This window comes from Tubulanus polymorphus, chromosome 8 (assembly GCF_964204645.1).
Source record: "Tubulanus polymorphus chromosome 8, tnTubPoly1.2, whole genome shotgun sequence".
NCBI lineage: Eukaryota > Metazoa > Nemertea > Palaeonemertea > Tubulaniformes > Tubulanidae > Tubulanus > Tubulanus polymorphus.
In genome coordinates this window covers 5,565,393-5,853,750 of record NC_134032.1, presented here as the reverse complement: position 1 = coordinate 5,853,750, position 288,358 = coordinate 5,565,393, and the positions used below count along the sequence as shown (strand labels likewise).

The following is a 288,358-nucleotide window of genomic DNA, read 5'->3' as shown; positions in this document are numbered from 1 at the left end:
TTAATAGTTTTACTTGTCTTCTGCTGGATAGGTGCGCAGGGGGCCGCGTTTTAAAAGTTTTAATAGTTTTACTTGTCTTCTGCTAGATATGCGCGCAGGGGGCCGCGTTTTAATAGTGTAAATAGTTTTACTTGTCTTCTGCTAGATAGGTGCGCAGGGGGCCGCTATATTTCTATTTGATTCTGAACTAATAGTTTTACTAAGTTTTACTTCTTCTACTGGATAGGTGCGCAGGGGGCCGCGTTTTAATAGTGTAAATAGTTTTACTTGTCTTCTGCTAGATAGGTGCGCAGGGGGCCGCGTTTTAATAGTGTAAATAGTTTTACTTGTCTTCTACTGGATAGGTGCGCAGGGGGCCGCGTTTTAATAGTGTAAATAGTTTTACTTGTCTTCTGCTAGATAGGTGCGCAGGGGGCCGCGTTTTAATAGTGTAAATAGTTTTACTTGTCTTCTGCTAGATAGGTGCGCAGGGGGCCGCTATATTTCTATTTGATTCTGAACTAATAGTTTTACTAAGTTTTACTTCTTCTACTGGATAGGTGCGCAGGGGGCCGCGTTTTAATAGTGTAAATAGTTTTACTTGTCTTCTGCTGGATAGGTGCGCAGGGGGCCGCGTTTTAAAAGTTTTAATAGTTTTACTTGTCTTCTGCTAGATAGGTGCGCAGGGGGCCGCGTTTTAATAGCGTAAATAGTTTTACTTGTCTTCTGCTGGATAGGTGCGCAGGGGGCCGCGGTTTAATAGTTTTAATAGTTTTACTTGTCTTCTGCTGGATAGGTGCGCAGGGGGCCGCGGTTTAATAGTTTTAATAGTTTTACTTGTCTTCTGCTAGATATGCGCGCAGGGGGCCGCGTTTTAGTAGTGTAAATAGTTTTACTTGTCTTCTGCTAGATAGGTGCGCAGGGGGCCGCGTTTTAATAGTGTAAATAGTTTTACTTGTCTTCTGCTAGATATGCGCGCAGGGGGCCGCGTTTTAATAGTGTAAATAGTTTTACTTGTCTTCTGCTAGATAGGTGCGCAGGGGGCCGCTATATTTCTATTTGATTCTGAACTAATAGTTTTACTAAGTTTTACTTCTTCTACTGGATAGGTGCGCAGGGGGCCGCGTTTTAATAGTGTAAATAGTTTTACTTGTCTTCTGCTGGATAGGTGCGCAGGGGGCCGCGTTTTAAAAGTTTTAATAGTTTTACTTGTCTTCTGCTAGATATGCGCGCAGGGGGCCGCGGTTTAATAGTTTTACTTGTCTTCTGCTAGATATGCGCGCAGGGGGCCGCGTTTTAATAGTGTAAATAGTTTTACTTGTCTTCTGCTAGATATGCGCGCAGGGGGGCGCGTTTTAGTAGTGTAAATAGTTTTACTTGTCTTCTGCTAGATATGCGCGCATGGGGCCGCGTTTTAATAGCGTAAATAGTTATACTTGTCTTCTGCTAGATAGGTGCGCAGGGTTAGGGTTAAATTTAATTTCCTGATGATTCATTTCAGCTTATCCAGTTATTATTCGAATGACGTTTTACACAAGGAAGCTCTCGTCTACATCGTTAGCATTTACAATGGACTACCTTATGAAAACAGTGACGCAATATGCCGACGGACTGAAGCAAAGTCGTTAGTTGACGTATATAATCTATTTCGAAAATATTACGGTACAGATTAAGAATATTGAAATCGGAAATCAAGCGATCTATAATATCCATATGTATAAATATTTTATTAAGTCAGAGAAATGTATGTATTATCATTATCATGTTATCGCCAATTATCGAAAGTATTATGATACAAATTAAAGATATCGAGATTAGAAATCAAGCGATCTATAATATCCATGTGTATAAATATTTTATTAAGTCTGTGATCTATAAAATCAAGCGATCTATAAAATCCAGTACAACAAGATACGTGAGCTTCAATTTACATGTATGAATATTTAAGTCAGTGATGTGTATGTATTATCGTTATTATGCTATTACCAATTATCGAGCCGCCTCTGATACTTATGATGTTTAAGTGTCAATCGAATATGTATGTCAAATAAATAAATGAACAGTGAAACTCGCATTTTCTCAGCTTTCATCTTATTTTGGACGACTATTTTTTGCTGTTGAAAAACGACGACATGGTGAATGGGAAATTCAGGAGTTTAAAAAACCGAGTTATGTACGTAGAGGACGGCCCCCGGCGCGATTGACCTTAATTTTCATAGTAACAATATCAATCCTATATCTACGATTTTGAATTACATGATTAAGCATATATAAAAGTTCTAGCTCAAAAATCAAAATTAAATCAGCTTAATTGTTTTTCTATTTAAAAAAGCGAGTTAAAATAAATTTCTGCATTATTGCTAAAAAATCATCGTTTCGTCTAGCATCACATACCAGTTCTCACTTTACAATACCCGGCCCCCTGCGCACCCATTGAGCGCAGGGGCCGCAGCGGCCCCCTGCGCACTCTGCAGACAGACCCCACTCCTCCTCGTTGCTGTTTATATGTAGAATGTCGCTGGAAATTTCTGGCGTATGTTGTAAGTTCGTCCTAATTCAATTTAGGTTATTGATCAATCCAATTCAAATCAATATTATTTTATTGAAGATAGTTCCATTCGTGTGATTCGATTTACTAAAGCGACATCAAATTTATTTTCTCAAAATTATTATTTTCGTGCTTATTTAAGCTAATTGAATCGGACAGATTGGCTGTTCGTCTCTTGTCAGTGATAAATGAAATAAACTCGCATGGTAGATGAAACCACAGGTCGTACAGTTACCACGTACCAGTTATACACGTACCACCAAAGCGACGCCGATGCTTCTGAGGCATGGCACGGCACGGCATTTGAAACGGGCCCCGCATTTCATTTATTCTCTACACAATCTACTATTGCTTGATTAAAGGCCGCATCCTTACGTCACCTGATCAATTTCAAGCGAGAAACTTTGATTTCACAGTTAAATTTCTATTGTCAATCATGCTCTCCGCGGACGTTTTGATCCGTAATTTCGTTAATAATGTGTGCACCGATTTAAATTATCCATACATCAATGTCTTCAATGGGCCTACTATGATTCAGAAATAGGCCTATGATTATGGTATACTTTCGTCAAACCCATTGATAAAAGTCAACTATCAAAATCTCCACGATGATTTATGATTTTATTTACATGATTTACGTTTCAATAGATTGACTCCGATGTAAGGGTTTGCGGCCAAAGGCAGGGTTTGTATTGGCGTGACTCGAGCCGGTGCGGCAATCAAATCCTGGCAAGTGAGGAGGGTCGACTAATGTCTATTTATTAATTGATGAGACCTGTTTTTCTGGGATATTTTGCTTACTTTTTGGGGTACATACCTCATTTATGTCTTAACAGAATGCCAAAAATCGCGGACAACAACTGAATATCCGATATATTTCCAGTTCTGTACCAATTAGATGGATTGGCAAAAAGACTCCTTAAGTCCAGTTGAATGAGAGAGAAAATCCTCCATTTTGTCAAATTTGTTGGATTTGAACATTGTTACCATGCCTACGAAATGAAGTTATTTTTCTTGTGGGGTCTCAACAACTAAATCAGGGTGGCGTAGGCATGGTAACAATGTTCAAATCCAACAAATTTGACAAAATGGAGGATTTTCTCTCTCATTCAACTGGACTTAAGGAGTCTTTTTGCCAATCCATCTAATTGGTACAGAACTGGAAATATATCGGATATTCAGTTGTTGTCCGCGATTTTTGGCATTCTGTTAAGACATAAATGAGGTATGTACCCCAAAAAGTAGGCAAAATATCCAAGAAAAACAGGTCTCATCAATTAATAAATAGACATTAGTCTTCATGGTGTATAGTTTAGTTTTTTTAGATGCAGGATCATGGCACTTTAAATTCATCGACTTACGTGTAATCTGAATCTAGACCTACTAAATACAACTGCGCGAGAGACTTCAAAATAATAACTGCCCGACGGTAACTTCAAAAACATAACGGCTGACATGAATTCAAAATGAGAATTTCGCAAAACATTACAAATCGAATAAGCGCGAAAGAATCACAAGATTGTCGCACTGAAAAATTGTCTTTTATCTGATGCGAAGTTTAGCTGCAATAGGGTGTAGGTTGAATAAAGAGGACCAGTATCAAAACAACAACTCCATATCTATATCATACCAAAATGTACAAGAAGCTTTGCGGGGCGAAGGGTGGAGGTGTATTAATGTCATAAATGATTTTTTATAGATAATAGTCAGTAAAAATCGAAAAGTCTTGAAAAAAAGAAGAAACCTGAAAATATAGAAAACCTGAAAAAAATGTAGGAAATGGGTTGCTGAAATAAGTATTAAACATGGATACCACCAAATTTCAGCTAGCGTCCATTCTGGCGAAGACTCCACCTCAGGTGTTCCCTTACCTTTCGATATCATATTTAGAATATACCAGTCAACCTCATTTAATTCCTATCTCTAGAGACCGTGGTATTTCCTACGTACATGTATTAGATATTTTACGGATTATACGTAAAAACGTATCTTCTATGAATTATGTGTAATTCGTAGAATTAACGATTTATCCATTAATTCGTATACACTACGAATACAATCCTGCTAAAAATTGTTTCCACTGGCAATTGGAACAGACGCCGCGTGCCACGGTCATTCGTAATAGACTTCCCTTAGTGGGAAAATACTTCGCATGGCCACGGCACGCTCTCTAGCAATAACTCTAGTAATTGATAAGCTTGCCAATCATTGCCAGCAGGTGGAACAATGGAATACGAATCACGCATCGCATGTTCAATTGTTCTTGAGAAAAGGGGGCGTGGATACGGCTTCGATTTACGAATTACGAATTTTCTGATGGAGATTAAAGGCAATAATTGTACGAAAGTGTCCTAGGGACATAATTAATTTTTTCTATTTTTTGCTGATTGAAAAATCATAAAATTGAATAAAAATTCGATTTCTTATTGAATGTTATGTTACATAAAAACGGTATTCGAAAAACGCCTAATGAAAAACACCGAATCGGAAAACGCATAACGCCTAATTCAAGTAACATCCAAGAAATTGACCTAAATCCCTACGTGAACTATGTACGCAACGCTACATAGTTCACGTCGGAGTGCGTGGAGCGCCGCCTGTTCCATCTTCGTTTCTACTGTCTTTGGTTACACAGGCTTATCCGTGTTATTATTTCATATTAAGACGGAGTATTATGATAATAAAAGACATCATTTTTTTATATGGAACATATAGTTTATTATTTTTTGTTCAAGGAAGTTCAGGGGCTGGACATTATTTAGTCTCTCATTGGTTCGGTAGGTTCACATTAGCGTGGTTGTGAACAATTTTGGAGGATAATTTTGAGAAAGGCTATTTTATCAGTCTTTGTGTGCGTTGTACCTACGAGCGTAGGTTGTGCCATATTTATGCATTCCGGTTTCAAAATTCAAGAAAGCCGGTTTATAACCGCGGCGTTTGTTTTCGCGTTATCATAGTAGTGTAAACTGTTTCAGTTTACACTTCTATGGCGTTATGTAATAAGCCTTTTTACAGTTTCCAGGCGCCATTTTTTGGGTACCCGCCGGGTCCGCATTGTTGAAATTTTTGTCCCTATTTTTCTCCGGTTTAATTTTTTCATTTCGTTCATATCTCTGGATTTGATTAAGATAGAAACAAAGTAAAAATATCGATGAACTCGGCTGATAATAAACTTTTTTATGATATCACTCATTTGTTAAGTTAATGCAACAATGCGCACTGGTGAAGTAATAAACATTGATATCGTCTTCCCGATAATTCAACTTGAATTATTGCTCATCTCATTCAAAAGTTCGTAATTCTTACAAATTTTAATCTACATTTTTGAAATTTTCAGGATCAATAGCCATCTATATGTGGTCCTATATACCTTTTACCGTTTTCAATTATCCGTATTAGTTTTTTAGTAGTTGCGAGTCAAACTTCCAAAACACGGTTTCCCGGGTCCCCTGCGTGCATCTATATATCAGGAAATTTCACAATTTCACCGGTCCCTACTTTGTTGAAAATCAATTTTTTAAGTAACCAGGGAAATAAGGGCTCCTAGGTTTTTGAAAAATGGTAATTAAAGATATATATTCTCTAGGATTTGTCAAAATAAACGAAATAACCCAGGTGTTGCTTTAACCAGCTATCTAGGTTCACAACAGAAATTATCATTTTGTCCAACGTGTTTCATTCGATTCCAAAACTGCACGTACGGGTATACGATTGCAAATGTGAAAGTCAGACATTATGTGGCACATGTATGAGAACCACAGTCTCAATGCTGCGTCGTATTGCCGTCGCAATTTTACATGGCTACTTACGTGAAGTGGGCTAATACAGAACTTGAATACAGGCCTTGAGAATGTGCCAAATCTCAAAACAACTATCAAACGCACGAGATCAATTTTGACAGAAAGTAAACGAATGTTATGTTCCTCAATATATACTAATATATTCCAAAGTTCCAATCTTTCCAACACAATCGACTAAGCCTAATATATTCAAATTCAATTTGAAACAATCGTGTCACGATCAGTAATAAAGATCGAACATCGAACATTCTCAAAAAAAGCAAACCCGATCCAACGGTTTGCAAGCGTCAAGTTTGACACAGCCATGGCTGCCTCCATTTGCGTGGAGCTGCTGCTGAAAATTCAAAAATGTAAATCGGGTACCGGTATTTAACAGAGGACCGAGTGCTCGCCATTACACCATGGTATTTCTGATGGTTAACTTTTGAGCAACTGGCTCCAGAATCACCAGCCAACGGCCATATTTCATTGATGCAATATACTGTGAAACGATATAATATAGACGGGAGGGCTCAACTCCAGAACAGGTAAAAGTAGATCTGCCCAGGCTGAGTACATAGCACGTATTCTTCCGCGAGCCAGGTAGCCGACCTGTTTTACTCGTCGACAATTCCGACGATTTAGAATTGCCCACCTATTATACTCGTCGATAATTCCGACGATTTAGAATTGCCCACCTATTTTACTCGTCGACAATTCCGACGATTTAGAATTGCCAACCTATATTACTCGTAGACAATTCCGACGATTTAGAATTGCCGACCTATTTTACTCGTCGACAATTCCGACGATTTTAAATTGCCGACCTATTTTACTCGTCGACAATTCCGACGATTTAGAATTGCCGACCTATTTTACTCGTCGACAATTCCGACGATTTAGAATTGCAATATCTTTTATATAATAATATCCCCTGATATAAAGTGGCTGGGATCGAGGGGCTGCGTGTTTGCGCGGATTACCCTGATATAAAGTGGCTGGGATCGAGGGGCTGTGTGTGTGCGTGGATTACCCTGATATAAAGTGGCTGGGATCGAGGGGCTGTGTGTGTGCGCGGATTACCCTGATATAATGTGGCTGGGATCGAGGGGCTGCGTGTGTGCGTGGATTACCCTGATATAATGTGGCTGGGATCGAGGGGCTGCGTGTGTGCGTGGATTACCCTGATATAATGTGGCTGGGATCGAGGGGCTGCGTGTGTGCGTGGATTACCCTGATATAATGTGGCTGGGATCGAGGGCTGTGTGTTTGCGTGGATTACCCTTGAATAAAGTGGCTGGGATCGAGGGGCTGCGTGTTTGCGTGGATTACCCTTGAATAAGGTGGCTGGGATTGAGGGGCTGTGTTTTTGCGTGGATTACCCCTGATATAAAGTGGCTGGGATCGAGGGGCTGTGTGTGTGCGTGGATTACCCTGATATAAAGTGGCTGGGATCGAGGGGCTGTGTGTGTGCGCGGATTACCCTGATATAAAGTGGCTGGGATCGAGGGGTTGTGTGTTTGCGTGGATTACCCTTGAATAAGGTAGCTGGGATCGAGGGGCTGTGTGTTTGCGTGGATTACCCTTGAATAAGGTGGCTGGGATCGAGGGGCTGGGTGTTTGTGTGGATTACCCTGATATAAAATGGCTGGGATGAAGGACCGTGTGTAGATTACCCTTTATAGATACAAACTGCAATCGGCATCAAGTGGCCGTGTCGTTGCTTGAAAATTTATCTTCCCTTCAACAATTCTAAATCGTCGGAATTGTCTACGAGTAAAATAGGTCGGCAATTTAAAATCGTCGGAATTGTCGACGAGTAAAATAGGTCGGCAATTCTAAATCGTCGGAATTGTCGACGAGTAAAATAGGTCGGCAATTCTAAATCGTCGGAATTGTCGACGAGTAAAATAGGTCGGCAATTCTAAATCGTCGGAATTGTCGACGAGTAAAATAGGTCGGCAATTCTAAATCGTCGGAATTGTCGACGAGTAAAATAGGTCGGCAATTAGAAACCGAACCACTCACTTCATTAAAGAAAATCCTCCACGATGGAACTATATTGACCTATTCTGGAGTTGAACCGACGGGAGATCAATGAAACTTAAATGCCTGACACTAGAAGACTTATTTCGACTTTTTTTACTATCTTAGATGATTGGGAGAGGGGTACAAAAATAAGGACATTTTCCGTAAGGCTGCGAGTAGGGTGCTCCTCGGTGTTGAAACAAATACATCCAAAACAATTTAATTTGCAAGAGGATGAGTGTTAGAATTGTAGGCTTTATGCGATCACTGTCTTGACAAAGATGGTAACCTTAATGGGAAGGAGCGGGGGTCCGGACTACCGACCCTCCAAACCCGTATTCTGTCCCTGTGTTACTAGAAATATATCTCTATTTACCATTTTTTCAAATAACTAGGTGCCCTTGTTTCCATAGTTACTGAAAATTTTGATTTTAACAAAGTAGGACCGGTTGAATTGTCAAATTTCTTGATATAAATATGCAAACATGATACTCTAGAAAACGTGTTTTGGAAGTTTGACTCGCAACTACTTAAAAACTAATACGGATAATTGAAAACGGTAAAAGGTGTATAGGACCACATATAGATGGCTATTGATCCTGAAAACTTCAAAAATGTAGATTAAATTTTGTAAGAATTACGAACTTTTGAATGAGATGAGCAATAACTCAAGTTGAATTATCGGGAAGACGATATCAATGTTTATAACTTCACCAGTGCGCATTGTTGCATTAACTTAACAAATGAGTGATATCATAAAAAAGTTTATTATCAGCCGAGTTCATCGATATTTTCACTTTGTTTCTATCTTTATCCAATCCAGAGATATGAACGAAATAGAAATATTAAACGGGGAAAAAATAGGGACAAAAAATTCAACAATGCGGACCCGGTGGGTACCCAAAAAAATAGCGCCTGGAAACTGTAAAAAGGCTTATTGATTGCTTGCACGGCGGACATTCTATCATCATCCTATAATGAAGTTTATTAGAGTAGTAGTCTCGTTTCGTGAAGCGTAAAACACATGTATTTTCAAACTGTTCCGTTGATGAGTTGGATTGTGAGTCTCAGTAGATGGTGCAATTACGAAATTAGGTCATTTTCTAGGAATTAGGCGTTATGCGTTTTCCGATTCGGTGTATTTCATTAGGCGTTTTTCGAGTACCGACATAAAAATGATTTGATTCCACGAAAAAGGTCGAATTAAAATCGCCGCCGGTCGAAAAAAACATAACGTTTAATAAAAATGATTTAATTCGGTGAAAGAAGTCAGAATTAAATCACCGCCGGTCGAAAAACATACATTTTAATAAAAAAATTTTCATCTAATTTAATGACTTTTCAATCAGCAAAAAATAAGAAAATTAAGGTTCAAGTCCAGTATAGCGTGGAATAGTTCCCCGCTCAAAGATACATTTTTAGAAAAGGAGTAATTCGGCTACGTACTTTTCAAGACAAACCGACAAACCGACATACCGACAAACCGACAAACCGACGAACCGACGAACCGACAAACCGACATACTCGTATTCCCTCGATCCAGCCACGGGTAATCCACGGAAAAACCCTGTCCCTCGATCCTAGCCACATTATATAAGGGTAATCCACGCAACCACGCAGCCTCTCGATCCCAGCCACTTTATATAAGGGTAATCCACGCAACCACGCAGCCCCTCGATCCTAGCCACTTTATATGAGGGTAATCGGCGGGTAATCCACGCATATACCCAGCCCCTCGATCCTAGCCACTTTATATGAGGGTAATCGGCGGGTAATCCACGCATATACCCAGCCCCTCGATCCCAGCCACTTTATATAAGGGTAATTCATGCACCACACAGCCCCTCGATCCCAGCCAATTTATACAAGGGTAATCCAGGTACATACCCAGCCCCTCGATCCCAGCCACTTAACATAAGGGTAATCCACGCATACACGCAGCCCCTCGATCCCAGCCACTTTATATAAGGGTAATCCACGCAAGGATTTGTCGGTTCGTCGGTTTGCCGGTATGTCGGTTTGTCGGTTCGTCGGTATGTCGGTTTGTCGGTATGTCGGTTTGTCGGTTCGTCGGTTTGTCGGTATGTCGGTTTGTCGGTATGTTGGTTTGTCGGTTCGTCGGTTTGTCGGTTCGTCGGTTTGTCGGTTCGTCGGCTTGTCGGTTTGTCGGTATGTCGGTTCGTCGGTTTGTCTGTATGTCGGTATGTTCGCACGTCCCTATGGCGTAATGTCGTAAGATTCAATCAGTCCAATATTGGCGGATTAATTCCAAATACCAGTCCAATGTGATAAGTCCCTGCTGGAACTATTTAATGCTATAATGGACTTGAGCCAAAATTAATTATGTCCCCAGGACGCTTCCGTACAATAACGAAGGACAAAATCGGGAACTTTGCATTTTTTACGAATTATTGTAGTTATACGAATAAACCGACGACGAATTGAGCGAGGTTGACTGTGTATAGGAATTTTGTTACATCTCGAAAAATGTCATAACTACTACCTTGATAATCTAAACCTATAAGACTTGATTTCAGCCGCTTATATTGAACATATGTTCCACTTTACAGCTACCTTTGACGCGATAAACCAAGATATGAAAAAAGTCAATTTAATCCTTGAGTCAAGGGCGTAGAAACCTTAACGAATATTTTTTTTTGTAATTCAAGCATCATTGCTCTGTTACACGAAGAATCGAAGACCTATGATTAATAAGATCATTTTGCTCAGTCAAAGTAAATTCTGAGACTTAAGTATTTTCTGTAGACATAAAATAGACCATGGGTAAGTCGGATGTTGCGGGACCAAGAAAAATCCCCCGACTTTCCAGCCTTCCCCGAATACAACTGTTCTACGACTTGTGAATTTATTTCTTTAAACGGAAAAATCAAATCAACAAGAAATGGTTTAGTATTACTGATATATTTCACGTTCATTTTTCTAGTTTTATACACTAACACAACTGAGATAACGACCGTTGACACGTATACTCGATTTCAAGCCACTAACAGGCGTCGGAACGGGGAAGAAATCAAACTGCAATGGGAAGAAAATAGCCCTCTGACTTTTATTTCGGCAAGTGATTTTAGGCCACACAAACAAATACCCTAGTTTCTCAAGAAAGTCAAATGCCGCCTGCGTCATGAAAAAGTCCAATGATTAGAATATAAAAATAACAAATTCGCTCGCCCGCATCGGCAAAGCATCAATTGTCTTTTTCTTTTTTAATCATAAATAAAACCCGCTCGCCCGCATAGCTGTATAATGTACGACAGAGGGTTTTTTTCTGCCGGCGTTCATATGCTCATCCTCGACGGACTGGTAATCCACATTTACGGTGACAAAAACAGCGCCACGTTCGTTTCCTTTTACTTCATTTCGAGAGAGCGAAAATTATTGTCTCAAGTTCAATTAAATGAGTCGATATAGTTTGATTCTATAGGTTTTGGGGAGCTACTTACTTCCAAATAAAGTTGTTTGCGTGTTCTACTTGCATTACTGGCATTTGTTTGGCATTGGTAAAAAAAACTTCCCTCCCGCGTCTGTTCTATAAGTCTTAGGTTGAGCTTTTTATTTCAACTTTTTATTTAGAGAAGGCAAAAAAATAAAATTCGCCCACCCTCGTCACTATTCAGAAAAAGATCTGATGAGAAACTAGGGTATTTCTTTGTGTGGCCTTAACTGATTTTTTATTTTGGGACCAAGAAAAGTACTACGAATTTCCGAAAATATAAATTTACTTGAAAGGGAGATCGGGCCAATCAAAATTCGATATTCACCCGAAATAAGAAATTATCTGACTTACGCTAATCCAACTTGCACAAGGTTTATTGCTTTATCTTTTTCCTCGAGATACGTATAGGCGAGAATTTAATGGCCTACGGAAGAAGTCTGAACAAATGTCAGAACATTAGTAGATCTTTTTGCTCGCACCCACGCACGAGTTATTTCAAGTAAAATTAATTATTTGACTATGATGCGATTCGAGTATCCAGTTAAAATCCAGTTAATCCAATGGGACATATGCCTATAAGCGTCATATTCATTTGTTTCTTTTACCAAGGAAAGTACGTTTTATAAACAATTCCTATCCCGAATTCGGACCTAGGGAACCGGTCACGACACTCATTAACCAAAATTTCAACTTTGTTGCACGATTCTATGATATGGACGAAAACTTCTGCTAACTCGACCGACCATCCTGCAACGGTTAATAGTCATGGTAATTGTGTCATTAATTTTGATCATATAGTGAATGATTTATATGTAAAATTTAACTGCAGTGGTAGATGCATCTTCAATGCCGATCCCCATAACAGATACTTTATTTTTCGTACTTACTGCTTATCCCTAACGGTCGATACTTATTTACTTTTCTGATGTTACTTCTCGTAAACTATTTTGTGCGGTAAGAAAATGTATAGAAGAAATTTTCAATTTACATCTTCGAAGCCATCCTTCCTCTACTATGTAGTGATGAAACCATTGAAGTTAAGTTGCACCGCAGATTTTGGATAATTCTTCAATCATGTATCAATTTAGATAACCCGGTATTAAGTTTTTGTGGCAACCTTGCTTTTTAAGGTAGTAATTCGCCTGCCAGTAACAGTTCAAATGATATTTCTACTAGTACAAACTTAACAGATTTCTATTCCAAACCATTGCTCTAGTAATCTAGCTCTCATTACCCACAGTTGAATATATCGAAGCAGCCCGGCACATTCTTAACCCAGCAAGAATTAGATAAAAGACCTACGTAATCAACTACTACAGTATCTGCTAAGTCATGTAGCCTACACGTGCTTTGAATCTATGTCCTTAACTTATTCAGTCTGTTCAGTCCGTTTTTCCATGTGAATGTGGATTTTTTATTTTCTCTCTTTTCCTCTTGTAGTCTGCACTTTCGTACGAAATAAAGACTTATTATTATATACCAAATCATGTGCCTAAACTTTCCAATCATACATAAACTTTACAAATAATTCTATAAATTCGACCGATTTATACTTGAACTTCGATGCCCGATTTTAAGATCAAACACCCGGTGTGTGTTGACTGGTGGGTTCGTAAGGTGTACATCAATCATCAAATCAAATTAAACAAATACGAGGGAAATCATCCACATTTCAAGACCAAAAAATTATGTAACCTCCAGGGAAGCCAATCGGGTGCAGAAACTTAATACGTAAATATCTCCGTGATACGAGGCTTACTAAACCACAAGAAACCGATTTACCCTTTCGGCGCGACCAAGATTGACGAATATTGATCTGACTTCGAAGGAAAGAAAAAACCTAATTTTCTATAAATTAGTATAAACTTTATTTACAATATAAAATTATGTGTTCTTATTTGAAAGCTTAGACAAGTAATAACGCCAAGGGAGGGGAGGGTAGGATTGATAACGGCGCTTTTCTGAGGTCGATTTCTAATTGAATTTTACATGGACCCGTTTAATTTAATTTTACACTAGTGAATAACATCAAGTGAAGGCACACTGTAAGCCTACAGGAGGCGCTCTGCTCTGCTCTAGTGTCGTCATCCCGCTTTTTGGCGCCCGATGAAGTTATCCATGAAGGTCGAAGTTCCCGCGAAATTACTGAGTATGGACACCACATCAACCGGCAAAATACTGAAAACAGAAATATAATGAGATCGAAAGAAATTTATAGAAACTTTTATAGAAATTTTATACAAACTTCAAAATCAAATAATTACAACTGTGGTAGTTAGATAATATCTGGATTCGGGGGCCTGTCCAGTTTATCAACATTTCATTCAAATGATTAAGCGTATACTATTGTGCGATCTGGTGTTTGATGCCAGTACCGAATTTGCATTTCACCTCAGTTCTATGTAATCGGCTACTTTTTCCTATACTCACGTTTTTAAGGCACTCATTATGTAAATGAGGCGTGGAATACAGACTATGTGCTGGTTGGTCAGAATCGCCTGCATGATGCGGTCAGCCGTCAACTTCGGGTTCAATTTCGGGAACAAAGCCGGGAATTTACTGAAAACAACAACAACAAAAATTGATCTTAAACATTCAAACGGAAATTTACCCGAAATACTTTTTTCGGTTCAAATTCGCGAATTCGTAAGTCAACTTTTAACCGGGAACTGTGGAATTGGTTTTAAACCCTCCCAACAGTGGAAGGGTCTAAACCAACAGTGGATTTAAACCTACATTGTAGAACTGGACCCAGTTCCACAGTTGCGAGTTAGAGTTAACTCAGAGTTAAAGTTAGTTCATTTTCAATGTTTTAACCCAGAGTCAAATCTTAACTTAGAACTGTGGAACTGGACCCTGAGTTTTAACCCACGTTGCAGAACTTGGCCTAAACCGAACAACTGTGGAACTTGTTCTAAACTATGACAACTGTGGGAATTGGTATAAACCCACAATACTAGTGGAACTGGGTCACATAAACAGTGACTAGGTGTAAACCCATACAGTTTGGAACTGGGTGCATATTCTGATTGTAGAATTGGATCTAAACCTATAACTGTGGAATTATAGGTTGAACTTTTTTCTGGTCATTACTCACGCCTCGCAGCCAGTAAACATGCCTGTATCTATAAGATAAGGACACACTAGAGTTGTTTGAATGTTTTTATCATCTCGTTGTATTTCCTGTCTCAGACTCTCAGTGAATCCGACTGCTGCAAATTTCGTCGAGCAATAATCAGCTAATCGGTTCATTCCGATTAGACCTGCGCACGACGCTATATTAACCACGTGACCGCTGTCCCGTCGCATCATCGACGGCAAAAATGCTTTCACCGTCTGAAAGAAAATCAAATTGATAATCTTCGTTCTGAAAAATACCACGACAACATAAGTGGTTTTTCGACGATTATTTTAGCTCATTATGAACATAGGCGGATCCATGTATACACTGAATTTTGAAATAGGGTCCTCCATTTTCGTCGACAAGAGGGCTGCTCTGTCAGGACCCAGATGCATGACTTACATGTAAAACCTGTTTCAGTTCATTTACGGTTCATTTTGGTTATCCGAACAAACAATTACATAATCCGATCGATGCACATACATGTAATTGGACGTCCTGGTTCTACTTCTTGTTATCAATCTTCCATCCAGCCTTGACCGACGAGCGACGGATTGCGATTTATCAGAGCAATTTGACTGTCTAGTGTGGGCACTAGAAACAGAACTAGCGCAAAGATTAAAATTATCTTGAAAATCGATGAACCAATCCGAAAGCAAAATGGGAGAAAAATTGTCTCAAATTGATCTGAAGACTGGCCTTGGTTTAATAATTAACGGCCTTGGTTTGTTAGATTGGCTGTAAAACCGGAATGGGCTTTGACAGGTCTGAACTTTTTAGATTGACTATAGACCAAATTGGTTGGCTTAGACTGGTCTGGTCTGTATACAGACGGTCGGTCTTGGCTGAATGGAAGATTGATTACACGAAATGGAACCGGAACTTCCAATTATATGTATGTACATCGATCAGATAATGTAATTCGACCGATCACCCAACTATCTGTACTCCGATTTGAGCGTTCAAAATCAATCCCCTGGTATCATTCCCGGCAGGTTTAACTGGTTGGATTGTAGGAACGTAAGGGACACAACGTGAGGAGAAATCAAATCAAACCAATGAATGAAATGGACAATCAATGTCATCCCTATGAAATAAGAATGGATCCGCCCCTGTTTTGACTGAAGGCTGGGTCCTGCACTAAAGTACATACCCAGAAGTGCGCAAACAAGTTCACTTGAAAGATCTTCATTAAATTCTCGTCAGGAATATCGAGAAAATTTCTACCGTTGACGATTCCGGCGTTATTGACCAGTATGTCGACATCACCGACCCGTGAGTGAACCAGATTGGCTGTTTCATACACAGATTCGCGTTCTCTTTACGAAATAAAACAAAAAAAAACAAAAATTCATTATTGAACATTCAAATTGACACTACTCGAGTAGAGTGCATAAGGACACAAATACTGCGGCAATGTGATGCCAGTAACGCTACTGTGGCGGGCGAGGGATCAGCGATAATCAGCAAGAATCGCTATAGTGGCACTGGGTTTACCGCGCTTCAATTTCCTTCTATATTTCAATTAAATTTGAGTAAAATGTTTTCACTATTAAATCAATTTTCAGTAAATCCACTATACATTGAGTGAGAAAGCGATTGTTATATCTAGTCGATGACTTATTTGATCGTTTTCGGATTTGGCAACCTAAAAATCGAGTTGAAATTTCTTCGAAAAAGAGTTAATTTTTGCTACGAATGAGCCAGTGTTTTGTTGCGCCATCTGGTGATTGCCGGTATCCCATTGAGGACTCCGCCTGTTGCAAATTGAGGATTCACCAGGTGTCGCTAGTGTCTCAACTACTGCAGCTATTGAGGATTCCGCTTTTGGCAAATAAGGATGCACAAGGTGTCACTTGTGTGCATTAGGACATCAACTGCTTTATAAATTGAGGATTCTACTTATGGCAAGCGATGATCCACCAGGTGTCGCGAGTAGTTATTAGAAAATAATTCCAAGTATAGTCACATTAAGAAACTCTGATATGAGCTCTGACTATCTTTTATTCGCACTTGTGATTAGCCACATTTTTATTATATATAACTGTTTTATGTAAGTGCCTTAGAGCAGTATTCAATTGAATAAGGCACCAAATAAAGTTGATAGTAATGGTAATGATTACAAAGATAATAATGATAAAACATCCCTTTCAAGTACCGAGGTAGTAACTCATATTCTAACAAATTGCTAAGTTATTAAACATGTTTCCATCTATATTAAAAGGGCATCCCTACGACGTGAAGGTTATCTGCCATGAATATGAATGAACTTTCAACATTCCCAATGAGGTGTTAAAAAGGCCTAATCTTTGCAAGATTTTGTGCATTCTGTTCAAAAAAATACTTAGTGCCGGTAAAGTTCCATCAACATAGAACCAGAGTATTTTGCATCCTATTCATAAAAAAAGATAAAGATGAAGTTACACCTCTTGGATATAGAGGTATCAGTCTTAACTCAAACGTGGGAAAGCTTTTCAGTTCAATTTCAAATAATTTTCTAACGTTTTATGCAAATTTGAACGGTGATTTCAGTGACGAACAATATGGTTTTCGAAAAGGGCGATCATGCCTTAATCATATCAATAGCCTAACATCCATTGTTAAAAACAGGCGTTCGATTGTGTGGATCGCTGGCACCTCCGGTATAAACTTAAATCGGTATAAATGGAAATTTCCTCAGAATTATCAAATGTACGTATATGGCTAACGATGTACCGGTCAGAATAAATGGCCACCTGTCATTTTTTGTTGTACCTGGATGAGTTAGCCTAAAAAATTAAAACTCTCGGGCTTGGTGTGGAGGTCAATGGCGTTAGGTTGTCAATCCTCCTCAATGCTGTTGGTATTGTCCTAATAGCAGAAGATGAACATTTGTTACAGATACATGAACTAAATGCAATGGAGTAGAAAAAAGGAAGTTGACTGTAAATCTTCAGAGGTCCAAAATAATGCACTTTAGAAAGAAATCTGCGCCAGTTACCAACTCCCAATTCAAACTTCGGGACAAAACTATTGAAATTGTGAATGTATACAGATATTTAGGCGTAAAGAGGTATGAATATTTTGATTATAGTCACATGGCTGATCCTTGCCAAAGCATCTAGCAAGGCACTAGGTAGCCGTATTTGTAAACACTTTATTTCAAGCGGTCATTCACATAAAACCTATAGTAAAATATACAATGCAACTACGATCCCAAGCATAGATTATGGAAGTGCTGTATGGATGTAAAGCCATGCGTTCATTCCTGGGAACAGGAGGACACACGTCGTTATTAAGTATCGAAGGTGATATGGGCTGGACACCTCTATTTATAAGACATCGAGTAAAAACGTCGGTGTTGTCATATTGCGGAATCGCAGAATTTTCCAAAAACACGGAACGTCCTCTCTTTCACTATAAATAGTAACCGAATTTTCCTATGTTTTAAAATGCTTTTATTTTCGTTTTTTTCAGGAAACGGGTAGAGCGTAAATAAATCTATTCTTTCCTATTCTTCTGCGTTCACTTTGTTCTACATTTCTGTTAAAATCGAATGAACTCTCTTAAACGGAATCAATTATGAATGAAAACTATACCAATCACTGAATAGCAAATTACTCTAATGTATATTTGGTGGGTACAGTGATAATGTATGGATTCGGGAGCCTAAAAATTCAGTTCGAGGTGGAATGAACTAATCAACTAATTTTGATTGAGTGAGGCTGAAAGTTCATCACGCCATCTGGTGAGAGAACTGGTGTCGTGGTTCCACTCACTGCATTTCAATTTAAAAGAATATGTCAGTTCGGGATTTTCCAATCTTTACAGTTAACGAAATTCACATAAAAGATAAACACTTCCCAGATTTAACATCTGGAATTGCAAGTAAAGAATTGAGAAAGGTTTTTCAAATAGGTCTGCTTCAACGGATAGACAAATATTTCAATGGATAGACTCTCTACATGTCGACGTTTAAGACTAACTACGTACGTAGTTGTTTTTGCTGATGGGAATATTTAAAAAGACAGATGCAGAATTTTAAGCCTATAGAACTCTCAAAGATTTGCGGAGGGTAAGTGGAAAATACTGAAAGCGGTCTTCACAAACATGCATGCAGAAAAAAATTCAGTTTTAAAACAACCGATCAACTTAGAGGAATTGTATACTTAGAATCGTTAACTGTATGACTTCTTTTTATTCCTGTGCGCGGGGAAACCTTTTTTCTCGGCGGTGGGTAAAAAAAGGTTCATTTTCCCGTCCTGAGAGAAACAACTCAAACCATGATATCATTAGGGCATCAGATTATCAGGGTATTTGATGCATTGGCCCCATTCCCAAACTGATATTGAAAATTTATCATAACATGGAATCTAAGACGTTATAATATTCTTTCAAGCCAATCATACGCGTTGGGTGTGCTACTACTAGACAGCAGTTGCGATGCGATTGTCAACGGGGGTGTGAACGCGAGAGCGCGTAGGTCGAAGCGACGTAATCCGCGATTCACGTGATAACTTAAAATTGCCTCGATCAACGCAAATGTAAGCCCGAAGTGAATTCGAATGAGAGAGACGGCCGCACCGTGTGGAATATGTATAATGCTTGTTTAACCAGCCAGCTTAAGTCATCTAAGGTAGATATAACAAGTCTGGAAAACCTCTGTTTAGATTTGCAGCGTAAATTAGCTCTACAAAAAAAGCAATAAACCGACCCACTAGAGGACATCGTCATAAGCAGTCTAGAAAAGAGCCTCCAAAATAATATTCCTGTTCTAACTTTCCTAGACTCTGCATCGAAGCAAATGCCGACCAGAGAGAAGCAAAAAACTCGTCACCTAAGTAGCGCGAAAAACGAAATGTATTAGGAATGACATTTTGCGGAAAAAAAGAGAAGCTACGAAAGATAGAGAAATAAAACAATGTTTGGCATTCGAGCCAGACCCATGCTGAGAGATTAAACGACATAAAAGTCCGAAAACGGAAGTGAAGAAAGATCTGCGAATAGCAATTAATGGTCGCTTTATTAACCGGTCTGCAGCCACACCGAAGAGGTCACAGGCTGTGAAATGTGGGGATATGAGAACACACAGGTACTCGAACGTGTTCAGCTACAATTTTTGGAATATTTACTTAGATTGAAAAGATGCACGACTAGAGTGTTTATATACGGTGAGCTTGGGCGCTACCTTTTAGAAATATATGTTAAACTGAAGCCGTTAAATTGCAGACAAGACTAATTTCACACACTGAACATATTTCTCTTGTACATCGTGCGTTGTACGAGAAGATGCCAGATTATCTGTCGGACATGTTGAAATTGGTGGAAGGTAGAACACGTTCATGTGTCAACCGGTGCCTAGTTTACCGCGTACCAACAATAAATATGGCGATCGGTCCTTTTCTCATAAAGGTCCATTATTGTGGAACAGTCTACCAGTCGGAATCAGGAAAATTGAAGATGTTACCTGCTTTCGAAAAGCTTTGAAAACTTTATTGTGTAGAAGGCATTATGTGGAGACAGCGCACTGAGCGTGGAAACACGGATTCTGCGCTATACTAGCTCTTATTATTATTATCTCTTCTTTTATGTACAGACATATTTATCAAACGCAATGGTTACTTAATGTCAGTTATATTCCTGTTAAAAATGCTCTCGGCCACGTCTGGGAATCCCAAACTGTACCCAGTGCAAACGTAGTATATTGAACAGACACAGGTCAGTACTGGCGTACCAAGGTTAACGAATCACCAATCACCATAACCTACAGGCGATTTAGAAATTGTTTTAAATCTGAAGAGTATTTGACCAGCTACCCCTAGTCTACGCTTTGCCTTGTGTCGATTCAGATGCTCGAACCATAATTTGCCTATTGAAACTGTTAGATATCGCCAGATCGAGGAAATCATAGAATTTGTAAAAAATGCAATTTGGCTGCTATTGGAGACGATTTTCATTTTCTCAATCAAAATAGTAGGATGGCTTTAGCGTGTTTATTATTACGGGTGGACAAAATCACGAAAATTGGCCCAGATGTTCATACAAACCTGACAATCAGTTTTAGAAGGGGAGCCAGCTTGTATTTCCATGGCAACCAACTAATTTTACGTATCCATGGCAACTGAATGGAAATTCTATCATGTTTCAGATATCCAGGTATATAAGGAATGGGAGATGATAGAAACATGATTTTAGGGTGCAAACCTATGTTTGGAGATATCATCTTTCCATATATGCTATTACTGACAGGATTTGAGGTGGAGGTCATGGTTAATTTTCTACTACATTATTCCACGTGGTTGCTAGGTAACCAAAAGGCCGCCAGTGACATTAGAATATGAAATACAAATTCCGTACTGCAAATCATAAGCTCCCCGATAGAAACTGGTAGATGGAACAATGGAGCGTGAACATCAATTGAATGTGTAATAATGGGATTGAGCGGGTTCCACTGTCGTTTCAACTGTACATGGAATTATATCTGGACAGGAGATTTTACACGAACCCCTACCTCTACAAACAGAAATTATTAATGCAGACTATAATGACAGAGCCGAACATCCGAGTCGGTGTTCCAACTGAGGAAACAGTCTTCTAAGAGGAAGAGTCATCTGACCTTCGTTCCCCTAGCACTTAGTAACGTAAAGTTTTCAACATGCGAGACATTTGTTCTTCGAGTCTGTTTATATTTTGAATCCTGCAAATCCCAGATAGACGCGTATAATAGGGAAGATGTCTGTTTAACAGACATTCTAGCTCGAGTCTTACCACCTAGACCTGTGGTAAAAAGCAGTAGCAACGAAGCCACATTATTTTATCTAGATCCCCCTTTATGCCTACTCACTCATTCTCAATATACGCAGTGCATGTTATTTTTTTTCCATTTACACAGGTGTAAACACCCGATGTTTTGGTTAACGGCACCAAAACCTACTCACGCCGCGGTTGGATTTCTCACATTTCACTTAAATTCGAATGAACTTTCCTCCTACATAAAGATAAAACATTTCTTCCTTTTTACGAAAGGTGGAACTGCGACCTGTCGTTTATTTGCATATGGAAACAGATGTTAAAGACCAATATCCATATCATTTCGAAAAAAAGAAAGAATTAAGTGAGTTATCAAAGGGTTTAAAGATAAAATCCCTGCATCATTTGATATATAAAGAATATTCTTCTTGAAAAGGCCAGTTTTATGTCTGAGTTAATTGGACCATAATTTTTACCCACTAGTAGTATACCGATTAGATTACACAGACGCAAAGACCTCGGCTGTAATAACCCTTAGAACCAACCGACTGGTAAAAACACCATCAGAACCTGTTCATGAACAGGTGTCTGTCTACTTTTCAAAGGTGAGGGTTTTTTGTAGCTGTTGCGAATAATAAGGCTGCAAATAACTGGTGTTGTTGGTTATAATTAGAAAAGAAACTTCAGAAAAACAGGTGTGTTTAGTTTTGTGTTGATAGCTTTCAAACGGCGGATGGATCATGCTATTAAAACTGATTGGAAATTCATGAGAAAACACAACAGAACGAGTTGAAATATAGATGAAACGAATAGACGTAAACTGTGTTTTCGTCCAATTCCACGATCAGCAGAAAGTTGATCTTTCGTGCTGGTCGACCCGTTGATACCGTCCGTATTTTGTAGAGAGACTATTAAGGATGTATGTGCTCTTTATCGGAAGCGATCCTTTGTCGAACGCCTCTTAAAATCCGAACCCAGACGAGGAGAGTACTACTAGTATATTTTCGATGATCGACGGATTGTCTGTGACGAATTTCATTTATATCTGTTTGTCCATTTTTTGCCCATTTCCGTCGATACCTTTTTTAGCTTGTACGTAGATAACCCACAATTACATAAATTTGTAGATTTATTTAGATCATCAGATTTAAAACTCCGAAAGCTTGCCTTATTTATACGAAGAGGTCTCAAATATTTTGAATAACATTGCTGTATTATTTTTGTCACACATTAATTGTGTTGTGTAATCTTGGATAGATATTAGCTTTGGTTATTACCTATCCAAAATACAACATAATTTTGTTTCTGATATTGTCCTGATATTGTATTGTATTGACATTCATGTTGTATTGTCTTTTTGCTCTAAGCAAATGTACTTTTGTGAGCAATAAAATATATTCTATTCTATATATTCTAATAGTGTCTATATTCAAACCATCTCCTACTGCTTGGATATGTTATTTTACTGATAACCATAAGATATACATTTCGACATTGAGACTTTACTGTAAGATCTTCATTTCAGAACGTAGAACCCAATTCAGATCTTAGAATCCACATATATCTTAGAGCTTGGTCCTCAGTCAATTGCACTTACAAAATTGTGGAAGTAGGTCAAGTTTAACCCACACACAGCTGTGGAACTGGTCTTGGAGTCAGATTAGACCCATAGCTGTGGAACTGGATCCAAAGTCAAATTAAACCATATGGAGCTTTGGTGTGTACGCTCGCAACTTTTTAAATTGGTCCTGTTGGTACTAACAGATAAGGGTATCCCAAATTCAGTGGCCCTTGATAGAAAATTCCCTGATCTGATTGATATGAGATATCCACAGTGTGGGCTGTTTATTATCAAGAGATTTCTTCTGCCACTCGCCACCAGTCAAGAAATCCCCTGATGTTTTCCCTGATTTTCAAGACAAGAGTCACATCGCAGGTTACTGATAACCCTTCTCTGCAAGCACCCTACTTGGACGATGATAATTTCGATAATATTGTGCTCAGTCTCGTGGAAACAACAACCTTTCTTTCGCAGGAAATATTCCAAAAATTCGCTAATCGACGACGATTACCACCTATCCTGAAGAATAGACAATGCTGTCCAACTGAGAGGGACAGGGTACCCCAGCCTTTTTGGTAATTAACTAGGCGATTTATTAATTACTGGCTAATTATTTACTTAATCATCGTCACAAGATAATAGGAAAAATTCCAGGTCAGGGTTGATACTATAACTAGCTATTTCTAATATAAAAATACTACAGTATACATATGTAAATACATGTACATATGTAGACATAGAGATATAGATTCAATTAGAAATATTTGACCTTTGCAGTCTGATCTACACCGCTGACTTCTTTTCATAACCTTAATACCCAGTATTTGAATCGTGTCAAACTTCATTAGCAATATAAAGAAAAAGAAAACTCGAACAGTGTTTATAACTACTTAGGATTTAATCCGGTACTTGAGAAGGGCTGTGAAGGGTCGTTCAGAGTTTAGAGCTATATGGAAATAACATATAGGTCTATAGAAACTGCTTCATTGCACAGAAATAACTTCGTCACTGTATAGATTTATTTTGCTGTGGACGAAAATGATTCAAAAATGAATTGACTCGACTATAAAATATAAATCTATACGCCTCGAGTGAAAGGCCGAATATTAGATTAATATTCGATTATCAAAACCAACTATGTTCAAATTTGAAAGATTAAAAGCAAAATTTGTCACGCAAAAATTAACAACGGAGGAGGCGAAGTTTCGAACTTTGCTTCTCTAGGGATCACCGTCAGGTTTGTTATTTACTTTTAAATTTTGACATAAGGGTTTGAATTATATGATCTATTTTCCGCACGTATACCAAGCGTATTATAGGGCTGATAAAAATTTCAGTTTGCCCGACTCACAAAACGGTTTCCTCATATAATCCATGGTATGATCGAGGCTTAGATTTTACTAGTGTAACCTATTCAAGATACTACACAGGCCTCATATTTCATCTAAGATATTTTCTTTTTTAAGTCCTCTTTTTTAATTTACGCAAGACCTACTATTCGAGTAGGTAAATGTTTGTACAGCCGGTGTGCACTCACAGCCGGCGTGCACTAAAGGGAGAAGGGAGTACCGGTAATCGAGTTTCAAAATACAGTTTAAAGATTCAGCTACAATAAAAGCAATTTTCCCCTCTATCCCAATATAGTAGGCTACTATGAGTCCTGAATAAACACATTTTATCTGTTAAATACTTTAGATAAGAAATAATTGAAATTCGATATTTCTTCATTTGAATTCAAAATGATCAGATTTCTACTTTCTTACCTCGACGTTATACAGTATATATATATATCTATCATTGATTTTTTTTGTAACCTAAATTTGATTGATGATAGTACAAATGATATCATTATTAAATTTTTAAAAGTGTTAGAAATAGGCCTATATCTGAAATAAAAAGTGTAAGTCATCACTTTTATAACCCTAGTATTCCTGAAGGTGAGTATTAATTATACGATAGTCAAAACACTAACTTAGATAAGTATTAGCTCAGGGAAAAATTTCGTACACTTTTTATTCTTTGTGCGGCATTTTATATTCGGTTATATCATAGAATATAGTCTAGGGTTGTACAAAGAAATCAGACATGATACAACACACTGCTAATACGCGTTTCAATAACTTTGTTGACTTGATTTCTGGTTTTTGGTGACAGTTGTTACGCTATTGTTAGCCCAGACACTGCGCGGTACAGTAGGGGGTCGTGCCTACACAAAAACAACTATATAAAAATATGCATTCCCGTCAGTCAAAGTTGGTTAAGTCGTTGTAAATGCCTAGATGTCGATCATGGACGTATTATAATCTATATAATCTATATTATAGGCTTACGTTCGTACTTACACTTACGTAGAAAATTAAATTCGAGATATAATTTTGGACTCAATAACGACGACTTCATTGTGACTTCATTAGCCAAATGATGACTTAAAGCTAGTAAATTGAAATGGAAATTGGGACTCATTGGTCATATAGCAATTCGAACTAATTTGAATCGGAAACACAAATTGAGTCTCAACAGACGATTTCAGGTGATGACGTGGAATACTTGATAAAACGAATTAGTAATACAAAAGATGCATCCAAATGACGAAGTTTGACACATGCAACTCTAATTCATGACTGCTTGGGAGTACGTGCCAGTAAATTGCATAGCCTATAGAATGCTCAGATGAAGTTTTCATTGAACTTCATGATACTAGGTACCCGGAAATAGCGTTATGATTGTTCTTACTGAAATTTCCTTGAATATCTAGTATATACATTTATATGTCGTCCAAAGTAGGCTATATGTAATTTTAATGATTTGGAATTTTCTCTAAATATCATCGGAAATGACACTATCGAAACTTACCCGACATCGCAAACGAACGTAAAAACCTTCGTGTCTGGATTTCGAGTTTGTATCTCCTCTGCTGTCGCTTGCAGGCCCAGTTTATCGATATCCCACAGAACCAGCACGGAGCCGAGTTCTGCGAATTTCACCGCCAGCCAGTGTCCGATACCGTTCGGCGACGCAGCGCCCGTTATCAATACCACTTTGCCGCGGACACATTTCGGTGCTGGGCTGACGAAAAAATGCACAACGCTCCAAAACTGAGCAATCGTAGCGTCGAGCAAAGCGCGAATTAGTTCGTAGAGTTGTTTCATCGCGTTGCGAGGTGGATTGTTTCGACTGAACGCGCCGGATCAGAAAAAACCGCCGAAACGTGATCAATTCACAGAGTACTGCATTGTGGCGCCATATACGGCGAATTCGGCAACTGCTAAGTTACTAATGAAAAAAATCGGTCGTCATCAGTGGAAGACCTGGGACGACACGCGAGAATATCATTCAATATGTCGGAACGTTCAGGCGTACTTTAGGTAGAGCTCAAGTTAAGTGTTGAAATCTTGTTTATCGTAGTGTTTCATCCAATCAATAAATCATGGTGGAATTAGATAAGGAATTATCGATTACGTTCGCCAACTCCCAGTTACCGAGAATTCAACCATCAGGATGTGTTAGATGGGATTGCCGAAAATATAACTGGAGTAAAGTTCATGCTATATACCTGTAGATCACTCCATACAAGTGCGTGATAACATAGTAAAATTACTGAGTACTAACGAGTTAAGTTCTTCATTCTTTGCAAAGTTCTCAGATAGGAGTCGATACGGGACGATCTTTATGGGACGCACCGGACGGCTCAAACATGGGTTAACCCTTCCTCGGAGACAGCGCTTGACAGATTTAGAATTCAAGATGTAGGTCAATTTTCTATCGAATTTAAATGTAAATCTACATACCATCAGTGTCGCCTAGCCAGGCCGCCGGTCGATGCTAAAAAACATTGATGAATAAAGAAATCCTTATCAGGAGTTGAGACACCTGGATGAGTCAACTAATATAATAATACACACGTATAAGTAGAATCTGCTTGCCTCGGGTCTCGCGGGATCAATTCATTTTCCCTGATGTACCTTATTTCTGGGGGTCAGTTGGAGCAGAGATGGGCCGTTATTAGAATGAGAAAATTGGCATGCGGTGATCGGAGGCAATCGACTCCCGGAAAAACGGAGTCTGATTCAGGGTGGCCATATTTATTTGACATGCTTTTTCCCGACTAATCCCCGACATGCATGTTGTTTTCCCCGACTTGATCTGCAAGAATTCAATCGATTAACGCAGGTCAAATCACGCCAAGACATACGTAGATGGAAACTGTTTGATTTGATGTGCGATCTAGCAATCTCAACATTTTCCCGGACTTATCCCCCGATTTCTAACTTTTAAAACAAAATTCCAAAATCTTTCAATGAAAAGAATATTTCCCGACTTTTCTCCGATTCCTTAGATTTCCAGGTATGTGGCCACCCTGATGATATAGTAGGATCCCCGTTTATCGCATCTATTCCCCCCTAGCCCCAGTTTTCCATGCATACCGGTCCAGACACCTGCGAGACAATTTCAAATTCATCATCACTGACCGGAGTCATGAGTGAACCTAACTGCTGATGATCTTGAAGTGTACCTGGTTTTATCAGAATAAGTCAAGAAGATAAGGCATAATTCGATAATGTCATAGAGCGGATTCATGAAGGCGATCAAGTGTTTCCGTCCAGACTAACGGCAAGTAATTTGATAGGTCGATTTATGTGATCTTCACCCGTCAAGGGATTCGAACTCACTACGCTAAAGCTGTTCCCCGAACCCCTTGACCCTAGTCGTAATTGGAGTCGTTACCAGTCGACTGGTTGCCGGTCTCTACCTTCAGTAAGACTATTCTGTCTGCGAATGCAGGTGACGCAGAATTGGACAGGCGACCAGTCTATCGTTACCAGCCGACTTCTGTTGGAGTTCCCATTAAATGGACCAATCAGCGAACGTTTTACCAAACAAGGAAGTATTTCGCAAGTCAATATATGACGTCATGCTAGTAATGAAATCGCGCGTCGTGAGACCAGGGGGCTGGTGGAAAAGAGCTCGGGGAGCGATACCGGACCCCTGGCAAGCGAGGATGATTTATGTAGGCATCTAGACATCCATTTACCGATCATATTCATTTTCTGCCGGAAAGCTAATTATCATTTATATTTTTTAAGCAAAATTCGTCATTTCCTAGGTACTCAATCAATGTAAAATTTGCAAATAATTCATTAGTTATATCACGTCTGGATTATGCAAATTCACTTCCGTCTGTATCACCCGTTTCTTTACAAAATGAACTTCAATTGTTTCAAAATAATGCTGCTATGCTTGTAACCAAAACTAGTCGTAGAAAACATATCACCCCGGTTTTAAAATAGTTACATTGGCGTCCTGTCTCATCATACCGTTCGGACTTCAAGCTGTTATTCACTACGCCATAAAGGTCTTGACCATCTTATCTCAATGAGGTTTTAGAAGAGTATGTGCCTGCTCATCAACTACGCGCAACAAACAATGATTTGTTTTTCAAAAGACAATTTTCGAAAAAGAAAGTTGGTAAACAATCTTTTAGTATGGAATACTTCAAGGGCCATACGACTTCCACGAGTTACGTTTTACGAATTACGACTTACGTTTTACGAGTTACGATTTACGTTTTACGACTTACTAATACATTTCCTTGAATATTCGTTAAAACGGATGTCGTAACACGTATGTTTAAGCTATTTCCATGACGTATTTCGGGAAGGCTGTTTGCTTGGTGAAAATATAAGGGCCGAAATGGATTAATCTGTTACAGGTTGTTCACTAATTCTGGGTCAGCTAAAAACGTATAATTTAAGTTTTTCGCGGTGAATTCTGATTATCTGAAAAATATCTTTATCATTAATGATGAATACAAGTTTGTACGATACAAGCTTGTGTAGTACTTGTATAACTTAACTTCGATTATATCCTCATAAACCTCTCAGGTGGCGCAAGATATCTTGGAAAAGAGAAAGAAAACGCAAATAGAAATTCGGCAGCAAAACAATTTTACTACGGGCAACTTTATTATCAATTCCGATTTTAATGAAAAACACATGCAAAACTTATAAGAGGTGCTAAGACCACATTGCTAAATCATGTATATCATGCTTGCTGAAATGACATTACTTTTCTCCTCTAGGAAATGTGATGTAATATAAACTTATGTATGTAGCTTTACTTTAGCCTGCCTGTTTTTTCACAAAAAGACCCATTATGTGATGAATTGTTATTGAATTTGGGTAGATATGAATTGCACGTCAAGTATTGTCGTTACCAGAAGAATAAACTGAAGTATGAGTTGTACAACTCACTCAGTACGTATTTTCTAGTTTGTGTCACTCTTTCTATTAATACTGTTCGCTTTTTCCGTTGACATTACTGGTTTACCTGATGAAGCTACTAAGCACTAGTAGCAACAGCTGAGTATCTTAAATCAAAATATAGCTGCCAAGCAGCGATGACGGGTTTTCTGCAAAGCCATTCAGAAAGATGGGAATTGTAGTAAATTGAAATATCGATACATCTTATAAAATGCATTGACAGATTCGAACCTAATATGCTACCACTGTGTAAACGTCAAATATGATTCAGCTTTGAAACCGAACATACGCGGACGTACAATCAACAAATATTAATCTATTTGACCAGGCATTTATTTTGGCATTCAAACATCATGATACTGTATTATCACCATGCTTAAAAATGGATCTGTCCTAATAAGAACTCATCTTAAGCACCTGCTGAGTCGATAGATTGAGTGAATTTACAGATAAGAACGTATTATGATTTTGAATAGATTTAAGAAGTTAATGTTTTTATTGAAATATTTGAATAAATACATATATTGTAGTGTAGATTCAATCAATAAATTATGAATTGATCTGGTCTGGGTTTCCGGCTGATGTTGATTTTGGCTTTTATGGATTACAAATTCTATAGTGATAAACAATTGATACCTGCAACAATATGTGTGTCAATCAAACCTATTCCACTAGTTGCGTGTGTTTCCTAATAAACCGGAGAGTCACTCTTGATCTGAGTTATAAGAAAACTAATTTTCATGTAGTTATAGAAATTCATTGCCTTTTTGGAAATTCTGTAATAATATTTGTTCTGTCCTAATTTTTATTACTGTATGAACCAATGATATGCTTTGTAAATATGATGTAACAAAATAAATTTGAATTTGAATTAAATTTGAACATGAGAATCAAGCATAACTTTTTTTTCAACTTGTCTTCTGTAAAAAGTTCCAGAGTTTCAATTACAATCAAATCAAAATTGGCTAAAAAGTACATAGGACTAAATGAAATGAACCGTTAGTTACTGCAAACCTATTCCAGTGTTATGTCGATCGTGTTGAATCATTTTCCTTGAGTTGAAAGAATCAGATCTTCTATGGTGCAACATCGGTCGAAGAGAGATATCTTGGTGTTGACTGTCCTTGACCATCTAACTGCATGCGTTTGACATTGGAATCAGCATCATACCCATTTGAACTGCAAAATATTCAGACAACATGAAAACCTACAGTACATGTATACAGTAATCAAACTTTCACCGATGTTGGATATTTGAATGAACGTTGGGCTTATTTCAGTATTCTAACGCAGGAAATAATAAGCCCGATCAATAGGCCCTATTCCCATTCGAACAATTGTATAATGCGTACAGCTGTACCGTACACTTATCAGTCAAGAATGGAGAAATCGGTATACCAAACCTACGAACAGCAAAATGTACAGGCCTACAATGATTTCTGGTATAGGCCTACAAGCCGTGACCACATGAACGTTTTGGTTTGACTGTTAATGTCAGCAGGTCAGAGAAGGCCTGGCCAAATTTAATTACATGGCTCAAATCAATTAGCCTTTCTGCGTGTGAATACTTCACTGTATTGTTTTAAAAATAGGTCTATCGAGTGAATTAGTACATAGACTGAATTAGACTTTAGGCTAGTCCTGACCAAATCCTATCCATGTTATAATTGCACCAGTTATAGTAACATCACTGTAGGGCCGACGAGAGGGAAAAAGTTGTGTTTGTAGTACATAGGCATGGTAGGCTTGTCGCACTCACATAATACTTAATACGCTGTTGTTACCTGTACGTGACTGTACGGTAATTTCTACAGGTTAGCCGTATGTGAGTACGTTGACGCTAAGACTTGCAATATTGGGATTCGAAACCAAACGAAAAAAAAAATCCAGTTGTGGTCCAGTGATTTACCCACTGTGCCACGGAACGTAACAGCAGGGTGAATGAAATTTGATTTACAAATAGCCTAGCCTCACCTTACCCAAATTCTATTATTTCACGCATGCGCGTTTGCAGATTATAGGAACTCACGTACGGCGCGTTTTTAGGGAACTCACGTACGGTTAACCTGTGGATATCACCGTACAGTCACGTACGCGTAACAACTTCGTACTTAAAAAATGGTATTGGCTACTATATAATAGGCCTAGACAAATAAATACCGGTAGGCTTTCTTTTAGCTTCCACTCTTCACAACCGAACCAACCAACTGACCAACCAGTATATTTAGTCCCAGTCACCAACCGGCACAGGCCTAACACTGTTTGTCCTTGGAGTAATCATTTCAATGATTACTCCAAGGTTTGTCAACTGTGTGTACCGTAGTAGGCTATCGATAATCACCTGATACTTTTCTGTCGTTTGTTTTCTCTCTGAGACGAACGTAATTCTAGTAGCCATCCGCAATTTGGTTGATGTTAGCCTGGGAACGGAATGGAGATGACGGAATGAAGCGGTACCGTGAATAATAGTACCAGGTTCAACATTCACCATTTATTGCTAATGTTACTTCTACAGATCTAATCCCGGTACCACGAGCGCGTCATTCGAAATCTATGCAGGGTTCATAGATGCAGCGCAGGAGTAAGTCAAGTTGGCACCGTATACATTGGTGCAGCTGAAGAGAAGTGATGTCTTTCAGAATTTCTTTGACCTTTTTGGGCACAAAAATATTAACTTGCAGGAAATATCTTCTTCCTGTGATTTCAGCTATCGTAGTTAGAACGGATCTGGAAAGATTTGCCGAACGTACGTACCTTCGGTACGATAAACGAAATTTAATATTAGGCTAACTAGCTTTTCTGGTACCGTAATTTAAAACTGTCATTATGTTGATAAATCATCCAAATGATAATTCAGGCGAGTTTGAATGTTTCTTAAAAGGTTGTTTTGTGATATTTCATTTTACGTAGGTTTGTCGTGCTTCTGTGCCCGTGTTCACTTTCACGGAATGATTAACTCCATTACCAATGTACCACTGAAATTGACACATTGTCTCAGGGGGTGTTATGATTATTCAAAGAAATTCTGAATGTATAGGGTTTTCTAAGTCGGACCTCGCCTCAGTAGGCCTATTTTCAACTTCCCGATTCCGACTCCTGTTCCTAGCTTGAAATCGAGAAACAACAGTCAAACGTCCTTTAGTTGTGGTTAGAGTATAAGACTAGAAAAATAAAATCGAATTATTTCAGTATCTTTAGATGCATTTGTAGATGTTGATTTAATATTCCGCGTAGGAGAGAATTAGTAGTTTTCAGAAAACGGTTGCTTATTCAAAGTTGGACTTCCAAATTTCTTGGTCTCAAACTACACAACATGGTCTACCGTTCTCTTGGGCACGGACGAATAGCTCTGTAATACGTAGCTCTGTACTCTTCCACATCTCCCCTGTTACTTTTTGCCATGAAGGTACTACAAAAATTGCAGACCTGGCAGGAACTGATTTCAAATTGTATTGCAGTTTACATATTAAGAATCATTCCAGCTGATTATGAGAAACAACGTATATCATTTAGCCCAACGCACACGGCACCGAAAAAACGTTTTTTCCTCGTGAAAAAACGTTATAGATGATTTTTTGTTATGCCGAGTGCGGGGGAGGCAAAACAAAACGCCGAACTTAAAAACGTTTTTCACTAGCAAAAACTTTTCTGAAAAACGTTTTCTGTTTCGGCGAAACAAATGTTTTGCCGTGTGCGTAGGGCTTTAGCCGATACAAAAACTGATTTCGGTTGATGTCAAATGATAACTCACATGATAATTTACAGTTTATTTTAAGTCGCACTGATTTTGGTTCTATTTGCATAAGATATAGGTTTAAAACCTCTTGATTCACTGTAAATATAGGATACGGAATCCATTTATTACGATAATTTTCCGTGAGGCTTTAGAAGGCACCATGGTGCTTTCTAAAATGATTTCGTCTTGGTGTAGGGCCGGTAGGCCTACTGTAAATTAATAACATTGAGTCAAAGAAATGGACAACAGTTCACTAACATATTTCTATCGTATACGATGATTTTTATAATTGAAAATTGGGCCAGGTGAGAATCAAAATTGCGTTGTCACCATCAATTAAAGTAAATAAATCGTTTAATTCGGTTTGGTTACATTCGGATTTTCACAATATATTTCGGACTAAAATTGTCCATTTCTTTGATTTAATGTTATTAATTTACAGTAGGCCTACCGGCCCTACACCAAGACAGAAAACGTTTTTCAGACAACGTTTTTGCTAGTGAAAAACGTTTTTAAGTTCGAAAACACATTATTCGCATTTCGTTCAATTGACAAAATTTCCCATCCCCTGCTAGTGATCCGGATTTAGCGAATTTTCTAATCTTTTGAGCAACGTAAATCGTTTTTATTTAGATTATTGTCCAGTTTTTGTTTTTTGCTATACATTTTTCTTATTGATAAAATAAATTTTAAATGTGAAAAAGTATTACTGTATTGTTTCGATCTTCACTTAGAGGTTCAGTCGTGTGGGTAGATGGTCCAATTCTCTAAATTCCGTGTATTCTATTCTCCACGGCCAGAACCAAAAATCAAACTTTTGGGGTTTAATTAAACAACGGCAATAACCGTAGCATGAGAGGAAATTACAGTTGGAAGCTATGATTGTACACCCGCTATGAACAGACCGCAAAGTAGGTATAAATTGCGCCCGAAGCACAATATGGGATTCGAACCTACTCACACTGTATGGCATTAGCTCGTCAAAAGCATATATATATGAGCCATCCACGTTCCCCTCTCGACCCGTTACTGTCTCGACCCGTTCCCGTCTCGACCCTACCGTACGATAGCGCCACCACAGTCGATTATTTGAACTAAAACACTGCAGCGAGTATCAGATTCAGGTTTTCGCATGTGATAAATGGTTGGAGAACGACGATGAGTAGTGAAACTAAGCAACAATTTCTAAAAAGTCAATTACATTTTCTAAAACTTTTCATTTAGACAAAGAAAAAGATCGAATGAGGAAAACGGCTTCGATTTCGATTTTAACATTAATTTGAAATTCGATGCGAAGTTTTTTTTAAGGGAAAACATTTTTCGTCGAGATAATGAGTAATCGGTTTACTCCAGATGTATCTTTACTGTTAGAGCTTAGTATTTTCAATTGTGATTAGATATTCAATGAATGACACGCGTTTAACAGTTCGTTTCGGCTCAAGTAGGGTATTGCATAGTATAGTTCCTTCGCGTATGCTTACTGCGTTGTTCGGTTTATGTGTATCCCAAAGAGAGTTGTCATGTCGACACATTCACTTCGCCAGCCATTTACATTCCATGTGTCAACGTGTCGACGTATCTACCAACTAACAAATTAACTATTAACGATCTATTTACTTCATACACCAAACACACCACGTGACCAAATACACGATAAACCCCATACTTAAAATACAGATTGCATTTCTATTTTTCTTTAGTCAATTCCAGTTCTCTGATATTAGTTTCAACACGGTTAAGCATTCAAATTCACAGGAGATTCAATATTTATTTTCATCACTGTCATCGTGAAATGCGCCTCCCAAAAAACAAATGAGGGGACGGTGAAATATGGCATTGTTCACATTGCTACAGAACGACGTCGATACGTGCCGGCTCTAATAAAAAATGAAACTTTCGCAGCTGATGCTTATAGTTTACTGTTTCAGTTTAGATTTACTTCTCTTGTTTGTTTGTGTTTTGTGGTCACCCGTCAACCAGTCAACCAACGATGCTTGTACATACATTGGCGACAACATGCGACGTGTCGTCCGTCGACCGTCAACCGGCGGATGATATAGGTCTATGCACTCTATTGTCTCTCATTTTTGTCACCACGATCCTTGTAAATAAATTGGCGACAACATTGCATCGTGTCATCCGTCGACCGCACAATACGGGGTCACTAGAATACGGATTTGGACTCGGTAAAAGCCGGATACCAGACTTTACCGGTCCATCACAGTAGTCAACTGTCACTAGTCGTCGGTCAACCTGTACATGAACTGTTCCTTTGCAGCGCATTAATACCCAAATATCAATGTATTCATGCGCCAATGTATTAATGCCCTGATACATTAACCGCACAACTTATTAACTCTACGCCAAGGCACTATACTATGCTATATCCGACTTGGGCCTTGGTTTCTATAGATCGAGTTTCTTTAAACAGGCAAATTTCCAGGGTGAATAATAAGGTGCCAAATTTTTTTTCGAAAGGCATTAGAGGGGGTGCCTAGCCACCGTGGCTAGGCACCCCCTCTAATGCCTTTCGAAAAAAAATTTAAAGGGGGCTTTTTCGCGTAAATAGCCGGCAGACATTGGCGCTCTAGGTCAGAATCTTTTCGGATCAACTTATGTAGATTTTCAAATAGAAACCCACTGTTTGTTGAATTAAGAAGATGAAATAAGATTGTTCCTTCGCTGCCTCGGAATCAGAACCGGGTGGGGTTGCGACTCAGTATTTTATAACTATGACGCCGTAGGATGCTACGAGCAATTATTAGATATATGTTAGTGACGTCTCCAGCCTTCAGCTAGGCCGTAACGCGTATATGTGCCTGGTAAACAGTCATTTTCAAAATCCATTTCCTGAGAATTTTTCAAAAGTTTTCAATGAATCCTAGATCCGCCCCTGATCATGCTGGTCTGTTTAGGCTCTCTACTCCCTACACCCCACAGTCCCGCGGACAGGAGAGGGTAGACAGTCCCATGGCCACTACGTTCCCGTCTCGACCCTTCACATCTGTCTCTACTCTCTACACAGTCCCGTGGACACCATGTTCCCGTCTCGACCCTTCACATCTGTCTCTACTCTCTAGACAGTCCCATGGCCACCATGTTCCCGTCTCGACCCTTCACATCTGTCTCTACTCTCTACACAGTCCCGTGGACACCATGTTCCCGTCTCAACCCTTCACATCTGTCTCTACTCTCTACACAGTCCGGTGGACACCGTGTTCCCGTCTCGAACCTTCACATCTGTCTCTACGCTCTACACAGTCCCGTGGACACCATGTTCCCGTCTCGACCCTTCACATCTGTCTCTACTCTCTACACAGTCCGGTGGACACCGTGTTCCCGTCTCGTAACTTCACATCTGTCTCTACTCTCTACACAGTCCCGTGGACACCATGTTCCCGCCTCGACCCTTCAAACCTATCTTCACTCTCTACACAGTCCCGTGGACACCATGTTCCCGTCTCGACCCTTCACATCTGTCTCTACTCTCTAGACAGTCCCATGGCCACCATGTTCCCGTCTCGACCCTTCACATCTGTCTCTACTCTCTACACAGTCCCGTGGACACCATGTTCCCGTCTCAACCCTTCACATCTGTCTCTACTCTCTACACAGTCCGGTGGACACCGTGTTCCCGTCTCGAACCTTCACATCTGTCTCTACGCTCTACACAGTCCCGTGGACACCATGTTCCCGTCTCGACCCTTCACATCTGTCTCTACTCTCTACACAGTCCGGTGGACACCGTGTTCCCGTCTCGTAACTTCACATCTGTCTCTACTCTCTACACAGTCCCGTGGACACCATGTTCCCGCCTCGACCCTTCAAACCTATCTTCACTCTCTACACAGTCCCGTGGCCACTATGTTCCCGTCTCGACCCTTCACATCTGTCTCTACTCTCTAGACAGTCCTGTGGACACCATGTTCCCGTCTCGACCCTTCACATCTGTCTCTACTCTCTAGACGGTCCCATGGACGCTATGATCCCGTCTCGACCCTTCAAACCTATCTTCACTCTCTACACAGTCCCGTGGACACGATGTTCCCGTATCGACCCTTCACATCTGTCTCTACTCTCTACACAGTCCCGTGGCCACTATGTTCCCGTCTCGTGGACATCATGTAGACCTTAGCCTTGAAGGGCCCTCCAAAATTACCATCTGCCTTATTAGACTCCTCTGGTACTGTTATAAATAATTGTAAAGCTATTGCTAATCTATTTAATGATTATTTTAGTACTATAGGCTCCTCTATTGCTAGCGATATACCGCAACCAGAACCCAATAGGGAAACACATGTAACTAACATATCTGATAATTTCTTTATGTTTCCGGTTACTGAAATAGAAATTCATGACATTGTTTCACAGTTTATAGGCAAAACTTCATCTGGATGGGATGAAATCCCTATGTTTATTTTTAAACAGTCTATCGAGCATATTTGCAAACCGTTAATGCATGTAATTAACAATTCATTTGTTACTGGTATTGTCCCATCGGGTATCAAAATGGCTAGGGTAGTCCCTGTTTATAAATCCGGTGTTATAAATAATGTGTCCAATTACCGCCCCATTTCACTTTTACCAGCATTTTCAAAACTTTTTGAAAAAGCTGTTAGCAACAGGTTATCTTCTTTTATTGATAAACACAATATTCTCTCATGTAACCAATTCGGTTTTCGAAAAGGTCTCTCCACGTCACATGCTTTAATCGCATTTACTAATTACATCACTGAGAATCTAGATAATGGAAAATTTACTGTTAGTATCATGCTTGATTTAAAAAAAGCATTTGACACTATTGATCATTCTATATTATTAGACAAGTTGTATAGTTACGGAATTCGAGGGGTTGCTCATTCATGGTTCAAATCCTACCTCACTAACCGCTTACAGCAAGTGTCGTTCAAGAACTATTTATCTGATGTCAGTCCCATTCCTATAGGGGTAACTCAGGGTTCCATCTTAGGGCCCTTGCTATTCATTTTGTTTGTTAATGACATCGTTTATTCTTGTAATTTAAACTTTTTACTATTTGCTGACGATACGACTGCCATTAACTCTCATTCCGATCTGAATATACTGCAATCAAATACTAATGTTGAGCTCACTAAACTGTTTAACTGGCTAAACTCCAATAGGCTATCTGCTAATCTGTTGAAAACGAATTATATGCTTTTCCATAAAAAGATCAATATTCTTGATGATATCGACCTTGTAATGGGTAATGTTTCAATAACTAGAAACAGAGAAACAAAATTCCTTGGTGTAATAATTGACGACAGCCTAACATGGAACTCCCACATAAACAAGCTGTGCTCTATTGTTAGCAGAAATATTGGTGTATTAAGAAAAGCACGACGTATTTTTCCTAGATCCGCGCTCATCAAGTTATTCAACGGTTTCATCCTTCCGTATCTACAGTACTGTAATATCGTCTGGGCATCTAATTATGTAACTAGGTTACGACCCCTTATTTTGCTTCAAAAACGCGCTATTCGCATTGCTAGTGGGGTAAATTTTCTAGAACACACTACTCCACTGTTCAAAAAGTCGTATCAACTCAAACTTCAAGACATCAATGTGTTCCAAAATTCTGTAGTGATGTATAAATCTGTCCATGTGTTGCTGCCTGTCAAATTGTCCAATAGTTTAATTCGTATTTCTGATCTTCATTCCCACAACACCCGTAACTCTAATCAATTTCGTTTACCTTATTACAGAACCAATATCAGGATGTTTTCTCCTAACATTAATTGTATTAGAGTCTGGAATTCTCTTCCAACTGAACTTCAGCAAGCATCCAACATCGATATATTCAAGCGGAATTTGAAAAGACATATAATAGGATTGTATTAATACTTATCATACTTGTGTTTAACATCATGTCCATCCATTCCGCCAGGGCATTAGGCTTTTTTTCATTAAAAGTATACCCCCCTTTGGGGTCCCTTTTTGTCCTTTTTCTTTACTACGCTTTACAGTGTAGAAGTACTTTCTGTAACTTTTCTTTTATGTAATAGTGATGACTGTATTTCTGTATTGTATCTCTTTAGTGAAGAAATAAACTTATTATATATATGTTCCCGTCTCGACCCTTCAAACCTGTCTCTACTCTCTAGACAGTCCCGTGGCCACTATGTTCCCGCCTCGACCCTTCACATCCTATTCTAGACAGTTTCTGGGATACTCTGACATATCTAATCGGCTTGTAATATTTCCACTCAGTGGGACGAGCCCTTAAAAAGGATGGAAATTAATATTAAAATTGATCGAATATTCATCGATTAAAAAGCTAAAGATGAGAAATCTACAAAATCAATGCCGACGGACTGAATATTGATACATGTACACATAAGGAAAATTTCTACAATTTTCAACCGAACTCAGTGAAATTTTCAGGAATATGTTGATCCGCAGCTGAATTGCACTTTCAAAAAGATCAAACGATTTATATACGTAGGTTTCTTGGCATGTCCTGGGAGAACGCACGCATTGTTCGTTATGTACGATAATACATTATCCGCCTTAATGGTTGTTTGTCTGAAACATTTATACTTGTATCAGACGAGCATTCTAAATCATTTGAAGGTAATCACGGCGCTGGATTCATCATCTTCACCCGTCAAGGGATTCGAACCCACTACGCTAAAGCTGTTCCCCGAACCCCTTGACCTCACGAGTCGTTGGAGTCGTTACTAGCCGACCAGAATCCGGTCGTACCAATCACAGCGCTTGTAACAAACCGTCAGTAGACTTCTTTTGGTTTTCCCGTTAAATTGACCAATCAGCGAACGTTTTACCGAACAAGGAAGTATTTCGCAAATCGATATATGACGTCACGCGCAACAGCGCCAGTAATGAAATCACGCTTCGTGAGGCCAGGGGGCTGGTGGAAGCGAGTTCGGGAGTGATACCGGACCCATGGCAAGCGAGGATGTGTAGTCATGAGAAAAATTCGTGGAAATGAGCAATTATGAAATAAACTTATGAAACACTCGCTGACCCTTAGTCTGATAAATCGATAATGAGGAGTAATATTTAAGAGTAATATTAGAGAGTTTTATTATTTTAATTAATAAGAGTTTGTGTGTTTAAATTTGAATGTACTAATAATGATAAAGAATATAAATAAGAAAGATGATATTTCGGCTTACATTGTATATTACTATTTAGACAAAATTAAATATCGTTCATTGTGGGAATTGTAATCATTGGATAAGTTAAAATAAATGAGTTCGAGGGTTGGAAAAATAGTATATATGTAATCTCTTCGGTGCGTTTGAGAAGGAGAGCAGACCGGCAGGTATCATAACGTCGAGGGTCGGGTTAAAGTTAGCAGCGAATGAAAAGTCATAGAATCAGGACCCCCGCTCTGCGTCGTGGTGCTGCGTTGGTTGCTCGTTCCCTTTTACGGCTGGCCGCAAGCAGGGTTCTGGATTTTTCTTGGGTGTGGACGCAGCCGTATAAAAGGGGCCGCACCTCGAGAGAGCGGACTCTTTTAGAAAGCATTTTCAGGGGAAGCATTAGAAGACTATAGAACAGATAACTTTCGGCTATCCGGTTGAATTGTATCTTCTTGTGTGTGGGATTTGTAACAAAATTCAAAATGAAAAGGTAGGGAATTTTATAAATTGTTGAGACTAAAGTTAAGTTTGAATTGTTAGAATAAAAGTTGAGTATTATCATATTTAAATCCGGAGTTCCTTTTTATCACTTGGTTTTCGGGTTTCTGTGTTCGTGGTCGACTTTCTCGCCAGGGACCGGAGTTTGTAATAGAGGAAAAAGACAATAGAGAAAGGGACCGCGGAACAATGTGCTATACACATTACAATGCAAACTCATTAGAACGAACTCAAGGAACCAGAAGATTACAACCGACATTGTCCTAATAGTCGAAATTCTAGATTTTTGATAACCGATAATTCGGTAGGTATATCAGAAGTATAACTAGGGTACAATGTTCCTTGGCTGAATCCCGTGGTCTTCAATACGAAAGGCTTTCATTCTCATCTGAATTTCTTTATCATTCTGCCTGTTGTAGCCCGACAAATCGTGAATGACAAATCATTACTTATATCGAAATATCTTGATACAAGAAAACACGCAGCCACCATCTTAATGGCTTCACTAAACCTGTGTCCACTAAAAATGTCGAGACGGGAACATGGTGTCCACGGCACTGTGTAGAGAGTAGAGACAGGTTTGAAGGGTCGAGACGGGAACATGATGTCCACGGGACTATCTAGAGAGTAGAGACAGGGCTGAAGGGTCGAGACGGGAACATAGTAACCACGGGACTGTCTGGAGAGTAGAGACAGATTTGAAGGGTCGAGACGGGAACATGGTGTCCACGGGACTGTGTAGAGAGTAGAGACAGGTTTGAAGGGTCGAGACGGGAACATAGTGGCCACGGGACTGTCTAAAGAGTAGAGACAGGTTTGAAGGGTCGAGACGGGAACATAGTGGCCACGGGACTGTCTAGAGAGTAGAGACAGGTCTGAAGGGTCGAGACGGGAACATAGTGCCCACCGGACTGTGTAGAGAGTGAAGATAGGTTTGAAGGGCCGAGACGGGAACATGGTGTCCACGGGACTGTGTAGAGAGTAGAGACAGATGTGAAGGGTCGAGACGGGAACATAGTGGCCACGGGACTTTGTAGAGAGTAGAGACAGATGTGAAGGGTCGAGACGGGAACATAGTGGCCACCGGACTGTGTAGAGAGTGAAGATAGGTTTGAAGGGCCGAGACGGGAACATGGTGTCCACGGGACTGTGTAGAGAGTAGAGACAGATGTGAAGGGTCGAGACGGGAACATAGTGGCCACGGGACTTTGTAGAGAGTAGAGACAGGTCTGAAGGGTCGAGACGGGAACATAGTGGCCACCGGACTGTGTAGAGAGTGAAGATAGGTTTGAAGGGCTGAGACGGGAACATGGTGTCCACGGGACTGTGTAGGGAGTAGAGACAGATGTGAAGGGTCGAGACGGGAACATAGTGACCACGGGACTGTCTAGAGAGTAGAGACAGGTTTGAAGGGTCGAGACGGGAACATAGTGGCCACGGGACTGTCTAGAGAGTAGAGACAGATGTGAAGGGTCGAGACGGGAACATAGTGGCCACGGGACTGTCTAGAGAGTAGAGACAGGTTTGAAGGGTCGAGACGAGAACATAGTGGCCACGGGACTTTGTAGAGAGTAGAGACAGATGTGAAGGGTCGAGACGGGAACATAGTGGCCACGGGACTGTCTAGAGAGTAGAGACAGGTTTGAAGGGTCGAGACGGGAACATAGTGGCCACGGGACTGTCTAGAGAGTAGAGACAGGTCTGAAAAGGTCGAGATGGGAACATAGTGGCCACGGGACTGTCTAGAGAGTGAAGATAGGTTTGAAGGGCCGAGACGGGAACATGGTGTCCACGGGACTGTGTAGAGAGTAGAGACAGGTTTGAAGGGTCGAGACGGGAACATAGTGGCCACGGGACTGTCTAGAGAGTAGAGACAGGTTTGAAGGGTCGAGACGGAAACATAGTGGCCACGGGACTGTCTAGAGAGTAGAGACAGATTTGAAGGGTCGAGACGGGAACATGGTGTCCACGGGACTGTGTAGAGAGTAGAGACAGGTTTGAAGGGTCGAGACGGGAACATAGTGGCCACGGGACTGTCTAGAGAGTAGAGACAGGTTTGAAGGGTCGAGACGGAAACATAGTGGCCACGGGACTGTCTAGAGAGTAGAGACAGATTTGAAGGGTCGAGACGGGAACATGGTGTCCACGGGACTGTGTAGAGAGTAGAGACAGGTTTGAAGGGTCGAGACGGGAACATAGTGGCCACGGGACTGTCTAGAGAGTAGAGACAGGTCTGAAGGGTCGAGACGGGAACATAGTGCCCACCGGACTGTGTAGAGAGTGAAGATGTGAAGGGTCGAGACGGGAACATAGTGGCCACCGGACTGTGTAGAGAGTGAAGATAGGTTTGAAGGGCCGAGACGGGAACATGGTGTCCACGGGACTGTGTAGAGAGTAGAGACAGATGTGAAGGGTCGAGACGGGAACATAGTGGCCACGGGACTTTGTAGAGAGTAGAGACAGGTCTGAAGGGTCGAGACGGGAACATAGTGGCCACCGGACTGTGTAGAGAGTGAAGATAGGTTTGAAGGGCCGAGACGGGAACATGGTGTCCACGGGACTGTGTAGGGAGTAGAGACAGATGTGAAGGGTCGAGACGGGAACATAGTGGCCACGGGACTTTGTAGAGAGTAGAGACAGATGTGAAGGGTCGAGACGGGAACATAGTGGCCACGGGACTGTCTAGAGAGTAGAGACAGGTTTGAAGGGTCGAGACGGGAACATAGTGGCCACGGGACTGTCTAGAGAGTAGAGACAGGTCTGAAGGGTCGAGATGGGAACATAGTGGCCACGGGACTGTCTAGAGAGTGAAGATAGGTTTGAAGGGCCGAGACGGGAACATGGTGTCCACGGGACTGTATAGAGAGTAGAGACAGATGTGAAGGGTCGAGACGGGAACCATAGTGGCCACGGGACTTTGTAGAGAGTAGAGACAGATGTGAAGGGTCGAGACGGGAACATGGTGTCCACGGACTGTGTAGAGAGTAGAGACAGATGTGAAGGGTCGAGACGGGGAACATGGTGTCCACGGGACTGTCTATGGAATAGAGACAGGTTTGAAGGGTCGAGACGGGAACATGGTGGCCACCGGACTGTCTAGAGAGTAGAGACAGGTCTGAAGGGTCGAGACGGGAACATAGTGGCCAAGGGACTGTCTGGAGAGTAGAGACAGATTTGAAGGGTCGAGACGGGAACATGGTGTCCACGGGACTGTGTAGAGAGTTGAGACAGGTTTGAAGGGTCGAGACGGGAACATAGTGGCCACGGGACTGTCTAGAGAGTAGAGACAGGTTTGAAGGGTCGAGACGGAAACATAGTGGCCACGGGACTGTCTAGAGAGTAGAGACAGATTTGAAGGGTCGAGACGGGAACATGGTGTCCACGGGACTGTGTAGAGAGTAGAGACAGGTTTGAAGGGTCGAGACGGGAACATAGTGGCCACGGGACTGTCTAGAGAGTAGAGACAGGTTTGAAGGGTCGAGACGGGAACATAGTGGCCACGGGACTGTCTAGAGAGAAGAGACAGGTTTGAAGGGTCGAGACGGGAACATAGTGGCCACGGGACTGTCTAGAGAGTAGAGACAGGTCTGAAGGGTCGAGATGGGAACATAGTGGCCACGGGACTGTGTAGAGAGTGAAGATAGGTTTGAAGGGCCGAGACGGGAACATGGTGTCCACGGGACTGTGTAGAGAGTAGAGACAGATGTGAAGGGTCGAGACGGGAACATAGTGGCCACGGGACTGTCTAGAGAGTAGAGACATATTTGAAGGGTCGAGACGGGAACATGGTGTCCACGGGACTGTGTAGAGAGTAGAGACAGGTTTGAAGGGTCGAGACGGGAACGTAGTGGCCACGGGACTGTCTAGAGAGTAGATACAGGTTTGAAGGGTCGAGACGGGAACATAGTGGCCACGGGACTGTCTAGAGAGTAGAGACAGGTCTGAAGGGTCGAGACGGGAACATAGTGGCCACGGGAATGTGTAGAGAGTGAAGATAGGTTTGAAGGGCCGAGACGGGAACATGGTGTCCACGGGACTGTGTAGAGAGTAGAGACAGATGTTAAGGGTCGAGACGGGAACATAGTGGCCACGGGACTTTGTAGAGAGTAGAGACAGATGTGAAGGGTCGAGACGGGAACATAGTGGCCACGGGACTGTCTAGAGAGTAGAGACAGGTTTGAAGGGTCGAGACGGGAACATAGTGGCCACGGGACTGTCTAGAGAGTAGAGACAGGTCTGAAGGGTCGAGACGGGAACATAGTGCCCACCGGACTGTGTAGAGAGTGAAGATAGGTTTGAAGGGCCGAGACGGGAACATGGTGTCCACGGGACTGTGTAGAGAGTAGAGACAGATGTGAAGGGTCGAGACGGGAACATAGTGGCCACGGGACTTTGTAGAGAGTAGAGACAGATGTGAAGGGTCGAGACGGGAACATGGTGTCCACGGGACTGTGTAGAGAGTAGAGACAGGTTTGAAGGGTCGAGACGGGAACATAGTGGCCACGGGACTGTCTAGAGAGTAGAGACAGGTCTGAAGGGTCGAGACGGGAACATAGTGCCCACCGGACTGTGTAGAGAGTGAAGATAGGTTTGAAGGGCCGAGACGGGAACATGGTGTCCACGGGACTGTGTAGAGAGTAGAGACAGATGTGAAGGGTCGAGACGGGAACATAGTGGCCACGGGACTTTGTAGAGAGTAGAGACAGATGTGAAGGGTCGAGACGGGAACATAGTGGCCACCGGACTGTGTAGAGAGTGAAGATAGGTTTGAAGGGCCGAGACGGGAACATGGTGTCCACGGGACTGTGTAGAGAGTAGAGACAGATGTGAAGGGTCGAGACGGGAACATAGTGGCCACGGGACTTTGTAGAGAGTAGAGACAGGTCTGAAGGGTCGAGACGGGAACATAGTGGCCACCGGACTGTGTAGAGAGTGAAGATAGGTTTGAAGGGCCGAGACGGGAACATGGTGTCCACGGGACTGTGTAGGGAGTAGAGACATATGTGAAGGGTCGAGACGGGAACATAGTGGCCACGGGACTTTGTAGAGAGTAGAGACAGATGTGAAGGGTCGAGACGGGAACATAGTGGCCACGGGACTGTGTAGAGAGTAGAGACAGGTTTGAAGGGTCGAGACGGAAACATAGTGGCCACGGGACTGTCTAGAGAGTAGAGACAGATTTGAAGGGTCGAGACGGGAACATGGTGTCCACGGGACTGTGTAGAGAGTAGAGACAGGTTTGAAGGGTCGAGACGGGAACATAGTGGCCACGGGACTGTCTAGAGAGTAGAGACAGGTTTGAAGGGTCGAGACGGAAACATAGTGGCCACGGGACTGTCTAGAGAGTAGAGACAGATTTGAAGGGTCGAGACGGGAACATGGTGTCCACGGGACTGTGTAGAGAGTAGAGACAGGTTTGAAGGGTCGAGACGGGAACATAGTGGCCACGGGACTGTCTAGAGAGTAGAGACAGGTTTGAAGGGTCGAGACGGGAACATAGTGGCCACGGGACTGTCTAGAGAGTAGAGACAGGTCTGAAGGGTCGAGATGGGAACATAGTGGCCACGGGACTGTGTAGAGAGTAAAGATAGGTTTGAAGGGCCGAGACGGGAACATGGTGTCCACGGGACTGTGTAGAGAGTAGAGACAGATGTGAAGGGTCGAGACGGGGAACATAGTGGCCACGGGACTTTGTAGAGAGTAGAGACAGATGTGTAGGGTCGAGACGGGAACATGGTGTCCACGGACTGTGTAGAGAGTAGAGACAGATGTGAAGGGTCGAGACGGGGAACATGGTGTCCACGGGACTGTCTATGGAATAGAGACAGGTTTGAAGGGTCGAGACGGGAACATGGTGGCCACCGGACTGTCTAGAGAGTAGAGACAGGTCTGAAGGGTCGAGACGGGAACATAGTGGCCAAGGGACTGTCTGGAGAGTAGAGACAGATTTGAAGGGTCGAGACGGGAACATGGTGTCCACGGGACTGTGTAGAGAGTTGAGACAGGTTTGAAGGGTCGAGACGGGAACATAGTGGCCACGGGACTGTCTAGAGAGTAGAGACAGGTTTGAAGGGTCGAGACGGAAACATAGTGGCCACGGGACTGTCTAGAGAGTAGAGACAGATTTGAAGGGTCGAGACGGGAACATGGTGTCCACGGGACTGTGTAGAGAGTAGAGACAGGTTTGAAGGGTCGAGACGGGAACATAGTGGCCACGGGACTGTCTAGAGAGTAGAGACAGGTTTGAAGGGTCGAGACGGGAACATAGTGGCCACGGGACTGTCTAGAGAGTAGAGACAGGTCTGAAGGGTCGAGATGGGAACATAGTGGCCACGGGACTGTGTAGAGAGTGAAGATAGGTTTGAAGGGCCGAGACGGGAACATGGTGTCCACGGGACTGTGTAGAGAGTAGAGACAGATGTGAAGGGTCGAGACGGGAACATAGTGGCCACGGGACTGTCTAGAGAGTAGAGACATATTTGAAGGGTCGAGACGGGAACATGGAGTCCACGGGACTGTGTAGAGAGTAGAGACAGGTTTGAAGGGTCGAGACGGGAACGTAGTGGCCACGGGACTGTCTAGAGAGTAGATACAGGTTTGAAGGGTCGAGACGGGAACATAGTGGCCACGGGACTGTCTAGAGAGTAGAGACAGGTCTGAAGGGTCGAGACGGGAACATAGTGGCCACGGGAATGTGTAGAGAGTGAAGATAGGTTTGAAGGGCCGAGACGGGAACATAGTGGCCACGGGACTGTCTAGAGAGTAGAGACAGGTCTGAAGGGTCGAGATGGGAACATAGTGGCCACGGGACTGTGTAGAGAGTGAAGATAGGTTTGAAGGGCCGAGACGGGAACATAGTGGCCACGGGACTTTGTAGAGAGTAGAGACAGATGTGAAGGGTCGAGACGGGAACATGGTGTCCACGGGACTGTGTAGAGAGTGAAGATAGGTTTGAAGGGTCGAGACGGGAACATGGTGTCCACGGGACTGTGTAGAGAGTAGAGACAGATGTGAAGGGTCGAGACGGGGAACATGTTGTCCACGGGACTGTCTAGAGAGTAGAGACAGGTTTGAAGGGTCGAGACGGGAACATGGTGTCCACGGGACTGTGTAGAGAGTAGAGACAGGTTTGAAGGGTCGAGACGGGAACATAGTGACCAAGGGACTGTCTAGAGAGTAGAGACAGGTTTAAAGGGTCGAGACGGGAACATGATGTCCACGGGACTGTTTAGAGAGTGGAGACAGGTGTGAAGGGCCGAGATGGGACTAAAGATAGGGAGACAAGTGAAGGGTCGAGACGGGAACATAGTGTGGGGACCAACGTGATCTAGAAATCAACGCGTCATAAAATTGAACAAGATCTTAATTTTTTTGCAAAATTTATACAATAATTTGTTTTCATAAATTTGATGAATTACATTTGAATTGATAAATGCACATGAAACGCGGGCTGGGTCGTTTTTAGAAAAATGTTTTGAAGGATTTAAATAAAGTTGATTTTATTTCTAAGAAACCAAAATAATTCAACTCGCGCAATTCATTTGAAATTAATGTAAAGCTTTTAAACAGTGAATATATCTTTCCCAGGGAGGAACTTTCGACGGGAAATTGTTTTTCGCATCCTGAATTTTTACTTCTCACATTGGAGGTGATTTCCTCAATCGATCTTTTCAATGAAAAGTTTAAAGAATCAAATCAAGTTCTAAAATTGTTGGGAAGTTTCACTGATCGTTCTGTGAAAGCCGAATCTGATACGCGCAAGTGTTTTTATTCAAATAATCGACTGTGGTGGCGCTATCGTACGGTAGGGACTTAGAACAGTTAGTTGCGGATCAAGAAGCGATTTTGCGATCGGATCACGAGCTCTTGCTAGACCAGCAGTGGCGAAGTATGAGGGATAATCTCATATTTTACGGAATCGAGGAGAGCGATATCGAGGATACGGAGAAATTGATCAAGGACTTAGGCGTGAATGACTTGAAATTGGCGAAGGAGAAGGTCGATTCGATGGAATTCGAGAATTCGAGATCGCATCGAATGGGCAGCAAAAAGAAACAGCTGAAAAAACCTCGTGCTATCGTTGGAAAATTTGAGCACTACAAAGATCGCGAATTTGCGCGCTCCACCGCGAAAAACCTTGCCGGATCATCGTTGGGGCTTAGCGAGCAAGTCCCGGGGGAATGGGCAGCCCGCAGGCGCGAGAAACTTCCAGAGTTGCGGGCTGCGAAAGCCAGTGGAAAGCGTGCGTTTTTCGTCCGCGATAAACTAGTTATTCGTGATCCGTATGATCGTTCAGCTAAGGACAGCGCCTAGGAAGTCGCGGAGGGCTTCTGCTTAGAGTTCGTAGATCGTGCGGTGCTCCAGTCGAGAAAGCGGTGTTTTGTTGTAGAGTTTGTTAATAGTATTCACATATATCAAGATGTAAATAGCGGAAGTGAAAGTTTAGATTCATGTGTTCCTGTAAATAGCCAAAGATTTAATATTACGTCAGATAATTCATGTGATGAGCTAAATGTAATTATTGATGATCCTGTTGGTATGAATTTATCTACTCTTAATGTGTGTGGTTTGACAAGCAAACTTGACATCCCGGAATTTTCAGATTTTATCTGCAGTAACGATATTGTATGTTTGACCGAAACTCATCTAGATGATGTAGATGGTGACCTAAGCAGTAGTTTGCCCGCTTCTTATGTAGGTCATTTTAAAAATAGGAAATGGTTTTCGAAGAAAGGCTCTGGTGGCGTTGGCATCATTTACAAGAAACTTCTACAATCTAAAATAAGACCAATTTTGACTGACAGTCAATATGTATCTTGGTACTTATTAGATAAGTCTTTATTTAATTACGACAAACATATACTTTTAGGTGTGGTTTATATCCCCCCCGAAAATAGTCGCTACTATTCGGAAGGAGCAATTAGTGAAATCGAGTTAGAACTATTACAATTAAGAGTCGAACACGATATTAATGTATTAATTACTGGAGATTTTAATGCCCACACTTCTTGTTTGCCTGACTTATTAGAACCTGATATTCATATCATAGACGAACATAATTTACACTCTATTGTTGACTCGCAGCTGTCATCTAATCTAGGTGAGGAGAGAATCCCACAATGATAATAAAAAGTCCGAAAATGAAACTTCGAGATAGTAGTTTATTCAACGTTTCGACTATATCCTAATAGTCATCTTCAGGAATAATGAGATACTACAGAAATTATGAGATATATATACAATCCAGGGACAAAGAGACTAATTCAAGTAATCAGAGATGATACAAACTAAAGGAAAATTAACGTAGAAACAGTTACACGCTAAAATAGATTAAAGGGAAGCAAACTAAGGGGTGATTATAAACAACAATAGTGAGTATAAATATAAATGAAACTTAAAGTCAGTAGTAAAAAGAAAGACAAACTAGGGGGCACTTAAAACAAAGGTGAATACAAGTTAAGTCAGAGACGAAATTGATGAGAGAACAAATAACAAATAATCAAAGGGGAAATCAAGTGTTGAGTTTAACCAGTTTACAGAGGAATTTTGATATAAGTTTATTATGGGGTGAAAAACCATTGTTAAGGTTTACAACGTTGTTCGAATTTTCAATAATTAATGCAGATTCCAAAATATGTCTTCTAGTTTTATCGCTGCAAGGGTAAACTAATTCAGCATTAGCAAAATCAAAATTGTGTGAAGTCTGAAAAACATGACTAGCAACTCCGCTTTCAGGTTTAAAGTTTTTTACATCTAATTTATGCTCTTTTATGCGTTGATTAAGATTCCGACCTGTTTCTCCTATATATACTTTGTCGCAAACTTTACAAGGTATTTTATAAATTCCACAGTTTAGGGATTCGGTTTTCGGTTTGTTGTTAATCAATATGTTACTAAGTTTATTATTGTATTTAAAGATGAGTTGTTTATTTAGTGACCGAAGAGAAACTTTAGAATTCTCGAGGAAAGGTACATACGGTACAATGATAGGCTGTTTATCGGTAGCCAACGTAGGAGTTCTAAGGTTGTTATTTCTAAAATGCGTAGTACGAGCTTTAAGTAGAGCTTTTTTCAATAGGAAATCGGGGTAGGCAAGTTTTTTGAGAGATTGGTTAATATGGTGAATTTCATCGGGTAGAAATGAGGGGTCGCAAATTCTCAAAGCGCGAAGAAATAATCCTTGAGCTAAACCGAGTTTAATATCCGGAGAAGTAAAAGAGAAGTAATGGAGGTAGGATTCAGCGTTGGTAGGTTTCCTATAAACCGCGAATTTCAAAAAGGATCCACAGTTAAAAATCAAAACATCCAGAAAAGGTATTTTACTATTAGATTCCCATTCATACGTAAAAGCCAGAGACGGGTAAAGGGAGTTTAAATATATAAGAAAGTTATCTACATTGAAGTCAAAGGGAACCAAAGCCAGAACATCGTCAACATATCTGAGCCAGATTTTAGGGTGAATATCAGTGTAAAGAGGCAATATTTCAGATTCAACATGTTCTAGGAATAAATTAGCTAGAATAGGACTTAGAGGATTTCCCATAGCGATACCGAATGTCTGCTCGTAAAAACAATGGTTGAATTCAAAAAAGGAGTCCGTCGTACAAATAGAGATAAGGTCGATGATACAATCCGTAGGAATGCCGAAGTTAATGTTAAGTGATGGTAATCTGCGTTTTAAGAAATCAAGAGTAGGTCCAAGAGGAACATTGGTAAAAAGGGAAGTAACATCAAATGATATAAATTTGTCGTTGCCAGGGATAATATTCTTAATACGTTCAAGTAAGTGTTGATTATGGCGAAGGTGCGACGGAGAGAACGAACCGAGCACCGGAGATAACTGTTTCGCGAGAAATTTAGATAACCGGTATGTAGGAGAATTACAATTGGAGACTATAGGGCGCAGTGGAACATTATCTTTATGAATTTTAGGCAAACCATAGATATATGGTAAAGAGGGAAGACGTGAATGGAACTTATTCAGAGTTTCTTTAGCGGAGGGGAAACGTTTAATAATATCCGAAAGACTTCTGTTGAAATTAGCTTGCATACGAGGAAGAGGATTCGATTTAAGTTTCTTATAAACACCAGGATTATCCAAGAGAGATTGCATTTTAACATTATAATTATCCAGATCTAAAATCACAATCTTGCCACCTTTATCAGCCTTAGATATTTTAATAGTCTTTAACTTCCGTAGTTCTTGGAGGGCGAGCCGAAATCGACGAGGTAGATATTCAAAAAGGTTCCTGTTGAGTTGATCGCATATAGCCTGTAGATTCATGAATATAAAGTTATAGTCCAAACTGTTCGGAGATGATTTGCGATAGTCCAATTGGGTGACAAAGTCTAAAACATGTTTATCTTGATGAGGAAGAGAAAAATTCAAACCGTAGCCGAGAAGTTGACACTGAGTAGAAGATAACGTGGTTGAAGACAAATTTACTATGTTTTCGGTGTTGCTAAATCTAGTCCAAGGGCTGGAATCAATGAGTTTATTCAGTTGGTTGGTAAGATCCACGGACTTTCTGTGCTGATGATATTTTCCAGAGCCTTGAACAATAGTGGAGAGCGATTTCCAGAGGAATAGGTCCGGTACGTGTGACTTCAAATAATTTTGAGATTGACGGAATTTATAGAACTGATAGTTACAGTCTTCCTTAGCACGATCTATAGCGAATTTGAGTTGCTTGTTAGCTTCGGGTGGAAACGCAGAGCTGGAGTCGTATTTCCAAATCCAAGAAAGTGATCGCGGAACCACTTTTTCGGCATAACACTCCTGAAGGAACTTGACTTTACTTTTAGCAGTCCTGGATTTGATATAGCATTTCTCATAATTTCGGAAGCTAGCGACGAGGTACGGGAACGTGAAGAAGAAGAATTTTAATACGATATTTCGATCCGTGGGTAGCATGATCACGATAGGTAAAACACAATATCCGTGTTGACGCGATGAGGAGAGAATCCCACAATGATAATAAAAAGTCCGAAAATGAAACTTCGAGATAGTAGTTTATTCAACGTTTCGACTATATCCTAATAGTCATCTTCAGGAATAATGAGATACTACAGAAATTATGAGATATATATACAATCCAGGGACAAAGAGACTAATTCAAGTAATCAGAGATGATACAAACTAAAGGAAAATTAACGTAGAAACAGTTACACGCTAAAATAGATTAAAGGGAAATCTAATCTAGGTGTCCCCACTACTAGAAACAACCAAGACAAAAGAACCAATAATACCGGATATCAATTAACTGACTTGTGTAACAATCATTCACTAATCATTCTTAATGGCAGGTGTGGCAGTGACCAGTCTGGTAATTATACCTTTAAGGGCACTAGTGTTATCGATTATTGTTTGAGTGATGTTGAGTTGTTTAATTATTTTTCTAAATTTTAAATAATGCCTTTCGATCCTTTATTATCCGATGGACACAATGCTATCTCGCTCTGTTTGTATGTGGGCATTAGGGACACTGTTGTTGATAACGAAAATAATGGGCAGACGGAAGAGATCCCGTCAGTGAGATGGGACAAAGAAAAATCAGATCAATTCTTTGCTACCGTTGAATCAAAATTGTGTAACGCTAACCTGAACGATTTACTGTTGAACGGGCTTCAGAATGCAGATACGCAAACAGCTGACTGTATAAATGAACTTACTGATAAATTTGTATCGTCATTATTAGAAAGTGCCGATGAGTGTAATCTTATGCAGCATAGGAAAAGCAGTAGCCGTAAAAAGCAAGCGTATAATAGGTGGTTTAGTCGGGATTGTAGAATAGCGCAAAAAGAGTATAATTATAGGCGAAATAGATATAGGAGCTGTCCGAATTCCGCAAACTTAGAATTTTTAAAGAACTCGTCTAGGAAATATAAAAAAATTATTCGAGAATCTAAAAGAAGACAGAAAGAAAACCTTATCAAAGAATTAAGAGAATGTGAAATTAGTAACCCTAAGAAATACTGGTCTATGCTGAACTCAGCGACAGTAACAACAGTTGACAAAGATAATATCGATATCGATACTTTCCTTGAACACTTCATGAGACTGAATGATTTGAATATTAACGTAAACGAGCAGACTGATACCATTACTGAAACTCAAGATGATAACCCACCTGATTATGACAACTCCATGTTAAACTGTGAAATTTCTACTGAAGAAATAGGCAAAGCTATATCTTCATTGAAAAACAACAAGGCATCTGGTATAGATGGAATTATCAATGAAATGCTGAAATTTAATGAGTATCCATGTATAGCAAGCATATTACAAAATATTTTAACTTAGTACTTAAAACTGGCCATGTACCAGAGATGTGGTCCGTTGGCGTCATTAAACCCATTTTTAAAAACAAAGGAGACCCCGCCAATCCAGATAATTATAGAGGCATCACACTAGTTAGCTGTTTAGGCAAATTATTTACAAGTATATTGAATCAAAGAATGTCTTCATTCCTAGATATTAACAACATTATTAGTGAAGCTCAGGCTGGTTTTAGATCTAAATACTCAACTATCGATCATATTTACACCCTAAAAACCATCGTCGAGTTGTATCTTTGTCAAGGAAGAAGACTTTTCTGCGCTTTTGTCGACTTCAAGAAAGCTTTTGATTCGGTTTGTAGGGTTACTTTATGGAAGAAACTCATAGCTAATTGTATAACCGGTAAAAAAGTATGTACGATTCCGTCAAATCATGTGTTAGGTCTAAGGGTAATACATCGCATTATTTCGCAGCTGATCGTGGTTTAAGACAAGGCGAAAACCTGTCACCTATTCTTTTTTCTTTATTTTTGAATGATATTGAGGAATTTTTTATTAGCCGTGGTAACTCAACTTTATCGTTTATGGAACATCTGAACTCGGGGTGTAATCAGGATCTTGATGCTTTACTGAATTTATTTATTATCCTATATGCGGATGACACGGTCATTCTTGCCGAGGATGAGAGATCACTACAGTTACACTTAGATACATTATTTGAATATTGCACAGACAACGGCCTCACTGTAAATGTCGATGAAACAAAAATATTAGTTTTTGCGCGAAGTAAATCTAGAATTAAGCAAATTCCAAAATTTATGTTTGGCAACCAAGAATTGGAGATAGTTAAAGATTATTTGTACCTCGGAGTTAAATTCAACTGGAACGGTAGTTTTGTTAAAGCAAGAAAATATCTTTACGATAAAGCTATGAGAGCTATGTTTTCGAATATTCAAAAGGGTAGGCGCCTGAAACTCCCAATCGACGTAATGTTTAAATTATTCGATATGTGCGTTGCCCCTGTTGCCATGTATGGTTGCGAGGTATGGGGATACGAAAATTTAGACTTATTAGAAAATATTCATTGTCTTTTTTTGCAAGATTTTAATGAAGGTAACAAAGTATTCTCATAATTTACCGGTGTTAGCAGAGTTAGGGTGTTATCCTTTGTTCATTGAAGTAAAGCGTAGAATGATTAATTTTTGGTGTAAAACTGTATCTGGCAAACAATCTAAGCTTAATGCAATACTCTATCGAATTTCCTGTAATCTGTATCTAAATGACAAACATACTAGTCCTTGGCTTTTCAGTATTGAACAAACCTTTGATGACTGCGGTCTGTCCTATGTATGGATGCAACAATATACGCAAAGATCTAGGGCGTTTTCAAAATATGTAAGACAAATTCTACGTGACCAGTATGCACAAGAGACCATTTTAAAAATCAATAATAATCCGTTATATATTAATTTCAGGGAATACAAAAACGATATTAAGTTTGAGAATTATATTAACCAACTAGGTGATAATTGCGTTTTTAGTTTTTTTCAGTTTAGAATAGGATCCCACCTATTACCTGTACATAGATTTTCTAATCTCCATCTACCTAGAAACGAAAGAATGTGCCCAATCTGCAATGTTTTTGGGGATGAATTACATTTTCTCTTTGATTGTAAGATTCTTACCGAACTTCGCAATACAATTCCGAATTTAGATACATTTAGAAACTTTGATATATTAAAAACTCCAAATTTTCAATTAGCACAATTTATAAAAGATGGTTTAGATGTATATAGATCCCTCCTGTAGTCTGTCAATTGTAAATAGTACACTGTATTTGTATATATTGTACATACTCTTGTTATGTTTTTAAAATATTTTTTATTTTTCTCTCGATATGTAAATATTTGTAAACAAAATCTTTTTTTTCCTCCACGTACCATGGAAATGGTTGGAGAGTAATAAATTATCTTATCTTATCTGTCGAGACGGGAACGGGTCGAGAGAGTAACGGGTCGAGAGGGGAACGTGGATAGCTCATATGCAACTCGTCAAAAGATTCCGTTCACAGGCAAACACCAACCAAATTGCTTGCCGTCCGCGACTCAACGACCTTGATTTAAACTTGATCAATTCAAAATCTGTTTATTGACGCTTTTGGTTACATGAACTTATCAGCAATATACTTAAATGAAATAACCGGAATAACAAGAAATCAAAAATATTAAAGAGGTAACAAACAAATGCCCGTAAGCCTGTCAGACACGCGAACGCCATACTCGTAAACTCCTGGACTCGGACCCGCTGAGCAATAAATTCATAAAATTGACTTTGAAATTGATTGTGGAGAAGAGAGGGAATTATTCGATAGCTCTTCCTCGGAAAGAAGAGAGAAATGTCGGAAAGAAAACACAACATGGCTACTAATTGAACGGAGCCAAATTTCCGATGTTTACGGCTCGACAGTGCCTTTATAACGTGGATTTATTAAAATTCCCATGCATTATCTGGAGATTGAAGTGAGCTGAAGGATGTCATACAGATTGTATCCGCGACAGCAGTAGGGTAAGGAAGCCTTTTACACTTTTAACAAAAACTATGTGGAAAAGGGAAACAAAAAATAATAATCACGCGAATTTTAATAGGGGTTTCTGTGAAGAGACAGAAAACCCTAACTAGTAAGCCTATCTGTTTCTGCTTTTTACTTCACCCTTCAGCCTTCTTTTAATTACATGAAACACTTGGATCCGTTGCTCAGAATTCTATCAAAAACAACGAACTAAAAAGAAAAGTATTTTGGTCATTCATGGCGGGCGTTTTCGTCATTATTCTCCCCGAAATGATAGTGAAAATAGTAAGAATATTTCTCCTTATTGTTATTCTTTTTCCTTTCATTTTCGTCATTTTCCTTCGTTTCTTCTCCATCATTTGAATTCAATTCAATACAATTTTCACTCCTTTTACTCCGCAGTCCTTCTTTTGTAGAAAATACTCAAATAATGAAAACAATTTTATTTCTTATCTTCCGGTTCCATGCTTCCATCTATTTCCAGTTCTTTATTTGTCCTCTTTCCATGCTCCGTGATAATTAAAAGTCCGTAGAAGTAGAAATAATTCGACAGTCATTTTTTTTAATTTCATAGATGGACCTTCTACAACAATTAATTTGTACAGCAATTCGCTCCTTATCCATGTGAGATAACAGCCATGGTTCGTTATTACCTTCTAAAAATGTAACCGTTTATTCAAATATTTGAATATTTGTTACCGTTTTTTTTTTCTAATGTCTTATTGTCGTCATCTGTTTATCATTAATAAACTGTTGTTATATTTTCGTGGTATAGTTAGTTTTTTTGGAATATTTGCTGTTTCTAATACTTTTTATTTTCAGGAATTATATAGGCTTCGCGAAGACCTAACGTACCTAGGAAAGGCTCTTTTTATAGTCCATGGTTTTACGAATCTGGCAGACCAAATAGCACAGTAAGGGCTTAGATTTTAGACTATAGGCTAACAACATCTTTTAATTTCAGTCGATCAAAATACTTACGGCTAGTCTAAGATCAACTTAGTTCTGTAGCCTATTTAATAACTTAGGACCAGTCTACGATCATTTTGGTTCTATACCGAATATGACAATCATGGCTAGTCTTAAGCTCATCTTCGTTAAAGAATATTTTTGGACTACGCGCATGACTGCAAATGGATGAGTCCGAATTTAGCCCAAAAGGGCAAGCTCGTTTGGTGCCGCCCTTTTTTATCCCTAGTTTTTGTGCCCTGTTCGAGTCTATTTTCTAAAATCAGTCCTTTCGCGTATAATTGACATGAAAAAGAGCACTATGAAAAATTCTAAGGAGTACTCGTGAACACCGTCGAACTGTCGACAAATCTGACTAGATCTGAATGAAATAAGGGGTATAGTTGCTTGAATGTTGGTCTAGTTCATAAGTGGAGGTATTTGGAGGTATTTGTCCACCAGTTAATATTAACCAACATTTGAACAACTGTGCAAGACCAGTTACGGCTTGAGTCTGATTAACGGCGACTGCACCGGGGTGTTGCCAGACACTTGTAGCTTTCGCTGACGACCGAATTACGCTTACTTCGCAGCCTCGAATGAGCCTGTCCAGACACGATATCCAATTCCGTGCTCCATAACCAACCACCACAGGGGGAGTTTACCACAAAATCAGACAATATCTGATTCGATTTTCAACTACCACAACGGCTATCAAATGTATAATGTACTGTGAAGCTGACATAAGTCGTACTAGTTGTGACAGTGTATTGTGAATTGAATTGCAATACAATTGGGGACTCGCAAATAAAGACCACTTCAGTAGTGTGATGACTTCCAATGAACTTGAAACTCACCACAATCATAGAACACGTTATAAGATACAACTTTCTAATTCATTGTTGTAACAAAATATGCTTAGGCATCAATATATTAATGTCGAAAAACCTTTCCCCACCTATGAACGAGTACTAATGACACCAAGATGGCCGCCAATTGCGTCATAATTGGCTGATCAAAAGTACCTGTCTCAGGTACAAAACATCCTTTTCCAAAGAATACCCATCAGCAATTGCAATGCGAAATGGCAAACCAGTAGGAAGCTACAGGACTCAGAATTCGGGCCAAAATTAACATTTTGGGGCTTTTAAAAGGTTCTAGGACGTCCATCTTGAGTCCGATCGACCCAATTTTTGTTATGCTGATGGGCCCTGGGGGATTCAAATATATACGAGTATCGAGGTAATTGATCAAGGCGTCTTCAAAATTCCCCTCAAAAAGTTCAAAAACGTGTAAAAAGTGCTCATTTTGGCGAACAACGATGGCTGCCAGTAGGCCATCTTGATTTTGACAGGGCCAGTTTTTGGGCTGAAGATGTGTCTAGGGTAGATACGTATACTAAACCAAATACCAAGACATTACCTTGAAGCGTCTTCAAAACTTCCTAAAATAACTGGATTCCGTCTACGGACGGACGGACGGGCGAACGGACGGACGACGGACGAAAAGTGAACGCAATAGCTTGCTGGGACTAAAGTCCCAAGTGGGCTAAAAATTGCAAATTTTCCGTGGTGTTTTTCTCAATATTAACCTCGGATAATCTGTGACTTTTCTTACCAAGCTACGTGCATAAAAGTGCCATTAATCTGTGACTTTCAGCTAGCAACATGTTTAGAGAATGATATTATCGTAGTTTTGAAAGTTTCTATGAAGAAATTTAGTTTAAGTGTAAAATATCTATGTATCCTAAATGTTATTGTAAAAAGTATCTATTTCATTTATGGTTTCATACCTAAGTTTGAAAATTTTGAAAAATGAGATGCACTTACCGGGGGTAGGTGCATTCTGAGCACTTATCTGGCTGATATAAGGAACGAGATATGCTCACAATTTCACCATTTCCTAAACTTAAATCTTGGAGAGAAAATTCCAAGATCACTTGGCTGAAAAATTGGATCCGCCACTGGTTTCAATACCTTTCCTGGAAGATCTTGTTTTTGCTTAATAAACGAGAAGCAAAAATGATCATCACAAATTTTCATATTCGATCTATAATCGTTGCAATACACTATACCGCTTCCATTTTTCCATTCTATTGACAACAATGGCATTGTAGGCGCTTGCGCACAGAGATATTCCTCAAAGTTGGCATTGTTTCTGCTCTGGAAGACGCGTGTCACGGTCGTTTTTTTTTTTTTGGTTGGAGACTGCGCATGTGCTAGTTACCGATCGCGATCGTGCTGAGCTCCGACAAAAACCTAACTTTCCGTATAACGATGGCCTCAAACTTCCAGGATCAGCGTTGTATTTGCGTTGTATTGTGGAAAAAGGGTCAATACCCATACGGTCCCATAGGAAAAAGTCGCAACCGTCAAGATTTGATGACTATACCTCCGATATTGAATATACTCTTTCCACGAAAAAGTTGTTCTCGTACCTGAAATCCCGTAAGCAAGACCCATTTGGAATCCCCCATTAAAAAAAGATGGAAAGATGTTCAACGATAACATTGATAAAGCAGAAATTCTGAATAACCAGTTTCAGTCAGGCTTCTCACCACGCTCCCCAGCCAACCTGAAACAACTGTGCTCAGAAAGCCTCCCAAATAACTTTTCCACCATGCTGAGTATAACATTTACTGTAAAAGGAGTTGTTCGCCTCCTGCGTAACCTAAACCCTGAAAAGGCTTGCGGCCCAGACCAAATTCACCCTCGACTACTAAAAGAACTCCATAGCGAATTGGCCCCAATTATCACAAAAATTTTCCAAACATCATACGATTCTGGCGAACTCCCGGCTGACTGGACCGCAGCCCTCGTCACCCCAATTTTCAAAAAGGGGACAAATCCAAATGATTTTATCAAAATCTATTGCAGGAATGTTATATTTAATTGATTAATTATATTGGAAAGCTTTTGGAAACCCCGTTTATATTATTAAAAAATTAATAATTAATTAATTCTTTTAATAATTTATCCTGCTCTGCAGTTGTAATATAACCATTTAAACTAATTATATAATCTAATGTATTCTTTAATTTATCTTTTTCTTTTATATTAGATTCAATTTTTTCTTTATTACTTTTTATATTCAATTTTGACTAATTCCGGTTAATACAGTTGAACTTAAACCTAAAACGCCAATTGATATAGCTAAAGGTGTTAATGGTGAGAAGATTGCTAAAAATGTTATTACAGAACTAATTGTAACTGAACCACTTATAATAAAATGATATATAATTTTAGATTTTAAATATTTTTTCTTTTTTATCTTTAAGTCACTTTCAAATTCTAATATTTGTTTTTCTAAATATATTCTTAATTTATTTTTATTTATATCATGAGGGTTAATGATATCAATATTATCAACTTTATCATCCATTTATTTAGCAAAAAATTATATATAATTAATTTGTAAATTTATATGCTACAAATATAACAATAACCGTTCCACCTAAAATCCAAATTATTTCATATTTTTGTTGTTCATTACTTGGTGTATAATAATCTGATATTGTAGGTTTATATAGATGTAATTTTTCATTATTTGTTACTGCGTTACATAAACTCATAGCATCATCGACTGACTTAAAATCTCTATGTGAAATATTTCGATTATATAATTCTTTGTTAATATAATCCATATAGTTTTGTCTTTTTTCTCTATATTCTTCTGCAGCTTTATTATATTTCTCTAATGCTAAGTATGTCTTTTTTGTTCTGAAAATGAACCATTTTTATCAATATGCTTAAATAAATATCCAACACCTGTAAACGCTAAAGCGTTAAGAATTGCCGATCCTATAACAGTTATAATAGCAGATGCCATTTATTTAACAAAAATTATGCGTTTATAGGAGGAATATATTTTTGTTTTTCCAAATAATCAATAGTTAAATTAGATAAAGTAACTGCTAACGTTAATTTTAAAATATCATTTATATCAAATCTATCAACATTAATATTTCCCATTTTGAATACTTTCTTCAATAACATTGTATAACCAACTGTTCCCACTGATAGTAATGCTCCATTATACAATCCAGTTATCATCCACTTATTATCACTCATTTATTCATTAAAAAAATCACCTTCTTCAAAATATTTTGTTATCTTAGTTATGATCAACATTTATAATACTATTAGTTTCATTTTTATATATTTCAGATATTATTCTATTAAAATATCATCAATGATAAAATCTTCATCTAATTCATAAAATCTTAAAGAATTTCTAATCAAATCAGTAATCTTTTCTACATTATAAGTTTCTTTATTTATTGTTGTTTCATAATCAAATGTTGTTTCATTAAAAAATGCGATATTTTTAATATGTGTTATTACATCATTAATATCAAATTTCATTTCTTTCTCACGTTTAAAATCAAATCAAAAACATATACTCGGTCCTACTGTTATATTCATATTTATATATCAAAAAAATTACTCTTTACATCTTACAACTAATTCAGAAATTACAGGAAAGTTATTTAAATTAATATATAATAATTATGATTTCTAACTTCTAATTTAAAATTATCAAATTGTGGAATACAACGTTTAAAATCACATTCAGCAAAATTATAATTTATTTGTGTTCCAAATTGTTTAACATTTTTTATGGTAAAATATTTAATATACTAGAATTACAAATTATATCTTTAGTTGCTTCGAAAGTTTTTGTGGGGTCAATTAAATTGCAATAAATATAAAAGTGTGTAAAAGGTATTATATTTGCTGTAGTATCAACATTTGTTATCAGTTGATTTGGTGTAACTCCTAACAGTTTAGCTATAGGTTTTTCAACTAAAAATTGATGTTGTACGCCATTGTCTAACCTAATTAGGGTTTTCTGACTTTCGTCGAAAACCCTCTTGAAATTCTGTTGATTATTATTATTATATATTTTCCGCCGATTTCGTCAAATAAAATTCATCTTCATTCAGATTCGGCAACTGACAGCTTCGAAACGAAATGTATAAATTGATACTGTAATAACGGTCTCTCTGAACCAACAGATTGTCTGAATGTACTTTCCATCCTATTTGAAACTTAAAATTACTTATTAGGTTACTGTAAATAAAGAATTGAATTGAATTGTTAGACAACAAGCACCGGCGAAATAACAGTTTGTGACGTCATTTAGTAGGTAAATAAAGGAGGGCTCCGAGAATTTCCAAATCACGGGGGACTATACTGGGGTTAGACCATTCAACCAAAAAGAGGATTGCTCCGATAATATCCAAATCATCTCATTTTATTTTTCCATCGAATACCCGGTAATTAATTTTTCCTTTCGATCACATGCATCCAGAAAACCCGTTATCGCTGCTTTGCAGCTATATTCTTTATTTTATTATTAATATCAATTTTATTAAATCTAATTCCAAACTTGTCTTCACTATTGAATTTTGTCCTTGCTTTTCTATTAATTTCTTGCGCTAATGTTTCTAAACTATATAATCCCGGTCTTAGAAATAGATGAAAACATTTTTTAATGTTTCTGTCAAAAATTAAGAAAGCTAAATGATCAAGACTTTTATTACATTAACTTATATTTACTAATTTTAAATCAACACAATTTTTGAATTCTCTATCTAATTGTACTAGTAAATTAGGAGATTTGTAATTTGTAAGTTTTCTAGAATCAACATATATTCTATATTCTTTTAATTCAACCATTTATTTTACATATTTTTTATTCGAAATCTATATCATGACATCCTTTTTCATTCTTACCTTTGTATATGAAATAGAAATCACCTGAATATAATTATTCACTATCTTCACTAGATAATCTATGAAATCTATCTGGTAAATATGTTCTGAATTTATATTTATTTCCTTTTAATCCTTCATATTCTAAGTGAATAACTAATTTATTACCATGTCTATTAGTAATTGTTTCAATATTTGTAATTAAATATTTCTTATGTAATGTTAATTCTGTTAACTTTTTGAATTTATAATCCTCAGATTTGACATTTGTTGTATCTTTAATTCTATTTAAGAATAATTTGTTGTTTTCACTGTGTACTTGTTTACTCTCAATTTTAATAACAAATTATTTATTAACATTGATTTCATTTATATGATTTTCATAAATATGATTTTCATATATAAAAATATTAGAGTAATTGTATATATGTTGTTCTAGATTAAAGGTTGAAAGATTGAGCTCATTAAGAGCAAATATAAAAAGTAATTTTAATTCCAAACTATAATATATTTTCATAGCCGTGTGGATTTTAGATTAAATGATAGAATTATTATTATTATTAGAATATATTTGATTATATGAATATATTCTTTATTGTGTATTGTAATTAAATCAATTGGGAGCGGAGCGAAGCGACGTGACCAATTGATGCTTTTAATAATCTTTAAATGCTTTTAAATGCTTTTAAATTAAAATTATTGATATTTTAGAATAAATATTTATTCGTAATATAAAATACACACGGCTATGAAAATATATTATAGTTTGGAATTAAAATACTTTTTATATTTGTTTTTTAATGAGCTCAACCGTTCAACCTTTGGTCTAGAACAACATATATACAATTACTCCTACACCTTGGAAACAAAAACGCCAAACACCAATATTACTAAATTAATTCTGGAAACCTTCCCTTATCACAGGTAGCATCCGAGAAAGACCTCGGTGTTGTTATAGACGAGAAACTAAACTTTTGCAGTCATATCCAAAATTGCGTAAACAAAGCCAGGTCTATGACATCCTCGCTTGCCAGGAGTCCGGTATCGCTCCCGAACTCGCTTCCACCAGCCCCCTGGCCTCACGACGCGCGGTTTCATTACCGGCGCTTTTGCGCATGACGTCATATATCGACACGCGACGATACTTCCGCGTTCGCTACGTGTTCGCTGATTGGTCCATTTACCGGGAAATTCCATAGATGCCTAATGTCGTCTGTAACAAGCGCTGTGATTGGCCCGACCTGATTCTGGTCGGCTAGTAACGACTCCAACGACTCGTGAGGTCAAGGGGTTCGGGGAACAGCTTTAGCGTAGTGGGTTCGAATCCCTTGACAGGTGAAGATGGGTCTATGACTGGACTCGTCAAAAGAACCTTTTCTTTCTTCAACACCACCGTCTTCTTGTTCTTGTATAAATCACTAATATTCGACCGCACGTTGAATATGCTTCAGTTGTATGGAACCGGGCAACCATTAAAATATCAAATTACTTGAATCTGTACAAAGAAAAGCTACCAAAATGGGCTTGGAACTAAATGATTTGTCGTCCAATGAGCGCCTCAAAGTCCTATCCCTACCCACACTGGAATTGTCCGACATGAAATTGTCCAAAAAATCCAGTATTGGACTTAAATAGAATTTTCACGTCTGGAAAATGCACGACATGGAAATTAACATCAGTGAACACCTTGGAATAAGATAGAAAAATCCAGTACTGGAATTTGATAGAATAGTCACATTCGGAAATTGACCATCATGAAAATTGATAGAAATCTATCATGTTGTACTAATTCTAGCGACCCCCAATTATCCAAATGTATAAGCTTATCCATGGCGAAAATCGAACAAAGAAACCGCTGTTCAAACTTAACGTTAACCGCTATAACACCCGCGGACATCCTCTCAAATGAACAAAGTCTCGCTGCAACTAGACTCAACAACAGAATCAACTCTTTCACAATAAGATATACTGTATTGACGAATGAAACAGGCTGCCCGCACGTATTGTTCTTTCCCACCTGATAGTGCCCGTTGAACTTAGTCGGTTCTGGGAACACCATCTCCTTAGATATGAACCATCATACGGAAACTAAAGAACCGTTCGATGAACCGTTATGCGTGTATAGTGCCGATCCGATCGGCACTATACACGCATTTAACGGTTCATCGAACGGACTGAAACATTTTATATTATCGCGTGTGTAATGTACGTTACCCGGTAAACGTATTTTTCTATTAGGCCTATTATGCGCAGTCTCACGATAAACAATAAAAGTACGGATCTTAAATGAACATTTTGTTCTCGCGCGATCCAAGATTTAAGTTGGAGATACCGGTAACATCAAAGTTTCCGTAGTGTCGGATCCGAGTTTAGTTTACACTTAACATTTAGTCTTCCAACGATACGATGAAACTCTGTGGAGGTTTCGTATTATTCTTCTTATATCTATCACGTTATAGTTTTATTGATCTACAAAACGCTGGCAAAAGAAAAGAGAACTTTGATCTCGAGTCTGCGCCACCGAGTCGAAAACTACCACCATAAGCTGGCGCCACTGTGCGACAGATTTGTTAACTAAGCCGTTAACCCAGGAAGTGCTTTCTCTTCCGGATCATCATCATGGCTGATAGGTACGTTTCTCAGAATCTAACCCAGAATCCGCTCTCATCCGCATTAATGACTGTTCAAAATTGGTTTATACTCACCGATTAATTAATTGAAAACATCTTCTCAATATGAGGGAAGTAACTAATGTCTATTTATTAATTGATGAGACCTGTTTTTCTTGGATATTTTGCTCACTTTTTGGGGTACATACCTCATTTATGTCTTAACAGAATGCCAAAAATCGCGGACAACAACTGAATATCCGATATATTTCCAGTTCTGTACCAATTAGATGGATTGGCAAAAAGACTCCTTAAGTCCAGTTGAATGAGAGAGAAAATCCTCCATTTTGTCAAATTTCTCGGATTTGAACATTGTTACCATGCCTACGCCACCCTGATTTAGTTGTTGAGACCCCACAAGAAAAATAACTTCATGTCGTAGGCATGGTCACAATGTAAAATTTCAAGAAATTTGACAAAATGGAGGATTTTCTCTCTCATTCAATTGGACTTAAGGAGTCTTTTTGCCAATCCATCTGTGTTAGAAAATGTTATGACAACAAATGGTTTTAGTGGGCATTTAAGTCTTTAGCAGTCAGGAACACTTTCCAAAAACGGCTTATTCTGCCAATTTCGGCGTTTTCCGCCAATTACGGCAGAATCAGCTGTTCATGGATCACTCAGTTTTGAAACTTTCACAGTCGTTTATGGCTTAATCAGCCAGTTTCAGCTCACTAAGTTTCTAGTTTTGCTTTAAAGTTTTTTGCGCATTTCCGTTTCAATTAGCGCATGTTGCCGATGACGTCATAATCTCGAGCAGACGATAAGCTTTCATATGACCCTAGGATGGAAATTTTTGAGCTAGGTAAAGTGGTCAAATTTACGTTTTTCTAAATGATTACGTCATATGAAGCCCAAAAACTCCGGGAAAACTCTCAAAACTACTACAGCATGAAACAAGTTTATTAATCATGATTTTTGTTAAAAATAAATTTGGGAACTAGTTTTAAAAACTATTATAAAGTTTTCAAGTAAACGTTGCCATGGGTACACATAAAAACTTTCGCCATTTCTGGCGTATTCCGCCGTTTTTGGCGTAGTTAGTTTTATAATCATAAACTATTAAGCCATTATTGGCAGTCCACTTGTTATATATGGACCCCACCCACTTAGACGTTTCCCCTAGTGTCTACGCGGTTCTTTTTTGGAATAAAATAATTAATTTGCTGAGGTGAACGGATGTGTAAATATTATATGTTAAAAATAAAATTATTATTATTATAATTATCATTCTCATAAGACAAATCAATCATGGATGTATAAACTAGTGTATCAAAAATCTAGTTTTAAGTTTTGCCCATGGTCTTATCTTGCCTAATAAAGCATAGAATGGTTGAGGGATATATTGGACTGCATATGATGTTGGTTAATTAAAGGTAATTAACATCTTCGATGCCTCCAAGCTAATTGATGGATTCTTGTGATGGATAGTGATTGAATGAATTGGTGGCCAATGACGTTACAACTCAAAATCGATAGGCCTACAGCTGTATCTAGACTCATTTCAAAATACAACAAACATTTTCGAAACAATTTGGGATACATGTATGTATATATTTATTTCATAGAATACAGGTATACAGAAAGAACAGAATTCAAATACATTTGCCATCGGAAACCCATACATTTATATTTAATTCTTTCTTGAAGCCTGGAACGGATCAATGAGATTAATTTTTCGGCGCAAATATACAAATGCATGCCAGCAGAAAAGCGATGATGTCATAATAGGGACTCCCATCGAACTAAGCATTATAAATAGCACCTGTAAAACTATCTAAGCTAAAAACGCCGTTTCTGGCGATGTAGTTTTAAAAACTGTAACAGCTGAAAACGGCGGAAATGGCGTTTTTTAAGAACAAGCCAAAAATGGCAGAAAACGCAGATTTCGGCTAAATGGCTGATTCTGTCGTTATTGGCGGAAAACGCCGAAATTGGCAGAATAAGCCGTTTTTGGAAAGTGTTCCTGACTGTTCAGTCAAAACCAAGAAGTCACAGTTTCTTAGATTGTTATGGGACTGGCTTGGACTTGGTGCCTGTTATTTTGGTCTGTAATTGATCAAGACCTGTCCTCCTAGTCTAGTACCTAGCTGTCGTTCCCCAAACAACGTCTAGGGTAAAAGTGCGCATATACAGTTAATTTTCGGGGTAGTACTAAACACCGACCAAAACCGTGTGATACTGACCAAAAGTCATCCAATGCCAAACACCGACCAAAATCCTCCCAACCAAAATTCCTGGTCACATTCGACAGTGAGGATAAAATCAGCGGAAATCCTGCCAACCCATCATCCATATGCACGATTTCATGTTTTATCCGCCAAAATTGAGAATTCGTCCTTGGCCAGATTTCTTGAGTTTTCCATTCCCAAAATCCGAATAAGAATCAAGAATTAGAACTCTAAGTTTGAAATTTTTACGACCGATCAAAATACAAGCTACAGAATACATTAATCATAGGATATAGTAGTCTAGTACCTGTAGTAGTTCTACAAACAACGTCTAGGGCGAAAGTGCTCATATAAGGTTAATTTTCGTCCCTCATTTTGAGGGACAAGGCTTTGAGCTTCTATTTCACCCCTTAAAACACCATCAACTTACCTCAAACTGACTGTTCTGTAATCAGACGGAAGTTAACTATTGTTTGTGCATAAATTGGTAATCCTAAGTAGCTTTTGACGATCGTAGTAGCTCAAAACTTTTGACTAGTCGCCTCAAGAAATAGTTGAAGTAAAGCAACATATCAAATATGGCGGCTTTTCGTGGTCCATTAGGGGAGTGTAAATTACGGATTCGGACTTGAACTTGGACTGACATTGATGCCAATGCAGATATCATTCTTGTTTCAAATTCTCAAGGTTAAAATTGACCTAAATTTATGCGTTATATCAACAAAAATTAACAATTAGAGTAATTTTAGAGAGACATATTGAATTTTCACATTTTATTAATTTAGTCCAGATCGGAAATCCCGATTGTGGCAATCAAATCAAATCAATAAATTCCCCGGTTCGCGATTTAAATCATCAAAAATATGATTATAAAACACGTTTTCTAAGTCAACAAGGTAACTAATTTATTTATTTTAGTACAAAGGTTTGATTTGACACTAAAATCAGTTGTTGCATTGCAATTAACAGGAGTTAACCTCTATATCATACTTTAGCGTCAGACGTTGTAGGGAACCGTAACAACGACTGGTATTCAGACTAAGTATATAGACTTTATACAGTGTCTTGTTGCTTAACGAACTACTGAAATTGAGGAATTCATTCTGCATTTACCCTGCCATTCAAAACAAAAAAGTGAGTTGCGTTTTGCTTTCACGCCCACTGGTTATGATCAAGTTACAGTTTTCAATTAGTGAGAAAGATTTCAAAATGATTACTTTAGGCTAACAAAGCTGTAATTACCTCAAATTTGAACTGATGGTCACTGATCAAAGCCGAGTCGAATAATCATGGCAATTGTTTTAAGAATTGCTGATTCTCTCAGAATTGAAATTGAATCAATCCTTCGTCGATCGATCGAAGAGAGATGGAAAATTATTTGATATTATCTGTGCGATTATATTATATTCGTCGGTCAGTTTTTGAGTTGTCGGTTACTTTTGGTGTTTGGTATTATTTACTTTTGGTCTGTAATAAAGTTACTTTTGGTCGCTATTATAGTTTACTTTTTGTGGTTGTTACAATTTTGGTCGATTGTCATGACGTGAATATCTTGTCCTTTTCTCATCATTGAAATAACGTAATGATCTTGAAATTAGGTGATTTATTTTCAACTTCTATTTTACAACTCCAACTAGAAAACTGTGTGCTTAACATTATTTTTGTTTATATATAATGGAGAGAGTACTACTGTATGAGTACTGCTGACATGTTTTGACACTGACATGTTTGTGACACTGATATTACTTTTGAGCACAACTAATGACCTAATCCAATTAATACAAACAACTCATCGATGTTGATGCCCCATTTCACATATCAATATCAGGCTGATTAATTTACAAGAGAATTATATTTAGCATTATTAAACAATATTACATCCACAAGAAACGTTAATATACACTCCGATAAAAATCCAAATTAAAACAAGGAAATGTACTGCATGATACGATACTAACTTTACTTTTTGTCAGTATTGGACGGCTTTTGGTCGATATTGAGAACCACCAAATTTTCGTCCCTCAAAATGAGGGACGAGGCTTCGAGCGTCTATTTCTGTTCTGTTATCAGATGGAAGTTAACTAGGCCTATTGAATTGGCTTGAATTGATAATCCTAAGTAGCTTTTGATGATCGTAGCAACTCAAAAATTTTGACTCGTAGCCTCGAAATATAGTTGAAGTGAAGCAACATAACAAATAGGGCGGCTTTTCGTGTTGCATGATGGAAGGGTATACGGATTCGGACTTGAACTTTGACATCGATGCCAATCCGTTGTTTTTGTTTCAAATTCTTAAGGTTAAATTCACCAAAATTAATTGTTTTATCAACAAAAAATTAATTTATTTGTACAAAGGTTTGATTTGACACTAAAGACAGTTTAGCGTCAGACGTTGTAGGGAACCGTAACAAAGAATGGGTATGCAGACTAGATCAAGACCCAACCACTAGGAACTCTAGATTTATCAAAAACTTTTTATATATGTTGAAACGAAAATTTATTTCAGCGCTAAAAAAAACGAAAAGAAACAGAAAACCAAGAAGGCTGGCGACAAAAAAATGCCGCAGCCGCCCGAGTCACTGTTGAAGGCTCGTAAATTCAAAGCCGCCCGCCGCGAGAAACTGCTCGCGTCGAAGGTAGCCAAGAAGAAGGCTTACAAAGAAAAACGCCATTTGATCTTCAAACGCGCCGAAAGTTACATCAAAGAGTATCGCACACGCGAACGCGAAGAGATTCGATTGGCCCGTCAGGCTCGTAAAGAAGGAAACTTCTACGTGCCAGCCGAGTCAAAAGTGGCGTTCGTAATGAGAATTCGAGGGTAAGTAGGCCTATATGAAAGCAAACTACCTTATTTCAGTTAATTCAGTCAGTCATACAATCTTTATCCTGAGGGGGTGGTTTTATGTCAGGATCTAGTTATGCAGTTGTGATTTGATATTTAACTCGAAAGAGTCAACTCTGACAATCAAGCACTTATAACTCTCACTGCTGTGGAACCAGTTCCTGAACTCAGTTCAACATTGGAGGTTTACTCTTCATCTCCCAAGGTTTAGATTTAACTTAATTTGGTCTTGAAAAATGGTGGATAATATTCGATATGTCTCTCTCTAAGAAACATTACGCCTGCTGGGATCAGAAGTTTTGAATGTAAAAAAGTGACAAGATTTTAAAAAATCTGTTAACTTATTTTCTAGTATCAATGGCGTTCACCCAAAGCCGCGTAAAGTCATGCAGCTGTTCCGGCTACGTCAGATCAACAACGGTGTTTTCATCAGGCTCAACAAGGCAACGATTAACATGCTGCGACTAGCTGAACCGTTCATCACTTGGGGGTATGTGTAAATCGCTTGAATTCGGATATAACCGCAGGGATGTGATTGGTGTGAGAGATAATGAAAATTTCAGAAATTAGATATTTGTAAGAAAAAAAGTGAGATTTAGTGGAAGGAATAGTTTAATTAGCATATTATGTGTGTATCTTTTGAACTTATCTTTATTTAGATGAATTTGAGCTTCAAAAAAGTATATATTTTGAAAATTTCAATGCAACAAATCTGAATCAAGTTATGGATAAAAAATTTCATTATCACACACCCATCTTTCCCCTTATGTTATTACACTAAACATTTTGCGATGGGGTACTGCACGGCGGTATCCCATTAGGATACTTATTAATATCTTCTTGTAAGATTCTTTTAATTCCGGCATCGTGACGAAGAAATCGTAGATAACCCTCCTGGGTGGGCGATTCTTACGGTCAAGAAGCGATTGCCTAGAGAGTAGGTTGGAACTTATAAAATTGTTGGCAGCAGCGGTAAGTATATCATCCAAGGATTGATTTGGGCGATCAAGGGAGGCCACTTACATTGCTTCCAATGCACTCAAATTAAGTAGAACGCTTGAGTTTCTAGATAGCTTTTGGCGCGTGGAACTGAGTGCTAACATAAAAATCCTTATCTCCACCCAGGTGTTTATCTTAAACTGAACAGGCTGGACTTAAATCACAAGGGACAGATACCCAATTATTAGAGCCTAGTGTACAGCGGGGTAGCAACTGATATCCTATGACCCCCTAGAATCTGGTAGACGACCAGTTTCATGATACAGTTTTTGATATAATTGCTATTTGATATTTCACATTTTTATGGCAGCAAGAATTTAAGTTGAGGCCATAGTATAAATCTTTAAATGGCGTGCCCCGTCAAACTCGAAATGACTGGTCATTTTCCCGTGCACTCAAAGATTAGTGGAATGCTTGAGGTTTGTCAGTAACATTAAGCGTGTGGAACTGAGTGCAAAATCGTAACCTTATCTCCACCCAGATGTTTGTCTAAAACTAAACAGGCTGGACTTAAATCGCAAGGGACAGTACCTTTTTAGCCCACTTGGGACTTAAGTCCCAGCGGGCTATTGCGTTCACTTCTCGTCCGTCCGTCCGTAGACGGAATCCAGTTATTTTGGGAAGTTTTGAAGACGCTTCAAGGTAATGTCTTGATATTTGGGTTACACATGTATCTACCCTAGACACATCTTCAGCCCGAAAACTGGCCCTGTCATATTCAAGATGGCCGGCTGGCAGCCATTGTTGTTCGCCAAAATCAGCACTTTTTACACATTTTTGAACTTTTTGAGGGAAATTTTGAAGACGCTTTGATCAATTACCTTGATCTTTCGGATATATGTGGATTCCCCCAGGGCCCATCAGCATAACAAAAATTGGGTCGATCGGACTCAAGATGGCCGTCCTATGACCTTTTTAGTGACCAAAAATGTTAATTTTGGCCCAAATTCTGAGTCCTGTAGCTTCCTACTGGTTTATCATTTCTCATTGCAATTTGTGGTGGGTATTCTTTGGAAAGGGATGTTTTATACCTGAGACAGGTATTTTTCATCAGCCAATTATGACGCAATTGGCGGCCATCTTGGTGTCAGCAGTACTCATTGTAAGTGGGAAAAAGTTTTTAGGCCAGCCGTAGGCTGAGCCTATTACTATACAAATGGAGCGAATTTAAATGACATGGTTTCCACACAAAAGGCTCTTTTGCTTGCCAAGTGAGGGCATATTCGAACAAATCACGTATTAAAGCGTAATCCATTCTCTGAATCGTAGCGAGCAGAATTTTGAAATAGGGTCTCATAAAAATGTTTTCTGCATTTTTCACGAAAGTTAAATCGGGAAAATTTCAATTTTTATCAGCCAATCAGGAAGTTGTGTCTTCCCTGTGATTGGTTTATCTGAAATATCAGCAGCTGTTCACGTGAATTATCGCGATTTCATTACTGGCGCTTTTGCGCATGACTTTATGTATCAACACGCGACAATGCTTCCGCGTTCACTACGTGTTCGCTGATTGGCCCATTTACTGGGAAATTCCACAGAAGCCTAATGTGGTTTGTTACAAGCGCTGTGATTAGCCCGACCCGATTCTGGCATGGCTTTAGCTTAGTGGGTTCGAATCCCTTGACGGGTGAAGATGATGGATCCTATCAATATCTATTGAAACTAATAAGTTTCCCGGTTGGGCAGCCGCGGATATCTACCGGAAGTGTTCCAGTTCGATATTTCGAGGTTTCTTTGAATTTTGGAGTGATATTGAAATCCGGTAAATACCAGCGGTAGATTGTGAAAACCCATTGCATGATATTTTTATTACTTAATCAACGAAAAGCGTCGGGGACCGCGCCAGGAGTTTTCGTAATTCAAGTAGCGCAATAGCCTACTTCTTCGTGTTCGTCCACCTCAATTTCCACTCCGCCGATCTCTGACACGGCGCTGTCCCCGTCGGCGCTGTGATTGCACTTTCGTACCACCAAAATTTTTTATTTCTATATCAGGGAGGTCTGGAGAATAAAAAAGTCAAAATTTGGATATCACATAGGCCTGATTTCATCGAATAAGTCGACCATGGTCGTTACGTTTCCGTAGCCTACTTATTACCACCTAAAACCGTCTGAACAATTTTGTCACAACCAACATTTCGTTTACAGAAATCAGGTGTTCACGCGAACCTGCGGTATCGTCTACTGTTTTACTTCCGGGTTTTATTTTAAGATTTAAAATTGTATTTCAAGATCGATTTCTATGAAATCTTTAGTTGATTTGGTGTTTGGGAGGAATTTTTATTTGCTCTTCAGAAAATTCATCCTTGACAATTGCGCAAGGTTCGCGAAAAAAAAGGTTTTACCAAATCGGGTGTATGACCTTGATATGCTAATTAGCCATGTGCCCGAATTGCAAATTCAATCAAATTTTATTCTGCCAAAAAAATGTTAAATACAATTCGCTTTCCGAGAGTTAATGGTATGCTGCATGGAACAAAGTTGTTTTGAGATGGCTCTTGAAGCTATTTAGGTAGAGAGATAACCATCTAGATAGTTCGTGAGAGTTCCAAAGTTTTGAAGACGCTTCAAGGTAATGTCTTGATATTTGGTTTATACGTGTATCTACCCTAGACACATCTTCAGGCCAAAAACTGGCCCTGTCAGATTCAAGATGGTCGACTGGCAGCCATTGTTGTTCGCCAAAATCAGCACTTTTTACACATTTTTGAAGTTTTCGAGGGAAATTTTGAAGACACTTTTATCAATTACCTTGATCATTCGTATATATTTGTATCCCCCAAGGGCCCATCGGCATGAGAAAAATTGGGTCGATCGGACTTAAGATGGCCGTACTGTAACCTTTTTTGTTCCCAAAAATGTCAATTTTGGCCTGAATTCTGAGTACTGTAGCTTTCTAATGGTGTGCCATGTTTCATTGCAATTTGTAATGGGTATTCTTTGGAAAGGGATCTTTTATATCTGAGAGGGTATTTTTGACCAGGCAATTATGACGCACTTGGCTGCCATCTTGGGGTCATCAGTACTCATTCGTAGGTGGAAAAAAAGTTTTTCCACATCATAATTGATACTTAAGCATATTTTGCTACTATAATCAATTGGAAAGTTGTAGCTCATGACATGTTCTACGATCGAGATGAGTTTCAAGCTCATTGGTTTTTGTTTATGGCCACCAGGGGGCGTTGAACAATACAATAACTTAGTATTTCTATATTACATTCGTTCCTGCTGTCTGTGTTAACACACGATTTTACTATGTAAATGATATTGAGCAGGGAGTGTATATTGATAAATATAACCCACAGATTACATCATTTATAAAAAGCAAATCTGACAGGCTGGCCATTGTGCCCCTTGGGGCTCTTGTTCCACATTATATTGATACCTAAGCGTATTTTGTTACCACAATCATTTAGAAAGTGGTAGCTCATAACGTGTTCTATGATTGTGGTGAGTTTCAAGGTCATTGGTTTTTGTATATGGCCACCAGGGGGCATTGAATAATGCAATATCTTAGTATTTCTATATTATATTCGTATCAATGCATATTTTGTAACCACAATAAATTGCAAAGTTGTAGCTCATGACATCATCTATGATTGTGGCAAGTTTTAAGGCCATTAATTATTCTATTCCCAGGGGGCGTTAAATAGTAGAATAACTTAGTATTTCCTTATTATATTGGTACCTAGGCATATTTTGTTACCATGATTAATTACAAAGTTATAGTTCGTGACATGTTCTATGATTGTGGTGAGTTTCAAGGTCATTGGATTCTGTATATGGTCACCAGGGGGCGTTGAATATTGAAATTGTTAGATTGTTGAGCATTTGGAACCACTTCCCAAGTGGGCATGGTGTCCCTGGACCCCTAGTTTAGGCTAGCCGTAGGCTGAGCCTATAACTAAACAAGTGGAGTGAATTTAAATGACATGGTTTCCAGAGTAAGGCTCTTAGACTGTGGAACTGAGTATATATTCATACTAATCATTCATTCAAAGCATTATCCATTCTCCAAATCCCATGAAGCTGAATTTGGTTAAGGCGCCTGGTTAAAATATATATGAGCTTTTTTTGCGAAAATCTGAACGTTATGATAACTGTTTTAAAAAGACAATTAGAAAGCAAAGACTCTTCTGTGATTGGCTAAGCCACAGAGATCAGCAGGTGTTCACGTGAAGCCACGGTAATTTCTACTGTTTTGTTTTAAGATTTAAAATTGTATATCAAGATCGATTTCTGTGAAATCTTTTGTTAATTTGGTTTTTGGGAGGCATTTTTTATTTGCGCTACAGTAAATATCATTGACAATTATGCAAACTCCGGGGAAAATTGTCTCAAATTTTCTCAAATCAGATGGATGACCTTGATTGCTAACTAGCCATGTGTCAAATTTAAGATTCAATCAAATTTTATTCTTCAAAAAATATCAAATCCAGCTGCAGTCGCTGTCTGTGCTACTTCTGAAAACACAATTGTATTGGATATGAGGTATTGAGTGTATTTTGATAAATATAAACCACAGAATGCATCATTTGCCATTTTATGAAAAGGTGACAGGCTGGCCATAGTCCCACTAGGGTCTCCTGTTTAAAAGCCTAGCTTACAGCAGGCTAGCAACTATATCCTACGACCCCTTGGAATCCTGGTCCATGACCAATTTCACAAAATTGGTTTTTGATTCAATTGATATTTGGGTACCAAACGTTTAAAATGGCTGCAAGGATAAAAGTCTGATCATTTTAAATCTTAAAATGACGCGAGGCCATGCCCCATCAAACTCAAAATGACTGGTCATTTTCCGATGCACTCAAATTAGTAGAACGCTTCTGGTTCGTCAGTACCTTTTAGCGCGTGGAACTGAGTGCAAAATTACAACCTTTTCTCCACCCAGATGTTTATTGAACTGAACAGGCTGGACTAAAATCACAAGGGACATAATATATCGGAAATATTTGACCTGAGAACGTCTGTCCGTCAGTGCTGTGTGAATTGCCTTAAGTGATAATGGGATTAAGAAATTTAAGCGTCTGCCTCTTATGAGCCATTTTAAGAGTTTATGCGGTCAGGGTAATTGGGGTGGGATGGAATTTAGGAAATTGTTTGATGATGTATTGTTGTTTTAGATACGCCAACTTAAAGAGCGTCCGCGAGCTGATATACAAACGAGGCTATGGGAAAGTTGATGGACGGCGGGTGCCGCTGACCGACAACAGCATCATCGAGAAAAATCTTGGTAAGTATCGTTGGTTGTAAACTTTGGTCCGGTCTTTCGTAGTACTACGCATTCGAATTAGTAGAACGCTTAAGTTTCTAGATAACTACTAGCGCGTGGAATTGAATGCTAAATAAAAACCTTATCTCCACCCAGATGTTTGTCTAAAACCAAACAGGCTGGACTAAATCGCAAGGGATAAAATGATAACAATGTTTTAGGGCGTGTGGCGTGTTCTCAAGGATCAGGGAATTCCAACTCTTGGAAATTGGGAGGAAGTTGAGATTGAATTTACTATACAAATGGAGCAATATCAATGAAATTTTATTCTACAGTCAAAGCTCGTTATATCGCCAAGAATTTCCTTGCGCATAGTTCATTTGGTATCTATGTGTATGTAACTCTCGTTATACCACCTCTCACTCTCCGCCATGACGCCAACGAAATCATAGAACAGTCCTTTTCAAACTCATTGAGAAAACATTAGTTATTATACCACCAACGATCTTTTGACTATGACGTTTCCAGTCTTGGTTAAGAATCGATACAAGTGGCAGTATCACACAATTTTTTCTGTCTAAAGGAAATGATTTTAATCGCTCCTTTGAAGGTTTGAAAGGCAGTGTGTATATCGATTTTCCTCTTCCCATCTTGCCACCGGCCCTTGCAATAAGACCAACGTCTAATCCATTTTAGACATGGGATATAACAAGTCTTTAAACTGCCTATTAGTTAATGGTCAGGTGAGCTACAAGACCATTGGTCTTTTATTTCTGTCTAAAGGAAATGAGCTAAAACCTTTAGCCTTCCTAAATTGGATCAAATAATGTCCAATTTTGGATTTGGTAAATAGTCATATTGTATATCCTATGTCATTTCACATGACGGTAATTTTGTTAAATCGCCAAAATTTTGACAGTCGGAGCATTGACTGTATTTTATTTAACAATTTTACATCAATCCAATTCAATTTTACTTCGCATTCAAATCAATAAGGTGACTGTGGATGGAAAATATTGATCTGAGGTATTCATTCCTGTCATCTCGTCTGTACTGCGTAATTTTATTGAGCGGAAGTTTATTTTAACAACCCACAGATTGCATCAAACCGATAGACTGTCAGTAGTGCCCCTTTTAGGGTTCTTATTGTTTTTGCTGGTGACAAGTGAAAAAAGGAACCTCTTAATAAGAAACAGCCCCTGCTGAGGATATCTTGTCGTGAATGATGTAATCGGGGGGGGGGGGGACTTTGGTTAAGGGTCAGGGAATGGAATATGGAAGAGCCCGCTCTTGTCACGAAGAATTCCAGTACCCATGAAAATGTTTTGGAAGTTGCCTTAGATCTTATCCTGATTGTCCTATTGTTTTTCCAGGTCGCTGCGGTATTATCTGCATGGAAGATCTGATCCACGAGATTTTCACTTGCGGCCCAAACTTCAAGAAGGCATCGAACTTCTTGTGGCCGTTCAAATTGAACACACCAACAGGTGGCTGGAGAAAGAAGAACAATCACTTCGTGGATGGAGGCGATTTCGGTAATCGTGAGGATTACATCAATGCGTTGTTGAAACGAATGATTTAAATTTTGAGTTTAACTGTTTCACGGCTCGAAATAAAAAGGGAAAAAAATATCCTAAAATTAAGATAGTAGTTTGATTTCTTTGGTTTGATTTACAGTCAACTCCCAATATACTGCCCACATCAGTGCAGAACGATTTTGGTGGTATAAAAAGTATGGCGGTATACAGTGGGTGTTTTACTATGTACTGTATTGTTTCGAGACCATTGAGAAAACCTGGCGGGTTGGTGGTAAATGGTAGGGCTGTACTCTCGAGAAGCAAGGAAGCTTGAATCTGACCTTAGTTGTTACATCCAGAGGAGTTTGATGATCTCAAAACTTACGACTTCGTTTTGGAGCAAGGACACTGACTTGGATACCAAGTAGAATGGAGTAGATGATGGTCTGCGGCGTTGTAGCGCCAATTCAAGTTGTTGGCAGTTTTTAGCCCACTGGGACCTAAGTCCCAGCGAGCCATTTCATTCACTCATCGTCCGTCCGTAGACGGAATCCAGTTATTTTGTTAAGTTTTGAAGACGCTTCAATGTAATGCCCTGATATTTGGGTTACACTTGTATCTACCCTGGACACATCTTCAGCCCAAAACCTGGCCCTGTCAAAACCAAGATGACCGACTGGCAGCCATTGTTGTTCGCCAAAATCATGACTTAATTAATACATTTTTGAGGGAAATTTTGAAGATGCATTGATCAATTACCTTGATAATTCGTATATTTGAATCCCCCATGTGTCCATCAGTTTGAGAGCAATTGGCTCGATTGTACTCAAGATGGCCATCCTGTGACCTTTTCAGCGCCAAAAAATGCTAATTTTGACCCAAATGCTGAGTCCTGTAGCTTCCTACTAGTTTGCCATTTCTCATTGCAATTTGTGATGGGTATTCTTTGGCAAGGGATGTTTTATACACGAGACAGGTATTTTTTATCAGCCAATTATGATGGAATTGGTGGTCATCAGTACTTATTTGTAGGTGGGAAAAAGTTGTCCACATTATATTGATACCTAAGCATATTGTGTAACCACAATCAATTGGAAAGCTATAGCTTATAACGTGTTCTATGATTTTGGTGAGTTTCTAAGTCATTGGTCTTTGTATAATTGAATAATAGCGTTGAATAATACACTAACTTAGTATTTCTATATTATATTTGTACCTATGTATATTTTGTTACCACAATCAATTGCAAAGTTGTAGCTCATGACAAGGTCTATGCTTGTGCTAAGTTTTAAGGACATTAGTTATTCTATATGGTCACCAGGGGGCGTTGAAAAGTAGAATAACTTCTTAGTATAATGTAGTTCTTAGTTAGATCGGTACCTAGGCAAACAGTGAACCTCGCTCTAATGAACCGCTGGGGGCAAAATAAAAAGTTCGTTAGATCCGTTTCACATGTATGAAAAGGAACACCGGCCCCTGGTGTGACGAACCACAAACCAACTGGTTTCATTGGAGTAGGCCTGCTATTCAAGTAATACTGTCAACTAATAAATCGTTGATTGGCAACTGTGAACTATGAAATGAAATATGTATTCAAACCAAATTCAGATATGCTCTCTGTTAACTTCGAGTGTTAACATGTGTTGGACACGTAAGTCCCTCCCAGGGGATGTAATGGAACGAGATCAAGGAAATGAATGTAACAACGCTATGCTGGTTAAAACGTCAGAACAATTTGAAAACTTGAGAGCGTTTAGTCCCTTTTTTAGCAAGGAGTATTTTTATCTGGAACTGCGGATTGTGTTTTTATGTTTAAATATTGTAATCAATATTTTGCCAGGTCATTTGTAGCTAAGAAAACATATTTGTAGATTTTTCCTATGTCCATTAATGGATCTAACCCTTAGTCTTTGTCACTTTTACCCGGATACCGTTTTGGCAGCTCAAGTAGGCTGTCTTGTTTATTGAGTATTTTGTCTACCTAGCGAACTGGCACTATTTTTGAATAAGTGATGTAATAGCAATATAAACAACTCTCAACTCACCTGCTCTCGCAACTAGTTTAGCTCTCATCAGGTAATTAGTGCCTTAATAGGTCATTAAGATTTGGATGAACCAATCGCTAGAAGTTTTGGTCACTAATTTCTTGATGGGAGTGTCTTAATCAACTTGGTTTTTGGCAGCACAGATTTGATCACTCTGTGCCTGCTATCCAACTGATTAAGACGTAAAATAAACTGGTATTAACACATAAATTCAATCGTTTGAATTTTCAGGTGAGTTACATCCATTTTTCATAGTTAAATCTTATATATGTTTTGGCATAAATGTGTACCTAGGCTTAGCTGAGAAATCAGACCTTTATGTAACACGTACATTTGGAACTGAGAGTCAATTTTTATAGATTAGGTATTTAATCTAAAATGACGGCTAATGATTATTTGTTTGTAGAAATAGGCCTTTGTATTAAGTATGTAGTTAAAGAAAAGTCATTTTAGGACAATCTCAGTTACGATCTGATGAAGTATGAGTAATCAAGTAGTATAATATTCGATTCTATTCTGTGTATACTGTAACTAATTATCATCACTCTGTGCCTGCTTTCCAACTGATTAAGACGTAAAATAAACTGGTATTAACACATAAATTCAATCGTTTGAATTTTCAGTTTTGTAAAATTGGCAACGCGCAAAAAGTCCGTTGCTAAACTTTTTCAATTTCTCTGATGGTCTCAATCGTTTTGCGAAGTACGTTTTCATTAAGCGCGTGTGCATATCACTGTAAACAGTCTGAAACGATGACCAACTACCGTACTACAATTTGTAGCAGCCAGCAACACATCGTTAATCTGTATCACACTAATCTAAGATAAATAAAGCAACACTGTCTCTCGGTTTGAAACTGACAACAAATAAAGAAGTGTGATTGATCGTGGCTTGGCGATCGTTAGAACCAAGAACACCAGAAAAGGGGTCGTTGTTTCCGATGAAGTTTAACTGCAAATGAGAAGGATTTGGCTGGGGATTTGTTTTTCGTACGTAACAAGCGATGGTTCGTTAGTTCCGAGGTCGTTAGAACGAGGTTCCACTGTATTTTGTTACCATGATCACTTGCGAAGTTGTAGTTCATGAAATGTTCTATAATTGTGGTGAGTTTCAAGGTCATTGGGTTTTGCATATGGTCACCAGGGGGGCGTTGGATAGTAAGATAACTTAGTTTTCCATATTAGATTGGTAACGAGGCATATTTTGTTATCACGATCAATTACAAAATCGTAGCTGCTGTCATGTTCTATGATAGTGGCGAGTTTCAATGTCATTTGTTGTTGTATATGGTCACTAGGGGGCGTTGAATATTGAAATTGTAAGATTGTTGAGCACTTGAAACCACTTCCCAAGCGGGCATGGTGTCCCTAGACCCCTAGTTAAACCGTGAAAAGGATTAATTATGTAAGGCAGCACAGTGGAACTTAGTTACAGCGAATTGCACGGGACAAGAAAACATGTCCATTGAAACTACACTGTGGCATGGTGGATAAGGTGTTAGGCTCACAACCGAGAGGTGGGCTTGAAATTACATTGTGGCATGGTGGATAAGGTGTTAGGCTCACAACCGAGAAGTGGGCTCGAATGCTAGTGTAACTTAGTTATACAGGTAGGACACACCAGTGCCCGTCAACTCACTGATTTAACAACAAAAGTCCGTACCTGGCAAAAATCTTCAACATGATGAAGTTGGCCAATAATAGGTAGAAATAGAAGAACTAGAACTGAAAGTTCATTGTATCTTGAAAGAAATCAATTGGATTTTCTTACTAGAGATGGAATTCTATGTTCTCTATATCCGATGAATCGTTGTATCCGAGTTCGCTGAAACGAGGTTGTACCGTAGTAAATGTAGTTGCTTTGATGGTTTATGTGGTTTATAGCGTTTGGCTAGGGTATGGTAGGTATAGTGTACCGAGCCTAATTTTTCTGACAATGCAGTCGGAATTTTTCTAATGAGTACAGCATATTAGGACATGCGCATCAAAGAAATATGACTAACCAGGATAGAGGCTTAATACACTTACCCTTGTTTATCAACAGGATTCTTATGGATCAGGATTTTCTGGATGTATTTTTCCCTTTAGGCAATTTGAATTTTTTGTCTGGTTCTTGTGGGTGACGAGTGGCACGAGGTACCTTCTGTGAGAAGAATGGATCCGAGAGCATACAGACTTTTCTCAGATCTAAGGAGAAAGGCTTGGGCTTATCTTGGCTCTGCAGAAAGAAGACACTGACTTGGACTCATCAAAGAAGACCTGTAGATAACTACAAGCCTTAAGGGAAACTCCTCAAAAGAAATAAACACATCCAGCAATGTTGTTTTCCGTGACATGATACTGATTTATTTATAGGTCGAGTTATTCATTGATCGACCATTCATTCACTGCGCATTAGACTTAACTCTGCGACAACTGACATAGTGTCTTATTTACAATATAGATGGCAGCACATAAATAGTCATCTTTAATGGGTAGGGCTATCCATCTATTCTAGAACAACTCTACCTGGTTCACCTGTTCCATAGTTGAGGGTTTAGGACCAGTCTAAGTTCTGGGCCCAGTTGCGCAGTCATAGTCCAAACGCGGTCTTCAATAAATATATCTGCTTGTATAACTGCTTGTTAGAACTAAGGTGGTCTTAAATCTAAGCCATGACTGTACAACTGGCCCTTGGCTTCGTATATAGTTAGTCACCGATTAACAAATTAGTACCAGTCTTATGTTTTTTAAGACCACCTATGAACTGCAACTCTGTACCCCTATGAAATGTGCTAAACTGGATCCAGTTCTAAGTATGATTTAATGCTAGGGTTATACATTCCATTCCAACTCAGAACTGTAGAACTGGATGGTTTAAGACTTAAAGACCATTTTAGTTCTATAGCTTAACAACAATTTCAGTCATTTAACCAGGCCCGTGTCAATGGGGGGGGGGAGGGGGAGTTCATCAGTAGCCCCATAAAACAAACCCCCTAAAATTTTTCATAGTGCCTTTCAAAAAGTCAAATTTAGGTCAAGATTTTTCGTAATTTTCATGTTTTTTTTTTTGGAATGTTAAGTCATCCATTCTAAAAAGATTAATTCAGGTACCTGGGCACTTAGTGTCTAAGATTTGTAAGATTTTTTCACGGCGAAAAAGCACTTTTTTGAAATAAAAACGCCCTTCCAAAAAGCTTGGCACGGGCCTGAAAACCAATCTAACAACTTTTAGACCACTGTAAACTCATATTGGTTTTATAACCAATCCAACACTTTAGGAATAGTCAAAGCCCATTTTGGTTTTATAGCTCATCAAATAGCTCAAAACCAATCTCTGACTAATTTTGGCTATCAACCAAACTAACGACTTAAACCATTCTGAGCTCATTTTAGTTCTAAAACCAAACTAAGAAATTGAGACCAGTCAAAGCTAATTTCGGTTCTGTAACCAATCTAACAACTGAAGACCAGTCTTAAGATTTAACACCACTTTAACCACTGTGGAACCACGTCAAAGAAACCAGGCCCAGCAGTCCACATAATAAATGTTCAACCACTACCAAGAGAGTATGATACCTTCAGTGAATTCTTGCACAAAACTAAAAGGAACTTAAGATCAACTGTCTGTCCATCCGCCCCAGAAAACCGTTACTTTTAATTGCGACAAAAACACAGATTTTCAGAATAATATTATAGCAATTCAGACAACTTTTCACGAGACAAAAAGTAAGATATTTACAGGAAATTTACACTAAGATATTTGACACCATTTTTAAAATGTGGTCCTGAATTTTTCACGCATACCGGTACTTTAATTTCACTAGGAGTTTATAGAGAACATTTACATTCGATTATATCTTCAATATTTACATTCCAATCCCTAGTTATGCACACTGGTGTGAAAGGGTCTAGGCACGCCACCTATTGGCTAATAAAAATATATTCGAGAAGTAGTAATACATGTATGAAAAATTTATTGTCATCGGTTAAACTCATTTTGTCTCTGACCAAAAAAATCTTTTTACAAAAGCATTTTTCCCTTGAGTTTTAATAAAACTCCTTTCATTTATTTTAAGTGCTTTGTTATCACCATGCTGCCGATATAATTTAAACACGCATTGTTTATTTTTAGAATCTTAAAACCTCATTAACAGGAAAAATGGTTTGTGGAGGTATCAATCTGCTGCCTGCAACCATCCATTTACACATTCACTATTGTAGTGAAGTGTGGATGATCAGATTTTCGAAGGTGTGTCAATAAACGGTCTAATGTTTGTAGTAAATTTTCAATTGAAAATGTCTGAGGTGAAGTCCTGAACCCATGTTTAGTGTGGATCAAATATTGGTACATGTAATGAAGAATGGTGATTAGAATCAAATGTCTAAGTAGTGCGCATAGTCCAGGCTGAGGGGTGCAGTCTTCAGGCTACAGATTGATGCCTAGAAATATCTTTTTCGATTAAAAGTTCACTCAAAACTTCCAGTGATCAATTGATAGTTAAAATCATTTCATGATTTTACTATATCATAGAATATTAACACAATTTGTAATTATATGGCACTCGAAATTTACCTAAGAGGAAGAGGTCATCGACCTCCTAATTTTGTTTAAGTTTTTTCAGAAAACGCGTGAACTGCCCTTCATAGTAGACCTTTCTAGAAAACATGGCCGCCTCTGAGAAATCCCACGATAACATCTCCTACCGTAATAGCGTATAGGTACCAATTACGCTTCGAAAGAACTTAAAAAGATAACGACGATGTCATAGGGGGATCAGGAGGTGGTTATCTTGTCCCTCGGTCTTTAACAACATCAAACCACATTTATGGATTACAGAAAGCAACCAATAACAACAGTTGCCATGTTATGTAGCTTCTTCGGGGAACGATAACATGAACAAATTCTATAAAAGTTTTATTGCAAGTAGTGCACGAATATGTTCGAGCTCTGTTGTCAGTAAAAAAAGCACCAGAGAAAATTGAAAAATATTTTTCACATTTTCTTAATGGGAGATAGACCGAAATGAAAAGGGAAGATATACATACGGGTAGGCCTCACAGACCTGCAACTTATAATGATGACTCATACAGCGCAGATAAACTTCACCAGGATTCGTACTATTTGCAACCTTTTTCCTGGCAAAATATTGAAATTATGATATTTTTGGGATATTGTAAACCTCTGATTAACAGTCACATACAGTAGACTCCTCTCAACTCGAATCATTAAGTCGAAAATTCGTTCAACAAAATTTTTTCTGTCTGCTATGTTAAAACATACATTATTCTACTCGAAATTGCCCAACTCGAATATTCGTTCAATTATTTTTGACCAAAATTACATTCAAACTCCTCTCAACTCGAATATCTTAACGACCTCCCGGCAGCAATAACAAGTTTTGGTTAAAACATGCATGTGTTTACTGCTTTGAATCGTAGGCTACCGGTAGTAGACAATACATCGCTAATGGAGACATTCAGTCATTTGTACATACACAATCTCCAGCTTGGTCAGCGATCCTAAAATTAACCGCCCGTTGCCCGTTCACTACGGTTCTACGGCGAGCGGCAGTTCATGATCATTCATTTTTCTTTGCACCAAGTAAATTTACTTATATTTTGCATCTTTTAGTCAAACAAGCCATGTAGGATCTAATGTTCGATTGAGGATCAATTTTTAAATGATTTTTAACCAATTTGGTCAAAACCCCAACTCGAAATCCGCTTAAATCTCAATGATTTTTTTACTGGTCCCAATGAATTCGAGTTGAGCGGAGTCAACTGTAGTAGTCGTAGTCAGGTCTGCATTTAAAGTCTTTGAATTTCAATACTTTTTTCAGGGCCAAGGGTACGAAAACCATGAAATGAAACTAAACAGACCACATATCGAAAATTTCGATAGCTTTTGACACAAAACTTAAAATATCATAACTTTTCTAAGCCTTGAGAAAATATTACTAATTTTTGGAACTTTTTCATGACTAGTACGAACCCTGCAACAATTGCATCATCCATGCTGACTGGTTCATCAGTTTCATCAATCCAGGGTTGCCCCTACAAATTCCCCCATGAAATTCTACTAACATAACATGTATTAACCCTTTCAGTGCGTCTACAACGCAGTTCAGTGTATAAATCAGTGATGAATCATGCTCGTACACTACATTGTGTATTGCTGTAATTAGTGATTATCTCTATTGAAAAATGGCAGCACCAGTGTAACATTGAGAAATACTAGTAACTAACTATACGCCGCACAGCAGGGTGGAGGCACAATAGCGGTATACCCAATATAAAATTTACAAGGGTGAAATATCTTAAAATTTCCAAATCACCTCCAGCATTTTATGGCTATTGATTAGACAGCACTGATTGGGTATACATACCTAGGAAAATTCATTCAGTAAAATTCATTTCGAATATGTGATAGCGGGATAAAGGAGATGTTCCCTGAAGCGTGTTACGCTTGCGTAATCAAAGCAATTGTAACGACGAAGAACCATGGCTAAATAAGACAACCAAGGGGGGCACCTCAAGTCACAAACCCTTTTAGAGACATTATTCTTATATACAAATTTCTATTTACATTTAAATGTATAAATCAGGTTTGAGAAGGTATTTAACAATCATTGCTTATAGCATACGAGTGGGGCGACTTTTTTATACCTCAGCAGATGAGGTATTTCCTGAATTCTTGTCATATTCGCCGGGAAGTGGGCCTAAATAAGAAATTCGAGTTTCGATATTCTGTGAGCTGCCGAAATTTAACGAACTACAACTGTACAAAGTTTAAAAAAAGATAATTTCTCCTGAAATCAAGAGTCATGATTCTTACAATATGTATGCCATCAAATCTTGAATGGCCGCCTGCATTGAATCATAAGACTAATATAACATAATCATAGGGGGATTTATGCAAACGGCCTTACCATTATTTCATTCCTAATATTTTCAAAGAAACACAATTCTTATGGCATTGAAACAGTCAAATTGGCTTAATCGGGATTATCCATAAACCGGTTTATGAAAAAACCAATTAAACGCCATGTTTCATAATCATGTATATGTCGATTAGATCAAAATCTGGACAAAGCGAGCTTGACTGGATTTTACAATTAGAGGCGACAACATTTTACGGTTTCACCGGATTCACACGCTCACACAGTATCGCCACCTATATTCATACGCAAAATATACACAACCTTAAAATATCATTATGATCAATTTAAACTTTTTACACGAGTAAAATATATCTATTTATACGACACAAACTAAACAGCAATCAAGTCTGTTCTATACCTCTCATCTATACTGGCCTGTATCCCTTAACGCATTTCTTTTTTACTTTCATGTAAAACAATATACACAAAATTTACACCAGATTTTCCTTATGGAAGAAAAATGCCCGATGAAGTCTAACAGGGAGGCGCCTAACACGCCTAGCACGCTCCTCACTATCTGGTGACTATCAAGGCCTGTGCACCTTCCTTGCTATCCAGACACCAAAACTATTAAATGAATTTGTGCGAATATGTAAAAAATTGAACTTTCACTTCCCGATGTCCAGACTCCATGCGACTCATAGTCTTCCTGAACATCTAGCCTAGAATCTTCAACTATATACTGGTACCAGTTTTTTTGCTACAAAATTTACCACCTTAAGTTTGTAACATAAGTATATTATACGTGTACATATGATATATGACATCGTTATCATAATTGATTATTGATATATTATTCACAAATTCAGCACCAAAAACGATACAATTCAATTGAATATATTTATACAACGAGTGCCCGTGCGCCTGTGTGGTCAGTTTTTAGAGATCAAGGAATCATTCATTCTATTGTGCGTTCACTCTGACAGTAACTGCTGTAGTAAACTATTACTTGTGTCCGGAGGTTGCATGTCTTCAACAGGCGTCTGAAAATAACAGAAAAATTTGTAGAAGTGATGAGGACATTCAGCTGCCCATAGAGGATTTTACTCGTGGCAAGTTAGGATCCATCAGGTGTCGCTACTGTGCAGTTGGACTTAAACTAGAACTTGAACTACTGCCACAATAGCATACATGCCAACATAGGGATTACCACTTTCAGAATTTTTGGTTAAAAGTTTTTTTTCAGTATTTTGTACCCATGTTTAATAACATTTTCTTTAGCACCATTTTCATATCTCAATCAGTATTTTCTAATTTTTACCTTAAGAATCATCAGTACTCAGTTCATTAGATCGTCTTTATGACTCTAAACACGCAGTTCTTTAGTGGTACTGGCATATCCGAATGCCCGCCCTTGCTCCTTCTAGACATATTAAAACTTAACTTCACCAAAATTTCACTTTCACAATCTTAAAAAGCGCCATCAAAGCTGCATCGAACTAATGGACCAGACATGTTCAAATAGGGACTACGAACAGGACGTCACCAATGGTAAATTTTGAATTGAATTGAATGCAATATTTCTCAAACCTCAGCCGATTTAGTTAAATGCAATCAAAATATAATCAATGAAACTAAAAAACTATTGAATTTAGGAATACAAAATCATAGTGAGAATTTTGTGAGATTTTTTGGTGAAAAAATCGTATTTTGCTGATTTAAAGAGAAAATGTACTTTAACAGTATTGAGTGTACTGCCGTACTGACGATCTTTTTCATGTGGAAAAAAAAAACTTAACGAATACGGACAAATCGTACAGGTTGGCATGTATGCAATAGAAGATTACACTTATGGCAAATTAGGGAACCACCAAGAGTTGCTACTGTGCAGTAGGAAGCTAACTACAGAATAGACGATTATACGTATGTAAGTGAGGATCCACCAGGAAAGATTGCCACTGTTTTTCACAGGAAAATTGCAACACGAGCATGTCAGGGTCCGCCCCCTGGTTATATAATAAATATTTTCAATACTTACCCTTGGTTCCGTTTGGACTACTTGTATCGAAGACGGGTCAATTTTAGTTTTACTGCCCGATTGATTCAGGGCAGTCATTTGCCCCGGGGCCGTCGAACTGGTACATGCTGCGCCCATATCAGGCTTCATCTGACCCTGCTGTGTTAGCAGCTGATTGCGAAACAAATTACTCGCTTTTATTTTTGGTTCTTCAATGACCTCAGCTGCAATTGAAACAAAATCTTGAATTTATGCACCAGATACTCACCATACATACCGTATTATATTCTTCTGTAAAAGTCGAATTTCTATACCTAAAAATCAGATCAATTTTTGGGGGTTGACTTTTACAGTAATACTTAAAGGCATTCAAAATTTTTGAGTAACAGGTTCCAGAAAATAACAATGATTGTCAATGTCGGGCGGGAAATTGTAATACAATTGAAAAGGATGGCATATGATCCAACCAGTCCGGCCCGGTGCGCAGTGTAATTGATCATGGCAGGCTAGGGGTGTGACAGTAGAGTAATTTACTCATTCAGACATTGAATACTAATTTTTTTCTCAATAGTTCATTTACGAAAATAATTTGTCAAAAGCTTCGTTGATTCAATCACCTCTTTTTTCTCACAGTACGTGGTCACTGGTTGCACTCACATAGGCCTTACTGCTACTGCATACATTGGATGCTGCGCTCACTATACACATACATACAAGCATACTAACATGCTATGTAGGCTGTAGGCCAACGCTCGCAAGTGCGGCAGTCACTGCAAGTTTGGTTCATTCCTGAGATTTTTTCAAAAAAATTATATTGGTTTCTACATTATTAAGGATTTATCCTGCTTATATTTTCCATAAATTATCTCTCAACTATTGTTTGATCAGCAGACTGGCAGGAGAAAATTTAGGGGGTTCATAAAGTGAGGGCCTATAGATCATAAAGTACATTGAGATCAGTCGAACAAAAAACGGCAACACTTCCAGGAGGAATTGAACTTTTATATATTTCAATTGCAAGTATGCAAATTGTAAAAACGTGCCATTACTTAGTGCTAAAAAGCAGGGTTTTTACATGTTTTTCAAGAATAAGTCCCCTAAGAATAACTTGATCACTATGAAATTTTTGTGGGCTCCAGAACTCATTAAGCCAAACCATGACACCAGAAATCAACACTGTTTGTGCCTTGTTGACACACCGGTACTCTATTCATTTTCTATGAAAACTGCTTCACCAGGACCGTTTGCATAGGCAAACAAACCTACGGTTCGTCAAAAACTTGAAAAAGTTGACTTTTATATGGGGTACGTGGAAAATCTATGAATCCTAGTTCGACTTTTACACAAAGTCAATTATTACACGATACGGTATTTCTTTTCAATTTTGTGGCTGGAGTAAAAAGAATAAAATAATGAATTGATCGTAATCAATATACAGGCATGCAAACCCCATTAACCCCAAAGACTCTAAGAGGGACGAAGTTTAGGCCAAATTTCTCAAAACTATCTATTTGATTTGAATATGAGGCCATTTGCAAAAAGCCGAGACAGAGATATTTGATGATAGTTGTAAGCCAACTTTTAAACAATTGACGTTACACAAGGGGGGGGGGTAGGGAGAGGGAGAGATGGGAAGCAGGGATGGGGGAAAGAATGAGTTGCAGGGAATGGAATTGTGGAGGGAGTGGGAGTGGTGAGGGAGATGGGTGGTGAGAGGGAGTGAGCACGAATTGGCAACTGACACTTAGATCTAAATTGAAGACACAAATCTATGGAATACAAAAGGGAAGGAGAGAGGGAGGTTAAAATGGGGACTGACATCGATATGGGACATTTGGAAACAGATGTACGAGATGCACTAGGGAGGGAAGGGAAGGGATGGACTTACACTGAGATCCGATTGATAACGCTCTGAATCGTTCGTATCTACGTTTAGCCTCCTGTCTCGCCTGCTGTACAGCGATCTCCGGTTGTATCGACACTGATGCATTCATCACTTGCTGGGGTACCTGCTGTTGCTGCATCATCGCATCAGTCTGTGCCTGCATGGTATTACCCACAGTTCCTAGTTGTTCCCGCGTAAATTCATCAACTATTAAAGAAATTACTGACTCAGCACTATCACGAGTACAGGGGTACTCATATTGAATCAGCGGTATCACGAATATAGGTGTACTCATATTGACTCGGTTCGATCAAGAGTACCTTGGAACGTACATTGACGCAGTGCTATCATGAGTACCAGGGTATTCATACTTTTCCGCCGCAAACTAAACTTACCATGACCAACTTTTACTCAATTTTACTCTAAGCTCACTCTCGTTTCTACAAATTTCTACTTTCTAATTATTTCTACTCTCATGTATTTTGTTTCCTATACATTTCTAGTTGCCTCTGACATTTTACTCATTTTTAATGAAGTTTCACATTTTTACTCATTTCTACTCAAAACTCAATTATCAACAAAATCAACTCATAAAAAAGACAGTGTAATTAAGATTCACTCACTTGTACTCACTGCAATAATGATTATTCATTAAAACTCACTTTGATAGAGTAATTCCATTGGGAATTCATCGGTATTTTGTAAACTATCTGCCTGTTGTTGCTGCTGAGCCGGCGTTGGTTGTTGTTGCTGTTGAACTTGAGATCGGGCGTTACATATATTACGCAATTCCTGTTTAACGTACTGCGACGCGCTGTTACCAGCTACATTGCCGCTGATGACCATCCCTTGCTGTTGCACTTGTTGCTGTTGACTGGTCACCTGCTGTTGTTGTTGTTGCTGTTTCCTGAAAACCGTAAAAAAGTCAATTTTTATTCAGAAAAAATATCATATTGAAGAATTTGTTTTCTTAAAAGATTTTAGAAACCGCAAACAAGTGACTTTCATTCGAAAAATAAAAAAACCGAAAACTTTCTCTTCGTTAAAAGATTAAAACGCTATTCAGTTCATTTGGTTTCAAAATAAAAAACTCCAGGGCTTGGTTTCATAGACTGGGTATCAAAGTTACCTATATCGGTAAATCCTCAACTCCTCATATTTCAGATATTGATGGACTCAGTTTTAAAACAATAGGCCTAAATGAAAAGGAGCCCTACTAAGAAATTTTCAGCGAACAAAATTGAGTAAAATTCCAAATTTTTTTGTTAATTTATATATTTTTCACAGATATTTCAACTTTGGGAGTTTTTACATTTCTCCACCCATTTTTCTCAGCGGTCTCACCCCTGAAAATGAGAAATCACGGAATAACTGAGAAATTTAGAAATGTACCTGGGGATTATCAATTGCCCCATATCAATGAAACTCTGCCCTGAAAAAATTTAATTATATTAATCTAAATACAAATTCCTGGCTTTCTTCACTTTTATCTTCAGACCACAAATAAAAGCGTGTCTCTTCGAATAGAAATTTCACTGAAAGCCTGCCACACCACTCCATGATCAACCTCATCATGTGGTGCGTCGAGGTTAACAGGCCGACAAAATATCAATAGAAACAAACGAAAATTCTCATAACATGGGTTTAAGGATGAAAGAAAGAGGGAAAGGTGGGAGGGAGGCAGTGCCTTCTTAACCCTTTCAGAGCAGCTACACCACAGTGCGGTGTACGAATAGGACAGGCACTTCACTAATACATCGCAGTGCAGTGCATCGATTAAATAATTAATACGTTATAATCTCTTTTGAAAAATGGTAGCACTTGTCAAACATTGTGAAATATTAGTTAGTTACGATACACTGCACCAAGGTGTAGATGCAATATAGAGGTATGGCAATTAATAAGACACTGGGGTAGAATTTCCAAAAGTAGAGTGGCATGACACAACATATGTAACCCTGGTATGTTAAAAGTTAAGTTTTCCTTGGAAAGGTGAGAAAGTTAACGAGAAAATCAATATGTCTGCCTTGGTGGCCATATTGGATGAACAAGAAAGCTAATTATCAATAGGTCTAATCCATGTTCCTTCCCTATTACACATACCAACTTATGCCAATCACTTATCATTTAACGTGTGTAGAGTTGTAACAAGAAATTCAAGGTGTCCGCCATGGCAACCATATTGGAAGTGCGAGAAAGTTCATTTTTGAAAGGCTTTATCCATGGACCAATACCGAGTTAAATAAAAATCACTTATCATTTGATGTGTATAGGGCGCTAACAAGAAATTCAAGATGTTGCCATGGTGGTCATATTGGAAGATAGCGAAGGCTAATTTTCTATAGGTTTCATCCATGAATGTTATCTCACACAAACCAAGTTTAACTCTTTCAGTGCCCAGTCGGTTATTTCAGGTCTTACAGTGCCCAGTCAACTTTCTTCGCCATTTCCTATAGCAGTTTTATCTAGATGGCTTGATTAAATGGCAGTGCTCATTAGTTTGTTTTTATGCTGCATTTTTGTGGTATTGCAATTCAAAATATTTGAGTTTTCTGCATTTGAAAGTAGCGGGTACCTATCCAGAGGTCATGTGATCTAGTTATAAGCTCATTTTCTGATTATAATTACAATATGATTTATATTTCTGAGAGTAGACATAGAATATTCCATTGTCAGATGTTAGCTGAGGCTAGATACCCAATTTGTACATTTTCATACCTGAAATTTAGGGGGGGGGGGTTATCAAACAAATAGGTCAACAACTATAATTCATGCAAATAAGCTCATTTCCATAAGATGTCACTTTCAGTAAGAAAGAATATCACCAAAATTTGTCAAGGGTCATACCCTACAAACTTTTCAATTACCAAAAATCTCTTACAGTTTTCACTCTATGGAAATCCAAAGTTACTACTGATTTTGATGTGTTAACAATGATGGGCACTCTGAGGGTTTTTCTCAAATAACACATGGGCACTGATAGAGTTAAAAGAAATTGCACATTATTTGAAACGTGTAGAGCACTAACTAGAAATCTAAATGTCCACCATGGCGGCCATATTGACAGAGAAGGCCAATTTTCAATAGGTTTCATCCATCGGCATACCCTTGCACAAACCAAGTAGTTAAAAGAAATTGCAAATTATTTGATGGATGTAGAGCGCTTACAAGAAATTCAAGATGTCCACTGTGGTGACCATATTAGAAGAGGGAGAAACCTAATTTTTGCTTTTAAAGAAAATCGCACGTGATTTGAAGTGCGTGGAGCACTAACCAGGGAAAGTGCACGGCGCACGCTGAGTAAAATAGAATGTCACCCTGGGTGACATAATTACCTCCAACATATCAGGTCAAGAATTGTTCAGCACTGAAAGGGTTGAGTTATATTTTGATGCTAATGATAAAAGAACGGTAGCAAAGTTTTGACCTTAAATAAGCTGAATATTTGTTGTTATTTTGATTGAGTTCTAAATTTTAGTCCCCCATCACATGTCCCTTATACGCATGCTTTTACATTAGGCTACAAATGATCCCTAGGAAAGATTTTCCAGTTATTAGATTCAAAATAATTTTTGTCACTAAGAATTTAAGATGAACATGCATGACACGCAAGAGGTTAGGGATGGAGGAAAGGAGTTGAATGGAGGGAAGAACCAAACACGATGTATAGACGAGATAGTACATGTAAAAATGTAAGTTCTAAACACTCACACATAGTGCCCCGCGTACAGCATTGGTTGCTGTGGCGTGGAGCCCGGAATGGGACCGGCTCCGCCACCGTGGGGCGGCATGTGGTGCTGATGGTGGTGGTGCAGGTGTTGGGCACCTTTGTTACTGTAAGCCAAAAGACAAAAAAAGAGAAAAAACGGTAACTGAAGTTCTGAATAATATGTATACATAGTAACTTAAACCAGTGGTGGTATGTATGCATGGATCACCAACAAATAATTATGATTTGGATTCGGACATGATGTCATCGCGACTCTGCCACCTTCCTTCCTCGGTATGGATTCGAACCTGAAGACATCGCCACATCCTTCAATATCATATCCCAGCTGAGGGACTAGAATGGGTCCCATCCTCCCCTGGCAGGGATTCGAACCTGATGGCATCGAGATTGCCACAGTACGATACCCTGTCACACTAAGACCAAATGCACCGCTACATCGCAGCTTAGATGATGTCATTATTAGCCAATCAGAAATTCTGTTTTATTTTAGACCGCGTTTTCCCATTTACAGTTCTTCCATGAAACCAGTGATTGTACAATGAGCAATCTGACTGGCGCTGCATGTTTTCTCCCGGCAAAGCTGCGCATGTGCCTGCGCACCCAGTCTAGTGTGGCAGGGGTTCGTGCCGTGGCTGAGTTTAGCGATGCAATCAAGTTTGAATACCTTCCGAGGGAGGATGAGTGGGTCCCCATCTCACGATGCTATCATTCAAATCCCTGCTGAGAAAGGATGAATATGGATGAGGATTTGCATAGATTTCTCCAGATTTCAATACATTTAATTAAATGAAAGGGACTCTAATTTATGAGTCATCAACACTCAAACGCAATTTCAGTAGCCTGTGATTTCACTACTAATGGGCGAATTGAGTGGATTAACCAACAATATATTTCGTAATTGTCAACTTATTGGATGATATGCCACCCTTTTCAATGATTTGTAATATCCCACCCAACATTGGTAATCATTGTTATTTTCTGGACCCTGTTACTCAAAAATTCTTATATCTTAAAAGTATTACTCCTGTAAAAGTTGACCCCCAAAAATTGACCTGATATTCTAGGTCTAGAAATTTGACTTTGAGCGTAGTGTATTGAGCATAGGAATGATTATCGATCGGCCCAACCGTTGACATAGGCTCGCTGACGCGAGCCAACCAGATGACGTTTTAAAAATCAGTATTAAGGTCTTAACAATCTGTATTATGGTAATTTACGTAGAACAAATCTTTTATGTCATAGGCCTACCTTCTTACACTTTACTGGTGTGCCATCTTCACTTAATGAAGAGGGCACACTAGTACAGTGTCATTCTGAGAATATGATTTGACAAAGGATGGCACAAAAGATGGCATGGACTGTCACGTTGTGACTGATCGACTGAAATGTTCTTATGAAGATGGGCCTTAGGGGGATACGTAATTGACCAGTCCTCAAAATTTCTATTAAAAACTCCAACTAGGGGTCCAGGGACACCATGTCCACTTAGAAAGTGGTTTGAAATGTTCAACAATCTGAAAATTTCAATATTCAACACCTCCAGTGAATATATACCGAAACCAATAATGACCTTGAAACTCGCACCAATCATAAAACAAATCATGAGCTAAAATTTTGCAATCGATTGCGGTAACAAAACATGCCTTAAATAATACACTAAAATTAGGTAAATAAACCAATAAATTAGGTAATAACGAGTCATTCTGCTATTCAACCCCCCTGGTGACCATATACAAACAACAATGACCTTGAAACTCACTACAGTCATAGAACATGTCATGACTTACAACTTTGCAATTGATTGCAGATAAGACAAGACAATCCATCCATCGAACATCCCAAAATAACTGGATCAATGAATGAATGGACGGACGACAGACGGAAAGTGAACGCAATAGCCCGATGGGACTTGAGTCCAAAGTGGGCTAAAAATTTGAAGAGCCTAATGAATAATGATTTCAGCGAACAACAATGGCTGCCAGTAGACCGTCTTAGATATCGTCGATAGACAGAGACACTAGCGAACGAACTAACGAATGATGGATGAAAAGTGAACGCAATAGCTCATTGGGACTAAAGTCCCCAGTGAGCTAAAAAGCATACATCAAATCTATACGAAATACGAGAAAAGTGCGCGATGCATGAAACTCTGCTGGTAGGGGGAGTGAGGAGGATTGTGAGAAATGATAAGACAGCATTCGTTCATTAAAAACTAACACTGTTCAGTGACAAGCAGCGATAATGATTTCCGAGGCAACCCGAATCCCTTGCTACAACTGTGATTCAGGAGTCAGTTGCACAAGTCATCAACTTAAGAACAGTCTAAGCTCATTTTTGCTCTATAACTGATCTGACAACTTAGGACAACTCTAAGCTCATTTTGGTTCTATAACCAATCCAAAAACTTAAGACCAGTCTTTAGATTTAAGACCACTTTTGGACTTATGTCTTGACGGTGCAACTGCCCTAAATAATAAATTTTTCCGCGGTAGTTTATATGGATACTGTCAGAAAAAAATGGCTGCCTCCATAAACTTGCGTCAGGGAGTAGGCAGCTTGCACAGGATGATTATCTGAGTTGAGGGACAATAATAAAAGGAGAGGGAGAAAGTTTAAGGCGAATGAATAATATGGAAAATATGGTTGGCAACAATAAAATGGGACAAATTTGTTTAGAACTGTCCAAATAGTGTTTAGAACTGTACAACCTTTGTTAAGTACCGTCCCAATTGAGTCTTGGAAAGTCCAAACTGTGTTTAGTACTGTCCCAATTACGTCTAAGACTGTCCAAACTGTGCCTAGAACTGTCAAATTGGTATCATGACAATTTTTCAATACCGGTTAATTTTTTCCTTATCTATGTAAAACATTAGCCTATATGTATAAAGACCAAGTTTTAGGAAGAGATCTGAAGGCTCATGTTGGGTGGTTACTGGGGAACAAGTATTTGATAGTTTGATTTCAACAGGATGATTGATTGATGACAATATGAAATGTGTAAAGGATTGATTAGGAAAGGGCAGCATGGTATATGAAATAAGCTGTAACTGACAGTAGCAGTGATAGACAGACAGATATAGACAGCAGGCACGTGGATCTAACCACTCACATATAACTGTCATCCATATTATTACTGTACAGTAGTTGATTATTCATAGCCATCGTATTGTGGTGGTCTCCATTGCTGAAATCAACAAAGAGACCGCCATTATTAAAGAAAAAACATGATAGCCAACATTAGCCAACATTTCTGTAGTTGGAGTGAGTGTATGTAATTCAATTGAAGAAAATGCCCAGAATTAGGAAGTCAGACTAAGAGAGTAATGATGTTTTGACTCGATTCTACGAGCCAATTGAGCCAATTTCAAAACTAGTGGTGACATTAGTAGTGAGAGTAGTGACATTTCGACTTGATTCTATGAGCCATTTTCAAACTAAGGGAGTAGTGAGGTTTAGACTCAATTCTATGGGCCATTTTCAAAACTATGAACCAATTGAGCCAATTTCAAAACTATGAGAGTAGTGACTTTTCGACTTGATTCTGTGAGCCATTTAAAACTAAGAGAGTAGTGATGTTTCGATTCAACTCTTGAATTGACTCCCTTAGATGTCTTCATAATTGTTGGTTTTTCTTTGAATGATCGCTAACATCCCTCTATTTTCTTTTTCTAGCCTTCAATTCGCACGTGAAATAAAGAAATACCGATAAACCAAAAATTGAAGGTTAAGAAAAGGTGAGTCTTAGGTGAAACAAAATCGAAATAACACACAAGTGAAAAGGACAGTAGATCAGACCACACCCTGTGATTAAACAGGGGGTTTAAAAAAAGAATTAAGAATACCTGGAATAAGAAGATGATTAAGCCTGCTCCTGCTAAGGTTTTTCAATCGGGCTATCAACCCCAAATCTTGACATGAAATACAGCCATTTTACCTCATTTACAGAAAAATTCCGGGCTAAAATCTGAACCCTGGCAGTATAAGTCACAATTTTCCTATACCTTTTGAAAATATAACAAATTTTTATAGGGCAATTTTCCTTATTGATCTTTCTTTTATGTCACTTGACTGCCTGAAGATTATATTAAGATAATAGTCTGCCCCTGGATTTTTCTAAAAGATGTTTATAAAAACTAATATTTTGCTGACATCAAAAAAGACATTAATGACAAAAATTTGGATCTCCTGGAATCGGCCCTGACAGGGGTTTGAGCACTACTCTACCATCTATTATTAGAAACGATAAATAAAAATCTGAAAAAAACTTACGAATAATTATGAATCTGCTCGGTGGCGGGGGTCGGGATATTCGTCGTGAATGCGCCAATGTTCTGATCGAATTGTTGAATCGTTCCGCCGGATGTCATCGTTTGCGAGGTCATCGTCGACGTCAACGCGAAGTTCTGAGCGGCTGCATTTGCCAGATTCTGACCCATCGTTAGACCACCTGCAAATCAGAAATACAACAAATTTCAACAGGGTACTGGTTTCAATTAATAAGTCTGACTTATGTAAAGGCAAACTTAGAGAACTGTGGATCTATGCGTAGACTTTCTATTTGATTCGTACAATCAGCCAACAAAAACAGAAACAAAATGGCCGTCATTGAAATAAAAATGTTACGGAAACGAACTGGAAAATTGTGATTGAAATCTTAAGTAACTAATAAGGAATTCCAATAAAGGACCATGGGTCCGGTAGGATCAACTGAGTAAATCTCACTTTTGAGCATGAAAAATCGGTTTGTTCTGGGATTGGCAATGTATTAAGATGAAACCTTGGCACACAACACCACTGAAGTCATCCTCCCCGGCAGGGGATCGAACCTGATGGCATCGAGAATGCCACGGTACGGAACCCTGCCACACTAGATCGAGTGCGCAGATGATGTCATTATTGGCCAATCAGATATCCTGTTTTATATCAGCCCGGGTTTTCACATTTATAGTTCTTCCGTGAAATTTACCTCAGCAATTATACAACGAACAATCTGATTGGTGCCACAAGTTTTCGTGTGGCAAAGCTGCGCTTGTACCTGCGCACCCGGTCTAGTGTAGCAGGGGTTCGTGCCGTGACTGTGTAGCGATGCCATCAGGTTCAAATCCCTGCCGAGGGAGGATGCACAGAAGTAAGCATGTTCAACATCGATGATATACATAGTAATGGGTTTTCCCCATGACATGACAGAACAATCAATAATATGTTTGTTCTATATACATTGAACTTGGATACTATATGGCTTTCCCAGTCATGTCATTATCAAAAAACAAGGTTAACCATCGATTAGTACAATGGGGAAAAATTCATAAAAATTTTACACATTATCTCCCAGTACTTCCAAATGGCTTAGAGCTGATGGACGAAACTTTTCATATTAATTCCAAAACCTATTTTCCCTTGCCAGACACTAATTACTCATTCACTCACCAATTTACTCAATTACCCTGTTTGCCTCTATACCCGTTTTTAGTCAATATTTCACACCTGACGATGATCTCTAGGGTGAGATCCAAACGTCGTGTTCTTATATTTAAGATTGTTTGAAATAAATTCTTGTTTTTAAATTCATTCAATTTGTACATAGTGGGTTTTTATCCTATTATCTGTTCACCACGTTTGAGTGTGGTTATCGTACTACCTATTTCCCTACTCATGCCAAAATATCAGCTGTGTATATCCAGAGGTTATAATTGACAGAAAATTAGTCAGCACCATTTTATCAGGATCAACACAATTGATCCTGACAAATTCACAGAACTACATGATGGATCAGGTTCCCGTACCAATGTTCTCCATTGTATTAAAATTCTCAGGGGCGGTATGTACGCGAAAATGAGGGCCGAAGCCGCCAGGACTTATCAGGATAGGGGGGGGGGTTCAAGGGGCCCTCCCCCAAGAAAATTTTCTATTTGTAGTTGCTCAGATACATTTTCCCAGCATTTGGGATCATAATCAGCTAGTTTAACCCTTTCAATACCACATAGTGTCTCCGCTGCTGTGCCGGAGGGAATTTAGGGGTTTATAGGGGTATATTTGAGGCTTCATAGAATAGTTACCAGGGCATCTGACACAGAAAAATTATACAGCATGTTGTTGATAACTTTTGGTCCAACAAAGTAGACATACATAATTTGGATATAAGTGAACTTGAGGCTAAAAGCCCAAGTGGGCTAGAAAGTAATTTTTCCACTCATTTACCCACTTTTCACGATATGTGGGACTGCCGGATGTAAGGGGTTTCATTGGGGTATAATTTCAGGCTTAAAATTGTTACCTATGTATCTGACACTGATATATTATATACCATGGTGTTGATAACCTTTTGGGCTTACAAATAAGACTTATAAGAATAATAATTTGGATATATGTGACCTTGAGGATGGACCTGTGGTATTGTAAGGGTTAAGTATGGTAATTTTCAGATCCTTTGACTAGAAAGTGATCGTCGGCAGTTTGCTTGAAGCACTTGCCTGCCGGTGATTAGTAGTCTTACGTGCATAAAATAGTTTGATGTTCTTCCATTTATATAATTTAGATTTGTCAATAAAGCTCAGCAAGCATTAAATCTATTTCCATTTGGTAACCTGATTTTAGAAAAATATTTTGGTAATCATAATAAAAGTGTATCTATGGGCATTGAAACTTGAAAAGTTGAGGCCACTGGTTTCGTTAATTATTAATGCTGCAGTGTCGGGACCTTCGCGCGCATTGATTTTTTATTTTTAGCATGCCGAGAAATCCCAGGATATTTATAAGCCTACTTGAGCGGCGCCATGTGGCTTCGTGGCGAGCCGTTTCCACTACTATTGATGTATGTAATAAGTCATATGGCGTCTGACTCACTCTATTTATATAATCATTGACGTACCGGTAGCGTTTCAACTTATTGGGACAAAGTAGATCATTTTTTTTTTGTAGGGGAGCTTGTTTTTTATAGAAGGGCCGCAAAAAATAACAGGGGCAGATTTTCATGTTTTTAAATTTTCAACGGGCGGCCCGCCCCTCAAATACCCCTTATGGAGAACACTGCCGTACATCAATATTCCTGAAGATGACTATTAGGATAGTCGAAACATCGAATAAACTATACGCTCAAGGAAACATATGTTTTTCATACCGAGTGTGTGATATTCGGCCAAACAGAAATGAGTACCTGATTTGGGGCAGTGGATTCGAAAACACAGAACCAAAACTGAACTGAACAAACTGAACTCAGTTCCACAACAGTGAGTTAAGATTAGATCAGATTACATAACTCATTGAAAATGAAGTGATTTAAATTCCGAGTCAATTCTAACTTATTAACGTAGAACCGGAAACTGGAGGTTTAATATTGATACCGAATAATAAAGACTGCCGATGAAAATCATGTTAAATCAATTGCTGGTTATAATTTACTGAAACATATATTAGAAAGAAAACAAGTACTAAATGGTTTAAAACCCTTTCAGTGCCTCTATATCAGAGCGCGGTGTACAAATGGGTGATGGACTTGGCTACTACACCACATTGAAGTGTAACAATATAATTATCAATTGGTGATAATTTCTATTGAAAGAGCTGTCATACATTGTTAATATTAGTAGCTAACAATAAACTGCGGTGACACCATATATAGTGGTGTGCCCATCATACAAATAAATTGCCCATGGGCAAAGTGTGGTTTACCTTGAAAGCTAGAGGTTGTTTGGAATAAGAGCACAGCTTGAAAAATCTTTTTAATTTGTGACTTCAAAGTTCCACAAGTTTGTAATGTATTTTATCTTTCTCAAAGAATTATTTTGTAGTCAAATAAGACCGAAGATATACATTTGTTTACGGTCCACGTCCCAAATTTTGTAGGGTACAGGTAGGCGCGGCAGGGAAACTATTTTATATTTTCCAAAAAATATGTTTCACAATATGAAAAAATATTCAAATAAGGCCATCCCAAAATAATTGTCTGTTTGCTGTAACACCGACTCAACTTTTTAGGATCATTCCGTAGGAAGGTAGAAATTTTTTTTTTGCAAAATTTTTGGGCAAAAAAAACCAAATTTTTCACCTTTTGGCTTTTTTACATGGAAACAATATCGCAAAAAATCATGTACATTGTGCATGGGAAATTTGTCCAATAGCGTAGATTTCAAGAATTATTCTAAAATTATAACTTCGTCCAGAGCGTCATCTCTGTGTTAAAAATGAAACAGTACATTGAATATGTGCGCGCGGTTTTACGTTACCAGCTTTAATCTTGGAGTAACGAGACTGATTACTCCAAGCTTTAATATAGTCACTATTAGAATGAATGGCAGCTTATTGGAACACTGCCAGTTTCCTGGAAAACTTAAACTAGGCCACATGTCAAGGCATGTTTTCACACTTGAATTCAAACATACGTAGCTCATACCTCGGCAGTGGGTCGGTCGGTCGGCCGTTCTAATAAAAAATAAAATTAATTTCAATGAATCCCAGAATAATTTTTTCACTCGGTACCTTTGAAGTCGGGTCGGTCGGGTTACCGCAAACAGAAAATTATTTTGGGATGGCCTAAAATTCATATGATGTCTCATATCAGAGGGTGGCTGAATATTGGGTCTCGGAAACCTCTTCCAATGTTGGCCGCGGAAGCTAAAATACCGGTACAGAAGAAATCGGCTATTAGATCGTTTTAAATCCTGGAATTTACGACTACAATATTCAGACCTCGACAGACCTTATAGTTTGCATTTTCAGGTCACAAGAAATACAATTTATTACAAATTCTATCGAACAGAAAACACAGCGCTCATCTTCTTCTACTATTAGAAGTGTGTGTGTGAGTGAGTGAGTGAGTGAGTGAGTGAGTGAGTGAGTGTGTGTGTGTGTGTTGTGTGTGTGAGCACTCCGCGCGCATGTGGAGGCCTTGTGTAAGTGAATATACCAATGAAACAAATGCTCACATAAAAAAACGTACCGCGATTTTACATGAATTGGCTCAATGCCAACATCATATCGCTGACAAAGGTAAACCAAAAACACTGGGGTTGAATTTCTTTAGAAATCATCTTCAGTGCATAAGGGTAAGAATTAGACTGCACTGTTAGGGTTAAATGGTGCTCGTTATATGAATAATGCAATGGACTACACCCTCTCTAGTCAGATAGGGTGTGCGTAGCACTGAAATGGTTAATTCATGATCATACTGATAATTTGAAATCATGCGAGAATGACAACAGGTGGGAGTGCGTTGATGAGCGTGCAGCTGATTGAGGGTGCAGATGGGAGCGTGCTGATTTAGTATGTGCAGCTGGGAATGTGTAGATGATTGTCAGTCAGTGGGAGTGTGCGGATGATTAAATGCAGGTGGGAGTGTGCAAGTATGCAGTGCATTAATACCAGCCAAAAATTTCCTAAATGAAATCAATAACAAAATGCACACATTAACCCCCCCAAGTAGGGAATGATGACAATAGCGTTTATACCTGAGGGACTGATTTGTGGTTGAGGGACATTGTTGTTGTTGTTGTTGTTGCCACGGTTTGACTGCTGCTGCTGCTGCTGTTGCTGCTGCTGCTGGGCTGATACTTTCTGTGGGGACATCAGTAAGGGATCAGTTACAGGGGAGCTGGTGTAAGGACTCTGCGGTCCGCCCACGCGTGCTGTATTGCCGTGGTCTGGAGAGAAATAAACGACAGGTACAACAAACAAAGAAAACAAACAAAGGCAGGGTTCATACTTTTTCTAGGTCAGACTACCTGAGCTTTCAAATTTTAGTAGTTCTCACCAAAAATGAGTCATCTGCTATGAAATATAGTAGTATAATTGAAAATGAACTAGAAATCATTCTGCTTTTGATATTTTTGGGAGTAGTTGAGCTCTTAAAAAGAATAGAAACTACTCTCAAATAGTAGTGGTAATCTTTGATTATCCGTACTCTAGGGCCAAGTATCTAAATTTTGATAGCTCCACCAAATGGCTATAGATCTTTCATAGCTCCTAACTTAAAACTTCAAAACTTTTTCCAGGATTGAAAAGATAATTACTTATTTCTGAAACTTTTCCCATATTTTTAGGACGAGTAAGAACTCTGCCTGAAACACTGACTGCATTCAAGTAGTCATTCCTTACATGCTATTAGTTCATAACCTACGCGGGACATTGGCAGGTATTTAGCAGGTCAATCGATTGAGACGGAGTGAAGGGGAGAGCATTCAATGATTTCGTTCTAGGCATCATATATACATTTGATAATTCTATATAATCATGATGAATGAATGATGTGATATATTATACCGATCACTTACTAGGTGTACTCATCTGTCGAACTAGAACTCCCCGGGGCGTCTGCTGTTGCTGTGGATACGATTGTTTTTGTTGTTGCCCTGGTGACGGAAACATGCCCTGGTTAGTCGGCGTTGCTACAAAATTGTCACCGACGAAGTTGCCTTGGTTACTCGTTGGCATGGAATGTGACCTTTGTAACTGATTTGCAAACTGGTTGCCCTGCTTGAGAAAAACAACATACATCATACACTGATGATGTTACAGGGGGATTACTTGAATTATGTATAGGAGTTATATGAGTTATATGATGATATCGCAGGGGTTTTAATGAAGGCATCCATCTTTCTAGAAAGTGTCTATAAGGGTAATTTGATTTCGAAAGGGGGATTTACGAAGGCAGCCATCTTTACTAGAAGCTTACAGAGGCTATGCAATGAGGACATAGGGGAATATACCATCTTTTTATGTTACATACCATCATACTACTCTGTTGAGAGGTGTTGCGATTCCACTGTGATTGTGGACTGAACTGAGACATCTGCGCCGGGCTCATTTGGGCTGGGCTTACCTGCCCAGCTACGTTACCCTGACTGTACATCGGCGACAGAGGCCCAACCTGGTTTGGCTGCAAATAAGAAGAGAAAATATCTAATCAGATATTTCTTGAAATCTAATTCCAGTTTGGACCTTTAGAAAGGCATGCTTAGACACCCAACACTTAACTCATTGCCTGCCAAAAACGTACTGGTACGGTTTACTTGTTTCTTCTTAACTCTAACGATAGATGGTGAATTCATCGCACAACACCAGTTTGTTTAATGCATTTTACTATTAAAACAGACTACAGTGGAACCTCGTTCTAACGACCTCGAAACTAACAAACCATCGCTTGTTACGTACAAAAAAAAAATCCCTGGCCAAATCCTTCTCATTTGCAGTTAAATTTCATCAGAAACAACGACCCCTTAGTTTTGGAGTCCTATTACATATTTTCATTGATTCTAACGATCCGCTAAGTCACGATCAATCACACTTGTTTATTTATTGTCAGGTTTTAAACCGAGAGACAGTGTTGCTTTATTTATCTTAGATTAGTGATAGATTAACGATGTGTTGTTGGCAGCTACAATTTGTAGTACGGTAGTTGGTCATCGTTTCAGACTGTTTACAGTGATATGCACACGCGCTTAATGAAAACCTACTTCGCAAAACGATTGAGACCATCAGAGAAATTGAAAAAGGGACTAAACGCTCAGAAGTTGTAAAATTGTTCTGACATTTGCCTAGCGTTTACATTCATTTCCTTGATCTCGTTCCATCACATCCCGTAGGAGGGACTCATGTGTCCAACACATGTATTGGCCACACAAAATTAACAGAAAGCATACCTGAATTTGGTTTAGATTTATGTTTCATTTCATATTTTACACTTTTCAATGAGCGATTTATTAGCTGACAGTATTCATACTTAAATAGTAGGCCTAATTCAATGTAACCAGTTGGTTTGTTTTTCATCACACCAGGGGTTGTTCTCTTTTCATACATAAATGATGTGAAACAGAGCTAACAAACTTTTTATTTTCCCCCCAGCGGTTCGTTAGAACGAGGTTCCACTGTATCAACAGTCATTCTATGCAGTGTGTTAGTGACTGAACAGGCATGAATGGGCATATTTTCTGCAAAATACACCTCTGCACTGGTGATTGCCACAGGGGCTCGTATCAAAGTTGTAGGTAATGTAAAAACGATAATCCGTTAATCCAATGTATATAGTATATATAAAATAACAAGGGGGCTAACGACGCTCACAAACAACTCAACTTCGGTCGCTTACTATTTCGTTATTTCTCATCCGATTTTGATAATCCAGGCATGATATGAAAGCTTATAGCTTCCTACTTCTAACGAAACCAATCCCGTTAACTTCCGATGAAAAGTTCGCGAATCATATGTCTTTGAACGCGAAATTACGGCCGAAATCGCCTGGACCGAAAATGCTATGACGCCGGTTTTTGCCGATTTCGAAATTTAAAACGTTGAGTTCGACACGAAATCCTTCACCGATTTTGATGATCGAGGGCTTTAAATGCGCAAAACAGTCTATATTTTCTTGGATATTGCGGTGGTTTCGTTAATCCATACGATCTTCCAGCTTTGCAAACGCGAATTTTCCGATTTTACGTCAATTCACGCACTCAACACGTGATCTCAAGATGGCGACCTTGAACTTGAACTAGCAACAGTTTCGCAGTGAATTTTATTTCGTAACAATTCAATCAAATAATGTTTTATCTTATCTAAGCTAGAATAAACATGATCCGGTTATAATAGATTCTGAATTTGACGTAAATATACGCAGAAAATAAATTGGAAATAAAATTCATTACGGTTCGGTATTGCGCTAAGCATTGTGGGAGATGACAGTCGCCATTTTGAGATCGCGCATGGAGTTCGTGAATTGACGTAAAATCGGAAAATTCACGTTTGCAAAGCTGGAAGATCGTATGGATTAACGAAACAACCACAATATCCAAAAAATATAGAATGTTTTGCGCATTTGAAGCCCTCGATCATCAAAATCGGTGAAGGATTTTGTGTCGAACTCAACGTTTTAAATTTCGAAATCGGCAAAAACCGGCGTCATAGCATTTTCGGTCCAGGCGATTTCGGCCGTAATATCGCGTTCAAAGACATATAATTCGCGAACTATTTATCGGAAGTTAACGGGATTGGTTTCGTTAGAAGTAGGAAGCTATTAGCTTTCATATCATGCCTGGATTATCAAAATCGGATGAGAAATAACGAAATAGTAAGCGACCGAAGTTGAGTTGTTTGTGAGCGTCGTTAGCCCCCTTGTTATTTTATATATACTATATACATTGGATTAACGGATTATCGATTTTACATTACCTACAACTCTGATACGAGCCCCTGTGGTGATTGCTGCTGATTTTATCACTCTTAGAAGAAATGCTGCTAATTTACATGAAAAAGCAAGGCCAGATGAACAACATAAAACAAATTTGATGAAGATATCTCTTTTAGCTTTTGTTTTATGAATCTCCGAAAAACACGGAAATCCTGGCAAAGCACAGCATTTCCTGAAAAATAGGCCTGGCAGGCAAAGGGTTAAGTATAAAACATGCTACTGAATTGAAGAAAAAAAACTGATTTACAAGAAAATTGACGATCGAAAATAAAACAAAATAAGAAATAAGTTAGAAAGAAAATATTACAAAAATTACACCACACAAAAACAGCCAATGCCTGCTATGCTACTATTCAATAGTCATAAGTTTTACGAGTGAAAACAAAATAAAATCAAATGAAGTTAGAAAGAATACATCACACCGCCGATGCCAGCTAATTATCATTAGTCTAATAGGTATATTCAATATAGATAACCAGGGGATTTACAAACTTTCGAGGGTCTGTAATGTAAATCAATAATTGTGGTTGATCAACAATAGAGGGCGTTACACATGATATCATAATTGGTTTGCCCTTCAGTGCTGGAGACTTGCCGTACAAAAGCATCCTCGCTTGCCAGGGGTCCGGTATCGCTCCTGAACTCGCTTCAACCAGTCCCCTGGCCTCACGACGTGAGATTTCATTGTTGGCGCTTCTGCGCAAGATAACATATATAACTACTTGCGAGAGTACTTCCACATTCAATAATATGTTGGCTGATTGGTCCATTTTAATGGGAAATTCAACAGAACCCTAATTCAGTTTGTTACAAATGCTGTGATTGGCCTGATTGGATTCTGGTCAGCTGGTAATGAGTTGCGAGGTCCAGGGTTTTGGGGAACAGCTTTAGCTTAGTGAGTTCGAATCTCTTGACGGGTGAAGATGCAAAAAAAGATAATAAGGGGATTTATCACTCCTATTGTATTTGACCACCGTTAAAGGCCTTGTCAAGTTGAAAAAAGCACATGGCTGTTAGACCTCTATGAGGAAATAGATTTATTGACAAAATGAAGTTCCTTAGAATGAATTTCAATACAATCAAGCCTATATTTTCCATTAGAGAAAATGTCCTATGAAGTTGGCATATTGACTCTATAGAAAGGAACTCAGTACTACTGACATACAGCAAAACTTTGAAAATGACTCCAATAATCAGGACTACAAAATCGCGAAACGCACAACTTCTGGTTGTATTGATAAGTCTATTGATGATTCCAGAAAAAAATAGGGACCTTCATATAAATCAAGAAGGCAAGAAAGATGATAGTTAAATTAACCAAACCAACAGCAAATCAGCCACACAGCAAAATAAATTAGCAAAAATACTGATATGAAAATCAAGCGAAGAATCAGTTCTACGGTTAGTCACGTGAGTTCAGGTATTAAGTTAAGCCCAACGCACACACAACAGAGAAACACAGAAACTGAAGACAGGAACATGTTTTTAAGCATTCTCTGGGTTTGTGTGCCTTTACGAGAAACATGGTTTCCTGAAATCATGTTTCCAAGATCAAAATCTTTGATAACTTGTTTCTGTTTCCCTGCGTTGTGTGTGTCAGGCTTTAACCTTTACAGTTCATCTACACCACAATGCAGGGTATAAACCGGTGATAGACTGCTAGTACACCGCATCATGGTGTATTGGTGTTATTATTAATTAGTTTTTATCTCTACTGAATGATGGCAGCACTTGCCAAACACAGTAACAAACGATACAACGGTATGGTCGTTATTCAACACACTGGGGTGGACGCTTTGAAAATTTACAAATTATCTTCAGCACTTTTGGGTATTAATAAGTCAGCACTGAAAGAGTTAAACGCGGTCATTTGCACACTTATTTCTGGAATTTCTATTTTACATTTTAATACAATCCTATAAACCTACTGCAGCATTTGCTATCATAATTTCACCGATAGTATTTTTGTAACGCACCTACACGATTTAACGTAATGAAGACAGCTTGAGGATTGGTTTTGCAGAGACTGTGCAGAGAATGTTTGCATACAGACATTCGTTCAGACATTCTATCTAGTTCATTCTGTTACCGTTGTGTTCAATAGGCTCAGATGAATACAGCAGTACATAACAATCCTCAATATTCACTGCTTCACTGCAGGTTCTTCCCAGCCTATCTTGCTATCCAATAATGCAGTTTCAAGGCTGGTTTTGATTGGTCTGTAGTAATTCCGAAATTCTCTTCTGGTTCATTCCTTTCAAACAGAATATACGCTCTACCTATTCATGAATAGCTTAATCTGAAAACCTGATAGAAGCGGCTAGAGAGTTTTTTTTATCCAAAATCGCTATTTATAAACCGGAATACATCCAATCAAAACCTGCTTTAGCAAGCATATAGGCCTAGGCTAAGTCTTCACGATAAAACAGTGTTGCTGTTGATGTCATGATGTGCAGATTTGCAGGATATTGTTACAAACTTAGAAGCATATCGAATCCCATAATGCTTTCTGTTTTCTTCTTTCATAAACAGATTCAACCATTTTATCTACCAGGTAATTCAATCCATTAGACTCTAGTTATTCTCGAATTATGAATCTAATTTTACTAATAATGTGCCAATGACGTTTAAGTTTTCATTGTGAGTATGAAACAAGAACTGACAAAACCGTAGAACTGAGTTCCGTAGATATAAATATATAGATATACGAGGTATAAAGCAAGCTTGAATAGTAGTAGTATATAGTAGATATGATTGTGATATGATTGTGATCTGTACCTGTAATGAAACATTTGGGACGACCCCAGCGTTCATCAATTCACCAAAATTCTCGACAAATCCCTAAAAAACACCCGCTATTTCATTATACAACATAATTCAACTCGTCTCAAAAATAATGGCGAATGTTGAGAAGTTTTAAATTGGACGAGGTTTTCAGCCGATAAATCTGGGCCAGTTTCAGGAATAGGGGTTGGGAAATTCCGCTTGTGGCAAAGGTAAAAGGTATGGCCTTCAAACCAGAATATAGGAAAGGGGAGCTATCAGTCCCTTTTCCCTCTAGGTAATCTAGGCTATATTGACGAGAGACGAGGTAAGTGTTAAGAATCACCCAAGGTGAGGAATGAATAGAGGAGCAAAAGAGGAGCTTTGAGACTCAACCGAAGGGAGGAGGGGTAGAAGGGAGTCTAACACTCACCCGCAGGGAGGAGGGAGTAGAGGGGCTTAAAAGGGAAGGAGTAAAGTGGAGTGTTAAACTCACGGAGGGAGTAGAGCCGGTAAAGGGAGATTTTCGACTCACCCTAAGCTGTCTGAGCTGTAAATAATTGAGACCTTTTTCCAGTCTTGAATATCATTGAGCCAAAATCCACATTATAAATCTTAAATGCTATTGTTTTATTCCTTTTTGTTTCAGGTGGAACATTCCACCGATCTTCAGAGTTTATTTGAAAAATGATTTATTCTATACAAGTGTTTAGATTTATACTGTGGGTTTTTGTTCAGTGTCTGGGCTGTCTAGAGGGAAGAGGGATGAGGTGCAAAGGGGTGAAGGGGAGTGTTAAGACTCACCCAAGAGAATCGCGGATGTCTAGAGACAAGGAGGGGGTAGAAGGGATAGTCAAGACTCACCCGAGGGAATCCCGGTTGTTGTCCGAACTGATTTATCTGTTGTTGTTGTTGTTGTAACAGCAGACGTTGATGTTCTTGTTGCAGACGTTTACGCTTCTGAATGTCCCTCATTTGTCTTTGTCGATGCTGTAACAACAGCGAATGTCGCACGTTTGCCTGAGACATTCCACTAAAATTACCCAGGCGATTCTGCTGCTGCTGCTGTACCACTGCAGCTGCTGCGGCTGCTTGTTGTTGGGCGACTGCTGCCTGCTGTTGCAGATTATTCAGACCTAATAATCGATGAGAACAATGCGATGAAAATGGTGATAAGGGGTTGGCTGAGAAGGGAAGGGTCGGTATAACCTCTCAATGCATCTACACTGCAGTGCAGTGTACGAATCGGTGAAGTACTTAGCTAATACACAGCATCCTGGTGTATCTATGTAATTAGTAATTTGTAATAATCTCTATTATTATCTCTGGAATTACTCGTTTGATGGTGCTTGTCAGAACTGGAAATAGGAACCTAAATCCGCCATGTTTTAGCTCATTTGCAATAAAAATCTCTCGCTTCAAGTTTTTAATGAGCGTTTTTTTTACTAACTATGTATCGTCAGGATTAATCCTTGAAATATGATATCCTACCGCTACATTGGATACGATAAAACCTCACTGCAAAGGCTAAAAATCACTATAAATGTCCTAATATTATCAAAAAACATTTTGCAACACAGGACGATGTTAAGACTGGTTGCCAGGTATCACATGGTGGCAGCACTTGACGGCCAAATTTTGATTGTCGGTTCGAGTCCTGGTACTTTCATATTTTCATTATGGATCTAGGATTGTAGTTCTTCTAATAATCAATTTTATTTCATATTATTTCATATTTATCAGTTTAGCCTGCTATAAATTCACCTTAGAGTCATGAACTCAACAACAGAGCGATGACACCAGGCTCCAGTTTTTACTTCCATTAGCTGCTTCGAGCATCATTGGTAAATTTGTGATTTTTGGTAATTTTTTGACATTTTTAGTGATCTGTAGGGTTTGAAGTGAGGTTTGATCGAATCCAACACATTGTCAGGATATAATACTTAAAGGATGACGCGTGACGATGTATAGTAAGTAAAATATCTGCCATAACGAAACATAATGCCAGACACAGCAAACCTTTCAACCCCTCCCCCATCAATTTCTCAACGGATCTGGACAATTTGGAAAGCTCGTTTTTTTAAATTTCTTATCACAAAAAAGCGGGAAACCGCCAAATAGCGGGAAATTCTCATCCCTGATTATGCAATGCACTGGGATGCAATTTTGAAAATATCTCCAACTTTTTAGGGTATCAATTGGTCAGCCCTGAAAGGTAATGACTGGAGGCAAGAAGGGAGCATTTGGGTTTTGATATTTGAGCGATATACCAGACATTTAAAGATGATCGGGAATCCGACATATACCTTGTTGATTCTGATTCGGGAATCGAACTGCTAAATTAAAACTCGGATTATTTGGTTGTTTGATCATCTGCACGTTTGTTTGCTGCTGCTGCTGCTGCTGCTGGGAAAAACCGGTGCTACCGCCTGTCAGCATACTCTCTAACGACTGAGGCCCACCTGAACTATCCATCGCCAGCAAGGAATCTAAACTCGTACTATTCAATATGGCTGCATTGTTACCATTGTTATTACCACTTCCTTGGAGATTAAAAGTCATACTATTCAATACATTCATTTTACTGATATTCGTATTCGGATTTAGTTTATTTTTCGCAGCCATGGCTGATTGGTCAATTGTTGTTTTCAAAGACGCGTTGCCACCCAACGACGGGTCGTCCTGCATCAATTGTTGTTGTATGACATCTATAGCCATCTGTTCAGGCATGTCTTGGGTGTTATACTGCGCGTTGCTCTGCGCAATCCCGAGCAAATTATCGATCTCCGAAAGCGAGATATTTGATGAGTTCAAAACCTGGTCCAACTGTGATAGTAATGTTGCGTCGTCCGTCATCGAGTTCGCTTTCGATGTCGCCACCGTCGCAGGTGGCATAGGACGTAGCAGCTGCTGCTTGGACATCGAAACCATCTGCTGCTGCACCTGCTGCGCCACCGATGTGGCCACCGATGCAGCGACCGCTGTCTGCTGCTGCTGCTGCTGTATAAACGACATCGCGCCGCGTTCAAGATCCGCTGCATTATTCAACGTCGAGCGTTGGTGCAAATCGTTTTGCAGCTCAGTAGCCGTTTGTATGATCTGCGCAAGTAAAGGGTCGTTGTTACTGGACGACGAGCCGCCCGCGCCACCGCTGTCGTCGTCCGTCTGACTAGAATTGGTGGGTGCCGATGCTAGCAGCTGCTGTAAGTTCTCGTAGGTGATCGCTGCTGAACTGGTCGAGGTTGCTGGCGAAGAACTAACCGCTACGCCGCGCACTGATGACGATTTACCTCGAACCTTCGCCGTTTTATCATCCTTAACCATGTACGGACTTTGCGGCGGTGCCGAACTGTCCCACAGTCCATGTCCAACTGATTCGTTTAACATACTCTTACTTTCAGCAATCAGATTTTCAAGCATCGTTTCACTCGGTGTACGCTCCAGTTTCATTGTTAGTTTATCCTGCGGTATCCCAGTCGGTTGAACCGTTATCGATTGTTGCGACGCTTGGTTTTCGCGCGCAACTTTTTTCGAAAGTAGCTGTGTCAACAGTTGGTTATTCTGCACCAGTTGACTCTGATGCTGTTGTTGCTGGTGTGCGTCCATGTCAGAACCGGTGGCACCACCTGTGCTATCGACACTCTGCGTGGACGCTTTACGTTTGAGCGTTTTACTCGCCCCGCTCTGTATTCCGGAAATAAATCCCGACGGCATTTGGTTGGACATCGATCCGATATTCACAAGTCCGCCGCCCGAATTTAGCAAATTCACGTTACTACTCGTTGACACTAATGCGGCCGGCGCACCGTATAAACCGCCGGTGGTGCCCCCGCCAACAGACGACATTCCCATCGCAGTAGCGTTCTGGTTATTCTCGCGTTCATACAACGTTGCTAGGAAACTTTCGGGACTACTGTTGCCAAGTAATTGCAACACTTTATCATTTGTTAACTGACTAGCATTGTTACTATTATTCAACAGTTTATCGAGTTCGCCCATTAAACCTGTCTGCTGCTGCTGCTGTTGTATATTACCAGACGACATTGGCACCTGCTGAGACCAGTTATTCAGACCGAGGCTATCAACGCTGGTCACCGACACTGTACGATTCTTAGTCGAAGAATGAGGTGTCGGTATCGAGGAATCAATGATTTTCGAGTGATTCATTTTCGAACCCGATTCGTCTGACATTGCTGTTGTGCTTTCCTGCAAGAAAAAGTAAAAAACATCGAAAAATGTGTCATGGCAGATATTCGACACCAACAAATCCAAGTGTACTTGGAGCCACCCTTTTCTAAATTAACACCATCATTTTGATTCTAATATTGCTCCCTGTCATATGAATGCAAATTCTCTAACCCTAATGCTAGGTTCACACACACGATTTTCCATCGGGGAAATGCGCAACTCACAGTCGAGAACAACTATTTTGAAGTGAGTCATGTGTGTGAATAAAAAAATTGCCCGATTTTCCTCGACACAACTCTAGTCTCGACTAGTTGAGAGAAATAGAACATGTTCTATTTCTCTCAACTCAGTTGAGGAGTCGAGAGAAATCTAACCAATCAACATGCAGTATATTCGCGCACATTTTAATAGTCTTCCTTTCTGGTAAGAGAAAGCAATATTTCTACAATAAAAGAATAACCCTTTTATAAAATTTCATCAATCTCATGTCTCTCAGAAAGTGAATATATGAGACTCATGAATTCTCTTTTAAAATTTCTGGAGTCAGGCGGTTCCAGGATCCCCTAACACCGGGCATGATATCTTTGGATGCTGGATAACCAAAATCGTTTTATCTCACAATTATGTTTTTGTTTTCTGCGTTAATTATGATTTCTTGTTCATCCTTCTCTGGGTAAATGCATTGTTGCATCTACGCCCAGCTGGAGTGTTGTGTATTATGTTGTGTGTGTGTGAACACATTTTGACACAACTTTTGTTTATTTTTCTAACCAGGTCAGAAGTTGAGAAATCGAGAAGTTGAGACAACTTCCCGATTTCTCTTCAAAAAGTCGTGATTGTGAACCTAGCATTCCTCTTTGAGTCAACCTGGAGCCACCCTTAAACGTCTCCATGAACATTATGACTCGAGTCCAGAGCGGCCCATGTTCAATATTTTCCCCCATCGATCCGAAATTCCCCTATTACCCAAAATTTCCCGAATTGAATTGAGACCATTGTAAAAATGAGCACATACCATCATCCTTTTTTGTGGTGACTAATTGATTAGTTAGACAATTTTTAAGAAAGATTGCTGAAAAAACTTGCCCCTGAATTTAGAAACCCAACTAAATCCAAACCAGCAAATATAATTTTGAAATTATCTAGTTGTTTCTGATTTCCTGTGAATTATGATTTCACGATGAGATACGTACAACACTATTTGCTCTTTGATCATCCTCATCATCTAACAGAAGTTTTTGTAACAATTCATTTTTGCATTTTTTCTTCTTGCTCTCTTTCGCTGTGGTCATTGTTGCGGCAACGGTCTGCTCCGGTTTACTATCATCATTCAACAATTGCTATAAATTATAAATGCATCGATATATGCACAAAATGTGGCAATTGAAAAGTTTGAAATGAGGAAATTCATACGAATTTTACATAATTTTAAATGTGGCAAAATTTATCATTCAATGGCAATTTTCGGTGGTTTTTCAAATATTCTAAAAACCCTTACATGCAGTATTTGCCTGAATTCAAAAAGTTAAAAAGTGGGAATTTATGAATTTCAAATTTGGTGATTTGAAAATTTCAAATACTGCAATCAATATCATGAATACCCAATGGCTATGTATAAAATTAAACGCAAAATTTTCAATTCAATGGCAATTTTCATTGACGTATTCAAATTTTCTAATGTGGGAATTCAATAGTACTGCCCCCAAATGCCACCATGAATATACTCTAAGGTTGACACTGGAGCTCTTTACTTGAAATTGACCCCCGAGCATTGAGAAAAGCAGAGTTTGTTCACATCGCCAGCCAATCAGGAACTGTGCCATTCCCATGTGCCGGAATGCAAGTTTGCACTCCCGCACACGGGACCACTTACCATGAATAGGAAGAAGCTACAAATATATTCGTAGTAGCTCAGGATGAGAGAACCGGAAGTACGAGTATACTTGCGTAGCCAGCAGCGAACGCATGAAGTATTTAAAATGTGACAATTCAAAAATTTCAAATATGGGACATCAGAATTTGGAAACAAATTGAAAACCGACCTTTAACAGCAGATTCTCGTTTTTCTTCGGCTCAGCTTCGTTTTTATCATTGGTTGAATCGGACGAGCGTCGACTGGTGGTCGCTGACTCGTCTACGCTCGCACGGCGCGACTTCGACCGCTCTTCCGAGTCATCGTCCTGACTTAACAACTGCTTCAAAATCTCGTTTCCCTCGGAGCGCGTCGATACGTGACTAATGTCGTCCGCGTCATCGGGTGTCGTCATCGTTGTCGTCGTTGGCAATTGTTGGGGCGATTTGGTCGGCCCCGGTGATGGCAAGCACACAGGCGATTGTGAGGCATCCGCGGTTTTTTCAAGCTCTTTGTTTTCACGCGACAACAGCTGACGTAGTTTCATGCGGTTGTTGATCGATTGAGGCATTGGCATTCCCTTCTGGTAAATCTGACGGATTTGCTCGCGTGTCGCCTGCGACAAACGACCACCAGCCTGTGCTTCCATCGTTTGCAACGCCTGTAACGGGTTCTGCACGTTCGACCCAACCCGCATCGCCATACCGGCCGATAGACCCATCATTGGCTGCTGCTGCTCTGAAAAATCATTTAAGAAACGTTCCCAAAGTTAGATGATGAATTCAAAACCCCTTAAGTATTTCATGGGCAATTTTTCAATTTCACGATTCTTGTAATACGGCAATAAGGCTTGAATATCCAAAATAAGTTTTCTAATTTCTTTTATAAACCCCATAGGCGTGAAAAGATTCAAAAAGATAAAGATATTATAGTTTATCAACTGGAAATATATTGCCCATTAAATCAAAATAACTTGAATCTATTCTCAAAAAGCTTATCACATGACCAGCAGTTGCAAGTAAGCATAAATGACATAAACAGGGGAGCAACTGATCAGATCTCGTACCTCAGTTGCATCGGTAGGAGTTGGTAGGCGTTACCTCGATTGTCAACAAAAGCCAGCTTAAGTCTTATATCTAAGTAATGAAACGGATATCACGCAAAAACATGTTTTAACTGTTCTATGATCCAAATGAATCCCTTGAATTTGAAGTCTTGCACCCCTAAAACGAGGTTTGATTATTACCTGAAATATCTATTGATTTTCTTTTTTAGACTCTATACAAACAATGTATATCATTGTTTCTGATATTAAGATAGTAAGTAACATGATTCAAAATTTCCAAAAATTTTTCCAAAATATCTATGGGTAATTTTTCAATTTTCTCAAATGGAAATTAACTGATACCATCACTTGGGAGGGCACAGTACCTGAAATATTTGAATTTTTTGGAAAATTATTTCACAAACTTCAAATTTGAGTAGCCTGAATTTTTAGGCATATTGCAAAAGCTGGCCACAGATTTTCACATTGCTCTCATTTCGCATTGTTGCAAATTTGAGAAATGAATTTTACACAACTGAAAACTAGAGATTCATAGTTTAAATGTTGCTAAAACTGTCAAATTTCAACTATAGACTAACAAAATATGATAAAACATGCATCACAAATAGTTTCAAAAGAGAGAATAAAAGATCCAATAATACAGGGCAAAAAGTACCCTAACAAAATGACGGCTAGCATCTGTGAGGTTTACTGAACAAAACGGTTTATTGAACAAAATTCAAAATTTTCACTAGTAAAAACATTCCACCTTGCCACGGAGCTGCTTCCTTTTGATTTGAATGAAGAGCAGCATCGAAATAATAGTGCAAGGGTGATGGGTGTAATTACATAGTCTTATATACAAAACACAAGCTGAAAATAATATAATGACGTATACGCTCAAAACTTTTGAAGGTTAATCCGTGACTGGTTAATTTTCAAGATAGATCGCAAAACGTTGCCCTCTGGCAAGCAAGAGCTATTTTTCCGAATGGAAGGAAAATCTATCAAATTTCCAAATATTTCTAAACTAGGAAATATCATTTTGAAATTCTCGGTAAGTTTATCACAATTTTTTCAATTTCAATTTTCACTAACGGAAAATGGACTTTTCATAGAAGAACTTTACTCCAGACTTAAAGAAAATCGAAACAAATCCATTATATCAGAAATAACTTTGATGAATCTTTCTATATATTTCAAACAAGGGGTCCAGGGACACCATGCCCACTTGGGAAGGGGTTTCAAATGCTTACAATCTAACAACATCAATATTCAACGCCCCCTGGTGACCGTATAAAAAGGTCAATGACCTTGAAACTCATCAAAATCATAGAGCATGTCATGAGCTACAATTTTGTAATTGATTGTGATAACAAAACAAGCCTAGGTATTTATACAATAAGAAAATACTAAGTTATTCTACTATTGAATGACCCCTGGTGACCATATAGAATATTCAATAAACTTGAAACTCACCATATTCATAGAACATGTCATGAGCTACAACTTTACAATTGATTTTGGTAACAAAATATACATAGGCACCAATATAATAAGAAAAATATTAAGTTATTGTATTATTTAATGCCCCCTGGTGGCCATGTGCAAAAACTAATGACCTTGAAAACTCACCACAATTATATAACATGTTATGAGCTACAAAGTTGCAATTGGTTGTGGTAACCAAAATTTGCTTAGATGGTGGCAAGAACAAAGAGTTAAGTGATTCCAATTCCGAGTGATGTGAGATGTATCTAATGACAGGGCTTATAACAATCAGATATCAAGACTATAAGTTAAAACCTCTTGATATTGTCCACCTACGAATGAGTACTGATGACACTAATATGGCCGCTAATTGCGTGATAATTGGCTGATCAGAAATACCTTCTAATGTATTAAAAATCCCTTTCCATAGAATACCCATCACAAATTTAAATGAAAAATGGCAAACCAGTAGGAAGCTACAGAATTTGGCTCAGAATTTGGGCCAAAATCGACACGGGATGGCCATTTTGAATCCAATCGCCCAAATTTTTCTCATGCTGATGAACCCTTTGGGGTTATAAGTATATACAAAAGATCAAGGTTATTGCTCAAAGCATCTTGAAAATTTCCCTTGAAAATTTGAAAAGTGTGTAAATAGTGCGGACGAATGAATGAACGGACGACCGACGAAAAGTGAACGCAATAGCCCACTGGGACTACAATCCTAAGAAATGCAAGAACTGGTTTTAACGAATGGTGCTTCCTAGCTTTTCCCACGCAAAATTTGAGAAAATAGCTGGCTGTATGCCGCACTAAAATCAGTCATAAATTTTCTAACACATTTTACTCATCCACATTTTACTCCAGATCAACGCAAATTATACAAATCCATTTTTTCTGAATGATTAACTTTTATATTTCCTACAAGTCAACAATTATTGGCATAATAGCGAAATTTACAGTTGCAATATGAACCACCGAGAACCAGATGCATAATCCATTAACCAGTTAATTCCTCAATAAACAGTTTCATTTTAAAAGCCACATTAATGAGATTCCCTGGAAACCTCAATTAACACTTGATACTGTGAAATTAATTTCATGGAAAATTAAGCTCACACAAGTATGTTGTCCAGCATCAAATTAAACCTATACAAGAATTGTGAACTCAGCCCGGTGTTAAATTAAGCACATACAACTGTGAAACTGGATCCAGAGTCAAATTAAACCCACACAACTATAGACCTGAGTTAAGAAACTTATCATTAACACAGCTGTGGAACCAAGTCCAGCGTGGAACTAGAAAGTGGCGTAACGCTACTTATGTCACAACAATATCATTAAGTTTTCATTGGTGGAGTGCGAGATCTAACAAGAAATTCCATATTAGATGGCCATATCAGATGGGTGAGAAAGCTGTGGAAACGTATAATTCGTGGACCTACCCATTACAAATACCAAGTTTAAAAAGAAATTGCACATTATTTGATGTGTGCAGAACGCTCACAAGAAATGAAAGTCCGAAGAAAAATATGTCTGCTGTGGCAGCCATATCGGATGTAGAATTGGGTCCAGAGTCAAAATAAGCCCATTCAAAATAAACCGCGACTGCAGCTAAATAGCCAAATGCAACATTTCCGAAAACTCCCAAAAAGCAAACAATGCAAAACAGATTTTGAAATAAATACCTGCAAACCGAGAAGGGCATGATATTTCATGCAGCCACAGGAGAACGAGTGTTTTGAATGTATCTATTAACAGACCACATGGTGTCATATAACAAGACTAGAACAGATAATGCACACGCACACACCACACGGAACGACCCCCTCTTTCATACCAGCGAGATAAAAATAATCATATCAATACAAATGTCTTATCAATGACACAAACATTGAGAAAGTTGGGCAATATTTCACGAAGTATATATCATCATACCGGTCACAATATGTAGTGTATACCAGTCCTTATATAAACTGGTAGCGATAGCAGAACTCTTCATAAACTATAGCCACATAAATCCCCCTACGATATCATCGAATCAACTAATTGGGGGTGGAGCTTATGCCCGTAAAGAGGTGGAGCTAATAAGTGCATGGCAGAGAGATTGACTACTGAGAGTGTGTAGAGCTAATGCGCAGAAGCTTAGAATGTTTAAAGCTATAAATCAATGGTTAAGAGATTGATTGATTGATAGGGGTGGAGCTGATGGTCTTTAGGCTAAAAAAATGGAGCTAATAAATGGATGGCAGGATTGGCTTAGAAGGGGTGGAGCTAATAAAGCTAAAGTTTGAAAGGGTGGAGCTATTGAGTAGATGGCAGAGAGATTCAGAGTGGGTGGAGCTTAGGCTATGCGCTTTAATAATAGAGGGGTGGAACTAATGCGCATAGAGCAAGAGTGGGCGGAACTAGAGCACATTATGTTAGGAATGGCAGACAGATTGACACTTACTATTAACCACCTGCTGCTGCAGTTGTTGTTGCTGTTGTTGTAACATGGCGGCCATATTGGATATTTTAGCGTTCATGCTACTGCCAGCCATTTGCGAACTCATGACTTGTTCGACGTAAACTCCATCGTCACTGGTGAAACTCGAGACACGGCTCACAGGAGCAGGAGAAGCAGCGGGTTTCCCTATACACACGAATATACATACAACAGATAGAGTCAAGCATTATTCTAAACTAAAGCACAGTACAATTATTTTCAAACTATGTCTATGCGAAGTTCATCATTGATACAAACCAGACTACCTCATACTTCTAAATGTAGTAGTTTCTACCACAATTTGACGTTAGAAAGTTGTTTATTTGAAAATGAACTAGAAATACTTCTGGTCACAAATACCTATGTGATCACACTGTTATTGTACTCAGGTCTGCAAAAATGAGAGTAATTTGACATCAAAGATAGCGATTTTTTCGACAAACTTAAGAAGTTATTCTGATTTTGATAGTAATTAATATTTTTGGTGGTAATTGAGCTCTTCAAAAGCATAGAAACTACTCTCAAATACTAGTCATAGTCAGGTCTGTTGTTACACTGTTTGGTTGACCCAGTTGTCTGACCATTCTCTTCTAAATAAAGATAGCAGCTTTGCATGCCTAGGATCGTTTAATCGACTACTCCACCCTGTTCTATCAAAACTGTACAGGACAGGGGCACAGTAATGAAAATGGCAAACTGCTAAACAGGGCATTTGCCTCGAATTTTTCAGACGTTTTCAAGGTTTTTTCTTCATTGACTTCCCACATCAATCTTACAACTCCTACAGTAATCTTATTCGAACTTCACGTAGACACAAACTTAAAAATTCAATTCAAAATATTGAATTTGCAAAGCGGGTGGGAAATGCAAAATCATAAGCGTTTATGAGGCGACAGCCTACAACGAAAGCACAGATAATACACAAATATTCATCATTGATACAAACAAACTACAACGAAAGCACAGATAATACACACATATTATTGCAAGCTGTCAAGTTGTGCCTTAGATTTGAGCAATAGGAAAGAAGGGATAAAATTTTCATCTATGTAGGGTTGAAATAGGGATTTCAGATGACTGGTTAGGGCATAAAGTTTGGGCAATTCATACACAAATACTCATTGTTTTATTCATTGTTTTTTTATGATATGAGAATGATCCCACATCCTTGGCAGGGTGGCAACTTTTTAAAAATTTACTTTCTCGTGTAAGTCATTTTCCTTGCAGAGTTGCCACTTATGTGAAGCTAAAAATCCGGAAAAAAAAGTCGGGGGGTGTGGGGGCCCTCCCCCAGAAAATTTTTGAAATTAGAACGCTAGGAGATGCGTTCTGGCGCAATACGCGTTATAGGCCTCACTTTCATTACCGCCTATAGATCATTTTTTCTAATAGCGATTGGTTCCGTCAAATACACCTCATATATAAACCAGAGCCAAAAACAAACGAAGCGTCAGTCGATTTCGATTGTCGCGTCATCTTGGTTTAATCGTGTACTGCGGGGTTGTTGCCACTACGTGGCAGCACAATACAGCTTTTTGGAACCCTCTATGGAGCCGTCACATTTTGATGTTTAGGGTCGAATCCCGAATTGATTTTATTTTTTTCGCAATGTTTTCTTTAGTGGTTATTTGACTTCTCCCGAAAATCCGGAAATGAAATTGGATTTTTTTAAAATCCGGAATTCAGGAGAAATCCGGGGAAGTGGCAACTCTGTCCCTGACTCGATCTGCTAAGAATCCAATCAATTGATACAGTCAAAATACGTTAAACATAGACGGAAAACGTTTGATTATATGTCAATCTGATTATATGTGCTTTAAAGAAATGAAAATTTCTTGATTGATATCCTAAATGGCTACCCTTCTCAAGTACGATCTTCTGGTATCACCACTGAAAACATGTTGCACTACCAAAGGTATCGGCATCAACTTCTTATATGATAGTACAGAAATCATACCAACGATATCATACCATGGATTTCAAAAACATTTTATCGCACATGGACATTTATTTAGGAATCAGTGAAAAATAGGCAAAAAGGACATTTTTCTCCAAAAATTAGGAATACAATTGTAGATAAAACACTTTTGACAAGGAAAAGACCGCTTGATAGGCTGTTCATGGTTTTTTTTGCGAATTTCCGTTTTCATAGTTAGTCAAATATTTGTGAATGTCAATTAGTTTGTAATTTAGCCCGAAAGCAGCATATCTCGGATTAAGCACAGTCACTGTAGTTCAGACCTAGTTCCAAGATGGCCGACACTGTTAAATATGGAAGACTGAATTATTATAGTGTGTTCGATTATTAGTTCTGGCCAAGCATCAAGAGTAATAGAGGAAAACCGAAGTTTGCCCTTAAAGATTAAGTGCAGCCTACTCGTCAAAATGCTTATGATCTCATTCAATAGATAACTAAACCATATACCATGAGAAAATGTGATTTCTTCGAAAAACACTGAACTTGAATAAATATATGGGTTTGAAAAATAAAAAACAGGTTCCCGAATTTTTGAGCGCCTACTGATATTTGCTATGCGTGTGATGTCATACGGGCTACACAGTGAATACAATGTGCACTGTATACACATTACCACATCAGTGCATGTTTTATTGGTTTGTTCCTTCTTCATGCACTCATTGAATTCATGATTAACCCTTTCGCTACGCATGACGGTTTGGAAATATCATTTGAGTGATACGTGTTGTTCCTATGACGTTTGTGAAACGTCATTCACCTATCGACCATTAGCGTTAACGTACACACAAGCAGTGAATACACGCATGCGAGACTCCAGCCCCTCCCCCACTCAATCCCGCCCCATGGGCTATGTGAAGGCTTTTTGACGAAAATTGCACTGATTTTCATGATAAAATACCATGATCTTCGATAAAAACATAAATTATCAGTATAGAAAAATTTGAAAAATATAGATTTTTCTGCAAATTACGGTATAAACAGTCGCGCTCTCAGTGAAAGGGTTAAGTATTGGTTTTATCATCATTTTCATAACTGTCATCATTTAAATATAATAAGTCAGGAGAGTTTCCCATGCCTCTCAGAGACTTTTACTCCATACTGATATATGTACTATGTGCAAAAAGCAGGAAATAGAAGATAGACGGGGATAACTGAAACTATGAGTACCATGAATATCAATAAGAAGCTAGAAGTTCGCGCTGGCTTGAATTCAGCATGTAGCCCCTATTATACCATCATCACATGGGTGTCAAATGAACTACCCGACATGAAAACTCCTTCAAATTTACACTTTCAATCATTTATATTTCAGTAATCCATCACTCATTGCAGCTAAAATTTCTTAAGATTATTATGTAATCATGTAACATCATCGATCATAAAAACAAAAGCTATTTTAGGCTACACTTTATCTTCAAAAGCGGTTACAAAAAGACTCTGAAAACAACGTGTTTTTTACTCACGGGGAATTTGAGGAATTATTTGAGTCGTCGAAGTCGGGTTTGACGTCTGCTGCTGATATACCATATTCCTCATTTGACCTTGACCCATTGCAGAGGCCGGACTACGTTGGTTTGTCGCAAATCCCGGACTCCACTGTGGTTGATTGAATGCTGCTGGACTGCGTTGCGGACCGGTTGAAGCGCAACCCCCTGGACTACGCGCCGCCACGCTTGGACTTGGTGAATACGCCGGGCTGTGCTGCCCGGCGGACACGTACCCGGGGCTGCGCTGGTTTTGAAACCCGGGACTGATTGAACCCCGACCTTGTATATTTAACGCGAGTGGTCGATGTTGACTGACAGTTGATGATGCGTTACGACCGATTGACTGTTGACCCTTCAGCAACTGATTCGACCAGGTCATCTGTGAAAGCGCAGCTGCCGATGGCATTGCATTCGTTGTAATCGCAGATGAACCGCCGCTAGAGGTAGCCTTTGTCAAGCCGAACATCTCACCAGATAAAAACGTGTCCCAACAACCACTGGAACTCGACTTCGGCAACATATCCAAAACATCGTTGATATTCAAATCGTCTTTACCCAGTTTCAAAGTAGCAGACGCACTGATACTGGCGCCACCTATAGTATTAGGCAGTAATCCATTGCCGGGCGGACACGCCGACGTTGACGGGGTTTGTCGCGGCTGCTGCCGATGTTGCGACCGGTAGATGATCGATTTCATTAAACTTGTCGACGCTGAACCTTTCAATTCTAAATCGTTATCGCATTCCCTGAAAATAACGTTTTATTTGAAAATCAATATTCATTAAAATCGAAAAATCATAAAAACACACGCTATTGTCTATTTCAACATTGCTTGAGAGGACATCCGGGGGCCGCGCTTATTCAGTTTTAATAGTGCATACCGGATATAGGTCCAGGCCAGATCAACAGCTGAACTAAAAGATTTATTTTTAACCATAAACAATCTATCAAACGATTGTCAAAAAGTCCTCTTTGATTGGGCTTGCAGACAAAAATGACTCCATAATTTGAAGTTTAAAATATGTTTCCTATGTTTCCATACCTACAACCATAATTTTGACACGATTTCCCCTCAAATTAAGTTGAAATATAAATTAGTTTAAGATGAGTTATAAGATAGAATCAAAACACTGAATAATTATTAACTCAATGAAATATTCTAGAATCAATTTTTCATTTTCAATTCATTAGCTTTACAACAGGGTCAGTGATTCATCAATGATCATCTCATTACTCAATAAGTCTATTTTTTCTGGATTATATTTCATAACCCCAGTTCGTCTGGAGATAACTATTAGGATATGGTCAAAATGTCAAATAAACTACTAGTTCAAGGAAACATTTCGGACTTTCTTTTCAGGTGAAATTTTTATAACATAGACAATATAAATTCAGTATTCCTGAAGATGGTCATTGGGATGTAATCAAAACGTTGAATAATCATCAGCCCGAAGAAACATTTCGAATTCTCATTCTTAGCGTGGGATTCTATACTTTCCATTGGAATTGTAACGTACCTGATGATAGAATGAGTCGACATGATGAACTCCGGTTCACTCGTCATTTGATTATTGAACAATTTACTTTTCGTTTGTACGAAAACAAAACGATTTCCCTGCAGTTTGAACCGATAAATTCCGCTAGTATTCGACCCGTTCTTTAATACTACAAAACATTTAATACATACATGAGCACATGAGGGATTAAAAGTAGAGGGGGAGTTTTTAAACGTAGAACATACCTTCCTGATGATGTTTAGTGAGTAATTGGTTGTCATTGACGTGACAGAATTCTAGAATATTCTGATCGATGAAATTTGGATACTTGTAATGATTGGAGACCCCGCTATAAAAACACATAAGCAAATTAACAGATTAGACAAGTGCTCAGTTTACTGGGAAGGGTTCAGCGTACCAGTAGTAAGGGCTCTGTCAGCGTATCAGCAGTAAGGGTCCTCTCAGAGTGGTAGTAGCAGTGAGAGTACTTAAATTAACCCCAATGAAATTATCTCATTAAATCCTCATAACTCATAACTATTGTGTATAGGGCTTCGAAACTTTACAAAGCAGTAGTTTATAATCATAGCCACCATATAGTGCTGAAAGATTAAACTTGAAGAGGGGGTCCACAGGTGGGGTCAATTTTGGGGGTCCAGCGCAAAAAGACCCCATAGAAAGTCAGAATACTCACAGTTTTGTGTTACATCGTCGATATTCATAAATAAAGATACTGTAGATTACTGATTACTATCTATCGTTAAAACCTTTATTATGCTTCTATTACAGTCTAAGTATTTGAATCTTCATCAAAATGTCAAATTTACCACATTTCAAAATTCTTCAAAATATCAAAATGAGAAATTACTTCCGGGTTTGGATTCTCGAGTATCGGCAGTTGCTATGCGTTAAGAACATCGACTCAATGCGCTGCAAGGCGCTTGTGACATAAAAACAAACTTTAAATACGAGATAGGTCAGGATGTCGACTAGTCGCCTACAGCAAGTTAACCCTTTTAGTGCTGACTAATCAATACCCTATAGCGCTGGAGATTATTTTGAAATGAAAATTTTGAAAAATTCCACCCTAGTGTGTTGAATAACGGGAATACTACTATAGTGCGTCTACACCACGGTGCAGTGTATCGTTAGTTACTAATATTTCACTATGTTTGACTGGTGCTGCCATCTTTCAATAGAGATAAAAACTAATTACTAATTACATCAATACACCGCAGAGCAGTGTACAAGCAAAAGCCATCACTGATTCATACGCCGCACTGCGGTGTAGACGCACTGAAAGGGTTAAGGGTAATAGCAGTAAGGGTACTAGCAACAGGGGTACTGGCCATTAGTGTACTGTGAGAGTGGTATCAGCAGTAAGGACTCTCATTAAGGGTGATCATAGCAGAAAGGGTACTGCTAGGGCATCAGTAATAAAGGTACAGTCAGGGTACTGACAGTTAGGGTTATCCTAGGCTAACGGCAGTTAAGGGGAGTACTGTAAGGGTTCTACACAGTATCTGCAGTAACAGTACTCAAAGTGTTTCCGACAGTTTCACATTCGAGGGTAAGGGGATCCTGTAAGGGGAGTTTACTGTGAGGGTTACCTGGTATCACAAGCCACTATTTTTCCAGTGAGATCCTGTTTTGTAGTGAACTGATCGATTCCGAGCATGTTTGATTTTTCTGTGATCGGCAGACGACGAGCGATACATACTAAACACGACTGATTCTCTACAATACACAATACATAATACATAATTTGTGCCGCCTAGAGCTAATACAAAGTTACTCTCAGGACCATTCTATAAAGATCAACATAGTTGATCCTAAAAAAGGGAGTGATGATGTCATAGGGGATATATGTAGGCATCCGTCTTAATAGAAAAGCATGTATTATGATTTATTTGATGATGTCATCGGGAGATTGAGGTTGAACAAAAGGATATCATGGGGGATCTATGGATGCAGCTTGTGTATAGTGATGATGCCGTAGGAGAAATTACCTATGAACGTATCATCGTGTGACTCGCAGTCTCTGTCTACTGGATACGGTTGTAGAACGGCGGATATCTGCATCAATTCGTACTGCGACGAATGTAGCTGAGGAGTCGTAGCCGACACACCTCCTGTTCCTGTTCCTCCTGCTGCCGAACCACCATTAGATTCGCCTTCCTCACTGCTATCAGCTAAAATACAACAAATAACTAAATATAATCAACATTATTATTAATAGCAGTAACAAGACTATCTAACTCAATGGGTTCTGTTTAATAACTAGAACAATATTGATAATAATAACAATTGAGTTTTCTATAGCAACATTTTCACTGTGATACGATGTTCAATGGTGCTCTCAATTAAATGCAGCCGATATTTGCAAATGCTTAGTTTTCGGTTCATGTGAGGGTGATTTTTACAGAAGGGGGAGGCGGGGGTCGGGGTTTGGTAAGTTTTGAAATTTCGAGGAGTATTTGGTGCAGCTGAGGCCTATTTTCCAATGACAAAATAAGACAATAATGAAATGGATCGTTCATTGTTTATGTCATGAGTAAATGAAATGGATGGCTCCGACAATATACAAATCACTAGAACTCGTTCATATTTAAATGCACTTATTAATAAAAAGTTGAGTCCCAAGAGGGGCCCCAATCTATAATCTTCCTATATACCACTCAAGACAAGTGCACAATGCCTGAATTAAAACAATGACTACTTTTATTGAGCACGTAGGCTATATGCTTTGAAGCGCGTGATTGCAGATTCTAAATATAGATTTCCCGCGAAGCGCTATTAAATGTGTATAGGCGGAGGATTTTCATCCCTGAATGTGCATGCATCTTACTCAACAGCTGACCTTTGACCTTAAGTTATCAAAATCACATTTTTCCCCTTGCAAGACTTTCAATCCCGATTTAGATGAAATATGAACAAAAATTTCTTTATATTCAAATATATTTGATAAGGGCAATAAAAGTCGCAAGTTAATGGTACAGATATGCAATAAATATGGTTGTATAATGCATACGTGCTTGCCACAGCTCCCTATGCTAAGTGCAGTTTTCGGCTCGTGTGCGGGGCCCTATATTCTGTGCTAAATGTGTTGAACTTTCGTGTGCTGGGACCTTTACCCATAGTCTCTAGGATAACTCTTTATGAGTTAAGAGCCCGGAAATTAAAAATACAAAACGGCAACAGTGACCTTGACCTTTGACCCTCTGAAATATAATCAGTTCCTCGTGGTTTCTAGGATTTAACCCATCCATAAAATTCCACCCACGAAGAAACACACTAGATAATAGGATGGTTATATCTAAGCCGAGGGTAGTCGGGTGTTGATAGGGTAGTGTAGTGTGATCTGTGTGCATTTGTGGCCAGCACAGATATCACAACGATCATAGTTAGTGTAGCCCAGGGAGAGGCAATATGTGAAACAAGGTAATAAAAAATTCAGTTTATTTCCAAACCACATTTTCCAACGCATTTCTTTGAAAGAATCAAATGATTTAGATTTCATCTTTTATTTTCGATCAGTCATCATCGTACAAGATACTAATTTTCCATTACAAGCACGAGCGGGGCGGCCGATCGCATTTCAGCTCATTTGAAGGCTTTACGACTATTTCTTTTAATCAAATCCTCCCAAAGTTTATGAGTTGAAATATATGAATGACATACGTGGAAATTGATTTAATCATGTAGATATAAAATCATAAAAAAGGTGCCCAGGTTGGCGGGTTCCGTTAGACTATTTGACAATGTTTTGTTTGTAGGTTGAGAGCCGGGAACGCTGATACAGCGAGTGTAGTGCACACATGTGGATTGTGTTGACAAACAGAATGGGGAGCATGGGCACTGCAAACAATAAGGCGGAAACTCTCTTATGAAAAAAAATTGCGCCCCAGGCATCTATCACGGCCAAACTGATCGTAAACATGCAATTGTTTGTCGGCACTTTATAGCGGATAAATTATGAATATGTACAAAAAAATATGTCTGATATTGGCATTTATTGCCAGTTCCAATGTTGCGTCATTCTCAGAAGATTTTCAACAACACGGAAGTAACATGTGATGACTTGAATTGAATGACTACCTACCACCCCTCATTACTGTTCCAAAACCAAACGTTCCGCATTGACTATAAATTAGTAATATAATTTTAAAAATGGCCATTATTCTAACTTAAGTTGTAAATCATTATTATCTTTCAAATGCGATTGCTATAATGTTTTTGTAAACGGCCATTAAGGCTTTATGTTTCGCCAGCAATTCACAGCAAATAATGTAACTACGCTAATGTTTTTGGCCGCTGTACACTCAATCGGGACAGTTCGTGACTAGCTTCATTGCGGTATTATCGTTTATTAACATTGCCATATCACATCATCTAGTTATGTTATGCCTGTGAAAATTCAAAAGGTGGCCATGTTTGTTTCTGATGCTTCACATAAATCCCGCGCGGTGGCGCAACAGCGCGGAGTGGGCCAATACATCAAGTCATCTTAAACCACTTATGATAAGAGCCTGAAAACGTGAATTAAGAATGGCTTCCTGTGACCTTGACATAGGACCTACAGTGCCCAAAATCTAATCAGTTACTAACCTCATTTAGTACAACACAAGCTTTGAATTTCAGGATCTATCAAATCTATCAAAAGGTTAAGGTGCGAGGGGACGGAAACCACTGCGGACAGATGGACAGACTAACAGACCCAGGGAAAGATGATGAAGTGAATAAAGTATGCCCCACCACATAATAAAAACGTCAAACATGAATATCACTTTCAGTATGATATAAGGTTACTTGAATCATCAAAATCAAAATTTTTCCTTGCAAGACCCTCAATTTCATATACACAGTGTTATCATTAATCATTTTAGCTCTCAGGTTTTTAGTAAAACAGCAGGGTCTCGACCGACTTTGACTAAAGGCCAAAACAGGGTTCATAGTTGTAAGGCTATAGGAGCACTTAATATAAGCACTTAAATACACATTTTTCAAACCTAAGTAAGCACTTCTTACAGGAAAATCAGGCGAGAAGAGTGAATTTCATTGCCATTAACTGACTATCTCATGTAAAATTCACTGCCAACTGCAGCAACTTTTTAAGAAATTTGCAATTTTTTCGAGCCAGTGACCAAATGCCTGTACAAAGGCCCTTTAAATTGGTTGGAGTAGGCCTACTGATTTCACCAGCATATATCATATACCAGCATAAATGAAAGGTTGAAGGAGAAAATAAAATTTACAATCTTATATAAAATATATTGATTTCTAAGATCACGGATCTATTAAATTGGAAGGGATCATAGCTTCCTTCTTTGAGTATTTTCCATGTAAAATCACTGATGGACTGCAGAAAAATAAAGAACGAAAATTGGAATCGGAATGGATTGAATTCCAATGAGGAAAAATCTTACTCTTTCAAATGATCATAAATAAGTCATATGTCAAAACAGAAATATCAGGAAAAAGTTTGTTTTAAAGTTAGATATGATAAATTCAAAGGGGATCCGTGCTCCAAGTGATTAAAAAAGCCTAACATGTTTCCCCTTGAACCAAGAAATTTATCAAAATCCGTCAATGGACACGATCTCTGCGATATCACACACAACTCAGTGCATGGTGATTTATCATGGATATTTGTGGTAGTGGGTCTTCCCTAATGATTCAAAATAGACACCTTCCGTACAACAGTGAAAAGAAATCAATACAATTTATATGTCTCGCCATTAAACATCGTCACACTGTTGCCAAGATTCCCATTATTACAAAAAAATCATAAATCTATAGATTCGCAACACTTTTTAAACTGAAGCCCCGAAATCGATTTTGAAAACCATTGCTGAGGCTTGAATTTCCCCTTTGATAATTCAACGATTGCAAGGCCCGCTATGAACGGAATCCTGTAGCAACAGCCAACATGTGTGGCACTTCCAGCTTCGCTGACAGCTGATTGGAACATTGCCAATTTCTTCGGAAAACATTTATTATTATTACTATTAGACACAGGTGCTGAGACTCATTCAGTCTGAAGTAAGTATGGAAGATCAAATACCGCATAATATCAAATACATTCTAAAATACTAAATTCACAACCAATGAATCTAAATAGTTGGATGTTCTAAGCTAAAAATATGCGGTTTACTTCCCTGGAATAAGTAACAAGAAAGAAATTCTAACAAGAGCCCCAAGGGGCACTATGGTTAGCCCGTCAGCTTTTCATAAAATGGCAAATGATGCTGTTTTACCTTGTTCAATAAAGTATAATTGAATTTGATTTGATATTTTTTGCAGAATAAAATTTGATTGAATTTGCAGTTTGAGCGCATGGCTAATTAGCATACCAAGGTAATCCATTCGATTTGAGAAAAGCTATTTTTCCCGGACTATGCACAATTGTCAATGATATTTTCTGTAGTGCAAATAAAAATATTCCTTCCAAAAACAAATCAACTAAGATTTCACAGAAATCTATATTGAAATACAATTTCAGATCTTAAAATCAAACCCGGAGGTAAAACGTTAGATGATACCGCGGGTTCATGTGAACACCTGCTGATCTCTACAGCTAAGCCAATCATAGAAGAGTCTTTGCTTTTTGATTGGCTTTTTAAAACAGACATTTTTGCGATAATATTTTCGCGAAATAGCTCATATAGATTTCAACGAGGCCCTCTTTCAAAATTCAGCTTCATAGGGGATGAAGAATGGATATAATGAATGATTGGAACATTGCCAATTTCTTGGAAAACATTTATTATTATTACAATTAGACACAGGTGCTGAGACTCATTCAGTCTGAAGTATGGAAGATCAAATACCGCATAATATCGAATACATTCTAAAATACTAAATTCACAACCAATGAATCTAAATAGTTGGATGTTCTAAGCTAAAAATATGCGGTTTACTTCCCTGGAATAAGTAACAAGAAAGAAATTCTAACAAGAGCCCCAGAGGGCACTATGGTTAGCCCGTCAGCTTTTCATAAAATGGCAAATGATGCATTCTGTGGGTTAAAATTGTCCAAATCCACTCCCAGCTCATAGACTTAGCTAATCCCAGGCTAATATCGTGTTTTCACAAGTAGCACAGACAGCGACTGGAGCTGGCAGGAACAAATACCTCAGATAAATTGTTTGCCTTGGTCTTATTGCTTTGAATGCGGAATAGAATTGAATTTCCTAAAATTTGCTCAATAAAAAAAAATTGATTTGGATTTGCTGTTTTACCTTGTTCAATAAAGTATAATTGAATTTGATTTGATATTTTTTTGCAGAATAAAATTTGATTGAATTTGCAGTTTGAGCGCATGGCTAATTAGCATACCAAGGTAATCCATCCGATTTGAGTAAAGCTATTTTTCCCGGACTATGCGCAATTGTCAATGATATTTTCTGCAGTGCAAATAAAAATATTCCTTCCAAAAACAAATCAACTAAGATTTCACAGAAATCTATATTGAAATACAATTTCAGATCTTAAAATCAAACCCGGAAGTAAAACGTTAGATGATACCGCGGGTTCACGTGAACACTTTTGCGATAATATTTTCGCGAAATAGCTCATGTAGATTTCAACGAGGCCCTCTTTCAAAATTCAGCTTCATAGGGGATGAAGAATGGATATAATGAATGATTTGTATGAATATATGCTCAGTTGCACAGTCAAAGAGCCTTTACTCTGGAAACCATGCCATTTGTATAGTAATAATGTAACAAGAGCCCCAAGGGGCACAATGGCCAGCCTGTCAGATTTGCTTTTTATAAATGATGTAATCTGTGGGTTATATTTATCAATATACACTCCCTGCTCAATGTCATTTACATAGTACAATCGTGTTTTAACACAGACAGCAGGAGCGAATGTAATATAGAAATACTAAGTTATTGTATTGTTCAACGCCCCTGGTGGCCATATACAAAAACCAATGAGCTTGAAACTCACCTTAATCATAGACCATGTCATGAGCTACAACTTTCCAATTGATTGTGGTAGCAAAATATGCATAGGTACGAATGTAATATAGAAATACTAAGTTATTGTATTGTTCAACGCCCCCTGGTGGCCATAAACAAAAACCAATGAGCTTGAAACTCACCTCAATCATAGAACATGTCATGAGCTACAACTTTCCAATTAATTATGGTAGCAAAATATGCTTAAGTATCAAAATGATGTGGCAAAACTTTTTTTCCACCTATGAATGAGTACTGATGACCCCAAGATGGCCGCCAATTGCGTCATAATTGCCTGGTCAAAAATACCCTCTCGGATATAAAAGATCCTTTTCCAAAGAATACCCATTACAAATTGCAATGAAAAATGGCACACCATTAGAAAGCTACAGGACTCAGAATTCAGGCCAAAATTAACATTTTTGGGAACAAAAAAGGTCACAGGACGGCCATCTTGAGTCCGATCGACCCAATTTTTCTCATGCCGATGGGCCCTTGGGGGATACAAATACATACGAATGATCAAGGTTATTGATAAAAGTGTCTTCAAAATTTCCCTCGAAAACTTCTAAAATGTGTAAAAAGTGCTGATTTTGGCGAACAACAATGGCTGCCAGTCGGCCATCTTGAATCTGACAGGGCTAGTTTTTGGCCTGAAGATGTGTCTAGGGTAGATACACGTATAAACCAAATATCAAGACATTACCTTGAAGCGTCTTCAAAACTTTGGAACTCTCATGAACTATCTAGATGGTTATCTCTCGACTCAATAGCTTCAAGACCCATCTCAAAACAACTTTGTTCCATGCAGCATACCATTAACTCTCGGAAAGCGAATTGGATTTAACATTTTTTTTGGCAGAATACAATTTGATTGAATTTGCAATTCGAGCACATGGCTAATTAGCATATCAAGTTCATACACTCGATTTGGGAAAAGAAATTTTTTGCGAACCTTGCGCAATTGTCAAGGATGAATTTTCTGTAGAGCAAATAAAAATTCCTCCCAAACACCAAATCAACTAAAGATTTCATAGAAATCGATCTTGAAATATGATTTTAAATCTTAAAATAAAACCCGGAAGTAAAACAATAGACGATACCGCGGGTTCATGTGAACACCTGATTTCTATAAACGAAATGTTGGTTGTGACAAAATTGTTCAAACGGTTTTAGGTGGTAATAAGTACGGAAACGTAACGACCATGGTCGACTTATTCGATGAAATCAGGCCTATGTGATATCCAAATTTTGACTTTTTTATTCTCCAGACCTCCCTGATATAGAAATAAAAAATTTTGGTGGTACGAATAGTGCAATCACAGCGCCGACGGCGACAGAGCCGTGTCAGAGATCGGCGGAGTGAAAATTGTCGAACACGAAGAAGTAGGCTATTGAGCTACTTGAATTGCGAAAACTCCTGGCACGGCCCCGACGCTTTTCGTTGATTAAGTAGTACAAATATCAAGCAATGGGTTTTCACAATCTACCGCCGGTGTTTACCGGATTTCAATATCACTCCAAAATTCAAAGAAACCTCGAAATATCGAACCGCAACACTTTCGGTAGATATCCGCAGCTGCCCAACCGGGAAACTTATTTGTTGATAGCATCGATAGGATCCATCATCTTCTCCCGTCAAGGGATTCGAACCCACTAAGCTAAAGCCGTGCCAGAATCGGGTCGGGCCAATCACAGCGCTTGTAACAAACCACATTAGGCTTCTGTGGAATTTCCCAGTAAATGGGCCAATCAGCGAACACGTAGCGAACGCGGAAGTATTGTCGCGTGTTGATACATGACGTCATGCGCAAAAGCGCCAGTAATGAAATCACGATAATTCACGTGAACAGCTACTGATATTTTTAGATAAACCAATCACAGGGAAGACACAACTTCCTGATTGGCTGATAAAAATTGAAATTTTCCCGATTTTATTTTCGTGAAAAATGCAGAAAACATTTTTATGAGAGCCTATTTCAAAATTCTGCTCGCTACGATTCCGAGAATGGATTACGCTTAAATACGTGATTTGTTCGAATATGCCCTCACTTGGCAAGCAAAAGAGCCTTTTGTGTGGAAACCATGTCATTTAAATTCGCTCCATTTGTATAGTAATAGGCTCAGCCTACGGCTGGCCTAAAAATGGGCTTGCTGACATATTGTACTGAACGCTTGCTTGGTGGTTTTGTATTTCTGTAGTAGAATTAATCGAACTTTGGAACTGATTACTTTTTTAAGAGCTAAGAGATCGTGTTGTCCTACATCGTTTTCATAATGTTACACATGGGAACTGGGAATCGGAATCGTTTTATTGTAGACGTGGACCAAATTAGTGCATGCTTTTGGGTAGTTGTTATTTGAATATTGTAGTGTCTTAACGGAAACTATCATCATGTTGATAATTGCTAGATTACTGATCGGATTGTGTTGAAATGATTTTGCATAGAAAAATTTAAAGGTGAAAGAAAAATGTGACTAACTCGAGGGATACAGGTGAAGAGAAGCGGACACGAAAATAGATGGGAGCCACGATTTTTCTTTTTAAAATAATAAAGACATTAAGCACTAGGATTGACACACTATGATCATCCGACAACCGCCCCCTGGCTCTTTGAAGAGACAGGGAACCAGTCTTCAATTCAATTCAGAATTTATTTTACAGAAAAGCGGTTTACAAATTTTAGATATTTAAACTGAAAAATATAAATGTTGATACAGATTTTTCAAATGTCTGCTAACGCAAGCACCCAATGAAAGTAAAAGAAAATTAAAAGAATTTTTTAAAAACGTTGAAGTAAATGTTTTATTGTGAAATTTTAATTGTGTCAATAAAGAATGAATTGAATTGTCGGCAGCACTATGCCGCGCATGAATACCAATTTCAAGCCTGATCACGCATGCTCAACCAAGTTTGGTATGTGCTGCTGAAATAACAAAAACGATTGAACAAAATCGTAAAACAATGAAAACGATTAAAGTTTAGAAGAGTTTTACGTCCCGACTGCAATTACTTACAGTGTAACCCTAGTGGGTCTTAAGAGACGGCCAGGGCCTTTTTATAGGTTGTTATGGCTCACAACCTGACTAAGTTAGCAGAGCTTAGTCCATGTATGTGTCTCGACAGCCAACGCCAGAGGCGGTTTCGAACTAGGGACCTCTTGGTTCCCAGTCCTCCACTCAGCCCTCCACTCAGCTAACAGCACAGGACAGAATCATAAAACAATGAAAACAACAACCGTTTAAGCCAATATACGAAAGAAACCTAGATTTTATAACTGCATTAAATGCGTGTAAATATCAGAGCCCAAGTTATCGACTCCCCAAGCAATTTATCAATCCGTGTGATAGCAATATGGGCTTGCAAGAATGCAAGCCCATGAAAATTTCATTGTATGCCACTGGGCTCAAGAGACTTGGACGGGACAGGTGGGGCATAAAATACCTGGGTTACGTACCTGGAGGAGATTTTTGCAACATACGGCAGTTGAACGTCCGACCTTTATTTGATGCATCGGTAAGGCCACTTCCTGGTATAACTAAAAAATGAACAAGAAAGAAATTCTAAAAATGGGCTTGCTGACATGGTTGTACTGAAAGCTGGCTTGGTGGTTTTGTATTTCTGTAGTAGAATTAATCGAACTTTGAACTGATTACTTTTTAAAGAGCTAAGAGATTGGTGTTGTCTTACATCACTACATGAAATGTTACACACGGGGAATGGGAATCGGAATGGTTTTATTGTAGACGTGGACCAAGTTGGTGCAAGCTTTTGGGTAGTTGTTATTTGAATATTGTAGTGTCTTAACGGAATCTATCATCATGTTGATAATTGCTAGATTACTTATGGGATTGTGCTGAAATGATTTTGCATAGAGACATTTACAACTGAAAGAAAAAACGTGACTAACTCGAGTGACTTCAGGTGAAGAGAAGCGAACACGAATATAGATAGGAGCCACGATTTTTCTTTTTTAAATAATATAGACGTTAAGCAAGAATAAGTTGCATTTCCTTCAAATGACAATCCACTACGATCATCCGATAAAGTTTATTGCCACCATAGACTACCGCCCCCTGGCTCTTTGGAGACAGGGAACCAGTCTTCAATTCAATTCAGAATTTATTTTACAGAAAAGCGGGTTTTAATTAGTTTTAGATATTTAAACTGAAAAATACAAATGTTCATACAGAGATTTTTCAAATGGCCGCAAACGCAAGCACCCAATGAAAGTAAAAGAAAATGAAAAGAATTTTTCAAAAATGTGAAAGTAAATCTTTTATTGTGTCAATAAAGAATGAATTGAATTGTCGGCAGCACTATGCCGCGCATGAATACCAATTTCAAGACTGATCACGCAACCTCAACCTAGGTTGGTATGCGCTGCTGAAATAACAAAAAACGATTAAACTAAATCATAAGACAGTGAAAACGACAACCGATATGGCAAATATACGAAAGGAACCTAGATTTTATTACTGCATTAAATGTGTGTAAATATCAGAGCCCAAGAAAGTTTCTAACAAAAATTATTTACTCCCCAAGCAAGTTATCAATCCGTGTGATAGCAATATGGGCTTGCAAGCATGCAAGCCCATGAAAACATACATGAAATAGTGATCAACTTCATGAATAACAATATCAAATTTCACGTAAAAGGTATAAGCCTTCATGATGGAGTCCAGTAGCATTAAAAAGGTATAAGCCCAGAGAGGCAGACTCGATTATTTAATTTATCGAAAGCCTGCAAGAAGCTAATAGTGACAACTGAACCAAGAACCAAAACTTTAAAAAAGTTTGGTATGAATTCCCACACCAAGAATTAAGAGAGTCTGAAATGTGTCGTTGAGCTAGTAGTTTGTAATATACACTGTAAAAACGTGTCAGACCAACCACATTTTAAGCAGAGCAAACTACATCGAAAACAATAATGAATTTAAGTAAAACAAGAAAGAAATTCTAACAAGAAAGAAATTCTAAATCGGAATGATTCTATTGGAGACGTGGACCAAGTTAGTAAAAGCTTCTGGATGGTTGTTATTTGAATGTTGTGGTGTCTTAACCCTTACAATACCACTACCGTATGGCATACGGTACAAATTGACAAGCTAGCATACCCGTACCGTATGTGATACGGTATCACTTAACCCTTCTTCTAGAAGGGCATATCTATCAGTATCAGCTGGTGCTGCCATCTGCATAAAATCCAAGATGGCAACAGCCATGAAAAAACAATTTGGCTGTATGAAACAGTTCAGCAGCTCGTATATGATGCTGACAGTGATGCTGGTGACTTGGAATTTGGTAGTGAACAAATTGAGAGTGACAACGAATATGACAGCAGCAGTTCAGATGATGTGACTTAGTCAGAAACCAGGTTTATAGTGCCGGCAATGATTTTGATGATGAAAATGAAATCAGTGACAATTTTTTAGACCCTGTTGATACGGTTGTCATGGCAACATGCACCAATAACAATAATGAAGAACCAGAAACTGTCCATCCTCAAGGTCACATATATTCAAATAATTTGTCTTATTTGTAAGCCCAATGGTTATCAACACCATGGTACCCAATGTCAAATACATAGGTAACAATTTTCTGAGACCTGAAATTATACCCCAATGAAACCCCTTACATCCGGCCTTCTGACATATCGGTGGAGAAGTTGGTAAATGAGTGGAAAATAAATTATTTTCTAGTTGTTCTATTGCTTTGAAATTTTTACTACATAAAGTAAGGATATATGGCATACAATTTCAGTTGGAATTAAATAGATCAGTACATTTTTCTGAGAGACAGAGCAGTTTATCTGAAACTTTTTCGTGAATTTTTTTCATGGCGGCCATCTTGGAGTATGTGACCTTGACCTCAAGTTCACTTATATCCAAATTATTTATGTCTAAATTGTTGGCCCAAAAGTTATCAACAACATGCTATATAAATTTTCTGTGTCAGATACCTTGGTAACTATTCTATGAAGTCTCAAATATACCCCTATAAACCCCTAAATTCCCTCCGGTACAGCAGTGGAGACACTATGTGGTATTGAAAGGGTTAACGGAATCAATCATATGTTGATAATTGCTAGATTACTTATCAGATTGTGTTAAAATAATTTTACTGTATCGAAAAATTAACAGCTGAAAGAAAAAACGTGACTAACTCGAGTGTCTTCTTGTGAAGAGATGCGAACACGAATATAGATAGGAGCCACGATTTTTCTTTTTAAATAATATAGATATTAAACTAGAATAAGTTGCATTTCCTTCCAATGACAATCAATGCCACCATAGACTACCGCCCTCTGGGCCAACTTCGGTTATCGGAGTTGGTCGACTTTAGTCGAACTAAATGAAACCGAATGTCTGTTAGTTGGAACTATGGTCCAGAAATGGTCGACCATGGGATTGAGCACGGTTGCTGTAGTTCCGACCCATTTCCAAGATGGCCGACACTGTAAAATACATTACAACCAAATTATAGCGCGTTCGGTTATTCGTTCTGACCACTAGTCGACTAGCTACGAAAACCGAAGTTGGCCCTGGCTCACTGAAGAGACAGGGAACCAGTCTTCAATTCAATTCAGAATCTATTTTACAAAATTAAACTGAAAATATAAATTCATACAAAGATTTTTCAAATGGCCGCTAACGCAAGCACCCAATGAAAGTAAAAGAAAATTAACAACCAAGAAAACGACAACCGACAGCCAATATAAGAAAGGAACCTAGATTTTATCACTGCATTAAATGTGTGTAAACATCAGAGCCCAAGAAAGTCATTGACTCCCCAAGCAAATTATCAATCCCTGCGATAGCAAGATGGGCTTTCAGGCCTGCAAGCCCATGAAAATCTTTGGAAGATGACCGCTGGGATCTCTTCAAAATGTCCAATATACTGTTCATATACTTTAACTAGTACAAGGAATTTCATTCATTCATTTTATTCTTATTGTGACATTTTATATTATCTTTACAACACGTACTCAGTGTTACCTCAATTGTTATAATGAGGAAAACATCAGTATTCCTGAAGATGTCCATTAGTCGAAACGTTGAGTAATCATTAGCACAAGGAAATAATTCACTCTTTTTATTCTTAGAGTAGGATTTTATGTCATCTTTGCAACACAGTTCATAGTGTTTCATCAATCGTATCAGTAAATGTAAAGGAAAACTTAGAAGGTTACCAAGATTAATATATGATTTAGATTTGACACGAATTTGCATAGGCGACTGGGACTCCGGGAGTGTACTGTTTTATCACAGGTTTAGTAGATCCTCGTATGAAAGAGTTAAAGTAGTTGGCCACACAGATGTACGGAATACTATTTTATCACACAGTAACATATTGCGCAAGATCATGATTATATTCTAATATTATGTTAAGTACTAGCAGGTGATACGACTTATAAAATATCTCTAAAATCACGAACTATTTCATATATTCCCGCATGCCAAATTGAAAAGGACATAGGTGACTCCATAGGGGTCAGATTACACAATACACATCTTCCCTCCGCAGGGATTTGAACCTGATGGTATTGCGTGACTCTGCCACAGCACGAAATCCTGCCTGATAAACCCCAGTACATAGGTTTATGCACAGCTTAATTAATGTAATTATCAGCAAATCTGAAATCATTTTTACTCCAGGCTACTCAGGCAACTCCATATATAGTTTATCCATAAAATTTGCCTCAGTTATTATACAACTGGCAATCTGATTTACTAACCCATGCACTTAAGCTAATCAGACAGGGTTTAGTGCTAAGGCAGTCACATCCATGAAAAAATGATAGGCCTACTTACTTTGAAGGGAACGAGGCAATAAGTTTGAGCTGTACTGGGCATGGTCACCGATATGTATTATATTATAAATACTCTTTCCAACCAAATCTTCCTGCAAAAACATAAAAAAACATTGAAAGTTATTAATCACAGTCTCAATTTGATGATGTCATAACGGGATTCGCAGTAGCAGCCATTATTTTCGATTGCAGTTTTACAAGGGTGCTTTTTGATCGCGCTCTTCTGGGTTTCTCTGAAACATGGGGTAGCGGATGGGGCCCTATTCTGGCGTACCATCATCTACATCAAATCAAAGTTTTTCAGTGTTGACGCCGATTACGTTGGACTTCCATATAGACTAATAAAGAAGGGCCGGCCTAAAAATCGCTTAAAATTCCAAAATATCTGTAACTGTGAAGTGGGCCGCCATATCACCAGGAAGCAGTCAAAAGGAAAACTGAAAACACTGAATAGGCTGTTTATTACGACGGAACATTTACATCAAACTAAACAGATACAAATCATCCTCGCTCCATTACTATTACGTTCCATTCCAGTTGCTCATTGCCCAAATGCTAGTTGTCAGTGGCTTATTCAACTGGCATGTCCCTACAGCACTTCCATAGTTTTCCAAGTCCTCCATAGAAATCTGACTCTCCCCGATTTCAATCAACTCTGACTCAACGGGAAATCAACTAAAAAACGTAAATAAAGGACCATGGGTCCAGTAGGATCAACTGAGTACATTTTAATTTTGAGCACAAAAATCGATTTGTTCTTGGATTTGGTATAACGTATAAACAGCTGATAAAGATGAAATCATGGTGCACTTTGTAGCAAGCATGTTCAATTTTGATGATATACATGGTATGGGTTTTCCCTATGAGTTACAAGTACATGGTAGAAAACAGTTCTTGATAATGTCACTTGTGAAGGGCTTTTCCTATGATGGCATGAAATGTCAAGCATCAATTAGTAGAATGCGGAAAGATTCGTTGAAATTTTGCACATTCTCTCCCAGCACATCCAAATGGCTTAGAGCTGATGGACGAAACTTGCCATATCAATTCCACCACCTATTTCCCTCCTAATGACAAAATATCAGCTGTTTATATCCAGTGGTGACAATTTGTGCCACCAAGAGCTAACCGAAAGTTACTCTCAGAACCATTCTATAAGGATCAACGCAGTTGATCCTAAAAATGGCAGCCCACCTAAAAATTTTAGTTACCAATATCTTGGAATCGAAAGCGATTTTTTTAGAATTTAAATGAATTGATAAAATATGGTCCACGTTTATCGGCGTCACTATCTGATATCTTAACACCCCCGTTTAACAAATATGATTATGTGGTACCCCAGAATGGGGGCCCCATTCCGCTACCCCCATGTCCTGCTCTTCAAGATAATGGAGTATCCTTCTCGCTAAAATGAAAGTGACTTTGATTATTCCAACACAAACCTTCCATGGCGGCAAGCCGAGGGATAAATCGAAATCATGAGCATCCCAATCTGACACGGTCATCATTGTTATCAAACATCCTAGTTACCAAGCTTCAAAGCGCTATTAAAAACCAATTGATTTACTATAAATTAAATCCAGTTTCCTTTGTCTTTCTTATATCCAAAATTCGAAGGAATCTTTAAACACAAATTATTGCGCACTAAAACTACTTGTTGCTCAAAAAGTTGTTTTAAATTGACCATCATAAATATATCATGGTATCAAAATAAAGTATAACTGGCTTCATTTGGATCATTTTGGACCCATGAAATTCATTTGGTTTATCAGAAATCCCAGTAATGATTTGGTTTTAAGTGATTCAAATTAAACGGATTTGACCATATTTTTAATAGTCACCGCTATAATAGAACAAACTTTTGAGCAACTTCGGATCCGATGTGAACGTGGTGAAATAACTCACTGAAAGTGACGCAGGCCCGCTGCAACGTTTAAAAGTCCAGTGATTTGCACTTTTAATACCACCTTTCACATGACCAGCCCACAACCATCAAGACGGCAGTAATATTTTATAAGTACGTAAATAAAGGCCTATACCTCTGTGTATAGCTATCGTCACCAAGAGGACATTATTACATAACGCCACAGGGAGAAAGATTGTGTAAAGTGCAACCGTTCTGGTCGGGACAATTGAATCAAATCTGTACTTTCCATTTCAATTATAAATATACATGCCAGAAAATTATATAACTAGAGTACTGAGTTTAGCACCCTGGGTCAGGTTTCTTAAAAAAGTTACTCTCAAATGTGGTGTGATTGTTATTGGATAGGCCTACTTTCAATAAGGACAAAATTCATATTTAGGCTAACCGTTTTGAACTTGGGAGTCAGCATGACAAACTCTGGTAGAATATTCACATTTCATCTCATTATGTTTAAGAGTTCACAATAGAAAGATTCATACTAAGTACACTATGTAGGTATTTAGTAGTCAAACTTAAGTGCTGAAATAATTAGCATTGCATGCATTTGTCCCAGAAGGGGAGAGGGGGATAGGGAGAGTGCTTTTGTAATTATAAATCTATATCAATACAGCCATGAATATCTAAAATGGTGTATTATGTGAATGTACTGTGGTGGCCAGAATTAAGGACATTTGGGACAGTCGCTACGCCATAAACCCTTGACCATAACCATGATCACATGGAGACGATTTGGCCGTTGTCAAACAGCCTGGATCAGACAGGAGTCAAATTTGGGGAATAGGTTAAAAATGCTTGGGGTGTAACTTTTAATTCTCGATTGACTAAATTAAATCTAACGCTAATCAGTGTCAATTTCAACTGGCAACTGTGGAACTGGGTCCAATTTTAAATGAAATATTCACTACCCTGATTATAAAACTCAATGGTTCTTAAGACTGCTATTTGGGCGTTGGCGCTGTGAAACTATATAGATCTGTGAGGCTCATCATGTATCAATTTGCATCGTTTGAAATACGAAATCAAACGACTTCAAAAAATTTTGCCGAATAATCAACGTGAGTGACACCACAGGCGGAATCTAGCATCAGCAAGTAGCAGCAGCAGCAACAGCACCAGGCAGCGGCTGCAGCATACAACATAATCAATATGGTATTGTTGTTATATATATATTCTGTTATATAGGCCTATATATTCTGTTATATATATATAACAAGAACACAACTATATGTTTTTTAAAAAACAAAGTAGATGTGAACCGTGTGGAAAAAAGTGTGCGACATGTGCATATATGTGTAATTCAGATAGATTCATCAATTATGAAGGTTCCTCGTATTGTGTCCGAAACTTTATCAACTGTAAGTCACAAAATGTAGTATATGCAATTTTTTGTAATAAATGTGACAAATTTATCTATGTGGGGGAGACCGGGGATTCACTATACCAACGACAATTACTTAATTTGTCTGAAAGCTAAAGAATTTAGTTTGTTTCATTCAAGAGAATTATACATATATAAGAGACTTATATATGTACGTACGTACGTACGTACGTACGTACGTACGTACATACATACATACATACATATATATAGTAAATTAAAAATTAATAATTAATTACAACGTTGTGTAGGGATATTTTTCGTGGGATGAACTTCTTATTTAACCAGATTTGATATTGGCCAACAGTATAGAAGTGGAAACATGAAGTAGATATAAGAACCACTTCCTGGTTTGTCCAACAAGCAAAAAAGCAACAGGTTGAATTGTAAAATTCTCTAAAACGATATTGTTTTTTCGCAACCTAGGTAAAGGCTGATTATGGGTGGGTGGGGGGTTTTTATGACTTACCGGTGTATATCCGAGGTACTGCCCGATATTGTCTGACACGAACTCAACCTTGCCCTGATTATTCACTACAAACAAGAAGCCATCTAGGGCCTGCAAAAACAGGAAACACGAGAAACATTACAAATCAATTTAAAATATCTACTGCTGCTTTCATTTTTAGATTCTGAAAAATACAGAAAAGCAATCGTCTGACACTTATATCACAAGACCCAGCTCCACAGCCATGATTTCAGATCAGCTTCAAATGTTAACTAATTGAAAATGATCTTTTAATTCAACCCTAAAGCTCTTTATATGAAACTCGTTTTATGATTTTTAATCATCTGCAACTTTTGTTTAAACTGCCGCCAATCGCCATACGGTCACCCGCAACCATGTACTAAACGATTTTTGTGGCCGAATTGCAGGCGCAACTTTACGTCGAGGGGGCCATATTGTGAATCGCACAAGAATTCTATCTAAGAATTCTATTCTATGTTTTGTTATTGGATTCAAAGCTCGCACATTTAGCGACTGACAATGAATTGCTACCGACCTCGTTGCCAAAAATCTAGCATACCAAGCGATTGAGAAATCTTTCAATCCTTTTAAATATTTCAGTTTCTAAAATTGTGGATTCCACACTCTTGAAAATGTATTTCATGAAAGCATAATTCAAATGAGGACTTCGTGCCACCAGCTATCCCGCTAGATGGCGTGCGTAACAGTGCGACAACCCAGTCAAAATGTAGTCCATTTTCAATGAACTTTCATCTAGATTTTTAGCCTCCCTCATCAGAAATTAGGCAAATCGCTCCTCTTGATAAACCCGGATGATCTTACGATTCATATTTAAGGTGGTTTTTACTGATCACCATTCAAAGAATTTGAGAAATTATGGATAGACTTTAATCAAATATGAGAAGTCGAACCTAGAGTCCTCATTCCAGGCATGAATCATTTAGGTTGAAGACCAAAAGTTTGCAGAGATCTAAGAAATTTTTCAATATTTTCAAATGTCTGGTTTTTTCATTGCGCGTTTATTATTATCTTTTTTTATAATGAAGACAAAATTCAAATTCTTTTAGGAATTTTTTCATATCCCACAATCCATGAAACTGATATAGACTATGTGACAACCTGCTTGTTGGCAAAACTCAACAGTCTCTGTCTGTCTACCTGCCTGTCAATCTATCCTGTCTGTCCATCTGTCTAAATAAAGTGCTGAAAAATCAGCTGGCCAAATAAAAAACAGACAATTCAAAAAAAGACGAGGATTTGGTTACCCATATGAGTGTAAATATTGAATCCTGCCATAGCGGCTAATTTTCAAATTTCTCAATTCCCGAATAATCAAAAAACTTATACTTTCTGAATTAAGTCCATTCCAATTTAAATGGGACCAGGTGTCGGAACTGGGCCATTCTATTTAGAACAGACCAATTTAGACCGAGCAAAAAGACTGACCCAGAACATTCTTAATTTTACAATAGACAAGGGAAATTTGTCAGTGTTGCTTCAAGCTTGACCAGTGCTTCAAAAACGTATCTTAACAAAACAGCATTGATTTAGTCCATCTAAATTTAAACCGCTGACAAAATGATATTCCATAGAATAGGGGCGGATTTTGAAAACTAGGGGTCCAGGGACACCATGCCCACTTGAGAAATGGTTTCTAATGCTCAACAATCTAACAATTTCAATATTCAACGCCCCCTGGTGACCATTTACAAAAACCAACGACCTTGAAACTCACCAAAATCATAGAACATGTCAGCAGCTACGATTTTGTAATTGATTGTGATAACAAAATATGCCTCGTTACCAATTTAATATGGAAATACTAAGTCATTCTACTATTCAACGCCCCCTGGTGACCATATTCAAAACCCAATGACCTCGAAACTCACCACAATCATAGAACATGTCATGAACTACAACTTTGCAATTGATCATGGTAACAAAATATGCCTAGGTACCAATCTAATAAGGAAATACTAAGTTATTCTACTATTCAACGCCCCCTGGTGACCATATAGAAAAACTAATGTCCTTAAAACTCACAACAATCATAAATGATGTCATGAGCTACAACTTTCCAATTGATTGTGGTTACAAAATATGCATAGGTACGAATATAATAAAGAAATGCTAAGATATTGTATTATTCAACGCCCCCTGGTGGCCATATACGAAATCCAATTACCTTGAAACTCACCACAATCATAGAACACGTTATGAGCTACAACTTTCTTATTGATTGTGGTAGCAAAATACGCTTAGGTATCAATATAATGTGGAAAAACTTTTTCCCACTTACGAATGAGTACTGGTGACACCAAGATGGCCGCCAATTGGCTGATGAAAAATACCTGTCTGAGGTATAAAACATCCCTTTTCAAAGAATACCCATCACAAATTGCAATGAGAAATGGTAAACCAGTAGGAAGCTACAGGACTCAGAATTCGGGCAAAAATTAACATTTTTGGGCACTAAAAAGGTCATAGGACGGTCATCTTGAGTCCGACCGACCCAATTTTTAGTTTCGTTGATGGGCCCTGGGGGGATTCATATATATCCGAAAGATCAAGGTAATTGATCAAAGCGTCTTCAAAATAATTTCCCTCAAAAAGTTCAAAAATGTATAAAAAGTGCTGATTTTGGCGAACAACAATGGCTGCCAGTCAGCCATCTTGATTCTGACAGGGCCAGTTTTTGGGCTGAAGATGTGTCTAGGGTAGATACACGTGTAACCCAAATATAAAGACATTACCTCGAAGCGTCTTCAAAACTTCCCAAAATAACTGGATTCCATCTACGGACGGACGGACGCTACGACGGACGAACGGACGAAAAGTGAACGCAATAGCCCGCAGGGACTAAAGTCCCAAGTGGGCTAAAAAGGGGAGCAAAGTTCCCCCAGAAAAATTATATGCTGTCCGGTGCATTCCGAGCAAATTTTTGCTAAAAATCATAATATCACAATGATAAATTCTGTTTCTAAATCGAAAAGTATTTCAATGAAATACATTTCGTTTTTTAAATGAATCCTTTAAATATTTTGCTTTGAATTAAACAGGAAGAGATTTTGAATGTTTTAGGAAAATAGTGCTATATATGCACTGCTGGTGGAGCTATTCCAAGCAGCTGTGCTCATACTTGTAATACCAGATCAATAAATACTGCGAACAGAACAAACGCATTTTATAGCATTGAACTCGGTCTGTAGAGTTCACTATGTCACTGACTGTGTATTAAGTGTAGGTATTGTGTATCATCATCATTTCATATATTTTGCACCTGTCTTCATTCAAAATACAACATGACTCGCAGCGCAAATATTCAACCCATCTAATAAGTCTCTCCAACATTACTTTTTACACACTAGTACTCTAGGCCCATGACTTGAGGAATACATACTGGAGGGTTTGTTTTTAACTTGGTTGGAACAGAACGGCGTACGGGGGGCCCTCCCCCCAGAAAATTTTGCACGTTTGATGCTCACATATATATGTGGGATTTTCATTAATATAATTGAGGTCTAAATGAATGAAAAAATTTGATATACATGTATTATGTTGAAATAGTCATTACGTTTCAGCTGACTAATTTTCTTAAATTAGATAATAGCACATGCACCTTCCCAGATTCACAAAAATTACCCTTTGGTATATAGGAATCTAGTCACAGTGACAGACACTTTTTTTTTCAGCCTCTCTGACAAATAAACTGCACACCCCTATTCATAGAATTGTCAGATCAGTGAACTTTTTGTCCATGTGATAGTGTTCAGGTTTAGGCTTCAAAATTTTCTGGGTTAGTCTTAGTCACATCTACCTGATGATTGGAATCCAATACTGTTAGATGACTGTGTTACGTTACATTACCTCGAGCAGAAGTGGTCCAAGCACGTCGTTGGCCAATATGTTCGGCTTACTGGATGATACGTGACTCTGTTGAACTGCAGCGTCGCTTTCTGCAAAAGACAAAAACTCAAAAACTGCACGTTGAAATAGGCCTATTGCAAAATATTGTAAAATCCACCAAATCCAAAATTCTCACCATAAAAATGATTTCAATAACAATTTATCTATGATTGCATTGTTTAGAAAGCTTAGAACTCAGAATTTCAAGCAGGAATCAGACTGATGAACTCAACATTTTGCACTCACGTTTTTGGCCAGACCAAATTTGGACCATGTCAACCAGTCATCGAACCATTTGGTACTGGTGTGAACGGTTGGCCCAGGGCCTTACCTGGCATGGGCCAAATTCAGCTTGGGTCAAAAACAATTAGACTTAGCCTTACTTTTTTCACGATTTGTGAGGGGTAGGGTTGAAAGGGGTAGGGGCTACACTTATTACTTACCCTCTTGCTGTTTGATTTGACGTATTTGATTGACAGCCTCTTTCAGTATAGCGCATTTGTCTGGTTTCACCGTGGAGAATTGACTCATGTCAGATATGCTCGCTGAGATCAACTCAGCAAGCTCCTCGATGTAAATATTCTCTTGATCGCGACGTCTTTTTTCATTCAAACACTTCCTGCAAACACATAACAAATCAAACAAACATTAGCGTTTGCAAGCTGATATTTGAGAAATTGGTTTAATATCATCCTGAAGTATATCCTTACAGTACTCAAAACCAATTTTGATTTTAACTAGGGGTCCAGGGACACCATGCCCACTTGGGATGTGGTTTGAAATGCTCAACTCAGCGAACAACAATGGCTGCCATTCGGTCATCTTGATTCTGACCGGTATAAAATTCTGATTGGTATTGCTTTAATCCCTCACATCTACCACATAACTAACAAGCAAAATGCGATTAAATAACTTTTGACCATTTAATCAGATCTGAGATCCTACAAGAACAAAATTTTTCCGAGGTAGTGTCCCCAGACTCTCAGGGCTCTCATTTTCTGATGACTGCCATGCTTTAATTTCAACCCAGTAAAAACCCTGAGGTCCTTTAATCATGTATTGTGGAAGACAAATTGTGTAAATTCTGGATCCAGGACAGACTCAAACCTTAACCCAGATCAGTCCGACCTACTGGCTCAAGAACTGTGGAACTGGCTCTAGAAATGTCAAACTAGCTCTAGAACTGTGGAACTGACTCTAGAACTGTCAAACTACCTCTAGAACTGTGGAACTGGCTCTAGAACTGTGGAACTGGACCCTGGACCGTGTAACTGGATCCAGAACTGCGGACAGGCTCAAGAACTGTAGAACTGGATCCAGAACTGTGGAAGCGGGTCCTGAACTGCCGAACTGGTTCTCGAACTGTGGGCCTGGTGTCAGAATTGTTGGTAACGAAAAGTTATTGTCGCATTTGATCACAGCAAGCCACTATAACCCGGATCAAACTTTCACGTTCTATCACATAAAAAGACTTGTAGAGCGTTCAGGCCTCAGGTGTTACCAACCATCTGTGCTATTTTATACGCCAAGTTATTGTTGTCTGACAATAACAAAAATAAGCCAAGACAATCGATTGAGCCTTAAGTCTGTGGCACTCGTGTCTCCTAAGGAAGAATTGTTATCGGGCAGTATTTAAACAATTTGTGGGATTAGAAGACCCCAGTCACATCTGTCATAGTTTTATAACTTTCAATTGATAAGTGACGTATAAGGCACCGAAACAATGTAATAACAATGAATGAATCGAGATGGTTGGAGGTTTTATGGAGGATACATCACTTTTGGGTTGGGAGTTTCACGTTGATGTGCCAATTCTTAGGTCCTAAATAACTGTGGGAAGGTTTTCAGCATAGTTTGAAATGTGAATAAATACGAGAAGGCATTTGATTTAGTAAAATAAAATCATTAAAAAAAAAAGTACAAAACATCATCAGCCATTTTGGAAGATATCTCCCTCTGTGAGAAAATTAGTGAACAAGCCTAGAAAGCCTACCAGGAAGGAAGTTCATGACCTAATTTTCTTATTGCTGTGACGTTGACCAACCCAACAAAGACAGGTATCCGGTTAAACCTAACTTTAACCCTACACCACTGAGATTGGCTTAAAATTGCAGTTTTCCGCAATTTGGGTCGTAATCAACTAGTTTACATAAGGTAATCTTTAAGCAGCAGCAATTGTTTTAGTATTCTTGAGGCACTTTTCTGCCGTAGATTGGAAGCGTTAAGTGCATCAAATAGTCCAATGTTCGATGTTCTCATATCTATTCATATAATCTAATTTCATCATTATAGCTTAGCAAGCGTGACCTTTGTGAGCGTTGATTCTTTTTTATTTTAAACACATGGGAAATCCCTGGACATTCATATATCCGATAAGCAAAAATACGAGTTATATCTACAAGTAAGTGAGTTATTTATTAAACATTTGACCTGAAATTTGGCACAGGTCTGTTCCAACATTTCTGGATGAGCCGATTTGGCCTGTATCAAGCCAGTGCCACCAACTCATTGGCATTGCAATGGTCGACCCTGGTCAAAAATGCTTTCACGATATCAAGGTCTATCGCCAAAACAAAGAAGAAGATGATAAATAAGAAAGATAATTCAAGATGAAAAAATCAAGGCAGTAGAGGTGTAAGCCTACCCTAAAGTTGCGAAAGTATCCACAGCTAATAACACCCACATGACATGGAACAATGAGAAGGAACTGATAGTTTTATTCCAGTCAATACCAGCGGCGTAAACACGGTACCAAGAAGTAACATGAATTTCTACAGACAGCTACAGAAACTGACCAATTACTAGTATTATCATATACTGCCATTAGGTCAAGGTGACTGGTGGTTTACTTATTAAAGTATGGCTTTACTTGGAACTGCGTCAGTGGCAGTGGTGAACTAGTGATGGTCAATAGTATTGGCTCGGATCCAAGCAGCAGTGGAGCTATTGTCTACCACCTAGTACAGCATCAGTCACTTAGGTCACCCAGGTGGTCAAGGTAAATAAACAGTGTTTGAGAGATATTGTAGGGAATTATTAATACTAGACATAATTGAGCAAAATCAGATGCACACAATGTGGAACTGGATCCAGTCAAATAAAACCCACACAACTGTGTAACTGGATTCAGAATTAAATTAAGCCAACATAAGTGTGGAAGAGATCCAGAGTCAAAAGCACACAACTGTGGTATTGGGTCGTGACTGTAGGAAACAAGCCACACATTTAGCTAACAAACCAGTATCAGTATCGATTGGTTTAGCATCTGGCCTTCTATAAGCATGCATCTTCTTCTGGGTTTAGCACATGGCTACTAACAGCAGCCGTAGCTAACGATTGGCTGGAGCAAGTGGTCAATCGTACTTATGGTCAGTGGCCAGTCTTAAATGTGGTTAACCTAAGTTGTGGTCAGTGAGCTGTGGTCAGTGGTTAGTCTTGAGTAGTTATAATGGTCACTGATAATCAATCTAAGCAATTGATATCCATATCGACCACATGAGCTCACCACAATGGCCTTGGACTTGGTCTACTCAATACGTCTACCCCGATTATAATTCAGGCGAAGGTCGAGGTCAAGGTGTGCAGTTCCAGTAACTGATGTTGATTTCGATTATAAATAGATCTCATTGTTAATTACAGCTGCCAAGTTTTGGTCAGTGTCGATAGTCACAATGACCTTGGCCTTCGATGTCGATATTTGACGATCAGATGTGAATAGCTGATTAAAATCTTGATTTAACCAGTTATAATGGGAGGGGAGAGGGTGCTCAAGAGGGTAGTGATTTTAGATTAGGGGCTCAGTTCCAATAACTACGCTTAAACTATCTGAAAAGAAGAGGAGCTATGTTGATCCAACAGTTAGGGTCTAACTCTCTGCGAAGAGCATTTCATTCTCCGTCCAAATCTTCTGTGAGGCCTATGATAATTTTCAAGCTGGACAAAAATCCTAAGCAAACCTTAAACAATTAGCTGGACATGAAGATTTTCAAAGGAACATGCCTATGTGTACTCGCACTACACAGGATACCAAACTAGATTAAATGAAAAACCATGAAAACCACACTGGATTTTAACAGGTGGGAACATATTCTATGATAACCACATAGGGAACCACTTTCAAAATCTAGGCTGAAGACGAATCAAGTCAATTAAATACTGTAGTGAGCAAGGTCTACAGTTCAGAATCCAGTACCTCAATTCTGGACCCTACTGGACACAGTTCCACAGATCTGGACCCAACTCCACAGTTAGGCACCCATATCGTGTTCCACAGTACCATCCTGGAACCAGTTCCACAGTACTGAGCCTAGTTCTACAGTTCTGGACTAAGTTTTTCAGTTCCTGACACAGTTCTAGTTCTGGACCCAGTTCCACAATGCAGGATCTGATTCCACAGTACAGCATCCCATTCCAAAACCACAGTTGAAATTTTAGTCACTTTCACAATAGTGTAAACAATCAAAACACTAGGATACATGAGATGGGGTAGTACAAAGGTAAAGGCCATGTCTGTGAGCTCAATGTCAAGGTCACACTAATCAGTGGGTCATCTGTTGTCAGTCAATGAGTATCAATAAACAACAAGACTCAGATAATGGCAACCACTTCAGATAATGACCAGTCATTAATAAACAATTGAAACAGGTGATGACCTCCCCTGAACAGGAACATGGTAATTTACTATTTCAGGCAATCAGCTTCTTCCATGAATGATTGTTCAGTGAATAGACAGAGACAGAATCAGTAATCATCTATTCAACTTCACACTATAATTGTCCAGTCTCATGACCTTGCATTCATTCTAAATTAATCGCTTTCTTCTGGAAGGTGAAATTAAAACTATCTATATAAAATCTGGAATATCTAAAACTAAATTTAATCATCTAGCAAAAAATTACTAAGTTTTGGACCCCCTCTAGTCAGACACCTAACGATAGTCTTGATACTCTGAAACTTTTAAGTTTTGATGAATAGATTCTGTTTCTAATCCTGTAATTGTCTTAACCACAGTAAGAGGCCCAGAAGTCTACTCACAAACTCATACTCAATATTTGATACCAACTCATGAAATTCCCAATATCCAATGATCACAAAGAGGCGTGTCGATTCGTGGCATACTGGCCCGGACCACACCAGAGTCAAATTTCACCAGTGCATAACTTAAGAGTGCAATACTTAAGTTGCCATCACAGATGATTTGGTCCGGGTCAAATTGGCCTGGATCAGACCCAAGTAAAATTTTGCCCACATCTAAATAGCACGTTCACATGTAAATCACGTCTTGTTATATCAAAACATGCTGTATGATCAAAAGTGCATTTTTCTTATCAATTTACATCACTTGAAGCACATGTGACCTTGTTTTTCAAAGAAAGTGTAAGGGAGAGCCACTTTCACCATGTTAACTTAACCGTAAAGGGATGAAAACGGTTTATTTCGATTCAATATTCCGAATAACAAGCGTGGGCTTGTAATTAAACTAATTATTTGGAGCGCATTTGAACTGACTCTGGTTAGGATACCTGCGCTATATTAACGCGAGAAATCCCACAATAAATACAGCCAAAACAAGAAACTTGAATAGGAGAGTGTATATATTTGCGCAACTTTCAGCTAAAGACTATTAGCCATCATCAGGCGTACTTTATTCAAGTTTCTCATTTTGGCTGAATTTATTGTGGGATTTCTCGTGTTTATTCATCATACACAGATATTGCGTTATCGCGACTGCGCTTTATAAATGACAATCATTATCATTATTACTATTATTATTATTATCATTCTATTATCATTCCTGTGGATTCTCGATAAGAAACTTAAATCAAAGCAAAACTGTGACGTGGTGGGATACTGACAATGGAGGATCTTGCATCCTGAGAATGAATTAGACTATACCTATACATGTTTAAATTAAGCTCAGGTATTCTGCCAGACAATAAAGCCAAACACACATGATGCAGGAAAACATGGATATGGGAGACAGAACATGTCTTTTCCGAGCAGTTCCCTTGTGTCATGTACGTTCACAAGAAATGAGAGGTTTCACGAAACCATGTCTCCGAGATCAAACATGTTTGATTCTGTATTTCTGTGTTTCCCTGCACCGCATACGTTGGACTTTAAACTAGGCCTATCCAATACCTAGCTATTAGAAAGTTAGTAAAAGAGAGAGCTTACTTTGTTGTTGAATTCCCACTGCAATTGTTTTTTAATAATACAAATATAGCGTACACATGTATTTTGTAATTCAAGTATTCATAAATGTAGTTTTGATAAATAAATTCAAATCAATTTTCTAATCAGATTACGAACACCCGATCTAGACCTGCAGTACACTGCGTATTATCAGTATTTGTGCTTTATCTGTTCTGCCTTTGTCACTTTGTCACTCTCTTTCTTTCTCAATCTCTCAATGACGGCAATGATATATCAAATGTACACCAGGGTCACTGGTATCCAGGTTTCGGTATAGTTATCAAGCACACTCGGTCAAAGTCTTCATTCTACGCATGCCTTATATATTCAACAAAATGTCAACATTAATTACAGAGACAGACATCGTTGTCTGCAAATGTCTTGATGTCATAGGCCTATGAGGATTGATGGAGGCAGATATCATTGAAAGTGTTTTAGTGATGTCAAGGTCATACATTTCGAATAGCCCTTTCAGGCTGGCTTATGTCGACAAGCAACGCGACGCCTACCGACGCAACTGGGTTTATCGCCAATTAGTGGCAACTAGCGGCCTACTCCTCAATCGGTTCGACATAAGCCGGCTTGCGACGGCAACGCGACGCCTACCGACTCGTATCCCGCTAGTTGCCCATGTTCTACTCCGGCCTACGGTAGGCGGCAGTTGCTTTCGATCGCAGCCGACATAAGCTCATCTGTGACGCGACGGAACTGAGCGCAGAGGTTCCAGCCAATGAGAGACTGCATATATATAGTACAAATTATCACCGCTAGTTAGCGTCATTCGTAATTAGTCATAAACTTTCAAATTCAAGTAGTTCAAAACGTAAACCAAACCTTCAGCACGGCAGCGGACTGGACCGAAGATCTAGAAACGAAATTGGTAGAATTATGGTGTGAGCGGCCATCTTTATAGATGTCGCTAGCACGTTGTATTAAAAAAAGAATCAGAAAGATCAAAGTCTTAAAGAAATAGCTTTTCTAATAGAAATATATTTCCTAATAATTCAAATTTATTCTCAAAATGCTTATCACGTGACCATTTGAGCCGTTGCAGTTGCTAGTAATCGCAACCGACATAAGCAGGGAAGCAACTGGGAGGATCTCATATCCCGCTAGTCGGCCTCAGTTGCTGCGAATCGGAGCGCAGTCGACATAAGCTGGGCTACGATCGCGGTTGCTCTCAGTTGCGTCGGTAGGAGTCGGTAGGAGTCGGTAGGCGTCGCGTTGCTTGTCGACATAAGCCAGCCTTTACAATTTGACATCATAGGGCGATTTATGGAGGCAGACCATGTCTTGTAGTGTCCTCATAATGTATATGGCGTTTTTACTTCTGGCATTATTACCAATGGCATATTTACCTCTGGCATTATTACTACATACCGTGATGAACACCGAACAAAACTCACTGGAGTCACCGGTTTGATGTGGCCTACACAGAAAATCTCTTGAATAAACCAGCGGATTTAAGGTGCCTCCAAATGAAATACTATTGCACCAATGACATCATCAAAACAAGTCAAACGCAGTTAAAAGTCATTTAACAGACAATTCATCACCTTACTAGAATCGTCACTATCTAGCGAGTCCCAATTTGTAACCGTATTTCCAATCAATTTACTATTTGTCACATACCTAACTGAAGTTGTCTATATTTCTAAGTCCTAATTTTCAGAAATTCTAATTTCCTAATTTTCAATTTAATAGCCCATACTAAGTGTAAGTCGTCGCATTACCAAAGTCAGCTCTATTTTCTAGTCCCAATTTATATTTCTAACACAATTAACTTCAAGTGTTCAAGGCCATTCCCTTAGAGATCACAACACTAAAGTTGTTTAAATCCGAATTTGTATTATATTTTCAGTTCAATTTACTACGTAGGCCTAAATGTAAGTCGTCAACATAATGTTAACTTTTAAAAGCGAGTTTCACTGACTCTATTAAGCCCTATAAAATCCAGCAACAGCTATAGAGCAAATGATAGTGTGGGGATCTGTTGTTTGTATTATAGCCGCCCCCTGGCACTCTGAGCTGTGTGTGTGTGTGTGTGTGCCCGTGTTTGTGTGTGTGTGTGTGTGTGTGTGTGTGTACATTGATCCATGTACACGTACAACACTGTATTTTCAGGTCAATACAAGTTCATCATACCTTCACACAATAAACTCTATAGTGTAGTTCTTCTACTACTGGTACCAGGTTAAAAATAACCCCAATACTACATGCATATAAATCTTAATGGTGTATACTCCTAGCTAAAAGAGAACATGGCTAGGAAATTTGCAGTATTTGCCTATTGTTCAAACATGTTAATAGTAAAACAAGGGCCTAATGCTAAAATGACCAAGCTAGTTATCTTGGAAAGAATGGCCAAGGTATTCGCCTAGGAAAAAATGGCCAAGGAAAAAAAGGCCAAGGAAAATTAAGCTTTCAATTTAATGACATCATTTATTTTTCATGGGGCTAAAAACAAAATGAGTTCAGAAATTTGGTGAACTTACATTTAATTTCATTAAATATAATGAATATATAAAGTACTATCATGCAAGTGGGCAATGGATAAAATTAATAGTGATTAACTTAAACTTAATAAATTGACTTAATTAATATTTCAAAACAACTAAGTAAGCTATTAGGGCACTAAGTAAGCTATTAGGGCACAGACTGTCTTATCAAAGGTAAGTGCATTGAAATTGTGTGGTAATTTATATAGCAAACTGGTGTAGTGTAGTGATAACATCGAAGTGAGATATGCTCATCAAAATTTACCAAGTAAACTAATCCAGGAATAGGTCTAATAATCTCAAAAAGAGACATGTCAAAACAGCAATGCATTTGATTTCTTGTACAATGAAATGATGGTTAGTTTTCTATGTAATCTTTCATGGCCTTTTTTCCGTGGCCATTTTTTCCTAGGCAAATAGCTTGGCCATTCTTTCCGGTCACCCCCAGGCCTGCCTAACAACTTCAGACCTAAGCTGGTTCATTGAAAGCTGCTTCTAATACTTCATTCATTAGTTAGTTAGTGGCTGGTTACGCAGAAAGTATCATGCAGCGCTGGCATTTTACAAAAATGCGGTCACCTAGAGAATGCTAGCTGTGGCTTTATAGAAATTTGACCCAGAAAACTTCTGGTCAAGTGTTGACCAACTGCATCTTAGTATATAGGCTAATAGTGCCTGCATGAACGAGTACAATGAATTTCGCAAAAATGGCTTTTATTCTGGTTCATTATGAGTAGGAATTGTCCATTAAGGCAAAATACCTTTCAGGGTATTCATTCATCTTTTTGCTAAAATGTATATTAAAATATATATATATATATATATCAGGGTATTCATTCATCTTTTCTAATAAATAGGCCTACCTATGGGGAACAGTAGAACCAGATCCAGAACTGTGGAACAAGGCCCAGAACTGAGGTAACTCTGTGGCACTGGATTCAGAATTGTAGAATTGGATCCAGAACTGTGTTCAGAACTATGGAACTGGGTGGATTCAGAACACTGTAACTAGTTCAATTGATGTTTTAAAGTTAGTCAATGTCTATAAAAACCTGACCCAGTGGTTCAGTTAACCCATCTACGAAAATAATCTTGATGAATTATGATCAAGAAAAAAATGCCACATTCAGAGAAAAAACGAGACCAAAACTATTCATTTTCACTGTTTCAACTTCATCCTGCAAGTCATCATATATTGTGGAAACATTTGGTTTTCTTTCCTAGTGTGTGGGATTGTTTCTATATCATGGCATCTATAAAACCTGACCTCCTGGAACTGGTATGAGATACACAATATATCTGAGAGCTCTCTCCATTCCAACTCCCGCCGCCCCCTGTTAACCCTGAAACATCACAGATCCACTATCACTCCACACCAATACCTATACAATCACACTATCCAGTTACTATGACAACTGGCTGCTGCTGCACTGCTGCTGGTACAGATGGCTGTTGTAGTGATGGGGGACACATGCAGCTCTCAGCCTACAGATACTCCGTTCATCAGTCCCCTCAAACTGTGTGTACTGATATCCCATCACAAACTTTGACACTGGTCTTAGCCTGTGTCACCCTGTCCCTGATATAAGTTGCATATTCTATAATCAAAGATATCTACAATTTCATATTGAATGGTTCATAATATTTCATATCTCTTACTATATGAAATGCTTTATTAATAATAATGATAATAATAATAGTACTAATAATGTAATATTACTAATGAATATAGTATCAATATGTGCTTTATCGTAATCAACATGTCAGACTTCTCAAAATGTATTCAAAGTAATTAGCTCTAGTCAGTGCTCATCATTAATTAATTTACATCTCTCAAACATGTCACTAGGTGTTAGTTTGTGAGTCCTGATGTCTACAACTTGTCTGACACCTAGTTCTCACATTATACTCATGATTTCTGTATATAAAGACATGTAAAGTTATGATTATCATTCTCATTCCGGGATGCAATAAAGATTGTACATATAAGGTTTAACTGCCTTGTTGTTCCTGATGAATGGAATCCTGTACCGTTGGTCTTAATGCTAGTTCCCCGACCAGCCGGTTACAGATGGTGGAGAACCCAAATCTAAGTCCTCATGACTTACACAAGTACAGATGAAGCAGCCGATATACGGATTGTGACTGGAACATACCACAAAATAGAAGATCGCATTCAACTACACCTGTGACGAGATGGCTACAGAACTATGATAGCCTTACACTGTTCTTAGGCCTAAACCATGACTGTGAAACCAGCCCCCTGATTAAGCCTGTGGTTTTAGCTTGTCACCAGGGTTTGATTCTAAGTCATATGACCAGTCTAAGACTATCCTAGTTCAATTATCTTAGTTCAATTAAAGACCAATCTATCTTAGCTTTTTAAGCCAATCTTACACTCAAGAGCAGTCTAAACCAACTCAGTTCTGTAGCCCATCTAACAACTCAAGACCAATAGGATCTTAAGACCACTTTTGGACTTAATTCATGACTATGGAAGTGGCCCTTGGTCTTAGCCTGTGATACCAGGGTTAGCCCGGCACACGGTCAATAGCCTGTGGTGGAATTCAGTTCCAAAAAACAGGCTCATCGTATACATAGTCAGGGATGAGCACTCCACCTTTTGTGCTAGTTACTGTCAACATGTGATTACTTACAATTGTGATGATGATTTAGCTGAAGTGACTTTCGCCTTCCCAGTCAACAGACAGCTAAGCGCACTCATACCTCTCCAGAATGTGTCGTCAGGATTGCTGCGCAGCTCACCCCTACACAACAAAACAAACAAATAAACAATAGTCTACATGTATTACATTCTCATTCAAATCATTACCAAAAAACTATCAACCTTTCAGTATCTTAGTATGTTCGAACAAAGTCTGATCAGACCCATTGTGGGACTGTATTGGAAGATTCTTCACTATTGGGAGACCCGGAAGTTGGTCAATATAGGGAGCTATTGGGATATTTTATTCAAGAGTTGTCCCTTCACACAGTCCGTCAACCCTGCCAATAATTTATTCTTCACGTTTGTGGCCATGAAAACACAGCTGCCCAGCAGTAACCATGGCGACGGAGAGCACCGGAATATTAGCGATGTCCGCTTTGCGTCTGCGAAAAATTACTCACAGAAAATGATGCGAAAATCTAACGGAGTTAGCTGACCTCGTGTGTAGACCAGGGGGCCAGTTCATAAATAAGTCCAAAAATGAACTTCAATCCATTCTTTCTCATCTGGTACCAATGACACACATCAAAAATAATTCTCAGCTTTATAATTTCTCATAAAATTTTGATACCCAGTCTTTGAAACTCAGCACCAGCAATTACACCTGCTAGTCCCAAAGGAAAGCTCTAGAGTCTGATGCCGGTTCTATAGTCATGGCTTTAGATTTAAAACCACCTTAAGTTCAGTAGTTCTATAGTCAATTTAACAACTTAAGACCAATCTTAGATATTTTGGTTCTAAAACCTATCAAACCTTACAACTTAAGACCAGTGTTTAAGATCATTTTGGTTCTATAGACCAATATATAAGGACTTAGGACCAGTATTAAGAATTGAGACCACTTTAGGAATTAAGTTTCTACTCAGGAACCTGGGACAGATAAAGGAAACAGTTGTGCATTTGTTTTCATATAGTAATGCATGCCCTGTGATTTTATTTTAAGTAGATCATTGAACTGTAGGCCTATGTCGAATGTAAAGCCGGAACCCACTATGCGTTTTTGCTGCGAATTTATCGCACAGCGCGGAGCGGACACACCTATGCGATCAGCTATTAGCGACCTCATGCAGAGTTCAGATCATGTGATCAAAACTATGGCTGGGTCCAGGAAACTTAAAATTGTTGTTGTTGTTGCTCGTCATTGATTGGTTCGATTTCGAGTGGTTTGCAGCGAAATTCGCATCTCACGGACACACTGTGCGAAATTTTTCGCTGTGATAAAATTCGCCGCGAAAATATCAAACATGTTTCGCATGCGACAGATTGCACAGGAAAATCGCCTGCAGCCGACCGAACACTCTTAGCTAATTTTGCTGCAAAATCTGTAATCGCAAACGCTGTGCGAATAAAATCGCATAGTGTGTTCGGGGCTTAAGTAAAAATCCTCGAAGTTCAGTTTTCTATCAAACTTAAGTATAAAACCTAAATGAAATCAGATAAAACTTTTTACAACATTCAGGGTACATAGATATTTTACTATTACTTCCAAACTAGATTTCTTCATATAAATTTTCAAAACTGCGATATCATTTTCTTTGCATGTTGCTTGTTGAAAGTCACAGAATAATATCATTCTTACGCACATAGCTTCAGTAATCACAGATTACACAAGGTGAATATTGTGAAAAACACCATGGAAAATTCTAAATTTTTGAAAACTATCTAAGTTTGTCAAGATAAGAATATTGACGTATTTAATTATATTTTGCTGTAAAATCAAATTTGGGGGATTGTTACCAGGGGAGGGATATTTACTGGGGGGGTATTTTTTCATCTGTTCCCCCTTTGTCTATCATCAACAAGATTTCATCCCGGGGATATAAACACCACTGAATTGTTCAAGGGGTATATTGGTCGAATCCAGGTAATAGTGCCAGAGGTAAAAAAATGCCATAGGTTATAATGGCAGAAGTAAAAATGCCAGAGGAAAAACCATACCATCGGTTAAAATGCCAGAGGTAAAAATGCCAGAAGGAAATATGAGGAAATTTAAACAAAGAATATACTAACATTGGACTTGATATTTTAATTACACTAGATTTTACGTAATGAATGCATAGTTTAGATATACCCTATGATCATAAAAATTAAATAAAAGACCAATGGTCTTGTAGCTCACCTGACCATTAACTAATAGGCAGTTTAGACTTGTTATATCCCATGTCTAAAATGGATTAGACGCTGGTCTTATTGCAAGGGCCGGTGGCAAGATGGGAAGAGGAAAATCGATATACACATTGCCTTTCAAACCTTCAAAGGAGCGACTATAATCAAACGGCAACTCTTGTTTTAAATAACCATATTTATTTTCAGATAATGACATTCATATCAAAAGATAGGATAGGAGCTAGGCCTAATCATATCAGAAGTTTTGTCTTAGAATATTGTTGAAACGTGTTTTTTTTTTTAAATCTATAATTCCTGCTTCAATGAGTTGAGGTGGTGATTCATTCTTGGGGTACCGGTATCTGTAAAACAATTCGTAAGATCAATAAAAATGAAGTGAGAATTGAATTGCAATCACAGAGTCATACTAGACAAGAGGATTGATATCCTGTCCGTCGGTCCCGTTCTAACATCTTGCTGTAGTAGACATTTTCGGGGCACTAAGGACCAATGAAAATCATTATTAATAGAATATCTTACCTTCAATGAGCAGAAATACACGGGTGAATAAACCAGGAAATGCGGTAGTCTGAATACCAGTCGTTGTTACGGTTCCCTGCTACGGTTCCCGAACAACGGCTAGGTTCTAGACTAGGAAATGCGGTAGTGCGTGGTTTCTAGTGTACGGAGACGCATCCGGGTCATTCACAAATATAATCAAGGAAACCAAAACTCTTTGATCCGTTGAAACAATATGTCAACATTGCGACTGAAATATTATGAAATAAAATTTAACCTTGATCTCGATTGATTCGAATTTAAAATAAAAATCCACCATTCGGCGAATTCTGTCCACACTTGAATTTTAAAAATGTTCCTAATAGGCTACCATATTTCTTGGATCTATCCAAGAAACGATAGCTCATAGGTCGAGCCACGTTGTTAGAGAGTTAGGCGAGAGTCAGACCCCTGTGTTTAGACCGGCCCGGAAGTAAATCTAGACGTTTTTCCAGCTAAAATTATGTTAAAATGTTTGAACAACACCCAAAACTTTATAGTACTAGCAGTCCAGGTCCATTTTGATTTCACAGAAACGCATGTATACAAAAATAACGGCAATTTGCTTCGATTTTGGTATATTTTTGATTATTTCACAAAAACAAGAGTTCAGAATTCTATGAAATTTTCAGATTGTAAAATAGATACTATATGACACCTCCGATAAAAAAATCAGATCTCAGGACCATCTAGATAAAAAGGGTGCCACCGGTTTAACTGAAATTTTTCGCGATAGGCAAATGCATTGGAAGCATGACGTCATCAGCCAGTGATAGCAAAAGCGAACCATAGGTTCGCTAAAAATGAATGACATATTTATAAAATAAAGAGAATCACAAATCAAAAAAATAAAGTCTGACATAAGCAAAGAAATTCATTTAAATTGTTGATATTCTTATTTGCACAAGATGATTTTGAGATACAACATATTTTTAGATTATTGGATATTAAAAAATTAATGCGCATATCGTTTTATAATTGAAATCAAAAAGCGAACATAGTCATGATATATAACACATTTCTTAATTAATGAGTATTAACAAATGAATGCATAGAGTTTACATATTAAATACACAGTTCTGATAAAGCATATTTCTAGGTAGGCCTATGATCAAATTCAAACAGTTTTCGACTAGTTAGTTTGTTGTAATTCATAACATCAACGCAACAATTTCCATGAATAGTTTATAAGTTTTGATACTCTTGTTTCTTATGATCATTGAATCAATTAACCCTTGGCATTATTTCCTCTGGCATTTTTACACCCCTGGCATTTTTACTTGGCATTTTTACCTCTGGCATTATCACAGCGTACCATATTGGACATGTGGTTAAATGTAGGGTCAACACACTAATAGCCTGTACACTCTTTATAGAACACAATGTCCAACATACATTCATTTACTATCCAGGTCCCTGATTTTAATATGCAAAGTTCAATATGATATCTAGGTCACACAGATGTTGTTAGAGGCCACATGATGATAGTTGTACAATGTCTATCTAGGTACCCCACAGACAAATCTATTTTGAATATAATTTTAGTAGAAAATGTCATGGCTAAACCATAGGCATAAGAAATTTGTTTCACTAGAAGCTAGAAGTCAAGTGAAGAAAAAGCTGTCAATTATGAAGCAAAACTTTGAAGAAAGTGGTGACTTTTGGACATTTTCAAAAACTATGAGTGTTACGTGGCATTTAGTCAAGTGTCAGTAAACCGTGAAACAAGAAAGTTCCTGATTTTGACCAAAATCATGAATGGAATTATTGGATAGAGCAGCTTTTAAGGGGAAAAGGACCCCACAAAAAATGGTAAAACCTTTTATTTTCCATTACCTGTGACCCTTCTTCTGGAATGCATATGAAGGCTCAATTTTGTCTGTTGAGGAACAGAATTTCTAACCTGCAAGAAAACCAATAAGACTAAAATGAGATCGAAAAAACTAGTAGGAAATTTCATGCCATTCATTTGAAAAACATAGGGTTAGCTCAATGATAAAAAATCTACAAGAAAAATGAAAAATATATTCATTTTTCTAGATCCGCTCGTGTCATTCAATGTGTGGGCTTCATGTATCACAACATGGACTCAGAGTGCTCAACAATAATTAGTAGGCCTATATGACTTTGAAGATTGCTAAAAACCTTAATGTTACATTCTTCCAATAGTCATCAAGTAAACACTATAATCCGTGTATACTGTTGATAAATGAAATAATAGAATTTATAATTTTGAAACCACAACGCTTCGGCTGTAGACTAACAGCCATCATCAGGTGGAATGATGGCTGTTAGTCAACAGCCGAAACGTGTGGTTTCAAAATTATAAATCATATCAGTATAGGGCTTAATTTAATTCGAAAGGCGGGATTTCTTCACTTATTCTTCCAGTAATTCAATTCGAAGAGCAGAAATGTTTATGCAAATAAACTATTTTGTTCACTCTCAACCTTGTGAGAATTAAATCTTACTTAATTCACTAAGTGATCGTTAATTCCAGGGTGATTGACACAACTGAAATAAATATAAAGCCCATACCTTCACGCCTATAGCTTTTCGAACTGTTCAACTTCCAAAGTGGATATTTTGTTTAAATAAATGTAGGGCCTAGGCCTACAGCATTTTCTCATTCTGAATTTTACCAATACATAGCCTTTAAAGGCCTCATGAAGGCCTAAAAGAAAATTTATTTCCACAAAAGGTTAGATAAAGAGTACTGAGTCCGATTTTAGAGATCATATAGCCCATTCATCAAAATTTTTATTATGATCTTATTCAATAGTTAACTTACCCACTCATGAAAAAGGTAATTTTTTCGATGTAAAAATCAACCAAGTAATCACACTTGATACAAACTAAAGGAAAATTAACGTAGAAACAGTTACAACAGTTAGAAACAGTTTCCTTAAGTTTGTATCATCTCTGATTACTTGAATTAGTCTTTTTGTCTCTAGATTGTATCTCATAATTTTTGTAGTATATTATTCCTGAAGATGACTATTAGGATAAAGTCGAAACGTAGAATAAACTACTAGCTCAAAGTAACATTTTCTGACTTTTTTGTTATCATTGTGGGATTCTCTCTACATCACTTCAACACGGATAGGCCTATAGTGATTCATCAATCGTGATAGGACGGTCATAGGCCTATTAGAACCAGAAAAGACTGGAAGTTGACCTAAAATATCGTTTTTTAATCCATTCTTTACTGTATTGAAGGATTGCAGTCTTTATTGAAAGGGGTTGAAAACAGAAAAAGTGACTCCATCATGTCTTGAAAGTTAAACAATATAGGGGCCTATGTTTCCATGCCTACCAACTGAAAGTTTTGTAGGCATGGAAACATAGGGCCTATTGTTTAACTTTCAAATCACTGAGTAACTTTTATTTTTCTAACCCCTTTTCAATGAAGACTTGGATAGGCCTATCTTTCAATGTTTTAGGTCAACTGCATGTCCTTCCTAATAAGAGTGCATCAAAACTGACCGAGCTAGGCCACGTGATGATAAGTGCTCTCAAGTCAAGTGGAAATGGACATAGGTCTATCGAAAAATGCTTTTGTCTCTGCAATAGTAATCATTTCGGGGCGGATACTGGGCAGGGTAGATCCAGGGGGGTTCCGATGGTTCTGGAATACGTCAAACTTTGTCTGTGCCCCTTAGAGATGCCCCTAAACGATGGATTTGGCTTAAAAATAACCTCGTTTGGCATTATTTAGCGTAGTTAAGTGCTCCTGAAGTTTGATCTTAAGTGCCCTTTTTTGCTGTGAATTGACGTAGAAAGTGCCCTCCCTTGTCTAACAGTGAATGCCCTCATACAATTCGGAACCCCCTCGAGATCCGCCCCCTGCAGGGACCTGCGACAAGTGCAACCCTTTAAATTTGTTAAGTGCCCTTTTAAAAAAATTCTCGTAAAAATACTGTCCGGCCCACTACAGCCCCCGCAAAATCCGACATCCGGAGCAAGTCTGTGGTATAGCCTATGCCCTAATGAATTTGAATCAATTGCCAAAAAGGGGACATTTTATTGTCAAAAAGGGCACGTTAATTTGCCAAAAATTCAGAAAAGGGCTAAAAAAATAGATTCAAAAATCCTGTTAAGCCGCCCTCAGGGCAGAATGAATTCCAAAAAAGGGTGCATTCAATCATATTACAGAAGTGCTCTAAAGGGCACGACTCAATGACTATCACATATTCTAAAAGGGCATAGGCCTATTTAAATTGCAGAAATACCCAAAGGGCACATTATCAGATTATATTGCCAAGAAGGGCACATTAAATTAGCAAAAATTCAGAAAAGGGCTCCAAAAATAGTTGGCTCAAAAACATGACTCAATAACTATCACATTCTAAAAAGGGCACGTTCAAATTGCAATGTAGGCCTAAATACTGAAAAGTGGTTGGCCTTTGTTATTGCCTAAAATTCAGACAAGGGTATTCTTTTTTGCTATTTTAATGCCTCAGATGCTATAGGCCTAATAGAGGGCTTCTAATTTCAACAAATTTCTGGGGGGAACACCCCAAAAACCCCTTGGTGGGGGGCACATAGGCTCACATCAGAGCATTACATTACCTACAACTCTGATACGAGCCCCTGTGGTGGGTGAGGGGCCTCTTGAATGAGTGCTACCCCTTAAATTTGGGCCTGGATCCGACACCGGTGCGATTCAAGAATAGGGGACTATAGCAATATATATGTAGTGATAGTAATCAATTAAGTGATAATATTAGTAATTGATAATGATGATATATAATGATAGTAATGTATATAGTAATTAATGATGATTAGGGAACTAAACCTAACCCTAACCCTAATCCTAACCCTAATCCTAACCACTAGTCCCCTATTCTTGAATCTTACCCAAATTTTCTTCTTCAATTTGATAATTGTCAGTAGTAGGCCCTAGAGGCCTAACCCTAAAGCCTAGGTTTCTAGCCCCCAAGACTGTAACCCTTGTAATCATATCGTTCTCCAGTAGCAGATTGCGTAAAAAAATGGCCGACCATTCTTCGTACCCACTACACACGCACGCACGCACACACACACACACACAGCAGTTTTTTGTATACTTTTCAATATACTGCTGGAGTGGAGAGCAGCACCAACCCTACCCCGACAAACCAGCCCAACCTACCCGTTAAAACCCGTCAACAGCCCCCGAATCAATTCTCGATTACCTGTAATTAATCCACGAATAATCCCGCCGACGAGATTGGTTTTATATATCCGATAGCGAGCGCAAATCCCACATTAAATCCATTTTTATTCGCTGCCAAAAAGCGCTGATCGACGAGAGAAAACTCGACGCCATTTTATTTACACTAACGTCGACAGTGTCGCCATCTACCCATAAAACACCCAACTACGCGTCTAATTGATTTCTTTTCCGCGTTTTATATTAGCCAGCATATTTTTTCGTGTCCCTCTTTCCCATTTCTTCCTCTTTTTCGCTGTCAGATTCTTTGGGGTCACCAAGAATAAAAGCGAAAGTTAGATGTTATATTTGGAATTCGACCCGAAAAATGTTGAGTCCTTGATCGAAATTTTGGGATTTGTCTCGAGAACATGCAAGTCCTGAGTGAAGTCGACAATACAACCACTAGAAGTGAAACGTTGCAATCTAGATAACCATAATTTTAAATCCATTTCACAATTATTCACACATGATTGCTGGAAAGTCTTCGACTCGATTCGAAAGGGAAAGCAGCTGGGTCAAGCAACCGACGACTTTCCCACGGAGCCCTGGCGGCATGCAGTTGTCTCCACAACAGAGAGACGATCCTGATCCTGCGGTTCGTACCGGGTACTGTGTATCAGACACTAATAAGGTTCTTGTTTGTAAAATCAAAAGCTGTATAGATGGCTGGTCCAGTTTCTCTTTTCAATATTAAGACCTTTTGAACAGAGTAAAATACCGGTAAATGTAGTAAAAACGATGGTTTTCCGGCAAATTGCACAAGTTAATGACCAAGCGAATTATCCCAACACTCAATCCCATTCTTTAATTGGGCTCAATTATGAAACTCAAAGCTAGCAATTCTTTACAAGCATATTCGTATTTTTCTTGAAATAGATTAATAGTTTTCTTGAAATAGATTAATAGTGCAATCATATTGCAGCCGATCGAAAGAATGGTTGAAATCTGAGTAGCAACGCGTTTGATTCGATGAAGACGTCAGACGACATACAAGATATGAGATATAACATACGAGATATGAGATGCAACATACGAGATACGACATATGACATACGAGATACGACTTATTTACAGTACGGGTGTCCGTCCGCTGGCGCCACCGCAGTGTATGTTTTTTCAATATTTACTGCATATAAATCGTTTAACATGGTGACGCGTACAGTCATCGTCAATTATATGAAAACCAACATAGTCAACATTTTATTCACGCCAGAAATAGATTTCTTTTGGATAATGGACACCTGGACCGGACACAACGATATTAGGCCATACTCACGATAGGTAGAACACAATATCCGTGTTGACACGATGAGGAGAGAATCCCACAATGATAATAAAAAGTCCGAAAATGAAACTTCGAGATAGTAGTTTATTTCAACGTTTCGACTATATCCTAATAGTCATCTTCAGGAATAATAGGCCATACTGTGAACACCCTGGACTAGGCGCGCCGCCGGCCGTTCCTCTCCCGCGGGCGACGAAAAGTTTTTCAAATCACAAAACTAAAAAGATATCAAACTGTTCAAGTTCATAATATTATGCTATTTCTTGTCTTCCTTTGGTCTGAAAACGGCCTGGTGTTCAGGAGCCGGGGTTCCGGTTACTCAATGCCTGCAGAAAAATAACTACTGTTCACCGCCCGCCGTAACCGCCTGCTTTTTCTGCATCAGAAATCAAAATTCTAAAAAAAACTCCACAGCCGGAAATCCCGGCCCCCTTGTACCCCTCCTCCGCTGTTTGACACCCCTGCCTGAGTTCTTGAATCCCAAACAACCCGGGAACCCGTACATCGCCCTGGTATCCAGATTAAGAACTCCCGTGCTCTCTCTCAAGGTTTGAAATCCCCAGGTAAATTCCATCCCTATCGAGCTACCGGGGCAGACTGGTGAGTCCACTAGACCAGCCATTGAGAGTCGAGACTGGCCAGTTTTCGCTAACCGTCAGGGCAGTGCGGCACTGTCTTTCTGAAGCCATGAAAATTTGTTCAATTTAGGTACTTGTGTATTCTGAGGGCTTTTTGGCTATCTTTCTTTTCTGACATCTTTCATGAAAAGGGCCAATGGCTGAATCTGAATAACTTTCATAATCGGAGAATCCAATTCAAGATCATTCTTATCAATTGTCATGGCCAGTTTTAAAACTGTTTATTGACAAAAGTACAGGAACCACATAAATAAGTCTTCAGCAAAACACAACAGCTCTTACATATGTAAAGATAAGAGATCCATGGAAATATCAAGTAACATTTCTTTAGACAGGGGAATTAGCGGAACACCGGAACGTTGCTCGTATGGTGCGTTTGCACCCGTCGTAAAAAACGTCGTGATAAACGAAATCAGCTGGACTAGGGCCAGGAGCTGAGAGTGATACAATGGAACTCCATTCTGATATTTAATATGAATAATTCATTCAATATATTTATGTTATCTTAAGTATTTTTAATTTATGTCCATGTTTCAATTCATTCGTTGAAATCATAGTACACTAAACACAGATTCCGCGTGTGTCGGACTTTTTTTAAAACTCTTTGGTCATCGGCATTCGTATACATCTTTCATTCTTCATCGAAAACCCTCGATCGAACGCGAAGTTTAAACCCTTGACTAGGCGCAATTCTTAGTGACCACCAATTTGAAGGGGCCATGGCTAACTCTTTTTGAGGGATTTTTGTACACTCAAAAATGGAATTTGAGGCGTTTTTGGTGGATTTAGGGGCTGTAGCCCGGCGTATTTCTGGAGCCAACTCGAATCACCGGACCATCGGTGTCTCACACTAAGTGGCCGCCAACTGACGTCACAGCGAGAAGCCGGTCCCCGGGAGTGGTTGATCGAATATTTTTAAATGTTTTTCGTTTCAAATGAAACGTTTTTCGCATATTGATATTCATAGTTAATGTATACGCCACTGCCTGCGCACGTGTCGTAGTATACGCAACAACGCCGAGTAGATGTTGAAAAATATACACTGCGGTCGCGCTAGCGGACGGACACCCGTACTGTAAATAAGTCGTATCTCGTATGTCATATGTCGTATCTCGTATGTTGCATCTCATATCTCGTATGTTATATCTCATATCTCGTATGTCGTCTGAGGTCTTCCATAAAGAAGGGTCAATGTTACAAACGATATCAAAGTGTCGCCATCTGTTCACGACACAGATTTTCTAAATTTAATGAAATACTGAATTCGACTGAGCAGATATTTTAGATGAAATATGAATGGCATTATGATTTTCCTGGCTTCGAACCACTCAGATAAAGTCAAAACGTGACTTGATTGTGAACATTCCTTTACTTTAGTTCGCTCCCCAGACACCTGGCGTCACTCTAAACACGGAAGAATTGCCACTGGGAAATCCAACATTTTGAACGCTTATTTCCTGTTTGGTTATCAAATCCCTTTACGTGCGTTGGCATTCCTTTAGGCCTACATTAGCTTCATAAGATGCCTCGCCCTGTCGGTGTTGGAGAAATAACGGGTTTATGGACATTTTTGAAATCTGTAAGTAGGTTGAAATTTAATTTTCAATTGGCCTAATTCCCTCTGCCACGACTCCCGGTCTCGCCGTCTCCCTCCTGTCCACAGGCACAGGGACCTGACGAAAAATATTTTTGACCCCAGTATCCTATAGGCCTAGGTACTATGTATAAAAAAACAAGGGAGACAACTCTCCGTCAGATCGGTCGATAGGTATGTCACTTCAACACAACAGTTCGTAACTTCGTTATTGATAATCCAATCCGCTTCAAGTAAGATTATTCTGAAAGATAACGAATTTCTGCGTTAGACTGGGTGGTTTGAGAAAGATTTGAGTGCCTTTGAGATTGTTAAATCGTTCGATTAAGCTGAAAAAATCGGCAAAATCCGTCTGTACCGCACCAGCCTGGAACGGAAGTAAATATGACCATGATTTTTGAAAACAAACGGTGTCGATCAGAAATTCTGAACCAATTTTTACATTATGGACGTTACGACGTCAGATGAAAACCATCGATGACTGCAAGGCACGCTCAAATTTAGTAGGCCTATGTGCCTGGCTTTATTTATGGGCCAAATGTCTTTCTAGAATCTCAATTAAAAGGAAAAGATGTCAGACACTTGGAAAATTAAACATTTCCCCCCCAAAAAGACATGTTTCATCACATTATTTACGGTGTTTTAACTTAAATTTTAACTACATTTGTAATTGTATTCGTTACGCGTCTGAAATACTGGAGTAACTGGAGTGGGTCTAGAGAACCAAGAACTGTTGGTGCTATTTCAGGAGCTGATGCCCTTGATGTAAAACCTGGAAACCGGTGATGAGTCGACTTAAAGCACTTACACACGTTTGTGATACCTGAACAAATGCGACTAAATTTCTGACAGTAAAGCTCTCCTTTTTCAGGGCAAACAATTTGGTGGAATGACATATTTCCCCGGATGGGTTAAAGAAGAACCTTATTAAGTAGGCCTAGTCAGTAACCTGCCTGTGGTTTAGTTTCACGATCGGATATTTTCACAAACCACAGTCAGGAATGGGAAGGTCATTTTTCAATGAAATCATCGTGAGTCAATTTTACTCACGAGTAATTTGCCTGGCATTTTCTGGTCTTTTGAGATATCCTACGATATCTCAAAGGTATTCTACGATCCTTGCAAGTGCTGTCTAAACTTAAGCGTCTAAACTACAACAGATAGCTTTAAGGATTTCTTCTGGATTCTTTTCATTGATAACTTTCAGTTTATAGAGCTTTTCTGTCATCAGCTGGATGTTCTCGTGAGTGTGGCATTTGCAGGTATCATGTCCCTTGCAGTGGGTTTCAAAACCCAGAATGGTTTTTGGTTACAAAAGAATGAGTAGGATACTCTGATGTCTGGATTCTTGTAACTGAATTTGAAATTGAGATTAAGAATTGATTCCGACAGCCTTTTCTGTTCTTAAACTTTCAACTTAGCTACAAAGTCTTTCTTTCCGGAACACATTCTACTATTATCATCACAAATGAAGAACTCTTTAATCGCTTGCAGTGTAGTATCTGAATGACGATCTCGTCGCATTTTCCTCTCCATCGCTATGTTTTTGCAGATTTTTGAAAATCCGAGTCAATACTTTTGAAGGCAAGACCTTTCAAATAATTTCCTGACGAGACGTTTTTCGCGATGAGTTTTCAGGTTTCGGTATTTTTCACGGATTGTTTTCTCCATACGTAATGAAAACAAAATACGTCTGTGGATTTCTTTGTTTTTTCCACTGTTGATTATCTTTTTAGACTTGGCTGGCGTGTCGCATTTTCCTGCAGATTTTGTTTTAGAAGGTTCTCGTTCATATCGTTTCTGTACACGCTTTAAGTTACGGTTAGCATTCGTTATTATCTGCCCCAGAACATCGATAGTTTGGTACCCTTTAGACCGATCTCTTTTGACCTTTTTGCGTCAACGTTTACTGTTTGAACTACAAACCGTATTTTGATCGTAATTGGGGCTTGTTGGCGGCGTTGCAATTTGTGCAATCGCATCAAAACGTTTCTTCCGATCGCTCTGCTGTTTATTCATTTACGACACTGGATTCTTTGCTCTCTAGGATTCTTGTCACCAATAAGTTTCCACGAACCGATTTTGCACTTGTCGTGCATACCGTTCTCTTTCTTGCTGTAAATACCTCTCATAGGCTACAGGGTCTGATTTTGATTTGTCCCGTTTACGTTGTTGGCGCTCTTTGTTGGTGAGTGGATGAGCTTCTTTCGGTGGCATTATCTTCGTGGGTTGATGGATAATCAGCAAAGCCTGAAAATACAACTACCGGGTATGCTCTTTAGTTATGATTTTGAGATACATAATCAGTACCGTCACGAATGCTCAGTCGCGTAAGCATAAGTTACGAATGAAATTATATAATTTATTGATTTTCTATTAAGTGAAAGGACCAGAAAAGCCGGAACTTTGCTGGTTTAGAGTGCATCACTCAATCACGCTAATAATGTGAAATCTTTGCAATATTATCGATTTCATCACAATCTCTACGTGTTGGTACTGAGCTAGAATAAGCATACGGTAGGCCTAGGTCATGTTCAAACATAATCATAAAAAATGTGGTATGTACCTGTTTAACCTCGGTGCTCTCCTTGTGCAGTCAACCAGCAAGGACAAGCGACCTTCTGTCACGTGACGGACTCTGGCGATTGCATCATATTTGAATTTCGTGCAAAATCAAAATCCGTTATTCGTTACGGTACTGAGCAAAAAATAGCGACATAGCGAAATGCCGCAATATCATTTTATTAATACAAATATATAAGGATTCAATTGCTGTGAATGGAAGGAGAGGCATCGGGGACCATACCCAGACAAATCTTTCGCTAATTCGACATTACAGTTTCAATACATGGACATTTGAAAACATCTATCGAACAATGCGACAGACTATTTTTGCTAAACAGTTAATTTCGGACCCGCAGGATTTTTTTGTTGATCTTAGATTCCAATCTTGCACCAGGTAAAATTAATTATATTCAACTATTTCTACAATTTAGGCCTAAACCACTTTGAGAGATTTTCCTTGCCGAATTCAGTGAATATTATCATTTAATACAAAGCGACAGCATTGTCCAGATTATCGGAGAACTCTTCACAGGCACTCGCCGATGGGCTTGGGATAGTTTCTGGGGTTATTGATAGTGTATTTGTGTGGTTATTCTGCAATATATCATAGAAAAACGTCTTGCAACTGATACGTTTAAAAAGATAATGGCCGCTGGCTCCACACACGGCGACCTCACAAAAACTAACAAACTTTTTCAATCGAAAATCAAAACTTTTATTTTATATGATACTGACTTGTGATATCCTACTATCACATGTGACACTATTAACAGTAGATATATATGGGAGGAAATCTTGACAGGAAATTGTTCATTTTGCATCCATATTTTTGGTTTACCTTTGTCAGCGATATGATGTTGGCATTGAGCCAATTCATGTAAAATCGCGGTATGTTTTTTTGAGCATTTGTTTCATTGGTTCTCGGCTTAAACGACGTATAATCGACAGAGATGCTAGTTTTCCGGAAATATCCGGAATTCCGAATTTAGGATCGCCGATGTCAATTCCGGAAATTGGGTGAGAATTCCTCGTGGCGACCAGTAATGGCACGGACCGTAAAAGCGTTCGTTTGCTTGTACTCGTCGTGGCTTCTGTGTTATTTTATCTTGGTCTCTGTTTCCGAGGACGTTCTGCTACAATGTATATATGTGTGCTTGTTGTGGTATTTGTGCGTGCGTAGGTGGCGGAGCGCCACTGTTGTGACGCCATTTCCAATTAAAAGTCAATTATCTTTACGCGTCGTTGTACATCGTCCCGCTGACGGCCAACAATGTGAAGATGCACGTGGTAATAATTAAGATGATATCTAATAAATATCATCTTAATTATTACCACGTGCGTGCTATGTCCTGAGGCACGCAGCTTTGTAACTTTCTAACAGCCTGCAGCTGTCAAGCGGGACGGTCTGCAAAATGAGCCTGCACGGAAAGATTGTCAGTCGGGAGTCGGCCGATATAAAGGCAATTGACAGCGGTATAAAAAATAAATTTAACTGGCACTGGATAGAGTGTAAGTAACGGGGACTACTTATCGAACTACATTCGTAAGTTAGACTTAGGTGGTGTGGCGTACTGCGTCGTTTGTAAAGACCAGGTCAAATACGGTAGCGGCGGGAAAAAAGATATTCTTCGTCACCCGGATAGCGCGCGGCATAAGCAGCGAGGGATGTGGGAACGAATGCCTGCCGTCGTATTTTCAGATACCCAGATCGCTCTTGAACGCATTCCGGCGCTACTAAAATAATTATGGGAAAGCTATAGAATGGCGTACGTTTCATGGACTAGGTGCCGTATACGTGCCGATTTCAAATGCTCATTGCTGGTGAGGATGTAATTATTTCACTCATCTGCCATAGGTATTGTTTCATTTTAATACCCGGTGATTGTTTTGATTGACATTGAGGTGTTAGTGAATATTCACTTACACTAGGCCTCCACATGCACACGGAGTGCTACACCACACATACACAAGCTCGTACAGTACACTACGGTGATACTGTAACGCGTGAACGTTTGACTTGAAAATAGGCCGAATAATCGTAGCAGAAGATGAGCGCTGTGTTTTCTGTTCGATAGAATTTGTAATAAATTGTTATTTCTTGTGACCTGAAAATACTAAGCAGCAAACTAAAAGGTCTGTTGAGGTCTGAGTATTGTAGTGGTAAATTCCAGGATTTAAAACGATCTAATAGCCGATTTCTTCTGTACCGGTATTTCAGCTTCCGTGGCCAACATTGGAAGAGGTTTCCAAGACCCAATATTCAGCCACCCTCTGATATGTGACATCATATGAATTTTAGGCCATTCCAAAATAATGGTCTGTTTGTCGTAACCCGACCAACCCGACTTCAGCATCCTCGCTTGCCAGGGGTCCGGTATCACTCCCGAACTCGCTTCCACCAGCCCCCTGGCCTCTTGAAGCGTGATTTCATTACTGGCGCTGTTGCGCATGACGTCATATATCGATTTGCGAAATACTTCCTGGTTCAGTAAAACGTTCGCTGATTGGTCAATTTAACGGGAAACCCAACAGAAGTCTACTGACGGTTTGCGCTGTGATTGGTACGACCGGATTCTGGTCGGCTAGTAACGACTCCAACAACTCGTGAGGTCAAGGGGTTCGGGGAACAGCTTTAGCGTAGTGGGTTCGAATCCCTTGACGGGTGAAGATGGACTTCAGAGGTACTGAGTGAAAACTTTTTTCTGGGATTCATTGAAATAAATTTTATTTTTGATAAAAACGGCCGACCGACTATGAGCTACGTACGTTTGAATTCTAGTGTGCATCGTGTGAAAACATGCCTTGACATGTGGCCTAGTTTAAGTTTCCAAGAAACTGGCAGTGTTCCAATAAGCTGTCATTCATTCTAATAGTGACTGTATTAAAGCTGGTAATGTAAAAGCGCGCACATATTCAATGTACTGTTTCAATTTTAACACAGAGATGACGCTCTGGACAAAGTTATGATTTTAGAAATATAGCTGCAAAGCAGCGATAACGGGTTTTCTGCTGTCTTAGAATCCTGTTCAACGGTGGATTTCGACAAAGCATTTTATAAGGCACAACATCAGCCATTACTACACAGGCTATTAGGAAACAGTATCAATGATAGGTCGCCCAAATGGCTCAGCAGTTATCTCTGAATGAAAACTTGTAGCTGAAATCAACGGAACGCCTCATCTTGGAATAAGTCGGTCTAACTAGTGGAGTCACGCAAGGAAGTATCCTAAGTCGTCTTCTGTTTAATGTCCTGACAAATGACATACACAGTGATCCAAAATATACCAGACCGAGTAAATTTCCAAAATGACCTTAACACACTGTTCGACCAAAAAACTTAATGTTCCGACAAGAAAATCTTGTTCGAATGAAAATGATTCTGCTTGATCGGACAATACGCTTTTTGTTTGAACCAAAACTTTTCTTCATCTGACAAAAAAATGTGTTCGAATAAAAAGCTATGTTATTGTTGAAATGAAAAACTTTTTGTCCCGGCAAAAAAATTAGGTTGAGCGAAAAAATTTTTTTGAACGAATGTTTGAATGAAAATAATTCTGTTCGATTGAACGAAATACTTAATACTTTTGGTTCGGAGAAAAAACTTTTTACAATATACTTGTTCGAACGAAAAACTTAATGTTCTGACAAGAAAGTTCTGTTCAAATTAAAACGATTCTGTTCGATCGAATGATTGTTCGAATGAAAAACCTATCGTTTCGACAAAAAAAGTTTGTTCAACTTTGTTCTGACGATTTTTTCAAATTGGTTCAATCGAACAGAATATTATTGGTTCGAATGAAATAAATTTTGTTTTGACGAAAGAATTTTCAAGCGAAAGGTCTTTTGAACGAAAAAAAGATATTTCTAGGGCTCCGCAGTTACTTAAAGCAGGACGTAGGTCGGCCTTTTGACACGATGCGATCCTGGCGTTGCATCGCAAGTTTCAGTGCAAGTCGATTGCGATACAATTGTCAGCAACTGTGTGCGACTTGTTTCTGCCAGTGGCAAGAGTGCGTAGGTCGGTTGTGACAGTCATGTAGCGTCCCAGAGAGTAGAACACGTGCGACTCCTTGTGACTGGCGTTGCTGACTGTCGCAACCCGTCGCAAGGGAGTGTAGGTCGATGAGTCGTTGCGACACAATCGTCGATGGCGGTCGTAGTGAATGGCGTCGCAGTGAGTCACAAGCCGTCGCAAGGCCGACCTACGCCCGGCTTAAGTCATTAGTAATTAATGAAATACCAGTTTCATTTATGATGAAAAAACTCAAATGAAATGTCTGGCTTATAAAGCTGTCTGCTCAGACGAAATTTTCAAAAAAATCTTCATTTTTGGCAATAAAATTGATAATTGTGATTGATCGTTGCAAGTCAGAACCAGTTAATCACTAATTAACATGCATTTTAATAAATCTGATTCCTCCTTTACAGTGAACTTAGCATTAACCTAATAGAGGCTACTAGCCTATGTAGGCCTATGTATATGCGTAGGCCTAACATCTGGACAGATTGGTCGTACGCCTATTGAATAACAACCCTCCTAAATATCGTAAATTTTGTTTTGAAGTTCAATCCAATGAGTCCGTTAATAAACGCAACAATTATACTGTGTTTGTTTGAGACAGTAAAGGTCAGTACCGGTAGGCCTAAAGCCTTAAGGTCGCGTGAAACTCGATAAACACTTCAAGCGACACAGCGAACGATCTCCTTTCCCCCACAGCGAACGATTACTCCGAATGTCAAGTGTGAGTCCAGCATACGGATAGGAATGTGTTATATACTGGTATTTAGTAAATACCTTGTGCATTTGACAATGATCGGTATGTACTGTAGGAAATATAGAGTATTGATGGTATTGATATAGAGGTTGAAGCCCGCGGCCGAATTAAGTAATATATTCTTTTATTTTGATACCTCATCGACACAACAGCTTTTCTCCGCTATATCTCTTCGGCGTGTTTAGTTTAGGCCTACGACTCCCCGGTACACTAAAGATTTATCTTAGTAAATACACAGTTAATTTGGTAAAGAAAAATAGGTATTGTTTAACTAACTCCTTGGAACCCGCAGCCAAATCACTGGTAGTAATGAATTAATTTGTACTCGATTTGATTCTCATGATGAGGAGAAACTCGCAGCTGATCCCCGGAACGACGATGTAGTGACACACGTCGATTCGTCGATGTTTACGGCTCGACAGTGCTTTTAAATCTAAAGTAGTAAATTTCCTGTGTATCGGTAATATGATTTGATGAGGAAAATGGGCTATTGTTGAAATTACTGTTTGAAGACCCCGGCTGAATGTGAAGTTTGCGGCAATAAATTTGTTTATTTATACTTGAATTGATAATCGTAGTGACAATCGGCCTGCGGGTTGATTTCGGGATGACGACTCAAAAAACATGTCGCCCCATTGAATGGGGCTAAATTTTCGATGTTTTTCGATGTTCGGTGCTTTTGTAACGATGATTCGTGAAAAAACACGCGATGTATTTGTAGATCTCAGTGAGCTGAATGATATCATACGGATCGTATCGACAAAAGCGGCAAGGTAACAAAGCCTTAGTTCTTTTAGTGAAAATAGTGTGACATAAAATGATAATAAGAAACATGCGAATCTCAATAGGGTTTTCTGTGATGTAACAGAAAACCCTAATAATTCTTGAAATCTACGCTGACAAATTTCCCGTGCACAACGTAGATGATTTTTTTTTGCGATATTGTTTCCATGTAAAAAAGCCCAAAGGTGAAAAATTTGTTTTTAGCTCTAGCTTTCAAGGTAAACCACACTTTGCCCATGGGCAATTTATTTACTTCTGTTGACATTGGAGGCGTTTTCCTCATTCGATCTTTTCAATGAAAAGTTTTAAAGATCTAATTAATTTCTAACTGGAAAGAAACTTTTTAATAGGATGACGGAGAATAGAAATTTAAACTCGGAACTCAGGGTGAAGACGAGTTAGGTTGGTTGGTAAGCCTTACACACTGTAGTGCTTTTCAAACACGTTTGCAAGTCAGGTCAAAACGAAGTGCCACTATTAGACAAAGAATTGAGAGTCGACATACAATGCAAGTTTAATCCATTACAGAGATGTAATGCAAAACGGAGCAGTTAGCATCCCTGCAAGTTTGAAAACTAGGCTCGAACTATGTAAGCTCGATCAACAAAATCCTCGTCGGTATAGATTGATATTGCCTTAGATACGATTAGAGGGGTTGAGGAACGAAGGTATCATTTTTGCATGTTTAATCCATATACTATCGAGTTATACTTACCATCACCACCGTATACAGTCTGCTGTCTGCACAATCACCAAGAACCCATGACATAGTCCAATGACCATGCAGTCCATGGGGTACAAGCTTCACATCCATGTGTTAACACAGGTGTTTTGAAGCCGTTCACAGACTGAACCAATGGTCAACTGCTAGCTGTACCCTAAGGGCCTGGAGCTAGTCTAACGATCGTCCAAGTGGAACAGAATAAATATTTACCAGCAGTCTCATTAGAATTCATAAATAATATCTTAGAAAGATCTATTATGGGAATCTTTGACTTGACAAATGTTTGATAGATCCAGGAGAATGATACAAAACAACTACGATGAGGGTGAAGGCCGGTTACTGATGAGTAGTTACCTAATCGTTGGTGGTTAAAGCTTTTATAATCGGATGGGATATTTGTGAAAATATCCGAACGTGAAACCAAACCGGCCACAGTTGAGGTTAAAACTACTTACTGACGAAATTAAGTTTACCGACTTAAAGGTTTTTAATGGTTTCACAATAGGATAATTTTATAGTGAAAGTCGTGAATAATATTTCTGCTAATTCAAGACCTTTTTGACAAAATGAGCTTGTGGATTGTAGCCTACGAGCAAACCCGCTCCGTAACACGCGTTACACATACACAGTGAATGCCGCGTGTATAAGGCAATATTGCCGACGGGACTGTAACTAGTGTTATCGACGCGCGTTGTCATCACTGTGCCGCAAGCTAAATACACATAATCGGGCTCTAAAAACGGATCGCTGACGTGAATGTCTACAAGAATCAATGATGGATAATCATTTTACTTAGTAATAGTAACAAAGTTTTCAGCGTTGCTCGACGTACTGCGATCTGTAAAAACTATATTGTGCATGTACTAAAAGAGCGCACGTGAACAATGAGTATCGATTCAACACAGCAGCTAATGTTGAATCGATGTAGCACGTGTATTTTAGCCCATATCACCAATGTAAACATTCAATTAATCCGCTGACACACACACCAAGAAAATACGGAACTTTCGGGCAATAAACGACAAAATAAATTTCCCGATATCTATATACGGCAATAAAGAACTAAATCAGAGAATAGGCCTATGTAAAGGGCTATTTCAAAAATGTATGCGTGGCACTATTTTAAGCGCGGGTTTACTTCTTGACTGGGGCGCGCTACTTTAGAGTTTCAGTTTTTTTATTTCGGCAATATCTAGTTAACCAAGTAACAAAAATTCACCATATACGAACTCAACCTTCTATGTTTCATATTTAAGCGACTGTGAAAGTTTCAGACGCATACGTGGCGTTAAACGGACGTAATCGTTCGATGTGAGTGATGGATTTCACGATAACAATAGTGATTCAACAATTCAACAATTTTCAGGACGACGGTACTTAGGACACGTTGTCCTAAAAATTATTGAAGTTTCGCTGATTATCGTTCTTCAACCATTTATCACATGCGAAAACCGAATACGATACGCATCGTAGTGTTTTAATTCAAAGAGTCGACTGCAATTGGCGCTATTGTACGGTAGGGTCGAGATGGGAATGGGTCGAGACAGTAACGAGTCGAGAGGGGAACGTGGATAGCTCATATGCAACTCGTATGAACATGACAAATCTGAGCACTCAGGGACCAAAATTTCAGGGGGCCAAAAGGACATGATTTTGGTGGCCCAACTCATCAAAGAGTTAACTTGAAGAATTCACATTCTCTGAAACTTATCCTGTATGTCATTCTTAATTTGGCTTATATTCAAATGGCACCCAGAGGCAGAAAATATGGCTAAAAGTTGTTGTACTTCATAATTTTTTTAGATTGATTGGCTGGAGGAGCGATGGTTGCAGGGTCTTGTATTGTTTCATATACTGTGCTCAGTGACGCTGATTTTAGGACGAAACTATACGTTAATTCAAATCATTATTTTTGTTGTTTTACGTAAGTTTGAAACCCAAATCCGCATTTTTCGAAAAGAATGGCAAATTAAATGAAAAATCTTGCAATTTGACATCAGTTATTCCTACGAGGAAGTGGATATTATGCCACTATGGCATTATTTTTGAAAACACTATATGATACCTATATGGCTTACAAATTTCAAGATTCAAACATAAAAGAGAATAAGTGATAAAGTCGTGATTTGTTTATTAGTGTAACACTCTACAACTAGACCATCGGGTCTAGCGCTGCCCGAACTCAGGAAATTCTAACTTACTAATAGCCTAAATGCTGAAGAGATGATTTGAAAATTCTGAAAAATTTCACTCCAGTGCACTGTACGCTATATCAAGCATACCGCTATATTGAGTCTTCCCCATAGTGCAGTGTATCACTAGTTACTAATATTTCACAATGTTTAGCAGGTGCTGCAATCTTTCAATAGAAAAAACCAGACTTACATAGTTAATGCAAGAGTCATGATGAGAATGCAATATTGTAAAAGGGTACATATCTGACAATATCTCTCCTCTCCAACGGCCGAGGGGTAATTATCAATTAGCCTGTATCAATACATTGTACTGCAGTGCACTAGAAAAGTTCATCACTGATTGTTCACCGCACTAAGAGGGTTAATGTTTTTCATTTGGACCCAATATGTATTGGCCGAAGAGTATCACTAAATAATACCAAATTGGCGAAATATCCACTCCCTTCTACAATGAACTCTAGTTTTTGTTTCTCTTTATCTATTACAGTTCTGTTGGTTTTTCTCTCAGAAAATATCAATGAATGGGCCGCCCATAATTACAAGTTAGTCTCAGATTTCTGTGATCCTTTTATACTCGAGGATACTTCTAAATACTTCTGAACCTAGAAATTGTAATATTGTCAAATCTTATGATTTCAGGTCATTCTCAAGTCAACAATATTTTGATAGCGATGGACTTTTCATATCAGTAGTGTTTTCATTGCCTGCTTTGTTGAATTGCTTTTTTATTGTGGTAAGTCCTGAAAAGATGGCTGCCATTGTACAACCCCCATCATCAAATTTCCATGATTGAAATATCCCTATAGAAACTTCCAGTGAAGATGACTCGTTCATAAATCCCCCTTTGACATCATACAATTGTTGTATACACCAGTCTAGAAAATATGGCTGCCTCCATAATCCCTCCATGACGTCATCAAATTTCCGTGATATAGGCCTGATGTCTCTATAGACACCTCCAGAAAAGAAGGCTGCCTCATAAATCCCCTATGACATCAACAAACCATTGTTTGAGACCCTTCTAGGAAAGATGGTTGCCTCCATAAATCCCCCATGATATCAAATTGTTAAGGAAAGATCGCTGCGCTATAAAACCATATGAGGTAATCAAATAACCTAAAGAAACTTCCAGAAAAGATTATTCCTTCATGAATCCTCTTATTACATCAACAAAATTGTAGTTTTTAGATCAAATTTTGATTGTTGTTGTTGTCGTTGTTGTAGATGTTTTGGTTCATAGACACTGGGAAAATGATGGTGAAAGTGAAACGCGCTAAAGTGCGGCAAACGCACCGGTCATCTGCCGGTGATTCTAAACAACAGACATCCGATCAATCTAATCAACATAGCTCGAAATCAAATGAAGATTCGTTAACGACGAATAATAAAAAAGACAACTAATCCCAAATAAGAACTTATGAATTGAATTGTTGAGATTTTATATGAACATTGCTGAGTCACAGGGTCAAAACTTAATAGAGTTACAGTTTACAGGAGTGGATCCACAAATCGAATTGAAGTTATTTTGGAAACTACAGTTAAACCTGCTTAATCTGGATCAGTTTAAACTGGATGTCAATCTTATACAGATATTATGTACAGGTCACCTAAAATGTATGTAGTACATTAAGTATGTGATGTTTAATCAGGATTCTGATGAACAGGATGAATTTCATCGGTCCAAAATAATCCTAATTAAGCTGCGTTGAAGTAGTTCATTCAAAATGTTTAAGACTCGATAACTTTAGAACCGAGTCCTGAGTGTCAAGGTTGATTAAGTTTATAATATACATTTTGACTTGTTAAAATAGGCCTGGGCTAAGCTCACTTTGGCCATGTATCCAGCTGGTGACCCAAAATTTGAACCTTAAGGCTAGTCTAAAAGTTGTTAGGTTTGCTAAAGAACTACATAGGCTTTAGACTGGTCTTAAATCTGAGCCATGACTGGGCAACTGGCCCCTGGTCTAAAGCTTTAACTCTACTGACCTTTCAAGTGTGGAGTTGGGATCAAGGTCTAGATTTACAATCGTTTGAATTTGCCTTTACAAATTTAAAGACTTATGCAGCTGATATAGGGGCATAATTAAAAGCTGGTGAATCGAAGCATTTAAAATGAGAAATAATACTTATGGATGAGCCTCATGGGCATACCCAAGATTTTAATATCTGTTAAGATGGTCAAATCTAGTGGATTTGATCCTCTTAAAGAGAAATTTGATAACATGTGTTTGTACCCCAAAAAGAGGAACACCCATGAGCCTAATCCATATAAGCCCAATTAAGATTTCTCTATAAACTCGATGACCTTTCGATGACCTTTGTGATAATTGATACCGTATAAAAAAACATTCCATTTTCTGAGGATTGTCTTCCTGTGCTCCTGCATTTCGTTAGCAAACTTTTCAAGTTATGTTTCTGTAAATAATGTATTATCATGGGTTAGTGAACTACAGCGGAACCTCATGATAACGAACTGCACAGGACCAGGAAATTTGTTTATTATAACCTGTAGTTCTATACACATGTACAGTGAAACCTTGTAACTATGAACTTCAGGGCACCAGAACATCTGTAAGTTATAACTGATAGTTCTATACACAGAACCTTTTTACAACAAACTTCTGTTGGTTGTAGATGCTACTGCATGATGTAGTTTGTTATATCAAGTATGAATCTTACATGGGTGGAAATTCTAGGTTTGTAAAAACTGATTAATCTTTATACCTGAGGTCGTTATAATGAGGTTCTACTTTATGATGCAAGTTTCACAAATTAAATTGTAGAACAATCTTAGATAGTTTGCATTTTTTTCAAATTAAGTACAGTTTACCTCCAATATACCGCCTCAGGCCAGGTTTTTTTCTGAGAACAGAATAACTGAATTTGAATTAGATACAGTTGCTACTACTGCCAATGAAAGAATCCGGAAAATGTTTTTGAAACAACAAAGCGTGAAGCCATGAGAGGGATTTTGGGTCCTTCCCCAAGATTTTCTTACTTGAACCCATATCAGACCTCCGAGGCATGCCTACAATCATGGCGCTGAAAATGAATTTCCTCGATATCCAGAAAATCCAGACTCCCAAATCAGCAATTAAAAAAATCTTAAATCAGCCATCATCGGGGCTTTACTATAGCTTCACGTTTCTGTGTGGGGACATCCAGGTTTCAAAGATAATTGTAGGGGTACTTAAAAACATTTCAACCATGTACAGAATGAACTCGTGAATGTTTTCATCATTGATTGCATCTATTTGGATCTTCATTTAATAAAAACATCTTTTCTACACATAAAGCACCAGTTGTTGATGATGTATTTTCTTCATAATATTTTTTTTACTCAAGAGTGACATCCGAGAGGGAACAAAATGATGAAATATGAAACCAAATGCTGAAGTGCGAAACGAAAAACTGTGCAACGAAATGCTAAACTACGAAACGATGACCATTCTTTCCTGCTAAAGTATAAAATGAAATAAGAAAAAGGAAATTGTAATTTTTTTAACTACAGCAGCGGACTCGTGGAGCTGGCTTAAACATACGCAGTCGGTCTATTGTGGCAGGGTTCCGCCATGGCTGAGTTTAGCGATATCATCGAAACCTGCCAGAGGAGAATGATCTGCACATGCTCATATACAACTCGAAGGGACCGATTGATAGATTACGGGCTGGAGAATGCAGTCCTGCAATGTTTAGGCTAAAAAATGATACCTTGTTTCTCCACTGCTGAGCTTGAATATTGACCCGGCCGGTCGCCTATCTGCCCTGTACATTACTTTGTGTAAACCATGATCGGGCATACAATATCAGACCCGGCAGCTATAAGGCGCGTTCTCAAGACAAATTAGACCAGTCTAAAATTTGGTCTGGTCCTATTTAGACCGGACCAAGCATTCACACAGGCAAAAATACCATTCCAAATTAGACCGGTCAAATTTTGGACCGGTCTAAATCTGTGTGTGGACAGAAACTGGTACCAGGTCTGGTCAAAATCTCTGTGGTAGATGTCGCGACCTCAGCGGTAGAGTATGAGTCCAGTTTATTAAGTTTTAAATGCTTTAACTACCGTTTATGTAATTATTTTTAAGTACTGTTTTTCCTCCCTATACTATGGAAATGCTTGGAACGTATCAAATATTTGTATTCGTATGTCTCGATCATCATGCGTTTTACTGCCATGCTTTGAATCGTGTTTAAACGACACTTAAGAGTTTCAGCGTGATAGAATAAAATCGAATTCGCAAAAATGTCTAAACCTGACAGAGGATCAAATTGGTCAAATGAATAATGTCTTGCTCTACTTCGAATCTGGAAGCAGGACTTCATCCAGGCGCAATTATTTATTTAGCAGATGGCGACATCTTGTGGGCCCAGTGACAAGCGATTTTATCATCACGTGTCAAAACACAGTGTGAACGCTCACCAAACATTGGTCCGGTCTAAATTTGAACCAGACCAGGTTTGGACCCATTTAGACGAGTCTAACTAGTTGTCATGTGAACGCAGCTATAGAAATGAACAGATCAAAAAATTTTATTGGAATTCACAAAATGCCTCAGTGGCTGCGGAGGCTGAGAAACAAGTTATTCATTTTTTAGCCTTAGGCTTCATTATTGGTTTCCTGGAAACACTCACTCTGAATTTACGCTGATCAGGTGACTTTCTGGTTCCTTAAAGCACATCATGTTGTTTGATCCACTATGGAGGGAATGAAATAACAACCACACACTACAGATTCCGATGTATATTTACTATACCAACTTTGGGACCATCTCAAAATGTCAATCAGGCTAAAACCTTCCAGTTTAAGAACACAAATTCTTGAATACTTTCAGAAGATCATTTACATGTACTGCCAAAATTTTGACAGTCCCGAACTTTGACTAAAGTATGGTCGTGTTTGAAATATGAACATTTTGCAGTCCCGAGCTTTGACATAGTATGATAGTGTTTGAAATGTGACCATTTTGTGACATATTTCGTTTCGTACTTGAGCACGACTAGCAAAAAATTAGCATTTCGTAATTTCGTTTCGCTTCATATTTCATAATTTCATTCCATATTTCGTCGTTTTGTACGGATGGTAAAGTAGACTCGTCTCAATTTGAATCTTTTGACTCGAGAGCGACATCCAAGTTAGATGGTACAGTACTACTCTGCTGGAGTTGGATCTTCTGACTTGAGAGCAATATGTGGGTTGGATGGTACAACAGATTTTGTGTGCCAGCCCCAGATCTATAAACCAATGATAAACTTGTTCAATTCAGTGCAAAGAATCAAATATTTATTTTCTAACCGTTTATACAATATTTACCCATACACTAAGGTGACCTACTTCTTAACATTTTTAGGTAATAGTTTCTCTCAATATGCTAAAAAGATGCTAAAACAGTTTTTGAAGAGAAGAAACATAATATTAAACAAACATTAAACAAGAAACTGACAGATGATTGCAGAAATTCATTTCTTACCCTTGAAATAATAGGTAAAAAAATCTGGTTTGAACATTGTTCTTCATTTATTGAAAATAACTACTGTCAAACTCATCGTTGGGAAAACTATTAAGTTGAAGACTTACATAAGCCCTGAACACACTATGCGATTTTCGCTTCAATTTATCGCACAGCGCGGAGCGGACACACCTATGCGATCAGTGACCTCATGCAGAGTTCGTGGTCATGTGATCAAAAAGATGGCTGCATCCAGGAAACTTAAAATTGTTGTTGTTGCTCGTCAATGATTGGTTTCATTTGGAATGGTTCACGGAGAAATTCGCATCTCACGGACACACTGTCATGGTTCCCACAGTTATATGAATTAATTAATATGAATTTTCCCAAATAATTCCCTGATTGGAGGAAGATTTTTCAGATTCCCAAATATTTCCTAACCGGGAATTATTATTTCAAAATCCCCAAGTTTTTCCCAGTTTCCCTGTTCTGCGGGAACCATGCACTGTGCAAAAATGTTCGCTGCGATAAAATTCGCCACGAAAATATCAAACATGTTTGATCGATGCGAAATCACCTGCAGCTGACCGAACACTCTATGTGAATTTTGCAGCGAAATCTGTAATCGCGAACGCTGTGCGAATAAAATCGCATTGTGTGTCCGGGGCTTTATCCTAATGACAACTTACACTTGGTAAATTAAGTTAGAAATACGCCGATCAGGACACAAAAATACTTAAGTAAGACTTCAGTAGTGTAACAACTTATCCAAATGATGACTTACACTTAGTAAATTGAATTGGAAATACAAATTAGACTCAAAAATAATGACAACATTAAGTATTGTGACAACTGATCTGAGCTCAATATAATCATGCCTCAATCTGCAGACCTGATAAATAATTTTGACTCCTAAGGGACCATCTGAATATTACGTACGCATAAAATTCCGATTTTTAACCCTTGCCCCTAAATACGTACATGAGAAAAAATGTATGTTACCTTTGAAATTAACTTATCAATGATAAGTATTTTCAGCTTCGAACAGATGATGCGTTGCTGTTGCGACTGTCGGAAGCATCAGCTTTACATCTGGGTAACCAGAAAATACCTCCGTATCAAAGATGGAAATAACTATCACCCAACACATATAATACTGATTGATATTAGATTGGTAGCATTGAGTATCGTAACATAATTATTAGTTTTCGGTGTATGTGCCTTTGACACTTTCATCGCATCGGTTAAAGTAGTTTGTGTTCTCAGAAATTATTCGTACGATAGACATATCAGCACACGTACAACATATCATTTGACCCCTCGCCCGAACAGACTTGTACGCATCAGACATAAACCCTTCCTCCTCCCAACGCGCATATGCAATAAATGAATGGTCCCTTAGTAAACTTGAAACAGTTGAAAAGATGAACTGATTTATATTCTTAGGAACGAAATCTTAAACAGTTGAGGGTCTAGGATTCTAGCGCAATAACTAGAAATCATTAAAGAAAACATGACATTTTTAAAAATTGAAATATAACTCAAACCCCGGTACCTAATGATCATTAATATTGACAAAATAATTTGGATTATAATAACATGCAATTTAAATATCAATTTATAATAATATTAAATAATTATGATAATAGTTATAACGATATTAGCTAATGTGACATCCACAGAGATCACCTTTTCGACTATATCCTAATAGTCATCTTAAGGAATGCTAATTCGGTAATTTTCAAGTACAGTCAAAGTCTGTCATAATGACATCCTTTTTAATGCCATTGCTCACGCCAACATTTTTCAGAGAACGAGTTTGCACAATCTAACTCAAATTCAATGAAAATATCATTCTTTATGAAGCTGATTTTGTTACTAGCGTATATAGCCATGCTTTCCATTGGTGCCTATATAGCCATGCTTACCATTGGTCCCAAATAGTCGCATAATAAAGGACTTTCACCATACATATATACAATCCGGAACTGATTGCTGAACTTGTCTCTTTGTTCGTCGCTTTAATTGTCAGCGGGTAATCCGTCATCCTGGCTCTGTAATCGCCATTTTTCTCCGAGAACGGCATTATTTCCTAAACATTTTTATCGTTAATTTGTGATTCATAAGTTGTCATTTTGCATTGATCGTCACTATTTTGCTGGTTTGATAGTACTCTCAATATGAAAACAGCATCAGTTAAACTGTCACTGCACAAATGAATGTAAGAAAACAGGTGCAGCACTGTTTATTTATCAAGGGACCATTCATTAAATCAGGGATGAGAACCAGGGATTATGAAAAAAGCAGGACTTTTGATGAAAATTTCTGTTAATTACTGAAATTGCAGCTTAACTGCAACATAGGCACTAAGCTCAAAGTGGGGGTTCCCAGCACGATTTCCTCAACAGCCTTGTTTCAATTCTAGATGGCAGCACAAACCGGTTATTTTTTCACAGTAGTTTATATTGGCAATACCAGATGGCAGCACATAACGAAAATCTTTGGGCGAATTACCTTTGCATGCTAAATTACTCTTGTTAGCCGAAACATAATGCCAGACGCAGCAAACCTTTCACCCCCCATCAATTTTTCAACAGATCTGGACAATTGGAAAGCTTGTTTTTTCAAATATCCCATCACAAAAAGGCAAGAAACCACCAAAAACGTGATAAATTCTCATCCCTGTAAAGTACGTACGCACGCCCTAGGTAGGTCCTCAACGGCAAAAGCATTTGATCTGCGTACAAAGCAAGGTAGCTATTTACGCAAAGCGTACGTACTTAATAGATCAAAGTGCACTAATTTCTACTGTATAATCTTGTAGTAGCCTGCTACTCATCTAGGTAGTTGTTCAGCCATGAGTCTGGAACAATATAATGAATTCAATACCCCTTTTAAAAGGCATCCTAGTAAATCCCTCCAAGAGGGGCAAGCTATATGGCGTTATAATAAAAGTCTCAAATAATAGAATCTATTCATACTATAATAAACAGACCAGTAGACAATTAGTGTGTATGTTTTATACTACATGATCAATCATCACGTGCGATGTGCCTTCACAAGGTAGGACCTTGAAAAGGGGTACTATCTTTTTATCGCTACAGTCCTGGTTGTGTATGGCGCCACTGAAAACTAGGGGTGAGGGACACCATGCCTACTCGGGAAGTCATTTGAAATGCTCAACAATCAGTCAACGTCCCGTGGTGACCATAAACAAAAGCCAATGTCCTTGAAACTAACTACAATTAGAACATGTCATTAGCTATAATTATGCGGTTGATTGTGATAACAGAATATGCCTAGGCCCTATGTATTAATATAATAAGGAAATACTAAAGTTTTTCCGCTATTCACGGCCCCTGGTGAACACATACTGAAACCAGTGACCTCAAAACTCACCCCAATCATAAAAATTTCATGAGCTACAATTTCGCAATTGATTGTGGAAACAAAATATCTCCTAGGTACGAAATATATTATGGAGATAATATTCAGAAGTTATTCCGCGAGGGACCTGGATGGAACAAATACCCCAGATCGATCTTTTCCCCCGGTCTTACTGATTTGAATGCAGAATAGAATTTAATTGGATTTTCTGAAGTTTGCTCAATAATACAAATTGAATTAGATTTGATGTTTTTTTTGCAGAATAAAATTTGATTGAATTTGCAGTTTGAGCACATGGCTAATAAGCATATCAAGGTCATCCATCCTATTTGAGAAATAGCTATTTTCCCGGACTTTGCACAATTGTCAATGATATTGTAGTGCAAATAAATATTTCCCTCCCAAAACCCAAATCATCTAAAGATTTCATAGAAATCGGTCTTGAAATACAATTCCAAATACAGCATACGTACCGGCATATGTATCAACTTTTATTTTGACATCAATGGATTGACATCTATGGGTAATGCGTGTAGGAAATTACCTAGCCCATCGGATACATCCCATGATTACACGGGTTCTTTTAATCAACAAACACTGGTGATACTAGTGAGAAAGTCAAAATGTACTTGATTCGTCAATCGGATAAATTGTCATTTTTGAGCTGGTCCCATAAATGACGATTTTAACGAGGTAGACTGTACATATCTTTGTTATAACCTTGGTATTCCTCAAGATGACTATAAGGATAAGGTTTAGGAACCACGTTTTAGTTCCATTCTGCGGACCAAAAATTTTAACACATCTAAGTGTCAGTCTACAAAATGAACCTGTTATTTCATCAGCGAAAGATTAAACAGTTTTGGACTGTGCTGTAACTGAGCCTTACGTATATGTTCATTAAGACTAGTCTTAACTCATGGCCAGTCCTAAAAATTAAGCCGAATCCCGTGGCAACCCAAGTCTTACTCTTCTTCAGTGAAGTTCTGGGGCCAGTTGCACTGTCATGGCTAAGACCAATTTAGTTCTATAATCAAGCTGTAAGCTCCATTTGTAAAAATAATATAATGAGATTGAAGACCATTTTCATAGTCAATCCAATAACCGAACTAAGCATATTAGATAGGCATCTAAAAACGAAGCCTCAGCTCATTTTAGGTTCAGTGTAACCACCAATCAAATAATTGTAAGACCAGTCTCAGCTCATTTTGGTTCTGTTACCAATCTAACAACTAGAGACCAGTGTCTAAGCATATTTTGGCTCTATAGTCAATCAAGACCACAGAAATAAATACCCTAGTTTCTCAAGAAAGTCAAATGCCACCAGCGTCATACAGTGTCAGTAATAAAAATCAAAAGCCAAATGCACCCGCTGGCATCGGAAAAGAATCAATCGTCTTTTTCTAATAAAAAATTTAAACCCGCTAGTTATATGCTCATCCTTCATGTAATCCACATTTTACGGTGACAACGAAAGCGGGAGGAGGGTTCGTCACATCTTACTTTATTTCGAAGAAGCGTGAAAGTAGCGAAAATGAATGTCTCCGTTTCAATTAAATGTGACGATATAGTTTGATGTTATAGGTTCAGGGACCTTCTTAATTCTCAATAGTTTTTTTTGCATATGTTCTTCTTGCATTACTAGTATTTGTTTAGCAATGGTAAAAAAAATTCCTCTCGTGTCAGTTAATCAGTCTCTGGTTGAGCTAAAGCCCCGAACACACTATGCCATTTTCGCTACGAATTTATCGCACAGCATGGAGCGGACACACCTATGCGATCAGCTGTTAGCGACCTCATGCAGAGTTTGGGGTCATGTGATCAAAGAGATGGCTGGGTCCAAAAAACTTAGAATTGTTGTTGTTGTTGCTCGTCATTGATTGGTTCTATTTCAAGTGGTTCGCGGCGAAATTCGTATCTCACGGTCACACTGTGCGAAAATATTCGCTGCGATAAAATTTGCCGCGAAAATATCATACATGTTTGATCGGTGCGATTTTCGCATGCGACGGATCGCACGTGAAAATCGCCTGCAGCCGACTGAAAACACTAAGCGAATTTCGCTGCAAAATCTGTTATCGCAGACGCTGTGCGAAATTTAATCGCATAGTGTGTTCGGGGCTTTATTATTTCAACTTTTTTATTTAAATAAAGGACCATGGGTCCAGTAGGATCAACAGGAGTAAATTTTAGTTTTGAGCACAAAAATCGATCCATGGATTTGCAATGACGTATGAACAGCTGATAAAGATGAAATCATCGTAGACTGTGTAGTAAGCATGTTCAATTTTGATGATATACATGGTAATGGGTTTTCCCTATGAGGCACAATTACATAGTAGAACAGGTCTTGGTAATGATGTCACTAGGAAAGCCCTTCTAGAGGGATTTCCAAGTGATGCCCTTCTGAAGGGCTTTCCCTATGATGTTAGGAAACAAGGTCAAGCATCGATTAGTAGACATTTGATCCTAAAAAAGCAATAAAATTTAGATTCACCTGCCTTCGCCACTTTTCAGAAAAAACATTGATATTTCTTGAATTATTTGTATTTCTTTGCATGGCCTAACAATGATGCCTTAGCTCATTTTAGTTCTAAAACTATTCTGAAGGTTTAATACCACTTTTGACCATGACTATACAACTGGCTCTGGTACTATCAACAAATAATGCCTATTTCAACTTGACTTAAGAGGACATCAGGGGCCCTAGCTCAGTCAGTTTTGGTGGTACATACCCGATAAGTCTTGATAGGAATAGAATGGGCTGGCAGTTGATCAAAACATTATTCTGAATCCATTTTGCCTTGTATTGATGGATTGCAAACAAGTCTCACTGATAGAAAAACTAGGGGTCCAGGGACACCATGCCCACTTGGGAAGTGGTTCCAAATGCTCAACAATCTAACAATTTCAATATTCAACGCCCACTAGTGGCCATATACAACTAGGGGTCCAGGGATACCATGCCCACTTGGGAAGTGGTTTCAAATGCTCAACAATCTAACAATTTCGATACATAACGCCCCCTAGTGACCATATACAAAAACAAATGACCTTGAAATCCACCACAATCATAGAACATGTCAGCAGCTATGATTTTGTAATTGATTGTGATAACAAAATATGCCTCGTTACCAATTCAATATGCAAATACTAAGTTATTCTACTATTCAACGCCCCCTGGTGACCATATGCAAAACCCAATGACCTTAAAACTCACCACAATCGTAGAACATGTCATGAGCTACAACTTTGCAATTGATCATGGTAACAAAATATGCCTAGGTACCAATCTAATAAGGAAATACTAAGTTATTCTACTATTCAACGCCCCCTGGTGACTATAAGGAATAACTAATGTCCTTAAAAACTCACCACAATCATAGACGATGTCGTGAGCTACAACTTTGCAATTGATCATGGTAACAAAATATGCCTAGGTACCAATCTAAAAGAAATACTAAGTTATTCTACTATTCAACGCCCCTCGGGTGACCATATAGAATAACTAATGTCCTTAAAAACTCACCAAAATCATGGAAGATGTCATGAGCTACAACTTTGCAATTGATTGATGTAACAAAATATGCATAGGTACAAATATAATATAGAAATACTAAGTTATTGTATTATTCAACGCCCCTTGGTGGCCAAATACAAAAAAACCAATGACCTTGAAACTCACCAAAATCATAGAACACGTTATGGGCTACAACTTTCCAATTGAATATAGTAACACAATATGCTTACGTATGAATTTAGTGTGGAAAAACTTTTTCCCACCTACGAATGAGTACTGATGACACCAAGATGGCCGCCAATTGTGTCATAATTGGCTGATCAAAAATACCTGTCTCGGGTATAAAACATCCCTTTCCAAAGAATACCCATCACAAATTGCAATGAGAAATGGCAAACCAGTAAGAAGCTACAGGACCTAGAATTCGGGCCAAAATTGACATTTTTGGGCACTAAAAAGGTCATAGGATGGCCATCTTGAGTCTGATCGACCCAATTTTTGTTATGCTGATGGGCCCTGGGGGATTCACATATATCCAAAAGATCAAGGTAATTGATCAAAGCGTCTTCAAAATTTCACTCAAAAAGTTCAAAAATGTATAAAAAGTGTTGATTTTGGCGAACAACAATGGCTACCAGTCGGCCATCTTGATTCTGACAGGGCCAGTTTTAGGGCTGAAGATGTGTCTAGGGTAGATACATGTGTAACCCAAATATCAAGACATTACATTGAAGCGTCTTCAAAACTTCCCAAAACAACTGGATTCCGTCTACCGACGGACGGACGAACGAAAAGTGAACGCAATAGCCCGCTGGGACTAAAGTCCCAAGTGGGCTAAAAAAACACAATTTCTAAAGACTTTTTGCATTCCTTCAATACAGTGTAGTATGGATTAAAAATTGATGTTTTAGTTCAACTGTCGACCCATTATGGTCCTATTAAGACTTTTAGCGGGTATATACCACGAAAACTGACTGTGGGCTACCTGATGTCCTCCAAGTTGAAATAGATATTAGTCCAAATACTAACCATGTTCATATTTCAATTGAATTCTAATTAGCCGGTCGCCCGACAAGATCCGGATGAATCTTCTTCTTGTGCATGAAAAGCCCGGCCGAGTTTGGGAACTTCTGCGGGCAGAAGGGGCATGAGTACGGGCGTTTGCCCGTGTGCATGTTCATGTGTTCATTTAACGAGTTCTTCGCCGTGAAGCCCTTGTCGCACAGCGTACAGAAAAACTCCTTCTTACCCTGTGCGCGCATGTCGTGCCGATGCAGATGCAACGCCAGGTACCGCTTGGCTGTGAATTTCTTATCGCACAGCGAACACGGCCACTCCAGTTGAATATAATCGCCATTCTCTTGGATGAGACCGTGACATGAGCGTTGATGATTCTTCAGCAGTTTCTCGAGTGTAAATGCCTTCTGACAGATCTGGCACTCAAATGCGCGTTCATTGACATGTACGGCAGCGATGTGGTCACGCAGACGATACTTGTACGGCGTTGTGAAGTTGCACATCTCACACTCGTTGTACTTGGCATCGTGCACACGAATGTGCGAATACACCGAGCTACGTGAACGGAACAGCTTCCCGCATATTTTACATGGGTATGTTTCGGCGCCAGTACGTGTGTGAAGCTCCATGTGGCGCTTGAATGTCGCAGCCGAACGCAGTGCACGACCGCAAACATCGCACATGTACCTTACGCCATCAGCTGGGTCATTCGGGTCGCGGGGTTCTTTTGTGTGCGTGCGTATGTGGCACTTGAGCTTGTAGGGGCGGTTGAACGATTTGCCGCAGTGCGGGCATGTGTGTACCGGCAAAGGGTGCCCGCGTTCGTGTTCGTACTTCTCGTCGATTGTGACAAACTTCAGCGGGCATCGACGACATTTGAACTTTAATACAATGCCGTGCACATTGAGTAAGTGTGCGCGTAGCTTCGCGTTCTTGTAGAACACATGCTCGCATATGTTGCATTTTACTGTGCGACTCACTGGCTTGGCATTCGGTTCACGATGCGGTGCAACCGGTGCCAAGCCTTTCAGCACGCGACTGACATGTGTCGCGCGGTGCTGAATCATCTTCTCCGTTGTCATGAACGCGCAGCCACAAACGTCGCAGATTTTATCTTTCAGGTGTTCAGCCATGTGTTGTTTCTTGGCCAATGCGGTCGGACAACTCTCTGTGCAGTACTTACAATTGTATGGCAACAAAATCGCGTGGTCGCTATTCAGGTGTTCGCGCAGCAGGAATTTATTAGCGTATTTCTGGTCACATTGTTTACATGCATATGTCTGTCCAGATCCGTCAGCTGCATCGCCAGTGTTTGTAGTCGCCGTGTCATCATCTGAATCGTGGAATGTCTCGCCGCGTTTGCGCAGGTGTTCGTATTTGTGTACAACTAGTCGTCCCGGCCGACGAAACATACGCGGACACTCATCGCACTTATACGTCATCAGACCGTGCGTTTTGCGGTGTTCAACTTTCTCCTCGGCTGTAGCGAATGTGTGGTCACATTTTTCACATTTATACTGCATTTTGACACCATGCGCCGTCAGATAGTGACTCCGCAAAAGCGTCCAACGCGAGAACTTGCGCTTGCAAATATCACATTGAATTGGCGCGCGGTCGGCGTTACGTTTTCGCGAAGCCGGCGTCAGTATGTCAGTGTCGACTGCGCTCGTGTTGTTGTGGACGACGACATTATGATTGTTGTAGTGGCGCGCGGTCGCAAATGCGCTGTCATTGCACAGCGAACAGAAATATGGCAAATTCAAACCGTGGTTCACCTGGTAATGCCGTCGCAGATCAGCCATCTTTTTCAAGTAAGCGCCACACTTCGGGCATAGATTTTGCCGCATTTTCATTTTGATTTCCTCGAGGTCTTCCACGTTGTTCAAATTCACATTCTCAACTTGTTTGATCGGACAAAACATCTCATCCTCAGAGTCTTCATCATCACTGTTATAAACATAATCATCCATCTCATCCTCTCCCTCATCTTCATCGCCATCATCCTTCTCATCGTTGTCCTCTATTTCCACTTCACTGTCATTGACCTCTCCTTCTTCCTTTACAACTCCGTCTTCAATTACATTCTCATTATCACCCTCTAGGTCGGCACTACTCGCTGTTTCCATTGCGACCTCCTCCTGTTCGTTCTCTTCGGTATTCGTCTCTGATTTGATATCAATTCGCGAAACTGGCACTTCCTGTCCGAATATCTCAGCGGTCGTCGGTTCAGCTGTGTCAGCAGCAGCACCCTCTATCACAGGCACATTCTCGACATTGTCCGACGATACCACCGGGCGCCCGATGACCGGTGAGGCTGCGACCGCAGCGCCGTCATCCATTTTGATATTCAATGCCTGCTCATTGACAACATATTCGTTATTCTCATTTTTTATCATGATCTTCGCATGGTACATGTCGATGTGCGCAAACAACAATGACTGGAACTTGAACGTTTTCCCACAGTGCCGGCACTGGTGCGCATCATCTGCCTGGTGTGTGCGCAGGTGCAGCATTTTATCGACATTTGTTGCGAATTCAGCGCCGCATTTTTTACAAGTATAGGGAACGACAACGTCGTGTTGGTTTGCCATATGGCGACGGTAGTACATCAGACTCTGGTAGCGCTCTCCGCACACTGTACATGTGTACGCAGTTTTCTCGCGTTTGCGTGATGCTGTGCGGCGCAACGCAGCCGCGGCCGGTGCGACGCATGTAGCCGCATGTTCGCGCATCTCGTCGGCACTGACACACGCTTGCCCGCAGTGTTGACAAATGTCGTGTATCGGAACCTCTGAGTGCGAACGGATGTGGATCATGATTTCAACACGCGTTTCGAAATCCTGCCCGCACTGGAAACACCGGTATATTAATTTATCGGGTTCTGTGTTGTCGAACTTCGGTATGGACTCGCACGTCTCCTCGGGCACGTCGAACATGGTACTAGTGGCGCCGCCGTCAAATATGCTATCATCTTCAGGCGAACCGTTGTCTAGGAACTGATCTGCGAACACTTTTGATTCATCCACATCCACTTTGGCAGTCATTGGCGCTGAGTTCCCAAAATCTGAATCGATAAAATACAAACAGCGACATTAATTATATATCCTGAATTCGAACATTTCTCCTGAAAAATAGATGTTCTTTTCAATACAAGATTTGTGAATATTTTATTCAATTTCATATTATTGGTTGAATGCATTTAGAAAATAGTAACGACGCCTTGGTGCAAAAGATATCATTTAAAAATAGAAAAATTGTTGAAAATCCGTAGAAGCAGAAACAGAGCCAATCTGATTTTCTAATGAGTAATACAAATCTTATCAAATTTGAGAACGTTTTTGGGAGTTTTAATATCTAGCAGCAACCCTAAGGGTCAAGGAGCATAAACTTTAGACTTCAGCAATCGGTCAACATCTTTCAAATTTCCATGTTTGTCAGGTTGCTTAAGGTGAACAGAAATTCAAAATTTTAAAGGATCTTTGGATTTAGATGTTAATCTAATGAAAATTAAAGCACTATTAATCAAAGCACAACACCTCTCTCAATCAACAATTATTTGAACATGGGTCATTTGAACATGGTTGATTTATTCTCAATGTATTTAAACAACCAACTACCAGCTAAATTTCGTCCTCAGTGATTCAGATTGTATGTAATTAATTACCTTTTTTCTCATGATATCTGTTTCTCAGTAATTTGATATTTTTTGCAATTAGCTGTCTGATTTTATACTAGAGGACCAAAGGTCCTGTTGCTCAAAATATAAGTTGCCCATGGGTGAAGTGTGGTTAGCTAGAGCTTGGTGAAAGCTAGAGTTTGTTTGGAGTAAAGCCGGGCGTAGGTCGGCCTTGCGACGCGACGCGATCGTCGCGTTGCGTCACAACTGGCCGCGCAAGTCGGTTGCGATGCGGTTGTCAGCGACTGTGTGCGACTAGTTGCTGCCAGTCGCAATAGCACGCAGGTCGGTTGCGACGGTCGCGTCGCAGAAAGTAGAACATGTGCGACTCATTGCGACTGGCGTCGCTGGCAGTCGCAACCCGTCGCTGGCAGTCGCAAGGTAGCGTAGGTCGGTGAGTCGTTGCGACGCGATCGTCGATGGCGGTCGCAGTGAGTCGCAAGCTGTAGCAAGGCCGACCTTAAGGGCACTGCTTGAAAAATCTTTTTAATCCGTGACTTCAAAGTTCTAGAAGTTTATATTGTATTTTATCTTTCTTAAAGAATTATTTTGTAGTCAAATAAGACCAAAGATAAACATTTGTTTATGGTCTACATCCAAAATTTTTTAGGGTACCCTAGCGGCAGGGAAACTATTTTATATTTTCAAAAAACTATTTTTCACAACATGAAAAAATATTCAAATAAAATTCATATGATGTTACATATCAGAGGGTGGCTGAATATTGGGTCTTGGAAACAAAACCTCTTCCAATGTATGGCCGCGGAAGCTAAAACACCGGGGCGTAGTATTAAATCGTTTTAAATCCTGGAATTTACCATTACAATATTCAGACCTCGACCTATACCTATAGTTTGCTGCTTAGCATTTTCATGTCACAAGAAATTACAACGTATTACAAATTCTATCAAACAGAAAACACAGCGCTCATCTTCTGCTACGACAATTATTCAGCCTGTTATCATACACAACGTGCACGCGCCAAGCAGCGTTACAGCATCACCATATAGAAGTCTGTATGAGCGTGTGTTTGTGTGTGCATCAGTCTAATGTTTAGCACTCCCAACCCGCGCACGTGGAGGCCTTGTGTAGTGAACGCTCGCTTCACTACAATCTCAATCAACACAATCACCAGGACTGGCAATATGTGAAATAATCATATTCTCACCAGCAATGAGCATTTAAATTCACACACACATACGGCACCTAGTCCAATGAAACGTACGCCATTAATGGCTTTCCCATAATTATTTTAGTCGTGCCATATATCCCAAAAACAGCCAATCACATTCGCTCATAGAGACGACGCCCCCCAATCGAGGTCAATGCAATTTATACGCAAGAGCTAAGAATTTTCCCACCAAAAATAGTTTTTCGTCAAATCTAAACCAAGTTGACAATGTCATCGACGGAGATTCGTCATGTCTTCAATCCCATCGATTATATGTCGTTTAACCCAAGAACAAATGAAAATAAATTGCCCATGGGCAAAGTGTGGTTTACCTTGAAAGCTAGAGGTTGTTTGGAATAAGGGCATTGCTTGAAAAATCTTTTTAATTTGTGACTTCAAAGTTCCACAAATTTATATTGTATTTCATCTTTCTCAAAGAATTATTTCGTAGTCAAATAAGACCAAAGATATACATTTGGTTACGGTCCACGTCCAAAATTTTGTAGGGTACAGGTAGGCGCGGCAGGGAAAATATTTTATATTTTCAAAAAAAATGTGTCAAAATATGAAAAAAATATTCAAATAAGGCCATCCCAAAATAATTGGCTGTAACACCGACTCAACTTTTCAGGATGAGTCGGTAGGTAGGTAGAAATTTTTTTTGCATAATTTTTGGGCAAAAAAAAATTAATCACCTTTTTTACATGGAAACAATATCGCAAAAATCATCTACGTTGTGCACGGGAAATTTGTCTTATAGCGTAGATTTCGAGAATTATTCTAAAATTATAACTTCGTCCAGAGCGTCATAGCTCTCTGTTAAAAATGAAACAGTACATTGAATATGTGTGCGCTTTTACGTTACCAGCTTTAATATAGTCACTATGAGAATAAATGGCAGCTTATTGGAACACTGCCTGTTTCCTGGAAAACTTAAATTAGGTCACATGTCAAGGCATGTTTTCACACGATGCACACTTGATTTCAAACATACGTAGCTCATACGTCGGCAGTCGGGTTGGTCGGTCAGCCATTATCAAAAATAAAATTTATTTCAATGAATCCCAAAAAAAAAGTTTTCACTCGGTTCCTTTGAATTCGGGTCGGTCGGGGTTACGGCAAACAGACCATTAATATGGGATGGCCTAAAATTTATATGATGTCACATATCAGAGGATGGCTGAATATTGGGTCTCGGAAACCTCTTCCAATGTTGGCCGCGGAAGTTAAAATACCGGTACAGAAGAAATCGGCTATTAGATCGTTTTAAATCCTGGAATTTACGACTAGAATATTCAGACCTCGACCTATACTTGTAGTTTGCTGCTTAATATTTTCAGGTCACAAGAAATTACAATTTATTACAATTTCTATAAAACAGAAAACACAGCGCTCATCTTCTGCTACGATTACTCAGCCTATTTTCATGTCAAACCTGCACGTGTTACAGCATCACCTTTAATAGTGTACTGTACGAGCTTGTGTGTGTGCCGTGTAGCACTCCGCATGCACGTGGAGGCCTCGTGTAAGTGAATGTTTGCTTACACTTCAATGTCAATCAAAACAATCACCGAGTATTAAAATGAAACAATACCTATGGCAGATGTGTGAAATAATTACATCCTCACCAGCAATGAGCATTTGGAATTCGCACGTATACGGCACCTAAATGAAACGTTCGCCATTCAATGGCTTTCCCATAATTATTTTAGTAGCGCCGGAATTCCCCGTATATTCCAAAAACAGCCAATCCCATTCTCTCGTAAAGACGACACCCCCAATCGAGGTAATTGCAATCTTATACGCGAAAGCTAAGAATTTTCCCGCCAAAAACAGTTTTTCGTAGAATTTTAACTCAGTTGACCATGTCATCGATGGAGGTTTGCCATGTCTTCAATCGCATCGATTATACGTTGTTTAAGCCGAGAAGCAATGAAACAAATGCTCACATAAAAAAACGTACCGCGATTTTACATGAATTGGCTCAATGCCAACATCATATCGCTGACAAAGGTAAACCAAAAATGCTCACATAAAGAAACCAACCGAGATTTTACATGAATTGGCTCAATGCCAACCTCATAATGCTGACAAAGGTAAACCAATAAAAGCTCAACATTAGGCACGGTATGGATTGAGATTGAATGCCTTTAGAGGAAATTTTGACAAACCAAAGTATCATTTTGACTAGGTGCATTTTCAATCCATACTATCAAAGGAGAAACAATTGTAAAAAAAAAAAAATATGTATGATATTTGACATTTATTGCCAGTTTCAATGTTGCACCATTGTTTTCAACAACACGGAAGTAACATGTGGTAAATCATGACTAACATGTGGTAATTCATGACAACCTATAAACTTACATATGGGTAATTTGAGGTATCAATCTATTTCAGAAGTTTGCACAGGATAAACTTCATTATGATGGCATAAGGGGGATTAATGAAGACAGCCTTTTGAACGTATATGGCAGGGGTTGTGCAAGTGGTAACACTACGTCATATGGGGATTGATGATGTTATAGAGGGATCTAACATGTATTATGATTTCCAAGAAGATCTAACACATACTATGATTATGCCATAGAATGAACTAACACGTACTATGATGTCATAGGGCAACACATTCTATATCAAAGGATCTAACGCGTACTAAAATGTCGTAGGGGATCTAACACGTATTTTGATGTCATAGGGGGATCTTACATTTATTATGATGACAGAGGGGAATCTCATGATGCCTTTGATGGTTGTTTTGGGTGATGTCGTCTGTTGTGTTGTCGTAGTGTGGCGTTGTAAGCGAACCCAACATTGCACAATGAGCAGACAAATGGTTTTTCTCCCGAGTGAAGATTCTTATGTTCGTTCAGCGTTGATTTCGTTGTGAAGCCTTTATCGCACAGATCGCATTTAAATGGTCGTGCACCCGAGTGCCGCTTCAGATGTCGTGTCAAATACCGCCTCACTGGGAATACCTTATCGCACAGCAGACACGGCCAGTCTGCCGGCTGCGGACGTTTTATAGCCTTAACCCTTGTTCGTTTCGGTTTCGAACACTTGTACTCGTGACAATTTGCAAACTCGCACAGTGCAAACATCTGGCCGCACGTGGCACATGGGTAGATCTTCGGGGCCTTGTGCACGCCTATGACGTGATCCTCCAGGAGGTCGTTACGATTCGCTGTGTAGTCACAACCATTGTTTGAGAACGGGCAAGCCAATGTGGCAGAGCCGTGTACGTCCAGGTGTTCGCACAGACTTGCTTCGTCTGGGAATGTTAATTCGCACTGCGCGCATTGATGTGATAACAGCGTGTCAGTCGCCCGGTGATGCCGCAGGCGGTGAACACGCAACGCACTCGCGTTAACCAGCGTCTTGCCACATTCCGCACAGATGAATGATCTAGGCCCAGCAGCAGGCGTGTGAACACGCGTATGCGCACGCAGCAACGCTGGCCGCGCAAAAGTCGCGCCACACACTGTGCACGGATGCGTGATTGGTGCATGGCGTTTGCGGTGCGCCTTTTTCTCGGCCGATGAATTGAATGTTTCGCCACATCGTTCACATTTAAAACGCACGAGCAGCTTGTGAACGTTGAGAACGTGTTTACGATGGTGACTCAAACAGTATGACTCTTTACCGCAGTGATCGCAGATGTACCAATTATTCTTGTTGATCGCATCAGCGTCAGGGACTGGCGCGAGGCCACGTAGCACCCGCGTCGTGTGCGTGCCGATGTGTTTTCCATATCGCGCAAATGTTTTGAAAGCTTTGCCACAGAATTCGCATACGTGAACATTGCCGTGTTGATTCTTCACATGGTTACGATAATCAGACATAGATTGGAATGATATACCACATCGCATACAATCGGGCTTCAATTCCATTCCAATTTTTGCTCCTTTTCCATCCAGAGGTACGTCGGGCGCACTCTGATCTGGTGACGGCCCCGGCACACCACCCACAATGATCTCTGAATCGGCTATCGACCCAACCACATGTACATTTGCTCCGCCCTTGACCTCGGAGCCAGCTGGAATGACCTTCTTCTTATGTCTGATTGCGATATGCCCATAGAGAAGGGTTGGAGACTGGAACGTTTTCGGACAGTACGCACACACGTGTTTGCGGCCGACATGTGTAGCACGTGAATGTGCGATCTTTGCAGCGTTTGTCTCGAAGCGCATCGGGCATCGGTCGCATGCGTACAGCACTGTAAACTGGTGCATATTGCGCAGGTGCACACGTAGATAGTTCACCGTGCTGTATGGTGTGTTACAAATAGGACAGTGCGCCTGTTTAATCGCGGTACCTGGCACTGTATTGGTACCAATTGTGCCGGCGCATGCGTGCGCGTTTAAATCCTGCGCGCACATGCCCATGTACCCGCAGTCATTACACAGATCATAGATCGCATCTGACGTATGCGTTTGAACATGCACCAGAACCTCAGAGCGATTAGGGAACCTCATGTCGCACTGACCACATTGATACAGAACATCCTCATTCTCCTCATCTTCCACAGTGACCCCCTTCACCTGGACTCCAGCATCTTTAGCGGTGTCGCTGCTGGCAACAGCCGTACGCACAATGCGATCAATCGCCTCTTTGGCAACCACATCATCGCCAGCGATAACGAAACACTTTCTTTTTCGTCCTGAAAATAGAAAGCAGGAGTGGTTGAGAGCTGTGCGCACGTGTGGTTGCCAACAGGGCCCTAAAAAGGATATCCCTGATTAGATTATAAGATACACTTCAAGGTTCTTACAGATCAGGCAATTCAAAATCGATAGTTGATCCCTACCGGCATATAAGTCTACGTGACGTATGAGTTGAAGTCCATTTTAGGCCTTGAATTCGAGATTTTAATGTACATCCGGCTTATACGTTGAGTCCCTTCTTACAGGAGTATAATTATTTGTATTGGTATTGTTTTACCGAATAGTTTCTTTTGATAACGATTGCTGCTGTGGTAACCAATAGACTGTTTCACATACTCACGCACGCACACACACACACACACTCAGGTATACACTACCATACTGTAGTGCGATTCACACACTATACACAAACTTAAGTATTAAGGGATGCTCGCTAGCGCACATGGATGAATGCACCATTTCAAGTAAAGCAGCGTTTGAAACTTAAACACATTTAATAAATGTAAGTTTTTTTCATAAAATGACTTCATTTAACATGAATTATGATTATCTATTCTAAATTATCATAGCAGTAAGAAGGTGAGCGCTGTCTTTTCAGATTTGTAGAATTTGTTATAAAACTTCATTAATCATCAATTGTTTTGACCTGAAAATACTAAGTAGAAATCTGTAATCAGTGTACAAGTCCGTCCATATTTCAGTGGTAAAATCCGGTATTAAAATCTCGACTTATATGTTGGTTTAATTGATATTTCATATCCTGATTTTCCTTCGATCTATCAACCAAATATTTCTGAATCAATCATAACATATCCTCAGATATCCTTTTAATAAAGAGGTTCCTTGTGCCAATTATCACCAGCAAGAACAACAAGACCCCAAAAATTCAATTCCCTGACTTTTAAGAATGTCTCAGAGCTCCCTGATTTTCTGAGATCAGCAGGAACACTGTGGGAAGGTTTAGGAAGATATAGATAACAACGCTTTCGTTTTTCAAAAATTCTTTTTTGATGGCATTGAATTCATCTGATCAAAATTTGGTTTAATGACATAAGAATCTTAAACTATTTCAAATCTCAAATTAATCCTTCAACTTAAACTAAGACCAGGGCTCAATTAAAGCATAAGTTCATAAGTGATCTTACATTATTCATTGTGTCTTTATTAGTGGCAACCTTATTAGGGTTTTCTGTTATTTCACAGAAAACCCTATTGATATCCGCGTGATTATTATTAGGGTTTTCTGTTATTTCACAGAAAACCCTATTGATATCCGCGTGATTATTATTATTATTATTTTCATCCGCGTGATTATTATTATTATTATTTTCTTCCACACTATTTTTACCAAAAGAACATAGGCTTTGTTACCTTACCGCTGTTTCATATACAATCCATATAATATCGTTCAGCTCACTGAGATCTACAAATAGCCCGCGTGTTTTTTCACGAATCATCGTTACAAAAGCGCTGTCGGGATGTAAACATCGAAAATTTAGCTCCATTCAATGGGGCGACATGTTTTTCGAGTCGTCATCCCGAAATCAACCCGCAGGCCGACTGTCACTTCAATTATCAATTCAAGTATAAATGAACTAATTTATTGCCGCAGACTTCACATTCAGTCGCGGTCTTCAAACAGTGATTTTAACAATAGCCCATTTTCCTCATCAAATCATATTACCGATACACTGGAAATTTACTACTTTAGATTTTAAAAGCACTGTCGAGCCGTAAACATCGACGAATCGACGTGTGTTACTACATCGACGTTCCGGGGATGAGCTGCGAGTTTCTCCTCATCATGAGAATCAAATAGAGTACAAATTAATTTATTACTACCAGTGATTTAGCTGCGGGTTTCAAGGAGTTAGTTTAACAATACCAATTTTTCTTTACCGAATTAACCGTGTATTTACTAAGATAAATTTTTAGTGTACAGGGGAATCGTAGGCCTAAACTAAACAGGCCGAAGAGATATGGTGGAGAAAAGCTGTTATGTCGACGAGGTATCAAAATAAAAGAATATATTACTTTATTCGGCCGCGGGCTTCAACCATTTATCAATACTCTATATTTCCTACAGTAAATACCGATCATTGTCAAATGCACAAGGTATTTACTAAATACAAGTATATAACACACTCCTATCCGTATGCTGGACTCACACTTGACATTCGGAGTAAGCGTTCGCTGTGGGGGAAAGGAGATCGTTCGCTGTGTCGCTTGAAGTGTTTATCGAGTTTTACGCGACCTTAAGGCTTTAGTATGGTGGCTGATAAGATAAAAAAACACGAATATGCAAATGAGGGCGACAAAACGACAAAAATAAATAACGTGAGAAAACAATGATTTTGATTTTGTCGCCCGTGACAATTCATTATTTTGGTTTTGTCACACGCGACAATTCAATATTTTGGTTTTATCGCCCGCGACAATTCATTATTTTGGTTTTGTCACACGCGACAATTCAATATTTTGGTTTTATCGCCCGCGACAATTCATTATTTTGGTTTTATCCCTTGCGACAATTCATTATTTTGGTTTTGTCGCCCGCGAAATTTTAATATTTTGGTTTTATCGCCCACGACAATTCACTACTTTGGTTTTATCGCCAGCGACAATTCATTATTTTGGTTTTGTCGCCCGCGACAATTCTTCTTTTTGGTTTTGTCGCCCGCGACAATTCTTCTTTTTGGTTTTATATTTTTGTTTTGTTTTGTCGCCCGCGACAATTCATTATTTTGGTTTTATCGCCCGCGACAATTCATTATTTTGGTTTTGTCGCCCCAACAATTCTTTTTTTGGTTTTGTCGCCCGCAACAATTCATTAGTTTGGTTTTATCGCCCGCGACAATTCATTACTTTGGTTTTGTCGCCTGCGACAATTCAATATTTTGGTTTTATCGCCCGCGATAATTCATTATTTTGGTTTTATCGCCCGCGACAATTCATTATATTGGTTTTGTCACCCGAGACAATTTATCATTTTGGTTTTATCGCCCGCGACAATTCATTATTTTGGTTTTGTCGCCTGCGACAATTCATTATTTTGGTTTTGTCACACGCGACAATTCAATATTTTGGTTTTATCGCCCGCGACAATTCATTATTTTGGTTTTGTCGCCCGCGAAATTTTAATATTTTGGTTTTATCGCCCAAGACAATTCACTACTTTGGTTTTATCGCCAGCGACAATTCATTATTTTGGTTTTGTCGCCCGCGACAATTCTTCTTTTTGGTTTTGTCGCCCGTGACAATTCTTCTTTTTGGTTTTATATTTTTTTTTTGTTTTGTCGCCCGCGACAATTCATTATTTTGGTTTTATCGCCCGCGACAATTCATTAGTTTGGTTTTATCGCCCGCGACAATTCATTACTTTGGTTTTGTCGCCTGCGACAATTCAATATTTTGGTTTTATCGCCCGCGATAATTCATTATTTTGGTTTTATCGCCCGCGACAATTCATTATTTTGGTTTTGTCACCCGAGACAATTTATCATTTTGGTTTTATCGCCCGCGACAATTCATTATTTTGGTTTTGTCGCCCGCGACAATTCACCATTTTGGTTTTGTCGCCTGGAAAATTCACCATTTTGGTTTTGTCGCCCGCGACAATTCAATATTTTGGTTTTGTCGCCCGCGAAAATTCAATATTTTGGTTTTGTCACCCGCGACAATTCATTATTTTGGTTTTATTGCCCGCGACAATTCTTCTTTTTGGTTTTATCGCCCGCGATAATTCATTATTTTGGTTTTATCGCCCGCGACAATTCATTATTTTGGTTTTGTCGCCCGTGACAATTCAATATTTTGGTTTTGTCACCCGCGACAATTCATAATTTTGGTTTTGTCGCCCATGGTTTTGTCGGAACATTAAGTTTTTGGTCGAACAGTGTGTTAAGGTTGTTTTGGAAATTTACTCGGTCTGGTATATTTTGGATTACTGTGCATGTCATTTGTCAGGACATTAAACAGAAGACGACTTGGATACTACCTTGCGTGACTCCACTAGTAAGACCGTCTCACTCCAAGATGAGGCGTTCCGTTGATTTCGGTTACAAGTTTCCGTTCAGAGATAACTGCTGTGCCAATTGGGCAACCTATCATTGATATTGTTTCCTAATAGCCTGTTCAGTAATGGCTGATGTTGAGCCTTATCAAATGCTTTGTTGAAATCCACCGTTGAACAGGATTCTAAGACTGTGCAGAAAACCCGTTATCGCTGCTTTGCAGCTATATTTATTATTATTTTCTTCCACACTATTTTTACTAAAAGAACCAAGGCTTTGTTACCTTGATGCCGTTGTCGATACAATCCGTCTGATATCATTCAGCTAACTTCGATCTACAAATACCCCATGCGTTTTTTGAAGAATCATCGTTACAAAAGCACTGTCGGGCCGAAAACATCGAAAATTGAGCCCCATTCAAAGAGCCGACATGTTTTTCTAAGTCCTCTTTTCGAAATCTACCGCACGTTTCTTGTCACATCAATTATCAATTCAAGCATAAATTAACAAATTTATTAACCAAAGATTGCACATTCTGTCGCAGTTTTTAAAAAATAATTTTAACAATAGCCCATTTTCCTCATCAATTCGTATTACCGATATACAGGAAATTTACTACTTTAGATTTTAAAAGCACTGTCGAGCCGTAAACATCGACGAATCGACGTGTGTCACTATATCGTCGTTCCGGGGATCAGCTGCGAGTTTCAACTCATCATGAGAATCAAATCGAGTACAAATTAATTTATTACTACCAGTGATTTGGCTGCGGGCGTCATGCAATTAGTTTAGCAATGCCTATTTTTCTTTATCAAATTAACCGTGTATTTACTAAGATAAATCATAAGTGTACCGGGGAGTCGTAGGCCTAAACTAAACACGCCGTAGAGATATAGCGGAGAAAAGCTGTTATGTCGACGAGGTATCAAAATGAAAGAATATATTACTTTATTCGGCCGCGGGCTTCAACCTCTATATCAATACCATCAATACTCTATATTTCCTACAGTACATACCGATCATTGTCATATGCACAAGGTATTTACTAAATACAAGTATACAACACAATCCTTTCCGTATGCTGGACTCACACTTGACATTCGGAGTAAGCGTTCGCTGTGGGGGAAAGGGATCGTTCGCTGTGTCGCTTGGAGTGTTTATCGAGTTTGACGCGGCTTTAGGCCTACCAGTACTGAGCTTTACTGTCTCAAACAAACAAGGTATAATTGTTGCGTTTATTAACGGACTCATTGGATTGAACTTCAAAACAAAATTTACAATATTTAGGTGGGTTGTTATTCAATAGGCCTACGACCAATCTGTCCAGATGTTAGGCCTACGCATATACATAGGCCTACATATGCTAGTAGCCTCTACTAGGTTAAGCGTTCGCTGTGGGGGAAAGGAGATCGTTCGCTGTGTCGCTTGAAGAGTTTATCGAGTTTTACGCGACCTTAAGGCTTTAGTATGGTGGCTGATAAGGGCCATGCGTAAAAAAACATGTATATGCAAATGAGGGCGACATTATGACAAAACGACAAAACTAAAATAACGCGACAAAACAATAATTTTGGTTTTGTCGCCCGCGACAATTCATTAATTTGGTTTTGTCACCCGCGACAAATCAATATTTTGGTTTTGTCGCCCACGACAATTCATTATTTTGGTTTTATCGCCCGCGACAATTCATTATTTTGGTTTTGTCGCCCGCGACAATTCATTATTTTGGTTTTGTCGCCCGCGACAATTCAAGATTTTGGTTTTATTGCCCGCGACAATTAATTTTTTTGGTTTTGTCGCCCGCGACAATTCAATATTTTGGTTTTATCGCCAGCGACAATTGATTATTTTGGTTTTATCGCCCGCGACAATTGATTATTTTGGTTTTATCGCCCGCAACAATTCATTAATTTGGTTTTGTCACGCGCGACAAATCAATATTTTCGGTTTGTCGCCCGCGACAATTCAATATTTTGGTTTTATCGCCCGCGACAATTCATTATTTTTGTTTTATCGCCCGCGCCATTTCATGAGTTTGGTTTTGTCGCCCGCGACAATTCAAGATTTTTGTTTTGTCGCCCGCGACAATTCATTTTTTTTGGTTTTGTTGCCCGCGACAATTGATTATTTTGGTTTTATCGCCCGCGACAATTGATTATTTTGGTTTTATCGCCCGCGACAATTCATTAGTTTGGTTTTGTCGCCCGCGACAATTCAATATTTTCGGTTTGTCGCCCGCGACAATTCAATATTTTGGTTTTATCGCCCGCGACAATTCATTATTTTGGTTTTGTCGCACGTAACAATTCATTATTTTGGTTTTATCGCCCGCGACAATTTTTTTTTTTGCCGCGGTTTTATCGCCTGCGACAATTCAATATTTTCGTTTTATCGCCAGCGGCAATTCATTATTTTGGTTTTATCGCCCACAACAATTCAATATTTTGGTTTTGTCCCACGCGACAATTCAATATTTTGGTTTTATCGCCAGCGACAATTCATTATTTTTGTTTTATCGCCCGCGACAATTCATTATTTTGGTTTTATCGCCCGCGACATTTCATTAGTTTGGTTTTGTCGCCCGCGACAATTCAAGATTTTTGTTTTGTCGCCCGCGACAATTCATTTTTTTTGGTTTTGTTGCCCGCGACAATTGATTATTTTGGTTTTATCGCCGCGACAATTAATTTTTTTGGTTTTGTCGCCCACTTTATTAGCTTTTGAATAATTAGGCCAATTAATAACGTAATAAAGACTTATGCTTTCGCCTATTTTGAAGTCGATTAATCTGATATAGTACGGAAGTGATAAAGGGCCTCGAGTTGTCGCGTTCAAACTCGACATGTCGCCATATATATGACAAATTTCGCTTTTTTGCTCATTTTCCACGGAACAAGTCGTCATTTGAAGACATGTCTAAATGTTAGATGAGGACGCCAGTAATATGACGACTGAGTTTCAAGTCGTCATGAATATGTCGACTTGTCGCGAGGAAAATGGTTGAGAAAACGAAATATGTCGTCAAAACGTCACGATATATCGACATATTCATGTCGACTTGACGCGATAAATTGCGGTATGTCGACATAAATATGGCAACTTTTCGAGTTGGATCGTGTCACAAGACCAACCTACGTCCGGCTTTAAGTTACTGCGGAGCACCAGAAATATCTTTTTTTTTCGTTCAAAAGACCTTTCGCTTGAAAATTCTTTCGTCGGAACAAAATTTATTTCGTTCGAACCAATAATATTCTATACGATTGAACCAATTTGAAAAAATCGTTAGAACAAAGTTGAACAAACTTTTTTTTTTGTCCAAACGAAAGGTTTTTCGTTCGAACAATCGTTCAATTGAACAGAATCGTTTTAATTTGAACAGAATTTTCTTGTCAGAACATTAAGTTTTTCGTTCCAACAAGTATATTGAAAAAAGTTTTTTTTCCGAACCGAAAGTATTAAGTATTTCGTTCAATCGAACAGAATTGTTTTCATTCAAACATTCGTTCGAAAAAATTGTTTTCGCTCAACCAAATTTTTTTGCCGGGACTAAAAATTTTTCATTTCAACAATAACAGCTTTTTATTCGAACACATTTTTTGTCAGAATGAAGAAAATTTTTGGTTCAAGCAAAAGCGTATTGTTCGATCAAACAGAATTATTTTCATTCGAACAAGATTTTCTTGTTGGAACATTAAGTTTTTTGGTCGAACAGCGTGTTAAGGTCGATTTGGAAATTTACTCGGTCTGGTATATGTTGGATTACTGTGTATGTCATTTGTCAGGACATTAAACAGAAGACAACTTAGGATACTACCTTGCGTGACTCCACTAGTTTGACCGACTTATTCCAAGATGAGGCGTTCCGTTGATTTTGGCTACAAGTTTTTGTTCAGAGATAACTGCTGAGCCATTTGGGCGACCTATCATTGATACTGTTTCCTAATAGCCTGTTTAGTAATGGCTGATGTTGTGCCTTATCAAATGCTTCGTCGAAATCCACCGTTGAACAGGATTCTAAGACTGTGCAGAAAACCCGTTATCGCTGCTTTGCAGCTATATTTAAAATATGAAGTTGGCTATAGACGATAATAGAAACAAAACAGGTTTACACTGGTCTTCAATTTAAATCACAGCAACTGACTGCGCTATTTCTATTTTGTACAACAACAAATTAATAGTTCATATAGCGATCTATATAGCATTAACGATGGCTTATTCAATTAACGCATATTGGGTCTTTATGATTACGTTTGATATGAATTCGCAATCCCGATCTATAAATGAACGACTTTTCGCAGTAGTCGCAGATATGCGGGCGCACACCCAGATGCACGTTCTCATGTTCCCGCAGCGATGCCGCACTTGTGTACACACGCGGGCACTCCTTACATGTGTACCGTTTCGTGGCAGCGAGGTGCACCTTTTTGTGCGCAGTCAAAAACCGCTTCGACGCGAACACCTTTGAGCAGACATCGCAAACAAACTGCGACCAATTGGTCGACAACGCCTCAACGATTGAACTGCCCGCACAAACATCGATATGTTGACTGGCAGTGTCTGCAGTCACGAACATTCGTGCACACGCCGTACATGAGTAATATGACTTGCCAGGATGGCGAGACGCTACATGCTCTCTTAGACGCGAGGCGTAATGCACGACCAGGTCACAGTACGGACATTTGAAATGATCGGTGTGGATTCTCCGGTGCCAAGCCAGCGTGCTTTTTCGTGCAAAGCTCTTACCGCAAATATCGCACACGAAATTTGTGTCCATGTTTCTCGTTGCGGGTGTACCGGCGGTGTGCAACGCACGATGCTCTGCGAGCCGACCGGGACGTGCAAACACCTTCCCACACTGGTCGCACTCGTGCTGTCGCGTGCCGTGCTTTTTTTCATGCGCTCGCTTCTCTGAGAAGGTTGAAAACTCAAGGTCGCACCGGCGGCAAGTGAAAGCAACATTGAGGGCGTGTGCATTACGCATGTGCCGACGTATATCACTTGACGAGCGCAACAATTTTGCGCAACGCCCGCATTTAAACGTGTTTCGTTGAACAGCCACGATTGGTAAACCGCGCAGCAACCGGGTCAGGTGCATTGCACGATGCTGATTCAATACAAACAAGTCATCATCAACAAAACCGCATAATTCACATGTTATAGTCTCGAGGTGATGTTGTCGCACGTGCTCTGTACGTTCGGAGATTTTCTCGAACATGGTGTCACATAATTTACATGAGTACGGTTTAAGGATGCAGTGCTGATCGCGCATATGAAGCTTCCAACTGTAATTCTCGTGGAAATTACATGCACAAAAGTCGCATCGAAACAGCGCGGGTCGCTCTCCCCGTCCGTCGCCCAGCAAGGTCAGCGTTCCGTCTGTCGCTATCTTATAACTGGCATGTTTGGATTTACAGTGGCGTCGCAAAACAGCGAAACTCCCATATGCTCTGTCGTCGCACAGTTGACACTGATAGGGGGTGTTAACTGCATGTAGGTGTTTCATATGCGCGCCCCAGTCAGACCTCCGAGCAAAATTCAATTCGCATTCGGCGCACGCGTATTTCCCTTTCACTTTCGTCCGTTTTTTAATATCATTTTCATCATCGCCATCATCAGTTAGTTCACAATTTTCACTATGATTTGGCGTGATCTCTGTGTGTGCAACATCTGTGTGGCCAACCTCTGTCTGCCTGTCCTTCATCTGTGCGACCTCCACCTGAGCCACCTCCGTCCGCCTGATCTCCGTCCGCTTGCCTCCTGCCTGACCAACCTCCGTCTGCGCGATTGAGGTCACCAGTTGCCCGTTGATTGTAAACCCGCACTGCCCGGCTGCGACATGCACTTGTGACGAGTGCGCGTTCAGCATATGCGCAAACATCCGAGTCGGATTTGCGAACGTGGATGCACATGCCAAACACTGATGTCGTCGTCCGACATGTGTGATGCGAACATGCGCTTGTTTCTCAGCATTGGTATTGAATTCGCATGCACAGCGGTGGCATTTACAAGGCAGTGTGCGCGCGTGCACTGTGCTCATGTGTACGCGCAGATTCCTCAAACGAACAAATTTATCCCCACATGTGGTGCACGTGTAAACTGTGATTACATGCGATGCCAAATGACATGTCAAATTCTGTTTGGAGCAGCATGAGATGCCGCATTTCTTGCACTTGAAATCGGGGGCGTTGTAGACGTCATGGGAACATAAATGCACCACTACATCGTCGGCCCTCGGAAATTCATCAAAACAGACGTAACACCGGTACGTTACAAGACCATTCACGACACTTTTGTTCCATAACTCGGCACTATCGTCAAGTGTGCCAACAACACCAGTGCGCCATGGCTTCAGAGAATGATCGGAAAATTTGTCACGGACACTGCGATGAATCAATTCATCTGCAACCAAGAAAAAACAACACGTTGTGTAAATGATGGAATTTTGGTTTTTCTTCAATCGATTCGTGCCGATTTGGAAGAGCTTTTTTTAATACTCGAAAAGATTTCAACCAAATAATTTTCAATGTGCCGTGTTGTTTTAACTTGCTTTTCAAACTATTGAAACCTTCATGATGAACATAAGATTCTCAAAATCATTGTCTGCACACATTAAACTACATTCAGGGTAGTCATAGGGGGAATCATGGAGGCAGACATCTTTTCTCGAAGGAACTATAACCCAATTATGTCATAGTGGGATTTATGGAGGCAGCCATCTCTTCTTGAAATATCTATAGATCAAGTCACTAGCACATAATTTCACGATGTTATCGGGGGATTAATGAGTGGCCATACGTACTCTGGAATTGTGTATGATCTAGCTATTCAAGACGTGTCTTTAGATGAAATCACTAGTAGGTAACTTGATGACGTCTATGGGGGATTTAACTACTTTTTATTTGCGGATAAGTGCAGTGAATAATATTAAGTAAGTATTCCAAATTCTCTGAATAGCAAACATTTTTCGCGCACATACCTTTCACTAGATTCTGAATCGTAGTTTTAACTATTTCCTCCACAGGAGCCTCAGCTGCTAGAGTCTCCTGTGCGTCTGAGCGTAGAATATTGAAATATTTCTCTTCCGTCTGGAAAAATGCAAGAAAAAAATTATCAGAGAAAATCAATCCAGATAATTGGAGTGATGAAAATCTAAAGTGGATTTAGGAGTCATAGCCAGCATGAATGATATAATTTCACGACTTAGCCAGTCGTATCTGATATAGCCATTACATGGTAAATAAGTAAACATTTCCGGGTTTGTAAAGAAAAACGGATTTTACTTTAGAAAATAGCAACGAAATACCGTTTGAAGTGGAACTTTGTGAATGAACAATGGCCGCCAGTCAATACAATATCAACGAAACAAAAGGCTTTATTCAGACTGACTCAGTTAGCGGTATTGAAGTATTTGCGGACAGGTAATGATAGCCAACTGTCAGGGAACAAAATAGAAACAGATTCAGTTCATGAATTCCCTGATATCAGGCCAAATCACCCTGATTTTTTTCCCACCCCCACTCAGTGGCTAGGTAGGGGTCGCCCCGGAATTCGATGTGTTAAATACGAAAGAAAACAGTGAGTTTGGATGTTTTGATCATTTTTTATTCATTTTTATTTACAATAAATGATCTACTAAGTTTACTCATACCATAACAATGTCTTTGTTATAATAAATAGGAGATATGGGGTCTAGAACACACCCAATTGGATAGGGTGAAATATGCCTCAGAATATGCCGCGGTAAAGGGTTAAATCATTACTGAATTGGTACGTAAGATTCAGCCCACTCGTCCCAAATATTTGGAGTAATCTTTAGGCCTGAATTAAATGAGGGTACCCAGTCAGTATCTAATCTAAAACCGATCTAGTTTTTTTCGGAAACTTACAATTGTTCCCGCAGATTTTTTCTGTTTGTTGGCATTGCATGTTCTGCCCAATAGCTGACGCTTATCGCACCAGCGGAACCAGTCATTGTCAGGTGCGTGCGCGACAAGCTCGTCCAGTAGTTCTAACCGGTTTCGTACATAGTCACCAAGAACGTCATCCGTTAACTCTGTATCAAATAAATAACACATAACTTTAAACCAGGCTCAGGTTGCAACACTTCCAAACTCCCTATACAGATTGGAACCTGAAGGAGGATTCAGCCTGCCTTTCCTGTAGAGCAGCTGAGGTCGAGGAAAAAATTTACCACCCCATTTGTAACAGTTCAGAACTGCTCAAAACTGACTGAAAGGCCAACATTGGACCCTCAACTGGCTGACGGGGCTGGTGGTATTTACCGATCCTCAGGCGTTCACACTTCACGAGAATTGCCAGTTTGAAGACCAAGATTCAAGTGTGTCTGGATCACTTTGGAGTGTCTCGCAAGTCTTCGATGGTTTTCATCTGATGATATAGCTTTAACTTGCCTTCATCAGAACATCTTTAAATCACAAGCTACACATTTAAGTTAAGTAATAGCCTACATCCTAACACGTCATTTCAAGAAATGGTTATGTTTGAAAACTTGGTTTTTGCGAACTTCCAATTGTCATGGCCCAAAATAGCGAAATTATAAAATAGAAAATGTAAGCTTTTTGGTCAAAAGTTACTGATTTTGAATCCCTAAACCTCCCTGACAATTAATACGCAAAAATAAACATTTATAGAAAAGGGGGTGCAAAAGTGCAATAGCGATGAAGAATTCACTAGGCCTATCTTTCTAAAAATCTTTTTTCTTATGGGTTTTATTTCTCTTTGCATCTGAACGCTAGAAAAATTCCCTATTTCGACTCTCTTAGACTGTCCAAGAGACCGGCAACCAGTCTACTTTCTTCTTAAATATTTGTCCAATTTCATAAAGTAGCACCAACGTTGTTGAATTAGGAAACTCAACATACTCGATGTAATATACTATAAATATTATATATGTATAATAATATGATATAGGCCCACGTAGGACAGATTTCACAGTAAATAGACCCAAAATCTACTTGGGATGTAAAAAACTTATTTTTTAAATAATAATGTTTTCTTTTGAATAACATGTGTTATAGACTTTGTTTTTTCAGAAAATGGTAAGCTAAAGATAGTTTTTGCACTTTAATATGAAAATTTCTCAGTCAGTGGTGTGCACCTATCAAGCCTTGATTTTCTGGTATACATGTTTGACATACTTGTACACTTTATTGTTTGCAATTAAGATAATAAAATATACAATTTATTTGAAGTATTTGTGTCATAATTGCATAAAAACAAAACAATTGATTGACATTTTGATAATTTTTTCCGAAAAAAGCCTATCAATTTCACTTTTGTGAAGACTTAAAAATCAGCGGAAATTAATTTTTTCGTTGGAATTTTATCAATCTTGGGTATCTAATGCAGTGATTTTCTATTAACTGAGATCACAAAGAAGCCATGAAAGGGGATGGTTCATTCCAGTCACCCAAGATGATCAATACCCACCGTTTCAAAGTTAGATTTACGAACGTATTTATTGACCAAATCTATAAGAACGTATCCTTAGTGTTGGAGATACGTTCGTAAAAATGCACGTAATTAAAAATGCACGTAATTGAGTCAATAGTGAGATCCATGATGGTTTATGAGTTTATCCTTGTTGGCAGCACAAGTATAGGCTTGTTGTTTATATTATTACGTTTTATACTACAGCGAGTAGATGCCACGATAACGACACGGTCGTAACACTGCAGGTAGCAACACATTGAGAAACCTGATGACTCACTTATTGATTTTCACGCAGCGTTCCAGTGTAGATTCTAGGAATACTATACAAGCATTGAAATATCAGCGCGCTAGTTAAATATATAAAATGTATATGACTCATTGATTTTTGCGCCGGTATGCCAGTTCCCGCGCAAATTCTAGGAATGTTGAACGCGCGCGCGCCGATATTTCAATGCATGCATGCGTCGGCACGCACTTGATAAATGTTCACGTCAGAATATCATCAGAGTCAACATTTCTGAACTGCCAACAAATTTATTTTCAAAAAAACATTCATTGTTTTATATCTAAAACAAAACTACATAATATTTGACATGTTCATTCAATTTGATTATTTCAACGTTCAACGTGTCGTCTCAGTCACCCAGCTGCTTGTATTGCTCGTCGATTTCTTTCAAGTTCTCAATAGTAAATGGCCCATGGCCATTTATTTTTACTGGCCTGTAAAAAAGCAGGGCTTTTGGTACACTTTCAATATCTGGGCGGCGCGGCCATTCAAATCTATTGCCTGTCCTGTACAGGATGGTGAGTGTCACGTTTTCACCTTCCATCTTCTCGATCCGACCGATGTAAAATCGGCGGTCATAAAAAACCGCATGGTATTCACCAACCTGACCGAAAAAATAAGAAGGTAAGTTCAGCAATAAAAATGAATTTTATACAACTTTTCACGAAAGCGTTGTTTTATTTTGTCGTGTTGTTGGACTTGCCTTATAATTAAGATCAGACTGATCCTCGACGTCAGCCGACAGAGGGACTGTAACATGAAGAACAACAGTTTCGGGTTCCTCTCTTCGTTCTTCATCGATCATCATTGAGGGGTCTTCGAGCCGTAACGGTTCTATTTTCAATGGCCCAACATAAGCCTCGTTTTTGCATTTTGATGGCGCCGTGGCATTGTCATTCAACGGGTAGTCTAAGCAAACGTCACAGAAGTAGCTAAAGTTCCTTACTACTAACTGATATGGGTGTGTGTGTTTGTAAAAGGCGTGGCGACGCCTGCACCCCTAAAGTGTCTTAATGTGTGTTTCCGGTCTGTTTCTGTTGATGGTGTTTTTACTTATGTACACGAATGTTCTTTTAGATAGGGGGTGGTCTGATGTAAGATTGTCTCGGCAGTAATTGAAAAATGAATGGGCATCAGTTATAACCATGCCTGCTGCGATGGCACGATCGACGCATCGGTTGATTGTCCCTATCTCTCCGTCTCCCTCACCCTTTTCGTGTTCGGACCCAAAGTAGTGTCTCTGGATCGAGAGAGGGGATAGGGACAAATTAGCAAACATTCCCTTTCCTTTGTACTGTGAACTACAGCCATCAGAAAAGGCTACCAAATCTTTGATGCCCTGATTTTCGAATTCATCGTACGATTCGTTCAGGAACGAGTTAACTGCGTGGTAATCGTGGTGGCGGTCATCACTCACGACTACAACTGCATGTCTGATAAGACGATCGGGTTCATATTGAGATTTGTAGAAAAAGATTGTCGGATGGATGGTTATTTGGGCTTTGCCGAAGAATGCAGATTTTATTTCGTTCTGATATTTAATCTCTCGGTTCTTTGCGAAATCAGAAATGGCTATGGCCATTGTTTTGGGTAGTTTATCTTTGAGGGAGCGGTATTGAAACCATTGCCAACGGGCAGTAAAATTGTGCCGCACAAAGCTAACACCACCGCAGTTTGATATGTCTAGTGTAAATTCTGATATAATCTCATTCAGGGTTGATTGTTTACACAAAAGGACGTTCTTTGGTGGGGCGGTAATGTTAGTGGGATCATGTTTTTTTTCCCAGTGGTTCCATGTTAATATTGTATTTCCGAGGATGGATTCACATAAATTTTGGATGGTTTTAGAATGATAGCCACATTTGTCACATATTTTTTTAATACAGGGGGGTAAATGAAAACGTGCACCATCTGATTTCTCGCAAAGTAACGCGTCAATGAATTTATTTTCATCGGTATAGCGGACTCCATGGATCGATAACGCGCGCAACTTGTATCTGACGTTCTGGCAGTACTCACATTCACACGTTTCTAATGTGGTGTTTAGTTTTCGAACATTCTTAGGATGTAGCAAAGTGAATTTTGTTAGGCCGATTTTAACGTCAGGATTTTCCTTATGGAATATTTGAAAGGCCGCCAAGATTGATACTTGCATTGAATATCCGGGACCATGTTTGTTCGCATATCGCTTCGATGGAAGAACACGAGAGATGTCCCCCCCCCGATGATAGAACGATTTAACCTTGTCGATATTTATCGCGCTCAACGCATCAGATCGTCTATTGCGCATTCCACCGCGCTTCACTGCGCGGCTTATAGTTTTCCGATCGATTTTATAAACACGAGCCAAGTAGCGGTAACTGGATTTAATTCTAGCGATATATCGTAATGCGGCACTGCTATAGACTTTCTTTACTTTAGCCCGATGTATGGGAATTTCTCGGTCGACCATTTTCGTGTATAATGATTTTATGATTTCTCTTCTTTTACGCGTGAGTGTCGGGACTGGCTTTTGATGTTTGAATTACATCATACAATTGTTTTTTTGCATGATAGCGCCGACGCTCTTTTTTGTTTCTACGACACTTTTTCTGCGCCGACTGACTGCTGACCGGGTCACATTTGTTTGTTTTTTTCTTTTGGTGTCAGTTTTATTATCAGAAACCTGCCCGCAGGTGCTTGAGAGGCAGCACTGGCTAGTTTTTTTTTCTCTAGACTTTCTATTTCGCTCCCTGGCGGCAGCTAGGTCCCTTTCTTTTTTTAGCAATGAGTCTTTTGATGGCCGTTTTTTTTGTAGTTCCGCCTTTAATTTATCGCGTCTGTCTTTTGCCGCAATCTTTTGCTGCTCTAGATATTGCGCATATTTTTCTGGCTGGGATTGTTTTAATTTTTCCCTATAAGTTTTCATGTAGGAACTATTGCTGCCCTTCAGCATTTTGCTTAAGTGACAAAACGAAACTGAAACCAGGAAAGTATATCTCGTAAAATACTAGTATTTTTTACTTTGGTAAAATATCTAACGTTCGTAATTTTTTTGGTCATACAGAGTGCGTCGTAACTACTAAAGGTTAAACATCGTTAATCGACGATAGAGTTCAAGACCATAAAGTCTCATTCCTCATTCTTATTTAGAATTGCCTAGAATATTTTTGGTTGAGGGTCGTGCACCATTTTCTGAATGAAATGTTATTGTTTACAAGGTGTACAATATGGTGTATGTAGATGTTTAAGTTACTGACTGCATTCAACCGCTATCAATACCATTCAAAGTGACTGCACACGGAACGGTAAATAATCTTGGTCAAACATCGATACGTTCGAAAAACTTTTATTAAAAGAAAATAGGCAACAACTGCTTGTTGGGTTTAAAAATTAATTTTTTTATCAGATTTAATATATCCACGCTGAAAAATAAAAAGATACCTACCATTTACCCTATATCAAAGGAATTATATTGGCTAAGAAATATTGACCAAGGGTGGGGGCATTTACTGTGAAATCTGTCGTAGGCTATTTGAAATTCTAATATATATTCATTCAAATTAGACATACCGTAAATCTGAAAAATATTGCTTCTTTTCAGCTGCACCAAAATATAAGGTCCCATAACTTGACAAAAATGGCAATAAGTGCCTTCATCATTTCAAGAAATTCAAAACTATAAGAACTTACCAAAGACGACCGACTCAGAGGCTGAAGTCATGATCCTCAAACTCTTCCTTGTTATCTTTATCAAACTGACATTTTATGCACAGGTCTAAAAGACAAAATATCAAGTTTGTTTCGTTTTAGTTCGAGAAATTGGCTGATTGCGCAGGCGTTGTCCGGAATGCGGCGGACCCAAAGTAAACGACCACAACGGTGTAGTAATATGAACTCGAATGTCTAACATGTCTGTATTTCAAAACTGTGTCATGTCAGAACCGCACAGAAATGTACCCGCGACTGCCTTTAGGGTTTCGATAAGGTTAGGGTGAGGTTTAGTCCCTGCTATGCCGAATCCCGCGCTTTGCTCCTTTTTCTAACTCTATTCTCCACACTTTCCTTGAAATAATGTCACGCACCTTAGAAGGGTTTTCAAGTGAAAATTTTCCAAACACTATAGAAATAATTTAAAAGGCCTAAATAAAAGAAGGGTTTAATATAAGATCATAGCAATTTACAGAACTAAAATCGGTCAAGCCGTTCAAAAGTTATGAAGGAATTTGTCGGCTGAAAATCGCACTTCTCAGCCATAGAGTCTTCATTTAGGAATGAACTAAAGGTCATAAGGTCAAATGGTGACCAAAATGATCAATTTCTTAGTTAAGAAACAATTGAAAGTAGGAAAGAAACTTGTATATCTCTGGAAATTGTCATCCGATTTAAATCAAACTTTTGGAAAATTCAGAATAATAATTCCCTATTGATTATAAAAATGAAACTAATTATTAATTAAGCCAATTAAGGGTGATTAGCTTAATTAATTGACTCATTGCCAGATCCAGGTATTTATCAGCCAAAAGCAGAGGATAAATGTTAACTAATTTGAGTTACAACTTTACAGGGATAAATACATCCAACCATAATATACCGCCTACACCGCAACACATAAAAATTGGTTGCCATGGTAACCAATATAGCAAACAATTGATTCTTGGGATCAAAATGGTTGCCGGCGCTCGGAGAGTATTTCAAACCCAATAACGCATCATGATTGGTGTCAAACTGACCGTATTTACCCCAGCTTCCTTTATTTAATCAGGATTCTTGCATTCAGATGATTGGCAAGAAAATATTAGTGATTAAGTAAGAATTCTTGAATTTCAACCTTTGTGGTATATGAAGTACTTGAAGAAGGATCTATTAATTGAAACTTTTTTCTTTTGCGGGTGACTCTAAACACTATGATGAAGTTAAATAAGCCGACCCCAACTTGAAAGAATCATTATGCAAAATGTACAGGCCAAGTCCTAAAAGCTTAACTGAAATGGAGTTTTTTGAACTGCAACCTTCTTATCTAAATAAGCTTCCATATAGATAAGTTAATGGCATTGTGGATCGAGAATTTGATATGAGCAATAAAATACAAAAGATAAAAGTTTCAAGTAATAGGTCCTTCTTCAAGTACTTTATATACCATAAAGGTTCTTTCTGGATCTTCTTAAGCTACGAGGATCAAATTCTCAATCCACAATTCCATTAACTTATCTATATTGAAGGTTATTTTGATAAGAAGGTTGCAGTTTAAATAACTCCAGTTCAGTTAGAGTTAAGCTTTTAGGACTTGGCCTTCATTTTGCATTATGATTCTTTCAAGATGGGTGGGCTTATTTAACCTCATCATAGTTCTTTAGAGTCACCTGCAAAAGACAAAAGTTTCAAGTAATAGGTCCTTCTTCAAGTACTTTATATTCCATATAGGTTCTTTCTGGATCTTCTTAAGCTACGAGGATCCTTTAGGCCTAACGCGACATGGCCTAAATTTCAAATTCAAGTTCTTACTTGATCACTAATATTTTCTTACCAATCAACTGCTGAATGCATGAATCCTGATCAAATAGAGGAAGTTGGGGTAAATACGGTCAGTTTGATACCAATCATGATGCATCTTTGGGTTTGAAATACTTTCCGAGCGCCTACAACCATTTTGATCCCAATGATGAATGGTTGATATAGTGGTTACCATGGCAACCAATTTTTATATGTTGCGATGTTTGCGAATAATTGTGGTCAAATACATTTAACCGTGTAAAGTGGTAACACAAATTAGTAAACATTTATCCTCTGTTTTAGCTGATAAATGCCTGGATCTGGCAGTGAGCCAATTAATTAAGCTAATTACCCTTAATTGGCTTAATTAGTAATAAGTTTAAGTTTTATAATCAATAGGGAAACTATTATTCTGAATTTTCCCAAAGTTTGATTGAAATCGGATGACAATTTCCAAAGATATACAACTTTTCTTTTCTACTTTCAATTGTTACTTAACTCATTGCCTGCCAAAAACGTACTGGTACGGTTGACTTGTTTCTTAACTTTAACGATAGATGGCGAATTCATCGCACAACACCAGTTCGTTTACCTAAGCCTATCTAGCCTTTACTACTAAAACAAACTATCATCAGTCATTCAATGCAATGCGTTAGTGACGTAATCTATTGAAATGGGGGATGAACACGCATGAATGGGCATATTTTATGCAAAATACCCCCTCAGCACTAGTGATTGCTGCAGATTTTATCACTTTTAGAAGAAATGCTGCTTATTTTACATGAAAAAGTAAGACCAGATGAACAAAATTAAACAAATTTGATGATGATATCTCTTTTAGTTTTTGTTTTATGAATCTCTGAAAAACACGGAAATCCTGGCAAAGTGCAGCATTTCCTGAAAAATAGACCTGGCAGGCAAAGAGTTAACGAAGAAATTGATCATTTGGTCACCATTTGACCTTATGACATTTAGTTCACTTCCTAATGAAGACTATTATTACGGCTGAGAATAGTTAGTTACCTAATCGTTGGTGGTAAGCTTTTTATCATCGGATGGGCTTATACCAACGTTAAGGATGACAAGGGCCAAAAGACAAAAATTGCCTGCAAAAATGACCTTCCCATTCCTGAATGTGGTTTGTGAAAATATCCGATCTTGAAACAAGCCAATTTGACTGACAAGTAATTTGCCTGTCATTTCATTGTCTCTCAAGATATCCGTCTAATTTTTGTTGTAATCAACGCACAATAGATTCATAGTTTGTTTGATACCTATAACACCTCACCTGAGGATCTTCATCCATGTGCAGATCGGCCATAAAGTGAGAGTAATTTTCCGTCGAGTAAACGGTGGCCATTTTGAAAACTTGTGGAGGGTGCTGGCACCTGTGGACTGAGGCCAGGACAACAACACAAACTAACGAAACGAAACGACGAAATTGAAAAAATTAATAAGTCAACACAAATTCATATTTTTCTTCAACCGGAATTTATTATTTCATTATTTATTATGGAAAACACGAAGATTTGAAATAAATATTGAAAAACCTTAAAAAATACAAATTGTCGTTTCGTTTTGGAAGTTTTATATAAATCCTTGTAGGTCACCTTGTCTAACATGCCACATATATGCAATACACAGAACGAAGTGGCTACTCGTACGGACACGTACGAATAATTCCGTAGCTAATTCGTACGCACCCGTATGGATTACTCTGGTTCGTACGGGAAGGTATAGGGTTAGGGTAAGGTGAGGCTATATGTAGTTAAAACATTCGGCCGACTGTCAGCGAGCTCGGTGGTCTAGTGGTAGCCTATGATGCTGCGCTAGTAATAATTTACTGCCACTGGCCCGGGTTCGAGTTTCGCTCTATTCTTCTCTAACAATATTCTCCACACTTTCCTTGAATTTTCTAAGTCGCGCACCTCTGTACGCATGCGCGGCGTTAATCAGCCAATCAGCGATAGTTATTGGCGTATTGGATCCTAGTTCCGTACAAATAGCCTCCGGGCAGAGTAATCCGTACGAGTAGCCACAGTGTACACAGAAATGGCGGAATTTGTGGAGAAATTAATTAATTTCTCAAAATAATGTTGATTAATCGTTCGAAACATGTCATAGGCCTAAAAAATTGAATTTACGAAAGAAAGGTACCGTGTTAGTTTGTGAATAAAGCCATTAATTGTGGACTGAAGTGAATAGAAAGTATATTTTTGAAGTGTTACTTTTTTTCAACCGTGTTTTGGCCCTTGTCATACCTAACGTTGGTATAAGCCCATCCGATAATGAAAAGCTTACCACTCACTGCACTAAACGATGATGAGACTGAGGTCTAACTAATATTAACTTAACTATACTATTGAAAACCCTCCTCCCTACCTCGCCTACCTACACAAGCCGGAGCCAGTTAATTTCAAAAAAATTTCGGTTGAATACGTTAACATGTTCTTAATCTCAAATAGAATATTCATACTCAATAAATCAAACCTTATCAACTCACCGAAAATGTGAAAATAGGCTTTCTAATTCAATTCAGCTCGAAAGCCGAGGATTTAGCTATAATAGTAAGACGACTTACGCCGCGGAACAAGCTTTCTACTACAATTAAATTCGGATTTATTGAATTATTCTTCAATTCATCTAGCCTATAGCGAACACTTTAACCGGGACGGAAAGAATTCTCAATGTTCGGAAAGGGAAGATAAATTTCAACGGGTAAAATGCTTATTAGACTGTTAAGATAGATGCCCGGTTTAGTGTTTCGAGACTACAGTACCTAGGTTTAAGTTTGTTCGGCGACTGAATTGTTCTGGTGCGCGCTCTTTGTCCTCGAGAGCTACGCGCACCGATACTCGTCACTTCCGGTTTTTAGTAACCGAAAATTCCAATCGACGGCTGAAAAACAAAAAACTTTTCTAAATTACGCGTCGCAGTGCTGATACTGGTGTCAACTCATTACAAAGGTATGAATGCCGAATTCGGGGCGTTATGGAGTGACACCGTTCTTTTTGGCGGTTACACGGACGCGCATTGAATTCGGTTGCGAAGATCGCGTCGAGCGCGATCTTCAGTAAAATGGAGGTCGCGTCTTCTTCACCGCGGCGCGCGGCGGGCGTGATCACGTGATCGTTAAGAAGACCAACGCAAATACGCCAATTCAATTCAATTCTATATTTATTTCACGGAAAAGCAGAACAATCAAATCATAAGAAAGCTAAACGAATCCTCGCTTGTCAGGGGTCCGGTATCACTCCCCCGAACTCGCTTCCACCAGCCCCCTGGCCTCACGAACCGTGATTTCATTACTGCCACTGTTGCGCATGACGTCATATATCGATTCGCGAAATACTTCCTTGTTGGTTCAGTAAAACGTTCGCTGATTGGTCCATTTAACGGTTAAACCAATAGATAGGGATTTCAGGCCACGTGATCAAAATGTGTCATAATTAGTGTTTTCCACGCTTCAAATTTTCAATCGCTCATAAAAAATGTATTCTTTATCCGATTAAAGCCAAACTTTCTCAGTATACTCAATTTACCGGTTATTTGTTGTGGTGTAAATTTCATGAATGTATCTTGCACAGTTACGGAGCAATAAGTCGTAGTTCAGCGCGCATCGGCTCATTTCTAGGAAACAAGATGGCGGCCATGTTTGTTCATACATTTTTCAAACACATGAAATTTTTTGGGTCAAATCCGCGAGCCCGCTGCTGATTGGCTGGATATTTGACCTCAGAATATTTTAAGTACATGTTTCATGTAGAGCATGTCGGTGCGTGCAAGTTTTGGTAGGCCCTGTAGGCCTATCACTCGGGAAAAGTCGTAAACATAATTCAAAGTGCTCATACGCTAAAATTAATAATTTTAACAACTTGCACTCTACTACATAATAATATAAGATACTTTATATATTGTTTTTATATTGTTTTCAATTTTTACTTTTAAGATTGATTTAGTAGTCTTTCGTGGATTTTGACCTAAAGTCGGCAAGGCGCTTCAAATTGTTTACATCCGGGTCACTACCGGCTCCACATCGGCTGCCAGCTGATCAATCAAAACACTTCCTGGTTCATTTTTACCACTCTAAATGTTAATTTAGCAAGTAAAACACCACTTTCACTCAATAAACTCATACTTTATTACGAAATCGGCAATATATAAGACGAATAATGGTTAGGCCTACCCAATTTAAAAACTTTGAGTATTTTGCACAAGAATCCAAGTTTTGTCTAAGTTTTAGCTCATTTTTTGCTAAAAAGAAATTTTTTTTCCTATCTGCTTCACCTCTAGGTAATCATCTCATCTTGAATACTAGGATATCCCTCTGAAAAGCAGTTGTTATTCATTTGTTCATGGTTTTTCAATTCCAATTGACCCTTTCGCTAAATAACTGCCGCTGCTAGGCCTAAAATACCCACCAACCAATGGTTAATCAAATAGATTCTAGAGGATTATATAATCAATTTTCTTTTTCATTCGAATGACTTGCCTAGAAGGAGACCGTTAATTAGATACCAGACATGACATACTTTTTTTAAAATTGACTTTCTGATGAAATATCGACGCAAAACAAGATGGCGGCATTCCTCGAGCCTCAATTTGAGATATCATGATATAGATATTTCATGGGTAAATCTGTTAGGGCCTAGGGATCTCTTAAGAAAAACAAAGGCTTTTCCATTCATTTCAATTTGATTTAATTTCGGAAAACCATGTAGTAGATCTCTTCAATGCTTTATCCTATTCTTCTGCGGCAAGTGAGTATCTGAAATATAATGATATTATTAGTATCTTTTATTTCAGAAGGCTTTAAAACATTGAACTTATCCACTAAGATTAGTTATTTCAAATAATATAAGTCTATAAGGCCATATCGAATCAACTAAATACATTAAGATGTAGTTAATTAGATTCAAGATGGCGGCCTTGATGCTTACCTTATGGTTACCGTGGTAATCGGTATCACCCTGATGCACGATATCTTCGGTATATTATCTCAAAATTGATATTCCATGTCTAAAGTATCATTTATCTTGAGAAATAAACTATAATATTGCGTGTAAATGGTTATAGTAGTGGGTATTAATTAGATAATTAGTATGCACAATAGCCTAATTCACATATTTGTGCAATTACTTACATGAATCTAAACAAACTTTGTATAGACAACATACTGACCAAGTTAGGTTTTAAACGGATAAAAATTATCGGAGTTATGTTGGTTTTAATGTTGAATTTAATTCCTTTATCCGGCTAAAAAGCAGCAAAACCTAGACACTTCCTGTCTGATAGTTTCATTGGAAATGAACTTAAGTGTATTGCGCAATCGAATGACAAAAATACCCCAAATTTCCACCCTTAGATTGCTTATAACTTTTGAACCGCTTGACCAATTTTGATTCTGTAAAGTGCTGTATGCTTATGTTATCCCCTTCTTCATTTTAAGCTATTAGAATGACACATAGGACACATAGAAATTTTCAACCTGAAATCCCTACAATAAAAGCCTAAAGTCGTTTGTTACAAGCGCTGTGATTGGTACAACCGGATTCTGGTCGGCTAGTAACGACTCCAACCACTCATGAGGTCAAGGGGTTCGTGGAACAGCTTTAGCGTAGTGGGTTCGAATCCCTTGACGGGTGAAGATGGCCAAATTCGCAAAATTATCTAATTCAGCGATAATAAGTTATTCTTGATTTGTCAAATATTGCATTGTTTTTGGTGATTTAGGTTCCAGGTTTATATATTTGCTAGATTGCTAAATTCACTGATTGAATAAATGTGTTTGTCAAAGATCTACTTCTTTGTGAAACCGTAGGTTTGCCTGCCAACACTAACAGTCTGGTGAAGCAGTTTTCATTGAAAATGAAGAGAGTACCGTTAGTCTGACATCGATTTTTTTGGGATATTTCGCATATTTTCGGCGTACATACCTTAAATTAGTCTTATTAATCGAATAAGTTGAGTTGTGCAGTCCAGATAAATCATCGTTTTTATATCGGTTTTGTGCTGAGTTGAAGGATTGATAAATATGCTCGAAAATTGAGCTTTAAATTGCCGAGAACGACCGCCATTTTGTTTGTGTTTGTTTGTTTCTTTATGCAAATGAGCAGTATGTACCATGTGATCTGGGTGAGATTATTTTTCATGGGGAAGATGCATTGCCCGCACGTGTTTCACTACGCGGGCACGCTGTCGCAATGGTTGTACTATTACAGGTCTAAATCATTTCCAAACCGCATTGACGTGTGCGGCAGTTGTGGGAAAATATTTATTTGCTTATATGAAAGCCAGTAAAAGTAAGTAAACAAGTAAACTAAACGAATTTTTGATTGGTCACTCAGCAACAAGAAGCTGCTCTATACCCGTTGATATGATTGATGCGTCCCCGCCTCTTTGCGCATGCTTGGAACTACATCATAAACATCGTGATGGCGGTCGTTCTTGTCGATTTAAAGCTAAATTTTCGAGAATATTTTAATTATAAATTTTATCAATCCTTCAAATCGGTTCAAAATGAATATAAAAACAATAATTTATCTGGATTGCACAACTCTACTGATTCAATTAAGACCTATTTGAGGTATGTACACCGAAAATTAAGCGAAATATCCCAAAAAGATCGACGTCAATAGAAAATAAATAGACTCAGAACCTAACCATTGCCCAAAGTGCACATATAAGGAAGGCCATATAGAATAAACTACTTGATTCTCATCAGCGCCTGCCCCGAGTTTAGCTGCTGCCTGGAGTTTTTGGTTTACCTTTGTCAGCGGTATGAGGTTGGCATTGAGCCAATTCATGTAAAATCGCGGTACGTTTTTTTATGTGAGTATTTTTTCATTGATTCTCGGGATCAGAACCAGGGATGAGAATTCCCCGCGGATTTCGGTATTGAAAAATATCAATTTTCCAAATAGTCCAAAAATGATGTAAAAGTATGGGGGGGGGGGGTGGTGATCATCCCATTCAATTGGTCTGGCGCGATCGGTAATCAGGTGAACCGTCAAAGCGTTCAGAGCCTGTTTTACTTATCGTCACGTAAAAGTATCGCATTTCAATGCATATTCATTGCAACACAGTGATTTTGTATCTACATTTGTACTACGATGGGTATGTAGGCCTATGTATTTTATCGATCGGTTGCCGACACGCGCGTGCGGCAACAGTAGTAATGTATATAGGCCTACTTACTGTTGCCGCGCGTGTGTGGCGAACGTCTTCGGATATTATACACTACTGGGTGATGATTTTTAGTGAGCATTCATCGGCGCATTTTTATTGCAATAATTCAGGGCTCGACCCGTAATGCATGAGATGCTGAATGTCATCGAATGAGGATGTACCACATTGGAACTAGCCATTGCCTTCCAAAATATAATAGTCGTTCATGGGTTCAAAATCGCTCTAAGTGCTCGGAAAATGCATTTAATTTCTAAAATACGCCGTCAGCTGGTTCGCATCTGTAACTCAAGAAAAAAAACCCGCGGATTTTAGAGGTCGGCGTTCTCATCCCTGTTAAACGACATATAATCTATGCAATTGAAGACATGGCGAACCTCCGTCGATGACATGGTCAATCTTGTTTTAATTTGACGAAAAACTGTTTTTGGCAGGAAAATTCTTATGCCCTTACTCCAAACAACCTCTAGCTTTCAAGGTAAACCACACTTTGCCCATGGGCAATTTATTTGAGAAATTAACCAAAAAGTGTCAGAAATTCGATTTATTCAAGCACGTTTTTTTATGCAGCATCTTTAACCCTTTCAGTGCTATGGCCATGCTATGCACACTTCTAAGGCATCACTTTGTGTACTTACGGCTGACTTGCAGAGCATGCATATTAGCTATTCTTTTCAAATTGACTGCAGCACAACAGCGATCGTTTTGTTTTGAATTGTCAGCAAAAAATCTTTCTAAAATTGTTTTGCAAATCGTCACAAAATCTTGTAGATTGCTCATGGGTGTCAGTGGGAAAATCGAAATAATAACCAAAAATTTGAAATTTTTTTCGTTCTGGCGTTCGATCCATAATATCAAATCCGTTACCGTATATAGAGGTTGCCTAGTGACCATGGGGATGGAAGGAAGAATGAACATCTAAGCCCCATGTAACTTCTACATATTTAACAGAAACAACATCTTCCTGCCATCTAACTTAGCAGGACAATGTTAAATAATACACAGGGATTCCTCTGAATATTGCTTCAACAACTACGATCTTCCCTAAGAAAATCTGTGAGTGTTTAAAAAGTGAAATCTTTCATCTGTGGGAAATCATCCAAGCAACTTAGCAACCACCAGTCAGCAACCATTTCAGACAAGGGAAACCATGGCAACTAAGGTAAAGGGCTGTGACAAAAAAGGGCAAATTCATGAAGAAGCTCTGAAGTTTGCTGAGAGTCTAGCAGAACTGGACAGTGATTGTGAGTCAACACTAGAAGAAGATGATGAATGGGGAAACTATGTACCATGTTCTAAATGTAACCGTCTGTTTAATTTTGAAAACGAGATCGTCCAGTGTTCCAAGTGCAGTCAGTCAATTTGTAATAACTGCTCCAACCCAGCTGAAAATGCAGAGAATCTGCCGGTTAAATATCTGTGTAGTCGATGTTTGACTGATTTTCAAACTGAGCAGTAATTTCATGAGATGGAGACCATTAAGTTGGAGATAAAGAACATGAGAGAAATATTCTTTAACGCTATAGAAATTTTAGAATCCCGGATTACCAAAATACATCAAGAAGTTTCTGCAGAAGAAAGCTATAAAACTAATAAATGCATAGCTGACATCAGAGAAAAAATCGAGACTCATAGTAGACTATTGGATACGAACTCAAAAAATCTTGATATTCTTTCAAATCAAATTAAGCAGATTGAGAGTGAAAATATGGTCTTCAAGAAATCTACCCATAAAATGGAAGCTGGATTTAACACTTCAACAAAAACATCCACTGAGGAAATCAGTGTTTCAATTAGCTCCTCCAATGATGAGAGATGGTCACACATTATCATATATAACATACCTGAATCAGATAATGAGAATATTTGTGACGACACTTCTCGGGTGGAAAGATTTCTAAATGATATCATTAAACTTGGTGCAGCCAACTTAAGAGACATCAGAAGAATTGGCAATAAAAATCAAACGAGACCACGTCCCATAAGAGTGATATTTACCAATATAAATGATCGGGTTCAATGCGTAGAGAATTATATAAAATTAAAAAGGACCGAACCTGCAACACTCAACGTGATCCAGCTGCTGCTGCTGGTGGTGGTGCTGCTGCTGGTGGTGCTGCTGCTGGTGGTGGTGCTGCTGCTGCTGGTGGTGGTGCTGCTGCTGCTGCTGCTGCTGCTGCTGCTGCTGCTGCTGCTGCTGCTGCTGCTGCTGCTGCTGCTGCTGCTGCTGCTGCTGCTGCTGCTGCTGCTGCTGCTGCTGCTGCTGCTGCTGCTGCTGCTGCTGCTGCTGCTGCTGCTGCTGCTGCTGCTGCTGCTGCTGCTGCTGCTGCTGCTGCTGCTGCTGCTGCTGCTGCTGCTGCTGCTGCTGCTGCTGCTGCTGCTGCTGCTGCTGCTGCTGCTGCTGCTGCTGCTGCTGCTGCTGCTGCTGCTGCTGCTGCTGCTGCTGCTGCTGCTGCTGCTGCTGCTGCTGCTGCTGCTGCTGCTGCTGCTGCTTAATCATCTCTCCGTAATCATTTTACTGGTTTTTAGGCCAGCCGTAGGCTGAGCCTATTACTATACAAATGGAGCAAATTTAAATGACATGGTTTCCAGAGCAACAGGCTCTTTGTCTGTGCAACTGAGCATATATTCATCCAGAGCAACAGGCTCTTTGTCTGTGCAACTGAGCATATATTCATACAAATTATTCATTAAAGCATTATCCATTCTTCAAACTCTACGTAGCTGAATTTTGAAAGAGTGCCTCGTTAAGATTTATATGAGCTTTTTCGTGAATATCTGATCGCAAAAATATTGGTTTCGAATTGCCAATCAGAAAGCAAAGACTCCTCTACGATAGGCTTAGCCACAGAAATGAGTAGGTGTTCACGTGAACCCGCGGTATCGTCTGCTGTTTTACTTCCTGGTTTTTATTTTTAGATCTAAAATTGTATTTCAAGATCGATTTCTGTGAAAGCTTTAGTTGATTTGGTTTTTGGGAGGAATATTCTTATTAGCACTACAGAAAATATCATTGACCATTGTGCAAAGTCAGGAAAAAATAGCTTTTTCTTAAATCGGATAGATAACCTTGATATGCTAATTAGCCATGTGCAAAACTACAAATTCAATCAAATTTTATTCCGCAAAAAATATCAAATCCAATTCAATTTTGTTTTATTGGGCAAATTTCAGAAAATTTAACTCTACTCCGCATTGAAATCAATAAGACCAAGGGAAAAGATTTATCTGGGGTATTTGTTCCTGCCAGATCCAGTCGCTGTCTGTGCTACTTTTGTATTCTATGATTGTATTGTATAAATTATTAGATATTGACTTTGAGCTGGGAGTGTATTTTGACAAATTTAACCCACCGAATGCATCATCATTTGCCATTTTATGAAAAGCTGACAGGCTGGCCATAATGCCCCTTGGGCTCTTGTTAATAGCAAGCGTGCTCAGAAAACCTGTTATCGCTGCTTTGGTGCTTTATTAGGGTTTTCTGTTATTTCACAGAAAACCCTATTGATATCCGCGTGATTATTATTATTATTATTTTCTTCCACACTATTTTTACCAAAAGAACATAGGCTCTGTTACCTTACCGCTGTTTCATATACAATCCATATAATATCGTTCAGCTCACTGAGATCTACAAATAGCCCGCGTGTTTTTTCACGAATCATCGTTACAAAAGCGCTGTCGGGCCGTAAACTTTGAAAATTTAGCCCCATTCAATGGGGCGACATGTTTTTCGAGTCGTCATCCCGAAATCAACCCGCAGGCCGACTGTCACTTCGATTATCAATTCAAGTATAAATGAACTAATTTATTGCCGCAGACTTCAAATTCAGTCGCGGTCTTCAAACAGTGATTTTAACAATAGCCCATTTTCCTCAGCAAATCATATTACCGATACACTGGAAATTTACTACTTTAGATTTTAAAAGCACTGTCGAGCCGTAAACATCGACGTGTGTTACTACATCGTCGTTCCGGGGATCAGCTGCGAGTTTCTCCTCATCATGAGAATCAAATCGAGTACAAATTAATTTATTACTACCAGTGATTTAGCTGCGGGTTTCAAGGAGTTAGTATAACAATACCTATTTTTCTTTACCGAATTAACCGTGTATTTACTAAGATAAATCTTTAGTGGACCGGGGAATCGTAGGCCTAAACTAAACACGCCGAAGAGATATAGCGGAGAAAAGCTGTTATGTCGACGAGGTATCAAAATGAAAGAATATATTACTTTATTCGGCCGCGGGCTTCAACCTCTATATCAATATCATCAATACTCTATATTTCCTACAGTACATACCGATCATTGTCAAATGCACAAGGTATTTACTAAATACAAGTATATAACACACTCCTATCCGTATGCTGGACTCACACTTGACATTCGGAGTAAGCGTCCGCTGTGGGGGAAAGGGATCGTTCGCTGTGTCGCTTGAAGTGTGTATCGAGTTTGACGCGGCTTTAGGCCTACCGGTACTGAGCTTTACTGTATCAAACAAACACAGTACAATTGTTGCGTTTATTAACGGACTCATTGGATTGAACTTCAAAACAAAATTTACGATATTTAGGTGGGTTGTTAAATTCAATAGGCCTACGACCAATCTGTCCGGATGTTAGGCCTACACATATACATAGGCCTACATAGGCTAGTAGCCTCTACATTAGTGATTTACTGGTTCTGACTTGTAACGATCAATCACAATTATCAATTTTATTGACAAAAATGAAAATTTTTTTGAAAATTTCGTCTGAGCAGACAGCTTTATAAGCCAGACTTTTCATCATAAATGAAACTGGTATTTCTTTAATTCCTATGACTTAAGCCGGGGGTGGGTCGGCCTTGCGATGGCTTGTGACTCACTGCGAGGCCATTCACTGCGACCGCCAGCGACGATTGTGTCACAACGACTCATCGACCTACGCTCCCTTGTGACAGGTTGTGACTGTCAGCAACGCCAGTGACAAGGAGTCGCACGTGTTCTACTTTCTGCAACGCGACACGACTGTCACAACCGACCTACGTGCTCTTGCGACTGGCAGAAACTAGTCGCACACAGTCGCTGACAATCGTATCGCAACCGATTTGCGCCAAAACTTGCGATGCAACGCGAGGATCGCATCGCGTCACAAGGCCAACCTACGTCCAGCTTTGAGTTACTGCGGAGCCTCAGAAATATCTTTTTTCTCGTTCAAAAGACCTTTCGCTTGTAAATTCTTTCTACGGAACAAAATTTATTTCGTTCAAACCAATAATATTCTGTTCGATTGAACCAATTTGAAAAAATCGTTAGAACAAAGTTGAACAAACTTTTTTGTTGAAACAAAAGGTTTTTTCGTTCGAACAATCGTCCGATCTAACAGAATCGTTTAAATTTGAACAGAATTTTCTAGTCAGAACATTAAGTTTTTCGTTCGAACTAGTATATTGTAAAAAGTTTTTTCTCCGAACCAAAAGTATTAAGTATTTTTTTCAATCGAACAGAATTGTTTTCATTCAAACATTCGTTCGAAAAAATTGTTTTCGCTCAACCAAATTATTTTGCCGGGACAAAGAGTTTTTCATTTCAACAATAACATAGCTTTCAGAATGAAGAAAAGTTTTGGTTCAAACAAAAAGCGTACAAGATTTTCTTGTCGGATCATTAAGTTTTTTGGTCGAACAGCGTGTTAAGGTCGTTTTGGAAATTTACTCGGTCTGGTCTATTTTGGATTACTATGTATGTCATTTGTCAGGACATTAGAAGACGACTTAGGATACTACCTTGCATGACTCCACTAGTTAGACCGACTTATTCCAAGATGAGGGGTTCCGTTGATTTCGGCTACAAGTTTTCGTTCAGATATAATGCTGAGCCATTTCGGCAACCTATCATTGATAATGTTTCCTAATAGCCTTGTTTAGTAATGGCTGATGTTGTACCTTATCAAATGCTTTGTCGAAATCATAAAGAGTAATTATAACAGTCGATTTTCCAGAGTCAAATAGGACATCAAGTCCAGTTGTCCATGGTTTCAAGAAGGTCTAATTGACTGTTTGTCGAGCCTCCTCTTATAAAACTGTGTTAACCATTGAACAGGATTCAAAGACTGTGCAGAAAACCCGTTATCGCTGCTTTGCAGCTATATTTTGTTTTTGTCATTGTCTCATGGGTACAAAATTATGAAAATTTGTCAAGTCGAGAATTTCCATAATCAATATTGTGTGGATATCACTCAAGAACTGTTGTTCTTCCATTGGTGAATACTGTTTTTCTGTTCTACTTAGTCAATCCTCAGACTAAGTGGCTATAGGCCCTCAGGGTACAGCTAGCAGATGGCCTTAAAGTTCAGTCTGTGAACAGCTTCCTAACACCGGTGTCGAATCATGGATTTGAAGCTTGTACCCCATGCACTGCATGGCCAATTTACTTGGCCTTTGTCATGGGTTCTCAGATTGCACTGAGAGCAGACTGTATCCAGTGGCCATGGTAAGTATGCATACTGACGTTTTACCCTGATAGTATGGATTAAACATGCATGGCATCAACACAGTTATTTCCATTCACTTTTCAAGTTCAAAGTCAATATACCAAAACCCTTCATGGAAAGTTCCTTTCGGGTTTTTCTTGTAGGTCATTTTGTGATGTGATGTGAATACGTTGCTTGTCTTCAAAAAGTTTTCAAAAACCAGTGGTTATGTCATCCTCTGGCTCGAAAAGGAAAACTCAGCTGCATGCGCGGGATGAATTACAGGACGAACTGCTCACCGGGAGAGACCGGAAACAGCAACGCAATTCAATCGGCAAATACGTCGCATTTGCAGTGGACTCGAAACTGGTAAGCCTACATATCTCTCTCCCCTTTCTAGACCCTTCCCCTAACTGAATCGAAAATCTTCCCCCAGGAGTTGATCTATGGTACACGTCGAGGAGCATGTGCCTCTGTTTTGATTTTCTGTGCGCTTTTGAAAATACAGGTCAGCATTTTTTCTTAGGCAAATTTGCAGATTTCTCTTAAATGTCACTCAAATCCTTAGAGATTGCATTAATATGAATTAACAAGCGTGCCTTGTCCACCATCCCCGTTATCAAAGTATTAAAGTAAATTAATAGCTGGGTACTAGGTATTTGATGATGATGTCAATGGGGGACTTAATTACTAAGTAGCCATCTTTGCTGGACAAAACTTAACTTGGACGATTTGGAGTGAAGTGCTTTTCTCATTTTTGCGGCCCGCTAACAATCCACTGTGTGGATTTATGTAGGGGGTGAATCCCCGTGATTGTGGTGGCATAAAAGTTTTAATAATGGCATCACCTGCACTCGCTGGCTTTTAGAAATTCGCGCAATATGTATTTCTTCATCACACATTTTTCGGCCAGGTGCCAGTGTTGGTTGTTCTGATAACGTAGTAAATGTCAGGACAGTCCAGTCATAGTCGGAGGCTGTGTCTGGCATTTCTTTAGAAAGGGGCACATACATCGCCAAAAATAGTTATGAAAATGATGTAGTGGACAGAATAATACCGAAAAATTTTAAACCATGTTACCCAAAAATGTTCTTAAAAAGGCCTGGCATGACTAATTAATTGTCGAATAATTAAGCTAGGGCACATTCAAATTGCCAAAAAACCTAAAGGGCACGTTTTATTAACCATCGAAAACGGGGCAGGTATGACACAGTAATTGTCAAATATTCAAGAAAGGGCACAATGTTCAAATTGCTACAAAACCCTAAAGATTCAGATGAAGGTACCAAAAATAGTTTATGAAATCCTGTTACAAGCAGAATTACTTTCCAAAAATTCTAAAGAGGTTGCATTCTTATTACAAGTGAACTAAAAGGCGCGACTATAATAGGCTATCTAGTAGTGAGATTACTTGAAATATAAAGGTTCATTATCATTATAATCATCTTAATTGTTACAATTATTCCTCAGCAAGACTCGGTAGACTCGGTTTATTTTGTAACAGTGTGATTGTTTGCTATTTTAATGCCTCAGATGCACTGATAGGGCTTCAAAATTTAAAAGATTTCTAGGAGCCCTCAAATCTCCCTTCGGGGATGGCTTCGCTCCTTCCAAAACATCCCACTAGTCAGACACACCACTATTGGGACACCCCACTAGTCATACTAGTCTGCGTCTTTCCATCAAATCATGACAAAATTTTCACACCAGGTATCAAAAAGTTAACAGACTGTTAAGAAAGGGTGAATAGCTTTGTCAGTTGTACGTGTAGCCCATCATGAGCCTTGTGACATCAAGGAACAGAAGTTATCTGTGGAGAACTTTTTTGTACTATGAATTTTGTGAATGAAATATCTTACTACAAAAATAACTTTAGAAATAATCTCTTAAATTTTTTCTATGCAGGCCTAATAAATTATATACAGTCATATCTCAATTAAACGCCACCCTTGGGGATTCCTGATTTTGGCAGTAAATAAGAGTGGCGGTAAATCGGGGTTAATGTCGAGTCAATCAAATACCTATCCTTTTATCTGCTCAGTAGGCTACGATGTATATATATTGATGTGACGAATTAAGAAAAAATCTAAAAAAAAATATCCTTTCACAATTAAAACCTTTTTACATAATAAACATCAGGGCGCATCAGGAGAACATTGTAGGCTAGAAGTAGGAATCATCACATCATGGCAACATTTACGGTACATACTACGATATTAATCGCTGATCGATTCATAGATAGACATCGTTACTGTACGCCACCTTTAATGTATATATCGCCGTAAATCATTGTCTTACTCAATCGCACGGAATGGTCTGCCATTTTCTGTTGCGATGGATCTTTATTCCTCTTTTTCTTTTACCGTTAATTCAATTCGTTTCGGCGCTGTCGGTGCCATCTAATGAAATAGTTTGAATTAACGTACCTTACTGGAGGGCGAGACTTGCAACACAGTGAGGTCACCGGGTGGATGAACGAAGTTATCGCTATAGTTTTATTTTATAGTTTTATGGCGTATCGTAATATGATTAAGGATGGAGTAGCAAATTTTACAATGGCGGTAAATCAGGAAATATTGTAATACATTTGTATAGGATTGTACTAGGAGATTACCTTGGCGGTGGTGGTATGCGAGGGGTGGTAAATCGGGGTTTTCCTGTACGTTTGAGATACGAATGTTCAGTTTCCCATGAAATCTAGGCAGTAGGTAAGCTTGGCGATGAATCTGGGTGCGTTAAATCGAGATATGACTGTAGATATGAACAAAAATCTCCACCAGATTGTGGTGCTGCTGTCGAGTAAACTGTCAAAATGTAAAATTGATTTCAAATAAATTCCTAAAAACAACCTGATTCAGCCCATTCAATGGTACGTCAGATTAGTGGAAGTCGGACTAGAGGGGTGTCAGACTAGTGGGGTGTAACCGCACCTTTGGTTCGCTGCCCTTTCAAATGGGTGCTGCCACTCCAATTTAGGTCTGGATCCGCCCCTGCCCTACTTGTTGTCTAAAAATCATGATATGATGATACATGGCGACGTCAATTATTCTACGAGGGTCTTTGAATGGCTGTCCTTTTCGCCTATGACACCATCATCTGCGTTGGTCTAATTTGATTATGTCATATGAGGATATGTGAAGGTGCCATGTTGTTTTATGAATTATAATTGTGTGTTGTAGAAAACTGTATCGACGAGGTCTAAACGCGCGCGTTCAGCATCTCTCAGCGGGGGTGATAGTAGTGCTGAAGACAGCATCACTGGTGGCAGAACATCAAAATGCTCGAAAAAGTCACCTGCTCCTACCAGTGAGGCTGCCAAAACCTCATTGCGGAGAACGCGGTCACAGAAACAAGAGGAGTAAGTAACATTTGGTTATTATGGACTTTGCTTAGAAGTTATTTTGTTATCCCATATGAAACTTTCTTCCTTCGGTATAAAATAACTTCCAAACAAGGCTTATTTTTTTTTTGGAACTTTTAAAACATTCAGTGCAGTAATAAAAGCCTTAACCCTATTGAATTTCATCGGAATTCTTTGCTTATTTATCAATTTAGTTATTTATTATGGACTTTCGCTTTCGTTATTGCTTTAGCGAAGTTCTTTTGTTATCCCATATGAAACTTTCTTGCTTTGGTACAAAATAACTTAAAAACGAGGCTTAGTTTCTCTTTGGAACTTTCAAAACATTCAATGCAGCAATAAAATCTCTTACCCTATTAAATTTCATCGGAATCCATTGCTTATTTATTAATTTAGTTATTTATTTGTTGTTGGAACTACATTTCGTTTCGGAAGAACACATGCCCTTTTACGTATATTCCTGCTTCACCCACGTGCCAGACATCGCTGCTGTGTGATGTATTGATCTGTGCATGTATACGAAAAGCGCGCCTCGCGTGTGGCCTAGTTGAAGTTTTCTTGGAAACTGCAAATGATTCAACTGCCAGAGTTCGTAGCGTGCAGCCGTGAAAAGCAGTGAATTTCATAGAAGGCCAGTAAAATTAGGAACTCGGGAAGTGAATCTTGGAAATTGTACAATTTATGAAAATTAATTGTCTAATGTTAACAAACTTCGTACATAGTGTATGAAATGAATGATTTCGTCACACCATGAACTATTTGAGTCAGTGGGCAAAACCCAATACCATGTATATTCATGATGAATTATCATGCCGTTGTGTGTGATGGAGATCGTATCAATTGACAGATTTTCATTGATTCAATCAAGGGGGACATCTTAGGCTTTTTGGTTTACCTTTGTCAGCGATATGAAGTTGGCATTGAGCCAATTTCATGTAAAATCGCGGTACGTTTTTTTATGTGAGCATTTGTTTCATTGGTTCTCGGGTTAAACGACGTATAATCGATGCGCTTGAAGACATGACGAACCTCTGTCGATGTACATGGTCAACTTTGTTAAAATTCTACGATAAACTGTTTTTGGCGGGAAAATTCTTAGCTCTTGGTATAAAATTGCAATGACCTCGATTGGGGGGCGTTGTCTCTACGAGCGAATGCGATTGGCTGTTTTTGGGATATACGGGGAATTCCGGCGCTACTAAAATAATTATGGGAAAGCCATTGAATGGTGAACGTTTCATTGGACTAGGTGCCGTATACGTGCAAATTTCAAATGCTCATTGCTGATGAGAATGTAATTATTATCTGCCATAGGTATTGTTTCATTTTAATACCCGGTGATTGATTTGATTGTCACTGAAGTGCAAGTGAACATTCACTTACACAAGGCCTCCACTTGCTATAGACTGTTGCATACACAAACACACGCTCGTACAGTATACATTACTATAGTGATACTGTAACGCATTTCATCAACAGAAGATGAGCGCTATGTTTTTTGTTTGATATGATTTATAATAAATTGTAATTTCTTGTGACCTGAAAATATTAAGCAGCAAACTACAAGTATAGGTCGAGGTCTGACTATCGTAGTAGTAAATTCCAGGATTTAAAACGATCTAATACGCCGATTTCTTACTGCGCCAGTTTAGATTCCGTGGCCATACATTGGAAGAGGTTTCCAAGACCCAATATTCAGCCACCCTCTGATATGTGACATCATATGAATTTTATTTGAATATTTTTTCATATTGTGAAAAATATTTCTTTGAAAATATAAAATAGTTTCCCTGCTGTGCCTACCTGTACCCTACGAAATGTATATTTTTGGTCTTATTTGACTACAAAATAATTCTTTGAGAAAGATGAAATACAAGATAGAACTTTGAAGTCACGAATTAAAAAGATTTTTCAAGCAATGCCCTTACCCCAAACAACCTTTAGCTTTCAAGGTAAACCACACTTTGCCCATGGGCAATTTATTTTGATTACTTGGAACACGGATTCACTGAAATTCTGCCAAAAACCTCATGCCGAAGATAGGTATGCGTTTCCATCCATAATTTGAAACAACACATTTTTCCTTGATATTTCCCCCCTTATTTTCGGTCTGTAACGAGTCAATTTTCTCCCATCATTTGAATTCAATCCAATAGTTTTCACTCTTTTTCATTTATTCTGCTTTATCTCTAGAGTACCAATGTTTAATTTTGATGCTGATTAAACATACACTCATGTAAATTTAGGAAAGTCCATATTAAGAATTTTGTTTCTTGTTTGTTGTTGGAACTACATTTCTTACGGAAGAACCCATGCCTGTTAATGTATATTCATGATCCACACACATGCGGGGTACATATACTCGCTGCTATGTGGTGGATTGATCGGTGCATGTATATGAAAAGTGCGCCTCGTGTGGCCTAGTTAAAGTTTTCCTGGAAACTGCAAATGATTCAACTGTCAGGGTTCGTCGTGACTGGCCGTGTAATGCTGTGAATTTTATAGAAGGGTAGTAAAATTGGGAAAGAGAAGAGTGAATCTTGGAAATTGTTCAATTTATAAAAACAAATTGTCTAACAAACTTAATACACAGTGTATAGAAATCGTTACACCATGAACGTGGAGAGTGTCCATTTGAGTCAGTGGGGAAAACCCACTACCATGTGTAGTCATGATGAATCATCATGCCGTTGTGTGTGATGGAGATCGTATCAATAGACAGATTTTCATGAAAACTTCTGGAATCAATCAAGGGGGGCATCTTAGGCTTTTTGGTTTACCTTTGTCAGCGATATGATGTTAGCATTGAGCCAATTCATGTAAAATCGCGGTACGTTTTTTTATGTGAGCATTTGTTTCATTGGTTCTCGGCTTAAAGACGTATAATCGATGCGATTGAAGACATGGCGAACCTCCGTCGATGACATGGTCAACTGAGTTCTACGAAAAACTGTTTTTGGCGGGAAAATTCTTAGCTCTCGCGTATAAAATTGCAATGACCTCAATTGGGTTAACGAGCGAATGGGATTGGCTGTTTTTGGGATATGCGGGAAATTCCGGCGCTACTAAAATAATTATGGGAAAGCCATAGAATGGCGTACGTTACATTGGACTAGGTGCCGTGTACGTGCGAATTTTAAATGCTCATCGCTGGTGAGAATGTAATTATTTCATACATCCGCCATAGATATTGTTTCATTTTAATACCTGGTGATTGTTTTGATTGACATTGTCATTTGATTGATATTGAGGCCTCCACGTGCGCGCGTAGTGCTACACGACACACACACAAGCTCGTACAGTGCAGTACTAAAGGTGATGCTGTAACGCGTGCACGTTTGACATGAAAATAGGCTGAATAATCGTAGCAGAAGATGAGCGCTGTGTTTTCTGTTTGATAGAATTTGTAATAAATTGTAAGTTCTTGTGACCTGAAAATATTAAGCAGCAAACTAGAAGTATAGGTCGAGGTCTGAATATTGTAGTCGTTAATTCCAGGATTTAAAACGATCTAATAGCCGATTTCTTCTGTACCGGTATTTTAACTTCCACGGCCAACATTGGAAGAGGTTTCCAAGACCCAATATTCAGCCACCCTCTGATATGTGACATCATATGAATTTTAGGCCATCCCAAAATAATGGTCTGTTTGCCGTAACCGACCGACCCGACTTCAAAGGTACCGAATGAAAACTATTTTTCTGGGATTCATTGAAATAAATTTTATTTTTGAAAAAACGGCCGGCCGACCGACCCAATGCCGACGTATGAGCTACGTATGTTTGAATTCAAGTGTGCATCGTGTGAAAACATGCCTTGACATGGCGGTGTTCCAATAAGCTGCCATTCATTCTCATAGTGACTATAATAAAGCTGGTAACGTAAAAGCGCACACATATTCAATGTACTGTTTCATTTTTAACGCTCTGGACGAAGTTATAATTTTAGAATAATTCTCGAAATCTATTAGACAAATTTCTCGTACACAACGTAGATAATTTTTGCGATATTGTTTCCATGTAAAAAAGGTGATAAATTTGTTTTTTTATTGTCCAAAAATTTTGCAAAAAAAAAAATTTCTACCTACCTACCTACCGACTCATCCTGAAAAGTTGTGTCGGTGTTACGGCAAACCGACAATTATTTTGGGATGGCCTTATTTGAATATTTTTTTCATATTGTGAAACATATTTTCTTGAAAATATAAAAGTTTCCCTGCCACGCCTACCTGTACCCATCCTCGCTTGCCAGGGGTCCGGTATCACTCCCGAACTCGCTTCCACCAGCCCCCTGGCCTCACGAAGCATGATTTCATTACTGGCGCTGTTGCGCATGACGTCATATAATGATTTGCGAAATACCTCCTTGTTCAGTAAAACGTTCGCTGATTGGTCCATTTAACGGGAAAACCAATAGAAGCCTGATGTCGTTTGTTACAAGCGCTGTGATTGGTACGACCGGATTCTGGTCGGCTAGTAACGGCTCCAACGACTCGTGAGGTCAAGGGGTTCGGCGAACAGCTTTTAGCGTAGTGGGTTCGAATCCCTTGACGGGTGAAGATGACCTGTACCCTACAAAATTTTGGACGTGGACCATAACCAAATGTATATCTTTGGTCTTATTTGACTACAAAATAATTCATCATGATTTTTCAATCAATGCCCTTATTCCAAATAACCTCTAGCTTTCAAGGTAAACCACACTTTGCCCATGGGCAATTTATTTGATTACTTGGACCATCAATTCTCTGAAATTCTATCAAAAACTTCATGCCGAATGCGTTTCCGTTCATCATTCGAAAAAAAGACATTTTTTTTTCTTGATATTTGCCGTCCTTTTTTTTCGATCTAATTGTCTGTAAAACGTTACTCTTCCCCCATCATTTAAATTTAATGCAATAGTTTTCACTATTTTTCATTTGTTCTGCTTATAACAGGGCTCCCAATCTTCCGACTTTAATTGGAATTCCGATTTTTATGGTCTCTGAGATCGATATAGATTTGATGTTAAAATAAAGGGGGTAGGGGGTTATGATCGGTTATGCCACTTGTGGTCACAAGTTCCGAAACAATCGACTTGCCGTGGCTAGACTGAGCGTATATCTAGAATATCGATACTGAACTGAAGTACAGTATTGTGGGTGGCCACGTGCTGACACGATATGAATAAGAAAATAGTGGAACGATATACGATAGCATTCATACATGCGCCTCACACAAGTGAACAGCGTCTATACATTACTGTGTGTTCGTGGTCTATTGATCAGTGCACAGGAGTAATGATCAGACTGACGCGCACGTTATGCATACATATCGTCGATCAAAACTATTCAATAAATCAATACCAATGGATCCAAAATGTCAAACTGATGTTAATTTTTGCTGGATTCGGGCCCCGAGAATTTCTCAGATGCCCGGAAATTACCTCAAATTTCAAAAATTTTCGAAGCGTCGTTTCGCACCTACGGCGCTCACGGGGACAGAATGAGGCCAAATTGATTTCCGATTTCTTTGGTAACTACTGTTGGGATCCCTGTTGTAATCTCTAATCTTGACTATCTAGACTGTAAATTAAGGAAAGTCCATATTAAGAATTTTGTTTCTCGTTTCGGATTTGTAACTGATGTTTCAGGTGGTATAATCTTATGCTTCATTTCCAGTTCTGCCATTCTCGTAACGCGCACCGGAAAAGGCGTGTCGACTGTAATGCCAAAACGCAAACGGATGTCTCCAAGTCCGCCTCGAGGTGCTACAGCGGGTGCGGTGAATACGCGAAGTCGCTGTAAGGCGTCACCCTCTACGGCCCTCGATGCAAAGAATCGGGCGTCGTCGAGACAAAGGTGGTCATCATGGCAGCTGCATGAGGACTTGCAGACGGATGGCCCAGAGCTGATTGAAATATCGGCATCGGCCAACGCACCCGATGAGGTCCGGATAAAAGAGGATGAGGTCACGGAGATATTAGTGAAAATGAGTGACGTACAAGAGATACCTAACGAGACCAGCAAGAGGTCAGAGAACACAGGAGTCGCTGGAGTTAAGCACACAGAGGTCGCTGGAAAACCAAATACAGGGATCACTGGAGTAACAGACATAGGGGTTGCTGGAAAACCAGCTCAAGGGGTTGTTGAATTGACAAATACAGGAAAATCAGACACTGAAAAAACAGATACTGATAGGGTAGCTGGCATAACAGACACAGGGATTGCAGGAAAGGTGGATACGGAAGCTGCTGGAAAATCAGTTTTAAAAGCTGCAGAAAAACTGAAGCAGACTCCCAAAGATGTCATGAGTAAATCAGAGGGAAGCAATGCGGCCACCAGGCAGTCATTTTTGAAAAGTGCATCTTCAGCGGTGTGGAATGCAAAGCAAAAAGCACCCCCTGTCGGTAGCACTTCGCCACGGAGGTGCGTCACCTTGCCGACAAACAGCGGCGGTGGGCCATCGCCGGTCAAGGTTGTCGTGGCGAAACCGACCAGTAATGCAGATGGACGTCAAGGTCAAGTGATGAAGGTTCACTCAACGACAGTTGGCGGGAAGGATACAAGCGCAAAGAAAGTTCTGGTTGTCAGCGCTGCAGATTATAATAAGATTCAATCAGCGAAACAACCACCACCTGTAATAACCGTAAGTAGGAAAAATATTTTTCAAAAAACTAAGTACAGTAAAACCTACATGATTTTTGGTCTCAAAAACTCGACTTATACCGGAAAATACGGTAGTCCTTAGGCAGTAAAATTAGGTTGATTGGTGACTACAATTATGAATGGACAGCTGTTATTGTTTTGGATTAATGCTGAATATTTGGGGGGGGGGGGGTAGTTATTCAAACTGCTGGTAGGTGGCGTGACACAAATATGTGCTATCTCTATTTAGTGAACACCTCTCTGTAGTGAACAATTTCTTTGGAACCCCAAGTGTTCACTATAGTGAGGTTATACTGTACTAAGGCTTTTTTAGATCACTATAGAGCACTTATTTTTCTGGAAAATTATGGGAGAAGGGAAAAACTTTCTCAAGCATTTTAACATGCGAGCAGGGCCGGCGGAACCATGGTGGCTTTGGCCGTGCCAAAAATTTTGCCGATAATGATTTTTTTTATGAAGTTTAAAAAGCCTCGGCTAGGACTGCTCATATCCCTGAAACGTATTTTGTGATCTCTCTGATCAGCGTAAAACAGTATGATCTGTAGCATTCATAAGCTAACTGACTCAATCAACCTGAATCATGATACCGGAAAACAATTGCCTCAAATAGCCCCAGAGCTTTGAAATACAACCATTTAAAAGAATTTCTCTGGGGGAAGTAGGCTACCCCAAACCCCTCGAGAAAACAGATGCATATTTGTGCGCGGTTGACACCTTGCACGGTGAGAATGTCAACTTGTTTCTGCCGGCCCTGGCAAGAAAACTGGGAAAAGTAGACATTGATTTTTAGCCCACTTGGGACTTAAATCCCTGTGGGCCATTGCGTTCACTTTTTGTCCGTCATCGGTCTGTCCGTCCGTCCAGTTATACTGGGGGGTATACTCAAGTCAGGTCATCCGTCGTCTGTCCGTGGACTCAATCTTGTCCGGAGATCTCCTAACCTACTGGCTCTCTCTTCATGTAACTTTACACATATGTTTGTCTGGATATGTAGTTGTACATGTGCGTTTTATCTTGTAATTGGAACCAATTTGTTTTCTTGGATGCTTAATACATGAAAAAGGTGATGTCAGATAAACTTCTAAATGAAGCAGATTTGATAATGAAAATGTGTTGCATGTAGTTGGTGGAAATGTGAAGCCCCTAGGCGAAATTCTAGTTTTTGGATGTTTTGAAGATGCTCAAAATGTAATGTCTTGATATTTGGTTTATACATCTATCTACCCTAGATACATCTCAAGCCCAAAGATTGGCCCATCAGAATCAAGATGGCCAACTGAATCGTTCGCCGAAATCACTTTTTACACATTTTTGAGGGAAATTTGGAAGACACTTTGATCAATCATCTTAATCTTGCATATATATATATATTTGAGGACTCCAAGGGCCCATCAGCATAAGAAAAATTGGGTCAATCGGACACAAGATAGCTGTCCTGTGACCATTTTTGTGGCACTGGCCTAAAATTTGAAGAACTTGAGAGCTTCTGAAGAAATGCCACAATTCAAATTTTATATGAGATAATTTATTAGAATGAAACCACAACATTGCTGTTGATTAACAGCCATCATTAGGTGGAATGACCAGAAAACAGATGTAACGTAGCATACAAACATACAGGACATAAACAAAAGCGATGTGTAAGAATTTTTATGTCCTGTAAGTTTGTATGCTACGTTACTTCTGTTACATACACATATGCATATTGCGTAACTACAATCAATTGCAAACTTGTAGCTCATGGCATATTCTATGATTGTGGTGAGTTTCAAGGTCATTGGTTTCAGTATATGGTCACAAGGGGGCATTGAATAGTAGAAAAACTTTGTATTTCAATATTAGATTGGTACCGAGGCATATTTTGTTTTACCTCAATAAATTGCAAGATTTTAACTCATGACACGTTCTATGATTGTGGTGAGTCTCAGGGTCATTGGTGTTTGTATATATGGTCACCAGGGGCATTGAATAGTACAATAACTTAGTATTTCCATATTATATTTGTACCTAGGCATATTTTGTTTCCACAATCAATTGCAAAGTTGTAGCTCATAACATGTTCTATGATTGTAGTAAGTTTCGTGGTATTTTTTTTTTTGCATATGGTCACCAGAGGGCATTGAATAGTAGGATAACTTAGTATTTCCATATAATATTGGTACCTAAGCATATTTTGTAACCACAATCAATAGAAAAGTTTTAGCTCTTGACATATTCTCCCATTATGGTGAGTTTCAAGGTGATTGGGTTTTGTATATGGTCACCAGGGGGCGTTGACTACTGAAACTGTTAGAATGTTGAGCATTTGAAACCACTTCCCAAGTGGGCATGGTGTCCATGGACCCCTAGTTGATATAATTTTTTCTTGTTTAATTTTCAATGAAATGAAGTTTTACATACCGGTATCCTATTCATGACAGATTTTTTACTTCACACCAGTTTGATGAGCCCCATGGACCATTGGCCCTTTATTTCATATTATATTGGTAGCTATGGATATTTTGTAACCACCATCATTTGCAAAGTTGAGGAGGGAGTTTCAAGGTCATTTGTTTTTACCTCGATGACGTCATTTTCGTGTCACCACTTATGACTTGTTGGTGGGAGTTCAGATGAAGATTTGTCAAACGAATAAATACTTTAATCTTATTAATGCAGAGTATGAAATTTCGCTTTTTTAACATATTTCCCTAAATTATTAGTTAGGCCTAATTTAACAGTTCCATATGAGGGCAAAGCTTTTAAATGATTAGACAGTCGGAGGTAGTTTATCAACTTTTTTAAACTATAGTGCTGCTATTTTTCCAATTAAATTGGTAGATTTCGATCGTATCTCATAAGTTAACACTTGTTGATGTGCATAGATAAGAATTATGACTACAAAATGAATGGCGGCGCCATGTTTAATCTGTGCGTCGATAGTGTAATTATAGGGTGGAATTATCATGATTGTATCCATACGAAGTTTATTAAAGGTTAGTGTCAACAAATGGTCCATTATAGTCCCTGTAACTAATGTGGAGAGACGCCCTTAACCAGGAAAACTGTGGTCTGTTTCGTGTTATAGTTGGCCTACGTGACTGACCTTGCTGCGTTCGCTGCCGGCGCGCCGCTGCAAAGTTATGAATAAAGTATTATATAACTGATTGTTAATGACATACAACAAATAAATCTTTAAAGAAAGGGACCTAGTGTCAGATATACTACTGAAAAATTCCGGGTTGATTCAACGCATAGTTTTTTCGTAGGGGGCAGAATTTCCATATGATATGCCTAGGCCTAGGTATATTTTGTTATCACAATCGATTGCAAAATTGTAGCTCGTGACATGTTCTATGATTGTGGTGAGTATCACAGTCATTGGTTCCATGGTTAACACCAGGGGTGTTGAGTATTGAAATTTTTAGATTATTGAGCATTTGCCTGGCATGGCATCCCTGGACTCCTAGTTCGTAATTTTTAGTATCTTCTGCATGAAATCTTGGATGGACTCCATATGAAAAATAAAATTGAGTCCTAGAACATCATTAAATGCGATTGTTATTGATAATATGAGATCGTGAATTGAATACAAATGATGGGAGAAATGAAAAAGACTTACTTTTCCAAATAATAAAAAAATTGAGACAGGAGTGCAAAACAAGATGTTGCTCTTTATTTTTGTTTAAAGAATTATGATGAAAACATCACTTAAGGAATAAAGGAATTGTTTTTTGAAAATAATTGAAACTAAAAACTTTTTCGATATTTCGATGCACGGGTGGCTTATCCACACTCAGTAAAGCCGGGTGTAGGTCGACCTTGCGACGCGACGTGATCGTCGCGTTGCGTCACAAGTCGGGGCGTAAGTCGGTTGCGACGCAATTGTCAGCGACTGTGTGCGACTAGTTGCTCCCAGTCGCAAGAGCGCGTAGATCGGTTGCGACGGTCGCGTCGCGTCGCAGAAAGTAGAACATGTGCGACTCATTGTGACTGGCATCGCTGGCAGTCGCAACCCGTCGCTGGCAGTCGCAAGGTAGCGTCGTTGCGACGCAATCGTCGCTGGCGTTTGCAGTGAGTCGCGTCGCAGTGAGTCGCAAGCCGTCGCAAGGCCGACCTACGCCTGGCTTAAGTAATTGAAGAAACCATATAGAAAACTTGAAACTTTTGCATTTTTGTTCCAACAGCCACAGCCTTCATCTGAAGTGAAGAGGCGACCTCGTCGAAAGATAAAGAATGAGCACCAGAAACCAAAATGGAACGTGATTCGTCGATCTGCTCCAGTTGAGGTGGAGGATATATTATGTGGCAAGGAGGAAAGTTCATGTGATGATGATGATGATGATGATGATGATGATGACGATTACGATGACGATGACGATGACGATGACGACGACGATGACGATTATCAAGTTCTGGACAAAGACATTGTGGCAAGTATCAATAAAGTTTTATCCCGAGTCGAGGTGATTCCTCGTGAGGAGGCAGCAAGTCTTATCAGGTCATCTGCTCTTCGCGCGTCGAATCTGATAAAGTCGTCAGCAGCAGCGGCAGCTGAGAAATTGAACGAGAAATCGACTACTCAGGCGAAAGAAGTTCAGATTGTTATTGAGCAGGTTGCGCCGGGAATCAGTGATCGTCTGTCTGGCTACGAGGTGCCAGCTGTGGTGAGTGAGGTGAAGAACGAAGATGTTCGGCCGAGTTTGTTCAGTCCTGTTTTGAAAGCGGCATTGATGAGCGTGAGTCCGGTTAAACTTACTCCTCGTAAGCCAGTCGTGGAAGAGGAACGGGAGGAGTGCTCAGAGCAGGCTGGAGAAGAGCATACGAAACAGAGACCATCATCAGGTGGGTCAGTCTAGCTTTTGGTTTTGGGCAAAATTTTGACTGTAGGGAGAGACTTTACTAAGTCGGAAAATGAACAAGAAAATTTTGGTTGACTCCGAGGAAAAACTGTTGATAAAAAGTGATGTTCACTAAGAGAGGTTTTACTCTATTGGATCAAATGTATTTGATTTTTTTTTTAGATATGGCCGTTGATTTGCAGGAATTACAAACTGACCAGTATGAATACAACGAGATAGAGAACTGCATCAAGCTAAAACAGGAGATCATACTGAAAGATATCGATGGCACGATTATAAAGCTGGTTGACGGCACGCAACAGGAGGAACAAGAGATTTACGGGTTATTGACGCCTGGTTCAAACCAAGATCAAACCGGTAGGAGCGCTATTACTGAAACGTTACTTATATTCAAGAATGTATTTTTGGATAAATCTATTATTTAATAGCCATTGATAAGTCAGTGTATAAAATCCCGTACTCAAAATTGGATATAGTTTTCTAGAGCCCAGTAATTTATTTTATGTTTCGACTATATCCTAATAATCAATTTTTGTTAAAATTCCCTCAACCCAGTGAGTGCCATGCAGGGCATTATTAGCGGGTTCGAGGTTCTTTTTTCTTTTTCCCAATGGGGAGAGACCAGAGAAGAACCTTTGAATAAGAAACTCTGTAGGCACCAGGATTCGAAGCCTGGATTGACGTGACTAGTGACCAGCGGCTTAAAACACTCAGCCACTGGACATCTCTAGAGTATTGTGATCTGTCGTTCATTTCCGTTTAGTTCTGAACACATTAGACATTCGCTAGGGATGAATACACAACTTTTCAACATTTAAGAATCACTCAGTTGGTGGCTAATTACAGAGACTTATTTATCGATCAGCCACATCTCAGGTCGTTATTTATAAACAAAAGTTTTATCTGGTTAATTAGCCACAAAAAGAATAATTTCGATGGCATATGCCCTTTAATCATATGTTCATCTAAATACCGGAAGTTGCATTAGAAGGAAGCTGTAATTGATTTATATGTGTGTTTGATATACGCGCGCAAAACTCGTTGAATTTGCAAACGCTGGTCGCGTTATGAGTTAAGTTTCTTCTAGGTTGTACCGTACATATGTGAAGGGGCTCTCTGATGCTGAATGCCTCGTTTATCCTGGGAACCGGCAAATCCAAAACAACCTTCGGGAATAGTATATATTACACAGTGCTTCATCTAGCCAAAAATAGAGGAGCGGTGCGCCCCGGCCGCGAAAATAGCCGCCCTTGTGCCCTTCAGATGTGTCCCATGTCCCCTTGTGCCCTCATCGCTTGCCGTAAGTCCGCCCTCCTGCCGTCGTCAGTCTCGAGTAATGAGTTGTTGCATTGTCCCCTAGTTTATCTCACTATTAACGAAGTTTATGCCGTTAATGGAGTGGGGAACTATCGATGGTAGAACCTTAAAAAGACGAGTTAAATACAAATATAGTTTTGACGTAGAGAGTTTGTTTATTTGATGACGTCCTGAGTCAGAATCTTATAATGTCATAATATTATGAATAAAATAGGTAACAAACACTTATTATAATATCCTCTTTGGGATTCCAAACTTCGAAATGAAAGAATCCAATAGCACACGAGCCGTTGTTAGCGCAGTCTGGTTCCACGTCGGAACAGCCAGGCGTATTTCGTGAAATGGTCGGTAATAACTAAAACATATGAACTAAAGTGGCCTGTTGTAGAGGAGTAGGAGCCTTATGGATAATACAACGCGAACAGCTCGATTCTTAAAGCCGAGGGAATGCTGCGGCTGTCCTGTTTAATTGTCGTCCGAACGCAGATGTATCCACCATCCTTGAGAGGATGACCTTACTTCTTGTGTCCGTAATCTTCCTGGAGGAGCGGGAGCTGTCTGTTTTATTCTGTGGTGGCATTGGCCACATCCGTCGTGTTTGTCCGAGCAGGAATGTAGATAACAGGTGTTTACCAGCCGGTAACGGTAGTTCGAGTGATAGAAATGGTCTTCCTAATAGAGATGATGGTCTCTATAGCGATGACCCAAAACAGAAAGTGAAGTATTAGAGAACAGCCCTCAAACGACTTTATCTTAATGGGTGGTTGGTAAAGCCATCATCTCAACAGTTTCTATGCTATTTCTTGCTATGCTTTAATTGACAGCGGGTTGCAAGTTTCCACAGTCTCGAAAAAGTTTGTCGAAGTCTATATGCTGGAAGTGCCCATACAACCCGTAGCCGATTTTTCTTGAGGTTACGACGGCGGATGGTGCGGTCTTGCCATATTGCGGTTATGTTGTTGCAGGCAGCAGGTTTGGATATGGAAGTCCCTATGCTTGTTGTTTAGAGTACCGACTACCATGAGAAGGTTCCTACTTTAATCGGCACCAATGTACTGGACCGGGTCAAGGAGATTTCGACCTTGTCCTCGGCCTGGGCTGCAGCAAACACTTTGCGTTGTAGCAACACTTCTGAGTCGGTTAAATTGACTAAGACAGTCACCGTGCCAGCCGCGGCTAAAATTACCATACATGAATTGGCTCGGATCAAAGGAGCGGAAGGCCTATATATGACCACTTCCGAGGGAAGTCAGATTCCTGGTAGCCTGTTGGTGGTGCCTACCACACAGGAAGCTGGTTCTGTAGTATGCAATTGAGTGGTAGCGTGGGTGCGGAACCCTTCTCGCCGTGATGTGTCGATTTAGGCTGGGGCGATTATTTACATACGCTAAGACTTTATAAATCTGTTCGAGATAACGTAGTACCTGAGGCTAAATCGAAACTTGAAGATTTGTTGTGGATGAAGGGATCCATTTTTGCAGTGAGCAATCTATACATGGGACGAACGAGTTTAATTGAACATAAGAATAACATGTCGGACCCTAATCCCTTCCATCAAAGGGGTGCCGGAGAATTCCTCCGGCGATGTTTAGCAAAGTAAGAGAACATCTGCATATGATGCTGGAAACAGAGGTGATACGCCTGTCCAATAGTGCTTTGCGTCACCGGTAGTTCTTGTCCAAAAGAAAAATGCAGAACTTTGGAGAAGAATGGAGGTTTTGTATAGACTACCGGGAGTTGAATAAGAGAACCATTCCTGACAGGTATAGCCTCCCTAAGATCGACGAGCAACTGGGTGCGCTAGCTGGTTCCACTTACTTTTCATGCCTTGATCTCAAGAGCTGTTATTGGCAAGTAAACATGGCACTGGAGCATCGTGAACGTACAGCTTTTACTGTTGGCCTGGGGTTTGGGTTCTTTGAACACAATGTAATGCCTTTTGGGTTAACGGGAGCACCAGCCACGTTCCAACGTCTTATGCAAGAATGTCTTGTTTACATAGACAATATAATTGTTATTAGTGACACCATTGATCAGCATATCGTACGTCTGTCTGACGTGTTTGGGAAGCTTAAATAGGCCATGCTTATGTTAAAGCCCTCAAAGTGTACTTTCTTTCGCAAGACTTTTGTACTTTGTTCTCTGCCTCGTATTATCGCCTGTTCGTGAAGGGTTTTTCGGCAATCGCAAAATCCTTAAATGACCTCTTGAAGGGTCTGACTAAATCTAGTAGGAACGAAGAGAAGATTCCTTGGAATGAAGTCCAACAGCAGGCTTTTGACCAATTAAAGCACTTTCTGAGCACAATAAAAGCACTTTCTGAGCACTTTCTCCTGTTTTGGCTCACGCTGATTATTAACTTCTGTTTGAGCTGCATACAGACGCTTCTCTGAACGGGCTTGGTGCGTGTTTGTACCAACGACAGGAAGGTAATCTAAGTCCTATCGCCTTCGCTTGTCAAGGTTTAAAGGATGGTGAGCGAAATTAACCAGTCCATAAACTTGAAATCCTCGCTCTCAAGTGGGCGGTTAGTGAAGTGTTCCATGATTATTCGTACAGCAACAAGTGCGTCGCTAATACTGACAGTAATCCATTAATGTACTTTTTATCTTCGGCGAAGTTGGATGCTGTGAGTCACAGGTGGCTCCAAGCGTTGTCCATTTATGATTTGTCGCCTGAATATCTGTCCAGAAAGTGGAACACTGATGCAGATGCATTGAGTCGCGGGTACACGTTTCACCATCGGTGGTAAAGATAATTTTCTTGTTCCCTTTTAGCAAAACCCGCAAACAGAGCTCCACCCTGCTCAAGGTTGGTAAAGCCATCATCTCAACAGTTTCTATGCTATTTCTTGCTATGCTTTAATTGACAGCGGGTTGCAAGTTTCCACAGTCTCGAAAAAGTTTGTCGAAGTCTATATGCTGGAAGTGCCCATACAACCCTTAGCCGATTTTTCTTGAGGTTACGACCGCGGATGGTGCGGTCTTCGGCGAAGTTGGATGCTGTGAGTCACAGGTGGCTCCAAGCGTTGTCCATTTATGATTTGTCGCCTGAATATCTGTCCAGAAAGTGGAACACTGATGCAGATGCATTGAGTCGCGGGTTCACGTTTCACCATCGGTGGTAAAGATAATTTTCTTGTTCCCTTTTAGCAAGACCCGCAAACAGAGCTCCACCCTGCTCAAGGTTGGTACTCTGTGCTTGCGAATTGAAAAATGCCATCGCCTGGCTCGCCACCCATCTGGAAGGAAGCAGGACATAAAACCCATCTACCGCTGAGCCATGGACAGCTGAACCAGGAAAACTCTGGAAAGCCACCCTTATATCATTCGCTGTATAATGGGATCCTATCCCCGAAATAACAATAACCCTCTCGTGAAATGCCATATTCAAGTACTGTATAAGCATCGATACCACAAAAATAATATCGGTACCAAACATACAAAAGCAACAAACTGTGTCCAATAACCAGAACTATTACACAAAAATTAGCACTGGACAATTGATTCTTCAGTTTACAAGCAAAATAAAAGAAATTCGCCTTTAACAACAAGATGCACATCAATGCGAACAGACAACATTCAATGCATTATAATAAACACATAAGCAAGCGGGAAAAAAAACCGTAAAAAAATTAATAAGTTAATAATAGATGGGTGAATAAAAAGTAAAAGAATGAACGAATATTTAATGTTCCGATTGCTAGCTATCTAGCACAAAAAACAAGCATTCAGCCAAATCTCAGCCACCGCTCCGCTCAGGGATGAGAATTCCCCGCGGTTCCGCGGTTTCCCGCGGATTTCGGTATTGAAAAATACCAATTTTCCAAATAGTCCAAAAATGATGTAAAAGTATGGGGGGGGGATGATCTCACTCAATTGGTCCGGCGCGATCGGTAATCAGGTGAACCGTAAAAGCGTTCAGTGCCTGTTTTACTCATCGTCACGTAAAAGTATCGTATTTCAATGCATATTCATTGCAACACGGTGATTTTGTATCTACATTTGTACTACGATCTTAATGAGTGTGTATGTATTTTATCGATCGGTTGCCGAACCGCGCGTGCGGTAACAGTAGTAATGTATATAGGCCTACTTACTGTTGCCGCGCGTGTGTGGCGAACGTCTTCAGATATTATACACTACTGGGTGATGATTTTTAGTGAGCATTCATCGGCGCATATTTACTGCAATAATTCAGGGCTCGATCCATATTGCATGAGATGTTGAATGTCATCGAATGAGGATGTACCACATTGGAACTAGCCATTACCTTCCAAAATATAATAGTCGTTCATGGGTTCAAGATCGCTCTAAGTGCTCGGAAAACGCATTTAATTTCTAAAATTTTCTTGGGGGAGGGCCACCAAACCTCCAGAAATAGCTTCGCGCCTACGGCGCTCGCTAGTGCTGACGGCTATGCCGTCAACTTGTTCGCGTGTGTAACTCAAGAAAAAAAAACCCGCGGATTTTACAGGTCGGCGTTCTCATCCCTGCCAGCTATTTCCACAATCAAGCGAACAAAAAGCAAAATTAATCTGAAATCACACTGAAACCCAGTGCAGAATTGAAGAAAACAAACCATCAACTGAATAAGCCTGAACTGGTAAATATGCCGCGTCTTTTACATCTGTATGTGAAACTTGGTGTAAAGATTGAAGTTTCCTTGCAGAATATGCATGTTGTATATTAAAAATGATCGTGGGATAATATTAAAAAAACTGAATTTAAGAGTTTTCACCTGTCATGCCAGTTTACGCACTTCTCCGTCGACCTGACAAAAGAGCCAGAAATGATTAGAATTCGCGCAAATATTGGCTTTTCAGGGCACAAGAACTACGGAAATGCACTCGGCGAGGATTTGAATGCGACCAAAAGATCCTATTGTGACCGCGTCAATATCAACTGATTTAAATTTCGACCAAATTTTCGCACGTATAATCCACGTATCTTACGTATACCTATATAGGTGTGTGGTGATGACCTATTGTATCCCAGCGAGGGTGCCAAATGTGAAGGGGCTCTGATGCTGATGCGTCGTTTATCCTGGGTCACTCTAACAACCGAAAAATCCAAAAACAACCTGCGGGAATAGTATATAGTACAACATTTATTTTTACAACAGAGTGGTTGCCCGAAAGGCGACCGCCAACAAACTAACATCATTCCCGCCAAAACTTTAAACTGTATACAGTCCCATGAAGGTGGTAGCACCGAACGGAGGCTATGAAATGAATTTGCCGAATAATCAGCCCGGCAACACATATTAAAGAAAAAAAAAGTCTTGGTGTTGTCTATTTTTGTAGGTGAAGGTTTCCAGTGCGATCACTGTGGCATGAAATTCAAGTCAAATCATTATTTACTGGAACATATCAGACAGCGACATCAGAGGGATTTAAATCTGAATTGTTTATTGTGTGACCGTGTGTTCAAACAGTTACTCAACTTCAATGCTCACATGAAATGTAAGTGATTCGAAGAATAGAAAGGAATGTTTGTTTCCCCCCCTCCCCCCGTACCACTTTAAAACGCCTGCTGGGATGAAAATTGTTGAAAAACGTCCGTACTCCAAGTAAAAAGCCTTCAATTAGAATGCATTATCATTGAATTTGATAAACACATATTACAGTGTTTATAAACTTATTAAAATTTATTGAAATTTATTTTTATTAAAACACTGAACATAATTTTCGTTTGTATTCTTTCCGTCTTTCGTGAAATCCTGATAATGTTTTCCCCTTTGAATGTGAGGCTTATGACTTTTGAAAACAAAACCTTACCCTGGCTTGCGTTTTTCAAAGCCGTGTTAAGTTATCCCTGTGATAAGGCTAACCCGATGTTAAATTTCACAATCCCGGTGATTGTTTTCACAGGAATAAATTCTCATTTTTAGCCCACTTGGGACTTTAGTCCCAGCAGGCTATTGCGTTCACTTTTCGTACGTCGTCCGTCCGTTCGTCCGTCCATCAGTAGACGGAATCCAGTTATTTTGGGAAGTTTTAAAGACTCTCCAATGTAATGTCGTGATATTTGGGTTACACATGTATCTACCCTAGACACATCTTCGGCCCAAAAACTGGCCCTGTCAGAATTAAGATGGCCGACTGGCAGCCATTGTTGTTCTCCAAAATCAGCACTTTTAACACATTTTTGAAATTTTGGGAAATTTTGAAGATGCATTTATCAATTACCTTGATCTTTCGTATTTATTTGAATCGCCGATCAGCACAACAAAAATTGGGTCGATCGGACTCAAGATGGCCGTCCTATGACCTTATTAGTGCCTTAAAATGTCAATATCCTTTGGAAAGGGATGTTTTTTTACCTGGGACAGGTATTTTTGATCGGCCAATTATGATGCAATTGGCGGCCACTTGGTGTCATCAGTACTCATTCGTAGGTGGGAAAAAGTTTTTCAACATTATATTGATACCTAAGCATATTTTGTTACCACAATGAATTAGAAAAGTGTAGCTTATAATGTGTTCTATGATTGTAATGAGTTTTAAGGTCATTGGTTGTTGTATATGGCCACCAGGGGGCATTGAATAATACAATATCTTAGTATTTCTATATTATATTTGTACCAATGCATAATTTGTTACCACAATCAATTGCAAAGTTGTAGCTCATGACATCGTCTATGACTGTTATGAGTTTTAAGGACATTAGTTATTCTATATGGTCACCAGGGGGCACTGAATAGTATAATAACTTAGTATTTCCTCATTATATTGGTACCTAGTCATATCTTGTTACCATGATCAATTGCAGTTGTAGTTCATTACATTTTCTATGATTGTGGTGAGTTTCAAGATCATTGGGTTTTGAATATGGTCACCAGGGGCGCTGGATAGTAGAATAACTTTGTATTTCCATATTAAATTGGTAACGAGGCATATTTTGTTATCACAATCAATTACAAAATGGTAGCTGCTGACATATTCTATGATTGTGGTGAGTTTCAAGGTCATTGGTTTTTGTATATGGTCACCAGGAGGCGTTGAATATTGAAATTGTTAGATAATTGAGCATTTGAAACCACTTCCCAAGTGGGCATGGTATCCCTGGACCCCTAGCTCAATGCTTTGATCAGACCCCATGCAATTATTGCAATGAAAAAAAAGGATATTTTGTTTCTAGGGCCTGTGTCACTCTACAAAACGACATTTTACAAGTCACAACTAATACATTTTCATGACATTTTGACGATTTATCCTGGTGATAGCGTTGCTACCACCACATTGAGGGTGTGTTAACTTTATCCTGATTTCATCCCGCTGATAACACAGGTTTCAAAAACGCACTATCCCAGTGATGGAAATATTAAACACTGGGATAGCGATTTACCACCGGGTAAAGGCTTATCACCGCTTTGAAAAATGTAGCCCTGAATATCTTTCGAAAGCCTTAACCCGAAGGCATTAAGTTGAAAACCCATTACTAGTAATGAATAAAGACAAGAACATGCCAATATTAGAATAGGCTGGTAGTTAATAGAGTAGATACTAAGATTAAAACCAACTATATACAAATTTAAGATATGAAAAAACAAAATGTATTCATTCAATGAAGAATTATAAGACACGATGTTACGGACTCTCATCCTTACATTAGCAGAGAGAGAGTTCATAATATGTCTTTTCTTTTATGATTTCAATAAAAAAAGTTTGTTCATAATCTTTTGAATTCACATATACGAGTAGTGGCTCTTTAATCATATCATCAAAAATACATCATCCATCGAATACATAAAGAAGATTTTATGTATTTTTGATATCATCTATTCTCCATAGGCCTATCTTAATGTAGGGGCTATTCAACTGCTTATCAATGTATTTAACGTCCGTTCTATCCATATTTTCATAGCAATTCATTCGATGGATCCTGAGTTTGAATGTACACTGTGTGACGAACTCTATTTCACCGAGGAACATTTACTACTGCATAAACAGATTGACCACATGCCTCATCACTGTGCATACTGCGATAAGAATTTACTGCACTATGATGCTGCGATGCGTAAGAACCACATGGTTCTGCATACTCACCCCGAGTCAGTTCAATGTGATGAATGCGAAAGAGTGTTTCTATCCGTCAGGTTTGTATCTGTTTAGATAGATACATTTTGGGGATATCTCCTTTGAACACGCACATCTTAATACTTGTGAAATTATGCTGTCTAAATGAATCATTTTCAGTTGTCAAATTTCTGGACTGGGTTGCTTAGAAGGCAATCTTTTCTAACTCCCATATCCTGGCACCGTAAATGAAAATGGAGGCCTTTTCAACTGCAGTAAACTAATGTCTAGATTCTATTAGGTTAGGGTTTAGGGTCTAAAAGGTTTTTTCTCATGCTGGGTCAGCAGTGGAAAGCTTTCAGCGTGACGGAAAACCCCGTAGGCCAAAGCTGGCTTGAAACCACTCATAAAACTGAGCCTTTTTATCACACCGGGTGGCCACTGAATGGGAAAACCTTGAAAACTCTGGCAATAAGAAAAATCTAGAAAGAAATCAGGGAATACTCCGGGAGTTTGAAACAACTGGAAAACTCTGGGAATTCAGATATGCTAATGACAATGCATTTCTTAACCCTTTCTCACTTTCATACGTAATAAAACATCCGATTTTTATTTTCCGTTCATACTTCCATATGTGATATTACGTACCTACACAGGGAAGCGAGGTTTTCGGTAGTATAGTGTCATATCTACCTCGCGCAATGTTTTAAGGTCGACTGAGTTTATGAGATCGACTGTTTTTCATTTCTTTTTGAGTTTATGAGTAGATTTTTTGTCAAAATAATGTCGAAAAGAACTGTTTACCAAATGCGGAATGATTCTACGTCTTTTGGGACAATTCTTCTAGTGATGACGATCAGGCTAGAAGCAGTGACGATGATGGTTTTTCTGATAAAAATATGTTATTTGATGTTATTAGTTAAATGTAAAACTTTCAGCTTGTGAAATAAATGAATTCATACATTCTAAATAAACATTTTCAAATATAGGAGTATTTTGTGTTAAAATTTTGATATTTTTACTTGGTTTCCATAGAAACCCAGATGAGTTTATGCCAACATAAAAAGGCTGAACCAAACATTCCGAGATGCATCTTGTAATTATCTACCAGAAAAAAATAGATACTTTTATGGGACTATCTCTTCAAAGTTTCTTCAAGACAATAGGAATCACAAAGGGGTCATTGTAAAAACAAAATTTGAGTGAGAAAGGGTTAAATCTATCAGAAATCATGAAAAATGAATTAGCGCAGGCACTTGAATATGGGCTTTGATATTGAATAAATATCTAATATTTTACCAGCGATATGTTATTCCTACTTCGATAATCCGCCATGTTTTGTAATCATGCAATGCGTGCCCATCGTTTACTATACTATACAGAAAGGCAGGAAACCCTCCTGGTGGGGCATGAGTGTTCTGTCAGAAATACCCAAATGCCTCTTCCGGATTGCTGTGACGTCAGCTGTCCTGATAATTGCAGGTAGATTTAAGCATTACAGAGATAAGAGCGTTTCCTGCCTTTCTGTATAGTATAGATAGAGAGGGGTGTGCATTTGATCATGGGTAAAACAGTTGCATCATCGCGATCCCGGTGGAGTTTTTATCGTACATTACGATAAATTTTATCATTTTTAACACACCAACAAGGTCAAAGCCCATATTCAAACCAAAAAGTTTCTCCATTCAACTACAGCAGATTCACTTAGGTAATAAAAAATCAGGGGGAGAAAACTCAGGGAATTTGCAAATGGGCAGAAAGTGGCCACCTTGTCACTGTAGGATTGACTGGATTTTTCAGGGGTTTATCGAAACACAAGGAGAGCCTGTGGTTGTGCGCGAAGATGAAACTAAAGGCACAGGGTCAACTTTTAGAGAGCAGTCCATTGGAAACACAAAGGACTCCTAAACGACAATGTAAGGAACCCGTTAGGGCTGAAATTGATGTGAAAAGTTGTGAAAATGTGAAAAAAATCAAGAAAAAATCCTTAAGATATTTAGCTGCGGAGAAATGTGGAAAAAGCAGATTGTAAAGATGTGAATTCATTGCCAATGGAGCCACTTTTTCAAAAGGTTATTCAAAAACTTAGGCTAGGCAGACTCCCATCCCTGAAAACGTGTTTGTTATGAACTATGAAACAGCTGCGTCTTATACATTATGATCCATAACACCAACCTGAATCATAATACCGGGAAAATATGTTCTCAAATTGCCCCAGAGCCTTCAAAATGCAACCATTAAAAAAAAGCCTCACCCCGTTGGATATGAGCTCAGCCAATGTCATCTTGCTTCCACCAGCCCTGGGATTCCAGAGTTCATTGATTTGACCCCTATGTCTTAAAAAAAAGCCTCACCCCGTTGGATATGAGCTCAGCCAATGTCATCTTGCTTCCACCAGCCCTGGGATTCCAGAGTTCATTGATTTGACCCCTATGTCTTAATTAAGGTCATGGATGAAAATAATGCGGAATAGCCTAAATCTGACTTATCCAAATTCTTTTTTTTTGGCAGATGAAATGAATGAAGATGAATTTGACACGATGGATGTGGAGGCAATCAAACAACAAATCATAGACGGTAAATCTTTTTGTGTCGAGTAGAGGGGCTCCATTAGTGAAAACCAAATAGAAACATGAAAACTGTGAAATTCTCATAAGGACGTTGTTTTCGCAAGGTTAGAGGCATATGAGTGGGCTCGGTTATTAAGACTTCAAACCGTAAAAAATTTCAAAACATAGGACAAATAGTGCAATACAGCCTATAATTCTACATTGATTTTCATGAAATTTAATGGATGGATTTAAAACTGCTTACCCGGGGAAACGCCACATTCTACGTTATTTTGTTTTACAGATCCGTCAACGTCATTCTCTAGAAATAAAAGAAATTGAAATTGAATATTGAATATGCTTTAACTGTTTAAACCACTTGGCGCTTTAGCTCTAGCGGGCTACTGTGTTCACTTTTTGCCCTTCATGCGTCCGTAGACGCAAGAATGGATTGTCTTGATATTTAGTTTACACATGCATCTATCTCAAACACATATTCAGCCCAAAAACTAGACCGGTCAGATTTAATATGGCCGACCAATGGCTATTTTGGTTCGTCAAAGTCCGTACATATTGCACATTTTTGAAGTTTTCAAGGGAAATTTTGAAACCATTCAATCAATTACCTTGATTTTTCTCATATGTTTGTAACCCCCTTATGGTACATCAGCATGAGAAAAATTGGGTCGATCAGGCACTGGATACCTTTTATGTGCCCAAAAAGGTGATTTTTGCCCTCAATTCCAAGACCAATATTTTCTGGCTAACAAGCCGATTTTCTAGCCTTAGGTTTTTACCCCAAAATCATGATCGGCTGATTGGACGGTACGATCTGACGTAAATAATTACTTCCCAAACCATGTCGCCTAATGCTCCTGAAGATCATCAAATTCAATAAGAGTGTTCCATATTTTTTTGAGGTCACTATTTACTACCAATAATCTATTTAGAACTATTTTGTTACTTTGTTTCTTTCATCACCACAGCGGCAATCTAATACTGCGCAACGCTAGTACATTTGTATATATGCGCGCCAGCAGTCAGCCGTGTGTTTGCGAATGTAGGTTTCAATATACGACTCTGTGTGTTAGTAATCACCTGAGCGAGTCTATATATAGCACAGTGACTCGGTGATGATAGTATACACAGCACTCACACATCGGCAGGCGCGTATTGTCAGCCTCATACGTCGTCAATTAAGACAAACTTATTGACAAATCAGTGAATTAAAATCTCGTGATGAGGGGCCTCGGCTTATTATATAGTAAGTCAAGGAATTTCTTTCCTTTAAAAAGTCGGGGAATAATCAGGTAAATTTAAGATGGTAGATGGTATACATAATCAGTTTCCCATTAGGTTTACCTTTGTTAGCGATATTGGAGTTGGCATTGAGCCAATTATGTAAAATTGCTGTACATTGTTTTATGTGAGCATTTGTTTCATTGGTTTTTGGCCAAAAAGATGTATAATTGATGTGATTGAAGACATGCAAAACCTCCGTCAATGACATTTTCAGCTTTGTTGAAATTCTCCAAAAATTCTTAGCTCTTGCATATAAAATTGCAATGACATTGCTTAGGGGCATCATCTCTACAAGCAAATGTGATTGGCTGTTTTTGGGGTATACAGGAAATTCTGGGAATTCCGGCACTACAAACATAATTATGGGAAAGTCATAATATGGCAAATGTTTTATTGCACCAGGTACCGTACTCATGCAGATTCCAAATGCTCAGCTTGTCACAATAATTCTACCGTTGGTATTGTTGTTTCATTTAATACCCGGTGCTTGTTTTGATTGACCATTGAAGTGTAAGCGAATATTCACTTATGACTTTCACCCGCATCGGAGTGCTAATCGGTAAACTGTTGCACACACACGCTCGTACAGTATACACGATTACATAATGATACTGTAACGCTGCTTGCTGGTGCGCGTATGAATGCAGTGTTAAAGTGGCGTTAAAAGAAAGCACATTTGACATGAAAATACGCTTATCATGAATAATCATTTAAACTATTATAGCAGAAGATGAGCACTGTTTTCTGTTTGGTAGAATTTGTGTTAAATTGTGTTAAATTGTGATTTCTCGTGACCGGAAAATACTAAGCAACAATCTATTGTCTTGCTTGGTGTATAGGTCAAGGTCAATATCTAAGTCCAAGGTTAAAATCTTAAAATCCAGGGTTTACCTCTGATTGGTTATATGATATGAATTTTATTCAATTATTTTTCATAGTGTGAAAAATATCTTATCAAAATGTGAAATAGTTTCCCTACCTTACTGTACCCTACCAAATTTTGGACTGTAACCAGATGTATATTTTGGCCTTATTTGACTACAAGATAAGTATTTGAAAAAGATAAAATACAATATGAACTAGAGCTTTAAACTCTAGAAATTAAAACGATATTTCATAAGCTCCAAACAAGCTCCAGTTTTCAAGGTAAACCACTGCCTATGGGCATATGTCACTGCGTTGGATTGAATTCCTAGCAGATCAAGCTGTGAAAACAATTTACATGTCTGGAGGGAAGTCAGGGGAAAGCGAATCATTTAAAAGTGGCCACCCTGTTCAAAATAAAGAACATACTTATCCACATTGCCTCCCTCCACCCAGGAGAAAATGGGTTCATAGCCTGATAGATGACTCCTGAGCACTGAGTAGTTGCTTGGATGTTATTTCTCCCCAAGGAAGGAGATGACTGATTGATACCTAGTTGAAGTTGAAATTAAATTACTATTGCTTTTAAAAGTGTACCTGTCTGTCTATTTAACACCGTCCGTAAACAATATTTCTACCATATTTTTCCTTACACTCAGAAATGGATGACAAAAACGTGCCGAAATTCTACCGCAATGTTGAGGGCAACTTCGTATGCAAATACTGCCATCAGAAATTCACGGCGAAACACAACCTGCTGGCGCATATAAACCGCAGTCACACAGGCAATTTGAAATATGCATGTTCGCTGTGCCGTAAAGCGTATGCGCGCCGTGACATGCTTAACACACATCTTGAAACGAAACATCAACTGACGCGGCCTCATATCTGTACGCACGGCGGCTGCAGCAGACGCTTTTATACAATAGATGAGTTAGACGAACATAAACTGGTAATTTAAGATTCACCCTATGATGTCGATTTCCCTATGATGTAATTAATTTCCATATAGACCCTTGTCTAGAGAGATAGATGGCTTATCCTAGTTGATCCCCTTATCAACCCCAGGTTAACCCTTTGTAAATCCTCCTATGATATTTTAAATCCCCTATAGACCCTTTCAGGAAAGATGGCTGCCTTCATGAATCCCTCTATCATCAGAAAATGACCGATCTTTTAAAGTTCAGACCCTTCTTTTAAAGTTGAATTAATCAAGTTGACTTGAAGCTAATGAATTTGAACGTTGTAGGTTCATTCGGAAGTTGAGAAATGTCCGGTTTGCGAGAAAGATTTGACGCATATGACGAGTTACCTGCGTAAACAACACCTTTCATACTGCGAAGGCAACAGGAATTATCAGTGTTTCAAATGCAACAAACTGTTCGGATTTCAACGCAGTTACCAGCGTCACGTCGCGATGCATTGTCCATTCAGGGAGGACTGCGAACTGGAAAACCAACCAGAAGGTACGATCCCAAGAAAAATAAATCACCAGTCAGATTGATTGAAAACAAAATGTGAAAAAAGGGGGGAAATTTATGAAAAATCATCAAAATGTGTTTGAAAAGTTTGAAAAAAGCGTCTCGAAATATTTTGATCCCTATGTTGGAAACCCGCAATAATTTGAGCAAAAAGATAGAAAGTTCTTGAAAAAATGAGTAGCGCTTCAGCCATAAACTATTAGCCATCATCAGGCGTACTGATGATGGCTTTCAATTAAACTCTCAAATCTGCCTTAGTGAGTTCCTCATTAAGTAAACATGGAAATTTGGATTTGGTCCTGGAAAGGTGCTGAAAATCGTACACGCTGCGTATCAGCTATCGGTAGGTGAACTTGAATCAACTATCGAAAATGGAGGTCATCAGCCATGAAATATATCCGTCAGGGCAAATGGGCAAATATCTTGAATATTCTTGTTAGCATGATACAGCCTATAATTATACCCCCGCAACAAAGTCAGCAGCCAGGTCGTTCAGTGTCTGTCGTCCGTCCATGGACACAATCTTGTCCAGAGGTCTCCATAACTACTGGCTCTCTCTTGCTCCTTAACACATATGTTTGTCTGAATTTGTAGTTGTGCATGTGCATTTTATTTTGTTATTGGATCCAAGATGACCAACTGGCAGCCATATTTGTTTTCTTGGATGCTTAATACATGAAAAAAATTGATGTCATATAAACTTCTAAATGAAGCAGATTTGAATATCTGATGGATATCCATGAAACTTGATGTGAGAGTGATGACAGGTTTATCTGTCTTCGACCTTGAATTCTTATTAAGCAGGGGAGGGTATTGCAAGGGGTGCTTAAGGCTGCGAGGCGTAATTCCAGCTCTTGATGGATGAAGCTCGGTGTGAGGATTGGGTCGGATGAGATGTCCTGCCCTATTGAAAATAGAGGTTAGCAGCCATCAATTTCTTGTAAACATACAGCCTGCAATATCTGATGCATATCCATGAAACTTGATGTGAGAGTAAAGACAGGATTACCTGCATTCTTCTTTTACTAACTAACTAAGTCAATGAATAATATAAGTATACTGCTGTTTATGTTTGTTACCTGTCTTCAATTTCTTGCCTCTACTATTTACTTACACCGTGGAGACATATGTGGTCTTGCCACATTCTAGTTTTGTTTCAACTTTCTAACCCTTCCTACCCAGGGTTTCCATGATCATTATAAGAAATTTTGCAGTATTATTCGGAAATTGTACATGCCTGTATCCATGGCAAGATAAACACTGCTGGTGCGAAGCCCAATTGGGGGAAATTTTGGAAATTGGGTGCCATTTTCAATGCATGTTTTGTAAGTATATCAAGTGGTCTACGCTATAATTACTATGTATTATTACCCCTGTGAAGCTGGCTCCCGGTTCCCGGTTCCATATTCGGCTCCCGATTCAAAATGCTTTTGAACCGGGAGCCGAATCGGGAGCCGGCTACTGGTTCAGCTCCCGATTCAAAATGCTTTTGAACCGGCTACTGGTTCCCGGTTCAAAACCATTTTGAGTCGGGAGCCGAACCTTGAACCGGGAACCGGTAGCCGGCTACTGGTTCGGCTCCCGATTCAAAATGTGAAGCTGGCTACTTATTCGATTCGACTCTATTGCGGACAGCAGGTAAACATAATTACGTAACTATGTCTGCTGAAATGAGTGCAACCTGACCTCGGCCACCAGGCTAATCGAGACGTCTGAATTAACAACACGCGTGTGACTTCAATACACAGTTACTATGCAACTATATTCTATACTATAAGCGGCTAAGCCATAGCGTATTAACTTTGTAGCGCGTAATCTCCGTTCGTGTGGCTTCGAATACGCGTTGAGTGGTATGGATTGAAAGAGGATGGTCTGATCTGTGTTTACGAATAGATTTCGTGCCGATACGATAAAGTTTAGGTAGACTTTTCTACTATTAAGTTTGGACTTTCCGCGTGACGTCATTGTGCGCGATGATGAAAACAAACATTTGCGCGATGTGAGCGTCAGCTGTTGCTCGTTGACTACAGAGACGCCGGTGACCTAATTTCATTTTGTCTGCCTACAGAGACGCGGATGACGTCAATTCTGGGGAATGTAATAGTGGAGAATACTGCGATGTGAGGATCATCGGTCTGATACAAGAAAGATGTACTGCATGATTTGTTACATTGCATGATTTGTTGTTCTTCTGCCTCGGGTTAGTTAATTGGTTTACCTTTGTCAGCGATATGAAGTTGGCTATTGAAATGTGTATTGAAATATTGTCAACATATTTGAAAATCATTTTCAATCGTGAGCCGAATCGGGAACCGGGAACCGGCTCCCGGTTCCTGGTCTTTTTCCTATGGAATTTGATAGATAGGAAAATATTAAGTTTAATAGAATATTGAAGTGATTGTTTTTTCATCTTTGACAATGGATTTACCCTGCATGAAGGGTGATTTATACGGCGGGCAGAAAGCGTCTGTTTATTTTATATCTTACAATTTCATGGGCTTGCAGATATTGTTTACTTGGGGATTCGTTAACCCTTTCAGTGCTGACTAATTAATACCCTATAGCTTGGGAACAATCGATGGTTTATTGATTAAAGGATTAAAGAGGCGAATAACATATGAAGAAGTCGATTCGGTGACGAGAAAAACGACCGAGCAATACACACGTTCTTAAACCAAGTTATGTTATTAATAGACGCAGCTTACTGACGTATAGCTACATACAGCTGACCGCTCTCGCGGTCGCATACGCAATCGTGTTTAGACGTCTGGATTGGCTCGCGCCATCACCTGGCGATTTGTTGTCAAGGTCGAGGTCGACTTTATCAGCAGAGTAGACATAGTTACGTAAAATGTCTGGACTACGGAATACGAATACGAATACGAATATTTATTTACACTCCAACCATTTCCATGGTATATGGAGGAAAACAGTATTTACAATAATTACATAAACAGTAATAAAAGCTACAAAACTTAATTAACTGGTCTCACACTTATGTACAAAATATACTATTTACAATACATATATTTACAACACATACACTACCGGAGGGATTTATATACATCTAGACCTATTTTGATGAATTTAGCCATATTTAAAGTTGGATTTTTTAATACATCTAAGTTCCGAAAGGTATTTATATCTAAGTGGTTTTCACGGGGTTCGGTAAGCAAATTACAATCGAAAATAAAATGTACTTCGTCCCCTAAAACGTTGCAGGCGGGGCATAATCTATCGGTTCTGGGTAAATGAAGGTTTGATAATCTATTTACAGGTAGGAGATAAGACCCAATCCTGAACTGGAATAAACTGGTCACTAAATCGTCATCAAGCTGATTAATATAGTTTTCAAATTTAATATCCTTCTGATATTGCCTAAAATTAGTGTATAGCGAGTTATTATTCAACTTAAAATCTATCTCTTGTACGTGCTGGTCTCGGAGTACACATTTTAATTTCTTCGAGAGTGTCATAGAGTTAACCATTAATTGCTGCGTCCAAATATACGATAGACCGCAGTCATCAAAAATCTTCATAATAAATACCTGTCATTAATATAAAAATTGAGAGATATTTTATAAAGGATTGAACTTAGTTTAGTTTGCTTGCACGATCCCGTTTTAGCCCAAAAATTGATCATTCTACGCTTTACGTCAATATACATAGGATAACGCCCTAGCTCTGCCAGCACTTGCACATTATGGGAATATTTCGTAACTTTCATAATAATCTTACAGAATAAGCAGTGGAGGTTTTCTAGTAAATCGAGATTCTCATAACCCCAGATTTCGCAGCCGTATAGTGCTACAGGAGCGACACACATGTCAAATAGTTTAAGCATTACATCTATCGGAAGTTTCAAACGTCTACCCTTCTGAATAATAGAAAACATGGCTCTCATAGCTTTATCATAAAGACATTTTTTTGCTTTAGCAAAACTGCCATTCCAGTTGAATTTTACTCTAAGATACAAATAATCTTCAACTACCTCTAACTCTTGGTTACCAAACATAAATTTTCTAGAAATTACGGCATAGTGTATACCAGCGCCACCTGGCGAATAAGTAGCCAGCTTCACATTTTGAATCGGGAGCCGAACTAGTAGCCGGCTCCCGGTTCCCGATTCGGCTCCCGGTTCAAAAGCATTTTGAATCGGGAGCTGAACCAGTAGCCAGCTCCCTGGGCAATTATACTATGGCTGGCTTTTAGGGCAGGTAGTTAGGATATGAGCTACTATTAATACATCATCAGCCACGCATTTTATCATTAAAACAGATCGTTATATTGGAATGAACTAAAACAAGACCACTATGATATCTTTAGAGAATGAATATTGATTTTCATTGCACATTTCCTCAAAGGAATTTTTCAGGATTGGGGAAAAAAAGGACAATTTTTTGACGGCGAAAATGTTGTTTGTACGAAAACAACAGTATCCTGGAAAGCCTGCATCCCTGAACCAAACCTGACTACAACTACTATTTGAGACAAATTTCTAGTCTCTTTTTAAGGGTCTCTTGACAGAGTCACCTCCATGAACTTTCAAAAGTTTGTGAATAAGATTGATGAGTTCTCCCATTCTGTTCCATTTTAGGCACTGATTTAAATGCTACGTTGAACACCTGTGACCTCTGCGACGAGACGTTCACGACCGAACACCTCCTGCAGACACACATGCAGACTGTACATCATGAGAACACTGAACAGTTCCTTTGTACACTGTGCAATCGAGCATTCACCAGTCACCACGGCTTCACTTCACACATGCGAAGCATTCACAACGTCGAGTTCCCGTTCTCATGCGAGATCTGCCGCATGCGCTACGCGAGCAAATCTGACTTCCTTGTACACATGCTTGTGCATGTGCAGACGGCCCCAGATAGCTTCAAGTGTAATCTCTGCAATCGTGACTGCACATTGACGGGACTTGATGGCCTGAAACAACACATAATTGACGACCACCCCGGCCCGCTAGGCGTTCGCTGTGACCGGTGCAACCGGCTTTTCGTCAACAACAAAGTGCTTGCACGTCACAAACTCCGACACGATAAATACAAGTATTTGTGTCCGCAAAATGGCTGCTGTCAATCATTCAATGACAAGGCATTGTACGACGCCCACATCCGCAGCCACAAGTCAACAGGGACTCCATTCTGCGACATCTGCAACAAGCCATTCTCAACAAACGGAGCGCTAAAGTGGCACGTGTCTGCGTTCCACACAAAGGACTACACACCACACACATGTTCAGTGTGTGGGATCACGTTCCGACGTGTTTACGAGTTGAACGCACACATCAAGTCAAAACACGTCAGCCAGGAGCTGTTCGAGTTTTCATGCAGCGTCTGCCAGAAGAAGTTCCCATTGAAACACCAGTTGAAGCAGCACATGAAATGGCACTCGACTGATCGTCCATTTTTCTGTCAGCAGTGTGGACGGGGCTTCTTCAGCCAGTGGAAGCTCACCGAGCATGGGCGTCTACATGCTGGCATCAAAGATTATGAGTGTCGCTTTTGCGCAAAGCGCTTCGCAAAGAAAAACGACCGCGTGCGACACGAACGAATTCACTCAGGCGACCGGCCGTATGCGTGCGACGTCTGCGACCGACGATTCAGCGATCCATCAGCACGTTTGAAACATCAGCGTCAACACGATGGCATTCTGCCATTCCGGTGCACCCTATGTTCAGCTGGGTTCATGAACAGACTTGCGCTCGAGAAACACCAAGCTGTACACACGGCTGAGCGTTCGTATCCATGTTCTGCATGCCCGAAACGCTTTGTCTCCGAGTACGTGCTGAAAAACCACCAGAAAAAAGTTCACGAGAAAGATCGTAGTTCCGAGTCGGATTTCGTCAAGTGTAAAATCTGTTCGAAGTTGTTCCTCGCAGAGCATTATCTTGTGCACCACATGAAGAAAATCCATGAGTTGCCGGATGATATGATCGAACAGGTGCTCAGTGGTGATGCTGTTATCGTGACAGAGGATAATGCAGAGGCGCATGCTGAGCTGCTCGCTGCAGCTGAGCAGACAGATGAAAAACCTGATACGCAGTACATACTGACACAAGGCACATCCGGCGAGACTGTCATGGTTCCCGTTGACGATCTTCCCGAGGCAGCAGTGGCCACTAGTTCGCAATCGGTTGAGTCGACGTCTGTGAAAGTCGAACACAACGCGCCGGTCGAACTGGTCATCGAGGAGGAACAGATTCCGACACTACGAGTGATCGGGTCACGCGATGATGGCAATATGAGGTATGTGACGTACGAGGTGACAGTGAATCATCCAGACGACCCGCCAGGCAGCGATGGAACAGTCATTCAAACCGTCGAGATGGTTGAACCAATCGTGACTGATGACCAGGCCGCCGCTGGAGTCGATCAGGGTCCGATTCAGTATATGATCATCGATGAGAATGGGTCGGAGGTGCTTGCTAATGCTGCACAGACCCCGCCGGTCAAATCGCTACAGGCACCTGATGAGTCAGCAGTAGTTGCAGATGGATCTTCGCAAAATAATGATTAAAGGCCCATTGGTATGAGCAGTAGTTAACCGGGTGGTAAGCACTTGAGATGGGCCGTCCCACTAGCTACACTAACATGTTGATGATGTTTACAGTGAGTAAGGGTGGCTCACAATTGTAACTGTAGAGGTCACACACTGTAATATCTGACAAATTCATAAATTTTCATATAAAGTTCTGAGGTAATTTTAAATGGTGCAGTCTTATTGGGGATGAAAATCTGAAGCTTGTGATCATTTTCTGTAAGAAAAGGACCAAGATTAAAGAATTTGGCGAAATTTTGAGATTTTTAAAAATTAGCAATTTGTATCCGATTTTGATGAAATTTTGGCATAACACTGAAGGTAGAAAGCTTAACAAGTGTATGAAATATCAGACTGATTCCTTGATCGGGAAAAAAGATTTTTGTAGTGAGATTTAGGTTCTATGAATTAGTCTATATTTTTGTTTATGTGTAGTGATGACCTAGGGTATCATGTTACTGTTACTGTGCCGTGCAAGCTACACTGATTCACTGGATAACTCCTCCCTTTACGTCATTCAAAGATTCAAATTTTGAAGAAAATACCAACGAAATTGCTTAATTACTCAAAGAGGAGGGCCTAAAACATAATTTTGACTGCAGAAATGAATATATTATGCATTAATACATATGTCTGACAAAAAGGAGGATCCAAATCGGATAACTGACAGAGAAAATAGGAGAATTCCAGTTTCAACCGTTGGAGCTCCTCACTGCTCCACAGGTTCAAAGATACTGCCATGTCTGACATTGATTGGGCTTTTATACTGCCAGTGGGCCTTTAAGCGCCGCCCGATGAAGGTTAACAAATCTGATTATATGTAATAACGATCTTGGATATAATGACTTATCGGTTATTATGAGCCTAGAATTTCCTCCATAATAGGATAATTTAGATAATGTTGAACGGCTGAGCGTTCATATCCATGTTCTGCATGCCCGATACGCTTTGTCTCCGAGTACGTGCTGAAAAACCACCAAAAGAAAGATCACGAGAAAGATCGTAGTTCCGAATCGGATTTCGTCAAGTGTAAAATCTGTGGTGATGGATAGGATAATTATGATAATGTTATTTTGGATATGATGAACTAACGGTTATAAATTTTCGGGTACCCTGAAGTTCGGTGTAACAAGGTTCCGCTGTATATAAAACGGTTCCGCTGTATAGTTATGTATATAGAACTATCGGTTATACAGAGTTGCCGCTGGTCTGGAATTCCAGATTTTTTAAATTGCTTAATCAGGAGTCCGGATATTGAGGAAATTATTTCCAGCACCATTATCAAAATAAACTTGTCAATAAATACGTGGATTTGTTGCTTGCTTGCGCATTTATTCTTTCCCGTGCATCAGACGTCAGCTAAAAATAGACCACCTTGTTGACCTGCTGTCCCAGTTTTCCTCACATCGCTAACATGCTACACTAATACTATGTAGTTTATTGTGAAATTAAGTGGCCAGCATTAAAAATAAAAAAAAGACTTTTCACAAATTTCATTGTGATTGTCGGCTATTTTATATAGCCTCAGATGCTCTGATAGGGCTTCAAATGGAAAATTTTCTTGGAGGAAGAACCATCCAAAAAACTTTGCGGATATTTTCATCGGTAGTAGCGGCAACTGGTTGTAATGAACATATTTTCAGGTCACCTGAAGTTCGTTATAACGAGGTTGCAATGTAGAATGAATTCTTAATTGGTATTTATGTGTACTTGTTTGGCGAATTGATAAATGATTTATTTCTTAGTGTTAATTAGTATAATGTCATTGTAAAAGTGTTTATGAAATTATGATGTTTATTATATTATTTCATCATTATTTGTTTAACGGTTGTTTTCGCAATTTATATATGCGATTTTGAAGAAATGTTCACTTCAAAAACTTCACTAAAAAAGTAAAATAAACCGTGCAACTCAGTTAGGTTATCTTATTAGTTGAGATGATCATTCTGTGAATAACTTTTCAAAGTCGCTCAAGATGAGTTGTAAATACAAATGTGGGTTCAAAATTAGAGAAAACTTTATGTGACAACTTAACTGATGTTAAGATTTAACCATGTTTGACTTAGCAGTCAACTCTTTTTAACCCAGAGTGGATTGTCTCAGATTATCACTTGCCAGACAGACAATATATAACAAATATTTTTTACTCCACATACCAGCTCTAGAATTCGTGTAACTCGGAGTGTATAGGTGCTGCGAGATCCGAGAAAAGCAGAGACTACTTTGGTTATTGAAAGTTAAGTGATCAGTGACAAACAATTGTTGAATATTTAAATAAAGTCCTTTTTTATGAATATCGAAAATCACTTTTTGTTAGCCCACTTGGGACTTAAGTCCCAACGGGCTATTGCGTTCACTTGCCGTCCGTCGTCCGTCCGTCCGTAGACGGGATCCAGTTATTATGCCCCCGTTATGTTGTCGTTATATATACGGACGATGCGTCGATACATTAACTGTAATTTTGAATGATCTGCAGAGGATCCCCGGATTCTGGTTGATGCTGCAACGAACAAAACTAGCGTCGTGTTGTGTAGTTATAGCGTCGCAAAGTTTAGTTGGTGATTGCAAGTACATGTAGTACGCATTTCTCTGTTTTGAAGATCTTTCAATTACAGACTGGAAATAGCTTTGTGACACAATATTGTGAAGCAATGATAGTAACATGCAACATCTGACATCAGAGCAGTGTTCAGGAATGACATAACACAAATACAGTTACCCTTGTCAACCGAAGGAAAAAAACTGATCCTCATCCAAAAAAAAGTGGTCAGAAGTAAATAAAGAATAACCATAGTAATTGAGTAAAGATAACACCACCAGCATAATTTAACTGTATCAACATATATGATCTCAGTCTCAATTAATCCACGTTATATTATACCCTAGATAAATTCATACCGTACTGTACACTCCTCTCAGATATGTCAAGGATAAGACATAAAATTAGGTTATTTGCGTGTTTTCTAGAAAGATTTCATGCACTCTACTTTGAATGACTAGTATATATTAATTGAATGTATGAACTATGTACATTGAATATTATGTTCCGATCTCCAAACTGTTCAGGAGAAGTAATACCAATGAATACACAAAAAAAAACAATTTACTAAGCGAATATGCTGATTCATATCGTAAAATAATAGTAACGTGAAAACGTAGATAAACTGAACATATACGTACGAGTAAGATGCTCAACAATTCCTCGCTGGTATTCATGTGGGGATCCGCGAAACTTAAGAAAACCTAACGTAACTATTGAGTTTCGACGAAATTGATTTTAAATGCGAAGCGTACTGACTCTGTATGCCAGGAGGTGTTTCATTATGAAACACCTCCTGGCATACAGAGTATGGATGCCTTGGTATGACATACCAAGGCAGCCATAAAGGTGGAGCAAAGCGCCCAAATAGAACATAATATTCTAAGACACCCTGGTTGAAACGAGTTGATACGGCCCTAGTGGCTAACGGTCCGCCGAATTTTCTGAGTTCAATTTCGGTGGGAGGCTTTTCATTCGCAGAAATGACATGATTAATACCCCATAGCTGTTCGAGAGTTTTTCCATAATCACTTATTTCAAAACCAATCGCGATTCGATGCCCTGTACCATGGACTGCCATGATAATATTTTACGAATAGCACATTATTCTGAAAGTTAGTGGCAACTAAAGTATGTCCTGTAGGGCATGGACATAACGCCCGACGATTTCCCGTCCCAATAGCCTCTTCTATAGCCATATCTGAACTAGTCTCAATTTTTTCCTCAGTTGTATTATCATGCTTAGTTTTCGATTGAGTGGAACAATATACACTATTTACATCATGAGTATGTGATGAACCTTCGCTAGATTTCTGATTATCAAATTTCTTTGAGCGTTCATTAGTTACATATACACCCTGTATGACCGTTCCATTTAATTTTCTCCTAGGTTGTTCACGTCTCTACTTTATCAGCCCAACGATTATCTGTGATTATATTGTTTATTCCCTCATTTTCATTCTTATTATATCTATCATTTCGATGTTCCTGATAATTGTCACCATTGTCTGTTATACGATCGAAAAACTTACTTTTACACGGTTTCTTTCGTTTTTTGCCTGATGCTGCGTAGTTGTCATGAAAGTGTCGAATGATTTTATTTGGGATCCATTTTTCTAATTCCCAAGAATTTTCACGGTTTAAATGCGACTTCCATTTCACACGATATTTACGTAAACCGTTTTCGAGTTTGTACTGCAGAATTTTGTGAATATCTGATTCGTTGAAAGTCTCAGTAACAACCGGTCTATCTTTGTTATCGTCAGCCGAAATTTGAGTGTCAGTTGGAGTGTCAGCTAGATTGCTAAGTTTATATTTTAAGCGCCCATGAATCTCGTTGAATAATTCAGGGTTTTCTTCAGCTGTTGAACCATCCCATGCGACCTCTTCATAATTCGGACGAGATGAAGGATCTTTGTATAACTTAAGACGATTCCCATTGACATGCGATGGGAGTAAAACGTTATCACAGATACTTCGTAATTGATAAGCTCATTTGCTAGCTATTGACTGAATGAAATAGGGACCTACGTATTTTTTACACAGTTTTGGTGATTTTCCTTTCTTAACTTTCATGACTTTTAGCCAAACGCGATCAATAATCTGAAACTGAGGTTTTGATGCCTTTTTATCGAACTGAGTTTTATACTTATTTTGAGCTCTTATTCTCGTTAGCGATATTTCGTGATATGACCAGCTGCCTTAATATATGTGATAAGTATGCCTTATGATCAGTAGCTAACGATTGCCGTGGAATTAAAGCCGTGTCTATTGGTAGACGCATTTCTTGACCAAATAACATGTGGTAAGGGCTAAAACCTGAACCTTCAGTTGAGGGAACATGCCTATAACTCATCATTACACTTGGCATTAGTGGTAGGGTCTGAAACACGGCACCGGCCCTCAATGCACTCTCAATGCAGGTCTTTACTTAACCTAAGAACCAAAAAAAGCCGAAGGCCCCTGAAATATTGAGCCGCTTCTTCGTGCGGTCTGTCAACTACCATGGTCAGATTAACATAAATACTGCCTGTATGCATAAAAAATTTGAAAAATTAATGAAAGGAGCCTGTAAATTACGTGTGGAACTTGTAATGCTATAACGCGGAGCGTTATCTCAGGGGTTTCTTAGTTGAATAAAATCGATTAAAAGAGACTGTTGTCTTGGCGAATCAAGAGTGGTCACCTGGAGATAGATAAAACTAACTTTGGAGAAAATCAACAATCTTGATTTTAAGGCGACTTGCTAATTTGTAAACTATGAAACATTTCATAGAAATGCATTCAAACCTTTTAGGGTGATTTTGCTAAAATCTTACTTTCACGCAAACAAACCCAAAAAACTGCAAAACATCTCCGCCAGTCTGGCAAACGTAATATTAAGGATTCATTCAAGTATGATAAAATAACTATAGGCCCTATTTGGGGATCTTAAGTTTATGGATCTTAGGTTTAGCATGTTATGTCAATATATAGCCTCTTGTCTATAGTGTCATCTGATTCTCCATGAAACCTTTTTTTCCAGTGGCAGATTTAGAGGGTGGTCTTGGGGCCCAGATTCCTGCCTTCCCACTGATATTATAGCCACTACATAAAAAAACTCATACTAACTAAATGTATTATTTTATCAAAATTTGATTATAGCTCCTCGCAAAGCAAAAGGGTAGATAGATAGGAGTAATAGGGGTAATGGGCTTTCAGATCAAAGGTCGAAGGGTCGAGCTCGTAAAAAAATGAAAATAACAATAATTTACAGTTGAATTAGTCGCGCACACTCCTAATTCAACTGTAAATTATTGTTATTTTCATTTTTTTACTCACTCGCCCCTTCAACCTTTAACCTGAAAGCCCATTACCCCTATTACTCTTAAAATAATCATATAAATGAATAACATTTAAATCATTGAACTTCTAAAATCAATTTTAATAAAAAATTTAGTATTAAAATGGAAGCAAATAAGTACTACTGCCCAACATGTAATATCAATATAGATAAATCCCAAAAAGCAAGACACAATAAAACTAAAACACATTTAGAGAATAAATTGAAACTAGAATATTTACAGTTATATTCAGAACAGTTAACAAAGGCAAAGAAATTTATTGAATTATGGAACAATGATCCAAATAATGAACAATACGTTGAGGAATTTGATATCAAGGAATCGAAACAACTTATCAAAAGCAGCGAGGAATGAAAAAGGATGACGTTGGTCGAAGAAATGGAAGAGGATTCTAAAATATTAACCAATTTAGTAAAAAATACATATAATAAATGGAACCAGAACAACCACAAATTATCAATATTACAAATAACACTGGTGTTATAAACATATACTACAAGAAGTGTTCTAAATGTGAATTAGATAAATCATTAACAGAATTTAGTAAGCGTAAGATTAGCAAAGATGGTTTTCAATATTGTTGTAAAACTTGTTTTAAAGGCCGAGGAGCAGTATAAAAGCCCAATCAATGTCAAAGATGGCAGTACCCATGAAGCAATAGTGCAGTGGAGAGCTCCAACGGTTGAAACTAGAAATCTCCTATTTTCTCTGTCAGTTATCCGATTTTGACCCTCCTTTTTGTCAGACATATGTATTAATGTGTAATATATTCATTTCTGCAGTCAAAAATGTGTTTTAGGCCCTCCTCTACGAGAAATTAAGCTTTTTAGTTGGTATTTCCTTCAAAATTTGAATCTTTGAATGACATAGAGGGAGGAGTTATCCAGTGAATTAGTATAGCTCACAGAGCACAGTAACAGTAATTTGATACCTATAGTCATTAGCCTCATTCATAGTACCAAAATTTGGCAACATCAAATCTTTTTCTATGGTCAATGGATCAGTCTGAAATTTCGTACACTTGTTTAGCTATCTACCATCAATGTTGTGTCCAAATTTCATCGAAATCGGATAAAAATTAATGATTTTCAAAAAATTTGAAATGTCTCTAAAATCTTTAATCTTGGCCCTATCTCTACAAAAAAGATCGCTAGCATCAGATTTTCATTCCCACTATGACTAGATTATCTAAAATTAGTTTAGAACTTGATATGAAAACTTTTATGAATTTGTCAAATTTAACTGTGTGTGACCTGCTTTTCTGTGGTGAGCCAACCTCGCTCACTCTAAACATTATAAACAAGATACTGTAAAAGTGGGACGGCCGATCTCAAGTGTTTGCCACCCGGTTAACTAGCATCCATACTCCTCGGCCTTTAAACTATATACCAAACAATACCGAGAAGATAATATAGAACATTATAATTATTATATGGCAGAATATATGAGAGAAAGATATCAAACAGATCTTAATTTTAGATTGAAACAATGCTTACGGTCTAGATTAACACAATTATTCAACAAAGAAACACATTCAGAAACACTATCTAATTTATTGGGTTGTTCAGATGAATTTCTCAAATCATGGATAATATATCAATTCGACGATAAAATGAATATAGATAATTATGGTGAATACTTTCATATTGATCACGATTTTCATATTGAGCCGATTTCTAAATTTGACATGAGTGATGATTATAATAAGAAGCTAATCTGGTGCTGGAAGAATTTAAGACCTCTTGAAAAGAAGGAAAACATAATTAAATCTAATAAACTAGATTTACATTATATTTAGATCAACTGGATAAAGCAAAGACATTTGTTGAATTATGGAACTCAACACATAATGAAAAATACGTTGAATGTTAAACGCTTAGAGAACCGGTTTCTCTCGATCTATGTCAAACCGCCTGTATGTAATTGTATTAGGTTGTTTACAAAAAACATCTGTGCCGTATTTCATATTCAGTTGAATAGGGCGCACCTCATTTGAATATTGATCGAACGTGCTATTTCAGTTGAAAAGGATTAATCAATTATATTACCAATAAGGGTAAAAAAATATTTTAAAGCGTAAGGTTTCAGCGAACTCTAACTCTTTTTGAATTTTAACCTATTTTAATAAAAATTTGATATATAAATGTGCACAAGATTAATTAAAGTTCCCGCGAAAGACATGAGTAATAAATATATAAATTCAATATTATATTATTTAACTGTTAACAATAATTTAGCAGATATTTCAGGAGTAAATATAAATAAGTTATAAATCTGAAAATAATGAATTAATTGAAACATCAGATATATTTTGCGATAATATAATGCTATATAAAATCATGTTAGAAAAAGAAATTATTAAAGAAAATAGAAAAACTTTTCTAAACGTTAATCAGAGAAAGATAACACATTATGAAATTAAAGAATGTTTTAATCAAGGAGATATTATATTGGATAACTTAGCTATAAAAATTACACGTGTTTTAACAATTCATGATGATAATTCAAAATCATATATATTAAGTAGAATTAATCAAGAATTAAAATTAACAGATTATATTGCTGTATTTAAAATTTCATTATGCAATCAAAATTTAAATGAATAAATACAGAAAATGGATAATATTGAAAAATTATTAAATGAAAAAAATTACAATATATTAGATGTAGATGTAACACAAGATTTTAAAGGATCATTTAATTCAGATGAAATAAAATCAATGTTCGAAAATATAAAATATAAAGTTCTAAAAGAATTTTCCAATAGTTGTGTTTCAGCATTACATAAGGATGATAAAATAAAGATCTATAATAAAACAGCATGTCAATTCAAATCTCCTGGTGTAAATATAAATTTCGGTTCAAATTTAATGAGTTACATAAATTGCTATCAAGAGAGGCTAAAAGAATCATTTGAAAAATCAATTGAAACAGGATTGATTAGAATTGAAATAACAGGTATTTCATTTAAAAGAGGATTAAAAGTGATGGAAAAAATAAAACAATACTTAAAAAAAGAAAATATTTACTATTCACCTACATATTTACAACTTAAATCATTATTTGATGAGGTTCAACAGACTGTATGTATTTATGATTTGATTGAAAAATGCTTTTATTTCTGTTATTATGGTGATTTATTAGCAAGGAAATTTATAGGATATAAATCTAGGATAAATAAAAATATTGAAGAGTCCTCCTTTTTACTTATTTTATCAATGTTTACAATTAAGAATATCCCATGTTTATACCTAACAATTGATCAAAATGATGATAAATCAGAATTCATTATTGAAGCAAAAAAATATATTAAAACTGAAGGAGCAACTGTTATATCTTCAACTAATTCAATGTTTACAGTATTGAATAAATTTATATTTAGATTTAAATTACGTGAAACAGGAATTAGTTTTACAACTTTAAAAAAGAGATACAATATAAAATCTAAACCTGTTTATAAATTAGATGCATTTGATGTTGAAGAAGATTTTGATTTAAAATTATTGTCTAAAAGTGAATTTAAAAAGTTAGAAGAAATGAAAGAACTTAAACAATTAGAAGAAGATATAGATGAAAATAGAAATAAAATTTGTAATGAATTAAAGCAACAATTAGATATTGATAATGAATTATTTGAGACAGAATTTAAAAAACTTGAAATAATTCCTGAAGTAAAATTAAATGATTATACTCCTAAAATATCTGGAATTGACAATAATACAATTTTTGAAATTAGAGGTTTTTCAACTCAATGTAAATGTATAACAGATCTTTATTTCAGTTATATTTTAACAGATCAAGGCTTTTATGAAACTACTACTGATTTAAGAGAATTATTGATAAAAACATTACAATTAGACGTATTAAATAATAATTATTTTGAATTGTCTTCGATAGAAAAAATCATCAAAAAGTTAAAAATAGGCGTTCATAGCCCTGATAGACACTTTATTTTATCAAAATTAGAAAAACCTATTTTCCAAGTAAAGAAGATAACACAAGATCATTTTGAAATAATTGATAAAATGGATTTTGAATTGATGAAAAAATATACTGAATATTTAAAGATAAATTCTAATGATTTCATAAATGTATGTGATATACGTAAAGAATCTGATTATTTAAGAAAAATGAAACTTAACAATATGAAAATTAAGCAATGCGAGCGTTTAGAACTATTGAAAGATAATTCTGAATATAATATTGATTTCATTAATCGTAGATATTTTAGAAATAAATTGCGCCATCTAATTTTAATTCATAATGATGAAAATATTTACATATCAAATGAATTTTTCGATAACGAAATGATCAAGAATAATATAACAGAATATCAGGTGATAAAATTGATTACGCACAAGCAAAAATATAATTCTCAGCGGCATAAAGAATTAGTAGTAAGTTTAATTGTTATTTGAATTGAAACATATAAATATTTAATATTTTATAAACTGTTTAATTTCTTTCTTAAGTAAATGGATGGTTTCATCCCAACTGGGAAAAGTGATTTGAAACATTATCTTGTAGCAGGAGGATTTATATTGGCTGCGCTTTATTTATACTATGAGAATATAAGTAAGGATTCGATGAATGAAAATCTGAAATTGAGCAAGAAATTGAAAAAATTAAATGGAAATAAAAATAATCATAAAAAAGTTATTGAATCAGATTAGTGAATTAATTAAATAAATAAATGAGTGAAAATATATTAAACTTATTACATCTAATATATAAAAATCAACAGAATATTAAATCAATTATTATGCTTACAGGTAATTGTCATTCTCAGTTTATACTATAAAACAGTTGTTAGAATTCTATGATTGCTGTAAAATTAGATACACTGAATTAATAGAAAATATGAATTATATTTCAGATAGATTGAATAATATTAAATGCTGTGAAATATGTAATAAAAGATATAAAAATTTAAAGAGTTTAAAAACTCATAAATATATTCATGAACTTGATGAAAAATTATATGATTCAAAATAAGAAATCGACTGTTAAATTAGCTGAAAATATAAAATATATTAGTGGAAATGTATGAAAATAAAAGTTAATAAAAAGGGGGGTTGAGGTATCAATGTACCCTAATACCATGTATTAAATACGTATCAAATACGTATTAATGGTATTAAATACGTATTAATGGTATTAAATACATATTATGCTTTATTTCTGAAAATGAAGTAACAGAAGTAATTTATGTTTTAATTCATTCAAGTATGATATTGTAAATTCTTTA

The 288,358-nt window shown here is 38.8% G+C and overlaps 7 protein-coding genes across 16 annotated transcripts; 3 read left to right on the top strand and 4 right to left on the bottom strand.

Annotated features, from left to right (window-relative positions):
• Positions 1 to 13,684: 13,684 nt before the first annotated feature.
• Positions 13,685 to 26,394, bottom strand: LOC141909848 (epidermal retinol dehydrogenase 2-like). The gene is made up of 5 exons (XM_074800497.1): positions 26,053 to 26,394; positions 16,063 to 16,228; positions 14,886 to 15,124; positions 14,219 to 14,347; positions 13,685 to 13,966 (listed from the first exon to the last, which is right to left on the bottom strand). The coding sequence occupies exons 1-5, from the start codon at positions 26,346 to 26,348 to the stop codon at positions 13,873 to 13,875; spliced, it is 924 nt and encodes a 307-aa protein (XP_074656598.1). The 5' UTR covers positions 26,349 to 26,394; the 3' UTR covers positions 13,685 to 13,872.
• Positions 26,395 to 65,895: 39,501 nt separating this feature from the next.
• LOC141910265 (large ribosomal subunit protein uL30-like) lies at positions 65,896 to 78,870 on the top strand. The gene is made up of 5 exons (XM_074800992.1): positions 65,896 to 65,962; positions 70,679 to 70,990; positions 71,367 to 71,504; positions 77,139 to 77,248; positions 78,601 to 78,870. Exons 1-5 carry the CDS (start codon positions 65,952 to 65,954, stop codon positions 78,807 to 78,809), a joined length of 780 nt encoding a protein of 259 aa, XP_074657093.1. The 5' UTR covers positions 65,896 to 65,951; the 3' UTR covers positions 78,810 to 78,870.
• A 4,248-nt stretch (positions 78,871 to 83,118) lies between these two features.
• LOC141910208 (uncharacterized) lies at positions 83,119 to 170,096 on the bottom strand. 9 transcript variants are annotated; one of them, XM_074800920.1, is made up of 30 exons: positions 169,969 to 170,092; positions 167,583 to 167,646; positions 166,628 to 166,694; positions 162,057 to 162,167; positions 151,150 to 151,325; positions 150,668 to 150,756; positions 146,801 to 146,890; positions 143,028 to 143,118; positions 138,671 to 138,751; positions 129,255 to 129,437; positions 128,856 to 128,982; positions 127,491 to 127,594; positions 127,267 to 127,414; positions 125,726 to 126,495; positions 122,249 to 122,431; positions 117,451 to 117,998; positions 116,602 to 116,748; positions 113,527 to 115,426; positions 112,085 to 112,356; positions 111,236 to 111,298; positions 106,004 to 106,153; positions 105,549 to 105,750; positions 104,727 to 104,918; positions 99,553 to 99,730; positions 98,393 to 98,467; positions 95,265 to 95,387; positions 92,216 to 92,460; positions 91,557 to 91,760; positions 89,690 to 89,892; positions 83,119 to 88,694 (listed from the first exon to the last, which is right to left on the bottom strand). In XM_074800920.1, the coding sequence occupies exons 4-30, from the start codon at positions 162,122 to 162,124 to the stop codon at positions 88,626 to 88,628; spliced, it is 6,681 nt and encodes a 2,226-aa protein (XP_074657021.1). In that variant the 5' UTR covers positions 162,125 to 162,167; positions 166,628 to 166,694; positions 167,583 to 167,646; positions 169,969 to 170,092; the 3' UTR covers positions 83,119 to 88,625. The 9 variants fall into 9 exon arrangements, with proteins under 9 accessions (XP_074657021.1, XP_074657020.1, XP_074657023.1 ...); XM_074800919.1 differs by lacking the exon at positions 167,583 to 167,646 and having other exon boundaries at positions 169,969 to 170,093; XM_074800922.1 differs by lacking the exon at positions 167,583 to 167,646 and having other exon boundaries at positions 105,549 to 105,747; positions 169,969 to 170,093.
• Positions 170,097 to 173,151: 3,055 nt separating this feature from the next.
• On the top strand, positions 173,152 to 187,830 carry LOC141910164 (transmembrane protein 18-like). Its single transcript, XM_074800887.1, has 5 exons — positions 173,152 to 173,490; positions 184,156 to 184,276; positions 185,035 to 185,089; positions 185,187 to 185,280; positions 185,772 to 187,830. Exons 1-5 carry the CDS (start codon positions 173,434 to 173,436, stop codon positions 185,946 to 185,948), a joined length of 504 nt encoding a protein of 167 aa, XP_074656988.1. The 5' UTR covers positions 173,152 to 173,433; the 3' UTR covers positions 185,949 to 187,830.
• A 1,979-nt stretch (positions 187,831 to 189,809) lies between these two features.
• On the bottom strand, positions 189,810 to 229,505 carry LOC141910295 (uncharacterized). Its single transcript, XM_074801026.1, has 9 exons — positions 229,436 to 229,505; positions 229,160 to 229,257; positions 224,857 to 224,941; positions 219,332 to 219,498; positions 218,422 to 218,530; positions 205,513 to 207,428; positions 201,039 to 201,045; positions 197,934 to 200,985; positions 189,810 to 192,089 (listed from the first exon to the last, which is right to left on the bottom strand). Exons 3-8 carry the CDS (start codon positions 224,885 to 224,887, stop codon positions 197,957 to 197,959), a joined length of 5,259 nt encoding a protein of 1,752 aa, XP_074657127.1. The 5' UTR covers positions 224,888 to 224,941; positions 229,160 to 229,257; positions 229,436 to 229,505; the 3' UTR covers positions 189,810 to 192,089; positions 197,934 to 197,956.
• On the bottom strand, positions 215,662 to 217,673 carry LOC141909907 (zinc finger Y-chromosomal protein 2-like). The gene has a single exon (XM_074800591.1). It carries the CDS (start codon positions 217,480 to 217,482, stop codon positions 215,662 to 215,664), a length of 1,821 nt encoding a protein of 606 aa, XP_074656692.1. The 5' UTR covers positions 217,483 to 217,673.
• A 23-nt stretch (positions 229,506 to 229,528) lies between the features above and the next one.
• On the top strand, positions 229,529 to 279,504 carry LOC141909639 (uncharacterized). 2 transcript variants are annotated; one of them, XM_074800173.1, is made up of 15 exons: positions 229,876 to 229,898; positions 232,106 to 232,538; positions 233,281 to 233,487; positions 240,459 to 240,663; positions 243,474 to 243,652; positions 249,315 to 250,281; positions 254,468 to 255,125; positions 255,305 to 255,499; positions 261,765 to 261,923; positions 264,328 to 264,559; positions 266,280 to 266,395; positions 266,991 to 267,056; positions 269,854 to 270,146; positions 270,444 to 270,660; positions 275,273 to 279,504. In XM_074800173.1, the coding sequence occupies exons 4-15, from the start codon at positions 240,523 to 240,525 to the stop codon at positions 277,204 to 277,206; spliced, it is 5,157 nt and encodes a 1,718-aa protein (XP_074656274.1). In that variant the 5' UTR covers positions 229,876 to 229,898; positions 232,106 to 232,538; positions 233,281 to 233,487; positions 240,459 to 240,522; the 3' UTR covers positions 277,207 to 279,504. The 2 variants fall into 2 exon arrangements, with proteins under 2 accessions (XP_074656275.1, XP_074656274.1); XM_074800174.1 differs by lacking the exons at positions 229,876 to 229,898; positions 232,106 to 232,538; positions 233,281 to 233,487 and adding an exon at positions 229,529 to 229,622.
• Positions 279,505 to 288,358: the final 8,854 nt, after the last annotated feature.

What these genes read in the sequence shown, in the direction of transcription:
- LOC141909848 (XM_074800497.1), bottom strand. Translation starts at nt 26,348, where the DNA reads ATGAAACAACTCTACGAACTAATTCGCGCTTTGCTCGACGCTACGATT. An exon ending in ACGTTCGTTTGCGATGTCGG is followed by an intron (nt 16,229 to 26,052) that starts GTAAGTTTCGAT and finishes TATTTCGTAAAG; the next exon opens with AGAACGCGAATCTGTGTATG. An exon ending in ATGTTTACTGGCTGCGAGGC is followed by an intron (nt 14,348 to 14,885) that starts GTGAGTAATGAC and finishes TGTTGTTTTCAG; the next exon opens with TAAATTCCCGGCTTTGTTCC.
- LOC141910265 (XM_074800992.1), top strand. An exon ending in TTCGTAATGAGAATTCGAGG is followed by an intron (nt 70,991 to 71,366) that starts GTAAGTAGGCCT and finishes CTTATTTTCTAG; the next exon opens with TATCAATGGCGTTCACCCAA. An exon ending in CATCATCGAGAAAAATCTTG is followed by an intron (nt 77,249 to 78,600) that starts GTAAGTATCGTT and finishes TTGTTTTTCCAG; the next exon opens with GTCGCTGCGGTATTATCTGC.
- LOC141910208 (XM_074800921.1), bottom strand. Translation starts at nt 162,124, where the DNA reads ATGAGTGCGCTTAGCTGTCTGTTGACTGGGAAGGCGAAAGTCACTTCA. An exon ending in TCGACAGATGAGTACACCTA is followed by an intron (nt 104,919 to 105,548) that starts GTAAGTGATCGG and finishes ATTTCTCTCCAG; the next exon opens with ACCACGGCAATACAGCACGC. An exon ending in CTGTACGCGGGGCACTATGT is followed by an intron (nt 92,461 to 95,264) that starts GTGAGTGTTTAG and finishes TACGGTTTTCAG; the next exon opens with GAAACAGCAACAACAACAAC.
- LOC141910164 (XM_074800887.1), top strand. Translation starts at nt 173,434, where the DNA reads ATGCCTCGCCCTGTCGGTGTTGGAGAAATAACGGGTTTATGGACATTT. An exon ending in TGGGCCGCCCATAATTACAA is followed by an intron (nt 185,090 to 185,186) that starts GTTAGTCTCAGA and finishes TTATGATTTCAG; the next exon opens with GTCATTCTCAAGTCAACAAT. An exon ending in TGAATTGCTTTTTTATTGTG is followed by an intron (nt 185,281 to 185,771) that starts GTAAGTCCTGAA and finishes TCGTTGTTGTAG; the next exon opens with ATGTTTTGGTTCATAGACAC.
- LOC141909907 (XM_074800591.1), bottom strand. Translation starts at nt 217,482, where the DNA reads ATGAGCACAGTGCACGCGCGCACACTGCCTTGTAAATGCCACCGCTGT.
- LOC141910295 (XM_074801026.1), bottom strand. Translation starts at nt 224,887, where the DNA reads ATGACTTCAGCCTCTGAGTCGGTCGTCTTTG. An exon ending in CTCTGAGTCGGTCGTCTTTG is followed by an intron (nt 219,499 to 224,856) that starts GTAAGTTCTTAT and finishes TATTTGATACAG; the next exon opens with AGTTAACGGATGACGTTCTT. An exon ending in AAAAATCTGCGGGAACAATT is followed by an intron (nt 218,531 to 219,331) that starts GTAAGTTTCCGA and finishes GCATTTTTCCAG; the next exon opens with ACGGAAGAGAAATATTTCAA.
- LOC141909639 (XM_074800174.1), top strand. Translation starts at nt 240,523, where the DNA reads ATGTCATCCTCTGGCTCGAAAAGGAAAACTCAGCTGCATGCGCGGGAT. An exon ending in GAAACAGAGACCATCATCAG is followed by an intron (nt 255,126 to 255,304) that starts GTGGGTCAGTCT and finishes TTTTTTTTTTAG; the next exon opens with ATATGGCCGTTGATTTGCAG. An exon ending in AGAGTGTTTCTATCCGTCAG is followed by an intron (nt 264,560 to 266,279) that starts GTTTGTATCTGT and finishes TGGATTTTTCAG; the next exon opens with GGGTTTATCGAAACACAAGG.